The sequence below is a fragment of the Amphiprion ocellaris genome, chromosome 16, assembly GCF_022539595.1.
Source record: "Amphiprion ocellaris isolate individual 3 ecotype Okinawa chromosome 16, ASM2253959v1, whole genome shotgun sequence".
NCBI classification, from domain to species: domain Eukaryota; kingdom Metazoa; phylum Chordata; class Actinopteri; family Pomacentridae; genus Amphiprion; species Amphiprion ocellaris.
This window is the reverse complement of record NC_072781.1, coordinates 5838694-6127051: the sequence shown is the minus strand read 5'-3', so window position 1 is coordinate 6127051 and position 288358 is coordinate 5838694. Positions and strand designations below refer to the sequence as shown.

At 39.7% G+C, this 288358-nt stretch overlaps 11 protein-coding genes across 15 annotated transcripts in view; 2 read left to right on the top strand and 9 right to left on the bottom strand.

Annotated features, from left to right (window-relative positions):
- The window catches only part of chrm3a (cholinergic receptor, muscarinic 3a), a 95305-nt gene extending 13136 nt beyond the window's left edge, over window positions 1-82169 (bottom strand). The window contains exons 1-2 of one of the 2 annotated variants that reach the window (XM_035957039.2): window positions 81771-82169; window positions 53317-53411 (exon numbers count right to left, since the gene is read on the bottom strand). The gene's annotated coding sequence lies outside the window, so the exon portion shown is untranslated. The remainder of the gene's footprint in view (window positions 1-53316; window positions 53412-81770) is intronic. The other variant, XM_023289772.3, reaches the window with a different exon arrangement.
- Window positions 82170-111837: 29668 nt separating this feature from the next.
- Window positions 111838-176490, bottom strand: ryr2b (ryanodine receptor 2b (cardiac)). The gene is made up of 104 exons (XM_023289765.3): window positions 176234-176490; window positions 174054-174173; window positions 173457-173561; window positions 171708-171782; window positions 171490-171568; window positions 171241-171353; window positions 170715-170838; window positions 168789-168885; window positions 168629-168703; window positions 168013-168169; window positions 167670-167831; window positions 167418-167539; window positions 166658-166841; window positions 166436-166571; window positions 166181-166276; window positions 165818-165936; window positions 165359-165492; window positions 163575-163816; window positions 162394-162586; window positions 161908-162127; window positions 161645-161749; window positions 161374-161477; window positions 161132-161215; window positions 160766-160925; window positions 160345-160492; window positions 159891-160099; window positions 158453-158627; window positions 158094-158302; window positions 157736-157922; window positions 157316-157448; window positions 156855-156969; window positions 156394-156554; window positions 156009-156168; window positions 155726-155812; window positions 155197-155423; window positions 154702-154915; window positions 153973-154608; window positions 153639-153839; window positions 153344-153455; window positions 153070-153210; window positions 152519-152795; window positions 152249-152363; window positions 151849-151981; window positions 151270-151373; window positions 150854-150989; window positions 149317-149503; window positions 148950-149058; window positions 147747-147867; window positions 147273-147442; window positions 146522-146742; window positions 145715-145805; window positions 145501-145641; window positions 143377-143540; window positions 143050-143128; window positions 142719-142808; window positions 142159-142296; window positions 141956-142033; window positions 141683-141758; window positions 141442-141565; window positions 141001-141116; window positions 140556-140632; window positions 139549-139670; window positions 139264-139313; window positions 138986-139046; window positions 138250-138497; window positions 137731-137812; window positions 137244-137374; window positions 136834-137154; window positions 136494-136731; window positions 136019-136106; window positions 135825-135911; window positions 135520-135681; window positions 135299-135361; window positions 134287-134412; window positions 133471-133583; window positions 132598-132694; window positions 131638-131768; window positions 131147-131198; window positions 130360-130413; window positions 130072-130171; window positions 129763-129842; window positions 128984-129060; window positions 128771-128844; window positions 128385-128465; window positions 128007-128095; window positions 127595-127723; window positions 127018-127122; window positions 126721-126802; window positions 125351-126639; window positions 125092-125150; window positions 124667-124811; window positions 124431-124517; window positions 123550-123753; window positions 123096-123226; window positions 122841-122883; window positions 121101-121237; window positions 120197-120257; window positions 119711-119857; window positions 119361-119492; window positions 118245-118401; window positions 117904-117968; window positions 115942-116042; window positions 114082-114133; window positions 111838-112438 (listed from the first exon to the last, which is right to left on the bottom strand). Exons 1-104 carry the CDS (start codon window positions 176279-176281, stop codon window positions 112343-112345), a joined length of 14865 nt encoding a protein of 4954 aa, XP_023145533.2. The 5' UTR covers window positions 176282-176490; the 3' UTR covers window positions 111838-112342.
- Window positions 176491-178547: 2057 nt separating this feature from the next.
- Window positions 178548-197410, bottom strand: actn2b (actinin, alpha 2b). Its single transcript, XM_023289766.3, has 21 exons — window positions 197096-197410; window positions 192859-192973; window positions 192630-192749; window positions 192373-192459; window positions 192068-192155; window positions 191670-191748; window positions 188908-188989; window positions 188469-188554; window positions 188109-188201; window positions 187569-187799; window positions 187174-187321; window positions 186686-186836; window positions 184114-184222; window positions 183259-183399; window positions 182751-182933; window positions 182466-182600; window positions 181963-182142; window positions 181589-181735; window positions 180982-181047; window positions 180706-180864; window positions 178548-180528 (listed from the first exon to the last, which is right to left on the bottom strand). Exons 1-21 carry the CDS (start codon window positions 197222-197224, stop codon window positions 180370-180372), a joined length of 2688 nt encoding a protein of 895 aa, XP_023145534.1. The 5' UTR covers window positions 197225-197410; the 3' UTR covers window positions 178548-180369.
- On the bottom strand, window positions 184777-186636 carry LOC111581556 (uncharacterized). Its single transcript, XM_023289771.3, has 3 exons — window positions 186012-186636; window positions 185860-185918; window positions 184777-185743 (listed from the first exon to the last, which is right to left on the bottom strand). The coding sequence occupies exons 1-3, from the start codon at window positions 186053-186055 to the stop codon at window positions 184926-184928; spliced, it is 921 nt and encodes a 306-aa protein (XP_023145539.1). The 5' UTR covers window positions 186056-186636; the 3' UTR covers window positions 184777-184925.
- Window positions 197411-197545: 135 nt separating the features above from the next.
- On the bottom strand, window positions 197546-213227 carry p4ha1b (prolyl 4-hydroxylase, alpha polypeptide I b). 3 transcript variants are annotated; one of them, XM_035957041.2, is made up of 16 exons: window positions 213016-213227; window positions 208102-208184; window positions 207859-207955; window positions 207506-207657; window positions 206984-207121; window positions 206529-206768; window positions 205090-205310; window positions 204823-204999; window positions 204575-204645; window positions 203717-203782; window positions 201457-201556; window positions 201277-201330; window positions 201120-201185; window positions 199641-199709; window positions 199362-199458; window positions 197546-198808 (listed from the first exon to the last, which is right to left on the bottom strand). In XM_035957041.2, exons 1-16 carry the CDS (start codon window positions 213027-213029, stop codon window positions 198738-198740), a joined length of 1716 nt encoding a protein of 571 aa, XP_035812934.2. In that variant the 5' UTR covers window positions 213030-213227; the 3' UTR covers window positions 197546-198737. The 3 variants fall into 3 exon arrangements, with proteins under 3 accessions (XP_035812934.2, XP_023145536.2, XP_023145535.2); XM_023289768.3 differs by lacking the exon at window positions 204575-204645 and having other exon boundaries at window positions 203717-203787; window positions 213016-213224; XM_023289767.3 differs by lacking the exon at window positions 203717-203782 and having other exon boundaries at window positions 213016-213222.
- Window positions 213228-213792: 565 nt separating this feature from the next.
- LOC111581555 (serine/threonine/tyrosine-interacting-like protein 1) lies at window positions 213793-219312 on the bottom strand. Its single transcript, XM_023289769.2, has 6 exons — window positions 219048-219312; window positions 217253-217335; window positions 217026-217156; window positions 216755-216926; window positions 215855-215991; window positions 213793-214722 (listed from the first exon to the last, which is right to left on the bottom strand). Exons 2-6 carry the CDS (start codon window positions 217321-217323, stop codon window positions 214070-214072), a joined length of 1164 nt encoding a protein of 387 aa, XP_023145537.2. The 5' UTR covers window positions 217324-217335; window positions 219048-219312; the 3' UTR covers window positions 213793-214069.
- Window positions 219313-220799: 1487 nt separating this feature from the next.
- si:ch211-248a14.8 (uncharacterized) lies at window positions 220800-231406 on the top strand. Its single transcript, XM_023289781.3, has 4 exons — window positions 220800-221002; window positions 223540-223741; window positions 225882-226182; window positions 228340-231406. The coding sequence occupies exons 1-4, from the start codon at window positions 220971-220973 to the stop codon at window positions 228744-228746; spliced, it is 942 nt and encodes a 313-aa protein (XP_023145549.2). The 5' UTR covers window positions 220800-220970; the 3' UTR covers window positions 228747-231406.
- On the bottom strand, window positions 230990-239136 carry ecd (ecdysoneless homolog (Drosophila)). The gene is made up of 14 exons (XM_023289780.3): window positions 238978-239136; window positions 238062-238286; window positions 236691-236808; window positions 236493-236580; window positions 235952-236130; window positions 235474-235666; window positions 235185-235313; window positions 234931-235056; window positions 234732-234817; window positions 234525-234628; window positions 233737-233995; window positions 233373-233440; window positions 231991-232208; window positions 230990-231881 (listed from the first exon to the last, which is right to left on the bottom strand). The coding sequence occupies exons 2-14, from the start codon at window positions 238264-238266 to the stop codon at window positions 231669-231671; spliced, it is 1986 nt and encodes a 661-aa protein (XP_023145548.2). The 5' UTR covers window positions 238267-238286; window positions 238978-239136; the 3' UTR covers window positions 230990-231668.
- A 335-nt stretch (window positions 239137-239471) lies between these two features.
- On the top strand, window positions 239472-251080 carry fam149b1 (family with sequence similarity 149 member B1). Of its 2 annotated transcripts, XM_023289773.3 has the most exons (16): window positions 239472-239991; window positions 240606-240722; window positions 241214-241358; window positions 242027-242175; window positions 242333-242476; window positions 244461-244613; window positions 244706-244887; window positions 244983-245125; window positions 245849-245917; window positions 246401-246513; window positions 246765-246989; window positions 247622-247745; window positions 247861-247986; window positions 248910-248991; window positions 250399-250536; window positions 250685-251080. In XM_023289773.3, the coding sequence occupies exons 1-16, from the start codon at window positions 239945-239947 to the stop codon at window positions 250765-250767; spliced, it is 2040 nt and encodes a 679-aa protein (XP_023145541.2). In that variant the 5' UTR covers window positions 239472-239944; the 3' UTR covers window positions 250768-251080. The 2 variants fall into 2 exon arrangements, with proteins under 2 accessions (XP_023145541.2, XP_023145542.2); XM_023289774.3 differs by lacking the exon at window positions 245849-245917.
- Window positions 251081-251705: 625 nt separating this feature from the next.
- On the bottom strand, window positions 251706-254533 carry dnajc9 (DnaJ (Hsp40) homolog, subfamily C, member 9). Its single transcript, XM_023289775.3, has 5 exons — window positions 254127-254533; window positions 252854-252994; window positions 252360-252614; window positions 252120-252206; window positions 251706-252039 (listed from the first exon to the last, which is right to left on the bottom strand). The coding sequence occupies exons 1-5, from the start codon at window positions 254298-254300 to the stop codon at window positions 251938-251940; spliced, it is 759 nt and encodes a 252-aa protein (XP_023145543.1). The 5' UTR covers window positions 254301-254533; the 3' UTR covers window positions 251706-251937.
- An 18650-nt stretch (window positions 254534-273183) lies between these two features.
- Window positions 273184-286631, bottom strand: ndnfl (neuron-derived neurotrophic factor, like). The gene is made up of 5 exons (XM_035946469.2): window positions 286492-286631; window positions 284385-284700; window positions 281683-281941; window positions 279372-279496; window positions 273184-275302 (listed from the first exon to the last, which is right to left on the bottom strand). Exons 3-5 carry the CDS (start codon window positions 281859-281861, stop codon window positions 273858-273860), a joined length of 1749 nt encoding a protein of 582 aa, XP_035802362.2. The 5' UTR covers window positions 281862-281941; window positions 284385-284700; window positions 286492-286631; the 3' UTR covers window positions 273184-273857.
- Between the last annotated feature and the right edge of the window lie 1727 nt (window positions 286632-288358).

Here is a 288358-nt window from a genome sequence, read left to right as displayed (position 1 = left end):
AAATGTCCAAAAATTGTGTTTTTTGTGTTTGAATGACAAACCTGTCAATAGGCCCTTAGAATTGCCTGGAGTAAAGAAGGAAATAATGTGATGTTGCTAGAGAACCACAAAATACTCAGAGGGAAGAGGTTGGTGTTGTTGGATGGGTCAAGAAACATCAAACTTTAATACTTTAATACCAACTTTAATTGGTTTCTTTTAACCGTAACCACAATTGCTGAAGAAGCCTTTTTAATGGATGAAGTCTTTTCCTAATCTGAACCAGGTTATTTTTTTTTTTGCCTATATTTAGACAAAACGTAACCAAAGCTGTGTCAGATCTGTAAACACCTAAAACAAATGAAAAAGCTTAAAATGTGCCACTCTGGAGGGCAATTACAGACAGCACATTTAATTTTAAAATGCAGAATTTAATACAGTGAATGTTATTCACATTTTTGAATATGTTGATCAAATACTGCAACCCATATAGGCTCCCGCTGTTGTACTAGGGTATCTATGTGAGGTGAGAAATCTCCACGTGGAAAGAGAAGCGGGATGTTGTTATGCTTCTGACCTGTGCTACAGGCTCATGGGATTTCACACACATCCTCACCTCTGCGGTGGGTCTCTGTGCTTTTTGACAGCCTCAGTAACAAGCTGCTGGAACTCTTTAGACATGGCACTCTTAGACACTTAGACATGCCTGTGTAGTATGTGTGTATGTGAAGGCAGGAGACAGGAGGAAAAATAGAGAGGCAAAAGAGAGACAGTGGAAGAATGGCTCAGGAATATGTCAAAGCAAAAGGCTGCGGCCACTTCAGGATGACTGCGCGGCCAACGCTGAAAGTTAACCTTTCTTTCATTCTCACAGTAAATCTGAATCTGGATGAGGTCCAGAGCATACCTTGTGCGAGTTTCTACAACAAAAGTAAAGTTACTGTCACTGAAATAAAGCTGAGTTTTATGGTTGATGTCACATTGGAACATGGGGATTTAAGAAAAAAAAAACAGCTTGTGCATTAAATTTGCCGCAGTGACAGCTGGTTCCTAACAATTCCCGCTATCCAAGCTATGAAATACCACGCTTTGAGAAACAATGTCGTTGCGTGTGAGGCTAATTCCAGGTTTGACCCTTCGCCTCACTCCTCATGCCTGCACTTACAATGCAGCCCCACACAGATGCTATACACATGTAACTAATAGGCCATTGCGATCAATCCTTAAAAGGAAGTGCAACTATCTGCCTATTGAACAGGCACTCGAAAGAGACGCAGAGGGAGAAAGAGCACACTCTCTCCTCTATGTAAACATGCTTCAGCAGGAGGAGAGGGGTCTTTAAATGCAGCAGGCAGAGATGTGGGGTTGTGCAGGGGGTATAGCAGAGCGAGGGAAGGATGTGAGAGGATACTGTAGGGGGCTTGGAATGTGTGAGGAGACGAAAGTAGTCAGAGCTCCTGCTGGGGGAGTGTAACTCATCCAGCAGTGGGATATTATGTGTTTATGTGAGAGAGGCAGAACAAAACAGAGTTCTCTTCACAGGATGGAAAGCTGTCAGATGATGGAGGCCATGTCTACCTCCACGCTGTGCACACATCATACATGCACTCCCCTCTGCAGATGTGCTTACATAAGGCTGACATACACAAGGACTCGCCTACAAGAGCACACCCTTAGAAGCGTTGACTCTATCGCGAGCTGCCTCTCTGTCACTAACACACTTACAGGAATGCAAATAGACACATCATCGGCTGCCAAAGCTCAAACACTCGAAGGGGCAGTGAGTCAACAAGGTGATTACAAAGGAGTCTTGAAAGTGATCCAAGTGCTGCATCGTCACAAAGAGCGACGCTTCTGACTGGACTGGTTATAATACAGTCCAAACACTTCTGCTGGCGGATGTAGACGGGCTTACACAGACAGTTAACAAAGCACTAAATGTATTACAAACATGAACGCTCACACACACACACACACACACACACACACACACACACACACACACACACACACACGAGCTCATGTCTCCGTCTGCCCTTCTGCCTCATTCACTCAAACACCGGAGCCGCCTCACACCAACCCACACTCTCGATATGCACACAGACTTAGCACTGGGTGTATCCTGTTTCATCCAATAATACCAGCCCAGGTGACGTGACCGTACCTGGCACTGGAGCCTAAAATAGCTTTTAAATTTGATTCCTTAAATTCTCCGGGGAAGTCAGAGTTGTCTCGTCTGTCTTTCCCGGTATCAAAAGCCTATTCTCCATTAAACAGCTGCAGTTGAACCCAAACATGATATGGAGAACCGGCGAGACAAGTCTGAGAGAAAAAAAAAAAAGACGCCTCCTCAAACATAAATGCATACAAGCACCATGGGTGAGCATGTACATATGGTTATCTTACACATGCATGCACAATCTGGGCAGAACATGCAGGTAAACAGAATGTCTTTCCTTCATGCTCACTTGTCCATCCTGTTGCTTTTTACCATGTCCATGTTATAGAATACAAGAATCTGAGTAGAGTCATTTTGTAGATTTCTTTTGAGAAAGTTGTTGTGTACTTGCTGAGCTGGCTTCAGTTTACCTAAATTGATTGCATCTCACTGTCTTTTTAATCAATATTTAATGGCCTTGCCAGCACAGTGTCTTAAACAAACTGCTTGGACTGCTGGAGAATTTTATTTCTGTTTACCTCTCTTGTATTATTAATTACCACAACTTTGACCTTTGATCATAATGGAGTTATGTTTAATTCATTGATAATAAATTCAAAAACAAAATTATATTGCGATTGCAAGGAATAAGGGCATTGCTTCATAGTGGGATTTGACTGGCTCAGAGCCTTTTTAAAGGACCTTTTGGCATGAAGCGAAATTGATGGTAGACATAAGGAAGATAAAGACAAGGAGAGCCGTTATAAAACACAAATTAGACTTTAAACATGGTGAAGTCAAAATGTGTGTGGATGCCAATTAATGCAAATTCAATACAGATAGTCAGAACGGCATTATGAATGTGTCTGTGTGGGTCAAAAATGTTTTAAGTAAGGGGAAAAACGCATTTATACTGAGCCTTTACTTCATTTACATGTAAAGAGGGAGGACAGTAAAGGCCTGGAGGATAAGAAAAGAAAAAGTTTTGAGAAGAGCTAAAGTCTGACCTATCACAAAAGCCTGGGCCAAATAAAAACACATTGTACAAATTGTTAGCTAAGGCAAAAAATGCTTTATGTTCAGTCTGATATCACCATAAAGCAATGATGGAAGTGCACTCTTAAAACAGATCAATTTATCTATCAGAGACAACACAAGAATTCAGTACAATGAAAATGTGGCAGACTTGGACAAAACGCAGGCTGATGTGACACATCAGAAGAACAAAGCAAAAAATGACATATAAACAACACCAAAATGTTCTGAGTGATAACCATAGTATGGTTTTAAAAACTGCAGTCCACATGTTGAGGATAGGAACCTTGAGAGCCTTAATCCTGAAACACGTTGAGCGGCTGCCAATTGGTCTAGTGTGAAAACAAAGTTTATAGCCTACAATTACATTTTAGATTGGGTGCTTGCTGGCTAATGAACCCTGAATGCTAATGGCGACGTGGACGAGTGATGGATCAGCCACACTGTCAGCCGACCTTTGCCACCGAGCCTCGCTGTTACTGCTCTGTCAGTAAACATGGGAAAAATGCACTACCTAGGTGGGGTTACAATGGAGTTGATTTGCGAAGAAAGCAAAAACTGGCACATTGTTAAATAAATTTCAGCTCTGTAATTCCCTTGACAGGAGCCTCTTGTCTTCTCCATCCATAGAACTGACTACAAAGCACAAGAGACACATTTGGAAATTAGCATAATGAGGCAAACTACTGCGCTAATACGCAAATGGACTAATAGCTTGCATAATAAAACCACCAGCGTTTATGGGGGCTCCTGCATCTAGTGAATGATGATCTGTGGGATGTAATAGTTCCCATCCGGCACACTGACAGGAACATTATGAGGATGGAGAGTGATGAGATTCTCATAAGCCTCTGATACTGGTTGGAGCCACACTGAGTGGAAAAAGACTCTCTTTGACTCCTAGTGCACTTACAATACAGCTAATATGAGCGCGAGCCCTCACTGCAAGAGACAACACAGACTACCACACAATATTAGGTGGGTGGTTGAGCCATAAAAATCATTCTCAGGCTATAAAAGACTTGTACAACTAAATTACACTTTGGCTGTGATGACTCCATGAGTACTTACCTGCTCTTGATTTATTTCTTCAGGTGTCTTTGAGTTGTTCTAGTGCCGTTTGCAAAACCATCTCAGGACTCACAGAAGATACTAAGTGTAATAACACATATGCTGCCTGCAATGACATCACACACACACTTTTTTATTCCTCTTGGTAATCCCCTGATATTCATCAAAAATTAGCTCAACAACTTGAGGAACCGTCATTTGTCATAATCACATTACACCTGCAGTACTGTGTAATTCCAAACACTTGCTGCCAGAGTGCTTGCTGCGTAAATCACAGTGTTTTTTGATACTCCACTGCTGGACTCGACATTCTACGCGCTAAAAGCAGCAAAAACATCATTAACTGTGTTGATTTTCTGCAGAAACCAGCACAGAATGTCGAAGGTTTTACATTTCCATTCAATTAGTCTATTACTCCTGTGAAAGAAGCCACATTTCTTTCCTGGTAAATGCTGCCAGAATATAACTCTCAACCCTTCCTCTCCTCCTGCAATACCAAGAATGAAGTTTTCTGGGTTTTCTGCTTCGAACTATCCCTTTTTTTTAATCAACTGGGCAATTTTTCTTCACCCTACAGGCTCTTTTGTGTCTCCCTTTTCAGATGCTTTAAGGCCCTTAAAGTGCTGAGAGTGAGTGTATTGCTCAGTGCTGAGGTTAGTGGATGAAGATAAACACCATAACCACTCAAGTGTCTCAGTAATTCCTGAGGACTGTGATAAAAAAGGTTGGAGGCGTTTTGTAGCCTTGAAACTTTAATATATAATCACACCAATCAGAAAAACCCTCCTGCAACAGAGTCCTTCTCTTTATCTCATCCCTCGGACAGAATTTCGTCCTATGGGCTAATATCTTTATCTTCTGTACTTTAATGAACTCATAAGTGTTTAGATTGAGGGAAATAGACAGACATGGAGAGAGGATAGCTAAAAAAGATACAGCAGGAAGGAAAATCCCCCAGTGACCTGGATTCAACTGATATTATTCCATTATCTTCCTTTCTATTTTTTCCCCCCTTGATGACCTTAACCTATAGTGTGGGAAATAAAGTCCTACGTGGTTTTCATCCATGAATAAGGTGAATCCTCTTCATCCTATTTTCACAGTATCTCTCTGAGGTTTATTTCCTACGAGAGTCTCTGAATTATTTTGTAAATGATGACCTTCTACACTGGCTGATTATTACTTCTGCACTTAAGATGAAAGGTCACAACTGTAGTACCAAAGGGTAGCCTTATTAATAAATGAAGGTCACTGAGCTCTTTAGACAAATATTGAACAAACGCCTACAATAAAGATCAACTTGATGACGCACATGAGGAGAAATGTGCGTAAATGAGCTGTCATTATTCTCATGTCAGACTGAAAAGGTTGGACCTCAGTCAGAATCTTTTAAAACACTTATCAGAAAACGATGTCGAAACATTGTTTAGGCATTTTAAAGCTTCCGGGTAACAACATCCACAGCTGTTTTATCAATAAATCTGCAAGAGTGAACATGACGTTCCAGATAAATAAGTAATCTGTGCAGAGAAAAAGTCGCTTTTCTCTGAGGAAGTCTGGCATGAATGATTTAGTAATGCTGAGTAAAATGTGTTTTCTATTACTGATGAGAGAGATGTGAGCTGGAGGGATGAATGAAGGGCTGACAGCTCGAGTAGACGGCTGTCGGCTGATGATCAGCTGCTATGTGCACATGACTAACACTGCAGGTCCTGCCTGAACTAACACAATGCTTCATTAACTTACTTCACCTATTCTGCTTTCAAGTCCCAAAATGGTTAGATTCATTCACTTCTACAACTCAAAGTCACACTGAATCGTTGCACTCTCCTCGTGCAAAAACAAATTCCAAATAAGCCCTCATGTCCAATACTTTCATCTGTTTCAGAAGAAACACTGGAGGGAGAATGTGCCACATTTTTAGAATGAGTTGTCTGGACTGAGCAGAAAAATCACATCAGTTTGTCCAAGGAAACAACTCCAAACAACTCAATGAGCATTAGATTACTTGTCTCACTCTGTTGTCTGGTGACTGAGTTGCTGTACTCTAAGATCAATAAATGATTTAGGTGTTAGAAAACAGTACTTTATATTGTTTTTAGGTCACACAAAGCGTTCGAACCAGGAGTTTCATGGTAAATCCACATCCTGGACCTGTCATTTTAATGGATGCACAGTTACCCACTGTCTGTGTGACTTAATTCTCTGCCTTTTGTGCCTCATGTATGGAGGGCAGCCCTCCCTGAGAGCACAGCTCCAGCGTACAACACAGTGAGAATCACGTTTCCGAATCACATGGAATTACTGCATTACAAATGGTTCTTTTTTTTTCTCCTCAGCTGAAAAACGTCTCAAACTCTCTTCTCTTGAACCGGTTCAAAAAAAAAAAAAAAAGAAGTAATCCATGCCTTTATTTCATCACGCTTGGATTGCTGCAGCTCTCCATTTTTCCTGCCTGAGCTCTGTCAGCCCAGAGGCAGGACCACACAAAATAACACCAGCTTCCCGGTAACGGCCCCCCTTAATTTGAGAACTGAGTTTAAGATCAAACTGTTTTGTAAAGCCAAATGAATCCTGAGCAAAAATTACATAATTGACATATGACCTCACTTAAGCAGTAAATTTGCTCTTATATCTGCTGTTTAATCTAAAAATTGCCAGACTTTCCCTTTAAGAGTCTTGTTCCTTGTAGATAAAAGCTGAGATACAGCATTTATTGTGTGTTGTACTGTCTCTACCTTTATCTTTTACCCTTTGAGAAGCTTTCTGTTTGGTGGTAAACAACCACGGAAAAGCAGTTCTTTTAAAGACATTTATGAAAGAGCAAGTCAGATGTTTGGATAGGTTTTGTTATTTTGGTGAGAGTGATTCATTGTATGCTGGCCTGACTTTCTATTACCAACAGTTTTTGCTTCTAGTGTTACCTTGAAACTAAACTTTTAACTTGACTCATTACTGTTTTTTCTCCTTTTCCATTAAGAACATAAGCAAATACATATAGTGGGCAGGCAAGCAGATTCATTTCCCACTGTTTCGGTTGCGTTAAATTTAGAGCCTGCTTATGTACCCTCACCAAATACCTTATTTGGCTCACTACTTCTGTCAGCACTGTGGAAATTTAATGAATACTTTGTAAGAAGTGCTCTCTCCCCGGGGGTGGACAGAATGTGGGTATTTTGGCAATGCACTCTACTTGTTGGCTGATGTGCGGCAGATCCACACTGACATTAATGCTCTGATTTGCCACCTGTATGCATACAGTGGGTTTTGAACCCAACAGGTTTCCAGATGGTAGCTGATGGTGGAGCCCTAACATATTATTCCATCTGTGTGTGTGTGTGTGTGCAGTTATTAGATTCTGCAAAACACTACATATTTAGAGAGCTGTCTATGCTGACAAGCAAACGCATCCATCCATCATCTATACACCGCTTAATCCTCACTAGGGTCGTGGGGGAGTTGGAGTCTATCCAAGCTGACTTAGGGTGAAGGCAGGGGACATCCTGGACAGGTCACCAGTTTATCACAGGGCTACATATACAGACAGTCAATCATACTTGTATTCACACCTACGGACAATTTAGAGTTACTAATTTACCTCAGCATGTTTTTGGACTGTGGGAGGAAGCCGGAGAACCCGGAGAAAACCCACACATGCACAGGGAGAACATGCAAACTCCATGCAGAAAGTAGGGAAGGTGGGGAAGTGAACCGGGGATCTTCTAGCTGTAATGGGCTCTTTGAGTGCTTTTCTAGTCTTTAAATTAGATTTAATGTTTCTTTACTAATTTATCAATCTGGCAAACCTGAGTTCAAACTTCATACCACAAGAAGCAGGACAGGAGTGATCATTCATTGTTACTGAAGGCAAGTCTTTGGCCTTTAACTTCCAATTTGTCAATTCTGTGGTGAAGAAAGAGACCAGAGCCCAGAATTTAATTTGAGGAAGAAGGAAAAGTGGGAGGATTTCAAAAATGCAGCAAAAGTAAGTGACAACTGTGTAGTCCTTGCAGTTTTTCACTTAGGTATAGGGGATTTGTTATCAAAACCAGCATCCTTCAGCTTCTGAATATCAGTAACATTTTCTTAATTCAGTTTCCTGACATTAAGAGAACTGAACAGGCTGTGTTGACTGTGTGGAATGAAAAGGGGACTGGTGACAGGTTGCCTCGGTGGACAACAAAAGAGACGTAGGCTGGTGTGAACTGACAATAACGCCGTTCTTTACACTTTCTCGCGTCTCTCCTTCACTTGAACATGCAATATTATTAATATTCAACTTAATCTAAGCGCCTTGTTCTTTGTCTTGCCACATAACATCCAAAATATTTATTTATTATCATAGCAGGCAGTTTCTTGCTTCGAAAAACATGAAGCGACCTTACTTTGGGCTTTATGCAGACGGTGCTAAGTATGCTGAGAGAGCAACACGACCCAACTTGGTACAAACTGGCTGTGAAACAAGCACAAAAGCAGTTACAACAGCTTTTCCTAACGTAAGTCCCTGTACTTCCCAAACGTCTTTTTGTTAAAAAGAAAAAAACACACAATAATGAATGCTTACAAAGCGCCCTTGGAGAGGAAAGCACTTCGTAGAAGAAAATCCGAGATAATTAACCACTTCCTCTACAGGTGGTGTTTGTCTTTCATGAGGGAAGCTGCCACCTCTGCACACAGCCAGCACTGGCTGTCAAGGACACAACTCACAGACCTCTAATTTCCTTGCCAACATTTCTTAAAAATTAACTGTCACTATGAAAATTTGATTAACACAGCTTTCTACATGCCCAAATTTGATCATTCTAGTTGCTGTGTATGTAGTTTCAACAGCAAATTTCCAGAAGGCCTATGATAAATCCCTAAAGGAATGAAAATGCATGGTTGTTTTTTCACTTTTGTGACAAAGCTGCATGTATTTTATTATTCCATCACAGACATTTCAAAGTTATAGGAGTCATTGGAAAGTCAAGGCTGCTATGACAAGTACAAGTGTGTGTAAACTTTTGTTCACGACTGTATATATGAATTCCACTTGCTTTACTGCAGCCAGAAGAAGGAAAACTGTCAGATTTACACTCAAACTGTTTCACATAATTTATATTTATTTAGACCATATCAGCGGAACGAGGTGCAATGCAGTGAAAAGATAAGTTTCAGCGTAACAAAGTCTGGAGATCTAGAATCGTGTAAAGTTGTTGAGATGTTTTGCTTCCCTCAGGCAGGAAGCACTATTAGATGCATCCAACATAGTTTATGACATTAACCCAGAGCCATTTACGATGCTGTTTTTTCCACTTGTTTCATATCTTTGTTGAGTCCAAAGTGTGAGGACTGTAATGTGGTGTTTAGGCACGCAACTGGGACTTCGCTTTTCTTGGACCATTTTCAGAATAATGTGGAGCGCTATAAAAAAGAGAAAAACTTTAGTCCCCAAAGGATGAAGACTCATCCATCAAACAGGCATTATATTAGCCCATGGCAATGTACGTGCATTACAGCTGATGTGGAAGCTACCATTGGAATATGAACACACTCAGGGGGTTGATGGACCCGGCTGTGGACTCGCAGGATGTTATGTAATTAGAGGTCGACCGGCACAACTACTGTAGCCTTTAGGTGGTCTTTTGCCATGTCAGCCATCCGTGCTGGGAGGCCTCATGGGCTCACTGAGTTACAAAACTAGTGAAATTCGTGAGAGTAGAAACAAGAACTCATCTTTTGTGTTTTGTCAAGCGTGATCTGCCTCGATGGCGGTTAAGTTCAGTCAGAACTGGCTGCTTATGCGTGTTTGCCAGAGATTAAACTGTTTCGCTCTGAGTGGAAATTAAAAGGGTGTTTTCTTTTTATCTAAGTTTTTTTCTGAGAGGGAGCAAACTTGGGAAGATTTCGAAGCAAAAAGATGTATTAAATATTCCTTTATAATGTTTTTAATCTTGTTTTCTCCTCTGGTTGACACAGTTTCTCAGTGCTGTTGGCACTGACTATTTAATTTTGTAATTACTAACAGTACATGCAAAAATATATTCGAAATTCACAACCAAATGACTCAACATAAATTCCCTTTACTATATGCTCCTTTCTCTATTACATTATATTTATTCATATATATATTTATTTGTTTTTGTGTGTGTTCTTACCAACGTTGTAAAGTGCCTTTGAGTGTCTTGAAAAGCGCTATAGTGTTTTGTATAATTATTATTAACACGAGGCATTCAGCCAACTTAACGTTGTCATTATGATACATATTAAACACAAATAGTACAGTATGCTGTAGTTGCACTAATGATCCCATTACCTCATTTATTAATTAGATGATATTCCTAAGTAAAGAGATTTGTCTCCAAATCGGATGCTGCATTTGTATTTATCGGATTTAATTAGTTTATTTTTAAGCTTTACGGAGCACATTCATATGTAAAAGAAATGGCTTTCCCTCATTTGTATGCAAATTTAAGCAGCGATATCTCCAAAATTTAATGAGAGCTTATATTTAGGAGTCGGCACGGGTGCGTAAGAGAGAGTATCTGAAAGAAAGCTTTTTTTTTTTGTTGAGAGTTCTTTTCCTCAACCACTGAAGAAGAAAAATCCTTCCCACTGCTGTGATTCAAAGCGGCCATCGTGGCAGCTTCACAGGGAGTGTTTTTCACCACAAGTTATCTATAGCACTTTATGGCTCTGTGCTGACACCGAGCAATATGATGGGCCTCTAAATCTGGGGAAAAGAAACATTTAAATGAATCTCGGGGGAATGCAGTAAAAGTGTAGTGAATGAATTATTAAAAAAAATATTAAACAGGATATGTGCTAGTGTGATTGTGACAAAATTCCCACAAATTGCATTTATGTATTGTTTTACTATTGCAGCATTTACTTTACTTTCGGTATTATTTTGTCCGCAAGCCATCCCTGCTCAAAGGATACTATGTTCACTATGCAACAGAGGAGAGCGAAGAGACACTTGATACTTTTCTCCGATTTCAACTCTGCTCAAGTTGTAATACCACTGTGTACTCATGGAATGATGACAAGATTTTTACCAGACTTTCACTTCCTCTTCCAGTCCTTTACACGGTGACATGTTGTTTACACTGCAAATCTTAGTCAAACATTCCAAATAAAACATTTATATTTACTTAGTAAGTCGTGGCTGGAGTGGAAAAGGAAGCCTCATGTCTGTTATTACAGTATAGTCTTTTCATGTCGCTGCCAAGTTTTAACATCAGACCTACGGTGTCTTTATTCCCCAAGAGAATTATCAAAAAAATCCATTCCATGTTTTCGATTTATTCGCATCTTATTCTCTCACATGTATCCTACCAAGTTTACTATTTTTGTTTGTACTCACCCTCTTAGCTCTGTCTCCCTCTAAAATATTAATATCTCCCACTAATTGGGAACACAACTAAGGGACAAACTTCTTTCACACAAGCATTACACACTGTTTATTTAATCCTGCTGTAGCTTTTCTCTGGCTTCTCCCTCAACCACCGTTTTCCTGTTTATCTCCGTCCTCCTCGGACTTCGTCTGTCTGTCGCCTTCAGTAGCTGAGGGATTTGCTCTGTGATATCTCTGCTCTTACAGGAGGTTCAAACGGAGGAGAGACAAGGTTGGATGAGATTTCATTGATGAGATGCGAGCGACTGGAGTGGACTGCTTTGATTGGGAGTACGCTTTAGCTGTGGGCAGTATCAGCTCATCTCACACTATCACATTCCAAATTACATTTTTAAAGTATTTTCCGTGCAGCTCTCTCCCCTAAGCTCCTCGGTTATCACAAGTTGTGTTTGTTTCGAGGTAAAAGTTGGGACACTGGCCGCAAAGAGTGATCTTAAATGTCACATGCGGACACAGTAAACATTGCTCAACGTTTGCAGAATTTATTGTTCTCGGGAACTATTTATTGGGTGCTTTTTACAGAGCGAAGGACAAACTCTGTGTCCAAGTGTCAATCTTCCTGTGTGCTTACTTGGTATAAATAATAATTCCTGTCTTTATAAAGAATGATGGGACTTTATTCTAGTGCACATAAAGCTACAGGAGAAGGCCCCTTTTATGGTTGCAGCTTCAATCTCAAAACAGTCAATAAAGCTTCATCCTACAGCAAAAGTCTAATCTATTTTTGTGCTCCCAAATGGGTACACTCTCTCACTTAAAGGTTTTGTATTTACCCTATCAATCTGAAGTATTTCCTACAGTAGATGCTCCTTTAGTATGCATTGCATTGCTGTGCGGATAAATTACAGTGGAAGCCATTTGAAGTTTAAAAAGTATTATCAGCGAAAGCCACCCCTAAAGGTGTCTGTGTTGCAGCGATAAAATCATGTGAAAAGGGAAATTAATTAACTTCCCCTGACCCAAACTGGAAAATTAAATGAGAAAAGCCAAGTAAGACAAATGTGTTCAGTGGGCCATAGTTCCAATGTTTGTTCAGCGTTCAATCACACTCATCATCATTTTGTTTATCTGGTCAATCAATCCAGGTTCGCTGGGTTTCCTTGTACAGGACTTTGCCACGGATGACGGAATCCCTTTTCGATTGACCTCACCCCCTCCTCATCATCCACAACTGAGTGACGGAGAACTCAATGGACCACAGCAGCTCTCTCCTGCGGAAAGATTTTAGCTCTAAATCCAATCTCAGTTATGTTTTGTGCACTCTTATCTGTGCAGCAACAACATGTCTTATACGTTACTCACTCGGTCTTTTGAAAGAAAAGAAGACAAACTGTAACCTATTGTCTTATTTCTTCTGAGGACTTCAATATTGCATTTGTTTTCTTGTGTGGCAGTATTTAACAGAGGAAGAGTAGTACATTTTATCCATCTGCTATGAAAAAAGTGTCTTTAAAGGATACACATACGTGATTTTTTACACCACATTGTCATTTGGATAGCTGAGGCAACACGGTGTGTCATAACGGCACGAAATGCTTTTATGACACTTTGCTCTGGCCATCAGGTACGAAGCTGAAGCATCTAACAGCATCTGCAGTGACTCTAATGGTACACTCAGTGCCAAAGTAAATTTTTAGACTGCTTTAAAAGCACAAAAAAGAACACCACGGCGCTTTGAATACTGCCAGCCAGCTTCTGTGTCTCTCTCCTCCCTGCGTTTGTCACGCAGCAACACACAACCAGTCAGACAAATCACAGCTCTGCCACAAATCTCAGTCAGATGAAATATCAAACATTGCTGGCCAAAATCAGATGCAGTTTGTTAACTGGTGTTAAGCAAGTTAATTATGTGATAATTATTGGTGTGACATGTTCTGCTCCGAAGCAGAAATCAGCTTCTCTGATATTACTTCTATTGCTTTTGAAGGTCTCCAATGACAACACAACCTTTTACAAAGTGTAACTTCACAGAGCTTTAATGCAAAACTTCGAAAATCCTTTGAGAAAAAACATCATAACTTGAACATGTATAATGTTTTCTATGATCACCATCTTAAGCACAAAGTTCAGCTGAGACTGATGAGAACATTATTCATTCAGCCGATCTTTTCTCATAAACCACAATATAGATTCAATTAAACTGATCACCAGCATTGCTCCAATTCATCCTGAGGGGACCATTGTAGCATAATTTCACGGCATTCCTTACTTGCACGGTTGAGGAGATGTTTCAAAGCAGTAGACTGACCAAACAAACAACCAACCATCTTAGCCGACCACAGTATTTCCACCAAATCGTTACAGCATCTGCTAAACAAAAAGGCAATCTTCATTCAGAAAGGAGATATCTGAAAAAAACAAACAAACAGACATGTAATCTCATCGAAAGCATGAGATTTCATTGCATCTTTTAGAGAAGAAACAGTTTGAGCTGTGTGAGTCAGAACAACTCCCACTGAGGACGCTGCCTTCATGGCCTCTCTATTCTTCTGGGAATTTGTCAAACCAAACTGCCAGTTACAGTGAGTTCAATACAAAAGTTAAACAGAGAGGAGGCACAGTGGAAACAAGTGCGAGCATTTTCTGGAAGGTGACACATGTTTGCAGTGTAATTGTTGGATGTTTATCATTTCATGTGTATCATTAACCTTCACTGGTGCCGGAAAGTCCATCAATACTCATGAGATGACATGACAGTTATATTGAATTTTTCTCCTCTTTGAAAACACATTAATGTGACAACCATGGGCTCCTGGTGGTGAGATGGAACGCTGTTGTTCCTAAATGTTGTCTTCTTTCAAGGAATGGATGCATTAGATTTCCAAAACACCTGCAATTCCTACTCCTATTTCTCCACTTAGTGTACTTTCATTGCCGAGCCGCTGAGAGCTGTAAACAGCACTTTAAACTCCTGGAAAACTTCAGACGAGCCTTTAATTGAGGTGGATGTATGCTGGCTTGTTACTGACTGAAAGCAGCAAGGCCTGTCTTTTTCACTATTCCTCTGCAACTAAATGTTAAATGTTCCAGACTGGAAGTGGAATTGGACGTGCAGACAGGAATAAAGGATACGTCGGTAAAAACGAATCTGATGATGCCTTCAAGATGATGCAATTTGGATGCAATTCATAGAAAGTTTTAAGCAAACTACATGGGAGTAAAATTAAGGCAGAGAGGAAATTATTGTCTCTGGTTGAGAGTCTCTATCATATATTAGACAAAAGACATCAGTTAAGTATGAAACAACTGCCTTAAGTCAGAGAGATGAGCAACAAGAAAAAGTGTACAGCTAGTCCTAACTTCTCTCCCCTGAACGTCAGAGTCAGGATGTTTTCTTTTTTAACCAAACAGCAACATCAGCACAGTAATTTCCAGTTAGATAACAAATCACCTCCACCCTGGAGACAGACAAGCGCAGCATGCGTGATGGATAGCCTCGCTGTTAAAATGTGAAGAGGCACCGTTTGGAGGGAGACAATTCAGTGCCAGGGTGTTTGCCAGGAGGCATTTTTGCCAATATGAAACTACCCATTATCATGAAAAATAATCTTTAGGGAAATAGGTGATTTAAAACTATGCTGCTCAGGGTGACGATGACGAAAGAGCGGAAAAGAAATCACTGGGACACGGCGGGGAACAGAATCCGTTGAACTGAATGCAGAGAAAGAAGGGACATAAAATAAGGAAGTGCAAACAGGTAGCAGCAGCTAAAGAGGGAAATATTAGGAAAGAGACGATGCTTGGGAAAACAAGCAGGTAACGAGGCTTGACGTTAGGATGTGAGAGGCAGGTCAAGGTAAGAAGGAGAAATACGAGCACGTAAAAGAACACTTATGACCTATAATGGAGTGAGGTGATTATGTGGTTGCAACGTTTGACTGGGCCGGTGGACTTGTGGGAGCTGGATGGGGTGTTGGTGCAGAAAAAGCAGGGAATGTATCTTCTCTTCTGCGGTAAATTGTCTGTGACTGCTTTGCGTGTCCATCATTTTTTTTCTCCGTGGTCTAATTACAGTTGGTTCCACCTGGCTACACCGCTCCGTCCTCCTCCAGCGCAGAGTGATGGTAAACCACAGCGAGATTCAAAGATGAGACACTGAAGCTAGGAATAATTGCTGTTTGGAATGTGGCTTCATTTTTTATTTTTTTTTTCCTTTTAGACTCACACTGACCTGCATCAAACAAAATAAGCTGGCTGTATCTTTTTGATTTTCAATTACAGCAAAATCTACAAAAAGCAGGTTTTTCAAATTAAATTCGGTGGCATGAAGGACAGAATGAGAGAGAAAAAAAGATTAGTTCATAGCTCAGTGTTTGGAACTAGAGACAATAAGTTCGCCAAGCTTTGGATTTCTCCACATGATGAAGTGGTGTGCATGGAGCTGTGTATTAAAAGGAAATAGCTGGGTTTTTTGTCCGTCCAAAACCAAGTGCATGAAAAGAAAGGAACAGATTAATCAGCTCTGCTTCATAAGGTGTAATTCTGGCTAACTGGCTTGTTAAATACAGTAGTAATTAGGCATTACTTCCAAACCTGCAGCACACAATTAACCCTCCAGGACAGGAAATTGAATAAAGTCAGTATTTCCGCATAGAATCAACTAAAAGACATATTTTTTCTGCACAATGTGAGCTATTCAAACATTAGTTCTACTGCAATGCCACATTATATTCTAAATAATTTAAAAGCCAACTTAGGTTTTTTAACATTTAAATTTTGTAACAAGCAAATACTACGTGGCTGTGTCTGGTTTCTTGTAGCCCAAGGCCTCAGGTAGCAAACAAGGGCATCAACTGAGTGTTCTTGCGACAGGAAAGACCGCAGAGGGTTAACAATGACGTTCTGTGGGTCCATAGATTATAAAAAGTCCCGTTCACAATAGTGTCTCCACTGTAAGCCGCAGTCAGCTGCTCTGTCCTGCTCTTTATTGGGTTTGGGGAAGTTTACACTATAGAAACTCCTGCCAAAGTTGTTATCCAAGATAGTGTCACATCTGCCAAACAGACAAATCAGTCCTCACCCCAAAAACCTTCTATTTTAAACATCTTTAAACCTCTTGTCTCTCCTTATAGTGCCTAGAATCTCTTACTGACAATAGGTAAGAAGGACAGACTAGGAGTGCAGTATGAGACCCATTCTGTTCATCCATTATATGGATCACCAGCTGGTAGGTTGGCTTTAAACACATACAGATTTAGCTAAATATCTGTAGTTTAGAACCATAAATGCAAAAATCAAATGCAGACAAACAGCAGGCCCACTTTTACAAGATATCTTCTGAAAACAGGAAACATTCAATAGTCAGCCAGAGCCAGTATTTTGTAAGAGTTTATAGAACTAATATTCAGTGTAATACCTAAGATGAGCCTGGTTCTGCTAGAAGTCTCCTCCAGTTAAAGGAAAGTTCTTCCTCTCCAGTGTTGCTGATGTGGAAGGGAATATTTGGATTTGTTGAGTTTCTCTTTACAGCATTGTTGGGTCTCAATCTAACTTCTAAAATAGTTGTGTGAATTTGTGTGGTTTACAATATTTTTGTAGTAGTAGGGTTTTAACCTCATTAATTCAATTAATGAGATACATTTGTACAGTATTTAAAATTGTTTAATCTTAAAATTAGTCGGGTACATTTCTAAATAACTTTAATATTTACATGACAAACCCTTTAAAGAATCTATGTAGTTTTAAAAGAATATGTGCAATATCAGTATATTTAGTATCAGATTTCCTCTACTAATGAAAGAATCTATGCAATACTAACGACTTTCTGTGTAAAGAATAACTGTGTACGACTGTTATTTTCAACAGTCAAAGTAATCTGTGCAATAGGAGAATCTGTACGATATTTGTGTGCCTATTTTGTTTGCACTAACACCTGTGAAGCTTCAAATTGCCTTGCTGTGCAATTAATAAAGGCTTATGTTATCTTATTTCAGTTTAGTCAAATACATTTGTATGACATAATGTCATAGAGGTTGAACAATATTTAAATTAGTCACATCATGTGTTTAAAATAGAATACTGTCAGCCTTAACCGCAATATATCAAATAAATAATTTTGTAGGGTTCTATCTTTACTTTTAGTGACATAAATTTGCAAAGTTAACATTATTTCTCTGTTGGAAAGCAATCTGGCTCAATGCCTGTTGTTCTAAACACGCTATATTATTAACCGTGACTTGACGCAAATAGCTCGGTAGGTGCAGTTGGCAGATCATTTGGAGGAGTGAATCTGCCATCATTATTACTGTAAAACGACATGTGGGCTGCGTGAGAATAAAAAGCATCACATGTATAGCAGTGGGGCTTAACCAACTGTCAGTTCAATAAAATGGCAGTCGCCACTGTTTTATCTGGTAACTTCTGTCAGTGAGAATCATTATCTATCAGCTTGTGTGCAGAAGAGGCCTCCGAGTGCGGAACCTTTTTCAAACATTGTCATCTCCCTTTAAAAACTTCCTGAGATCTAACTGAACTGCTTCTAAGATGTGTCATGATGAAAAGTCCCTGACTTTTCCATCTAATAAAAAAGAATGCTCTTTTCTTCTATCAAAATAATGAAGATCGAACCTGAATAATAGAAGTGTGAGACGCACAGATTCTTTCTGCCGTCAACTCCTACTATCTGCTATCATTACCCCTGAAACTCATTTTAAAGCTGTCATTCAGAGTAATTCAAAATGACTGTTAAAAAAAAAATAAAATCATCATAAGCAAAGAAAAAAGTAGCCTTGATTGTGATATAAAGATGATGTCTTTGAAGTGTGGAGGCAAACCAAAAACAAAGAAACAAGAAAAATCAATGCTTTTCTTTGCTCAATATGGTAAGATATTCATAAAGGTTGAACCGAGAAAATACGGTCCTACGAGGCCATGCAGACAGCAAGTGAGAAACGCTGGCACACATTTACACACACAAACATGGTGGCAAATAATTAGTCATTACAATAGCTTATTATATTCAGACTTGAGCCTAATTGCACAACAGGGGATGATGCTCAGAAGTACCTCGTCTTTAGTGGGCTCATTAGGAATGGAAGGCGTTCGCTTAAGTCGTCTATAAAACTCCTGCCACCTCGGCTGAATGACAAGAGGTCCACCTCTAAATGCACAGTGAGCATGTGCTTTGACATTACAGAGGCACTCTTCAAAATAATAATCAGCTTATTCCAAATCCTGACAGTTATGACTGATTGTGCCGATTAAAACAGTGGCAGCTGACAGTCTTTTAAAATTAACCAAAAGCGTTAATTTAACAAGACAAGTACAGCATGCATACTTCATAATCTGTCGAAATCGCTTTGTCAGTTATCATTTGTGTGATAACATATAAAGCAAGCTGCATTTTGTACAAGGGAGGAGAGACAATATAAATGAAAAATGGCAAGCATGAAGCGTTCTGACTGTAGCCACCACCTGTGTCTATCACAGGAGGCACATGACAATGAATTAAACAGCAGAGAGGTGTTCAGTAAGGAGACAGATTTAGTAGCAGCGCAGAGCTACATCCATCTACCTACAGACACTTCCGTGACAGAAAACTTTTTAGCTGTCTTCCAGAGTTGAGTGCGCAGGTTATCTTACCAGGAGTGACAGCTAAGTAGTGAGCGCCACGTTTCAGCAACCCCCAGTCACTCAGGGAGAATAAGGGAGGACTTCCCCCAAAAAGTGAGCCAGTCTCAACAGCACGGTGTCACTTCAAATTCAGATTGAGACTGTTCGAAAGCCACTTCTAGCAAAGAAGAAAATCCATTAAGGAAGCCAGACTTACTGTGAGGATAAAGCAGTCGGCCCAGGCAGAGCTGCAGGGGAGTCAGGAGACACCGTGCACAGTATTTGGAAGAATACCACTTAATACCACTATACAGGTCATATTATGCCTCTTTCATGTGTTTCTCACAGTGCTGACAATCGCAACCGCAGCAAGAAGTCTCAGCAGATGGTTGCTATGTGGTGCTGTTGTTTTTTCTGCTGACTCGTTATAATAAAATCAGTGTGAGGTGAACATGCATTCAAGGCATCAGGGACACACTTAGAAAACGTTTCATGTGAGCGATGAAATAGAGTTCTCACTGTGGGAGGTGAGACAACAGAATCAAGTAAGTGTTTTATAACCCGAGCCCCTCCACTAATGAAATACTGCCATGTGAGACGTTTATTGCTTTGAACCTTAAATTATCCATGGAGCATTTGGAAGTCAGATTTCCGGCCTGTGTGAGTAAGGACATATTTTATGGCGCTCTCCTCCACTTACCCACTCGGGAACTGAATTTAGTGATATGACACAACGCATGTGATCTGTATTGAGTTTGCGAACAAACAAATGGCGTGCTATTTCTGGCCACTAGGTCAGGTGTCTGCTGTTCCACCGTCCTGGTGCTGTGATTGTGTTAGCACACGGAGTGACTTTGCTATGTAACGGATCACAATGTGTGCCGGCTACAGAGCCACTTACTGATCGCAGCAAACCTCAGTTTGTTATGAAACATGTCTTGGCTTAGTCACGTCTGAGTTATGCCAAGCGCTGGCCACCCAAACAGTGAGCAAAACTGTGGCTTCTGCTGGAATCATACGAGACTGGAGAAATAATAAACAAAAACAAACTAATTTATGTAATCGCTGTGGAAAAGACCAACCGAGGATTGCAAAGGAACCAATTCATTGCATCAAGAGATACAAGGAAGTCAACCATTAGCATAAACAACAGGCTAATAGGTCAGATTTGTAGTCATTTGAATCTCATTAGAATTCTGGCATTTGAATCTCATTTAATTATGGAAAATGTCATGATCCGTGTCTCAGGTCACGGTTTTATTCATTTATATACGACGTCAAAGATATGACCTCCAAGTTAGGACGAGGTGAAGGGGGAGAGGTGTCACTATGACAGTAAAACTGACCTGTCAGATGTGTCATTGTGCAGTAATGGCGAGCTGCAGCTATCTCACCAAGTCCCATTAATTCCAAGCAGATGTGCGGCCGCCAAATAGGATTCCATTTTCGGTGTCATCTTTCCTCTTACCCACTCTGTCACAGCGCTTTTGTCATAGAAAGACTATAACTCAAAGACAGATGGCTGTAGATTGTATTAACTATGCATACTTTATCAATTAGTCTGACTCTGCAACAGTCACTCAGAGTGAAGACAGCTGCATCTATTCCAGAAGTACTGAATTCTCACTCTCCTCCTCTTAGCTCTCTTCTGATGAACCCACACAGCCTCTTCCTTTATCTCCACTTCCCTTTGCTTACTTTTTTCCCTCCTCTTTTACCACCATCAATCTCAATCTCTCAACTTCAGTTCTCTCTTGATCTGCCCCTGCTTTTCCACATCCCCATTCTGTCTGTGCCTTTCCTGCAGAAACTAGTGAAATCCCACAGCTTTTAATGACTTTCATTGTTCTCCACTGTAGATGCCCTGATAGTTCTGGTATGGTCCATCACAGCAAATAAAAAAAAAAAACATTCCTGATGTAAAAGCATGTTGAGAAGAGTGCATTTTATTCCAGAAATGCTGAAATTATCATTATTAGAAACTCAGATTGCAGTTTGGGGATTTCTACCGAATATCAGTGACACATTTCTGCAGCTTTATGTTGTGGGTTTGGATATGAAATATACATCAGCATACATCATTATGGGCTGAGCATTAAATACAGGGAGGTGTTTGTCATTCATGTTCCTCTGTGCTGCATCTAAGCAAGGACAAATTCATCAACATGGTCCAGCCTGAAGGCACTGGCTCTTGCGTTGTTCTAGTCAAAGTCATTAACACCATGTCACTGGGATGCTTTTCTGTCGATGGCTACACGCAGAGGTGGCTAAGAGATTTCACATCAGATCAAAGCTCACTGTCTCTGCTTTTGTCTCCATTAGCGGCAGGTGCAGCTGCAGAACCAGCAAGCCATTATTCATTGCTGTAGGTCTTGCTGAAAAAGAGATTTTCAATCTTATTGCGTTCACTTGTGAGCAGAGACACGCTGCAGTGGAAGTGAGGTGAATGCAAAAAGAAAAAACCAATACCACCTGGAAGCTGGACGAGACAGCAAAGCAAGACAGAAATTCATTAGACAGTTACTTGTGCGGGTTGTTTCTTTGATTGTAAATTGGATCGAGTGCAACGGACAAGTAAATGTGTTTTGCTGCTGTGGCGTTAGAAAGGTGAACATACTTTTAGAAGGCAAACTGTTGTTGCTCCTGAGCTACAACAAAGTGATTTTACAAGAGGTAAAAGGAAAAACATTCCAGTTACATTTATACCTGTAAAACAGCAACACACGTCTTATAATTACAGATAAAATGTGCAAAAAGGTCTGCAAATTAAGCTGAAGGAAATGAAAGCAAACTCTGACCTTCTGTTTACACAGAATGCAACATGATCACCAAGGCACGCATTATCAAAGCAGTGAGAAACCAGGGAAGCTCAGCAGGATGAGCTGATACCCAGGCGAGTTTTGTCAGCTGTGAAAAGTGAGTCATCAGCCATCTCAGCTGAAAATCTCCTCCTTCCTGGATAGATCAAGGTTTTAAAAATCTGTATCACTTGTTAAGAAAATAAAAGCAATTGTCATTTGTAGGTAATCCATGGTAGCGTGAAATAAAACATACTGGTGGAAGAGTCATCCACTACTGTGTGATTCAGTATTTTATTAAAACAGTTACTCAAGTTAAGGTACACAGTATTATCAAGATGTACTTCAGATATCAAAGCAGTCGCTGTGTGACAGAACCAACACCATCAGTAATATATTATTATTATGTAATTTCATGATTATTACAGATGCTTTAACAAGTGTACTGCATTTTTATGGTGCAGCTGCCAGGGAGAAAAAAAATCCACTTTAACACAACGTTAGCTTTTGCAAATAAACCAGGCATCACTTCCCTGCAAATCAAATGTTGGCTGAACTCCTGATTTTCCGTCTGTTATGGTTAATATGTTGGTGAAGCTCTACTGGTTATGTCTCCAGAGGAAAATTTAAACAGAGAGCATTAACCTAAACAAATCTGTGACTACCATAAGATCCCCCGGGAAGAACAACCCATCTAGTAAGATGTTTTTTTTTTTCCCTGCTGAAGGGGAATGGGTTGAATCAATGGAGTGTCATTAATTGCAGGACATGGTGGTATTCTCGGCTCCAATAATTCACAGAGGAAATGACCGTGAGCGTTATTGCACCGCACAAATCACACTGGCAGTTATCTTAGCTGATGGACAAGGAGCAGCCGAGCTTGAAAGTTCGCAAGAAATGAACAAGAAATTATACATTGGAAGTGAAGGTCCATTTAAGTCACACTGTCTGAATGTAATAGAAGAAAACTGCCAAGTGCTTCCCAGCTATTATCCAGCCTCTGTTGTGTATAATACAGGTTCCAGCCAATGACACCAACAAGGGCAGATTGATGGCATAACCCACCAACAGAATCACATTGGAAGTGAAAGTATTTAATCAAAATATTGCAAATAAAGAGAAATAACCTCATAAACTGTAGAATATTGAAAGATAGCAAAAAAAAAAATCCACAGCCAGGTTTCATGAAACTTGGTGGAGAGGTGGAGGACAGCCAGAGGAAGAATCCATAAAATTTTGGTGTGAATCCAGAGAGAGCATTGGCCTGAGCAGAGGACCGAGCTCTCCAAATGCTCTTTAAGTTTCTGTTGCAGTATCAATGTGAATATTTTAGCACTGAGAATTTGTGGATGAATCAATTTATTGTTCGGTCTGTGAAGTTTAAGTAAATAGTGAAAAATGTTCTTGACGATTTCATAAATCCTGAAAGACCCACCCTTCTAATTGTGTATTTTGTTCAACCAACAGCTTAGAATTTAGAGTTTGCTGTCCCAGGAGATACAGAAAAGTAGGAAATTGCCACATTTGAGAGGCTTGATTTTTGTTTTCTGATCGATTCTGCATTTCAGCTCCACTGAATGTAACTGTTGATGTACTTTCAAGGGAATAAACAATGGGTAATCCCAAGATCTAAATACCTGACAAAAAATACATTATTTACAATGATGCAAAAAGCAAATTCCAAATCCAAGCTTGTTGCATGAAGAAGTTCCGCTCATTAAGTCACACCAACATTGCCCACAAATACACTTAGTTTTTTAAAAGTGCAGATGCAAAAACAAACTCTAGTTGTCAAATTTGTAAGATTATGTGTTGTCACATCACCCATTTCCACAACAGTAGCGCATCTCACTGTAAAATCAGTACACAGAGTCCTTGCGAATACAAATATTATACAAAAAAGTACATAAACAACTAGCTGGTAAAACATATTCCAAACTGCAGAATCCAACTTCTTGACTTCCAGGAACTCTAGTTTACTTTCTCTTCAACTAGCAAATTACTAGAATTCCAATTACTTATCACACATTTATTTGCTGCAAATGAAAAGTGCACATTGAACTTGCATTATGGCTTGTTTACTTTTTTGGTCTCGGGCTATGATGCAAAATAGAAAAATTCTCCCTCCGAGCGCCTTATCAATGTTTGGAGACACAGGAGGGAGATACCCAGCATGTGCGATGGCTCATGCACCCACACACATAGCGGGAACCTCATAAACCAAGGCGGCTTAAGAGTCTATAGCTGCTCAGGCATAACACTTTCCATGCATACAGTTTGGAGAGAGAGGTAATGAGTTGAATTACTTTGCTAAATGGAGGAGCCTGGTGCTCTGGTGTGTAACACTGTGGAGAGGTGACCTCGCGAAGCCCTGCATTTTACTTCCTGCCTCTCTGCTGAAGGGTAAGATTCAGCTGGGATTTTATCAGCAAGGTTAAGCGGGGCCTATCACTGACGGGTGGATTACAGGTAACAAACTGAGGAGGCAATTATAGCCAGAAAACATCAATGTTGTCCAAAAAAATGCAAGCTATGAAAATATTACAAAAGTGTACCTGTAAGTATGACAATTTTGTACATATTTAGACATAAGAAAATGAGACATTACAGTATGTGTGCATATGTGGAAGGAATAATTTGTATTCATTTTTCAAATTAACGCAATTATGAAGAAACTCTCAGAACATTATTTCTATTGAAAAGACGATTGAGGAGACAAAAGACAGACAAGGTTAAAAGCCTGACTGGGGAATAGATAATTGGGAGCACTGACTTTATAAGGTCTGAGTTGATGTAAAGGGAAGGAGTAATGCAATCATTGGCTTTCTGTAAAGTCAAATGCTTTGTGGGTCTGATTTAAACAGCCACATTAGGGTCTAAAATGCAGCTGGACAAGATGGATGTAATCCTCAACTTGCAAGTTAATTGCCGTTAGCCAGAAGACAGATGATTCATCAACATGGACGTTAGATTACATGACACACAGGGTAGTGGACTAATACACCGAAATCAATCACTCCGAGTCTCAAGCATGTTGTAGATTTCAGAGCAAATTGTGTGTGAGAGGGAGAGAGGCAGAGAGACCGTGGAACTTAATCACACCCATCACGAAAACTAAATAATGACTAATGGCAAATTACTGAAAACATTGCGTTTTATAGGTTGTACATGAGGAAAAAACTCAAGGGGTGATTTTATTAATGAGAGCACCTTTCCTCTCTCAACTGCTACAAAGCAGAGCGTGCACAGGTGGATTGACAGTCAGACAAAGACACAAAGAGGGCTGTCAGGCCAGTTGCACTCACTGTGTCTAGCTGCGTGGGTTCATGTGTTTATCTGCTCGCTTTTGTGTCTGTATGTGTGTGTGTGGATTTATTCATAAGGGTCTGATCCAAGGGCCTCCAGATGCTGGTGCCATTTGCTCCCCTGCCAATCAAAGGCCACAGCAGAATGCCAGTCCCTCAGAGTCCTGGTTTACAGGCGTTTTACCTGTATGTCAGTATTACTCAAATGCTTTAGCCCTGTAGCAGCAAATGAACACAAAGGGACCATTTTTCCACAGTTGAAGCATTTATCAGCTGTGAGCGATGGTCATGAAATATTCCACACACACTCACACACACAAAAAAGACAAAAAGCAAAAAAACCCCACAACATTCTAGCATCCAGGCACCAGAAAATACAGTGAAATAATGGAAAATAACCATCTCATAAAAATGCAGTCATTTTCCATAATAAATACAGTTTGTAGCCTTAATATTGCAAAAGATCATTTACTTTCTTGGGGCTTTTTTAATGTTTAATGAAGGATTTTACATGTGTAAAGACACCTGTAGACATTGCTGAATAATCCTATAATACAAATGATCAGATTTAATACTGCAGAAAAGTGCCATTACTTGTTGGATTTTAGTATAGAATCTTATGTACAAAATGTCGAAATGCAGTTGTTAAAGAAGAATCTACTGTTAATTTTAGATAATATCAAGCGTAGTATGACTCTTTCTGCGTAATTTTACATATAAATCTTGTAAACCTGTCAGATGTTTAACGTTAAAAAAGTACTTCCACTTTTAAAATGAATGGATTTACCTCTGAGAAACTGTAGAGCCATGTGTAAGAAACACTCAAAATACGTATATTTCATATTTGACAGCGTGTTTCCTGTTCCCAGGGCGCTACATAGCTACAGAAATACAGTCCATTTCAGACCTAACATTTGAAAGTGAACACTGCCTGGAATCCATTAACCACTACAGAAGTTTCTGTCATTGTGGCCCGTTGCAAGCTACAGTCCCTGACAAAAGTCTTGCCGCATAAGGACATAGTAACTTAAAATGACATATAACTTTATTTCTAATCAATCAATTGTTACAAAAAATGGTTAATGTTAATGTCAAGAGCTTTCACATTAATAACTGTGTGCAAAATGGAACCGTCAAAAAGTGTCCTGATGTTCACAGCTTGGTAAAGTCCATAACATCTGTTTTTGTAAGGACAAAAGTCTTGTCCTGTCTTTAAATGATTCAACCAATCACAGATTAGAGCTTCACCTGTGACAAATACTGCAATTACCACATTCCCAGGTGTATAAAAAGAACCCCAGAAAACATAACCTTCATGTGAAGTGCAACCTGACCTCTGACAACATGCCAAAGACTCAACCACAGACCAAAGCGCTGATCATCAAGAGCCTGAAGACCAAGTCTGTTGCTGAGGTGGCAGACATGTTTAATGTGTCCAAACGTCAAGTGGAGAGGATAGGAAAAAGATCTGAAGAAACTGGTGACGTTCATGACAAACCCAGGTCAGGCAGACCACGTAAGACAACAGTTGAACAACAACAGACCATTTGTTGCTTCAACAGTCCAAGGCCAGCCCCTTTTCAACTGCAGCAGAGCTACATGCAAACTGGTCACCAGAAACCCTTATATCTACAAGATCAGTTTGTCGAATTCTCTCACGCAGTGGTCTCCATGACCGAATTAGTGCTCAGAAAAAAGCATTAAACAGAACACAACAAAAAAAATTGTGCTGCATTTGCCAAGGCCCACTCAGGGCCCCAATTTCTACATTATTTTTGTATGCGACAAGACTTTTGTCCAAGCAAAACCTGACCTTTCTGTCCTAGTTAAATGATAAAACTCAATGGGTGATACAAAACTTTATTTTGATATAATAAACATACTCTAGAGAGCCATTCATATAAGCTTTTTCTGATTCCAGGTGATCAACTACAAATCAAGTTGGTATTTGTTGTTCCTATAACTTGGATAGGCGACAAGACTTTTGTCAGGGACTATAATTCCACACAATGCTCTCAGCCACAAAAAAGACGAGGGCCATGCCTTTCATCTACAACGATCAAACGCAACACAACTAAAATAACGATCACAATACAACTCATTTAACATTCCCATGGTTCTGTGTGCTTGCCAACACGAAAATACCTGTAGCCTCCATGGATCACTACTGTATTTAACACAGTAAATGACTTGTAATGCTCTTAATCTCTTGACAGTAGTTAGACATTAAAATAATCCTGATACCTGATCTAAATGATGAATTGAATGTGGTTAACATTCGTCCAACTACTACAGTAATTATCACCGTTTATGACAATAAAATGGGTTTAAATTTTAACAGTGCTTTTTGATATTAGACTGGATGGATATGACAAAAATACAGAAAAAACATGAAAAAAATGAAAAAATTCTGTTAAATTAAGGCTGTTTTTTTTTTTACATTGTAGCTGAAGCATATTTTGTTAAGTGATAAATATACATGAACATAACAGTTTGTGACAGGAATTCCCAAGATTAAACCCTGAAAGTTATAATCCTTAAGATTTCATTGTTCAAATTCTTAATAATACAAATCCCAGTTAATTTCCATTGGCTTTGTTGAAAATCTTGAAAGTCTTGACAGATTATGTGACATATGTGCGAGCACACAAATAACTTGCAATGTGTGAATGCACCACGTCTTGTTTTCCGCATTTTGTCTGAAGTGAGTCTGTGCACATGTTCGCCATTTCAATTTAGTGCAGAAAGAGCACTGGATTACACTGCACATTGCAATGTAAACTAGTGTACAGAAAAGTAATTAATGAGAAGAAGGATTATAACCGTGAACAGATTAATCCAAATCCTCCAGAAGTATAATAAAACATAACACTGACAGTGACATGATAGAGTAAAGCATTATCAATCTTTGTCTACATTCTTCAAATGTGCATTTATGAACGGACACCGCATTATACATTTATCATTACAGGGGTCAGACGAGCTTCTGCAGAGATAATGGATTTTTTTAAAGCACTGGCATGCTGTTAAATTAAGTGTCCATAGGTTAGGCGCCTCTCACGTACCAGGTTAATGGAAAAAACACCAGGAGAACGTGGTAACAGCTTCCGGGGCCAGTGCTACCCGCACTTTTTCACACCAATGATCCACCTTTCCCAAGGAGGTTGAGTTACTGACATCATCTTTGACATTTACACTCATCAAGTTGCTGCCCAACGCATGTCTGAGAAAAGGCCACTTGATTGCAGCAAGTATGACATATAGGTGACCTGGTATTTTTTCATTCTGGTTATTACAAATTGTGTCTTGCCTGCAGACATGCACCTTGACAGAAGGTCTTTACCAAGATCCATCCATCTCGAGGAGCTACTTTGTTGTGCTGTTATAGTTCAAAGCGCCGACTCAAAACTAGCAATAAATAAAAAGAGAAAAATAAGGGAATGACAACAGAGCAACAAACCGCCTACATGTACGTCATGGAGAAACACATCCGTCCCAATTGCATTGCTGATTCTGGCACAGATTAGCATAGCCTGTAAAGAATTGCTGATATCACTAAAACAGGCTATACTAATTAAAGCCAGAATCATCAATTCAGATCTTCGGACACCTTGACCCCTAAAAATGGACGAGAGTTTTTGGTTCCAAGTGAAGCTGAAGTTGGAAACAAATCAAACGTTAACATCAGAAAGTGACAAGATGAATGGAAGATGAAAGAAGAGCACATGAGGAATTGGATGTTACCTTTGTAAAATTTTTAAAAACAGGAAAACTTCAAATGTGACAATTTGCATTCTTCACATAATACATAAAACATTCTATTCTGTTAGAGGAAAAGGAAATTAAACAGTTTTTTTTTCACATCACTTAAATGGGGTGATGAAAACACAGAGTTTGCAAATCCCTTTTGATGCTGTGAGCGTTCAACACACGGTTCATTTCACTTCAGAACAGCACAGGAGCGGAAAAAGGGTCCACAGGACGACAGAAAGACAGAAATTCATTAGACAGTTACTTGTGCGGGTTGTTTCTTTGATTGTAAATTGGATCGAGTGCAACGGACAAGTAAATGTGTTTTGCTGCTGTGGCGTTAGAAAGGTGAACATACTTTTAGAAGGCAAACTGTTGTTGCTCCTGAGCTACAACAAAGTGATTTTACAAGAGGTAAAAGGAAAAACATTCCAGTTACATTTATACCTGTAAAACAGCAACACACGTCTTATAATTACAGATAAAATGTGCAAAAAGGTCTGCAAATTAAGCTGAAGGAAATGAAAGCAAACTCTGACCTTCTGTTTACACAGAATGCAACATGATCACCAAGGCACGCATTATCAAAGCAGTGAGAAACCAGGGAAGCTCAGCAGATGAGCTGATACCCAGCGAGTTTGTCAGCTGTGAAAAGTGAGTCATCAGCCATCTCAGCTGAAAATCTCCTCCTTCCTGGATAGATCAAGGTTTTAAAAATCTGTATCACTTGTTTAAGAAAATAAAAGCAATTGTCATTTGTAGGTAACCATGGTAGCGTGAAATAAAACATACTGGTGGAAGAGTCATCCACTCCTGTGTGGATTCAGTTTTTTATTAAAACAGTACTCAAGTTAAGGTACACAGTATTATCAAGATGTACTTCAGATATCAAAGCAGTCGCTGTGTGACAGAACCAACACCATCAGTAATATATTATTATTATGTAATTTCATGATTATTACAGATGCTTTAACAAGTGTACTGCATTTTTATGGTGCAGCTGCCAGGGAGAAAAAAAATCCACTTTAACACAACGTTAGCTTTTGCAAATAAACCAGGCATCACTTCCCTGCAAATCAAATGTTGGCTGAACTCCTGATTTTCCGTCTGTTATGGTTAATATGTTGGTGAAGCTCTACTGGTTATGTCTCCAGAGGAAAATTTAAACAGAGAGCATTAACCTAAACAAATCTGTGACTACCATAAGATCCCCCGGGAAGAACAACCCATCTAGTAAGATGTTTTTTTTTTTCCCTGCTGAAGGGGAATGGGTTGAATCAATGGAGTGTCATTAATTGCAGGACATGGTGGTATTCTCGGCTCCAATAATTCACAGAGGAAATGACCGTGAGCGTTATTGCACCGCACAAATCACACTGGCAGTTATCTTAGCTGATGGACAAGGAGCAGCCGAGCTTGAAAGTTCGCAAGAAATGAACAAGAAATTATACATTGGAAGTGAAGGTCCATTTAAGTCACACTGTCTGAATGTAATAGAAGAAAACTGCCAAGTGCTTCCCAGCTATTATCCAGCCTCTGTTGTGTATAATACAGGTTCCAGCCAATGACACCAACAAGGGCAGATTGATGGCATAACCCACCAACAGAATCACATTGGAAGTGAAAGTATTTAATCAAAATATTGCAAATAAAGAGAAATAACCTCATAAACTGTAGAATATTGAAAGATAGCAAAAAAAAAAAATCCACAGCCAGGTTTCATGAAACTTGGTGGAGAGGTGGAGGACAGCCAGAGGAAGAATCCATAAAATTTTGGTGTGAATCCAGAGAGAGCATTGGCCTGAGCAGAGGACCGAGCTCTCCAAATGCTCTTTAAGTTTCTGTTGCAGTATCAATGTGAATATTTTAGCACTGAGAATTTGTGGATGAATCAATTTATTGTTCGGTCTGTGAAGTTTAAGTAAATAGTGAAAAATGTTCTTGACGATTTCATAAATCCTGAAAGACCCACCCTTCTAATTGTGTATTTTGTTCAACCAACAGCTTAGAATTTAGAGTTTGCTGTCCCAGGAGATACAGAAAAGTAGGAAATTGCCACATTTGAGAGGCTTGATTTTTGTTTTCTGATCGATTCTGCATTTCAGCTCCACTGAATGTAACTGTTGATGTACTTTCAAGGGAATAAACAATGGGTAATCCCAAGATCTAAATACCTGACAAAAAATACATTATTTACAATGATGCAAAAAGCAAATTCCAAATCCAAGCTTGTTGCATGAAGAAGTTCCGCTCATTAAGTCACACCAACATTGCCCACAAATACACTTAGTTTTTTAAAAGTGCAGATGCAAAAACAAACTCTAGTTGTCAAATTTGTAAGATTATGTGTTGTCACATCACCCATTTCCACAACAGTAGCGCATCTCACTGTAAAATCAGTACACAGAGTCCTTGCGAATACAAATATTATACAAAAAAGTACATAAACAACTAGCTGGTAAAACATATTCCAAACTGCAGAATCCAACTTCTTGACTTCCAGGAACTCTAGTTTACTTTCTCTTCAACTAGCAAATTACTAGAATTCCAATTACTTATCACACATTTATTTGCTGCAAATGAAAAAGTGCACATTGAACTTGCATTATGGCTTGTTTACTTTTTTGGTCTCGGGCTATGATGCAAAATAGAAAAATTCTCCCTCCGAGCGCCTTATCAATGTTTGGAGACACAGGAGGGAGATACCCAGCATGTGCGATGGCTCATGCACCCACACACATAGCGGGAACCTCATAAACCAAGGCGGCTTAAGAGTCTATAGCTGCTCAGGCATAACACTTTCCATGCATACAGTTTGGAGAGAGAGGTAATGAGTTGAATTACTTTGCTAAATGGAGGAGCCTGGTGCTCTGGTGTGTAACACTGTGGGAGAGGTGACCTCGCGAAGCCCTGCATTTTACTTCCTGCCTCTCTCTGCTGAAGGGTAAGATCAGCTGGGATTTTATCAGCAAGGTTAAGCGGGCCTATCACTGACGGGTGGATTACAGGTAACAAACTGAGGAGGCAATTATAGCCAGAAAACATCAATGTTGTCCAAAAAAATGCAAGCTATGAAAATATTACAAAAGTGTACCTGTAAGTATGACAATTTTTGTACATCATTTAGACATAAGAAAATGAGACATTACAGTATGTGTGCATATTGTGGAAGGAATAATTTGTATTCATTTTTCAATTAACGCAATTATGAAGAAACTCTCAGAACATTATTTCTATTGAAAAGACGATTGAGGAGACAAAAGACAGACAAGGTTAAAAGCCTGACTGGGGAATAGATAATTGTGGAGCACTGACTTTATAAGGTCTGAGTTGATGTAAAGGGAAGGAGTAATGCAATCATTGGCTTTCTGTAAGTCAATTGCTTTGTGGGTCTGATTTAAACAGCCACATTAGGGTCTAAAATGGCAGCTGGACAAGATGGATGTAATCCTCAACTTGCAAGTTAATTGCCCGTTAGCCAGAAGACAGATGATTCATCAACATGGACGTTAGATTACATGACACACAGGTAGTGGACTATAACACCGAAATCAATCACTCCGTGTCTCAAAGCATGTTGTAGATTTCAGGCAAATTGTGTAGTGAGAGGGAGAGAGGCAGAAGTCGACGTGGAACTTAATCACACCCATCACGAAAACTAAATAATGACTAATGGCAAATTATGAAAACATTGCGGTTTTATAGGTTGTACATGAGGAAAAAACTCAAGGGGTGTCTTTTATTCAATGAGAGCACCTTTCCTACTCTCAACTGCTACAAAGCAGAGCGTGCACAGGTGGATTGACAGTCAGACAAAGACACAAAGAGGTGCTGTCAGCCAGTCTCGTCACTCACTGTGTCTAGCTGCGTGGGTTCATGTGTTTATCTGCCTCGCTTTTGTGGTCTGTATGTGTGAGTGGTGATTTATTCATAAGGGTCTGATCCAAGGGCCTCCAGATGCTGGTGCCATTTGCTCCCCTGCACAATCAAAGGCCACCCAGCAGGAATGCCCAGTACCTCAGAGTCCTGGTTTACAGGCGTTTTACCTGTATGTCAGTATTACTCAATGCTTTAGCCCCTGTAGCAGCAAATGAACACAAAGGGACCATTTTTCCACAGTTGAAGCATTTATCAGCTGTGAGCGATGGTCATGAAATATTCCACACACACTCACACACACAAAAAAGACAAAAAGCAAAAAACCCCACAACATTCTAGCATCCAGGCACCAGAAAATACAGTGAAATAATGGAAAATAACCATCTCATAAAAATGCAGTCATTTTCCATAATAAATACAGTTTGTAGCCTTAATATTGCAAAAGATCATTTACTTTCTTGGGGCTTTTTTAATGTTTAATGAAGGATTTTACATGTGTAAAGACACCTGTAGACATTGCTGAATAATCCTATAATACAAATGATCAGATTTAATACTGCAGAAAAGTGCCATTACTTGTTGGATTTTAGTATAGAATCTTATGTACAAAATGTCGAAATGCAGTTGTTAAAGAAGAATCTACTGTTAATTTTAGATAATATCAAGCGTAGTATGACTCTTTCTGCGTAATTTTACATATAAATCTTGTAAACCTGTCAGATGTTTAACGTTAAAAAGTACTTCCACTTTTAAAATGAATGGATATTACCTCTGAGAAACGTAGTTAGAGCCATGTGTAAGAAACACTTCAAAATACGTATATTTCATATTTGACAGCGTGTTTCCTGTTCCCAGGGCGCTACATAGCTACAGAACATACAGTCCATTTCAGACCTAACATTTGAAAGTGAACACTGCCTGGAATCCATTAACCACTACAGAAGTTTCTGTCATTGTGGCCCGTTGCAAGCTACAGTCCCTGACAAAAGTCTTGCCGCATAAGGACATAGTAACTTAAAATGACATATAACTTTATTTCTAATCAATCAATTGTTACAAAAAATGGTTTAATGTTTAATGTCAAGAGCTTTCACATTAATAACTGTGTGCAAAATGGAACCGTCAAAAAGTGTCCTGATGTTCACAAGCTGGTAAAGTCAATAACATCTGTTTTTGTAAGACAAAAGTCTTGTCCTGTCTTTAAATGATTCAACCAATCACCAGATTAGAGCTTCACCTGTGACAAATACTGCAATTACCACATTCCCAGGTGTATAAAAAGAACCCCAGAAAACATAACCTTCATGTGAAGTGCACCCTGACCTCTGACAACATGCCAAAGACTCAACACAGACCAAAGCCGCTGATCATCAAGAGCCTGAAGACCAAGTCTGTTTGCTGAGGTGCAGACATGTTCTTAATGGTCCCAAACGTCAAGTGGAGAGGATAGGAAAAAGATCTGAAGAAACTGGTGACCGTCATGACAAACCCAGGTCAGCAGACCACGTAAGACAACAGTTGAACAACAACAGACCATTTGTTGCTTCAACAGTCCAAGGCCAGCCCCTTTCTCAACTGCAGCAGAGCTACATGCAAACTGGTCACCAGAACCCCTTTATATCTACAAGATCAAGTTTGTCGAATTCTCTCACGCAGGTGGTCCTCCATGACCGAATTAGTGCTCAGAAAAAAGCATTAAACAGAACACAACAAAAAAAAATTGTGCTGCATTTGCCAAGGCCCACTCAGCGGCCCCAATTTTCTACATTATTTTTTGTATGCGACAAGACTTTTGTCCAAGCAAAACCTGACCTTTCTGTCCTAGTTAAATGATAAAACTCAATGGGTGATACAAAACTTTATTTTGATATAATAAACATACTCTAGAGAGCCATTCATATAAGCTTTTTCTGATTCCAGGTGATCAACTACAAATCAAGTTGGTATTTGTTGTTCCTATAACTTGGATAGGCGACAAGACTTTTGTCAGGGGACTATAATTCCACACAATGCTCTCAGCCACAAAAAAGACGAGGGCCATGCCTTTCATCTACAACGATCAAACGCAACACAACTAAAATAACGATCACAATACAACTCATTTAACATTCCCATGGTTCTGTGTGCTTGCCAACACCGAAAATACCTGTAGCCTCCCATGGATCACTACTGTACTTTAATCACAGTAAATGACTTGTAATGCTCTTAATCTCTTGACAGTAGTTAGACATTAAAATAATCCTGATACCTGATCTAAATGATGAATTGAATGTGGTTAACATTCGTCCAACTACTACAGTAATTATCACCGTTTATGACAATAAAATGGGTTTAAATTTAACAGTGCTTTTTGATATTAGACTGGATGGATATGACAAAAATACAGAAAAAACATGAAAAAATGAAAAAATTCTGTTAAATAAGGCTGTTTTTTTTTTTACATTGTAGCTGAAGCATATTTTGTTAAGTGATAAATATACATGAACATAACAGTTTGTGACAGGAATTCCCAAGATTAAACCCTGAAAGTTATAATCCTTAAGATTTCATTGTTCAAATTCTTAATAATACAAATCCAGTTAATTTCCATTGCTTTGTTGAAAATCTTGAAAGTCTTGACAGATTATGTGACATATGTGCGAGCACACAAATAACTTGCAATGTGTGAATGCACCACGTCTTGTTTTCCGCCATTTTTGTCTGAAGTGAGTCTGTGCACATGTTCGCCATTTCAATTCTAGTGCAGAAAGAGCACTGGGATTACACTGCACATTGCAATGTAAACTAGTGTACACGATAAGTAATTAATGGAAGAAGGATTATAACCGTGAACAGATTTAATCCAAATCCTCCAGAAGTATAATAATAACATAACACTGACAGTGACATGATAGAGTAAAGCATTATCAATCTTTGTCTACATTCTTCAAATGTGCATTTATGAACGGACACCGCATTATACATTTATCATTACAGGGGTCAGACGAGCTTCTGCAGAGATAATGGATTTTTTTAAGCACTGGCATGCTGTTAAATTAAGTGTCCATAGGTTAAGGGGCCCTGCTCACGTACCAGGTTAATGGAAAAAACACCAGGAGAGAACGTGGTAACAGCTTCCGGGGCCAGTGCTACCCTGCACCTTTTCTCACCACCATGATCCACCTTTCCCAAGGAGGTTGAGTACTGACATCATCTTTGACATTTACACTCATCAAGTTGCTGCCCAACGCATGTCTGAGAAAAGGCCACTTGATTGCAGCAAGTATGACATATAGGTGACCTGGTATTTTTTCAATTCTGGTTATTACAAATTGTGTCTTGCCTGCAGACATGCACCTTGACAGAAGGTCTTTACCAAGATCCATCCATCTCGAGGAGCTACTTTGTTGTGCTGTTATAGTTCAAAGCGCCGACTCAAAACTAGCAATAAATAAAAAGAGAAAAATAAGGGAATGACAACAGAGCAACAAACCGCCTACATGTACGTCATGGAGAAAACACATCCGTCCCAATTGCATTGCTGATTCTGGCACAGATTAGCATAGCCTGTAAAGAATTGCTGATATCACTAAAACAGGCTATACTAATTAAAGCCAGAATCATCAATTCAGATCTTCGGACACCTTGACCCCTAAAAATGGACGAGAGTTTTTGGTTCCAAGTGAAGCTGAAGTTGGAAACAAATCAAACGTTAACATCAGAAAGTGACAAGATGAATGGAAGATGAAAGAAGAGCACATGAGGAATTGGATGTTACCTTTGTAAAAATTTTTAAAAACAGGAAAACTTCAAATGTGACAATTTGCATTCTTCACATAATACATAAAACATTCTATTCTGTTAGAGGAAAAGGAAATTAAACCAGTTTTTTTTTCACATCACTTAAATGGGGTGATGAAAACACAGAGTTTGCAAATCCCTTTTGATGCTGTGAGCGTTCAACACACGGTTCATTTCACTTCAGAACAGCACAGGAGCGGAAAAAGGGTCCACAGGACGACAGAAAGACAGAAATTCATTAGACAGTTACTTGTGCGGGTTGTTTCTTTGATTGTAAATTGGATCGAGTGCAACGGACAAGTAAATGTGTTTTGCTGCTGTGGCGTTAGAAAGGTGAACATACTTTTAGAAGGCAAACTGTTGTTGCTCCTGAGCTACAACAAAGTGATTTTACAAGAGGTAAAAGGAAAAACATTCCAGTTACATTTATACCTGTAAAACAGCAACACACGTCTTATAATTACAGATAAAATGTGCAAAAAGGTCTGCAAATTAAGCTGAAGGAAATGAAAGCAAACTCTGACCTTCTGTTTACACAGAATGCAACATGATCACCAAGGCACGCATTATCAAAGCAGTGAGAAACCAGGGAAGCTCAGCAGATGAGCTGATACCCAGCGAGTTTGTCAGCTGTGAAAAGTGAGTCATCAGCCATCTCAGCTGAAAATCTCCTCCTTCCTGGATAGATCAAGGTTTTAAAAATCTGTATCACTTGTTTAAGAAAATAAAAGCAATTGTCATTTGTAGGTAACCATGGTAGCGTGAAATAAAAACATACTGGTGGAAAGAGTCATCCACTCCTGTGTGGATTCAGTTTTTTATTAAAACAGTACTCAAGTTAAGGTACACAGTATTATCAAGATGTACTTCAGATATCAAAGCAGTCGCTGTGTGACAGAACCAACACCATCAGTAATATATTATTATTATGTAATTTCATGATTATTACAGATGCTTTAACAAGTGTACTGCATTTTTATGGTGCAGCTGCCAGGGAGAAAAAAAATCCACTTTAACACAACGTTAGCTTTTGCAAATAAACCAGGCATCACTTCCCTGCAAATCAAATGTTGGCTGAACTCCTGATTTTCCGTCTGTTATGGTTAATATGTTGGTGAAGCTCTACTGGTTATGTCTCCAGAGGAAAATTTAAACAGAGAGCATTAACCTAAACAAATCTGTGACTACCATAAGATCCCCCGGGAAGAACAACCCATCTAGTAAGATGTTTTTTTTTTTTCCCTGCTGAAGGGGAATTGGGTTGAATCAATGGAGTGTCATTAATTGCAGGACATGGTGGTATTCTCGGCTCCAATAATTCACAGAGGAAATGACCGTGAGCGTTATTGCACCGCACAAATCACACTGGCAGTTATCTTAGCTGATGGACAAGGAGCAGCCGAGCTTGAAAGTTCGCAAGAAATGAACAAGAAATTATACATTGGAAGTGAAGGTCCATTTAAGTCACACTGTCTGAATGTAATAGAAGAAAACTGCCAAGTGCTTCCCAGCTATTATCCAGCCTCTGTTGTGTATAATACAGGTTCCAGCCAATGACACCAACAAGGGCAGATTGATGGCATAACCCACCAACAGAATCACATTGGAAGTGAAAGTATTTAATCAAAATATTGCAAATAAAGAGAAATAACCTCATAAACTGTAGAATATTGAAAGATAGCAAAAAAAAAAATCCACAGCCAGGTTTCATGAAACTTGGTGGAGAGGTGGAGGACAGCCAGAGGAAGAATCCATAAAATTTTGGTGTGAATCCAGAGAGAGCATTGGCCTGAGCAGAGGACCGAGCTCTCCAAATGCTCTTTAAGTTTCTGTTGCAGTATCAATGTGAATATTTTAGCACTGAGAATTTGTGGATGAATCAATTTATTGTTCGGTCTGTGAAGTTTAAGTAAATAGTGAAAAATGTTCTTGACGATTTCATAAATCCTGAAAGACCCACCCTTCTAATTGTGTATTTTGTTCAACAACAGCTTAGAATTTAGAGTTTGCTGTCCCAGGAGATACAGAAAAGTAGGAAATTGCCACATTTGAGAGGCTTGATTTTTGTTTTCTGATCGATTCTGCATTTCAGCTCCACTGAATGTAACTGTTGATGTACTTTCAAGGGAATAAACAATGGGTAATCCCAAGATCTAAATACCTGACAAAAAATACATTATTTACAATGATGCAAAAAGCAAATTCCAAATCCAAGCTTGTTGCATGAAGAAGTTCCGCTCATTAAGTCACACCAACATTGCCCACAAATACACTTAGTTTTTTAAAAGTGCAGATGCAAAAACAAACTCTAGTTGTCAAATTTGTAAGATTATGTGTTGTCACATCACCCATTTCCACAACAGTAGCGCATCTCACTGTAAAATCAGTACACAGAGTCCTTGCGAATACAAATATTATACAAAAAAGTACATAAACAACTAGCTGGTAAAACATATTCCAAACTGCAGAATCCAACTTCTTGACTTCCAGGAACTCTAGTTTACTTTCTCTTCAACTAGCAAATTACTAGAATTCCAATTACTTATCACACATTTATTTGCTGCAAATGAAAAGTGCACATTGAACTTGCATTATGGCTTGTTTACTTTTTTGGTCTCGGGCTATGATGCAAAATAGAAAAATTCTCCCTCCGAGCGCCTTATCAATGTTTGGAGACACAGGAGGGAGATACCCAGCATGTGCGATGGCTCATGCACCCCACACACATAGCGGGAACCTCATAAACCAAGGCGGCTTAAGAGTCTATAGCTGCTCAGGCATAACACTTTCCATGCATACAGTTTGGAGAGAGAGGTAATGAGTTGAATTACTTTGCTAAATGGAGGAGCCTGGTGCTCTGGTGTGTAACACTGTGGAGAGGTGACCTCGCGAAGCCCTGCATTTTACTTCCTGCCTCTCTGCTGAAGGGTAAGATTCAGCTGGGATTTTATCAGCAAGGTTAAGCGGGGCCTATCACTGACGGGTGGATTACAGGTAACAAACTGAGGAGGCAATTATAGCCAGAAAACATCAATGTTGTCCAAAAAAATGCAAGCTATGAAAATATTACAAAAGTGTACCTGTAAGTATGACAATTTTGTACATATTTAGACATAAGAAAATGAGACATTACAGTATGTGTGCATATGTGGAAGGAATAATTTGTATTCATTTTTCAAATTAACGCAATTATGAAGAAACTCTCAGAACATTATTTCTATTGAAAAGACGATTGAGGAGACAAAAGACAGACAAGGTTAAAAGCCTGACTGGGGAATAGATAATTGGGAGCACTGACTTTATAAGGTCTGAGTTGATGTAAAGGGAAGGAGTAATGCAATCATTGGCTTTCTGTAAAGTCAAATGCTTTGTGGGTCTGATTTAAACAGCCACATTAGGGTCTAAAATGCAGCTGGACAAGATGGATGTAATCCTCAACTTGCAAGTTAATTGCCGTTAGCCAGAAGACAGATGATTCATCAACATGGACGTTAGATTACATGACACACAGGGTAGTGGACTAATACACCGAAATCAATCACTCCGAGTCTCAAGCATGTTGTAGATTTCAGAGCAAATTGTGTGTGAGAGGGAGAGAGGCAGAGAGACCGTGGAACTTAATCACACCCATCACGAAAACTAAATAATGACTAATGGCAAATTACTGAAAACATTGCGTTTTATAGGTTGTACATGAGGAAAAAACTCAAGGGGTGATTTTATTAATGAGAGCACCTTTCCTCTCTCAACTGCTACAAAGCAGAGCGTGCACAGGTGGATTGACAGTCAGACAAAGACACAAAGAGGGCTGTCAGGCCAGTTGCACTCACTGTGTCTAGCTGCGTGGGTTCATGTGTTTATCTGCTCGCTTTTGTGTCTGTATGTGTGTGTGTGGATTTATTCATAAGGGTCTGATCCAAGGGCCTCCAGATGCTGGTGCCATTTGCTCCCCTGCCAATCAAAGGCCACAGCAGAATGCCAGTCCCTCAGAGTCCTGGTTTACAGGCGTTTTACCTGTATGTCAGTATTACTCAAATGCTTTAGCCCTGTAGCAGCAAATGAACACAAAGGGACCATTTTTCCACAGTTGAAGCATTTATCAGCTGTGAGCGATGGTCATGAAATATTCCACACACACTCACACACACAAAAAAGACAAAAAGCAAAAAAACCCCACAACATTCTAGCATCCAGGCACCAGAAAATACAGTGAAATAATGGAAAATAACCATCTCATAAAAATGCAGTCATTTTCCATAATAAATACAGTTTGTAGCCTTAATATTGCAAAAGATCATTTACTTTCTTGGGGCTTTTTTAATGTTTAATGAAGGATTTTACATGTGTAAAGACACCTGTAGACATTGCTGAATAATCCTATAATACAAATGATCAGATTTAATACTGCAGAAAAGTGCCATTACTTGTTGGATTTTAGTATAGAATCTTATGTACAAAATGTCGAAATGCAGTTGTTAAAGAAGAATCTACTGTTAATTTTAGATAATATCAAGCGTAGTATGACTCTTTCTGCGTAATTTTACATATAAATCTTGTAAACCTGTCAGATGTTTAACGTTAAAAAAGTACTTCCACTTTTAAAATGAATGGATTTACCTCTGAGAAACTGTAGAGCCATGTGTAAGAAACACTCAAAATACGTATATTTCATATTTGACAGCGTGTTTCCTGTTCCCAGGGCGCTACATAGCTACAGAAATACAGTCCATTTCAGACCTAACATTTGAAAGTGAACACTGCCTGGAATCCATTAACCACTACAGAAGTTTCTGTCATTGTGGCCCGTTGCAAGCTACAGTCCCTGACAAAAGTCTTGCCGCATAAGGACATAGTAACTTAAAATGACATATAACTTTATTTCTAATCAATCAATTGTTACAAAAAATGGTTAATGTTAATGTCAAGAGCTTTCACATTAATAACTGTGTGCAAAATGGAACCGTCAAAAAGTGTCCTGATGTTCACAGCTTGGTAAAGTCCATAACATCTGTTTTTGTAAGGACAAAAGTCTTGTCCTGTCTTTAAATGATTCAACCAATCACAGATTAGAGCTTCACCTGTGACAAATACTGCAATTACCACATTCCCAGGTGTATAAAAAGAACCCCAGAAAACATAACCTTCATGTGAAGTGCAACCTGACCTCTGACAACATGCCAAAGACTCAACCACAGACCAAAGCGCTGATCATCAAGAGCCTGAAGACCAAGTCTGTTGCTGAGGTGGCAGACATGTTTAATGTGTCCAAACGTCAAGTGGAGAGGATAGGAAAAAGATCTGAAGAAACTGGTGACGTTCATGACAAACCCAGGTCAGGCAGACCACGTAAGACAACAGTTGAACAACAACAGACCATTTGTTGCTTCAACAGTCCAAGGCCAGCCCCTTTTCAACTGCAGCAGAGCTACATGCAAACTGGTCACCAGAAACCCTTATATCTACAAGATCAGTTTGTCGAATTCTCTCACGCAGTGGTCTCCATGACCGAATTAGTGCTCAGAAAAAAGCATTAAACAGAACACAACAAAAAAAATTGTGCTGCATTTGCCAAGGCCCACTCAGGGCCCCAATTTCTACATTATTTTTGTATGCGACAAGACTTTTGTCCAAGCAAAACCTGACCTTTCTGTCCTAGTTAAATGATAAAACTCAATGGGTGATACAAAACTTTATTTTGATATAATAAACATACTCTAGAGAGCCATTCATATAAGCTTTTTCTGATTCCAGGTGATCAACTACAAATCAAGTTGGTATTTGTTGTTCCTATAACTTGGATAGGCGACAAGACTTTTGTCAGGGACTATAATTCCACACAATGCTCTCAGCCACAAAAAAGACGAGGGCCATGCCTTTCATCTACAACGATCAAACGCAACACAACTAAAATAACGATCACAATACAACTCATTTAACATTCCCATGGTTCTGTGTGCTTGCCAACACGAAAATACCTGTAGCCTCCATGGATCACTACTGTATTTAACACAGTAAATGACTTGTAATGCTCTTAATCTCTTGACAGTAGTTAGACATTAAAATAATCCTGATACCTGATCTAAATGATGAATTGAATGTGGTTAACATTCGTCCAACTACTACAGTAATTATCACCGTTTATGACAATAAAATGGGTTTAAATTTTAACAGTGCTTTTTGATATTAGACTGGATGGATATGACAAAAATACAGAAAAAACATGAAAAAAATGAAAAAATTCTGTTAAATTAAGGCTGTTTTTTTTTTTACATTGTAGCTGAAGCATATTTTGTTAAGTGATAAATATACATGAACATAACAGTTTGTGACAGGAATTCCCAAGATTAAACCCTGAAAGTTATAATCCTTAAGATTTCATTGTTCAAATTCTTAATAATACAAATCCCAGTTAATTTCCATTGGCTTTGTTGAAAATCTTGAAAGTCTTGACAGATTATGTGACATATGTGCGAGCACACAAATAACTTGCAATGTGTGAATGCACCACGTCTTGTTTTCCGCATTTTGTCTGAAGTGAGTCTGTGCACATGTTCGCCATTTCAATTTAGTGCAGAAAGAGCACTGGATTACACTGCACATTGCAATGTAAACTAGTGTACAGAAAAGTAATTAATGAGAAGAAGGATTATAACCGTGAACAGATTAATCCAAATCCTCCAGAAGTATAATAAAACATAACACTGACAGTGACATGATAGAGTAAAGCATTATCAATCTTTGTCTACATTCTTCAAATGTGCATTTATGAACGGACACCGCATTATACATTTATCATTACAGGGGTCAGACGAGCTTCTGCAGAGATAATGGATTTTTTTAAAGCACTGGCATGCTGTTAAATTAAGTGTCCATAGGTTAGGCGCCTCTCACGTACCAGGTTAATGGAAAAAACACCAGGAGAACGTGGTAACAGCTTCCGGGGCCAGTGCTACCCGCACTTTTTCACACCAATGATCCACCTTTCCCAAGGAGGTTGAGTTACTGACATCATCTTTGACATTTACACTCATCAAGTTGCTGCCCAACGCATGTCTGAGAAAAGGCCACTTGATTGCAGCAAGTATGACATATAGGTGACCTGGTATTTTTTCATTCTGGTTATTACAAATTGTGTCTTGCCTGCAGACATGCACCTTGACAGAAGGTCTTTACCAAGATCCATCCATCTCGAGGAGCTACTTTGTTGTGCTGTTATAGTTCAAAGCGCCGACTCAAAACTAGCAATAAATAAAAAGAGAAAAATAAGGGAATGACAACAGAGCAACAAACCGCCTACATGTACGTCATGGAGAAACACATCCGTCCCAATTGCATTGCTGATTCTGGCACAGATTAGCATAGCCTGTAAAGAATTGCTGATATCACTAAAACAGGCTATACTAATTAAAGCCAGAATCATCAATTCAGATCTTCGGACACCTTGACCCCTAAAAATGGACGAGAGTTTTTGGTTCCAAGTGAAGCTGAAGTTGGAAACAAATCAAACGTTAACATCAGAAAGTGACAAGATGAATGGAAGATGAAAGAAGAGCACATGAGGAATTGGATGTTACCTTTGTAAAATTTTTAAAAACAGGAAAACTTCAAATGTGACAATTTGCATTCTTCACATAATACATAAAACATTCTATTCTGTTAGAGGAAAAGGAAATTAAACAGTTTTTTTTTCACATCACTTAAATGGGGTGATGAAAACACAGAGTTTGCAAATCCCTTTTGATGCTGTGAGCGTTCAACACACGGTTCATTTCACTTCAGAACAGCACAGGAGCGGAAAAAGGGTCCACAGGACAGATGTCCCCTTGTTCATATAAGCGGTCTTTATCAAAAACGAGAAATCATAGCTGGGAATTAAACCACACACAAAGCATCACACCAGGACCGGCTTCTCAGTGACACCCTGCATACAATAGATGGCTTGGTGAAAGAGAAATGAAGGGAGCAGTTGTAAGAAACAGCGGAGAGGGGAGGCTGCACAACTGAGAGAGAAAATGAACACCCAAGGAGGGTTAGGAAGGTACAGTATGACAGGAAACAAATGAATAGAGAACTGCGTTTTGAGATAAGGAAAACATACATTCTGATTCAGACCCCAGCTCAGCTCAATACGAACTGCCCAGTGTAGCCGAAGCAAAAATACCGCAGAACTTCCCACACAGAGGAGCAGAACGACGACCAGGACAGATGAGTCAAAAGCCCTAATAGTGAAGATGCTTTACTGGCTTTGACGCTCAGACTTATATGTCAAAGAGATGACGCTTCCTTTGTTTGCTTTGGTTTGCTCTCTGAAACCTTTGTGAATAAAACACCAGAGAATATGCACATTTGACAGAATTGTCCAACAAAAAATTGGCACTGGAGATGCTCTGCTCAGAAGTCTCAATCCATTACCGTCTACCAGCGGCTTCGCAGATGTGGAAGCTGCAATAATTTATCATCATAATGATAAAGACCTAAGATACGGTGTTCAGCAGATATGGTTTTCTGATGCATCATTGTGAAGCATGCCTGGATGTGTATCACTGACTTTGAGGAGGAAACATTCCTGAGGGGTTGTGTAAACCAAATAACTAAACTGCGATGACAGAAGGTCAAAAGACAAAAGGAAGAAAGAGTGTTTGCTCATTTTTAAACTTCTTTTTCTAGGATAACTGGTTAACTCGTTGAGTAATTTGGGGAGATTCTGGAAGAAATTCATAGCTATAAAGGGAAGCATGCCTGTCTGAAACATGTTCTTCTCAGGTGTTCCACCATTGAACTGGTGAAGATTCATAAATTACAATCAAAGTACTAACTCAAACACACATATACTGAAATTGTGGGCACTACTTGTCTTTATTTGTGCCTGTTTGATCTAACTCCAGATAATAATTATTCTAGTGTACTGCAGCCATTTACTGAAAGGCCTCAGGCATGGATTGTTAACAAAACAAAGCACTTACCACTGTGCTAGCAGCTAAGTGACACTGTATTTAGATACAGCATGCTAACTCATGAGATGTTGTTGGGAATACCAATCATTTTGCAGCTATTTCACCGTGAAACAAAGTATTGGATGAATAAAAATTTCGCCCTCATTATGGTGCTGGATGAAAATTTCACGCAAATTATCCCGATTCATCCTGGGGGGAACACAAATATCAGAATTTTCACAGCAACACATCCAAAAGTTGTTGAAATCAAAAGCCATCATCAATCAAGTCATTAGGGTTCATCCTATGGAGACCATGAATCTCTGTGCAAGTCTTATGGTGACTCACAATCTGGACTGAAGTGGTGCACCACCCAAAGATCCAATATTGCCATTCTTACAATTATGCACGTTGCTTCCGGGGTTAAAATTCAACTTTCGTACGTGACAGTTTAACTGATCTGGCAGACCGACCAGCAATGTAATCCTTAACCAAACATGTGGTGGCAGGTCAAATACTATATCCAGAGATGCATACTTTATGCATAAAATATGGATGACACTGAGAAACAAAAAAAGACTGCGAAAACACAAATTGTCCAACTGCATTTAGAAGACATCATTAAAAAAATATTTTTCCTCCCTCAAATAATAAGCTGCAGCCTTGCAATGTGCAATTAAAACTTCAATTGTGCTGTTGCAGTTGATAACTTTTACTGCTAAAGCAACAGTTCTAGGGTGGAGTCATTTTAAGCTAATAAAAATTAAGTATCCTGATTATACTATGCTCTACATGTATGCTTATTTGAGTTATATTTGTATTTTGAAATAGGTCATTCACACATTTCTAGTTGCTTCTAGTTTCCAAATTACATTGCCAGCTCAGAAATATTTCCTGTAGCCTGTATTATAACCTGTAAAAACAACATTTCCAAGTTATAGCTAACCACTATAGTCAACAAAGCTCCAGTGTGTAGCAGATATACATTAAAATTGTTGGAGTATCTAGTGAGAGGTGATAGTGTGTAGGTCGTATTAAATATTGCAAACACGTTTCTGAGTTGATGTTGTTTGCACCAGTGCATTCTGTATCTGCAGAATAACATGTCTACAGGCAAACTGAAGAACACCACAAATCAACACCGCCACATAAAAAATATATTCATGTCACAGGAGAGACGTTGGAGAGACGATCTGGACACTGTCTCCAGCAGGTATGGGACTGTGTGTTCTGGCATCTGAAGTTAGAAGGACAATAAAAGCAGGGGATTTTGTGGAGGGAGGGGAAAGGAAAACAGAGAAGGGAGTTTTGCAAAAAAGTTTGTTTCTCAAGTTTTCTTCCGATGAGAGAGTTCGAAATTTTTTACTCCTTTTAGCTTCACGATGGGCCTTATTTAAGGAAGTGGATGTAATAATCAGAACAAAAAAGTGGGTGGGAGTGGAGAAAGACAGCTGTGCCACACTTCCATTTACTAAAAGGGCTATATCTCACACAAAGTTTGCTCAAAAGTGATGTAAATCCACTCAAATTAAAGCTGAGTCGTGGCACTTTAATGTGATCATTTTATTCCAAATTGAATGAGCTGAAGCAACACAAGTGTGCAACTGTCCACATACTTATGGTTGGAACTGTACTGCACATACTGAGAGAGAACAGAGTTTATGTGCTCATGATTTTTTAGAGAAATGTGTGGTGATGAAGTTGTCTCATACGGCCATTTGCAGTGTAGCAGATAACAAACAGCATCTTTAAAATGTTGAAGCTTTAGGTGAATTGGTCCCATGGAGTCTTATTGCAATAGCTTTGTGTAAGAAAACACTTTGAAACTGCCTATATCAAGTCTTCTGAGTGCACAGCTTCAAGGGCAGGAATATAACGCTTACAGTACCACCAAGATGATAATAACATTTTTGAAAAAGTAACTGAAAGGCATAATAAGTTCTCAGACATGACAGGACAGGAGACCAATGGCATAGCAGATTAGTGCAGGGCATAGTGCTTCTTCTTTTTGCAGCAGGAATAATCCATCACAGAAAAGACAGCACACTGTGGAGCAAACATATCGACAGAAAGAGGAAACAATTTAAGCTAAGGCTGCCCTTGGACAAAGCAGTTAGTGGATGATCTGGTAAAGTGCAGGAATGGGACTTGGCTAAAGGGCTGTGCAATATGGCTGGAAACCAAATTAGACTCATTACGTGCAACATATTATGTGCCTTCATCCCCTGAAGCCTCAGCGGGTGAGTTACTGAGTGAGGAAAGACTACAGAGGATCAGAGAGGAGCAACAGCAATTATTACTAAATATCAGAAACACCATTTGCATCAAACCAATTACAGCAGCAACTGAAACATCACAACATATTACAACTGTTTACCTCATAGAGGGCGTATAGCACACTTTAGTGGAAGTGACACCACATCCAGTCTTGACATGACAGCACCTCTAAGTCCCGACTGCAGAATAAAAAGTCATCAGACACAATGTCACAGGCACAGCTGTGGCTCTGCACCATCCCAGCTGTGGTGCTTTTTCTTCCTTTAATACCCATGACTTCTTCAATCTGTCTCCAGAGGCTTCACCTCATACCCACAGGGTCACTCTATCTCGGCACCGCTGTGTTTTTGAGGTTTACTAGTATCTGCTAGCAGCTAATACACATGACACATACATAAAAAGGTACAACACTACAGAGTAAAAAATGGACTGGGGAAGAGTCAGCATTTACAAAATGTTATGTTGACGTACGCTGTCCCAAAGATAACATGGATTTAAAGTCATCCTATGAGACATATCATCAAAAAAATAAGGTTTAAACGCTGTTTGATCATTGAAAATCGAATTACTAATGCAAGAATTGTACAAATTCTCAACCTCTAAAAAAAATCTGTGATCCTCAAATGTACAGAATAAAATGCATACTATGTAATAAATGAACTCTGCAGAGGAATGAAATGCCCCCAGCTGATGAGCAAGATTATCAAATAGTCCTGGCAAGACCTCCTTTCCAGTAGTCTAACAGCTATGTAAAGGCTCATCCAAATCTTATTCAGTGTAACCCGTTGTGTGACAGTTACACCAGCTGTCACGGAAAAAGGTTTGATTCAGATAACAAGGGAAGAGAGGTGCACAAAAAAATGTACAGCAGCCAGATATTTCAGCGAAGACACAAACAAACTGACAGCGAAGAGAGTCAAGGTTAGAAAAGAGTCACTGCACGTCTATTGCATCAACTATTAGCACGAGCTTTTTAAGCGCTGCAGCTGGTTAAACGCTGTGTTTGATCTTTTAGTGCGAGGGACTAAAATCGGCTTGTTGTGTCCAAACTTCCCAACAGACACATTAAAAAAAAAAAATCTATAAAAAAAGCAATACCAGATTCTTGTCCAGGTATTTTGCACAAACAACAAGTGTTGAGTAAGTGTGGTGTTGTGCTGCTGTGTTATGCAAATATGAAAACTGGAATTTGGAATTGACAGATGCTAAATAATAAATGACTTGGATCAGGATTTGGGCCAAAATTTCTGATTTGTGCATTCCTAGAAAACACACATACTTAACACTGCTTAAGTAGAAGTGGAAAAACTATTAATGATGACTGAGATGCCCATTTGACACAGCTGAGGAGTTTTTAAGGAGAGTGAAAGCAAACATCGGAGAACTTTAATAATGCTTATTCCCGCTACAGTTTGATCAAAACCCACTGTGTGGATGGTTCAGTAGAGTGAGTTCAGTGTAAATGTGTGTGTGTGTGTGTGTGTGCATCCATGTGTGTGTTAATGGACTTAGATTTTCTTAACTTAGTCAAGGATTATTCTTTAATTGCAAGTATGAGCTCCTGGGAACTGCAGCTGAATACCAAATAGGTTTTTATAACGCTTCAAGTATTATAATACAGAATCCCACTGGCTAACAAAGTCCCATTGGACTGGTTTCCCTCACTATAATTCACCTTTTGTTCTTGCAATCACTTCATTGGTTTGACTTTGACAGACAGTGAGGATATCCAGCAAAAAGTGGCAGACAGACTACGACGGAGACTAAGAATAATGTGGCTTTAACATTGGACAAAATGCAAAAATTCAGTATGCAGTTATGATTAAACAGCAAATTCTGAAACTAATCTAGAGAAGGAGGCAAATAATGAGGTAATTCACTGAAATGGAGGATTTTCTTCACAGAGAGCCTGCAAGGTGCAGCACAAATCAGTGTTGCAGATTTCACCAAAGTTTTCTTAATCACTGCAGAAAATTAGAGTTTCCAGGACTGAATGATACATTTTGCTGAGATCTTCTTCAAAATTACAAAATGAGAGGGTAGTGATGAGAAAATTTCTTCTGACTATTGTAATTTCCTACCAGAAAATAGGCTTCATTAAAGTACCCACATGACACTTCATTTTTTTTTGAACCACGAGTCTCACATGTCCCCAAAATGTGTATTTGAAGTTTCAGCTCAAAGTACAGCACAGATCATTAATTCTACCAGAAGCACATTTTCTGATCTACAGAGAAAGGAAAGAAATAAGGGGCCGGTCTTTTCTCATATTTTGTGGGTCTCAAGGGACACACAATTGTGTTCAAAAACAATTATATCATTTTTCAGTTTGTGTAATATGGATCCTCCTTGAAGCAGCAAATAAACCTAAAGCATGTGTCCTAAAGTTTTATGGAACGTCAATAAACCCAGTGTGTTTAAATATCCTCGAGTGACCTCTTCAAATGTCGGTTTCAGGTAAACAAAATTACTCAAAGCATTCTGAACCTTAAACCAGTGATTACAATCTGCCACTAAACATCGTCCAACACAAAGAAACTAATGGCCGAAACGAATGAGACAAAACAAACACATTACTTCAGACAGGTAATCCTCTTCTAAGAAATGAGGTGACAGAAATGCTTTTCTCTGCCTTCCTACTCACAAACTAATGTTTCTTGTCCATATCTCTTGTAAAGCCACCTCCTGTTGCCGAAAACTCAAATTAAATGCATGCTGACTGAATTCTATCCAATGCTTGAGTGCTTTTAACCACTTTGGCTGTTACCCACACTCACAAATACGCTGGGTGACAAAGTGTAAACCCACTGAACTCCTTACAGACTAATAGCATCTACACTGCTCATATGCAACATTTCTTTAATGACAAATGATTCTTGCTGTTGGCCAGTTAATGAAATTTGTTTTCATGTTTTTCTTGATTTTAATGTATTTTTTTCTTGTGAGTGTATGTTTCACTTACAGAGATTGCATTGATTATAGCCTGAGGTTCTGTGCTTTCAAAGGAATGCAAGTCTGATATCAATCATTGCTCCAGTGCAAAACCTGATTTCCATAAAGACACACTTTTGCCCAAGGATACTTCATTTGGTACCAAAATGAACACAGAGAAGCTTCACAACGTTACACACCAAGTACAATGTAACATCATGTCATAAGATCCCAATGCATGTAACACTCAGGTTGAATTTTATTACTTTGAAACAAGGTTATACTTTGATAATTATTGTCTCAAGTTTTCATTCACAAAACAGATACTGATTTGAAATGCCATTATTATATTAAGCACAACCTACACTGTGGAGATAAAAAAATATTACATTAAAGTGACTGTTTTTTTAATATTTGGTCACTATGAATTCACTCCAGTGGGAATCAGACCTTTTCATATGTGTGTACAGTTACTATTTTGGTCACACTAGACACTAAATCCCAGAAAAACTGAACCTGGATTCTGCAAAGTCACGACTATAATGTGACCAAACAATCAATATCCTCAACTCTTCAACTGTGGATCCAACACACTTAGGTATCTTTTCTAGTTGCTAAGAAACTGTCTCGCCCTTGTCATGACTCTAATACTTTGCCTTCAACAACGTTTCTAGGGTGCTTGTTGTAATCAAACCACTTGTTTCAATCAGACCACACATGTGCTGCATTTCCAGGCTCTCTATTTCCCCGGGAGCCTAATCACATTACGCATTATTACACATCACATTTGTTATTGTAAGTGGAAGTAGTGGTAGTAGTATGAGTGTTTTGCTATTGTGCTTGTTGTTGTCAGGCTAATACTATTATTATTATTATGCCTGTTTATTTTTTCCAGTCATGTGTGTGCTGATATTTAGTTTCCACAGGTAATAACTTACAGATGGTTTGCAGCCACTACTGAGGACTGCTGCCCTACATGGGCCTTCACTCATGCTAATAACAAACTGCCTGGAATGTGCATCCAAATTAAGATCAAACATGATTTACCAACACATGGGTACTTAGTGTTTAGTGGTCTACTGGGGTTTCAAGGAGGAGACATATGTTTTCTGACAAATAAATTTAGCAAATAGTGATATTTTTATATTGGTAAACAACTAACAAGTTCTGCCTGTGTATATTACGTGCATACCTCACATGTCTTATTGTTCTCCTGTGTTGGCCAGAAAACATTCTGCTCACACAAAAATTCATTAGAAGTACCAAACGTACATTAATACGTGGCTGAAAATAGTCCACAGCAGGGTAAGGAAGTTAGAACGCACTGAGACATGAACTAAAACATTGCTGGTTTTGGACGTTTTCATGGGATTTGTTGACAATTACAAAGCGACGCTTGACAGTCTTATTCTCAATGAGAACACCAATCTGCAAAAATATTAAAACCACCTGGCTAATTGTGTTGCTGAAATGTTTTTGACATTGGAGCATGGACATGGGACCTCGGGGGATGCTCTGAGATTTCTGGTACGAGGACAAGCATCAGATTCTTTGGTTCTTGTGGGATGTAAGTTGGAGCCTCTATGGATCAGGCTTGTTCTGCTGGCACTTTGGAGACCTTGGGCCCGTTGTTTATGTTCCTTGAGCTGTTCCTGAGCATTTTTACAGTGAAGAAGGCCATATTGTCCTACTGGGGGATGCTGCTGGCATCAGCGTATACCATGGGAGGTCCGCTTGGCCTGAAACTGTGTTTAGGTGGGTGATATATGTAAAAGTAACATCCATCCGAATGCTAGGACCCAAGGTTTCCCAGCAGAACATTGCATTAACAGGAGATGATCCATGTTATTCACTTCAACTGTCAGTGGTTTTAATGTTTTGGCTGATCGGTGTATATGTAGTATAAGCAAGTGATCACAGTGGGGGCAGATGAACATGTCATGGAACACAAAGATGCAGTCTTTAACAAGTGATCCTTATCTAACACCATGTCTTTATCCACACACACACACACACACACACACACACACACACACACACACACACACACACACACACACACACACAGGTGTTGTTGGTCTAAGTCTCACTTACACTATTGAAGGCAACTTCTGATAAAGCATCAGTACATACTTTGGTCATTGAAGACGGTATCCTACATAAAGGGATAAAGATTTGTTTTTGTTCGCATGGAAGGTTATCTCCACTTAGACTAAAGGGGAAAATAGTAACTCTTAAGCATGGCCGAGTAAATCAATGCTTTAGGGAGAAAAAGAAGACAAAACAATCAATCTACATTGAACACTCTTTTCACTAAGGCAGGAATGATAAAAGGCGTTAGATAACGTGTCCTGTTTTAGAGGACTTCATTTGAAATGTATCACATGAACATTAACAAATGGCTCGGAACAGCTGACAGTGGAAGAGATGGTGTCATTTGCGAAGACAAGGGATTATCTCACTCTTAACTCACCAAAAGTTGTTGGGAGGTGAAGTGTCTGGAGGTCACCTTTCAGCGGAGTGCCTTTTGGTGTCCATGCTGTCAACTGGGGGTGCACGATTATCCTCCTTCAGCCAGATCATATCGTCAGGGAGGCAGACAGGGAGCAAGCGGAGCAGAAGGAGAGGAAAGGAGATAATGTGTTAAAAAGGATGTGTCCAAATTAGGAAGTGGAATATCTATAGTACTCTAGCTTTTTTAGCGTTTGAAATAAATGCCACGCTTCATCAGGTGGGAATGACCATAACACTTAAGTCACTACAGCCACTTTGAGCCATAATGACTGCTCATTATACATTTTGCCTCTCAAGATAAAGCCAAAGGTCTTCACTCAGACGCCAAGGTTTCTATTTCTCATAAATGCCACTGCCAAATAGCTCATATTGCTGCCTGTAATATACCTTGACATCTGCAGCAATGTTACACTCCGTCTTTATGCTTTATTTATGCAATATGTTTTAATCAAGGATCTACTCGAGTTATGTAGCCACTATTCCCCACTGGATAGTATCTGTCAAAGGGAAGAATGGCATGTCTTCATGTCTCGGGAAGTGTTCATGCCTTATATAGTCTTGGTTTAGCAGAGTTGCCTGCTGCACATAGCTGGATCTAGCCGGGGGGCTAAGGAAGCAGACCTTCGGAGAGCTCATTAAAACAGTCTTCAAGTCTTAAGAGACAAATATGAATGTACTACAAAAGAATGAGCTTGCCATTAAAAATAATCGGATGTAATGGAGCAGTTCCCAGACTGAAAAAACATTTATTGAAAACGGAAGTCGTGGCTGACTCGATTGGGTAAATGAAAAAGGGTGACAGAGTGGAAGATGGTCAAAGCAGGGGCTTGATACTAATACTCCAACGGTTCACAAACCCCTCTAGCATTAAAACACAAATGAGTACGCTGCACTCCATTCTGTGTTGCATTTACACCTCAAAGGTCAATCGAGGAAACGTTTCTTTTCTAATGGGAAGTCGCATGACATTTCTAAACAACGACGATTCTCTTTGCAGTAACAGCTTTTTTTTTAGCAACACTGACATTTTCGCTGGCCGCATTAGGCCTGAAAGCGAAAACACACAAAATTTAAATAAAAATCAGCAACTGTTCTGTAGCATTTTAACAAGGTATTCTAACAAGATGGAGCACTTCATCCTAATACTGCCGACCTCGCCTGGCCCCACAGTTTAGCTGAGTCTGCAGGGGTGTTCTCAAGTGAAGCATAAAGAGGACTGAACGAGACAATTACCATTTTCAAGTTTCCATTTTAAATCTGTGACAAGACTTGATCTGAGTCTCAATTTGCATGAAATACCCTGTGAATGAAGGGTTTTTTTGCCCTCCACAATAATATGAAATGGTAATTATCCAGATAGAGAATGTGAATGTACAATAGCTCATTACCAATCTGTAACAGAAATGTGTCATAATGTACATGTGCAGGGCACTCCTTTAAAGTAACAGATAAAAGGCCAAGTAATTATATAAGCGCTAGTACTCAGTCTCACACTGGCTTATTCTGAGGGCAAAAAAAACTGTGAAGTGCTCTTTTCAAAATGCAACTGTGAGGAAAAGAAACTCATGTTTAATCAGCGGTCTTTTGTGACATGCGCTAATATGCACCCATACAAAAACATATGAAACAACGGGAGCAGAAAGAGAAAAGCGGTCATCAGCAACAGATCTATACCTGCACATACAAAACACTGCATGGTTGATTTCCTGGGAATTTAAATTGTTTTGCACCAGCAATTTGCAAATAATTTGGTAAGTTTGGACATAAACTCTATCCTAAGGTCTTGGAACTAACAGCTAGTCTAAAAATACTGTTATTAAACAACGTTGCACCATTAAACCTTAAGAAATCATTAGGAAAGACAAACGCAAATGTATAACAACTACAATTCCAACATCGCAGTCAAACTGCAGTTTACATCCATGTTTGTCCAGGCTCTACCTTTAGAAATAAGTTATCATTTATTCATTGCATCTTATGAGACATTTGTTAGAAGTTTTTATCATGGTTGGGACATAAATTTTTGAGTTATGGCCATAAAAGGCACAATGAGCTTGACCTTTGATCACCAAACTCTAATCAATTCATCTTTGAGTCCAAGTAAGGTTTTAGCCAAATCTGAAGAAATTTCCATTAGGTGTTCAAGAGATATGGCGCTCACAAGAATGCGATAGTCGGACGAGCCCAAAACCCAATGCCTCACTCAAAAAATTTAAGTATTAGAGGAGTAAACACTATATATTACACTTCTCAATTCAATGAATATGCATATATATTAAGTTTAAAAAGCATTTTATTAAGTATCAGGTTGGATTTGCTGACTCTATTTCCATTTTGTCTCTGACCAAATGCTCGATAGCAAGCTAACGTCAGCTTGTCTGTAATCTACATAACAGTTACTGGATGTAAATCTACAACAACTAATCTCATAATGGCTTGTTTCCATTTAGCAAGCAGCTCCATAACTAGCCTAAGTATGAGCTGTCAAAGAGCTGGCATAACTCTGTATGCATTATGTAACATGAAGACTTGCTGGTGCCATTTGAAGAGAACCACCTGTGCGCTGCATGTGTATTAAAGGAGGCACGTACTGCATGAGTCCACATCCTCCTTAAGCCAACAGTGGGAATTGACCACTGCAGCACACGGCCACTGTAGCCCTCATAGAAACCACAGCGGCAGCAGCTTACAGCATCATAGACCGGATTGTGCAGATTAAACACAAAACTAGTGCAAATCCCATGACACTTTCACTCACAGTCCCCCATCTCTCTTCCTCCTTAAACGGAGCTGCTTATCTCGCCCAGCTCGGTTACAATATAAATCTACTAGCAAAGCTCTTCAAATTTATTGGCCGAAAATCCATTGATATCACCTTTCAACCACTGTTTATCCTACCTTGTGAGTACAGAAAAGCGATCTACAAAGACCCTAAAAAACTGCCCCTGATTAATGTGCCTTGGGATTTATGTTATACGAGTTAAATACCCAGTGTCTGGTTGATTTAGGAGCTGTGAGTTCTGCTGGGGTGTGATAAAAATGGGTCTCAAACTTCGCTGAATGTTCAGGCAAAAGGGAAGAATGTTGACTGAGGGTGCTTCTGATATTAACTATCGAACAACATCTTAACCTTGCAGCATATACTTCATCCCGACCGCTGTAAAAGCTACAAAATGACTCAGTATCTAATCACCTATTTGTAAGGGCTTTGCAAGAGCCTCTGCGCCTCAGTCTGTCTTACAAACGGCTTTTTTTTGATGAAGTGATAGCGCGGAGGAGTGTATATTGTCTCCAGCTGTAACTCTGCATACAGGAATGTGTAGGAGCACGGCAGCTTGAGTGTGTATATGTGAGAGAGAGGAAAAAGCATCGACACGTACAGGGAGAGAGACAGCAATGAAAAGGACAGAAAGTGTGTTTCTGATGGTTGAACTGTAGAGATTCAGCCAAGGTCATCCTCTTACTTATGACATACATGGAGCCAGACTGAGCCTCTCACTTGGATGCTCTCCATCTGCTTCCACTGATAAGACTGGCTACTTCATGAGCGGCAGACAGACACAACGGCTCTGTATTGTGTATGATATAGTGTGATTAAACTACATTAAGATACTCCCAGTTTTCAAAAGCGGAAGCAGTGCTCTCACACAAGTCGTGTTACAACATCTAGCAGGCAACGTGGCTAAAATGAGCACATTTTTGGTTCAAAACTTTAATATTTGCACTTTTTTTAAAACACGTAATAATGTACTTGGGTGAAATTGGCCTATTGTAAAGCTGAGACAGCACACTGAAGTCACACCTCTGTTAAAAGAGCTTTCACAGCCACAAAGGTGGACAGGGATATTCTATTAATTGGTTTATGCATATCAACCAGGAAACTCATTTTGCAGGCAATCAAAGCGGCCTGAAACAGCTCAACCGAAATAATAAGACCTTAATCGGAGTGTCTGGACCGCCAGCATTCCACATGCTTTTCCTCAGTGTCTTCTCATGTAAAATGGGAGAGGTTAATATGTGTACAGATGGCTAACCAGTAGGGCTGCTCTTCTTTTCTTCTGATCAACAGTCAGTCACCACCTTGAAAGTAAAAACTTGCTTTAAGAATTTATGGGGAAAAAAAAACTATTTCTGCCTGACACCACAGTGAGGACAGCGAGGATTTTCTCGGTAAGCCTTCTGTTTTGTAAGAGAACCACATGAATTCTAGATAGACATTTCTTAAGGACAATGGAGAAATGTGTGTGATAAATACTGTATGGGTGCGACATTACTGTTTAAAGAGATTACTGAGGCGCCGTGTTTGTGTCAGTCTCAAACAAATGCATGCTGATGATAATAGATAACAGTGTTGAGGAAAGTGGCAATAAAGTAATGAAGAGTCGTATTCACTGTCCTGGGAGGACGGTTTGTTTCACACATGATTCTGCACTTAAAACTGCTCCGTCGGTTGTCTGCACTTGGCATATCAGACAAATTGTGTATTTGTGCATCACGCTACCAAATCAAGGTTTCTAGATCAATAAACCGCTTTGACTGCAACCTGCCCACAGGCACAGTGTTTTCTTCATTAAACTTTCACGCTGTTAAAATGAGTAAAATTGTGAGCCATCTGCTGAAACAACGCCGCTTACTCACACACACGCACACGCACACGCACACACACACACACACACACACACACACACACACACACACACACACACACACACACACACACACACACACACACACACACACACACACACACACACACACACACACACACACACACACACACACACACACACACACACAGTGGTCTTGTAAAGGGCTACAGCCACAACTTGTAACAAACAAATAACCGCCGAGAGGTTCACGGTCTGATCACCATAACTACAGCTGATGATCTCAACATGTGACGCTTCCTGTTAAATGAGCCTTAGCCCATGGAGGTGGACCAATTGGCAGGAAATGAGACCAAATTGATTGGGAAACAGATGGAAGAGAGGCAGCCACTATAAAGCCCATGAGGTTGTAAAGGAAGGAAAGAGATGAGGGCTAAAGATGAAAATGAGACAGAGAGAGTGTGAGCAGACAGCATGAAATAAAGGTCAGATAAAATGAACTGAGGGATGTAACTTTTAAAGGCTTATAATAGAATTCCTCTTTAAAATCAATGGACTCAAAACGCAAGTCTGTTTTTGTTACTTTAAGAGCAAAAAGCACAACTTTGAACAGTAGTATTTGCTTTTCTGCCAGTGACACATCTGAACAAACTTGTTTTGCATGTGCTTCAAGACTTTAAAAATATTGAGTCATCTGCAACGCTGCTATTTAATGTGTTTCCTTATGTAATCTTTCCAAGAAGAAGAAAACACAGAGAGGCCTTGAAAACGTGCCAAACGCAAAGCATTCGCGCCCTCTCACATTTGTTAAAAGTCATCGCTCTAAAGTTCCACACGGAGACAATATCCCCGCTGTCACAGCCAATTTTAAGACAGATTTAAGATTCATTCAGTCTTTGTTTTCAGATATATCAACACTGATGGCAGAACAGGTCTTTGCGACCTTCCAAAAAAACACTGCACGGATGTTAGATAGTCAAGCTCTTTAAAGTATAATCTCTGATCCAAATGTGAACAAATGTGAACAAAGTTATAAATGTTGTCAGAAGCTGTCAACATTAAAACAAATGCTGTTACATGAAGTTATATATGTGAATGTTGCATGAATATATTGTGTGTGATGTGCAAAAGAGACAAAAAGTCAAGAAACACTGGATATTTGGTCACCACTAGTGTTATAGTGTCTGTTCAGTTTGCTTCATGCATGCATATGCAAGCACATATGCTCTTGAGTGACCTTTATGGTGTTGCAATGATTTGCATTTAATGTAGGTTCCTGGAGAAAAGACAAAAAAGTAAAGAAAAAGCAGACTGCATGCTTGTACGTAAACAATGCAGGGATTAAAGTCCTGCTCTGGTCATTGATTAACCCCTAAGAACTCATCTCTGAGTTACATTTTGAGAAGTTTTGTCTGTGTAAAAAAATATTTCCTGCCTTAAAATTGCTTAGATGCAAGTCTACACTGTAGTTTCATCTAGAATGTGCAGATCTGTGGAGTTCTAGCAGTTTAAACGTCCAGCTCTCCTGTGATTCGGCTAAAACATTGTAAAACCAGTCTGCACTAAACAATAACAAGTGATGATACTATAGTAATTCAGCCACACATGTTCAACCCCGAAACGGATTCTGAAGAAAAAGAATGGAAGGCCCCACAACACAAGCTAACAGGACTAGTTCTTCAGAATTGTTATGTATGAAGTCCTAGAAGTCTGAATCTTTATCTTTGAGAATGTCGTCGGGATGCTTGCAGCTTCAAAGGTGCTTATTGAGCTCATGTCTTCAAGCATATTAAAAGAAAAAACACCATATGAACATGTTAACAAGGTGGAAAATTTGATTTTAACCAGAGGCGGTCTTAGGAATACACAGAATGCCTCAAGAAATATACATTTTAATGAGCAACACCATATATTTATTTGCTCCCCATGAGTTTACTTTGAATTTTCTCAGGCCTTTGCATTCTAAGCAGAGTTCTACATGCAATAAACAGCTTATGTGAAGCCCTGGTGCATTGATAAAACTTCTAGACTGAATGGGCCAGTCAGATAAATATCTTTTTGTCATTTCAGCAAATGACTCATTGGCCATATTAATGAATCTTGTGTGCTGATGTACACCAGACTACCACGCACACTCAGACACACGCACTTTCCTTGTTTATCTAGCTGACTTCACTCAGTCAAGGTCAGTGGATTACAATTTGTCTTGTAAAGGCCGGATATGAAAGCTTCATATAAATCTCTATATTCTGTATAAAGGTACAGCGGCAAACTTCAAAATACCCAAAGTAAGAGACGTGGATGTTATTACAGACGCTCAGAGAAAAGGGTTTCTCTGAGCGTTGATGAAAAAAAAATGGGAAAATGATTTCAGGAATGTGGCACTTCACTGTGAATTATCTCCAACTTCAAGTCTCTGTACTAGAGGATCCTTCATGTCACTGCTGAATTTAGATGTGCTGTCTACTGCATGCCTGCTGCCATTAACAGCCTATTGATCCTGGTGAAGGAGACAGTGCCAGATAATAACAGGTCTAAGCCAAGCCAAGTCAAATTACAGTCAGCGTAGTCGCATAAAGTGCTTCAAATAAACAGGTTGTTCGCAAAGTGCATGAGTCATCAGTAGGAAGGATGAGACTCCTATTGGTGGGGGGGTAGTTATCTGCCCAGAGTGTGAATTAAAAATCCAAACGCGGTCTCCACATCATTAACCCTTCGGAGCTACGCTGACCTTAGATGTTCATTTGATCTCGTGTTTTGGTGGAGTGTGGAAGTGGAATGGGGTGAGGGCGCCCCTTTGATGTCGAAATGCAAAATTTCTTTTATCTCTCGTGGAGCGTTTGAGACCGGGCCGCCCGTCCTAAAACTCAATTAGAGATACTCCGAGTGCAAGCTGACAGCATAAGAGGAGGCGTGAGGCACAGAGGTGTGAACTGCACAGGGGGAAACAAGAACTAAACGCAACTATTAGGACCGACGGGACCACAAACGCAAACAAGGAGGGCAGGTTTTAAAGATGAACTCTGCTCTCTTTAACCGCAGGACGGGAGGAAGTCGTGAAAAAGAACAGAAACGATTGCCTCAGCTCTGCGTCTGGTGGCAAGATGACCAAAGAAGAACCCAATTTCAGTTTATGAGTGGCTCTGAATGTGCGACATCCAGCTGGTGCACAAATAAACTTTTCATTGAAGTTCATGATAAACGGTTAGTCTTGCGTTTGATGACCGAAGGCGGCCTGTCTGGGAAATGATGTGTTCTGCAACAGATTCCTCAGCCTGTTTAGCCGGCCATCATCCAGGGCTTCATCATTACAAATACGACAAAGTGGCATTAAAGAATTCACAATCCCAAAAGCTCAAAGCTCTTAGCGTGTTCACTCTGCCAAAACTGCGTGGGATGTTGTTACCTCCCTCATGTAGTACACTGTACCTTAGCAACTGGGCAGAAAGAAAAAAGGGGGAATGGGAAGACGTGGAGGGATGGAAGGGATGACAGGAGAAAGAGGCGGAATATGCGGCTGCATGTTTTTGCATTTATTTGCTCCGTATATGAAGAGGACTGGCAGAACCCCCGCTAGCACCGCCACCCGCCTCTCTGCATTCTTTGATGACATTGAAAAGATGCACAGCAGCTTAGGTGAGGAGGGAGGACAGAGAAGAGGAGGAGGCTTTTTTACATCAGGCCTTTCATCTCTCTTCTGCCATCGGTCATCAGAAATGGGAGAACACCAACTCCCAAACAATGTGCTTCGTTCCAATTCCATTTAGCCCATCGCTGTTTGAGAAAGAGGGCTATATTACATTGTCCCAAAAGTGCAAGGAGAATTATTCATGCACAAAGGAATTTAACTGCTTTGTCCCAGTGCCAGCACCAACAAAAGAATATTCTAGGTTTTCAAATAAAGATGGGCCTCTTCCATCAGGCAAAAGCTATTTCTAACCTTCATCTTGCAAGACCACTAATAGTCATGAAATGCTTCCTGTGGGCTCGTCACGCAGAAAAAAGGAGTGAAAAATACAGGCAAACGGTCGACGGTAACATCAGGAGAATAAACTTATGAAATCCAGTCATCTTGATCTTTTAAATCAGAGCACACTCTATATCTCAACACAAACAAAAATGCAGGTGAAGCCTTTTTTCACACATCAGCGAGGCTCACTGGGTGCTTTTTAAAACCATAACTGAGCCTGCATAATGCAAAAAAAAGTGTTTGTGTTTTCAAAGAATAACCTCAAAGAGAATCATATGTTTACCAGTGTTATGAAAACTTGCCTTTAGAAATCCTTGGGAACAACAGTTCTGGGCTATTTGTTTGCCTTTTTCACAAGCTATTTGTCCAGTTTGACCTTTTAATGCTGCACAAACACTAAGTCATAAACAGAAAGGGGGAAGACCTGGATCGAGGACATATTGAAGAATGAGCAATAATGAAGAGGAGATCTAAGATGTATTTGTGCAGCGTTTTTGAAAGTGAAAGTGCAATATTTAAGTTGGAAAGTGTGCAAAGAGAAGGTACTTAATGAAAAACTGCAAAACACACAATTTTCCAGTAACCCTAAAGCACAGAAGGGAAACGCTACCACCGGATTTAAAGCCATACACTAAGTTAAAACAGTGATAAATCAACAAGAAGGTATGTAACAAAGATTTAGGAATTTAGAAACTGAGCTCTGCAGATGCTAGAAATATAACCAGGGAATAAGCTACCTGCTGGCTTGTTTGAAATACCGCAGACATACTCAGAAATTGTGCATTTTCTGGGGAATGAGTTCCAAACATCAGCAGTGGGCTGAACAGATTATTTCAGTGTACAACTAAATTATAGCGTGTCTTTCAGGCTCCGACTTATTTCATTTTGCAGCTGTCTCACTGTCCAGTGGGATGCCAGTGACCTTATCTGTGGGCCACAATTTATTATCCAGTTAAGAGGTAATGATGTTGAGGAACATGCTAATTTTCCCACCATAACTACACTGATTTCAACTGGGAATTATTATGAGATTTTAGGATAACAATCCGGACTCATTAAGACACACTCTCCATCATCACAGAGACAATTTTAGTTAAGTTCTTGCTGGTTTGTCTAAAAATGTGTTTCCTATACCAGCGATTCCAGCAGTTCTGCATGTGTGCCGCCAAAACAAATAAATAAAATGAAAAAACAATTAACACCTACATCAACGCTCTATCACCCACTGCAGAACAGAAAATCAGTCAGGTCTGAAAACACCTGCAGCTTAGATGAACAGGAGGTTGGGGAACAGTGAGAGACAATGAAATACTAGAAATACAAAACAATCAAAGCAACATGCATCAGTAAGAGCGGCATCGAGGCCTTATTAACTCAGCACATAAACGCATTCGCAGTTTTAGAGCGAAACAAAAGCACAGAGGCTCATGCTCCTGCACTTCTTTGTTCCTTCTCTGCTCTGCCGGATCAAGAGTTAATTCTGCTCCGAGTGACTGAGGGCTGCGAGTGACAGCAGCGAATTAATGATTCATTATGCTCAGTGTAAGCAAATAGTGAGCCGGTGACAGAGCAAAATGGATTTACACACACACACATATATCCAGTGCCAACCAGGACATTTTTTCAGCTATTAAGAGCTATTCAGACTCCAGTGTGGAAGAATTTAAAGGCAGCAGTGGCTTGAAAAAAACCACAGGATGTTTCTTTTATATCTCATTCCAAAGCTCTGTTTCGATGTAAAGACTTTTTTCTTAAACCTACTTCTTAAGAATGTGAAACTTCACCGCTTATAATCACTCATGTTAATTGTGATGTATTGCTTGCTCAGCCTGCGGTTAAATGAATTTTCCATTTTCTTCTCATTCAGGCCGGTCACTTGAGACCTTGGTATGTTTCAGCTTCACTATACGACGATCAGCCACGGCATTAAAGCCACTGACAGGGGACATGAGTAACAGTGATTGTTTCATTACAATAGCACCTATGAAGGGTTGGGATATATTAGGCAGCAAGTGAAGGGTCAGATCTTGAAGTTGATGTGTTGGAAGCAGGAAAAATGGACAAGCATGAAGATCAGAGGCACTTTGATCTTCACAAGAACCAAATGGATAGATGACAGGATCAGAGCATCACCAAAACGTCAGGTCTTGTGGGATGTTTTCAGCATGCAACGGTTTGCTCCTACCGAATGCTGTACAACATTAAAGCTGGCTGATAGAAAGGCGTCAGAAGTAGGGATAAAAATGATTATCAGATTATCATTATTATTCAGAATATCTGTATTGGCTGATGCAACAACCTCTTTTTCTGTCGTCACTCTGTGGTCTCAAATGTCTCTAAAGCAGAAACTACAAGAAACATAAGCTGATGTCACAAACCAGGAAACTGGCTTCTCATACTGTGGCTAAGAATACGCTAATGGCTAGCAGCTAAATTAGAAGGCAGCCACAGATTACCCTGAAACAATAATTAATAATGCTTTGAGATATGGACCTTAGTGGACAATAAAAGTGATAGAACAGTGAAAGAATATAGAGAACAGTAGGTCTAACTGATCAATCTCAGTCGATCCCACATAAACAGAGGACAGCGTCCTAATTTATTCACTCCTGTTTCTATTCTATTTCACATATTCAGTTATAGTCACTCTTATTAATGAAAAGGCCCAGTTATGACTGACCTGTTGTCACTATTACATGCTGTTAAAACAATACGTCCAATGTACAGTGGGGGAAAACAGTTTTCGGACGCCATGCATTTGTGAAATATTGCATTACGAGTCACTCTTAGGTCTTCAAGTTTAATTTCTTTTAGTATAGTCACAGCCAAAATACTGAACAAATCCTAAAAAAAAACATTATAGACTTAAAATTGATTGGTGCCACAAGTCTATACATGAAATGTTGGGTATTGGGTCATTTTGGTACCAGTGATCCACTAATGAAGGTCATGCTTTTTATTAAAATACATAACTTTTGCTTTGTGTTTATATAAAGCCAGCACATTTGAAAGTTCTTCAGAGACAAAAATGGCTAAATAAGGAATCTAACGCAGGAAACATGCCTGAAGACATAGATTCTCAGCCAGGAAGGGTACAGCTGCCATCAGGTAGCCAGGAAGTGCAGATGTAGTCCTTCAGCAGTTGGATACACTCTGCAGAAATACAGATGAACCAGTAGCTTGGAAGACAAACCAAGATCTGGGTGTCCAAGGGTTTCTTCAGCAAGAAATGACCGCATCCTGATCCGCATGTGCAGGAAAACTGCCGAACGACATCACAGGAGCTTCAGTAGCAGTGGTCTAACCAAACCAGTGTCCATTGTTCCGCCCGCACTGTATGTGGCCGACTTTTAGATCATGGCTTTAAGGTCCTACAAGGCTGTCAAGAAGCCCCGGATCAATGAGAGACAGAGGTTAGCCCGGCGTCGTTGGGCTCAAGCACACAAGAACTGGACAGCCAGGAACTGGAAGAAGATTCTGTGGTCAGATGAGTCCAGTTTCCAGCTTTATCTTCCTCCTGTTATTGTGAGGGTACGCAGGAAGGCCAGGAGAAGCATTATCTCCAGCATGTACAGTACCTACTGGCAAGCATGGTGGAGGCAGTATCATGGTTTAGGGATACAAAGTGCTGCTGGTGTGGGTCATCTCACTGTCTGTGGTGGCACATTGAACTCTGTCAAGTATTGTGTCATTCTCCAAACCTTCATGTTCCCTTCTGCATGTGTGCTGTTCCATTGAGGTCAAAACTGGATGTTTCTACCAGATAATACCTCTTGAACACATCCAGGACCCGTAGACCTTGTGGCTGCAGGAGATCAGTATCCAGGTCTGAGAGTGGTCAGCTCAATCCCCGGACATGAGACCCACTGAAAATCTGTGGACATCAAAATGTCTGTTTCAAAGCGTAAACCAAAGAATTTAGAAGAATTAAAAGCAATAATTTAGGAAGAATGAGACAAAATTACTCCTCAACAGTGTGCTAACAGCAGTACTACTAAATATTAATTTGATGATTTGATGGTTTATTTATTTTTTGTGCAGTTTTGAATGCATTCTCTGTTATTTGTTGACTTTGATACCGACAATGTTGAGAACTGACATACTGAAACTGTGAAGAATTTAGTTTTGTTTGCTTATCAAAATACATTTGTATTTGTTTGTGTCTGTCTAATGCAGCCACACCTTCTGAAACACAAAAAAGATTTTTCCACAAATATTTCATGATAATATTTGAGACTGTGTAAAATTTTAAGGGTGTCCGAAAACTTTTTCCACCACTGTATATCGAGCCAAAATAATGGTTATCTGCTTTTCTTGATTACCAGTAATGAGCATTGGTATTGGCCCTAAAAAACTCATATCGGTTGATCCCATATTTCATCTTATCTTGTTCTGTATGGGACAGTGTAGCTTCAACCTGAGTGCCCATGTTTACTCCTGTCCATTAACAGAAAGCACCTTCAGTGGACATGTAAGACCTGGACCATTGAGCAATGAAAGAAGGTGTCCTGGACCGACAAATCACATTTTATTTTACATCGTGTGGATGTTTGGGTTGTCATTTACATGGGGAAGTGATATAGTAACAGCAACATGGCAAACTTGATCCATAGATGCCCTAATTTTGCTTCACTTAAAGGCTCTGCTGCTTTCATTTTGGTGTCTCCTGGCCTCAATGTTTCAGAGTTGTTTTGGCAACATGAGAGGGAACCGCACAATATTATTCAGGTAGTTTTAATGTTGTGGCTGCTCAGTGTACATTCTGCAGTATAAAATATAGTATAAGTGTAAAAAAAGTTCAGATTCTGTCGAGTCTGCCGGGTGCTTGATGCTGCAGAGGAACATCATAAAATTTTGATAGACTATGTCAAAAGTATTTCTCCAGCTTGGGATTAATACAGAGAAAACTGCACAACTGCAGAACGTGTTGTACATGCATATTCCATTAAGAGACACACTGTTGGTTTTACTGATGATGTGCTTTGGGACAGTTTGTGTCTGACACATCAGACTATTTTCCCTGGTTCAGGAGTCGCAGCGTAGCTATAATTCAAAAGCTTTTTCTTCTTTTTCTCTTTCTTAAGGTTCACACAAGTGAGTCTACAAAACTCTTAATCTCAAGTGTCCACGGATCACCTCAAGGCTGTAAATTCAGCAGAGCATCACAGATTAGAGTCTCGCTTCTCCACTTTCTATCCAAGTTCACAAACGTTGTATCATTCATTCCTCCTACTTTTTCCTGTCGATCCTTGTCGTGACCCAGAGGAAGAGTACGTGTGAGATATTAAATTAGGTAAAGGTAACATAGGATGCTGGAAGCCTGTAAATCCCCAGTGTACACAGACTTGTTTTCTCCATATGCACCTGTGAATCAAAAACCTTCATGTACGTAGTGATAGCAGCAAAACAAAATGAGAAGAACATATCAACAGACGTTTCAATCTCTCCAGAGATATGAGGTTTAAAATGGATTGCTGTATTCAAACCGGACTTTTGAGCAGGAGCCAGACGTCTAGAGGTCTTATGGATGTACAGCAAACTATCTGCATATGTCAGTCTGATGGATGAGGCGCGAGCAGAGATCGAATGACCTCGCTGTTTAGACAAGCGTCGTGTTAGGTTGGGCCACATCCTGTCACTTCCACTGACTGATGGCTGCATTGAACGTGAACATGCCTGTACAATCACGATTACGAGGCTCCGTTAATGGCACTGAGGGATATTGTCTGCGCATGACGAAGGCTAAAAGTTAATCAATGTAAAGTGTGCAAGCTAGATAAAGTAGAAGAAAAAGTGAATGTTGTTGCACTAGACTAGATTTTTCAGAAAACCACAGGACAAGGATGCCCCTGCACCAGGAGTAAATAAATTCAATGCATATTAAGAGGACAAGGGATTTCTCATTTCATTCCCCTGCAGCCTTCAGAATTATGTTACTATAAAGACATTGATTTTCTCTCAGACAACCGCCAACAAGTCATAACAGAAGTAAATACAATAACAAGGGGAGGAATTTATTTAAAAATCCCTCCTAAAAAAATCTCCCAATATGGACACACTTTCAAAACAGTGATTCAGCAACAATATGACATAATTAAAATTTCTTTTCATGCTCGCACATTCACTCATACTGTTTCTATAAGAAAGAAAACATGTTAACAGCAACAGAAACACAGTAATTATTTTCTTTGAGGTATTAAATTGTCGCCGCTCTGAATGGTGGGGAAGTCATGATAACAAACTTGGATAACTACGCTGAAAATGTTTATGCTTTGGCAACAGCGATGTTTTCGAATTTGGTCTGTAAAACAAAGAAAAGTAACTGCAGCTCCGGCGGAAGAATGTCTGGATGAAAACATCTGCCCCATTTTTCACGGCTCTTTGAACCATTTCACAAAGAGACAAAGGGATTCTAATTTAAGCTCCCAGTCTCTGAAACACCCAGGAAGATTCCAAGAATTTGTTTGGTTTGGGCATTTTAGGGAGTAATAGCACTTGCTAACATTTCTATTCTTCAAAAATGCTTTAAAATTATTTAGTTTGTGTTGCTTAGGGATTATTTCCAAAGTCTGGTCACATTTTAGGGGTTGAGAGGAGGGTTCAACACGCTATGAACAAACAAAAAAGTGTGTTGCATGTTGACAGGTTTTTGCAAGGTTTAAATCAGCACATCCTCCTAAAATTGTAGGGAAGCACATCCGAAATATCCAGTAAACAGCTGCATCTGAAACATTTGTCTTACTGATTTGTTCTGATTAGAAAACCAGAGAAGAACACAACTCCGATTCAAGCATTCTGACACATTTCTCATTCCACCCTTCAGCTACTCTTAGACATATTTAACAGGCAGACAAATTAATCTTGGTTTAGACACCAGGCGCTGCAAAGCCTGAAAAGAGTCAAAACATATGAGTTAAGGAATTTCAGATGTCTGGAGTCTCTCGCTCTCATCAGTATTCCTGCCTTGTTAATGTTACTGTTCACTGACAAAGCATTTCATGCAACAGCCAAGCGGCCCAAGTTCCAACTCCACCAAGCCACTAGCAATTAAAACACACAGATTTGGCAGTACTGTGACAAACTTTCTTCACATTAGCACAAGATAGTGCTTGGAAGCGAAGCATGGAATTAAGAAGGAGCCCAAAAACTGGATTGTGAGCAATGTAAATAACCTCTGCCACATCCTGATTATGATATATGGAGAGCAAAGTGCTGGGCTTTAACTTGCTGCCAAAGCTGAGAAACAATAAAAGGAGTCATTACCAAAGTAAGGAAATGACTCAGACTGAGTTTCACTTGCTCTCCAAAGAGCAGTCAATCATTGTTGGCTTATTATATCACCTCAGATCCTGATATCCAACGTACAAATAATAAACACAGAGGCAGCAAAGAGGTCACAGGGTTATTCCCCTCCCCTGGTGGTTCTCACCAGCGAAGGATTAAGCAGGATGTGACCGATGTAATGATAGGAGCTTAAGGAAAATGAGGCAGATGACTACAAACTGTAACTGCCCCTCCATGCCTCTGTTGAAAATGAGATTGATTTAAAGAGCTTTAGTGAGACTAATCTGGCTTTAAAAAAGACTGGTTAAATAAACATGAACAGCAAGGAAGGGAAAGGGAGGTGGCACAGCCTGAGAGAAAACTTCAGGAGTTTACTCGGGGTCATCGGCAACATGTAGCCTTTTTAATGAAGTAGCACTGTGAACACAAGTGTGTGAGAGAGAAGAGGTGGAGCAATACTAACTCAGAGCCTTCTGTTATCACACTCCCACTGTTTACCGCTACTTACTGCTTTTCCTAGATTTCAGTGGCTGCTTGGAAGTTTAAATTAAATTACAACGTGTCAACTTTTATGTAATTATAGTGTTTAAGAAATTGTTCTGAAGGAATAAGCTTTTGCTTGTAGAGAAACTAAACAATGGAGAAGCATATGGTTCTTATGTGCAGGTAATTCATCTCAGTAGCAAAACATAAAAGCATGGATGGCATGAAGTCCACCACTCTGATCAAAGCTAAATATAAAATCAAGACTAAAGACTACAACTCAACAACTACTGGACTGAATGCCATGTATTTGTCGGGTTGTTCCAACTCATATCACCAGAGACATTCTGGTCAACCATCTTTGACTTGTTTTTTTATTATAAACTATCAATTTTGAAAATGGTAAGGGGTCCAAAAACAAAACTAAACAAAACAAAACAAAGCAACCTCTTAGTTATATTTGGAGAACCATTTTGGTATTTAATTCTAGTATTTCATATATATATATATATATATATATATATATATATATATATATATATATATATATAGTTTTTATTATTGTGAGATGCAACTCCATTTGGTTCACAAAATATCCACAGTTGATTTCTGTCTCAATTATTTTTGTCAGTGTGTGCTCAAAGATGAGAGTTTTCTTGATGACTTCAATTTTATGGAATATATATTTTAGATTTCATCTCAGTCATAATCAGAGACTATTTAATCTGCACACAAATGTTCAGTATAGCTCTGAATCAAAGGCATGCTGAGAAATGTTTTTATCTTAAATAGTTCCTGAGAAAAACACAAAACAAATGTGATGAAAGTGGGTCAAAAGGTTTTGTTTTTTTTAATGACGTTGAAAAGTACTTGATAAATCAACATCAAAACTTTCACAGATATCTTAAAATACAAATATTTTATACTGTAAACTTTTAAGGCAAATCAGAGATGGTCAAGCAAAATTTGTTCTAAAAATTTGATGATTTGAGATGGAATGACCCCGTACAAACATTCAGTTTCCACAGAGAATGACTCCTTCTGGCTTTCAGTGATATCAACAATTATTCAAGCACCACCCTGAGCTCAGTTTGGATGTGTTTTTTGTGAAATTTTTCGACAACTACTGAACGGAGTTCCTTTAAATTTGGTCTAAATATTCTAGTCCACATCAGGGTGATTTGTAATAAATGTTGTGATCTCCTCACTGTCTTTAACAGGTCAAAACTATGATAAAATTGTATTTTTATGATCAAATACCTGTAAAATTAAGTAGTTTGCCTTCAGTTTATGTACAAAAAGAATGTGGAAAATTCTAAACATCAGCTAAAATCAGTTAAATTTTACACCTGGTAAGTTTAACTTATGTAGCTTTTTTTCTTCATATGTCTATGCTGTAATTGTTAAATGAATCTCACATGTGATTACTGCTGCAGTTGGCTGACTTGCATTTAAATCAATACTTACTTCACCACATTTTTGGAGGTATTCCCTCGTGCATTCAAAAATGCTATCACTTTCTGTCTGAGTAATTTAATTAAAATGAGGTTTCAAGTGAATTTAAATTAATTCCAGAACAAAATGTGGTATGAATGGGAGGAACTGCGGACTTGATTTCATGCAAATCTGCTAATCTATAGAACACAACATCAGCTGCATGCTCCTTCGTCCTGCTCAGTGCAAGCAGGTTTGTTTGAAGCAGCAAAATTCCCAAACCAAAACTAAAATGACGCTTTGCTTTGTGCCTCTGCCAGCCTTTCTGCTGCTCTAAAACAAGAACCCATAGTGTCCTTCGTCTTCCTTGTTTGCCACGTTCATTTGAAGAGGTTCAAACTGAACCATTGCCAAGAATCCAGACTTATAAATCAAGCTGATTTAGCCGTTGTATTTTCATGTTTACGCTGTATTTTTAGCTGACTAAATATTGATAAATAATAAGCTCCGCAACTGCAGTGTATATCCAGCCTGTATATGCAATAAATATGTCCAGCCTGGGTTATGATTACATTTCAAAGAAACACTGAGGGTACCAAGCCAATAAACAGTTTCCCTTTTTTTTCTACCAACGTTACCCTGCCAAAAACTTTTGTATGGAGACATGCCAGGCAATTCTATCCATCCTCTCCTGCTTCTGGCCTGCTCATCATCGCAAAGACACCACTGCAGTTAATGTTCTCTGTCTGGCTGGTCCCCTACCACATCTCCCCATTTTTGTAATACCTCAGAATCTGTCAAGCTTGTTCTACACTGATTTGAAATTTGAGCGAAGGCTGCAAAAACACCTCTACAACTTGTCTTTCACAAAGCCGTCTGATAAGGCTCGTGTCGGATGTTGCCAGAGGGTTTCCACAGCTGATAAGGACAAACACAAAACATACGACTGATTCTAAAACCCAGTCCAGTCATTCATGTCATTGCACTTCTCCAACAAAAGCTTTCATGTCGTGCCAGTTACACACATTCCTGCGATGAGCTCCAGATTATTATCACTTTGCTAAGTGAGTGTAATCCCTGAGGAGGAGTTAAAGGTTTATGCCGCTCCATCCACAAAACATAGTGGAGTGAAAACACCCGCGGAGGGAAAAAGCTGGCATTCCCTGATCCAGACAGGGAGAGACGACTCCAGAGGCTGAAGCAAATTTGAAACTTGCTTCACTTTTACCGATGGTGGCACAAGCTGATGTTAAAGCTTTAATTCTCATTACCTTCATTGAACTGTTGGGAGTTGGAAATAACACGACACGCCGCTCGGCTGATGTTCATTTCATGTGTTGGAGCTTCAGACTCAGGTGCAACGGAGGGCTGAGAATCACAGTAAATTATTCACAGTGGAGGAAAGCAGCAGTACATTTTCATTTTATATCTATTCAAACTTCATTACATTTAGGAGGGAAATACTGCAGTCACTTAATTTGTCTGGTACTTAGTGTCACCAGCTACTTCTCAGATATGGGAAAACATGAGATTAGCTCAAGAAAAGCTTACAAAATTTATTATACATGCATTGTTAAATATTTAAACACCTTTTAGCTGGTGATCCCTTAAAAAGAGCAGTACTAGGGGAAACTTGTCATGTCGATTATTCAGAGTTATCAGTTTCATCAAATAAAGATTTCACCTCTAAGCTAGGGACAGACTGATTATTGGCCTAGCTGATTATCATGGCTGATATTTGCCATTTCTGCTGATTATTGCTATCTGTAAATTACTGACAGATTATTGACCAATTAAGTGTGCTACTTTAGGTCTGATGCAGAATGCTCTCTCTGTCTGTTGTCACTCTATGGTCTCAAAAACCTGAACAAAAACACCAGCTATTGCCACAAACCAGGGAATTATTTTCTCTCATTGTGGCTAAGGCTATGCTAACGATTTGCAGCTAAGTTAGAAGTCAGCCACAGATTTAGAGTCTGGAAGATGATAATTAGTAATGCTTTCAGATACAGACCTTAGTGGGCAATAAAATTGATAGATCAGTGAAAGATTAAGAAAACAAAAGAACAACAGATGTAGCTCCAGGGGACAAACTGGTCAATTGCAGTTAATCCCACATAAACAAAGAAGAGTGTCGTAATTTAATCACTCCTCTTTCTATTTTACATATTCAGTCATACTCACCCTTAATAATCAAGAAGTTTAGTTATCAATAATAAGTTTTCTATCACTTGCTGCTAAAACATTACATGTAATGTACAACGGCCGCTTCGATATCGGCCCTGGAAAACCCATATTGGTTGATCCCTGCTCTAAACTTATCAGATGGTTCCATTTAAATAACTGTTTACTGCTAAAAATGAGTTATTAGGCAATCTAAAATAAAGAATTAACAAAATATCACTATAAACTTGTGGATCAACACTTTGTTTTCCTTCTTTTTCTCAGATTTATCTTGTGGTCTTTTGGAGGCAGCTCTTCCCAGCACTTGTGTTCCCCTCCAGAGGTATTTGACAGTTACTGGTCCTCTTACATCCTCATCGTGGCTCCCATTTATCTGTGGAATACTCAGGTACTTATATCGCTTGTATGTCTGCTTTTCTGCCTTGTATATACCACATGCTGGACTGAAGTCAAAACACGAAATCTCCTCACGATGCAAAGATGGTTCCACCCAAAGTCCACCATCCTGAGATTCATCTTGAGATGCGGAAAGAAAAGAGGGAGAGTGAGGATTAGTTAGTGTCAGAGCCACTATCCGGGATCAAACAAGGAGAATCCATGAATACGTAAAGAAGAAAGCCCCCGGGGAAGAACTTCTAGACAAGTCTCTCAGCAGAAGACAGAGGGTGATGAGCAGGAAGGAAAAGATACTGTGAAGCCCCGGCTTCTCCGTGGGATGTACCATGGGCGGATAGAGGGAATGTCAGACATGAAGAAATCCAACCAGTGGCTAGTAAAGGCCGGTCTGAAGGACAGCACAGAGGCTCTGATCATGGCAGCACAACAACAGGCCCTAAGCACCAGATCCACAGAGGCAGGGGTCTACTACAGTAGACAGGACCCAAGGTGCAGGCTGTGTAAAGATGCCCCTGAGGCAAACCCAGCTCACAGGGTGTCAGATGCAAGCTGGAACAACGTACACTGAGAGGCACAACCAACTGGCAGAGATTGTGTACGGGAACATCTGTGACGAGTATGGGTTAGAAGTCCCCGAGTCCCAGTAGGACACAACACGACTGAAAGTGGCAGAGAACAGCAGATTAGATTTAAGATCCGGTGGGATTTCAAGATCCAGACTGACAAGCAGCTGCCGGCTAACCAGGAGAGGGTAAAAAAAAAAAAAAAAAAAAAAAAAAAAAAAAAAAAAAAAATATATATATATATATATATATATATATATATATATATATATACACTTGTATTTTATCAGTGTAACAGCACTATAATTTGTAGAATACTTCTGTTTAATATACACACTTCTGCACAAAAGCAGTAAAGAGCTGTTAACCCCATTTTCAATTTGTTTCAATTTGGTTAATAGACTAAGAGTGTTTCGTTTACTCTCTCCCTTGTAATCAGTTGTTCACGTGCTTCTATTAACAAACACTTCAAATCCACAAAGGAACAGCGCACATCTGTGTCCCTCTTGTCTAATTTTGATCACAGCTTTCAACCTGTCCAACAAGAGCACCCCACAATGAAGTACAAAATAAATAAATAAAAGCATTCAACCAAACACTTCTTTCACTGACAAGAACAAATTGGAGTAAAATCATTTCCACCCCCTTTTTGTTGCTTCAGACTCATGTAAATGTCATTCGCCCGGAGGCCGAGGGTCTTGTTGGCTTGGATAATTTTCCGCTACAGAGTTTCGCCAGAGGGCTCGCTGTACATCTTGCTCGAGCCTGGTACAAGTTCTACAACTCGCTGTTTCTTTCTGAGATGTCAGTCAAACTGAGGGAAGAGGAAGAATAAGACACAGGTGCTGGGTTGAACTCCCCTGAAGAACTGTGCAAATTGAAACTCTTACACCTGCCTCAGGGGAATAATTAAGAAATTGGAATCTCAAGCAGGGCTGTTCGTTTGACTTTACTATGAGCGTGTCATTCCAACTTTGACGTTTTGTTAGAAACTCTGGAGGGCGATGATACTGATGCGGGCTTGAAGCTGCACCGGAGGCAACTTTCAAGCATCACTGAGAGTTCTGGGAGAGCAAACAAAGCTCGGTAAGGTGGATTAATCAGGTGAATTGGTGTGATGAAAACCAGCTGTGTAAACAACTGACTACAGTAACTTTAAAGATCAATATTTGATCTCCAAAGTATGACAGCTGCATCTGCTCAAATTCTTAATGATACTGTTAGGAGGGTGGGAATAAAAGCAGATGTTTTCCTGAAGGGCTTCATAAGCAGTACTAATAGGTTCAAGTAGTAATGAATGGGCCTTCCACTTGGAGATATGTGTGTCATAAAGACATCCAAAACAACATTAGAAAGGCAGGAAATGTGTTTAAAGGCCTAGAACAATGTCAGATCCACTTGTATTGGGACATCTATGCAAACTGATACTACTACTACAATGGCGCATCAGACTTTGAGCTGAAAACAGGGGTGCAGGTTTTTAAACCACAGGACTCGCCGTGTGATTAGCTTACAGACACGCTGCTGTTTTGCGCAGAAGCTCAGGCCAAATCTTATCAAAAACACAGCTGGCAGCAGCTCAGCATAGATATTAGCTCCAACAGGTCGGCACAGCAGCCAATCAGCAACTCCAAATCCCCCTGAAAAAGGCCCTGATCACCTTTTTAAAACTCTGTGGCATTGTGAAATTATCTTTAACTGTGGCCTTCATCTACATCGAGAGCTGTGATCATCACTTTTCTCTGTCTCTGTTGTGTCACATGCTGCTCTTCAAGTAGCTTTTGATGAGTTGTGGTTTGGAATAAGATCACTCACCCTATTAGAATTGTGTAACAGGTGTTAAATGAAAGCGTGGAACAAAAGGCCTGTATTTCAAGGATCTAAAGAAACAGAAGCAGACAGAAATGATGCATTAAAGTAAGAGATGATTTCAGTTCAAGGGCTATATGTAACCACACAAAAAATTTTAATCTTACATGGTTTGCTCGCCTTCGAAAAGCCACAAAGATGTGCGAAATGAAGAAGGCAGACAGCTGCAAAGGTAAAAGGATTTATCTTAGAGAGTTCTTCCCCTCACTCCAACCTCTGACATGATTTGGAGATGGACCATTACAAATCCCAAAAATGTGATTTAGTTAGGATATGCATTCAAGCTGAATGCCTGGTGTACAATTTGCCTCACTTGATACATGGCTGATGAGCTAAATTACAAAAGCGAGAGGGAGTAAAGCAGAAACAAACAACAAAGAAAAGGGTTTTTCAGTTGTAATGTGCCAAACATTTCATGGCAGGATCCTAAAAAGTGCTTTTTTTTTTTTACTGATAAACTCTGACAAATTCATTTTGACTAGAACCTAATCAAGCAGCAGCATCTAATCTAACTGTATGTTCTCATGATTTGGCTTCAGACTCTTTCAATTTAGTTTCAAACTAAGAGATTAATGCTGTGACATTATAAAATAGGATTTATCTGGCATCGTCTAACATGGATAATAAAAACAATATATCCTTACTAATCCCTAAAATGTATGCGCCTGAACACATTAAGTGATCTCTGTATTCTTACTGGAATGCGCATGAAATAGTAAAAAAAAAAGGTATTTCTTTGTGTACACCAACATCTGTCACATGAAATCCTCATCTTAAACTATGAATGATCTTTACTGCGTTACTTCTGATGCCTAGCATGAGTGATCTTGCCTCTAATTTCTACGTATAGCGGCAGCGCTTTAACACCACCATGCCATTATACGCTGCGCCACAGTATGTGGCACGCTTTGGATTCCTGCAGTTTGAAAAATTCTGTGAAATATCCCGCTGGCTTTGCAATCAAACCCCATAACTGCAAATTGCGTGGTCCATAGTGTTGCTTTAATGTTGAGAAACAGCTGCCATCAGTGTGAGAGACAATACATTTGATGAGTCCAAGCATTTCATCTCATTGTGAGCATTTTACCCCATTGTGCACAAAGTGGTCCTATGTCTTTTTTGAGCGCTGTATTGTCAGAAGAGTTTAAGTAGGTGTGGTCTTGGGAGAATTCAGCAAAGTGGAAAGCAGAAAGGAGTAATTTCCAAAGAAAGCCTTACTTTTTAAAACATCAAGACACTACTTAGAAAGGAACAGAAATGCACAGTGTTGTGGCATCCTTCTGCTATCCTACTTTAAACGCTTCTCTTTGAATTTTGTTTTGTGGGAGCTGCTTTTTTTCCAGGTAGCTGAAGTGTTTTGTTTTTTTCAGATCGGTGCCTTTCATTATTCTTTCCTACTTGCAGTCTCCCTTCATTCACAGTCACAAACTTACAGGCACCCAGTTGCGACTTTTATTAGCTAATTTCAGGATTATTACAACACTGAAGCTATGTGCAAATGTGTCAACAGAGGGTATTTGCTTTCTCATCAACACTTCAGACTGCAGCCGTCAATCTCTCCACACAGTTTAATACTAAACATTCAGTTCATTTTTCTTCAAAATGTTTATGAAGAGCACATTCTTGGCAGAAATGTGTCAGTTTTGCATAAACTTCAATGCTCCAAAGCTACTGTGGATTTTTTTTTTGATGCATCAGTGTGCCATAGCGAGGAAAAGAAAGCATTTATGGAGCAATCTTTAATGTAATCAATACTGTTTGAAACTACATTAACTCTGAATAATAAACAAGCCATCAATGACGGAAATATTAATCGGAACAAAGGAACATATGCCTGAATATTGAAGGGGCTGGTTCAAGTCAAACATCCATCATCGTCATAGTTTTTCCCTTCTTGTACCAGGAGCTGAAGCAGATTTGCTCTTTCGTAGTAGTTTTTCACGAGAGCTTCATAACTCTCAGCTGTTCCTCGTTTATTTTTCTGACTAAAGAAGTCCACAGTACAGCTCTATTACCTTGAATCCATCCCTCTGGACCTCCACGAGAAAAAAAAAAGCTAGATAATATCTTGTTATCGACTTATTTGCTAAGAACAGACAGAATGCGGGCATAAGAGAGCAGTCATATATTAAGCATGAATCTGAATTCCCTCAAGTGAGGTTCAAGAGAGCAGAAGTAAAGACCGTGAGCCAGTGTGAGAGAGGCAGTGACACATGGCAGAGGGAGGAAGACAGAAAGAGAGAGCCTAAAAATCCACACAGAAACAAAGGGATACACAGACAGCACAACAGCGAGCGTTAAAGGAGGCAAAAAGAAAAAAAAAGAACCCACAATAAAGATTACTTATGCATTGGAGTGTACCAGGGCTTGCGAGACATTTGCAAACTGTATGGAAATACTGGTTTCTATAGCAGAACTGCGGGTTGTTTCTGTGCAGCATTTACAGAATATATCAGAGCAGAAAATCAAATATGCAAAGCTGATAAACCTAAAAGACTTGCGTTAACCTGTGTGCTTGATATCGCTGACCTCCACTCCTGACCTTTGAACTATAACTCACTTGCATTATCTTGATTTGTGTGCCGATTGTTGTGTGCCGAACACGCACAATATCCTAAGGTAAACATGGATCGACGCTGTTAACTGGCCTGAAGTGAGCGACTTATTGCCACCAATAAGGGACGGCCCGAGTCAAGCTTATGACAACTAGTAAAGGTCAGTGAGCGATGAGAGGCAGTTTAACAGGTGTTTTGTTTGCTATAAAAAAAACTCGATTGTATCAACGGGGCACCAAATGAATGAAAGGCTAAGTCAATACCATGCTGTTTGCAGTAGGTGCCAACATCAAACCACCTTGTGTGTATTGCAACAGTCATAAAATATACTTCTACTTAAAATGATGTCAAACTGCACTGAAGTTTGTGTCTTCCCAGCAGCGCTCTCTGAAACAAAGCAGGCTCCGTGAACGTGGGACAACAACAGTGGCTGTCCAAGAGAAAGGAGACAAAGACAAATATTCAAAACGCTCACCTCATAAGGCTTTACTGTAATCACACCCTCTGGCAGCGTGTCTACTTACTGGAGCGACGAGGGGAGATACGAGAAGGAGAGCGAGGCTGCATAAACACGGCTGTTTATGGACAAGTTAATTGAGGAGACACTGATTGACGGCCTTCCATCCGGAGCCTGAAAACACCTCTCCCATCATTCTGGAGATTACCGGCAGCGCAAACTTTGCACAGAGAGCCTCCTTCAGCTGAGACATTTAAAGGCCAAATGCAGAGAATTTGTGTTATTGTTTTAATAATTGAACTGAGATGGAAAAGTTTATGCCCATGTGCTGTCTAAGGATAGACACCGTGCTTTGTTCTGTTGTGGTCTGCATGGCTGTGAAAGTGGATTAAACAGGCCTTAACATCAAGACGAGCTCTAATGAAACCCAATGGGGGAGTTAGCCCGTCTGTTTGGCCAGCTGACTCCTGTAAAATACCCATCACTGTCTCCTACTGCCTGCTCTAAAAGTAGCCCGGTGGTGCCAGCGAGTGTGCACCGCAGCCTTGGGGTTATACTGTTATACTGATGCCTTTGTCTGCATCATTTATTTCGCCTCATGTTGATTCGGCATTCTTCTGCAATTTCACGACATGACTGCTATTTTTTTTTCTTTAAATGATCACACCACTGTCTCAGTCAGGCTGTGTTCGAGACATCTGTCATGCTTCCATTAAAAATTAAAATAGACAAGATTCATGTGGAACTCTCACTGTGAGCTTTACATTCTCAAAGCTTTGGTTTTTGTATGGATTTTTATACACAGCATTGTCACAGATGCCAATAATGAGAGTCTGGTGGTTTCCTTGTTCCCGCTCTTGATGCTAAGCCGAGCTGATCAGCTGCTGCCGTTATTACCATACAGGAATAAGAGCAGCATTGATCGTTGCATCTGACTCTCGGCACGAAAGCAATGAAGGTACTTCCCAAAATGTTCAACTATTCCTACTAATTATTGCGCTACACCGGATTTCAAGACAACAGCTCGATTTCAGGTTCCAGGAACAAGTATAGAGGGATAACATCCCACACATCAGCCATAAGTAGAGACTTACAAATGGCAACCATAACCTTGCACTTCTCAGGAGGACAATTATTTTTTTTAGCAGCATCAGTACATATTCACAAGCTTGGGACTAATAAACCAAAAGCATCTGTGCAATCTGCCAAGGCAGCACCCACGCAGAACAACAGGTAGAGCAGAAGGAACAAAAAAAAAAGAAAGAGACATTTTCATCCTACTTGGAGCCATCCAGACCTTCATCACCAGGGTCATTACTATCAATGTACTATCCTCCACCCACAGCCCATTTGGGAAAGTCATAACAGTGATCAATAAGGCAGGAGCATTGTGCACAACAAAAGCATCAATCAAAAGAAGAAAGTCTGAAAAAATATTAGTCACCCAGTATTGACCGTGGCTCAAACAATACATCAAGGCGTGAAGCTCTATTGCAGCTCACCTTTCTCCCTCATGTGTCTTCTTCTTCTCCTCCCTCTCTGAATGTCCTCCACTGCACCTCTCCAACAGTGGAAAGTCACAATCATCCAAACACATTCCTTCTCTACCTTTAGCAGACCGGTTCGCAGACCGTGCATTCACAATAACACACAACTTGACTGCACTGTTCCCTAACAATGGCTCTGTTGATATATTGATATGAAAACACGCCGGCCGTGTTGATACATGCAACATATTAAAATGTTAAACCATCGAGGTTTACGGCCAGGGTGAATAGATTGTGATTCATATACAGCTACTGTATTGTCAAACTCACACTCTGGCTTTTGTGATGAATTATTGTAGCCGTGGACTAAAAGGAAAATATTTGCACCATGGCACAGATGCCATTCCCTCTGCTTTTACTCATTATCCAGCACAATGTCAAAGTACCCCCAGGTCACTGAGAGGGAACATTCCTTCACATGGCCATCTATGGGCATCATAAATAAACAGTCACCCCAATTCATGAAAGCCTCGCACTTGCCATGTAAGGACACAATTAATTTGCTTCCCTGTCCACAGCTAATGCAGGACTGAAATTCTCTCTATGTGGTCACTAAAAAGGAGGATACATGTGCCACAAGAGGGAGATTACGCATTGATGACTGCTCCTTTTGAAGACAATGCTTAATCTTATTAATGATGAACTTTAACAAGATCTGAAAACAAATATTCATCGTGTTTTTAATTGACTTTGCATGAATGGAATTGCTTGAAAAGCCGCGTCTTTTTTGGAGGAGAGGTATGAGGAGAGCTGATGGTTGGTCAGGGATGCTGAGAAGGGCAGCAGGGAAACAGCAGCAACACTTTTTCTTTGCAAAAACTTGCATTTAAACAAAAGAACATATAATATACGCTTGCAATAATATCCTGGGTAGAATAAATTCGCTTTGGAGACATGCACATGTGAAATTACTAGTCTGGTTTCTGTACAACTTCAAAGTGAAGCGACGAAAAACGTTGCACAACAAAGCAGCTGCAAATCGGCTCTAGGAGCAGGCAACTAAATGCTTAACTTTGATTTTAAAAATGTATCGAAAACTTCCAGTTTTTCTCTTGTTCACCTACCTCATATCATCCCCCTGATGCGCGCAGTCACAAGCGGTACAAGTAAGATGAGGAAAAGGACAATCCAGTCAAACTTGTCGCGGCTCCATGTTTGGCACAGCAGCAGTACGCAGTCCAACCTAGTCACATCTGAAGCGCTAACGGTGCTCAGCCACCGGGGCTCGCCACCTTCCGCCAACACCGAGCCGTAGATTTGGGCGGCGATGTGAGGAGCACCGCGGGATCTCCAAGGGCGCACGGAGAGTCACTGCGTCAGGATTGGCCAGAGGAGCCGTGACGCACCGGCAGGTGGCACACCCGTCGACGAAAAAAGGGTCCAGATTCATTCATAGGGGAGCTCTGGGGGAAACACAGGAGTTCACAGCACACACCGGCAGATTAAACACTCATGAGAGTCACACAAGACAGAAAAAAATCTATCAGGGTTGTCCTTATTCCAGCTTTATATGTCATTTAAATTGAATTGCTGCTTTGCGCTCTCGTTTGTTTTAATGATGCGACAGTGCCAGGGCCAAAGCTTTAAGTTACTGACGTATTTCATTTGAAACAAGCCCATTAACTTTTGTAATGCTTTCCAGAAGTGACACTGGTGCAGTTTTGGAACAAGCAGCTTTTAGATTTTACACGTAATAATCCAGTCGAGGTGCAAATTACACACTTTAAAAAAAATGTTGTTTGTATCACTCGTAGCCAGAGACTGAACGCAGCTACACATACATATAAATACGAAGGTCTAAATTGGAACTGGAAAGTCATCACTTCACCCAATGTGGGAAAAAAATAAGGCAAAAGGGAAACCTTGTGTTGTGACAGTTGTCTGAGCGTATTTCAGGCAGCCAAAGCAAATGTTTTAAATTTTTTTTTTATATAAACACAAATAAGGGGTTAGTGGTAATCCTTGGAGGAATGTAGAAGCCAATTATGGCTGGTTGCAGGGACTTGTGGAATGAAACCTCAGAGGCTCTTGCTTGGATTCACTGCAGACCCTCGGACCACGTTTCCCTTTTCCAGTGCAGGTGACAGTTCTGCAAAAACATAGAATGAGTAGCGATATGAAATACATTATTATTGTGCCGACTTCCTCCAGCATGTACAGCACTCTCATGCTAATGCCCGGTAGGCTTTCTGACAATGTGTCTGTGCATCTTTTCCACTCAGCAGCCTGTTTGCATCCTGTGAATAAATTAAAAAAAAAAAAAAAACACCAGTTCTTTCCATCTGGATGCTATACATGCATGTGGAAGCTTACATAATACGGTGTCTGTTTTAGATGAGAAGGAAAGCTTAGATAGTGCTGATCTGGTTAGCTCATGTACTGGAGTTCATGTTGGGTGTGCTGTGTACTCTCTTATGGTCTAATTGATATTCGCTCATCTGCGGCACCAAAAGAATCTTGCATTTTAAAAAAAGATGTAAATCAGAGAACTGAGAGAAGGTTAATCAAGGTAGAATGAAGGCAAATATTGACATAAAAGTTATTTATTTTATCTCAATCCTGACTAGGCCTAGGTTGATAAAGCTACAAATGAAGGCTTCAAATGACACCAGTGATCACTATAATTCATAAACCACATCTGAAGTGTAAACTCCACGTTAATAGAAAAAGGTGAAATGGAAAAAAATAAAGTGTCAGACATCTTAAGTTGAGATATATATAAGTCTGGTGTTGTGTCAGGATTTATTTTTCAATTCATAAAAAAAAAATGGTAAAGAGAACCCAGTCTGCAGTTCAGCTCCAGCACACCTGCTATGTGGACCACGATAAACACAGACTCAAAGCTGAGCCTCACCATTCTCCATCCTGCAATTTCACACTGTCTGGTTCCTCAAGAACTGCATGAACACACTGATAACGTTACTGTAGGCCACTGGTCTACCGAGACAGTTTCCACTTAATAATGGTCTCTTCCATCTACCTCTCCCTCTCCAAAACGTCAACAAAATACATGATTACACAGAAATAATGTGGAAAGACTCAAATAACTTGCCTACGTAAACCCCGAACAAATCTGCTGAAAAATGAAATGCTCTGTAGACAATCAGAGCTAGTTTCTCACAAAAAGAAAAATTCTTCTTAAACAAATGCTTCTTTTCTTTCAATTTCAAAACATACAGTGAAAAGGAGAAAGTTTTGCTCACAAGGTGCACTGCAGGGCAAGAGGTGCTATAAAATACAACTTGTAGTCAGAAAAAAAATACACCACAAGGGTTTGTGGTAGAATCTGCACACTCAGCTCATTAAAAAAAACGTGACGAACCTAAAAGGCGACTACAAGTACTTGTTGCTTGTTTTTCCTTGAAATAAAATTAAGAGCATGCAAATCCTGTTTGGATGAACATTATAAATAAATACATCAGATTTAACAGCTGTCGGCAAATACAAATTGATTTCATAGTGTATCAAAGATTTTCTAATTGTATCTAATGTTGAACTAAACAAAGTTAATACAGTGCTTTGTTCGTTGCTGAGTCTCAAGATAGAAAACTCTCTTGGCTGCTTGGACGTAAAGGCTGCACCTGAGTTGATGATTAAAGCATGAAAACAGCATGAAAAATCAATTTGAATGATGAAACGGCATTCCCCACAAGGCATCCTGGGAAAAACACCTCAGGGGTCTCGACGCTGAAGACAAAAGCTTCCATATGCAGTCATTCAGGCTCAAGATCAATAAATACAATATAGAGGGATCCCTCTATTACACTGTTCTCAGGTAAATCTACAGTCAGCATTACCGTCATCGGCTTCTTTATGCTTTATGTGTAAGATCAAGGACTTCTGAGGGTCCCAAGATCAGCAGTTTTGGTTCTGTCCCAAGCTGCAGAATTTATACTGAGAGGTAATTCAGTGCTACTCTGATATACACCAATCCGCCAAAACATTAAAAGGTGGTATTAGTTGTGTGACAGGTACAAAAGTAACATCCATGAGGGCATGAAAACATTATGCATCACTGCTTCAAATAGTGCAAAGTTTCATAGGAACCACAGTGGGGGTTATCTGGGGTTATACTCAGAAAAAAGAAAAAATGCTTTCATGATCTTGAGCTTCTGCTTTCACAGCATGAGTAATTTCCACTGACGATTATAGCTCAGATCTACTGTTTTGATGCTTTTAAAAGCTCATGTTGGCAAATATTCCTGGAAAGCACCATTAACAAATTACTACCTCTAAGAACTAATTAGCATATTTTACATAACTTTTCTTTTGATATCTGCATGAGTGGCGTGTATATATATATATATATATATACATAAAAAAACAACACAGTGTTCTCATGTTTTGATGACGGCTGGGCACTGAGGCTGATGACATGATGAAAACCAGCAGTTTTTGATTTACTGGAGGGCTTTTCAATTTAGACTGCATGTTTTTTTTTAGTCAGAAATAATTAGAAGCTAATACCCTCAGGATGATTTCTCACTGTGTGTGGTTTCCATGTGCATGTGACTGTGTCCTTTCTTGACATGTGCAATGAGATATGAGCATCTGAATATCAATGAAGTGTTGCACTATCAAGCGATCCCAGCTTTGGCAGCGATTGAGCTTTCCCTCAACTTCTACTTTTGTTTAGTTTCTCTCACCTCAACCATAGACACTCGGTCCAGCATTTTCCCTTTTATAGGCATCTCTTCATTCTTCCCCTCACATGAATAAAAAACCTAATCCTCTCACTATGCCCAGAGAATTCTGCATTTTCGAAGACATTTTAACGCTGACCTTGATCATAGCCTGACTTGTCATCTCCACTGTCATCCCTGTCCTTTAGCAAGTTGTTAGTTGAATATACAAGTAGCCCAGACTCTCAACAGCTCCCTGGAGAACTTATTTGCCATACAGTCTGTCAGCAGGATTCGCAGTCCTTCACCATGAAAGCTCTTCAAAGTGAAGATTGCTACACAAAATATCTGGCTGCGTATTTCTCATGCACGCTCTCAAACTCCTCACACAAAGTCAGACAAGCAGAAATCATTGGAAACACAACCAGCGATCGCAGCGCATCCCAATGTTTGTGTCTCGATGAATCATTTATTGGGGAAACCATGGGGAGAGAAATCAGCCGGTAATCACTCAGAGGTCAACAGCCTGAGGTTAGAGCTTGTGCCATATTGTGACAAAGAGTAATCACAATCAAATAGAACTAAGTACAAACAAAGTGTTCCTTTCAGGCTGGAGAGGTGACACATGCTGACTAATGGCTGGAGACAATCAACTTCCCACTCAGCTCTGATTTAGTAGCTGGTTAGTTTAGAGTATAGTTGAAACCAACGATGGACGCACCACTTACATTTTGTCCTAGAAAACTTGAACATAATCATCCTAAAAAATATATATATGAGATATGACACAACTAACATGGCACACGTAATCTATAATAACGTATAGTAATCTATATACAATTTGTAAGTTTTATTTGCTAGAGAATGTATGCAAAAACAACCTTGCAGAGGAGATGCACTGTACTAGATTTCACCGATTTCCGTGTGCCAACCCTGGGCAGGTAGACACAATAGCAAATCTAAAATACATGTACATATCGGTGTAGGTAATAAGTACAAGTAAGATGATATGATCAAACATACATACATACATACACAGCCTCAACAACTTCATATACTTCCCTATTCAATCCTCAGACTATTTCATTGTCCCAAATTAGCTCAAAGAAATTAACAACTAGGGAGGACACACAAGAGATTTACTTCAGTTTAATTCGGTTTTATCTATATTGCGCAAATTCACAACATATGTCATCTCACAGTACTGAGCATAGTAAAGTACAGACCTTACCAATTTTGAACAGAGAACCCAACAATACAAAGTTGCCTTTGGATTCCCTACGAGCAAGTAGTTAGTAACAGTGGGAAGGAACTAAAAAAAAACAAATCTGAAAGGTGACCATCTGCCTCGACTGGTTGGGGTGAAAGTGGGGATGAGGGAGGAGGGGCATAGCAGAAGGGGTTGGGGCGGGGATAGTAGGATAGCAGATGCTCTACATATATTTCATCTGACTTCAATTAAATGTGTCAATCAATGTATTCAAGCTAAGCTAACACAAAACACCAATGGACTATGCAAGACAACAACATCAGTGAATGGATGAGCGTCATGTGTGCCGTGGAGGTGCTGAAGGTGGAACCATAAAAGAAGTTTGATGGAAGTTCTGGGGACAAAGTGAACCAACACCAGCTTTTACTGCCTGAAAGACTCAAATGAGCTGAATTACTCTCTACAACCCTCACCTGTCAACCAGTTGAAATCTCAGACAGGCTAAAACTGCCCTCAATACAGTAGGCAGGGCGTCACACCGCCCTCTTAAAATCAGTTCTGACTTGGCATCTTAAACAAGCCAAAATACAAGTCAAAACACCACCGCATAAAACACTTCCACACAAATAATCCCCACTGCACTAAGCTGGCTTCTTTACAAATTATCTTTCCAGATTTAATTTCCTCACTGAGCATCCTTGGATCCAGGGGAAAATTAAGGGTAAGAAAACTAATAATGAAAAAGCACGTGAGCTGGCAGGTATAGCAGCATGACATGACAAAACAGGTGCATGGGACCAATGTGGTTTCTAAACTTACAACTAGTATAGAAGCGTGTAAACTAGTAACCAATGTGTTTTTGCAAACACACTGACAAGTATAGTCAGCAAGAGATGAAATTAATCCTTTGACTACCAGAAAAAACTAAGTCTAATCAAAATGTTGATCCAAGAATGAGAGTTAACACCAGTGTCCAACAACATAAGCCTTGCAGCCACAAAACAAATCAGCACACACTCCACTTTGACAAATTCCAGCAAACAAACACAAAACTGGAATCCACACACGAGCACTAAATCAGAGGCACACCCAAAGGTTCCTCTAAACAAAGACCCTCTTGCCAACCAAAACAAAATGAGAAACAAAGAATAAACCGAGCTACAACAAAGCTCATGCAAAATCCCAGAACATGAGCTGCACTCCAAAGTTACAAAGCCAGACTCCCAAGTAACCTTTTGATCTTTATTTAGCAGTTTTACTATGTCTCAGCATAGAATTTCACCATTTTCAGGCATAAGCAACCTACAAACACTTACGCATGTACCAGAAAAACCACAAGGGTGAATTAAAAGCTACAAAACAAAAAGTTTCTCAGGTCCAGCAAACCAGTCTCAATCACTTATTAGGTAAAGCCAACTTCAGTTTTTGAGCAGATACTTGGAGTGCCAATAATCAACCCTCTGGAAACGACCATGTTGAAGGTGCGACCAGGCAAGTAGGTTTATGCAAAGTGGATGGAAAAGACAGACAATGTAAACTCATATGTCAGCTTTTTTTGCCCAAAAGCCCATATGAGCTGCATTAGTTCACATTCACGCCCATCAATACCACCTAAAGCTCATTTTTTTTTTTAAAGAATGAGTCCTTGATTTCAGACACAAAAAAAGCATCTCATTTCTAGCTGTCATCTGTCAGTTTTTCTTCCTGAAATGACAGCTGTTTCTGCCACATTTTCTCAGCAAGATAGCTAGCTAATTAAACTGACATTAATTCCATGGGTTGGTTGACTATTTAATGTTTAATTTAATTTAATTTAATTTAATTTAATTTAATGTTTGCACCGTTCATTTAATATTTTTACTCTCAGTTGACGTTTGAATAATAAGTGTGTTATCACTTCAGTGTAAGTGCTGAGTGGGCACTCTTGCATAGTTAGTCTCACGATCACGCATAATGGTGTAACACGGCGATCAAAATTCTGATTAAGAACGGGTCTGCTGAATTGTGTTGGTCTATGTCACCGTTCTTGGATCGTTCTGACCGCTGCTGGTCAACTTCAGCCTACAGTGTTTGCAAACTGTCCAAATATAGATATTTTTAAAATGGTTTGGGTGTCCAAAGTCGAACACCAGCAGCGACAAAGGCTCCACAGCTGTGGACACCAAGGCAGGTCATGGAAACAACAGCAAAGTTACCAGCAGCAAAGTCATTATAAAGTCTTCAGCCAAAATTAAACTAGCTGTGTTGAAAATGGGAATCTATGACCATCAGCTCATTCCCGCAACCTCACTCGCCCCTTGCAACTGGTACGCAAAAAAGTGTCAAATGACCTCAGTAAAAATGAGCCTATGCAGGTTTAGAAATGTCCAACTCATGTATCTGGTGGGGGGAGGTGTGCCTTTGTAGCCTGTGATGTAAAACAGAAAATAGCTGAAATATTCCTGTGAACATAATGTTATACTTTGCTTTTCTTATAGAAGTTTCAGGTCAAATGGACTGACATAAAATTAAGTGCATCTGCACAATATGAGTGATTGATCGATCAGTAAACAACCTGAGTTAGAGTCACAACCAACCTAGTGACACCCAACAGCATCATTCAGGTTATTTTTTCAGGTGTAATAAAGCAAACCACCAAAGACCAAAGTGTTTTCACAAGTTTGGTAGTGTTTCTTATAACACATAAATTTGTCTTCATGTTGTGACAGGTCTGTCCAGTGGGCTGGTTCGGGCATATCGGGTGTATTTCATACTCTGTAATCTGTTTTCAGGTCACTGAGTTGCTGGAGCCTTAATGTGTGGTCCTGCCAGTCTGGGCTGTTTGGACTCTGGGGTGTTTGGACTCCGGGATAGCCGCTGACAGCCACATCTAGCTTTTTCTTTGGTTTGGTTGCTGCCCCTGACAACGCTCTCACTACACTACGATCATAATGCGCTGATAACACAGCAGCTTTAGTTAAATAAATATTGTTTTTGCTGGAATTTTGAGTGTCCATTCCCATTTTTGTCACAGTTTGTCAGCCAGGTTACGACCATTGGTAATACTGGTATAAAATACAAGCAGCACCGAGAGACTTTCCACTTCCAAAAAACCTATAATCACATTGATCCACAGCCACTTCATAATTTTAGTCTTTCTAATATCCACGTTTTGTCAGACATCATCAGTATCAGGCTCAAGGTGAAGAAGCTGTCACCACTGGTTCATTGTAATGCATGTTACACAGCGTCCTTCAGAAGTATCCCACATATTCTTCACAGTACAATCAGATAAATTGAAACTTGCTGCTAAAGTGAATTGAGGAACATTTCTGCTCCTGCAAACATCAATGAGAAGCGGTATGTAAAACTGACTCTGCAAGCTGACAATTTGTCACCCAGGACTTTCCTGTTTCTCCACATCCCATCTGTCTGTAGTCTGAAGCTATTCAGTTAGAACAAAAGTCAGATTATCCAGGGTTTTAATTACACTGAAGGAATAAGCTAATTAATTATCACTATCAGTGGTACGGAACATCCCTTTAGATAAAGAACCCGAATCTAATTATCCTTTGACCTCTCTGTCTTCCCTTAGTAAGCTCCTCAGCAAGTGTACAGTCAACACACGAAACGCACAAACTTGAAAGTCAACCATTAATATTCTGCTAAATTTCACTGCAGAATTCGGCAACAAATCACATTTGTTGGCATCATTTGTCTCACAGGCACACAGGGGATAGACTGAAGCTTTTCCATGCTTGAGATAACTTACCGGTATGACTCGGAGCTTTGACAGACCCAGTTGGACTAATTCCTCCATGAGCCACAAAACAGGGCATTCCCAACATCCAACAACACAACCCCAACTCCATGAATCACTTATTTGTATCAGCATGTCATGGACACTCCACTCGCTCACCATATGCTGCTTTGTCTCTCCTCCCTTCGTCCCAGCTCCGCTCCTTTCCTAATGATTCACCCACTGCGCACCTGGTTAGTCAAATACTGATCTTCCAATATTCATAAAAGAAAGAGACCCAGTGGGGGTTTTTGCTGGGTGCAGTTCAAAATCCAATCACTCATGGGGTGTGTGTGTGCATGTGCGATAAGGAGTGAGAGTACAACAGTGAGAAAACAAGCGATGAAAAGAAAAAACAAGCGGATGGATGAATTGTAACACAGCACAATTTCTGCTTTTTGAATCCTTATAGGTACTGGATAATAGCTGAAACTCCAAGGCCAAAGTAAAAGTGCTCAGCCTTGAGCAGATTCTTGGCTTGGCAGCTAAGTCTGAACTGGACATGCCAGAGAGATCCCAGGGATGGGAGCAAAAATCAAGATAACCTAAGGCAAATAAAGGGATGCAATGCAATAACAAATTTGTGAGTGTGCTGCCTGCCCACACATACAGCAGGTCTGTCTGCATGTCTACATCTAAGCACCCTAATTTACTCTGTTTATCTCTTTGCACTTATACAATCAGGTTAAGTGCTGGTAAATATCCTCCTACTGCTCAGCTCTCAAAATAAAGACCACATCTGGTCTTGGTTGTTAGATTCATATTAGCTCTTCATGCAAGACTAATCAAAGCCATCCCAGCTGAGATACAGGATAATGCTGGATCACACTGTTTTGATGGACTGGGAAGCAGAGTTCTGCTACCAGTTCATTATGTCTCATTACTTCAAGAGGAGACATCTGCAGACATCGTAATTTCTGTAAACTACAATCTACAAGAGGTTAAAGTGGAAAAGCACAAGTGCATACTGTATAATTGTAGCATATTGCAGCAACTTGTGTTTGATTAGTTGTATAGCTCATGAACACATAAGAAGTCAATCTAGCATTTTAGCAACAATCGACAGCTAAGCTAGCAGCTCTGGATGTATTATTTACAGTGATGAATCTATTAGGCTGATAATTGGTAGATATACTGTTTACCACATTTACCATTAGAATGCTAATATGCTCAGAGTATTGGTTTTCCATGCATGAATGAAAATATTGGAAAATTTAGGGGACAATTCAATATTAAAATCAATCAATTAAAAGCAATACAGTATATTTCTCATAGATATGCACAAATAGGTAGCATGCTAATTTCACTGCAATCCATCCAATAGTCGCTGAGATATTTCAGTCTGGACTGAATCGTAAACATATTAAAACTCAACTTTTACGATGTGAAAAGTCACATTGTACTCACTAGGGTAAACATACTGTATATTCCGTTGTAAACCATCGTCATAACCCAAGATTTCACCCTTTGAGTCAATCCCAGTGACCCCCAACAGTATCTCAGGTTGATAAATTATTCATCGCTGCACGCTGATGTTTTCAGAATATATATATCACACATGCACCACATCATTGTAAAAATGACTCAGGCAAATACAAATCTTGTCGCAGAGCCGAGCCATCCCTTCCAGTCAAGCACCACAGACAACATAACACAATAAATACATATGTGATTTCAGGTTATTAAAATTGGCAGACTGTTTATCATATCCGCCTGGCTGATATGCTGAGAGAGATGAGTGGAGAAGACAGAGAAAGGAGGGGAAAATAGCAGACAATGAGATTTATTTTCCTCTCTACAATGCATTCAGCCTCTTTTTTTTTAAAAATCTAGTGTCACTTTAACTTCGTCTCCCAACAGTGTTCAGAAACTCAAAAAATCCAACTTTACTGCTTATACTTTCAAAGCATTTGAACATCTTAAGGGCCAAGAGGTATATCTTTCAATATCTGAAAAGAAGTTTCTAGCTCCAGACACCAAACATGCTTCAGATACAGAGGTCTGATATAAGAAAGATTAAAAAAGCCCCAACCGAAGTTAATTAAGAAAATAGATTAGATACAAAATATTCTAAGCAGATATATCTGCCTTCAGAATGCTTCTGAGCTTCAAATATGGAAATAAATTTGCAGATTTTCATGTGGTTTTTAGCTAAACAGGCCCATGTATGTAGCATTTAGACAGAGATAAGGTGCAGCAAATATCTCAGACTGGATTAAGACCCAGAAATGACAGGCAGACAACATTCCCTATTGCTAAAGAGTTGCATGAAGATCAACTGTGCATCTGAATACATCTCCAGTTAGCTGAGAGTTGCTTCCCTATAGAACCTCAAAGGATAAAGATAAGGAAAGCTTCAATAGCTGCAACAGGACCCGGCTGAGGCTGAGGCCTCTACATAAGCAGAGTACTGAGAGTTTTCACATCTCTCAGATAACTATGTAACAAACCTGCCCTTTGGCTGCCCCTTCCTCAGACACATCCTCCTGAACGGCAGTAAATACTGTGTGTGTGTTTGTTTTCATGGCTTGGTGGGGACTGTGGTGTGTCCTCACAGCATGTCAGTGTGTGGGCGCTGAAAATTTTGCGAGGACCAAATCTCGGCCACCTCATAAAATAAACTTGAAAAGAAGCTGTAAGGACAAATTCTCGGTATGTGTGCACATTAGTACCACTTTGCCATCGTGCCAGGATCCTGATGTGTTTATGATCACACCTCCATGTTATTGGTTCTGCATTGAGGACTGCCAAGATACTGCCACCACTGGGAGGACTGACATACCATGTGGCGCAGGTGCAAATAACATCTGGGAGGGAGAGTGGCCACAAAAAGAGGCAGAAAGAAAGAGGTGGAAAGACAAAAATAGACTCAGTCACCCACACACAGTCACGCATGCATCCCAGTGGCCTTATCTTTCGGATGTAACTTAGAAATCAACTTAAATGTTTCATATATGTAATAGCATAAATAGAACCTTTTGGAGGAGACACGACAGCACAAATGAAATTAGATTTGCCACTTACAAAGAAACAGCTGATGAATGTGTCGCGACAAACATAACTGAAATATCCTCCAGAGTGTTTTATCCTCTTGAGAATAATTCTCAACTGTGGAATCGGAAGATTAACAAAACAATCCAAACACGTCTGATGTGTATCTTTGGATTTTCTCTGAGTGTCAAACTTCTGAGGATAAATTTCCACAACAGAACAGAACAAAAAAAAAAAAAAAAAAAAAAAAAGCAGTGTCCATGCTAAATTACAACTGGGTGACTCCTGGCACCTGTCAGTACTGATGCAAAACGATACTGATTGTTAAATGCCTGAAATCTCAATTTACCACGAGCTATTGCAAAAGCTCTTGTCAGTTATGCCTAATAAACAGAGAATATGGCAGCGATCCCAGACACCTGATCAACCCAGCAGCAGTAGATGATCCGTTAACAGCCACACTTTCCTCTACGTTTGACGTTCTGCTCAAGTATTCTGGCTAGTCAAAAGCTACTTTGCTTTTTATTTCACCACAAGTTCATCTACAGCAGGGGTGTCAAACATGCGGCCCGCGGACCAAAACCGGCCTGCTGGAGGGTCCAATTTGGCCCTCGGGACGACTTTATATAAAAATTACAGAGAAGACATTAACTGCAAACCATAAATTTGTACAGCTATAAATTTAAAAGAATTTATAGATCTTGACAAGTTGTTTTGGTCATAAAGTAAAATACTAGATTGTTCATTGTTCTTTTGTAATTCTGTGTCTCATTTTTGTCGTTTGTCTCATTTTTTGTTGTTTTGTTTCTCGCTTTTGTCATTTTGTGTCTTCATTTTTGTGAACCTTTTTCAGAATGTACTTTTTGGCACTAAAACAAAAGGAAAACTTTGGAATTGTCGTTATTTATAGGTCATTACACTGTGATTTTACTGGGCCGGTCCACTTGAGATCAAATTGGGCCCTGAACTAAAATAAGTTTGACACCCTTTATCTACAGTACACTACAAAATTTTCTACAACCCTGTGATATATCAGTTGAATGTCAAATTATTTAAAATAGTATCACTGCACAGTAACTGTATTACTTCTAAGTTAAAAAAAAAGTTTGTTTTTTTTTTTTTTTTTTTTAATCTCACCTAAAATCCAAAACTAACAGTTTAGATTTACTATATTAAAAATTCAGGTCTGACAGTAGGAACCTAATGTGGATAAAGTCAGTACATGTTCCATTCCAGAGATTAAAATCCTTAATGTTACCAGTTCTTTGTATGTCAATATTTATTTTTAATGTCAGACTCTCAGTATGGAGGATAGTGGTGATATTATTTGCAAGATATTCTGCATTTTTTCAGACATTTTAGCTGCTCTTTGTAAGAGAGGCTGTGTTGCCCTGCCTTCCTCTTCAAAATACTCCAAAGGTGTTTTATGTGATTCAAGTCAGGCAACATACTTCTTTCCCTTCTTTCTTCTATAGAAACTCTTGTATAATTTTGGCACTGTGCTTTGGCTCATTGTCATACTGGAATTTTTCTCGTCTGCCAAACGTCTGGAGACTGGGAGTCATCTTGTAATTAATTGCGCCATCTATAAATGCCATCTTCCTAACACCTTTCTTGCTCATGCACCCCATATTATCACACTCTCTCCTCGTGCTTCACTGTTGGGATTATGTATTCACTGTGGTAGTCCTGGCCAAGTTTATACCAACATGCTGGATTCGATATGTGATAAACTAATTTCACTTGGTGTCATCTGACCAAAGAATGCGTTTCCAAGATTCATCAGGCTTTTTTTCATGTCATTTAGAAAAGTTTATTCCTGTAGTCCTTTGGCACTGATGTCATTCAATTCCCTTTACAGTGCATAAACTGTTACCAAAACCCTGATTTCTAGTGATAACCACTGTGCCTGTCTGGTTTTCACAGCTAGTTTATCCAAGTAGTGAAGTCTCTGTAATGTAATTCTAGTAGGAACAGCCACTGTGGTTCTGATTAGCGGAACTAAGGCTCGCTCTGTACGTCCTGATTTCTACTGCAGCTGTTTTTCCACTTATTTTACATTGGTTGCCTATTATTCTATCTAAACTCATTTCCATGTGGAGCCAAGACACAGACATCCATAACAATACAGCCAAAATTAACAGTTCATGTTCAATTTATGACTAATTTAATGCAATTAGGCTATTTACAAATCAATCAGTTAACTTTTGTGACAATGAGTTTTTACTTTGGGGTCTGTATTGATGATATAGTTTTTCTAGAGTGTTAGTTTTTTATTTATATATACATACATTAAGAACTGCTCCACTTGTAAACTTATTCAGAGGTGATACAGTTTCTGTTGTATACTGTAATCATGAGTTGAGTAGTACAAAAAAATAAACATTTAGCTTACAATATGATGCATTTAATTAAACATTTCCATAAGTCTCAAACATAGGGCTGAGCCACCAGTTGTACTGATTCAACCAGCTATTGTCCTTGATTGTGGTTTATTCCTCTGGCGCTCATGGTATTGTGTTCACAGTTTTAAGACTTGTTTTTTCAGAAATATGTGTTGCACAACCGTTTGTGGTTTTAGCTGCTGTCAATTTCACAAATTCTAAGACATTCTTTCATGTTGAACTCTATGAGCAAATCCCTTTTCTGCCTCTCTTTAACAAGCAACACATGCATGAGAGTGAAGTTTATTCTCTGCTGTAAACAACACTAAGCCAAGTTTCAAAAACATCAAATTATAAAGCTGCCTAATTGAACAACTCTCAAATAGATATGTGTGTGTGTGTGTGTCTCTTAAGTAAACAAAATGCCACAAAGAAGCAGGGTGAAATGTTTGTGTTCCTTATTAGAAAGACGATGAAGGGTTGTGACGTGCTGGCTGCTCACTCTAAATTGGGCTGGGTGAGGAACCAATTAGTGCTGCGTGGAACAGTTAACATCCTCGTCCCCTCCTGTGCCAATCATCATAATGCAATTTCAGCTGACAAATTAAGGCAAATTTATGGAGACAATTAAAATAACTAAACTCAGAAACTAAGCTTGGGGCCCCCATTTTCCACCCTCGGGGCATTGGTGATAATATCCATCTATGTTTTTCCTTTTATTTCTTTTTTAAAAGAGAAATCAAATGAATAGATCTTTATCTCAGCCTCACTCTGTGATATGAGTCCTTGCACTATCCACTTACAGACAGAGGAGCAAAAGGAGCAACGGGGAGGGAGACACAGTTGAGGAAATTACAATTGAATCCGGACTGGAGATGAGCAGCCACAGGTCAAGGTAACTGAACAACTCCGATCACAAAGTAACTGTCCGTCTGCCCTTTCTGAAGCTTATTTACACCATACAAAGGATCTCGATAAGAGACACAGTGAAGTGAGTGTGTGTGAGTGAGAGAGAGAGTTTGTAGAAGTGATAAAAGGATGGGAGCAGGAAGGGAACAGATCCTATTAGAATGGAAAGCCGACAATGAAAGGCAAGTGTTCAGGACAGATAATAAGAGCAATGGATAAAGGCTTGAATGCCGGTGTGGACTAGCTACAGTCAGACGAAGAATCATTATTTGAAAGGACAACACAGTTAACCAAACCAAGTGACTACAGCCAGGCAGGGACTTCTGCACGGTTCAAAAAGGCTACTGCTCTAACTCTGAATGAACGAACGAACAGACTATTATAAACATGCAATAATGGCTTGAATTTTCATAGTCATGCTAGCAGAGCACCCAGAAATCTGACTGATAGTGGGCTTTGCTTTTTGAAAAATGGCTCAACAACTATAGGATGGATTGGAAATTGGCAGCAATTGAACAGATGTATGTGCACACAGGATGAATTTTAATCATGATGATTTTCTGACTTTGCATCAAGTGCCATCATCAGGAATAAATTGCCATTTGAGCAGGATTAAACACCTGCAAATGACATTCCCATCAGCTCCAGCATAAACTGTACATAAAGGATAGGCTGCGACTCCACCCACTGGCTTGTAAACTACCATTGTGAAGCCTTGACTTTGGAATTTGGCCATCACTATTTTGGCTTTTTGACATAATAAGCAAAGGGTGGCTTTGACTGAGAACCTAAAGACAGCACACATGGTCATCTGACAATCACAAGCTTGACATGCCCTAAAGCACACCCTGTTTTATCATCCATGTAACTCTAAATTGGACCATAATTTACAAAATAAACATCATTCTGAATGGAAGAAGACTTGAAACCTTCAGTTGAGACCACAGACTTATTTGGAAAATGTTGACTGAGGTAATAATAATAGAGGAGTAGGGTTTTCTTCTCATTGACGTCTATAAAATTGGACTTTTTTTTGCAGCCAGAGCTGTTGCCACCTGCTGGCCATTAGAATGAGGTAGGTAGTCCCTCATTGGTTTTACTTCTTAGACCCAGACAACGGAGCCTACATTAGCATGCTAGCATTGTCATTGTAAGCATATTAACATGCTGAATATTTAGCTCAAAACACAAAGTACAGCCTGACAGCCAGCATATTTGCTGTATATAGTGGATTTAACTCGTTTCTACTGAATCGGATTGTATTTTTCTGCTGTGAGCCACACAAACCATGTCTTCCACTGTAATCATTATTACTACCCTAAAGATGGTGATATAACAACTCTAGCTTCCTTCTTTTCTGAATGAACACGTTACAACACGTTGGATGTTTATAAAGAAAACAAGCACGCAAAATCTGAATAAACCTGCATCACATCCAGCTGCTTTTCCAAGGGTCAGTTCAGGACTGAGCTCGACATCTCCACAATGCAAATTGAGTCCTCTTTGGCTTGATTTCTCTTTGAAACCAAAGGGGAAAATTTGCATTTTTCACTGGACTAAATATGGCAAAAAAAAGTCAACTCTTGCAGGAAGAGAGGAAAATGACCAGAATACAAAATTGGCAGTTGGCACCACACCATGTCTCTCCTAATCTACGAAGCCAAAGGGATTACAGGGGAGCAATGTCCCAGCATTTTAACCTGACATATTCACAGACCGCCACACTCAGTCGATCTGTCTGACACACTCTCTTTCCTCCTCTCCGACTGTAGGCAACACCTCATTCGTCATGCCATGGCGTGGAGGTGGATAAAGAGAGACAGACAGACACACAGATGGACAGACAGACCAAACTAGCAGCTACGGTTATCTGGGAACACGACGTCCAACAATGGCAACACCTGGTTTCCATCACAGTATGTTATCAGAGACCTTTCGAAAACTCACAGTGCACAATGGTACAAGCTGAAAAAAGGCAATTTGGATCTGCTGATGTGAAGATGAAATATTCCAAATGTTTGACAATTTTTTAAAAAATTCAAAATAATTTGGAAAACCTTGAGCATCCTGTGTCACATTCATTCTGTGTTAGGAGATACTTTGGTTATTCCTCAAAGAGAGACCGCCACTATGAACCACGTTTTGCATGCCATCCGTGAAGTGCACAGCTCTCCTTAATCCATATGCATTTCAGGCAAAAAAAAAAAAAAAAGCAGCTGTAAGTGTGGCTGATAGGCCCTTATGCTGGATTTATTCGGGTTCACACAATTTGCAAAGGTCGGTTTTCTATGGGAAACAGCCTGCTTTCAAGGAAGTTGCTGATTTGTGCACAAACTGTATGTTAATGCAAGGTTGGAACAGAGAGGAGAGAAATTTAAATTAAACTTTGTTCCAAGAAATGTCAGAAAGGGAGCAGTAGTAAATTAATTCACAAACAAAATTCATAGGAGAGAGAGCAGGAGTAATAAGACTAAGATTAACACAGTGCCTGACTATTAACCCAAACAAAGAGAAAACGGAGTTGTGGCTGTGTGGTCAGAAAACCTGAACTTCAGAGGCCTGCAAGTTGTTTATTACAGCAATATACAGCTATTCTAAATCCATTTTAGTTTTCTAAGACATGAACTGCAGCCTTAGGAAGTGCAGTTATTTTATTACACTTTTTAATTAATTTAATTTAATGCTGTTTATGCGACTTTCAGTATTTTACTAATCTAGAAAAATACCTTTATAAAGGTATTAGCGTTGGGCAATGATTACAATTTTTAATTGCGATTAATCACATTGCCATGCGTAAAGTTAAATAATGAATTTAAAAAGTACAACTTTATTTTAAAAGTACTGCTATATGAACAAAAATGTAATCACATCTGATTTGCAAGCACTTTAAACAAATAAAGTGCTTGTGAACAGCAGTATTCCCTTTACACAATAGAAGTTAAAATATTTCTTGTGAACCTCAACTTAAACATTAAAGTAATCAAATCAAACAAAACCATGGTAAGGGCATTAACGTTTGATTCGGGTTTGTTACAGAAAAACAAGTTGCCCTCAGAGTCCAGAGCCACGATTCTAACATTATAGCAGGAACCTTCCCAGCACAACCAAGTTAATATTTATACATCTGTATTCTTATTTTTTTATTATCAGGTACCAGCAGAAACATTTTTCTTTAATCAGGGAGCAGCAGAAACAGTCCAGGACAGCTGTCTCTGTTCGAGTGAGGTGACGTGGTCGAACGCAAAAAAAGTACACAGCTGGGGATGACTGTGCAGAAGACTTTTTAGTCTGTGAAGTCCATGTTTGTACTTCTTTTTGTGACCTTTTTAGGCTTTAATATACAGGACAGTGGAGAGCGACAGGAAACGTGAGGAGAAGAGCAAATGGCCTTGGGTCGGACTCGAACCTATGACCACTGCGTCCCAGTTTATATCATCAGACACACAAAAAAAACTTTTAGTGATGCAGGTTGAAGCTCATATGTGCCGTAATTCGTTGTGATCCTAAGAATGTTCCTCAGACCAACATCTTCCACAATACTAATCGGAATGCAGTCGATGGCTAACTACTTCACTGCGGCACTCATTAGCTTGTTTTCTTTTAGTTTGTCTTTAGCTTGTTTTAGTACATTTCCTGGAAATCACACCTCGCCAACAAGTCATTATATGGCCCACAGCCACGCTTGTCAACCATCATTAGGCATCGTAGACTAGCCCTGGCTGGACATGTGACGAGACACAACAAAGCAGCTGGTCGAGTATCGGTATGGAAACCTGATTCAGTCAGAAGGGTTGGCAGGCATAGCACAACATTAAGGAAGGTGCTAGAAGAAGACACTGGTCTGGAAGGCAAAGAACTTTTGACTGCAATGCTGGAAAGAGGAAGCTGGATGAAGAACTTTATTAATGTCACCGATTCCGTTGGATGCAACTGACTGTTTTAGTTTATCTCTATTTCTGCCACATGCTGCATCCAATCAGTCTGCCGAAGCCTCCCTCTACTGTTCGTTTGGTGAGATGTAATGACTCCTATCCCAAGTTCTGATCAACATCCAGCCCTCCTGTGACCCATGGTTTGTCTGTCTGTGTATTCAGAGCCAGTGAGCTATGGACTTTCACAATAACAACAAAAAAAATGCACAATAAAATAATTGTTGCCGTTAATTAATACGTTATTAACGCATTGACTTGTCCAGCCCTAAAAGATATACTTCAGAATTTTTGACCCACAAGCACACAAAATATGCAGATTCTTAGCCAGTCTATTGCCTGTCATGTTACACATCCCTGAATGGCAATCAAAAGGGAACCCACATATTTCAATAACTCATTTATAATATTAATTATGTTGACAAGTGGCAGCACTAACACAAAGCTCCTGCACAGCGCTCCTAATGTGTCATCTTTGATTTAACATATAGTTTATTGACTCTAATGACTCCCATCTGCCTCACATTGACAGTTTCCCTCAGCATTCTTCCTATAGCGACTTTTATGAACGCTTGATAACTCCGACACATAGCATACTGCTGCTGGATTATCACACGTATGCACTGATAGAAATCTGCCATTATTCCAGCTGGCACATGCTCACATTCACTGAATAGCACCCACTGAGTGAAGGACAGACTAAACTCGACTGAAAAGGAACCTAATTAACATAAAAGACTACTGCCACCTGATCAGAGCACCTAGTACAAAGCTGTCCACGATAACTGATATCAATCATTTTGGCACCTTGGAAGAAGAAGGCAGCTTAATGATTATAATGACAAAGATAATCAACAAGGACAGACAGCAGTGGTAGTCATCCATCCAAATCACAAGCCGAAACAATGAGGCCGTATTTATATTCAGAAACCTCCGCAGGCCAGACTCACACAGAGAGCTTAATCAAGAGGCAGATTTGATTGCAGGACTGTTGAGAGAGGGACGGCCATGTGAAACCGAGATCGACCGTGACGATGACTTGTGCTCAGTGTGTTGAACCGATGTGATGAGACTTTTGTTCTATAGTTATACAAGTGGACACAACTGTTTGGAGTGATTGAAGTGTCAGTTTGATGCATTCTGCTTAATCTGTGAGCATTGTGTAGCTACACTGTGCACATTGACTCAAATAAACAAGTTGTGGTTAGTGTTATTCATTTTTGACACAACATATTGATTGTATAGATTCTCTTTACAATTCAGACCCATTGATATAACCACAACTAGACAACCAAGAGTAATATTTGGGTCAATATATAATTGCGGGACTTTTTGTAAGATAGTTGTTATTTTTGCTGTTTTCAGGCCTAAAATCAACATGGCCGCCTATAACCAAACACCACATGGTATTTTTAGAAAAAAAAATGCCATGTAATATCTAAATATCTAAATATTATATATACAATTGAGTAAAACTGAAATTGGAAGTTATTTATAAAGACATTGTAGTAAACCTGTTGACATGCCATAAATCCACACTTGACTCACACACCACTTTATATTAAATAACTCAGAAAGCCTTGGAGTCTGGCCAGTCTTTTCTTCAGGAGGAAATGACATCATGTGGAGCAGGTCATGTGATCTGGAATTATCACACTTCCTTGAGAGGTGTTTTTGTAATGGGGAACTTAGTTGAAAGTGATTTCTCGGACACAGATACAATTTGTTATTCTATACCAAATTCGATACGTTACCAAAAAAGAAATAAGAACACAATCAAAGCAATTTTATTATTGTTTAGCTAATTAGCAGGTGGTTGTTATTAAATTCGGACGGTTATTTAATTGACATTTTAGTGATATCCAGTCATTTTTTATTAATAAGTGATTGTTTCCATAATAAGTAATTATGGAATTTGTAAAGAAATGATCATAATGAACATAAAAACATTAGTTTTTTTTTTTTTACTTTTAATGAAAATGCATGCAAGATTTATTAGAAGGACTTCAAAAGTCCCTCAATTATATATTGACTCATTTGCTAACCCTACTCTAGTCACAGTAATAGTATTATAAATCCATGCTAATGCTAGCTTTTTCTCAAGAGTAGAACCTAGTTGTTTAGTTAGTTGTTACTGCTGACCAAGAGGACAAACTTACTGATGTAAAACAGTTATATACTGTATATATCTCATGGATTTCAGAAGTCCCTCAATTATACACTGACCCATTAACACCATTCATTTTATGGATTAGAGGTTTAAGCAGCAAACACTAATCAAGCATGCAACATCTGAAGGAAAGCAGCCTGCACTCTGACCCCTAAGGAAATCATTGGAGATTAGTGTCAGTGCATAATCAAGTCAAGTTTGTCTGTGATGAGTGATAATATCTCCATGATAACCTCTAGCCAGGCACTTCCTTTGTCAAGTAAAGGGTTTCTCCATGACCTTGATGTGGGAGCAGGCATATTTTTCTCTGTGACTGCATGCGAGAGAATATAAGATTGTTGACTTTCTGATTTACAGCAATCAGCCGTGGCAGGTATTCAGAGCCAACAGCTACACGATGAAAGGAACTGGTACTGAGAAAATGTGCTGGCTTGTGGAGGTCAATACTGCTTGGAGCTTTCATAGCTGAACCCTGAAGATTCACTAGGACTTTTGAAAGCTTTGTCACTGCCTTGAGTTGTAATTAAAGTAAACTCACACTAAAAGGCAGCCTCCATTATTGTCCTATTAGATAACATGTTGTCAGAATTAAATGCTTCCAATGGCGCATCTAAACTTGATCGTGTTTAATTGGTCGACTTGAGAAAAAATAAACCTGTCTGTGTGTGGTGTATTGTAACACTTCGCTTAATTATGATTGTGTGCACATGTGGGCTCCCCCTGGCAATATCTGGGTCATTTTAGGAGACAAGAAACAAGCTCATTTGCCAGCAGCGAGGCCATTCACGCTCACCACATTTGCCCTCATTCAGCTGTCTTACCATCAAAGCCAGCCAAAGCCATCTGCCAACCTGCGCTGTGTCGTGCCCAGGTAGGGGCAGAATCGGTGGAGGCTTATCATTTATTCCCAGACCACGAGGAAACCTCGGTTTTAAAATTTCCATTTCTGCAAACCCCTTTTGTGCCAAATATATTTCTTTTATTTATAGGCAAAAAAAAACAGCACCATGTGTTGTGAAGCAGCTGCACAAAGGCAGAGTTGGAAGCAAATGGTCACATTTCTATGCAAAACTGAAGCCCAGCACGTAATGAACGGGATGACTTTCATGTGCGTTATCAGGCAGGAGCCCCCGTCTTGCTTTCTGACACCATTAACTATAAACTGCAGCAGTGCCAGAGCGTCTCTATATTTCACTCAGTTTCTGTTATTCCACTTGAAGAAACACTGATGATCTCAGATTATCGGAGTCGAATAATAGCCTGCTATTCAGCTTGGTAGATTGCACCTTGGTCCTTATCCCTGTCATTTTGATTGCTATCAATCAATGAGGTTTTCTATGTGAAAACAGGGACTTTCAAAGGTATCATTTTTCAGCCAGATTACTACTTCGCCAAGTAACGGCCGAGTTATGTGACAATCGAAGTATGTTTGTCTGTTAGTTTGACCATCTGTTTGTCTGTCCATCTGTCTGTTAGCAACATTACTCAAAAACAGACCCACGGATTTGGATGAAATTTTCAAGGAAGGTCAGAAATGACACAAGGACCAACTGATTAGATTTTGGCAGTGATGCGGCTCATAGTCTGGATCCACGGATTTGTTAAAGATTTCTGAATCATTGCGAGATAGCGGCACGGCGTCACTGTAACTATGACTGCAAGTGAACGCTACATCAGCTGCCTGCTGATGATTACGTGATTGCAAACCTACTATCCATCACTGCAGACTTATCGGAAATCTTGTTGGAAATCATATAAGGAACAACCGATTAAATTGTGGGGGTGTTTCCAAGTACCATCAATTCCCGCCGCCCGCTACATATTTAGGTCATGTGATTCGTGATCCGTACATAACACACACATGCATAACACACGCCTGAGTTCAGTGCAAGGTCATTTTGTACGTGGGTACATCTATATTAAATGGCCCCATTCTACAGTGCTGTGATTTCTGCCACAAATTTTTTCAAGATTTCAGGCGTCGGAAATCATACAAGTACTGTGCTCTCTGAGTTCTGCGCTCTTTTCTTGTTACTGTATAACAAGGGTAAACTGTAGACCCAGTGTGCAAGATTGAGGGGAAAATATGAGAGAAGATGGAAAAAAGATGTAGGGAAATAAAAAATGTCTCATTATTTTAACTGGAAAATTCTGTTAACTGCAGAGCAACTGATGAATCAGTTAGTTGGTTAATAAAAAAGCAATCAACAACAGTTCAAAAGCCATGGACATCTTTTTAAGAGTGAATATTTGCTTGTGGTTTTAGTCTGCACATTCTAAATTATTCTCTGACATTTCACAAACCAAACAGCTAATTAATCAGTCTAGAAAATAACAACGAAGTTAACTGATGATTATGAAGCTAATTGCTAGCTCAAGCTGTGGTCTTATTCAGTTCTAAAAATTAACTAATAAGTTAAGACATCATAGCGCACCACAATATTTCAACCAGAATCCACAAATAGTGTCAACTTTTCCCGAAGCCAACATTATGAAATCAGCTTTGGCAGGAAGGTAAGGCATGGATGATTCTGCACTCAAAAGGAAATTAAAACCAGTAGAGAAGAACAAATGGACATATACTAGAGAATGAATAATAGTTGACCACAGAGGAAAAATTGTAAGGCAGTGTATAAGAATGTGAAAATCAAAGAAATACACAATGTGTTTAGTGCAACAAAACATGAGGCAAATCTCCTGTTTTCCTTGGCTGATATTATGTAAAAAACATTAATATTTCAGCTGTCCTAAATGCAGCTTGTTAATAAGTCAAGCTACATAACAATAAATTTGAGGTTTTCAGAAAAAATAAATATTTCAGAAACAATGTGCAAAATGCATGATTTACAAAGTCAGACTTGAGTCCTGTGCAGTATTAAGCATTTAGAGATATTTTTTGAAGTAAAAGCTATGGATTTTTTTTTACAAAGAATTAAAATGTGTAAAATTACTAGTTTCTTGTGAATATATGTGTGTATATTCCACCATAGAGGAATACTCACACAGAAACACACCCACATATAAGCTCAGGATAACAGCTGAGCAGACAGATGTTCACACAGCTGTGGATACAAAAACTGTTTTTACGACTCTTTCTTTCAAACCAAGCCAGGCTTGAGACTCTGGGTTAAAGTCTTTAGAAATTGAATACAACAATAATTAACAATAATATTTACATTCATCTCTCTTGGCTTCAGGTTAATCTTCCCATTCCTGCATGATGATAGAAACCAACTTGATGTAAAATACCTCATAATTCCTGCCCATAAACAAGAGCTTGACAAAAATGGAGTTTTTGAGATGTACATAATTCCACTTGGCTGAAAAATGGGTCATTTCCCCAGTAACTTCAGCTTACCTTTGAGTGAGCCAATTTGCCAGTTTCAATTATTAAAGGCAGCACCTGTCTCCTTTCAAATTTCAGGGGCTCAGATCAGTGAGCGAACAGCCCTGCAGAGCCAAAACCCACAGTGTCTGCAGATTTTAAAGGAAAGCCATTGAAATGAAATAAGATATTGGTGTGATACAGCGTTTATAGAGAAGTGATACAAACAGAGCACATCTGCTGCGATATATACCCATCTCCAGCCCTCGTCTTTCCCTTTTCCTTACTAAACTGTCATTGAGTAATTGGCTTTCTCTTGGCATGGAGTTGTCCAATCTAAATGGTAATTTGGAAAGCCCGCCTCTCGTCACTGGTGGTAAAGCTTGTTTACTGAAAGACAGTTACTCAATACGAAAATTAGAGTTGTAATGAGAAGGCAGGGGTCTGTCTGACTGTCATGAGACAATAGATGTCACAACTGAGAATCTAGTGTGGAGCACTTCATGTGATAAACTACATATTGCCTGAGGTGCAGCACCTGTAATCCCACAGAGTAAAGATGCAGTCCAAATTAAAATATCTGCTTGTTTTCCAACAAGCTCGTAGTCATGGAGTGGCAGGCGGTAATCCCACCAGCAGCCAGTACGAGGTTTTCTCAGCTGGCTACTGTCAAGTCACTGCTATTTATATGGCACATTTAAAACTGCAGACGAGGAGCCAAAGTGCTTTCCAACAGAGAAAAAAGAACCATGATGAATTTAAATATTGAGGGTAAGATCTAACTAAAAAGATATGGTTAACAGACCTGCAATATTACACATAATGCAAATTTACCTGTTAAAAAAATCCCAAACAAAAACATTATTACAAATATAAAAAAAGTCAGGTCTATCTCCAAAATTACTAACACTATAGGGTTTTAGCCACAAAATATATGTGTGTGTATATCTATATCTATATCTATATCTATATATATATATATATATATATATATATATATATATATAGATAGATAGATAGATAGATAGATATAGATATATATAGATATAGATACAGATATATATTAATTAGTGAAAAACTTGTGAATCTCTTAGTGAATCTTGAAAAACAAATCCAAAAACACAAAAATATCTACTCATTTTTTATTATCATATATGTGTCAGTGGGACTCTCTTCATCCCGACGGTGAGTTCTTTGTTTTCCTATAATTTTCATTTTCCTTCTATTAGTTCTGATGGATGTGATCTGTCCACGTTGCTTCCCTTCCTTCCACTAAATAGATGCTGGGATAAGCTCCATATTAAACTAAACATAATAAATGGAGCAAAGAAAGACAATAAATCAGTGTGTTGGGAAGAAAATTAGGGCACACAAATAACAAATTTTCTCTTTGGATTTGTTTTACTGTGTCCTAGAGTTATATAAACACTTTCGTTACATAGTTTTACAGTAGAAAAAACAATAATTTGAATATTCTGCCAGCTAGGGCAACCTGAACAAATTGAAGCAAGTCAAATGACTTCAGTGCTGAGAAAATAAACAGCAGGTCCAAATTTCATTTGTCATTTTGACGTCAAAGGTACAAGCATCTGGGAAAATTATCTTCTGTCAAGCCTTCTGCTCTATTATTTGTTGTTTTCTGACTTTGCAAGGCCTGAGCATCTCACACCATTTTTTAATCTTCACTTTTGGAAAACATGACAGCACTGGATGAAAATCTGGGATGGAAAAAGTGTGCAAAGAGAGCGACGTGACTTTTGCAACACCTTCCACGGCTGTATGGTGGTTTTCTGGTCTATTTAAAAAGCAATCCTGCAAGTAAATGGCAGTTTAATAATGCTCCAAAGCCAGAAAAAAAGGATTAATGGAGTTGCAAGAGAGCACAAGGGGAAATAAATTTGATCACAAACAAAATGGATGCTGCAGGTACTTAATCTGTCACAATCGCAACAGGATTTCATGGCGATTGCAACCTTGCTGCTTTTACGTAGTTGCATTTAACGAGGTTGCATTCAATTGCCTGTGACCCAAACGCCACTGCTGCCAAAACTGTGAATATGTTGTTTTTTTTTTTTTTTAAAGATACTCATCATGGTTGCATAAACAGGCAATCACCACACTGGGTTTAGGCTGCATTTTGGTGCAACATTTTTTAATATGGAGGCTGCACTGATGATTTCAAATAGCTGTAAATATTTAATCAACTGAAGGGGAAGCATTTCTACACAGTCAAGATGGGAATGGCAGATATTGGTAACAATAACACATTAGGGTCAGTACAGACCGTCCATTGGTAGGAGGAAGAAAAATAGTAGAGACGGTTATTTTTTTCAGTGTTTCTACAAGAACTGTGCTTCTGCAAAGTCCCAATCCCTGAAACAAGTTTCTGACTGAAGAACTAGACTTATTGTCAATGCATGGCCAGGACTAAAAACATGTCAGTCCCTGAGCAGCCTTCATATACTACACAGCAGAAGATAGGCATCAAGTCATTTCCTGACAGGTCAGTGAAAAGGGACTGAAGAAATAAAATGACTTTTCTTTTGGAGTGACATTACAGATGAAAAACAGACCATTCTAAAGTTAAATCTCACACAAACACTCATAAAATATTCATACAATGTATCAGAGATGATGAAATTAGTCATGTGTTCACCAAATGTGTCACTATATAATGAAACACAACTAGCACATTCGGTGCCGGCGCTCTAAATCAACAAAATTAATCCAGTCTTTATGAGGCTGCAAACCGCGAGCAAACAAGAAAGGACTGCTATGCATTAAAATAAAATCAATAAACGACAATGGCAGAACTGTAACTCAGGGTCCACGGTGTGAAAAGCAGTCACAGTTTGAGGCAGACAAGAGCTCCCAATACTGAAATCAGAGGAAAAGGAGCAAACAAAAAAATAAAAGACAGTCGCTGCTCATGTTTAATTCAGAATACTTGGTCGGCCTCAGGTAGGAGTAAATTCACAGCTGCGCTCTCTCCCCCATTTGCTTTCCTCTTGTCATCTTTTATTGATTTATAACTCACATTACATCTCCATGATATATCTGGGACCAGAGGCATTATCTCCCCAACAAGTGACTGAGGCAATATTCAGAATGATCAAACCACACTCCCCTATATCTATAATCATTTTACAATGCCCTGTATGCAAAACTAGCTGTTGCATGCCGACCTAAAGCCATCTAGAGAGGCATAATTCCTCGATTCCTTATTGCCGGCTATGAATGCTGCTACAGCAAAGAGTGTCTTTGAATAATGCTAACCTGAAGGCGATGCATAATGGAACCATATCATCGATTTCCAATTGAAGAATATGGAATATGGCTGCATCCATTAGTCACTGCTTACATTTTGCTGATGTGTCATAAAGCCAGATCAGTTTATATGATTTCTATGTCAATGACACCGGTGCACTCAAGAGAGATACGATCAGGGCAGCTTTCCGTTTCCTGTTATGCAGTAAAGCATATGCGATATCCTCTTTTGCAAAGAGACAAAAGATCTTCAGTCATGCTACATGTAAATGTAAGGCTTTGGTTGTTCAGATAAATGGGTCGAAGCTGCTGTGCAGGTTGACTCTCAGGTTGATTACAGATAAAAACTACAAAGACAGTAGTAGCAGTGACCTTGGGAAGCAATATAGTAAAGAATGTTATCAAACTGGGTACATCCCCTCTGCAGGTAGATCTTACTTTCATTCTGTTGTAATATAAAAGCTGTAACTTGATTAAAGATGCAAAAACTCTCATCATACTTGACCTTCTGTGCGGAAGTGTGGGTTATTCATTCAATAAAGGATAGTACATAATATGGGATATAATGAGCACAATATTATATTGTTTTCAAGAATAAATACTTTGAAATTTATGGATTTAGTTTAATTTAAAACTGTGTACATAATATTCAAAGCAAACAAGTTATTTCCTCAGAACAAAAATGTCTCAAAATGAGTAAAACACTGTGGCGTGTCTGATAAATCACATAAATTAGTAAAAATTCTGGTGCAATTTGGTCTGACTGACCTTCATTAAGTTGCAAAAACTGAACTTTAAACTCCAGCACCACTTGCCATTACCTCCTGTACTTCTCTTTTAGTTTGCACTTTAAAGTCAGAACTATTGTGGAAAAGAAATAACCGTCCCTTGTGACATAAATTTCAGAAAAAAGTATGTGTTTAATACAAGTGTCCGGCTGCGAGCCGGTTTTGGAAAGTTGTGACTGAGGGATGCAGCCGTTAACCTAATGAATAGCTCCAATATAAAAGTGGCTATACTGCAGACAACACAGAAGGAGCTGACTGTCCTGCCTGAGACACAGACACACACATCTGCTGCAATTCCAGTTTGCATGAATGTATTTCTTCTAAGACATCAGGGACCTGAGCTGTGTCACGTAGCGCTACTGTTGTTACACCGCTGTTCATTCTGCGAGCAGACGGTGTAAATTCCACCACTCAGCTATGCTCCACAATCCAAACTGCATCCAGACCTTCTGGCCTCGGCGTCACTCAACCACAGGGATGGAAAAGATCATGAAGACTAGACGGAGAAGTCTGGCAGCTACAAACGAACATCCATCTTATGCACAATATCTTTTGATCAAGCAGATGTGGCAATTATACAGTGTATTTAATTTGGGCTGTTTCAGAGCGGTGAGGTCCCCTGGTTCAAATGCATGGTGTTCTGGTAAATTAACCGTAGAAATGTTACTTCTGAAATCGTATTCCTGCACATCTGTGGTGTGAGAGCACTGCGAAGAGGAGTTGGATGTCTGTGGGTTTGATATTATGGTGGTATGACTGATTTTTAGACTCACTAGAAGGGGATAAATTTCCAAATGAAATAGGCTTTTGATGAGATGTTTTTTCCCCCAATCCTCCTCTGCTCTAAGACTTATGTGGCGACTGATCAACTATGTCCATTCTCTTGTAGCTCAAGAGCTGGCAGCTATGAACCCTATGAATCTTAAACAGGGGCACAGTCTTGAAGGCGAGCTTAGTTAAAGATAATAGCAGTATGAAACGGTGCTTTTGGTGCTGCATAAAATCTCCTTAAAAGTATTCATAACAACCTTTACACTCCTTTTATAAGCATTGAATCAAGGAAAATGAATTTAAAAAACATTGGAATACTATAAAACCACAACGTTTTCCCAGCTTAGCCTTAACTTAAACAGATAAAATGCAGCAATGTAGAGCTGTAATTTTACAAATTTAACTATTAGACTAGCCACTCAGCAAATTCTTAAGATTTATATCTATGCAAGAACAATCTAAAACCTTTCATTTCACAGAAAAAGTGAGATCTCTTCATCTTTTACCTGTAGTATGTTTTTTGAGTTACAGTATCACCATATTCTCTCAGGTCATAACTCAAAAGCAACATGAATACATATCAGCAGCAGAATTGTCTAAGCTCAGTGTCTGACCTTTGCATAATGAGGACAATATCTGTAGGAGGTCCTCCCACGCTTGTCATCCCGCTGTTAAAGTCAGCGCGTATCAACAGTTTAACAAAACTCGCTGCACTCTTTTTAATCAGTGAGTTAAACCTGAGAATTCTCCAAAGGCTTTACTGGCCATTAGAGGCAGCTGTCAATCATGTCGTTAAGCTCGATGATCTACTGCTTTGGCGACATTTCCATCGGAGCACCGGGGCGTGATATACTGTAGCCAATAATGAGTCCAATATGAGGCATGAGGGGGGAAAAAAAGAGAATAAGAAGCAAGAAGACAGTAGGAAGAGAAGGATCCTGTAGAGATGACAGATAAGAAAAAAGAACCTCAAGAAACAGAGGAAGGTGAAAGCAGAGCAAATGCCAGGGGGAGAGTGTTTATCTGGACGTCACACAGGGGGAAAGGGATGGGAGGCTGTGATTAGAAAGACAAATCAATTAAAAAAAAAAAAAAAATGACATATCCAGCTAGCAAAATGCTGCAGAAGTGAATTTGGATTTCTGGCTTTGACTGTGTGCGATAATGAAGCATAAAATGGCAAATACTTCTGTTGTAGACTATTAAAATAAACACCAAAATGAGGAACTTCCTACCCACAGGATTCCCAAAACAAACATTAATTTAGGAACATAACATAAATAAGTGATCATCAATCTATTTTTCGAAGTAATTTAATCAATATAATTCAAAAATAATGATGTTTGAGGGTAAAAATCACTCCAAAATCTAATATCAATATAGTGGAAACACACAAACTCAAGGTAATTTAGTGAGTCCAAGGTCATCAATGAAGACAGCTTCGATGTAATGACACTATCTAGGGAGGCTTAAGACCGTCTTAGATTTCCCTTCATCCCAGTTGATCCTCATATTGCTTACGGAAACAGTCTCCCACAGGAAAGAATTCCCAGCAACGCTCCTGGTACATTTTCCACACATAGGATTCCTGGCAAAGTCAACAGAGTGATAATTTACCTTCAAGTCATTAACTACATCAAATGTATACATTCTTTGACGGAGAGCTCATCGGGTCAGCAGAATAACCGTCTAAACAGTGTCCACAGAAGGCAACACTATTTAAATTTTTAACATATTCAATTTTTGTGTCTAGCATGCCAGAGAAACATTTCACACATTCCACCTAGGAGCTCCTTTTTGATCTACACCTGCGAGGAATAAACTGCTGAAAGAATACAGTCAACTGGGTCAATATATAATTGCGAGATTTTTTGTATCATAGTTGACATTTTTGCTATTTTCAGACCTAAAATCAACATGGCCGTCTATAACCAAACACCACATGGCATTTTTACAGAAAGATTCTTCTGAATATTATATATACAACTGAGTAAAATTGAAATAGAAAGTTATCTATAAAGATATTGCAGTAAAACTGTTGACATGCCATAAATCCACACTAGACTCACACACTACTTTATATTAAATAACTCAGAAAGCCTTGGGGTCTGGCCAGTCTTTTCTTCAGGAGGAAATGACATCATGTGCAGCAGGTCATGTGATCTGGAATTAACACATTTCCTTGAGAGGTGTTTTTGTAATGGCTAACTTAGTTGAAGTGATTTCACAGATATAATTTGTTATTTTCCATATACAATTTGATGTATTGCCAAGAAATAAACATCTCAACTTAATGAAAATATCACAATCAAAACATTTTTTGAATGAGCTCATTTTATTATTGTTTAGCTAATTAGAAGGTGGTTGTTATTAAATTCGGACAGTTATTTAGTTGACATTTTAGTGATATCCAGTCATTTTTTATTAATAAGTGAGTGTTTCAATAAATAATTATGGAATTTGTAAAGACATGATCACAATGAACATAAAAAACATTAGTTTTTTTTTTTACTTTTAATGAAAATGTATGCAAGATATATCCTATGGACTTCAAAAGTCCCTCATTTATATACTGACCCAACTAAAGACAAGTCCCAGGATCGTAGTCGATTTGGAAATTCTGTCTAATTGGACAAAATGTTTTAGCCTTTTAAAAAAATGTATTGTTTTTCATCAATTCAGCAGCATTCCATTCGAAATACTGTTATTTTTGCATTGGACTGTGAGGATTTAGAATTATCATCTATTCGGGTTCACATCCCTTTAATAGATATAAAAACACAAGAGAAAACGCTGCTCTTGAAGTAGGTCTCTGTAACAGGTCACGTACAATATGTGACAGCAACAAGACCAATGAACTAAAATGCTTGCCCAATTCAATTCCTTTTTAAATATATAGTCTTCATTCTACAATGTTTCTTGAGAGCAACTGTAATCATAAGAGGTATGGCTGGGATGCATATTGTCATAAAATATGCGTTCCAGGAAAGGTGATAAGGCTTTTGAGAGGCCATGTGAATGCTGATTCTGTCTTATTCAGAAAGGTTACGCTACAGCTTTGTTATTATCATGCCAAATGCTAGAAATCACTGAGACGCGGAGGAGGCGTTGTGAAAGGATGGACAGCAATGTGATCTTGTCATCGACAGCAGAATCGTTCAGGAGCTTTAAAAGCACACGCCTAGTTTTATTTGGACGATGCGATAAAACACAAGAAAAAAACTATTATACCTGCCCCGTGTGTTCAGTTTCATCCTTGTTAATAAGGTACATGAGAAAAAATCTGCAAGGACACAGAAGAGGCAATCATGTAGCAAATTGTAAAATCTCTCAAACATACTTGTATCTGATACGGAGAGAAACACATGCGGAGAAAATCTTAGCATTTAATTAAGTCTGTGCACAAGTACGTTGAATGTGACAGTAACAGATGCAGTTATTCCCAGCAAAAATACAAACACCGTGTACGTAATCGCTGTATTTGGACAAAAAAAATATTCAGTTTACTGCTTGTGGATATTTGATGATTGACCAGAAGCAAGAGATGCTGACATGTACTGATCATTCAGTTTATTAAATTACCAACAGTGACGTTTCAGTCTGTAGACCTTTAACAGGTGAGCCAAAAATGTCACATGAAGCAGCAGCATACATAGTCATGAGCAGGCCAGAGTCCATCAGTCAGAGGATGCAAACATATCCTGAGGGATCCATACTAATTTGACTCAATAAGGTCTTGCTAGTGGCAATTATTGACGTAGCAACAGCGTGCAATACAACAAGACCTTCAGGAGAAGCACCTTTATGAACAGGTATTCATCGACTCATTGGTATATGGTAACGAGAAAATGATAATCACTTTTTTGCCATTACATTTTTAATGATTGACTGGGGTAATTTTTTCTGCCTTTAATGCCACACACAAGCATTTCCTCAGTCAGGTTTTTCTCAATATAGTCTATATAGTAGTTTGTTTTAGATCATACTTTTCTCAATATAGAGTACAAAAGGCAGAGTTCAGCAGTTGCATCCACTGGGTTCTACTTGTTAATTTCTATGTTACGTCATTCCATCTATTAGAAAAATTTCTGCTCGGTGACCTCTGATTTGCATCCATATTAAAAAGCAAATGTGTTCCCATGATCATATTGGGAACTGTTTTCAAAGGATCAAAATAGATTCTCTTGTTTTGTGCTCCAGTGGGAAGAAAATTGGCTTCCAAGACCAATGTCACAAGCTGGACTCTGTGCAGAAAGTTAAAGTGTGAGTACATGTATATTAATAGTAGCTGCTTATCTCTTTCAATAAGTATGGGAATTTATTCAGTAAAATAAGAGGTAATAGTCCACCACATTTTTCATATTAAAAAGTATTTTACATGTTTGTTTTGTATTATTGTGACATATGGTTCACAAAACATCAGTGGCTGCCTTCTGGTCAAAGACTTTTCATAATAGCTTCAACTGTTTTCTTGTATTTAACTCACCAATAATTAGAGATTATTTATTCTACTTGTTCAATATTTCACAGTGGAAGGCTCCTAATGATTTGAGATTGAATAACACTGTTTGTATGGTGTTGAGGCTTGTCGGTGTTTTAAGACAAAACATATGCAGGATTTTTTGCTTCCTCTCAGCCTACAGTCTGGTCCCATGCACACGTCATTATTCTATGAGGTGTTCAGAATTTTTGCTGGATTGTTATTAGAAATCTCCCAGTAAAATGATGTTAGTTGATGCACATTAGTGAAAAACTGTGCACCATTAGGCAAGGAGGTTATTAGACCATAATACAAAATAACAACAACAACAAAACATATTGCAGAAATTATGGCAGCAAAGTTTTATAGGAATATCATTCTGCAGCCAAGTCAATGAATAATTGACTGATAGAGGTGTGACTGTGGTTTTTAATGTTTGCTTTTCGTTAGGTTCAGTGATGGTAAATCATGCACAACATTTACACAAGTTCCACATGACAAACAACCAGTGTTTAAGCCACATTTGCAGAAGTTAGTTTTAGTATTTGTAAAATTATTCGCCTAAGTTGATGACAAACCCACATAAAAGTACTGAGGATGATTCAACTCACAAATAGTTGGCCAAGTTGTGCTCCTGCAGAGTGTGAGTCTCAAAGCCATGAGGGACTGTATCAAAGTATTCATTTCCTATCCCACATATAAAACATTTGGTCTGCAGGAGGAGAGATGTAAGACATGTAATGATTGGTGAAAGAGGCTTGTACGAACATGACACACTCCACAGCAAATTAGAAACATAAAATACTAAAATCCAAACCTTAAGGCATCTTGTTTTAGTGCTCTGTGACTCAAACATGGTATTTAGTCTGCTGGCACAACAATATGACACCTCATATTTTCCCACTTAGGCACTCAAAGGACGCCCACAAAAGAAAAAGACAAAATGACAACAACCTCATACTCCCTTCATAGGACGCAGAGGGGCACTTCACTGAGGCTTTGCAACATTTTCAGGATTCTAAGTAGTCTAATTACTTTTTTCCATTTTTTTGCACTGGAACTGTGACTGCGATGCTACAATGTGTGTTTTGAGGTTCATGCAATATGTATTTCAGGGATAAAAATATGAGAGGCAACTGAACCTGATATATCGTGTAGCTGAGCGTAATGCATCTGAAGTTTAACATCTGGAAAAGCAGGTGTGAAATGTGCGGCACTGTTGCATTTTTCGGGGGACACAGTGTAAAAGACATTTTATAAAGACTACATGAAATCACATACTAATGTCTGATGTCAGAAAAACAATGAAAAAATTTGTCTAATATATGAACATAACAGCACTATTCATAATCCTTACACACCCCCTGCTTGCTTCTATTCTCTTCAGCTTTCAGCAATCTGTAAAAACATATTGCTTTTGCTTGAATTCCTTCTGAATCTGTTTTGCAGTCGACTGAACCGCAGCTCTCTACTACTATTCATTTGTTATTGTTTTCTCTGTGGATGTAGAAGAGCAGATGCTGACTATTGTGCATTTGCCAAATGTCAGTGACCATAACAACTATGCATTGAGTGAAATCATATGAGCAGCCTTCATTTTCAGAGGGTAGTTCACCATTGTTTGGAAGGCCATCTGTGCTGCCTTGTTTGGTAATCAAAGGTCTAACCTTCGATTAGTTGCCTGCTTCTCCTGCTCCTTTGGGCTTATTCGTCTGTTTTCTGCCTGCTGCTAAGTTTCAGTCTGCCTCTCTCCTTTAATATTACTTGTCTGATTCAGGAGAGTTTATTCACTGCAGCTGAAGCCATGGCTGACTGGTCCACAGGCTCCACGAGAACAAACTTCACATGTAACTGTGAGAAATACAATTTATGGAATAATATCTGTGAGAAATACAATTTATGGAATAATATTTAAGAGGAAAATATTGTTAATTGTTATTGCATCTATCCTTTACTTATTAAGTTGCAAATAAATATATATTCTTTAACTTAAAACAACCGTCAGTGCATTTCTATGCAAACACAAATAAAGGAAGATGCACAGACTGAAATTTCAGAGCAAAAAATGACTGAAACGGTCGCCAGAGAAGGTTTTCTTTAAAATGCACATTCTATGCATGCCAATTACACTGGATAGATTGATTTTGAATACCAGGGATTTGTTTTTCCCAGAATAAACTTTCTGTAATGACTTGCTGCTAATCATCAGTGAAAAGGCGATAATGCTCTCCTCTCATTAATGATAGCATTGTTTGCTGTGACATGAGCTCCCACAACCAGTGACTTAATCTACATCTGCTCTTCACGTGCACTTAAGTTACAGCTAGTCGTACATACAAATTGATGACAAGTGAAACTGCTGCTGAATCAGCATGGCTGCAGTGTCTTTTTTAGGATGACACTTAGGAGGATCGGATACTTTCAGGATATTTATACTTATTGTACAAACTTGATATGTAATTTATTCAAATTGCTGGAATAGTATAAACAGCTACTGTGCTTGTCTGTTTAAACATGGAGACGGTGTTTGTTTGTGTGTGTGTTCGTGTGTGTCGGAAAGAGTCAGATCTCACCTCCATATCCTCTTTCACCTGTTCCTGCTGGTCTCGCAGCTCTCCAAAGGCATCAATTATCAAGCCTGAAAAAAGACAGAATTGTGTGTCTTGTGCTCATCTGTGCTTGCGTGTGAATGACAGGTGTCAGTGAAACTTAAGGACTCAGTGGAATAAACATACACTTGGCCCGTTTTCCAAACCCGCATGAAAAATTCATCAAACGAATTCCGGTTGAAGGCTGCGAATAAATTCTACTTGTGTGTGTCCTGGGAAAGACGTGCAGTATACATGTTAAGGCATGCAAGCATTTTTTCAAGCTTAACTGTACTTGCAAAACAAATTCAGTGTCTGTGATTTACCCTGAATAATGGCCAGAAGGATGACAATGACAAAGAAGAAAAACGTGATGTCAAAGACGATTCGTTCCACCTCAAACTCATCTCCAGCAGGATCCTCGATCTCGTCCCCAATGCCGCCACCCGCACGCACTCCCACATACATGTGGAACATGTAACACTGAAAGAAAACACATTTTATTTCCACATTTTTTATGTATTTTCATTGCTGTCTCCATGGGGGCTGCTTTTTGGGAGCATTTTAAAGTTTGAGAGAGGCAGCACTTTTATACAGAATATAACAAGGTTTTTTTTAATCAATATTCTTCACTTCAGACAGTGTTTTCCCACAAGGAGCTGCATGTAAGAGCATGAGGCAAGAAGAATTAACAATCAGGTTGTCTAGCCAGGACTGTACTGTGCTTTTACGTGTCAAAGATGATATTTTCCACAAGGAACATGAACAGAAGCAAAGTCAAAATTGACAGTTAAACTTTTAAGAAACATTTGAATTTGAAAATGTTCTCTACTTCTACTTCAGTTCAAAACAGTAGACAATGAGCCGTCTTCTGGTTATCTATGGATTCTGATTTTTGTCAGGTTGCAGTGCAGTTGTCTACAAAATACTGTGGTACTGTAGTTATGAGAAAGGGACTGTAAATTAGTGCTGCTAAAAGTCGATCATAAACAACAACATAGTGAGTGAGACTGAGGATTTAATGCAATATTCCCTGCCTCATGTAATAGCAGGGTTTTATTCAAATGCTATCGCTGTCCATCCGCCTGTGTATGTGAGTGACAGTGGAGCCGGCATTAGAATAGAGCAGACGGTGGGGTGCTAATGTTGCAAACGGCCAAACAAAGAGCTATGCTGAGGCTTCAGGGGCTGTTTTTCTATCCATATGTCCATCATTTTGTGAAAAAGTAGTGGAAGGGCTGAGACAAGAAGCTGCTCTCAAGTCAGCAGCGAGGATCACTGTGAGAATGCTTCTCTACCTCTTTCAGTCTGGAGGAAGAAAACAACATGTGTGGCTGTCTTTGTGTTAGAAAGATAAAGAGATAGAGTGTGTAGATAAAGGTAGATGTATACGGTGAAACAAAGTGTGCAAGTCTGTGTGTCAATATGCACATGTAACTCACAGTAAGCATGTCATTGCACTTCATGTCTTGGGAGTCGTCATCGCTCTTGTTGTAAAATTTTCTGAAGAAGTTGAAGGCTACAACGGTGTAGAGATAAACCACAACCGCCAGCAAGCCCACGGTCAGGACCAACTGACACAGACACACAAATACACAAAAAATCACAACAAGGAAAGAGAGGCAGATGGGCTTTAATGCGCTTCTTCATCTTGGAAAAGCCCCAATATAACCCTACGCTGTGAGAGCAAACATCACATGCATTCTAACTGCACGTATGAACACACATAGAGACAGATGGACAGAGATTTAAAGACGGGCTGACAGTCACATACAATAACAGGCACACACACCTGCTTCCCATTGTGTGTGACAGAGGAAAGGATGGTACGAAGTGTCTTAAAGCCCATGGCGATGTCCAAAAGGTGGGCAGCAAAAAAGAAGTTGTTATAATGGCCCAGAACAGACATGATCATGTACCAGGCCAAGTACAGGAAGGACTGTGAGCGCACACAAGGACAAACACGGACAGGCAATATAGATTACCAGGACAGATAGAGACAAATGTGTATTTTAGATAAGGTAGAATCACAGGATATTACCACCATCACTTCTGCAGCATGTGCATTTGTATCAAACAGAATCTCAGCACAGTAGGACAATAGATTAAACAAATCAGGAATAAGTCATAAAATATCAGAAATGTTTTACACCCACTGCTCAGTCATAAATTATATTATCGGTTAACATTAATTGCAGGATGTGTCACCTTTATCTTTGCTTCGTAGGAACAAGCAGGCATAAACAAGCCATAAAATATTAGACGCGACGAAACTTACATTGTCAGTGAACACAACTCCCAGTTTCCAGATTTGGTACTTCACGTCAATGGAGTTAAATCTGAAATAAATAGCATTATCACAACGATACATAACAACAAGAACCCAAAAAATCAGGTCAGCATGTCCATTGCTAAAATCAGACCCTTGAGCTATGCTGCCTTTTGTGAAAGGGTCTGTCTGACAAGTGGCCTCTTCTCAGAACGTCCTGTTCTTCCTCAAGTACAAACTAATGTCATACAACCTACTTTTTTTCTGGTCATCCATTAGGCAGGACACACATACGCACATCCTCACAAACACATACATAATATTAGCGAAATAATCAAAAAAGGCATACACTATTAATAAGAACTTATCTGACATCTTATTTCAAGGTGTTACGAGCAAGGCCCACACAAGAGCTGAACATAAGAGTAAAGAAGCCAGTGGTGTTAGTGGATATCAGCAGTCCCATTCATCTCTACAGCAAAATACATTAGAGAATAGGCTGTATTGATTTCCACATTTGACTCATAGTTTTTTTGTTGGTACCAGGTGGTGTGTATCCTCCAGAGAAGTGCGACACATTGCTGCCATCACTGCAAGTTACTTTGGGTATCGCTGTTTAGATAACTGTGTACTATAATGCCTTCCACAGGTTAGAATTATTTGCCATGAATATGCTATAGAGAAATAAAAACACAATTTCCGATTTTTTGAAGTTCCTGTCTTTTAACGCACATATAAAAAGGGGGGAAATATATTAAAATGCTATCTTTTTTTAATAATCTAGACTTAATTTAGTTTGAAACTGCACAGAATGTAAAATAAATGACATGCGAGATATCTGCAGTTTCCCATGGATCGTTATAAGGACAGAGATTCGCAGAGGCTGGCACTTTTTAATGCTTTCTCTACTCACAGAGCACTCCAGGCAGTCTCTCTCTTGAACCTCCTCTTTTCTTTTCTCTCAGAGCTGAAGTCTAAAGCAGCTTGGTCCAGACCCAGGAGCTCATTGATCTTCTCGCAGCCATAAAAGTCTCCATACTTATCCATCACCTGACAAGGCAAAAGGACGGGTAAACATAGTGACTAAAACAACTGTCTCTTCAGCGCATGTTCATCTGAATAGAGGATGGCATGAAGATAAAAATGCGTATGTGATTGGCTGAATTCTTCAGAACAGTCTGTGCTATAATGAGATGACACTTTAGGTGACAGTGCTGCTTTTAAGAACTACTAAATAAAAAAACAGAGAGAGATTTTATGATACCTGGATTGTAGATACACGACTTAAATGGCTGTGCTCCTCCTCTATAGTGCAAAGGGGGTTGCGTGAATGACTGATGGCAATGCTGATTTTACAGTATATAAATAATTAGTATTGATCTAGGTTTATATTTTACTCCTTACCTATCTACTACAATCTGTGCACACAATGTATCTTAGCTAGAGAATATTTACTTAACTTAATCATATGATAGATGCAGAGTTACTCCTTATTGTGCTGTCAGTTCCATGAAACTTTATGTCTCTTACTTTAAAATAAAACAAGAGCCAATCACATCTAGCTTTATTACAGGGCCCATTTTAGTATAAGAAACACAAGCACTTTAAAGTATGGTAAGCAATATTGCAAACCTCCAAACTTAAATGTGGATTACCAGAAGGACTTGAGTATCGATTTTATTGCAGGCTCTTAAAATGATGCAATGCGGGGTATGAAATGCAATGTGGGAAGGCTAACTATACTTCATACAGACCAATTGCAACCCAGTGGCAAAAAGCCAGAGGGAAAGTGAAAGTGCTTCAAGATGCCAATCTGATAAAATTCAAAGTCAAAAACATCTCTTTCATAAAACGTGTTAAATTGTTACTTTCATGTGGGAGTTCTTGATTGCTATTTCTTCATAGTGCATGAGCCCCATTCAGACCATCCGCCTTTTGGCCAGATTTGTATTGCTAAGAGAACGAAAACTTGCTGAATAATAAAATCAAACCTAAAACAAGATGCCAATAAAAGTGGAAAAGAGATTTTTTTTTTTTTTTTTTTTTTTTTTAAAAACAAGATTATTTGAAATAATCTGAATATATTTTAAAAGTAGTGGCTGATTATCTTCCCAGACATTTTTTTCTGATGAGGGCAGTAGAGGAGGGCTCCTCCTTTTGCAAACATTTTGAAAAGTTGGAAATTTCAGTAACTGGTTCTTCTTCTTCTGATAAGTGAACGAGCAGAACAAGCCATTTTCATTTGCTTTAACCCACCTACAGTGTTCCTTTCAAGCAGTGCATTACTGGAGAGTTGAAAATTCTCAAAGTCATCTAAAATGTTCATAAACAGCGAAAAAAAGAAAAGAAAGACCAATGGAGGTTTGCTTAAAACAAATAACGTTAGCTCTCTTTGTAACACAAGAGGCAATGTGAATGAGGAGGCTAAAAGTGTTGCACTGTCTCTAGAGACAACAAAACCATTTTCTTGACAGGGGAATAATTACACCTGCCATTAAACGGTTCATTAAATTTCATTTGGTTCCTTGATGCACTGTCACTGCGTGAAATACGCACACAATTACATACATGCATAAGCACATTCAGAATAGAATACTGTATAATTTATAATTTTCTATACAGAATCTAAGCTGCAGTCCTCTGAAGACCTTACCTTCCTCTTCACAAATTTATCCCAGTAATTGCTTGGAAATGACCTAAAAAGATAAAGAAAAAGTATTGCACATATTTATAAAGAAAAATTTTTGATTGGAAAATGAACCAACACTAAGTGAAACATTTCTGTAAAACCTGTCATATGACGAGGCCATCAGCAGATTTCCCAAAATTAAGGTATAAACCAGGTTTTATTTATTATTAATATGGCATCAGATGTTAATATGACAACATGATGAGGCTATGAACATACGGTGTGTTAATGACCAGTCGGTCCCATTGCCCTTTGATGTCTTCCTCGGGGGGCTGCACAGTCACGTACAGCCCATCAAACTCCAACCTTCGTGCCACCTCCTTTTCACGTTTGAAGATCACCAGTGGTACCTTTCAATCAAAAGCTCCAGAGTAATCACTTGTCTCTTTGAACAAACACATCACATAAACTGGCAAAACTTAAAATCTCAGAACAGGAAAAGCGTGCTTTTGATACGAAAATGGGGAAACTTTCAATCCCCCCCCACAAGTTTTAAAATGTACTCCATGTCTGTACGATGGAAAGAAACTGATTTAACCCTCTGATGCATAACCTGGGTCAAAAGTGACCCAAATCCAATGGAAAATGGGTATCTCCTCATGTGGTCTACGCATCAAAAGGTTAATAAAGTGAAAGGAATTCATTTCAAAAGTGCATTCTGGAACCGGTTTACCTTCAGGCAATAGTAACCAATAATACAACAGAAGGAGATGATTGTGTGTACAACAGCCAGGAAATGGAGACAGGGCTCCATGTATCCACTGCTCTCTTCCAGCACAAAATAAACTCTGTCATCTTCAGAAGCTGAGTTCAGTTCTTCACTATACACAGATGTGATCACTTCTTCCTCTTCTTTCAATACAGGGAAAGATGCCACCTGGGAGACAGCAAAATAAAGTAACTTCACTGAACGCAGAGGACATGTCTATGGCAAAATTTTAGAAACTTTCTTTTGCAATACAATTCAACAATGTCAAACTTCAGTCAATAGAGACCATGGGTTTGATCATATATAGGAGCTCTTTTAATTTAATTAAACCCTTTGTTTGTGAATCATTAAAAAGCATCTAACACATCTATCATTTGCAGTTGTGGAAGAACTACTTTGAAGCTCTACAAAGTAAAAGTAGCACTACTACGTTCTTAAAATATTAACACTACAAATACATGTCTTCTATTTGTAATTTTCTTAACTGAAAGTACACAATTATTAGTAGAAAATGTGGCTTGAATATCAAAAGTAGAAGAACCTGCAGAAAAATGGCCCCTGCATTTGATTATTAAACTAAAGCATTCGTGTGCAGCTAAAATTTATTGTTTCAGTTGTTGCAGGCTCAGTGACTGGTGTAGCATAGTTTATAAAAGTGTTTTCTGCGATGATCGCGTTTTGTACATACCATTTCTAGTAAATACAATTTCGAGAAATACTTACAGTTGTCAGATACATGCAGTAAAGAAATGTCATATCTCTGAAATGTAGTGTTGTGTAAGTATAAAGCAACAGAAAAAGGAAACATACAAGTACAGATACTTCTCTCACAAGCACACTCTCACCTTGTAGAAGAGCAGGATGAAGTTGATTCCAAAGGCGACAAAAAGAGCCAGCAAGCGCATGTTATAAAAATTCCTCGCAAAGCAGTTCTGGGAAAAAAGGGAGAAACATTCAGGTGTCTTCTGCTTGTATACTGCTGTTCATATGTATGCAAATGTAAGTGGATGAAAGCAAGCATCCTTATGTGTGAATGTGTATGGATGCATGCACAAACATGTTGAGTGTGCTTGTACATTACCAGCAGGCTCTTGTTATGAGTGCTTATCGTCTCCCAGAGGGCAGAATGTTGGTTCTGTGGTTCCTTTGACCTATAAGGACATTTCTCAGCTCTCCATCTTGCCTCTGCTTTCTTATTCCCGGTTTTCTTCTCAGATTTCTTCCCTCTGCAAATAATCCATACACAAATAGGGGGAAGGCCAAAGAGCTTTATTTTGGTATGTCTCGAATGATGACATCAGATTTTTAGCTGTTCTGATTTCCAAGCTGTTTTATATGTAATTGCCTAATTTGATTTGAATTTAACATACTTGTTTAGTGGTTTTGAACCCACCATCCACTAATTTCAGTACATTTCCTACCTCAAATAGTTTAGGATCTAATACAGTTTTATAAAGAAGTTAAAAATCCCTGTTAGATGATTTGATGGGGAAACAAGAGACTCACTCTAATTCAGACATTTTCTCATCTTCAGCTGTTTCCTCTGTGGCCGTGTGGTCTTTAAACTGGTGTCAGAAAATTTAAACAAAACAAAAAACAAAAATCAAAAACCTTAATATCAATCAGTAGATTATCGAAGCAGTAGAAGCAAAGAACAGCGCTAAGCCTGAACACAAAAACACACTAGCAAAATAAAACTTTCTAAGAAATACAACACAATGAGCAATAAAGAAAAATAAAACATGACAAATGTCTCAGTTCATACCGATGTCGGATGCTTGTCAGAAATATCAGCAGTGGCAATTGTTCTGGAGGTTGTGCTGAACAGGTCAGTGAGACTGGCAGTGAGGTCTTGTGTCATAAATCTATATTGACCTTCCTCCTTCTTCAGTTTGAGCCCAAATATGTCTGACAGTACATCCACCTCTCTGGGGGAGGTCACAGCTGCCACCTGCCCAACCTCCCTCAATTCTCTCTGGGACGAGAAACTGGCAGAGCACTTCCTCAGACGATCCACACCACTTGGCACCTCCATGACCTCATCAAGAGTTGGTTCCAGGATCCCACCAAGCAAGTCCGATATCCTCGCCCTTTTGGCTCCCTCTATGAGCCCACCGCTAACGAAGATCATGTATAGCACATACATGATGCTGCGAGTTACAACACAAATGCACTTGACCTGAGCCATACAAATCAATCTGAGGAATAAAACAACTGACATGAGCACATCCTTTAGAGTCATCTTCATGAGAGTCTTCAGGTTTTTCACAGAAAGCAGAGATGTCAGCAACAGCCACCAAAAATGCAAGAAAAACATTCCTTTATTGTCCAGACTTTCTTCTTTGCACTTTTCCTCCACTTCTTTCCCAGCACACTTCTCTCCAGTGTTAGAGCCCGATATCTGAGCAGCAAGCTGCATCTCAAAGATGGTGTCCTCACAGAAATTGACAAACATCTCCATTTTCTCTTTCTCTCCACCCTCATTGACCACATCGAAAATGAACTGCCTTTTGGACTCTTTGACCTGTGGCTTCTCCCACTGTGTGCGGCTGTATTCACTGATCTCAAAGTAGACACGTTCAAAGCGTTTCCCACTGCCAAGGATCTCAATGCGTCCTAAATAGGGCTGGAAGTATGTCAACACACACTCTGCCAGTTCCAAGAATGTTTTCAGTCTTGAATCATTGGGCATGTGCTCGGACAAATTGGTAAGAAGGACAGCGATGCTGAAGCCGATGTCTTTTGCTGGCTCATGGAAACGATCTACAAAGGCCTCGTAATCCACAATGTCACCATCATTAGTCTCCATACAGGAAAGCAGGAAGTGAGTCTCAGTCTGGGAGAAACGCTTGCAATTCTCCATGGCTTTCTGGAAGTCCTTCCTGGTTATGTTGCCTTTACGATCAGGATCATACTCTCTGAAGGCATCTGAAGACGTGAGGTCTTTAAGTTTGAGGAACATGTCAAAGAACTTAAGAATCATCTCCACATTGCCCGATGATTCCACCAACATGTCCACCATCTGCTTCCCAATAGTTCCATTGACAACATTACCTGAAAGAAGGAGAAAACTTGTGAGAACTGATAACTAACCCATTTGTTGTCATAAACAACAAAACAACAGCTGCTTTTTACCTTCTAACATGGAAAGCAAAAACACAACCATGTCCTTCTGTAAATCCATGAGCTCCTTCAGAAGTTCAATTTGCCTTGAATCCTGTATACAACAAAATGTATTTACAGCTACACTTTTAGCAAACTCTACTATTCATGTCTTCATCTTATGTTGTATGCATTAAGACGGCACATTACCAGAGGCATGTTTTATATTTACATTGCAAGCAGACAGAAATGAGGACTGCTGGGGTAGAAACCCTACGGTATCACCTCAAGTTACTTCAATCTCCGTGTCAGTGGATCAATGAGCTATACCTGAGACAGCTTCATTTGCAGGTGGGCAAAGACATGGAGGAACCCCACAACGGCATCCCAGAGACGACTGTGAGCTAGACTCTGTTGGTTCCCAGTACACGGGCCCTGGACGAACACACTGATCTTGTGAGCTGCTAGTGGAAATACTGTGGAAACGTCACTTCAGATGCCCATATATAAACACTTTAAATTCTCAGCCATTCTTAGAGTGTACTATGAGGGAGGCATCAAACCACAACAGTCATTCTCCAGCATGACGACGACCCCAAGCGTACAGCCAGAGTCCTAAACCACCTTTTTCAGTGACAAGAATTACAAGCAGTACTGCAACAAATGGTATGGCCACCTCAGAGGCCAGATGTCAACATAACTGAGTCAGTCGAGCATTGAATTGATTTCGGTTATTTAGTTTACTGCAATTTGTATGAAGAGGCAGTACTTCTGAAAGGATCATTCGTTTACTTTCGGTGCCTGAGGCTTTTGATGAGTACTGTATATATTTAGGCAGCTGCTACACTTAAGAGCTCATAGAATAATACAAGAAAGCCACTAGAACATGTAATGGAAACTGACAGACCTGTATGTACTCGGTGAGCGTGTTGAAGACCTGTTTGGCCACTTCGATGGCCTTGGAGAAGTTGTGTTGACCTTGTTCATCAATTACATCCTTCCCTGAGTAGTACCAATAGAAGTCACTGATTGACTCCTGTAGTGTGGCACAGGAAAAAAGGGTTCATTAGCGCAAAAAACTGCTTTTTTTAAGACAAAACAGAATTTCCAAGTAGATTCATTGTGATGCTTGTCTTTAGGTTTACGGTAAATGTCAACAGATGGACCTGTATTCATACTGTACCCAAGTAAAAAGTTACAGGAATCATTAAATCATTCTGGTTCTACAGACAGCTCTCAGCAATAAATAGAAACCAGGACAGCTTAGTTTACTTCTTTAGTCCAACATCACAACGGAAAACCGATCACAATATGCTCACCTGTACTCTTAGTAAATAGTCCACAGTGGATATGATGATGTTGACAGTGGTGTTGTTGCCTGTTTGTGTTCTCAAGTAATTCTGGAAATCTAACACAGAAATATACAATATAAAATGAGTGTGGTGAGCTTGTGGAAAAAGCATTGGATTGTATTTAACAATCATAATGTCTTGATTGACAATGGAAGAAAACCAATGGGTGACACCACAGCAGCAATCAGTGCTTAGAGACCATATTTGCAATTTAACCAAGAAACGTTGCTTTATTTTTTCAAATTTTTTTGCGTTGCAAAATGTGGTCTTCTGTTTTTCAAAGATGTCAGACTTTTGTGAGCTTTGTGACAGTGTGTACATTGATAAAAGAATAGGACAAATAACCTGAGTTGTGTCCTTCACAGAGCAGCTGCAGGAAACGGAATAGATCACAGGTTATGTCTTTGTCAGGCATCACCTTCTCTCCTGGGGGGAAAAAATGGGCAGAAAAAGGCAATAAATGAAAGGATAAAGAAAAAGGATTAAAGTAACACTACAGTGATGGTTTAACAGAATGAATGACAGAATATAGGAAGAGGTAAGATATACAAAAATTTGGTGACAATGAAGTAAAGGGAGATATCTGTTTATTATTCAAGACAAAGAAAACAACAGGAATTTGGAGTGTGAATGTAGAGTATGTTCAAGGCCAGAGATCTCACAGCTGGCTTTTGTGATGTGACATGGATTCATAGTAATGGATTTTTTTTATTTCCATTTGAATACAGTACCTGAGCTCTCGTCCGTGGCCATGCCTAATCCCTCTGCTTTGTTCTGCCTCTCAAATGCATTCAGATCCAGAACACTGGATAGAAAAAAATGAAGCACACACACACACAAAAGGATGAGCAACGCTTTTGCACTCTTACCATTTTATCACTCAGCATACAAAGCCTGCCCAGCCTCTGTGACATCTGACAGGACTTTCTTCTACATTCACTCACCTACATGACCGCATGAGTCCAGCCATGCTCTGAAAGAAGCCAACATCTCGCTTCGCCCTCAAATAGTCCAGCATTTTCTGTCAGACAAAGGAATCAAAGACAAGGTCTGATAAATGGAACGGGCTCTCATCTAAAGCAGATGTGATTAGCTTAAAATGATCTTTTATAATCCTGCTGGCTGCAGTGTCTCTTTCTCAAGACACCATCTTTGTGAAAAGACACTGAATTGTAAATTGTTGTGATTTGAATATGCTGAAGAGGGCCCTTCATTTGAACAAAAATATAAATTTTAGGAAGTTAAGGTCCTCTAAGCAAATGATATGTCTGCAGTGAGTCACGACTTGGAAAGCTCCACTTTTAGTCACCAGTGAGCCAAAATATTATAACCACTCAGAGATGAAATGAAAAGCAGCAATGTTACAAAAGTGTAGGTGAACAGTTGACTCTCGGTGTTGGACGCAGGAGAAATGGTAAGATTTAAAGACTTTGACAAAGGCTGAATCATAATGACCAGAGGTCTGGGTCAGAGCATCACTGAAACAGCAAAGCTTATGAGGTGCTGCTGGTGTACCGACAGCAGGCAAAGAGGGACAAACCATCAACCAGTGACAGGGTGTTTTGTCAGGGAGAGTGCAGAAACAAGTCTGATCTAAATTGCAACTTGCAGGACTTAAAAGATCTGTTGCCTTAGTATCAAAAACCACAAGGCACCTTGAGGGCTTGTAGAGTTTATTCGACAACTTTTACAGTTTTAGGGAGAGGCTAATGCATTATCATACCTGTTGAACAGTGGCATTCCCTCCGTTGAGAATAGCAATACCGAGCTTCATTGTAGGGGCAATCATGGAGCCCATGATACCTGGAATTTACCAAAAACAGGATATGCAATATTGACACCTAAGATTATTGCTGAATTATGCACAGTTGAAGAAAGGGGTGAAGCACACTAAATGGCTAATTCACCAATGGTTCTTCAAGTCAGTTGAGCATTATCTGATTTACAAAGAAAAGCACCACTTCTCAACTACTGAACGTGTCCAGCATTCACTAAACATGAGCGATTTGCTTCAGTTGTTCAGCTTTCCCACCTCTGCTGGCACTGATGGTTTGCAGGACCATCTCAGAGGCTCCACGACAATGCAACCTAGCCTGCTGGTAAAGCAACTTCTGCTTCTCCATCTCCTTCTCCTGAGCCACAGAAATATCCATTCATGTATTTATTGTACAAAATTGATAGAAAAGACATAATAATAATAATAATAAAACACAATTTAAAATGTTCAATAATGTTTTTAGGGCCACAGTAGAAAAAAATAGGGAAAAAAAACATTAAACGCTATAATGAAGCATGCATTTTTTAATGTCCATTCACTCACTTCAAAGCTTTCCACCTCCTCTTCTTCACCGTCATCCTCCTCTCTGCAACAACTCTAGGAAAGCAAACATACAAAGCAAGGGCATAATATAAGAAAAGGTAAAGAATCCAGTAAATCCTCATAGGATAAATACAAAAGTTACAATTTCACGGCACCTTGCTTCTGACTAGGAGTTTTTGTTTTATTGCAAATTGATTTTTTTTCCAGCCTGCAGAAGTCAGAAAATGATTTAATACTATATCACTGCACAACTTCCTGACGGTGTATCAACACAGACAAGAAAAGCACTCGGAGAGCGCAGTACTTCGCCAAGGCTCCTCAGTCGTTGTATGATTTCAGACAGATCAGTCCCGAAAAGTCCGCAGCAGTCGATTTGTAGTAGGATCGCAATCATCAGCAGGCAGCTGATGTCGTGTTCACTTGTCATCATAGTTACAATGACGCCATGCCGCTATCTCGCAATGATACAGAAATCTTTAACAAATCCGTGGATCCAGACTACAAGCCACATCATTGCCAAAACCTAATGAGGTGATCATTTCTGAACTTCCCTGAAAAAATGGAATCCATTATTCCGTTTGTGAGTAACGTTGTGCACAGAAAGACAGATTAACAGACTAACAGACAGACAAACATATGCCGATTATCACGTATCTCTGCCACGTTCCTTGGCGGAGTAATAAAATTGCACACAACTGAGTAAAATAATGCATAATTTGCATTTCATTGCAACACATGAACAAACATTTAAATCTCACTAATGAGATAATTCTCTGCATTTTCTTACCCTGGCCATAATAGCAGCATAGGACTCATAGAGGCTGTCATTTCCATGTTTACTGTGAACAAGGAAAACAAATGAGACAGTATTACTGTATGCCAAGTTATGGACAGATGCAGCATCCTGGAAACACCTGGTCAGTTGATTACATTGTTGAATGCCGCAATACATCAAAACACTGTCAGCAGTGTTTGGATACAGAATGCAACCATTTTACATCCATGTCCGGGCAGTCGCATTGAAGATTAATAATGCAGAAGACAAAATGCATAGTATTTGCAAACATTTCTGCAGGGTGGGCTTAGATTTGAGGCCCTGGAAAGAACTGAAACAGATTTCAGGCTTTTAGAGAAAGATGGCCACAGATGCTGCACAAAAGAAAAAATACGCTCCTGACCAGTTTAGTATTGACGTTCCAGGTGATGGGTTTGACCAGTAATAAGAGCAGACTGGATTTTTTTTTACTGCATGCGATCTTTTATAACGAACACACACACCTGCTCTCCGTCAGGGCACTTCGACTGAAGAGTGTAATGAGTTGTAGGAGGGGATCGATTGGTTTGGCACCTTCTTCCATATCCTTTTCTTCCCCTTTGTCACTTCCACACAGTTCTATCACTTCCCCTTTCTGCAATCCAGAGAGAGAGAGTCAGGCGACTTGTGTGGCCATAAATAGTGTCACACACTGACCATCCACAGCTTCTGGTAGCTGACTAACGTGTACACGCTGCACGTTTGCTCTCTTGCAAACACACACTGCATGATAATGTTCATATGCACAAAGAAAAAGAACTATTTTGAATTTAAGAGATCTGCATCACAGAAACATATTCAAAATTGGAAATATTGATTTATGTTTTCAATCAAATTTAAATGTTTAATGTGTTAAGCTGACAACAGTCTACAGTCGGCATGCACTTCATCATTCTGCCAATGCTGCCTGAAGTCTGTACAGTATGTTCTACTTCTAACCAGAATATGTAGTGTGTGCATCCTGACAATCAAACAAAACGAAGTATACTCAAACACACATATTCTATTTGCTTGGGTGTATCTAGTGCTGAGATGGCTCCAATATTAGAAAAGAAAAAAAAGTTTCAAAAACTGTAAAGTAGCAGTAGCTTCTCAAATATATGATTTGGTTGACAACAATTTGAATGTAGCTCAAAATTGCAAACAGTTTCAGGCTAATTTTTGGATGTGCATTATGTATATTATTAGTAAAATCTTTCATATGCCAAGAGCAATCTATGGAACTATAGATACAAAACCACAAAAGCTGCCGAAAGGCTTTGGTTTATCTAAGTTAAATTGGTAAGATTTAAGATTGATTTCCTGGACAAGAACTCAGTGTGGCAGAATGTTGAGTTTCAAACCTGAAGACAATTCAAAATATAAGACAGTTTCACCTGTATGTATATTACAGACATATTTTCACTGCTTCCTTTTAGACTCACAGCTAAATCCTCTACAAGTATCTCCTCAAAGCTGTAGTCTTCAGCTGATATCCAGGACTTATTGTAGCCTTGGAGGAACAGGTTGACAGCTCGGTGCCTGAAGAAGACGAGGAAAGGGTGAAGAAACAAGAGATTTGCATTTTTCTTATCATCATTTAAAAAATGCAAATAGAACACTAGAAAAACACAGAGCACAGGCAAACACTAAGAAATATTAGAAGAGCTTTCATTCAATCCATTATTTCCTTCATCAAGGGCTCTTGTAAATATCCACGGTGATGGATGTTATTTCCACCAGAGAGCAAAGAGCGCTATCACTACAGCCATAATTCACAAGATACAAACACCAAAATAATATTCCTGTATCACCTGCAAAGCACACAGAGCCACAGGGTTTTCATATGCTAATGGTAGTTTCCCTTTGGACCTGACATGGCTGTATGTGGCTCTGAAGCCTAATTAGGTTTTACATTACCTCTCCATCACAGTGGTGCCTTCTACACAGGGCAGAGCTGTCATTTACACACCTTTAAAAAAGTCTGTAGTTGCATGGTGGTACTCTTACTACGGCCTGAACTGAAAAACATCTGACTCCAAAACAGTGTAAGTCACAACTAACTTTACCTTTCATTGTATTATATTTCCTGCCTCCTTCTTCCTCTTGAAGTTAAAATTTGAATAATTTCAGAAGTTCTGACAGAACTAGTCACACAAAAGTAAACTAAAGCCTGCAAGACCTATAATTTATATGGTCTACCTCTGTCAGGGCTCATTTAGTGAAAAACATTCTCCAATACTTAATAAGCAATTAAACTGACAATTAAGAGCAATTTTGTGGGTGCTAAGCATTTGTGTGTACTGAGGTGTTTTTACCTGGGTAGATTGTAGAGGGGAGTCATCCTTAAGCAGGCCACCACTGCACGTTTCCTCTGTTTAGACAAGACTTTGTGCCATGCAGGTTTTTTACTTCTCTGCGGGTGTTCCACCTGAACCCAAAAGCAAAGACAGCTAAATTACCATTATTACTGTTCACATACTAGGGGATAGAAATTAGTTTTAAGAAGTGATTTAAATGAATATCCTGATTTGGTGAGCCTGAGTTCCTTGGGCAGCTCATTCCAGAGTTCCAGTGAACAGGCATCAAGGGCACAGGCCCCTCTTGTCTTAAATGTAGACATAGGAAGAGCAAGCAGGTTTTTATTTAAGGACCTTAGGCTCATATATGTCTTAATCTGCATGTGCAGACTTTCTGGGTGAACAAAAACAACTTCAGTTTTGACAGAATTTACCAAAAAAAATTGTATTCAATCCTTCAAGTCAACATTGAACAAGACAGAGGAGTCCAGAGGTACTATTGGGCTGTATTAAAAAAAAAAAAAAAAAACAGCTCTTTGAAATTACTCTAAAGTGCAGCTCTATGTTACACCCATCCTGAAGTTAGAGATAAAGACATGTTCATAAAAGATAATCCTCTTGGCAGAATTTACAGATAGAAAAAGACACATCAGCAACACAAACTCCCACCAGGGGTGTCTTCACTTTATTGAACATACACGATTCTTTACTGTATGACGGCAGAGGATGGATGCGCTCAATGTCCTGTTATTTACAGTGGACACAAAAGCAAAGAATGGGGACTCTGTTCATACTCAATAAGGGATTTGTTTTCTATAGAATGGAAAAGCTCACCTGGTCCAGGTAATAAAGGACTCGACCTATTTCCAGAATCCTGTCTACAGTCCTTTGTGCATCATCGATGGCCCCAAGGTGAGTGGGATGTTCTGCAATGATCTCCTGCCACAAACTGTTTGATGCCTATAAAAACAAACCAAAAAAAAAAAAAAAAAGACTTATTTCTTTCTTTTGTACCAAGATGCGGACATTTCAGCCAGCCAAGTCAAATATTTTTACAAGGATTCTGAAGGGGGTCCTTAATTCAGGAAAATAAGATTTATTGCAATGAGAAAAAAAGAATTATCAACCACCTTTAACACAGCAAAATGCACGAAAGAATGACTGAATAAGATTAGTGGGCGAATAAACATCATAAAGGAATCAAGCTGTTGTCCTGAATGTTCTTTTTTCTATTGCTTTTAATTTCCTTGGTTGAATTATCATACAATGAACAACAATGAAGTCTTACTGCCCACCATTTCACAGCAAAAAAAACTTCATTAAACCAACAAAGGAGGGTTCAAGGGCTATGCAAAATCAGGATCAATTTTCTTTTCTAAAAAGTTTGTGTATGCTAATGACAATGAATGACTTATGAATAAACATAGTTATCACTGACTTATGAATAAGGAAATGCTGCATGCATATTTCATACAGTGTGGCGAGAATGTCACATTCATGTCTCTGATGAACAATAAGTCATTGACTGGGATTATTACAGCTTTGGATTTTACAGGCTACGAGAGCATTCTCCAGTTTAATTTACCAGACACTTACTGCACAAATTAAAAGTTGCATGTACTCGAGCATGTCAATGAATACACAGAATGTCTACAGAATGTATAAAAAATATGCAAAACATGCTGTGTTTGTTCTCTAAGGATAGTCCATAAGAGGAATTCAAACAACCACTATGTACAAGTCAAACAAATATAATCCACAATAATATGCTGTAACACAGAGGTATGTATTTATACTTGCATACGGTACAGTTGTTTATAACACCCAATGTAGAGACAGCCCTTACCTGATTCTGAAGTTGTATGAGGCAATTTAAGATATGCTCTCGGATCTCATCTTCAGTATTCTTCTGTAGTAAGAAAAAAATTGCCAACGTTGAATATACTAGATAGTGAAATGTGCATGATTTTTGTACTGTGCAGGAAACCATCAAACATCCAAAAGAAGCAACATAGTTTTGAATGGAGAGGGTCTTCAGTATTGATAATGTCCACATTAACAACTGACCTGAGAGAAACTGTTCTTAGCCAACATGATCAGGCTCTGGTCGACTGGAAAACAAACCCTTAGTCCCACAGGTACCAGCCTCTTTATAGAAGCCACAATGAGAGAGGTTTGTGTGGAATAGCGATCCCCCTTCCGCTTCATCCTCCTCCTGTCATGGTCAAACTGAGTATTGGAGAGTCGTGAAGATATTTTAACTTTTTGACAGTTTACTATTATTGGGATTTCCATACAACTGCTGCAACAGATGCAGTTCTTGCAGATCAGTGCATGCATAATCAAAACATTAAATTATAAATATGGCTGACCTTGGCCATTTTGTCATTATTGACTAAGAAAGCCAAGTTGTTGATTTCATTTTGAACCACGTAATTCTGCTCCTCCCATTTGAAATTCTGTTGTAAAAACACAGGTGGAAAAAAATGGTTTATGTGGTCCAATATTCACCTGCATAGTGTTGACGTGAAAAGAATAATTTAAAAACACTATGTGTCATTCTCACATGAGATTTGGCCCAGAACATAAAGACCTCTGCCACCATGCTGAACAGCTGCTCAGCCTCCGGGTTTGGCTCTTTCAGCCATCTGGCTCTGAAACAAGACGGAACAAAACACATTAACATCACAGAATTTACTCCTGTAAAGCTTAACATGCGCCTCAAATAATAACTAAAACAAGCATGTAATGCCATGAGCTTTATTCTTTTTGTACCGCCCAAAACATGGTTATTTTTTCTGTATTTTTTACTGTTATAATTTACCTGTGGCTGTTGAAATCAATCTCCATGGTGTTTTATCATTCTGACATAGTAACACAGGACATTTGGAGTCTTAAAGGTTTTATGCTCATATAAAATACAGTAAAACAAGTTTCACTTTCAGTTGAGTCAATAAATACTTTAAGTTACTACTGGAGTTTCTAGCCTCAGAACATGGGCTTACTTCTCCACATCTAAGTTCCTTTGGTTAATGCCCTACCGGTTAGAATCCACAAACGGGATTAGGAGAGGATAGAAGGCATAGAGGTCTCGGACCAGCACAGTGAACTTCTCCTGTATCTGCAGCTCTGCTTCAGAGGTACAACACCCCTCGGCTTTCATCTGCTCCTCCTCTAACGACACACATTCCGCTCTCTTTCTCAACTTCTCCATCAGTGGCAGGAAGTGGCTCTTTAACAGCTCAGTGTGGGCTTTGCATAGGATGGGCTGTGAAAAAACTGACAGACATGAACGACAGATGTTAAGAGCATTCATTACTGATGTGAAATATATATATATATGTTCACACCACAAGCACAGGATTGTGATGACCAGAATACCTGCCAGCTGTTTCATCCAGTCACCCTGGCTAGCACCCACATGGTTGTGGATGATACGGAGGATGTGGCCAAGTAGGTCACTAGCATGCTGAGGAATGACAGAGGTGCAGATTGAGCTGCCTGGCTGGCCCTCGGGGCCCCAGTACCACCAATGGGAAATGTAGCTGCACAACATGGGCAAGGTGACCTCTGTGACATGGATGTATGGCGTCTGGCGAGCTCCAGCACCAGCTGCTGCCAATTCCTCCACTTCCCAGAGTGCCTGTCCCAGAGAAGGCAGGAGAGGACACATGTCCTCCACCTGATCTGGCAGCCCCTGGTCTAACAAAAGAGGTAAGAATCACTGAAGGTGCCCAACATTAAATGGGTAACTCTGAAAAGTATCAGTATGCATACACTATTTTAATTACCTTTTTTCTCAGTTGCACTCATAGTATTGTAGATGGAGTAAGGGTTGCTTTGGTTTAGCACTGGCTCCAGGAAGCATACTGGAAAAGCCCCAGTTAGAGCAGCCAAACAAGCACCTGCTGCTGACCTGTGCCTGTATGGCAATGCAGCGTTAGAACGTGGACAAGGCTATGACTGATTAATAGTCAAATCTTATTAAATCCTTTAAGGTAGTTTTGCTAGCTATGTCTACTCACGAGTTGCTTTCTTAGTGTTTCAGGTTCAAACACTTTCTTGTATCTTAGTCTGGACTTAATGTATTTCTTAATACATATGTGTAAGGCCAACAATGTGTAGACAATATATTTCATAAATTCTGAGATCATACATTGTAAGTGTAGTACAAAAAAGTAGTTTAGTAAACAATTAAGAAAGATGTACAATCTGTTTAAACAAAAGTGTTTTAAACAAAGCATGTAAACAGAAGAAAAATAACAATAAAAGAAATACCCATCCATGTAAATGCTGCTACTGGTTCCAAGTGAGTAGAGACTGTTCAAGATCCTGTAACTGGACACCTGGATACCGCCAACTGGAAAGACAAGGTAAGACTTAGAGCGGAGATCCCTCTCTCAGTTTTCTCTCAGACACAGCCAATGACACCAAGTACGTAAGCTGATAGCATTCAATCAGAGTGATTTACAAGCTGGATGCCTGCTGATTCAGTTAATTAATGATTCGTGGAAGGTCAGGATATTAGTGAAGGAGACAATCTGGTCCTGCTGTTCTGTGGTCATGACTAAGACACTTAATGAGAGCTGGTTTCAAAGATGTGGAAGGTAAGGGGTTGAGGGGAGGGAGTCCCCAGGTGATTTCCCAGCTGTTCATCCAACTCCTAGGTATATGGAAGTAAACGAGTGAGACTACTTAAAATGCACATGGTGGCTGTATGTTTACTATGCTGATATGATAAAAGAAGGAATCCAAACAAGCTACACTTGTAACTGTGTGTTTTAATTTGTACCTTACCAAGGAGATCAGGTCCATAGTTCTGGTTGCCAAGATGATGGAAGAGTGAAGTGAGGGTAGAGATCAGAATTGAGGTGGTGTAGTTGAGAATTTTGGGCACTCCTCTGGTCAGTTGACTTCTACTCTGAGGCAAGCAGACCAAGGTCTCAGAAAGCTTTTCCACAGTCATCTCCAAATCAGCTGCAGCTGCCTCGAAATATGAATGCAGAGATGTGTGGATGGACTCTGGGGCTGACTTCATCAATGTCCTAGGATGAAAGATTGACCAAAAAAAAAAAAAAAAAAAAAAAAAACACAATAAAGATTGACAAAAAAAAAAAACACAATTTCTTTGATTTGGAAAATACTGAATGATTTGTTTTCTACAAAAACAGATATTGTAAAAGGAACAATATGAATGAAAAGTGTTGAAAATCCATATATCACAAGTTTTACACTGCATTTCTTTTGGCTGGCTTTAATAAATGGACTAAATCAGTTGCTAATCTATCCATCAGACAACTCTAAATGGCATCAGTCTCTTCTGAGCTAAAAATCATAGTAGTGTCATGCTTCAGAGGCATGGTCCTCGCGGAGTAAAAGTGATATCAACCACAATTAGATAGCATCAGTGTATCAGTGGCTCAATTACACCAGTCATCTCATCCTTAGACATGGTGGTGCGACACTGATGTGACTGCAGGCAAAGCGAAAAGATCGATTTAAGCAGAGTGTGACAGTAGTGCCATCTAGCTACCTGGCATCAAGGGCTTGAGCCAGAACATGAAGGCAACTTGCAACTGAAGACGCTTCGTTTCCTGAGAAAACACACACTGTATTCAAATTATGAACATAAATATACGGGCAAAACAAATGTAGCAGCCGAACAAACATAAGTAAGCATGAGTCAGATGAAATGTAATTGAAGCAGAGACAAAATCTCAACAATAAATAGACACAATTGTGGAGAACCAAACAATGAACAAAAGGAATAAATGAACATCTGAATAAGCTTTATTTCCACGCCTTCCTTACCAAAGAGTGAGATCCTGTGTCTTACTAGAGCTGCAAGCTTACAAAAGAGGCTGGATGTGAGCAGAAAATACAAGTGAAATAATGAGGAGAGAGGAGTGGGAAAGTAATTGCAGGACACCAAATCAGAAGTAATGACAGCACAGAATGATGAGGCTTTTTTAAAATTTTTTTTACTGTTCATTTATCATGCAAAACATGCAATCCAAAACAACCTTAAATACAAGAACATAAACATTTTAAATAAATTAATAAAAAGGGGTATGTTTTGTGTGGTGTGACACATACCATGCAACCATCTCCTTTTCCTTTTTTGATGCATGACTTTTATTTTCACTTGAGGAGAGAGAAGCGGACAGGAAATATAGACGATGGCTTTTCATGTATTGTTCCAAAAGAGGAAGGATAACCTGATGAAAGAAGAGACAATGGTCACTTTACAAACCAACATGTACTAACTACATTCCCTTTAAATTTCTGGACTAGCTTCAGTTTAATTTGGAAAAAAAAAAATACTATGTTTGACAACATCACAGACATAGTGCCCCTGCTTTTCGCACTGCTTCATTAAAGCTATAACACACTCCCAAAACTTGCTGAGAGGAATAATTCTAACTGATCATTTTTATGCACCGAGCACCATTAGATCAAATATATGGTAGAACTCTTGCTCAACACTTCGATTCCCCAGTTCAGCCTGAAAGTTCGAACTCTGTTGGTCATGACTAGAATTTTTTTAAAGTTCTCAAACATTAAGCAATGCCTGCCGCCTGTTTGACATGAGTTCAGTGATGAACTCGACAAGTATAAAGCCCTGCCAATTCAGAGAAGATGTCAGACACAGGCATGCATAGCCATGTGAGAGCGTGGCTGAGTGGGAGGTACGGGGTGTAGAGATGTGAGGCATCACTGTCCATGGTCTTAGCTGACTGGGTCTGACTCAGGGGGTCCCATCAATGAAAAATATACCCTTTTTATTCGCTGCCTCCTTGGAGGCACAGCAGTGTGGGAAGCTTTAATCAATGTCCTGATGGCAATCGACACGCCCACATGGATTTCCAAAATGGTTAAATAAATTACACAGCCACAACGGGTTTTACTAAGAGGGGTTGCCCATGGCAACCATTCAACAAAACTAATTAGTTGACGTAAATGAAATAAGAAAAAAGGGAAATGAGAAGAAATAAAATGGCACTGGTTAAATGAAATTGGAAAGGGGCTAAATCAACGTCAGAGATTTCTTATCGGAGGGTAGACTCGACTGTGTTCAGATATGCATTTGAGCTGACGCAAACCTTGTGAAAAAATATTATTGGTTGCTGGTGTGGAGCCTTCTCTCCTTTAGACATCTGTCCTCTGGCTTGCATCACCTCTGGAAAGAAAAACACTGATTAATCAACCATATGCACCGAAACGTTGTATTATTAAGTATATGTCTAGTATAGTACATAACAAATGTGTTTCTACATAATATTCACATACAAAAGACAGGTTTGCATACTCAAAACTGGTGTTAACTATTCTATGATGGTACTAATAAAAGTTACCTTAAGACTTCCTGACAACAGTTAGTCATTATTTAAAAAATGATCTGTGAAAACTCAACGTCCACTTACAAGACCCAGTGATATGTTTAAATCCTTACAGTATCATACTAACTACGCATATGTCAGTGGTTTGCAAAAGTCTTGCACATGTTCTTATTTTTTGTCATTGCACTCATATACACTATTATGTTACCAAGCTTCAGCACAATCTCTTGGGCCTCCTCAGTGTGAGACAGCAGTCGCTGAAGCAGAGCGTATCCAAAGCAGTTGGCCATGGCTGGAAAGTCCATTTCCACTGTCTTCCGATCCCTAGAGTGAAATCAAATTTTAAAAAAAGCACAGTGTAATCTAAACTATTTATTTTATTGCAAGAATTTCTAAGCAACGATGAAACAGGAAGACAAAGAGGCAATGCAATTATCTTATTCAGTTTTGGTGTATTTCAGGTAGTGACCTGTACTAGAGGTTATTATAAAAAGAGGCTGGGTTCTGATTGCTAGGCTGCCTTCTAAACAATGTTAAAAAAAAAAAGCAATATCCCTATGACATGAAAATAGAGCACCTTATTGCTTTCAAACTAATACATACAGTATCACACTGACAATGTGTAATCATGAGCTTATTCTTTACTCACCTCCACACAGTGTAACCATTTAGCTGAAGGAACTTGAGGATATCCTGGGCTCTTTCTCTGAATTTGGTCTTCTCCTTAGCAGTTAGTGTATCATAGGGTACAAGCATTGAATGGCCACCCCCTCCTGAGATTAAAAATGGGTAAAATGGGGCAATTTTGCTTGTTTCGGAGAGGAGAGGTTCAGAGAAGAGAGGTTTGGAGAAGAGAGGTTCGGAGAATAATATAAAGTTGTTGTTGGTACCTTTAGTCTCCAGTTCCAATTTCTTCTTCTTAGCCCAACAGTTGTGGTAGTTTTCAGCCAACTGTTCAGCCATGGCCTAAAGAATAAAAGCACATTATAACTCTCATTACAAATATGCAGAACTTGTTTATATTCGAGAAAATACTATTTGAATGATCCTGGGGTACCACACAATGTGAATACATCTTTGCTTTGCACAAAAAAGTAACATAAGTCAATCAGAATGCAATTTTGACATAATTTAACATTGTACACAGTATTCTTATAACTTACACACTGGTCCCATGATAAGGTGATGCTGCTCACGTCCATAGGTTTGGGGCTGAAGGTTGATGCTCCTTCAAAAGACAGCTAGTGCAGACAACAAATAGCTGATTACTTAAAAGAAAAAAATTGTTAGCTGTAATTATAATTTTAAAAAAAAATTGTCATCATTGTCCAAAGGCTAAGTAAAGTTGGTCTATGAGTGCATTTACCTGTCCAGATTGAGAGACCTTGGGTGTGCAGGCATGCATGCCAAATGCATCTCCAGCTTTAGTCCTCTCTATGGTCCAACCAAAGGCCAACATACTCTTTACTGTCTCTTTAATGCCCCAGCGGTATGCATCTTTCTCCTGGAAAATCCCCAAATATATATAAACTGTCATCTCAAACTGAACTTACTAGGTCATCAAAGGACAGCAGAAGAGCAGAACTTGCTTCAACTACATTGCTATTTCAAAAACTCAACGTGGCAAGTTTTGTAATGAAGGCAGTGGGGTAACAATTCAAAAACCACGAACCGAAGCATTTTAATCTTTCATATTACATACACCACATTTGGTATGCAAGTGCCTCTGAGATCCGTCAGTTCACCACTTTTATTATTGAAGAACATTTGAGTACACACACACACACACACACACACACACACACACACACACACACACACACACACACACACACACACACACACACACACACACACACACACACACACACACACACACACACACACACACACACACACACAATAAAAAACGATTTCTCACTGTACCTTCTCAGCCAGAGCCCTGTACGGCTTGAGGAGAGGGTGAACCTTGGTGTTCTCACAAAGCTGCTCCCCATGAACCCAGCCGTTGGCAAACTGACAGCAATAACACAGAGATTCACTAAAAATCATGTAATAGGAAGTATGCAGACATCAACATATTAAGTCAAGCACATCACACTGACTTATGTTTGACAGTGTCACAGACAGAAATTATCTAGAGGTGTATTCTTAGGTGGTTCAGTCAAGGCCAGGACCAGAGTTATCAGCTCTACTCTGTCAACTTTAACAGGTCATTCAGATGTAAAGTATAATGAGTGAGTTAGTGAGATATTACCTTGTCTAGTGACCACTTCTCATGAGTATGCTCTGCATACTTGTTCACTACAAGCTCCAGTCTCTCTGGCACAGACACACTGGTACAGGGAGAGAAATACAACATGATTTTGCCTTTTAGCAAAGGATCACATCTGATTACGACTGCACATTATTGTTTCTATTTACATTTTTTACACTACAGTACTCCGTGTTAATGTTAATTCTATCTACCAAATTAGAGCTTACACTTCTCTTTGAGCAGCACAGGAAATTTTCAAGAGATACATACTGAACATATTTTTTGTCAACAATTGATCAATAAAAATATCCCTGGTCAGTGTCCTACCTGGCGGTATCTACAGGTTGGGGGTCAAAGTGTCCATCTGTGTCCATTAAGTTTTTTTTCTCCATTTGAGACAAACAGCTTGGGTCCATATGGTCAGGAGGCAGGGCCTTGGCCACAGCAGCCAGGCACTGAACACACAGCCTAAATATCTGAGGCTCATACGGCTCCAAAGTTTTAGAAGGAAGAGGGTGTTGGACGCAACGTATGGAAAAAAAGGAACAAAAGACAACATACAATGAGAGTAAGACTGTGGAAGATGGACAGCTACATCAGACAAAAAAAGTAAAAAATGTAGAGAACAAAATGTGAAATTATTCAAGAGATTTCAAAGTCTAATGGATCCAGCCTGTCATCTTACTCCAAAATCTGTGAAACTTCAAGAAATTGCCTTGATCCTCCACATTGTTCTGACTGCCATATAAGGAAACAACACAATGGAAGATCAGGTTAAGTCCGGACATTTAGGAACTATCTTTATATGGACTGCAAAAATTCAGTTACACAGACAAACCTGTGATACTCCTGAATAATAAGCTGGTCAGTGATCATCTGATTTTTTCCAAAATACTCCTACTACAACTCGAATCAAGTTTGGCATATTGCAGAACTGGCATTCAATTGCAGATTTGCATTTGAAGTTAAAAAAAAAAACTGTAATTCAAATTAAATACTAGTTTATTTAATTTGAATTATCAATTTAATTGACAAGATTAAGCGGTCAAAAAATTGCATTTCAACTGAACTTTATAGAAATTTCTTGTTGACATGGTATTATGTAATCAGGTCACAGCAAAAGAGCAATAACACATTTTTGTCCGAATATAAATGAACAAAGTACAAAGTGATCTAACACAGAGTCAGGTCTGCATGCTCTTGGACAGTGACACAAATTTCATTATTTTAGCTCTGTATACCACCACAATAGATTTTCAAATGAAATGATTAAGGGGTGATCGAAGCACAAACTTCATAAATTCAAGGGCTTTAACAAAATATTGCATTACGAGTTTAGAAATAACAGCAAATTTTACTGTCATCACAGGGTTAGTAGCAATTTGACAACCTTTTGTGGAGGTGTACAGAGGTAAATAGTCTACTGTATCCCAAAACAAACTGGTGATATTTCATATTAGCCACAAGTTTAGCTGCTATGAAATTTTGCTTACATCACCAGTTTTCCATTCTGTGCAGTTTTACTTAAATTTCCACCTTCTGTTAGAATCAAACTATAATAAGCATAATATAACAAAAAGGAAACCTGAAAAACAGTGCACTTAGGCTGCAGTACATAGATTTAATTGTACTATGTGCTGTGGGCTCAGGCTCCAAGTCTGTTTGATGAAGTCACGAGAAGTTGGAATGACTTGATGAACTTATTTATGTATTTATTTATTTATTATTATTATTATTATTATTATTATTTTTTTATTTTTTTTTAACTTTTTTTTAAACTTTTTTTATTTATAACATTTTTTTAAAGGAACAATGAACAGGGGAATCATATTCCCAACATCAACAATGATACTAGCAAAATAAATAAATAAATTAAAAAAAAAAAAAAAATTATATGTATATATGTACATACAGACATACATACACTTAAAAATAGACATAAATAAAGGAAATGATAATAAGGTAAATTAGAGAAATAAAGGCAGAGATGAGGGGATGAACTTATTTTTATAATGTTTTCCTGTTCTGAATCTCTCAGGTAAGTGTCTGTCAGAAATATTTTGGTGCGTGCTGCAAGTGAACTGAAAGAAGACCGACTTGTTGATTCGGTCTCTCACATTTCCAACAAGTCTGTTCAAGACTGGGACGTTTCAAACGGATTTATGAAAAATTTACACTTAATCTGAAGTGTGGTACATCGCCCTCCACTCAGGTTCTCGAAGCACATTGAAGGAGAACATCAGAAATGCATTTTGCCATTTCTCCTGAAATAGACTTGAGGAGGATGGAAAAAGAAAAGTGGTGGGAAATCAATGAAAGGATTACTGTCAAGAAAACAAACATTTTCTTTCACTTTCTGCAATCATTTTGGTACTCCAGGACGATCTTATTCCAATTTTAAGAAATATTAGTATCATATAAAGATTGATGCAGGTATTCAGTATGGTTTACCTTCTTTGCCAAGGCCTTAAACACCCCCCAGAACAACTTTCTAGACAGGTGCAGTTCCTCTTCAGAGGCCATACCCTGGTCACCCTGCCCGCCAGCTTGACAATAGTACCTCCACCTCTGCTCATAGTGACTGGTGAGTAGCTGGTAGATTTAAGAAACAATCAATCAATATATTTCCATCAATACTGTGGTAAACTGCAATTAATGTATCTACCTTTAGTGACATTTTGCTGTGGTCTGAGAGATGGAGAACATCAAACACAAGCCGTCGGAGAAGAGGCTGCATTATGGATGGTTGGAGTTTGCTGAGGACACCAATGTGTGCAGAATTAGTCACAGAAACAGTTACATTCCACATCCAACAAAACCACAAACACACACAATGAATGTTTTGACTGATTATCACATCTTGGAAGAATGACACATATAATTCAGCAGATGCCATGGGCAAGATGTTAATTTGTTAGCATGTTGATTAAATTTGGTAAATTATGTCTGAATTGGGCAAAACAGGCTTCACAGTGATTCACTAAATATAATGAGTGGGAATAAGAGTGCACTGTTGTGTCTGGATCAGTAAACTTGTTGGTGTTTCTCATTTGTCTTCTCAACATAGGATTTTGTCAAAGAGCAGAATGAGAATGAGTTTAGTGGATTTAGGAAAGTAATGGCAGAATAAATCGTGACTTAGGAGCAGAATACAGATAATGCAGCTAAAAAAAATAACACTGTATTATAAGGATTTGCTCTGATAGCTGGCTCCATTTAAGACGATGTTGTAAATAAATGTGGTGGACATAACTGCCAAAAGAAGTAGTTGAATAATGTGTTCTTTCTCAAGGGAGAAGCAGCACATTCTTTGTTTAAATCTCTAGCATTTAACACTCAGATAACTTGAGAAGTACAAACACTTGTCCCATCAGTGTTATGTTACGCTATGTGAAGCAGTGTTATCCTGTGACTTCATGCCCTTGACCTCTAACACTATCCGATGATCCATCATACTAGTTAAAGACTTTACCTGCACAAAGCCAACAAACAATCTTCAGCAGTGTCTCTCTGAGCCTTGGTCAAGCTAAGCGCCCTTGAGAGGTGGTAGACTGCCTGGATGAGAGAATCAACCAGCATGATATGATCCTCTAAGCCAAGGAACAGAGCTGAACACTTGGTAAGAAGGGGAAGAACAGCCGTGCACAAGTATCTATTGAGGGCCAGGGCCATATCAGTGGATCCTAAGTCTGCCTGTAATGGAAAAAAACGATTGCACTTAAAGAGAGTTCAGTTAACCAAACTGAACTGAATAGGACATGGAGCTAGAAAAAACAAATACGGACCACAAAGATGAATTTCTCAATATTAGATATACATTCAGAAAAATGCATTATTTTAATAATTATGTAAAAATGACAGAGCTTCTTACAAACACAGACCACAAGTAAAAAAATCAAATGTTGTTAGGATTGGTGCATACTATCACATTTAAATGACTTATTAGAAGATTACACAAAAATGATTTCAATAACTGAGTCTTATGCAAGCTGGAGATGCAGTTGATCACTACTGATATATAGGAGGATATTTCAACAGTCATAGTAATGTTATAACATAGTTCTGATGAAGCTAGGGACACGGGGAGAAAGAGGTGGATATTTTTAATTGGTTCCTGGACACAGCTCCGATCAATTTTTAAGTCACCGGTCACTCCTGTAACCCTACACTGAATCACTTAAGCAGGTGAAGGGGTCAACAAAAAAAAAAGTTTTCGTGCTCACAGTGTCAAGCGAGACGGCTGCCTGAAGGTCAGACAGAAAGCCAACTTCTAGAAGGTGGAGAAGAAAGCTCTGGTTCTCAATGCCATAAACCCGATCCAGGAACAGAACCATAGCTGCCTTGTGGTCAGGGCAGAACACTGTAGATAGATCTGGCTCAACCAACTGACCATCTGGACAAACAAAACAAAAGGAAAATTTCAATCCAAAGACCAAAATCATATTAATCTAAAATGTATTGTACATCTGTGTATACTATGCGGATCCATCTCTGTGTGAGACAGTGATTTAGAGCTTTTACAACTAACCTCTTGTAGATGCCTCAACCAGACTGCATCATTTTTCTACTGGAGCTACAATAACAGTGAAACTGAGCATTTTTTTTATTGTTAAAGAATAAAGCCACAGAGAGCAAATGCTTAATATGAACTGAATTTACTACAGTGTGGAAATATCGGCTGATTTGTAACATTTAACCTTTTGCCACTGAAGGGATTTGAAAAGAGATGCTGATGACTCCCTCAAGATCCTGAATAGGGATGAGTGATCTGAGAATGGCCCTGATGCGGATGGCTTCTCCTTTGCCTCCTTGAATCAGCTGGATTGCAATTCAGGCGGAAAAAAACAAAAACATTGGTCAGTCATTTATAGTTTAATAAAAAAAAATAATGATAATAATAAAAAAAGACAGAATAGTAGAGAAATGAGAGAGGAACTGATATTTACATTGTTACATACAAACAGTGAAATGTTGCATCTTCAGCGTTAAATATTCAGTGTTACAGGGTAGACTACTTAAATAAAATATTAGTGACATCTTCCTAATATTGAGTTGTACTCTACTTGCAATTCTGTTGTTTAATCTAAATCAAAATGTCTTATTTACCATGATTTCTTTAGTATCTTTTCAATAGTGTTGTGTATTTTATGTTAGGCACTTTGAACTGCCTTTGCGCTAGAAAGAGAAACTACATTAGTGATATTGTAACAAACTGCTGAGAAGAAACATTCTTACAAAAAATATTCTCACTTTCAATCAGGTACACTGACTCACACCTCCAGTTGGGGCAGAGAATCTGATGCAATGCACACCACTACATTTCTGCACCATGGGGGAGGCTTTCCAAGCTTAAGCTGCATATTCCAACAACATAAAGGATAAGGGTGAACCAGTAAATTGGGATTATTGGCTTTTTACAGATACATCCCAATAGAGCTATGAGTGTGACAAAAAGTAACAAGAAACTGCAAACTAGTAACTCCAAATGTGGCTTTAAAATAGTGCTACTACATCATAATTTTGATTGAAAAAGCTCTGACAAGTTTGTTTCAAATCTGTTTTAGAGCGTTTTTTAATATATCTGTAACTGAATCTAAATTTTGGTTACATTATTAAAAAAATACAATAAATCAGGACATTATGTGGGTTTTTAGCTTTCAAATACTGGCAGTTAATAAAACCAGCCAGGCTACAATAAATAATACTAACAGGGAAAGCATATTTTTTAAGATACAGTGTATATTCACTGTATGTTAAATGTATATTAAAGTTGAATATTTTTATTGGCTCATTCTGACCTATTCTTTAAACAGGAGTTTGCAGACTCTTCATCTGACTTTCTGCTTCAGTGGCTATTGATAGGTAAACGCTGCTGAAAACTGAAAAAAAAACCCACTTACATACATCTCTGGAGCACAACGCCCCAGCAAGTCAATAAGGGCAGAATAGAAGGTCATGATGGCGTGCCCCATGTGAATGAGGTCATCATCACTGTCCTGGACAACATCCCTGTTACAAAAAAACGATCATAACGGTCAAGCAAGTCATGACCTATATAACCTACACAACCATCAAGGATTTTGAATAGGGTGAAGCAATTTACCATCTCTAAACAAAGCAGCTGGCTTGTGGGATAGCTTTTCATGCGTACGACTTTATGTGTACGTGTGTGTTTATTATTAATTATTAACCAACTGAAAAAAATGGTTTTAACTAATTTAGTCCCAAAAATCATCAATAATGTGTCTGTACATGTCTAATACTGACAGTGTTCTGTTGGACTGGTAAGTGGTGCAAGGTCCGTCCATAGAAGGGTCTTCAGAGATCCTGATTGCTTCTTCCATGGCTGCTAGGAGACCATTTCCTCCATCGCCTTGCAGCGCTGGACCAAAACACTCAGGCCGGCGAATCAACAATCTCAACACCACATAAGCATTCTCCTCTACGCTCTCACCTGAGTTGAAGAAAGCAGACAAGGTGAAGAGAAACCACTGATGGACTGAATTGTATCGCGTGTCAGACAAGGGTCACCTGGTATGTTATTTTCAGGCTTGATACCTCTCATTAGTAATCAAGGAGATTGTTAACTGGTATTTGGAACAATATACTGAACATTTTGCAGTAAAAAAATAAATAACAATCTTTGTCTAAAAATTCTGAAAAACACCCCCCCCCAAAAAAAAAGCATCATTGAAATGCCTTTGTTTATGTTTGACAGGTTTCTAAAGACATTTTTTACATTTATCCTTCAGTGCTGATAGGCTATTATATGTAACGTGTACCCAGTCTAACAGTACTGTGTGTGGGATATGGCTTACAACTATAGACTGAATGCAAAGGGAGGTAAGTGGCTGCATCAGAGCCAAAGTAGTGCAATTAATTTTTTATCACAAATCAGTTTTTCACAAAATAACTACACCGATAATCACAAAAACAGTGAATATCATATCTAATAATCTGATAATGGGCCAGGCCAACACTTAGTCAACCTAAAAGAGGGAGAGCACTGGACATTTGAAAAAAGTCACATTTTAGATTTTTATTCTGTTTCTCTTTAATCTACCATAAGAAAAAATAGCGACAAACACTCTAATGGAATTTATAGGATATGGAACTAATAAACTGAGAGCAGAACATAATATCTGGATTCATATTATTGAACAACATTATACAGCTATGTGCATAGGTTTGTTTAGAGATGACATGAAGCTGAAATCACTGAGGGGCGCATGGTATGAACAGCCAATGCCATTTGGATGAACTGTCAACACCTTCAAGGGCAATTTAAACAGATGACTTTTGGGCACTGCTTCACTGTAGGAAAAATCAATAGCAGAGTGAATTACCTATATTGCAAACAGCTTACTTAATTGGGAGCGTCAACTGATGCAGCCTCTTGTGCCTTTGTAGCTTTGTATTTTGCTCCTAGCACTAGAACAAATAAACCAGAAGCCCTAGAACCAATAAATGCCCTGAATATATTACAAGTCAAAAGCATAACCAAATATATCAAGAAATAAACAGCGCATTTAGTTTAACAGTTTGAACTGACAGTTAAATATTAAAGGCTGCACTTTTAATTAAACCCACAAGCTGAAAAATAACTCCACTAAAATAAATGGCTAAATAAAATAACCAAGCCCATCAAATTCTTCAACTGGAAATTACTGCAACTTGATTGGAATCATCAGATTTGGTAGATGTATGTCTACAGAGACGCATATTAGAGTTTATATTTTTTTGAAACAAAACATCACTAAATGTTCTGTGATTTTTATGTTAAGTATAAATGATTTAAATTTACCATTGCAGAAGACGGCAAAACGCAGAAAGTCCAGGTAACGTTCGCCCTCCACGGGATTCCATCCAATATCAGAATAGCCTTTTGCTACCAGCATCGAACAGCTCTGGAGACCACAGCCAGCAAGGTACTGAACCACCTAGATAGTGCATTAAATTAGAATTTCAGAAACTAGGACACTGCATCGGCTAGAAAAACATCTTTTCTTCAAGATGAAGGTCTGTTATCTTCACATTCCTTTCTTAGAAATTGAACTTGTAACTATGCTTTCAGTTTTTCCTTCTTAGTTAGCTATAAACAGGAGCGCATCACTTGCGTCCTGCTTGATATTATACACAGTGTTATTGACATTAAAAAAATATTTTAAATATGCTTTGACTGCTTTCTCCAAGATTTTATGTCAGTGTAGAGACTCTTACCTTCTCCAGATCCGGCTCCCTCAGTGCTAAGGCCAGTTCGTTATTATCCATAACAGAGGCGGCTGCCACATCTAGAGGAGTTGCCCCACGCATGGATGGTGAAGCTAAGGGACAAAGGCAGAAACAATCGAAACATCCACTCAAACTATACATCATGTCAGGTGATTGGATTCTTAAAAATTGCTGGGACAGAATCCCAACACCTTCACAAGATTATTTTAGCCCTAAATCTTGGCTTGTTCACATTAAAAGTGATTCAGACTATTTTCTGGCTTTAACTATTTTTATGGGAGTAATATTAACATTAAAGAAAAGAGTAAAAATACATCTACCTGCGTAATTCAATCTAACAGTGATGCAATCCATTTTTACTTAATAAACTACCTACAGAAACTTTCAGCGTTAGACATTTTAAATGTACAGTAATGCCATCCTTGCAAAAGCACGAGAAACTATGGACTTAAAACTGCCAGGAAGTTGAATCAACACCTCCCAAAACCAAGTTTGCCAAGTGAATCCTGCAAGAATTTCTGTCAGCCCTCCTACATAGACACAACCCAGAGAAGTGACAGGACTTACCGAGTCCAACACTGCTGTTTTCCAATAAGTAGCTGAGGTGGTCAAACAGGGCTCCCTGATTGTGACGACTGATGCGGCAAAAGTAACACAGGAATCGACAGCAGCTCGCCACCATCTTGGGAAAGCTAATTTCCTAACAAAAGTAAATTCATGGATGGATATATGAGAAAGTAAAATGTAGGATGGTACTTCTATGAGGAAGTACATGGACAATTAATAATTCACATCAGTCTGAACAAATTACAGAAATTTTGCCTTTTTTGGTAACTTCTACCTTTGAAGCTTAATGTCATTCCCGTTCAGCTAACCAGCTAATTAAAACATTTGAACAGCTGATGACGTACTTAAACTACACACATTTTCACCATATTGTCTCAAAACAATTGAGCTCATTTCTCACCTTAGATTGCCCTTCTCCTAGAACATTGACCATCACCTCCATTACAGTCTCATGCATCCCCAAAGCCCTCATTAGATTGGGGTGTTGGTAGAAAACTTTATTATTCATGATGTCTCTTTACATGTTAAAGAAAAATGAACAAAATCTATAAGAATACTTTGCACAACACAGTATACTATGATGAATATGTGTTAGGAAATGAATCAATAATAACACAAGATCACAATGGTCTAGAGGGGTCAAAAGAAGCAACTGGAAATCTCTCCCTACCCTAGTCTTCTGATCATCAGCCGCTCTTCTTCTTTCCCCATCCGGACACTGAGGAGAGAGCGAATTTGCCCCAGGGAGGACAAGAGTGCCATGGTGTCCTCTACTGAAGACTGGCTGATTGTATAGGCCTTGCTGAGGGCTTCCCCCATTTGGCCCCCGAGGCCCTGATACTGGCGGTGCAGCAGTGAGAAGCTAGCCCTAACTAGTTCTGGGTCCTCCATCTCGCTCTCTTGAGCCCAGTGCACCATCGTCTCAGAGATCAGCTTCCTGAGGGACTCTAAGCAAGAACCAGACGGTGAGATGCGGTGATATAAATAAAGGAGGGGAACCCTACAACTTCTTTTTTTGTCTGTTAAGGCGATATGTAACCACAGCGGCATAATTCAACATAACATCTCTGAGAACAAGTTTAAACTTCTCATCCACAGAATCACTTTCATCATCCTTAATTACAGCTATGCTTGTATATATTGTTGACACTGCAAATAAAATACCTGTATGTTGTACGATCGCAGATGAAGGCAAAAGTGAGACAAAAAAAATGCACTTACTCTGACTGTTTGATCTACAATCCTCCTTTTCTGTGGGTGTCTTATTAAGTCCAATAATTCTTGCCACTAGACTGAGAAGTCGATCTTTTACAGACATCCCAGCATCCTCTTCATCCTCTGAGTCACTGTCCAATTCAAAGCCTGTACAATGACAGCAAAGTAAGATGAGATTTCCTCAGTGGCAATTATGGTAAGTACCTCCTCTGAGTTTTTCATAGTTCCCTGGCTCAATGAAAATGAATATTGAATCAGTCAAGATGAGCAATGTTCTAACCACAGTGTGTGTTGAGGAGGTGATGGTAGTCCAGCAAGAGCTCTTGTATTTCCACTGGACATGGACAATTGTCTTGCTGCGCATCCTCTCTGAAGCTCAGCAGCATATTGATCTGTGAACAGGTTTCAGATTGTGCAATGGCAAAGTTAAGTTATGAACCATGATGTTTCAGCATGCTTCTGTGTTATACACTTTTCCTTAGCTCCAGGAACATAGCACAAAACCACAACTCGTTATTTCTAAACTCCCTTCTCCCTTTAGCTAACACTGATAATGTCGTTCTCGCCCATCCAACCTGCTCCTGTGGAGGTAAGCGGAACTCCTTCGTTATGCGAGCAGTGAGGGCAGCAGACATGTTGAGTGCCTGCATGACTTGGTTATAGCGAAATTGTTGGTTCTCCTGCAGTTGACCCACAAAGTTATCAGAGAAGGCAATCACGGCTTCCACCCTGTGTCGCAACTGGCAATCACACAGGTAGGATAGCAGATGGCAGAGCTAGAGAAAAATGAGTGAAAAGATTTCTTTGTGAGTCACTTTAAACTGCTTACAGAAATCTAATAACACAGCAAATCCAAAACTACATGTAATAGGTGGGAAAAGAAAAAAGAAAAAGAAAGCATTCATTCACCTCAAGTTTGACAGCTTCTGGAAGCTTCATTTTAAGAAGCCCTTGTTTAACAGCGTCATCTTCTATTTTGTTGCCCTCTTTGCAATTATTTTCATCATCACTAGATTCTTCTTCTTCCTCCTCCTCTTCTTCTTCGGCAGTTTCAGCATTTGTAGAGAAAACACCTGGATCCATCAGTCTAAGAACCTTTCCTAGGTCCTCATCCCCAAATAACCCCATGACCAATAGGCTATAGAACAGTCTTAACAGAGGAACAAGCAGAAGCTCAATATTGCCTCCTGCAGGATCCCTCACTGCCTGACTCACAGCCCAAACTCCAGCAGTCAGCATCTCCACAGTCAGATTCTTCAATATGTCCAGAGGGATTTCTGGGCTGTCTGTGCAGGCTATTTCAACCGTGCTATCTCCGTCCATCCAATCAATTCTGACAAAACAAGGAGATGAAAAATGCATCTGCGGTTTAAGGCATGTGCTACGACTAGCACTGTGAATTCCCTCTGGAGGCTGACTATTCCCTCCATTAACAGCATTACCAGGACTGGGAGAGAGGGTGATTTCCCTGGTTTGGTCAGTCATAGGAACAATGTATTCATGGTTCATCATGAGACATGCCGTGCTGTGGCAGCTGAGGTAAACCTAGGGAACAAAAACAATATTTGTTAATGCAATGATTCTCCAAAGACCAACATTATTACCATTATTTTTCAGACTGCCAAAAACAATAAGCACCTGAGTAAGCAGCTGATAGAAAGCAGAGCGGAGTGGGCCAGGGAGGTGGGGGTTCTGAATAGCATAAAAGATCTGCGACTGGTCCACGTGACTGCATAGGACATGGCAAACTCGGGTGTTCCCAAGGGCACATAAAGAGCAGTAGAGGAGGAGGGTATGGTGGTGAAATGTTAACAGGTCATCAAGTTCCGACAGTTCCAAAATGTCAACACACCTAAATGAAAATTAGGGGCAAGCAAAGACAGTTTTGGTGTGGGTGCTTTGCTCAAAATCTCAATAAAACTCCTGTTGAAAGCTTGGAAAGAAGCTGCAGCTACATTTGTTGCATTTTAAATGATATTATACACTAAATAAATATGTGCTGCCTGGTGCTTAGAGATCATGGAACAGGAAACATGTAGGATGATGTTTAATACAAACGAGACATACATTCTATGCTGTACACATCTGTTTGAAATCCCATCTCCAGAAACATTATTAAATCCTGACTCCAACCTGTTTCCATCAGGGATCTGAAGAGCCATGACTTGCAGGGGCTCACAGCACTGGACTCTCCAGCCATGCTGCTCATCTGGATGATCCACTAACACCTTTAATGGACAGTCTGGTACTCTGGTCCATGAAACAGGGCTGAGATGCTGGACCTGAATCCTGGGAGGGCACTGAGGAGTGGCATTCCTTTTTTGGCTACGTAACAAACCTGATGACAGCGGCATCACATTCTGGATTGAGAAGAAAACAAATACAGAGAAATGTGTCACAGATCATTCAACCTTTATAGGCAATAGTACAAGCTGAAAGATAGATTGAGAAACAGGTACACAACAAAGCAGAATCCTCCAAACACAGAACTGGAAGTTGTGTACTAACTTACAATCCTGCATCATAAATACTCACTAATCTAATCTGGTCACAACAAACGATCTAAATGTCTTAAACAGGTTACAGTTTTCCTAGAAATCATGCTGGCAAGTAGAGAAGGATGAAAAAAATCTTAGACAGATTAATAACTGATTTTCATTACCTTGATGCGTCCCAGTTCAAACTGAAACATGTTGCTGGTGGTGGGTTTGACAAAAACAGCAGGGAACAGCTTTGTACTCGCCTCCACCTGGTTTGTAGTGAAACACTGTTATCCTCAGTCTTAAAATGAAATTTCTGGTCATAAAAACTTTAACAAGTTATTCTCCCAATTGTGTACTGACTTTAAACTTCAAGGTATTACATTTAACAAAAATTCTGAATACATAAGAGGAACTAGTGAGAGGAAAATACTTCAAATCAGATCAGTCTGGTGTGTGACCTACTTGGTAGAAAGTGGCCATCTCCACTCCACTGGAAGTAAAGGTGAGCAGCCCAGTGGCCGAGTCAATTAAACAACCAATTTCCAATCCTGCACTTCTCCGACTCTGAGACAGGCCTGTTGCCTCTCCAGCACACACCATGTAACAGTTACACCGCTTCACACTTTGCAAAAACATAGGAATATGTTCCATTATCAGTTTCATGCAAATTTGCAGCACATTGGAATAAAAAAAAAATTAAGTTCTTCAGTAGCATAATGAATGAATCTTATAATACAGTCTAGTGACTATGGTGTTAAAAAAGATAATGACAACATCTCAGCCTGCAATTGTTATTAAAATTCCTGTCTCACATACTAATACCATAATTGTCTCTGTGCACACTAACCTTTCCTGGACTTTGCCACTGTCATCTCCGAGGGTGACAGTCACAGTATGGACGCCGTCAGGGTCAAAAGCTGTGTCATACTCATGAAAGTCCGCAGTCACCCAGCCTACCCACACATTGAGCGGCTCCTGGCCTGGAAGAACCCTCACTGAGTAGTAATACTGAAACAGGGACAAGTCAGTTGGTGTCACTATTTAGTATTTGCATCTTGCACTTTAGGTTAATATTACGGCTGGTATTTTCATCTACCAACAAATGCCTGAAGCACACTGCATGTCCATTAGCCTTACATTCCAGTTTATTTAATTTTGTACACTCTGAGGTTGCAGAATGCCCAAAAACATTTAGCTTTTTCTTTCATTTTTTGTGAATATAAATAAGGAAATTACCAGCACAAAGATACAGATTTCTATTGTGTAATTATGTTGGTATGATGATATAGACTAACAGGAAAGCCTTACTCTGGAGCTCTGGATTAGGTGATCATAGTTGTCTTTGTCAACTACAACATCTTCAAGAAGCCGTGCAGATGAGTTGCTGCTGACTAATCCTGGTTTATTCTTCTTCAGCATGAACCTTACAGACCAGAAACATGTAATAATTCCTACAAAGCATTTTACACATGAATAGTGACTCTGATAACATACTGAGGCTGTTTGTTCTCTTTACTATCATTGTTTCTTTTTACATCTTTCATGTCTTCCATTTCCTATCTTTGTAAATTAATTAAATAACCATCCTTTTGTTATTTTAAATCAAAGCAGACAAAAACACAATAACTCTGAATAACTTGTGCATTATTATTCTACATCAAGTAAAATTAATGAACTAAATGTTCATGCCTGTGTGGGTAATCTTCCATATTTCAAATGGTATACAACTGAAAGCACATGTTCCTAATTTCAGTTTCTCCGTAACCTACCGTTGTTTCAATCTTGATGTTTTGTCATGGCTATGATCCTTATGGTTGAGCTCATCTCTTGAGCCAGCAAAGCTGTGAGCTGACTTCATCAGCACTTCAAAGTCAGAATCAACCTCCTCTTGCTCTTTCTTTCCTAAAAGGACAACAGGCATTAATTACAGAAGGGCCTTGGGGAGCTTAAGCAGAGCAACTCATCAAGGTCATAATGGTAGAGTACCAGTAATCTAGACAGTAATCTAGACACACACTAATTATTCCACCCAGTGGTTCAACAATTTTTATATGCTGCATCAGGTGTAATGGCGCTTGCTGTTTCAGCCTATTTCAAGCTAGGTAAGTCCTTATTGTGATCATTTGTAAAGTTTTCTTAAGTCTTCTCTATGCTTAACTCGAATATATACATATATAATGTCACTGAACCTGGAGAGAGAGAGTTGGAGGCCACGGGAAGCACACCCCCTGCAGGGCTACGGAGAATGGCAGCACATTCGATGGACATGCTGAGCCGGTAAAAACCCATCTCACTTCCTCCACCGTGGTGGGCTACCAACCGCTGAGTGACCCTCAGGCTGGATAAGGACTCCTTAGAGCCACTGACTCGAGTGACCTTGAATAAGATTTGAACAAGGTTTTCAGGATCAGAGTTGTGAATTAACCATTGCTGTTATAAGTAACCCTCTGGATATAAATAATGCAGAAAATATCGTATGCTACATGGTTGAAAATGCACATTAACCAAGCTACTGGAAAAATAAATCTTACAGACAAGGGAACTAACCTGCAAGTTGTGATCATGTGGCAGAATGGACGTAAAGTGAGGTTGCTTCCAGCTCATCCACAGAGCTGGGTCTCTGGCCATGTTGACAGCAAATGGTTTATAGCCTTCCTGCAGGCCACACACAGTAAAGTACTGCAGAGAGCCCACTTGACGGCCCAGGTTTAGCCTCCCCACTTGGTTGATCCCAACACTGACTATAGGCAACAGGCCTGGCAAAGACAGAGACAAGACGAAAAAAGTGATATAATAAACATATCTTTGATATAGGTTGGACTTCTTACAATACAGTGAAAAATCCTCTTAATTTCTTATATTTCATTTTGATATACAGTATTAGTAAGTCAAAAGCTCATCCAGACCATCACTGATATCAAAGTCCTTGGCAGCCAGCTCTGATCCTCTGTCATTAAACAGCACCTCTCCATTGAGCGTGACCATCATGGTGCGTTCAGTCATGTCCACCAAGCAGCCCACCACATCGCCTCTGAGCCACGGACGTCCCAGAGGTTCATCACCCTGATGGTGCCACTGAGCCTGAGTTCGAAAGGAGAGACAAGTGTAAAAAGCCTGGCATAGAACAGGGAAAGTGATAGAGAAACCAACTCCATTTAGACTATTTATTATTTGAGGTTGTTGTTAACACTATCGTCTAATAACTCAGGTCTTCCTCCAGTTGCTTAAGTCAAGATACTCGGTGAATTATACACTGGTCAATTCAAGATTTAGCAATATCTTTATCTTCTATCTTCCATAGCACATCTACTTTCGGATTAGTGGAAGGACAACATTCAAAATACAGATCTCGGCATTCATTTTACTGCTCTTTTTCTATTGAGCATTTCTGTAAATTGGTATATATTTGATGAGATATTTCAACCGAAAATGTCAGAAATCTTGTATTAAACAAGAAATACTCGTCTTACTATATGAATTAGTTTCATGGCGTTACCAGTTGCTTAAAGAATCTACCTATAAACAAATAAAAATAAATAAAAAAGTAGTGCATTTTACAATACATCTCTTTAAAGGCTGCTTTCTCAAAATATAATTTTATCATACTCCGAGCCAAAAATCTCCACTTGAGTAACACATACCTAACTGTTCTAGTTCTATTCCCATCAATATTCTAAGTGTTTTTACAGAAGGGGGTTGTTCATATATCATTCATAGCATGATTTATAGAACATGTTCTACCTTACAATATGGCAAACAGGATTTTTTTTTCCTTTTATAGCTGTGGACAGTGGCGATAAAAGAGACATCCAAAATCCCCTCTGTGAAAACCTTTGACTGTAGTATGTCAACAAAATGAAACAAGAATATAGAAACTGGTTATATCCAGCATTCAGATTTCTATTCTGAAACATACGCAGATTACCATATATTTTCAAACTCATGATACAACAAAATAACCATTACGATCTGTGTTGGTAAATCACCAAGTGGAAGTCATATGTCCTGATGTGCAACTAATGTAAAGCAACGTGTTTCTATTAGCTATTTAATTTGGAGTTTCTAGTGTTTCATTTCATCTCCTTCCATTTGACCGTTACTTTACAGACAAGCCCACGGTCACAGTTTTGTTTCTGTCTGCCCTCTAAAACATTTGCATACTGAATGAGTAAATCAAAGAAATAAAAAAAAAAAAAAAAGAAGGACATGCGAGTTGTGATAACACCATCTTTAACATTAAAAGAAAAAAAAAAAACATTTGGGCTTTAACAAACTGTGAATGCAGCTCTGACAACGACCGTGCTTCGTGGCCATTTAAAGAACTGTCAAATTTGAATATCTCACCTCGCATCCATCGAAGACATACGCCTGGTCATCTGAGCCAAGCTCTTTATCGGGGGTACAGCCTGGTCGGGCCCAGCCCACTCTCATATTCCCTGCTGTCAGTATTTCAAATTCAAAATACCACTTCCCCCGAGTCACAGCATATGATTTATCTGGCCTGAACACTCTGCACTTCTCAGCAGAGAAGAGACACGGTTTAGATAATGTGGCTGTAAAAGCAAGAAACAGAGAAAACAAAGTTGTCTGCTAAAATATAAACTGTCTCATTAAATACAGTGTATCTCTGCAATTCAGTGTTGAAAATGTGCTTTAACATAGCACAACTAAGACTTTGCATTTGTTTTACTTGATAAAAAAGTAGGCTATATCACCATTCAATGTACATCAATTACTTTACAGTCCCTACAACAAATAATTTACTCAAAATGAGCCATAATAGGGCTTTGAGACATACTCTGTTCCTGGTTGAGGGGCTCCAGGCTGTAACCATAAGCCAGCAAGGTGCACACAGCCTCTCTGACACTCTCTCTGCCCATTCTCCTAGTCCTTTCATCAAGAAGGTTGTAGGGCACAAGGTACGGGCTCCGCTTTGCTTTTACATCCTAAAAATACAGACACAAAGAGCAAAATTGCAACTATATTTGTCAGAAAACAGCATCACTGTCTTCCTGGACAGAACACACTGCTACTCTGTGCAATTCTGTGGGGTGACTGAAAGACTATTTGATAGCATTTAACATTCTATATTCTTTATACTACCTGAAAATGCTTGACAAATAATTTTGAGTGTAGCAGCAATCGAGACTATGACTGAAAACACATTCAAATGCAGTTCCTCCTCTGATCAATGCACTAATGTAGCACAGAACATCAACCTGTTGGGCTCCATGGGTCCATCCCTGCTTGATACGCTCTCTTGCCCACACATTGTGTTCATTCTCTGCCAGCAAGTTAACTACTTCCTCATGGGCTGCGGTCAGAAAAACCTGGCTGAAGTCTATCGGAGCAGGTCTGTAGCCACTGAGCTGCTCATACCTTAGAGAGGGAATGAAAAACAGAGCATTGGTGTGTCAAGATGTGAATTAAATTCAAACAGTTACTGAAGAGGTTATGGTTATGGGTTTTGCTTTTACAGTACTCATGAAGAAGGCAGTTGTATTCGTAAATTAAACCAAAGTGTCCTTTTGCACACTTCTGATGCAAAATTGTGGCAAGACACTAAACATGCATGTTATTCTTACTTAGTGGGCAATCTCTTGTATGTCACACGTTCCTCTGCATGGTCATCAGTCAAACCAATGTGAAAACCAAGGGCCAGAAGAGTCCTCCAGTGGAAAAACAGAAACATTCAATAATACAGAAAATGTCAAATCTGAGAAGCAGAAGTTCTGCTGACATGCATTTATGTATCACATTTGTTCATTTTTAAAACTATTCAATGATTGAATCAACATAATCAAGTGTAGTAATTTATTCAGCTCACCTGAGGGTGTCCTGAGGCATCTGAAGGTTCTGGTTTCTCTCCTGCTCTGGTAGCTTGGAGAACTCCACCACACATGGATCATGCTTCTTACCTTCATCTTTCACCTGTTTGACAAAAACATGCTTCTTTTCTCAACAAACACTTTATTTTTTGCACACTGCAAGGACAATTAATGCAGATGACATGGTACCAATTTCGCATGTACAATGTTAACTAGTTACTTCAGGCATTCCATGTAATAAAATTACTGCTGCTGCATCACTTTTCTTACTGGTCCATATGTCCATCCAAGATCAATCTTGTCCATTACCCAGAGTTCATGAATATTCTCAGCCATTTTTTCTCGGATGTCCTCAAGTTGTAGAGGCAATAATGCCTACAAGGATAAGATGAATAACATACAGGTAACCAAACTACTGTGGTATGGTACATTATGCCTGCAAAAATAATTAAGTGTATGTCAAAATCTGAAATCTATACTTGGAAACAATTTTTTCCCCAAAATAAAATCTATTTGATTATACTGATTATTACCTTACTGATGTCCACTGGTGTAGGAGTAAAGGTAACAGGAGTGGCAGGTACAAAGGGGCCAATAAGCTCTTGCTTTCCTTCTCCACGATCCAGAATGTAGTTCTGACACGGCTGTACTTCCAGCTTGACTTTTGGGAGCAGAGCTTCAGAGCATGAAGCAAAACCTGGTGGGGGCAGGAAGCGAAAGTTTCCATGCCTTCCCCCAAACAGAAAACGAACCCTGATTTCCAAAAAGAAGTACAAGAAAGTAAATTACTATTCTACAGTCATTATAGAGACAAAACTATGAACAGATGAGACAAAAATGCACATGGATGATGTTTCAGTAGATTTGTGATTATATTTTAACATCATTGTTAGCCATTACAATAAAGATGGGATGGGTAAATAAAAACAAAGCTAGAACACTATGGAATACAATATGCTCAGTCAAGATTAACTATAACCAAAAGCAACCATGTAGAACAGGATATTGTCACTACTGACTTAACTCCAGCAGAGAAGCTGACCACAGGATAAAGAAGCCCATTAGTGGTGAAGTTCTCCAACATGCCCTGCACAGGGAGACCGTTGACCCGGAAGGAGATGCAGGGAACAGTGAGGTCAAGACAGCAACTAACCACATCATCATCTCTCAGCAGGTGAGGGAAGGGAGAGCTGACTTTGCGAGCCACACAGCCTGAGATTCAATGAACACAGCCACCGGTTAATTTCTTCTAAATGCAAAAGTGCAGCAAGCCAAGATTGAAGACTTAAAATACTTTATTGAATTAAACTCCAACTATTAAAGTAAAACGATTTTTCCTATTATTTATGTGTATGTATTTCTTTCATAACTGTAATAAATGTTAAACTAATTGTAATGATTGAGGCTTCTGGGCCCACTGCCAGGCTATGACTGATATATTGACAGTATTTTATTGTGGCATTTACAGTAAGACTCTGCTTCGCTTTCAGTGTTGTTACAGTATCCATATTGGACAGGACTAAAATGCACTGACTATTATTTTTCACAGTTTCTGTATTAAATGTAATGTGGCATAAACAAATCAAAAGTTCTTTTGCTGGATCACTTAGAGCAAGCTTCACTGTTGCTACTCATAATGAGAACTTACTGTCTCTCTTTGTTCATGCTTAAAAGAACAAACTGTAATATGTTAATGGATCCCTCTGGATAATTAAGTGCTGCTGAACAACAGCAGTCACTGCAGTTATTCCAATCACGTTTCCTAAACAGGCTAATTATAAAAGATCAATTTTATTGAATTTCTTTATTGCTCATTTTAATTAGGTATGGTAAATCTTCCATACATGGCTTCTACAGCACTAAGTAAATTCATGCATTAACATGTGATCTCAATCTTAACTTGTACCACTCTGCAACATAAACAGATACAGCTATTTGCCTCAAAGTATCTGTGTAGACACTGAGATTTGTCTTTGGAACACGTGGAGCAACCGAGCATGTCTACATCTACAGTCTTACTGGGTATTTAAATTATAATTAAACTCTAAAGATCAGTAAAACCCATGTGACTGGCCATTATTTTGCACTTTGACAAAATTGAAAAAGACTGCAATAGGGTTATACAACCAAGGTCCAGTGTGCAAGATCCCTAGAAACACTACATTACACGTCTTTTATCTCTGTTTGAGCTCATCCTCACCTGACCAGAGGTGAAGCCCATCAAAGCCATATGAGCAGAGGTCGTCTCCCACTCCGTTGCCTCCCCAGCCCTCTCCTCCTGTGGGCCTGGGCTGATAGCCATTAGTGCAAGCCCAGCCAATACGCAGGTGTGTGGGCTCAGGCGTAAGGAAGGGGTTGACATGATCCACAACCAACTCATAGTACCACTTCCGATGCTGGGCTGAATCTTCTCCCATATCCAGGAAGATGTTTGGTCTCATGCTGTGGTGAAGTCGTGTCGCAGACAGAATCAAAGAGACACAAAAAGGCTCAGAAAGGATAGAGGATTATGGTGCATTACAGTTGTTGAGACTACAATATTTTTAGTACAATATTTTGAAAAACAAATTCTGCAGTTCAAGCATTTTTCTTGCACACTTCAGTACAAGACTGTTCATAAAGCAAAAGACGCATCATTTCATAACACCACTCAGAGAGGACCGAGCGACCAACTCCAACAGAGTGAAGAGGCGTCTCTACTAGAGCTTAGCTGGTGGTTTCAAGTCAGTTTTAGTCAGAATCTCCCTGGTAAAATGTTACTCTTATCACATGAAGAAATCAAGCATATCAACTATTAGCTCTGAATCAGAACCTTTAATGTTTGGAGTAAGCAATGATTGAAAAATGAGATGTAAAATGATAAGTGGAACATGATAAAATGGATGAAAAGAATGGATAGGAAAAAAGAATAGACAAAAGAGCGTCTGGGAGAATTGGCGAAATGCGGTGGGTGAGGAAGAGAAGATGGAGAAAAGAAAGGAAATTGATAAGATAAATGAAATCTGAATGAAAGCAGATGTACTAATGAAGCATTTAGAGGAACAAAAAGTAAAAGTGATGGAACAAGAAATGCTTCAGGAGGAAGAGAGAGCTGGGGAATGGACTGAGCAGGTGTGAGGAATATGAGACAAAATAAGCTATAAGGCCTCAGGAATAAAATGGATAGGGCTGATGGAGAAAAGCATGATAAAAGAAGGCAGCTGCTTACAGAGAAAGAGCAGATTGAGAGAGAAAAAAGAAGGCAAAAAACAAGCACAAAGGAAAAGGGAAATGGAAACTGCCTTCAAGATTAGACTGGCACAGCAGGCCAAAATATTGAAAGAACATGAGTACATGAAGCATGAGGAAACTGGCTAAAGAATGTCCAAAGATTGACTCAGTTCAGTCAAACCACCTCAGGCAGCAGGAAATTTTTTTAGCGTCTCATTGAAAAAAGGCTGAGACGGAACATCTGTGCACTACCATCGACATTATTGGTCTGATCTATTCAGACAAAAAGAAGTAGTACAGCTGATGAAAAGATAGCAATGAAAGAGGCAAGTAAGTCTTCAGTAATGTCCAACAGAGAAAAGCCGAGTGCTGTGCTGGACAGAAATCTAAAGCATTTCTTGTATCAAGGATGTGGACGCATTACAGATGGAAAACAAATGCATGATCAAGCATGAGAAGAGCCACAGAAAGAGGGCTTCCATTCAGCGAGCCTATAAAAATTTTAAAAAGCAAGGATGGAATACTAAAAGATGCACTTCAGTCATATTTTCAAAACCCACTTTGGTATAACTAATCACAAACGTATATATGTTTTGAGTAACTTTTGTGTCTGTTTATGTGTACTCTGAAAGAAAATAATTAGAGACAAGTCAAAATGTGGAGGAATTCAGGAAAATACTGAACAGAAAAAGTGTAAGACAGAATGGAAGCAAGGAGAATGACTGAGGTGAAACAAGAAAGGCAGTTCCATTCACAGAAAACGTTCTAAATTACCTGGTGACCTGATTAACCAGACGTGTTTGGAGTAGCAAATCTCTGTCTGGCAGCAGGCTGTCACAGATGAGGTTCTGATTGGACCGCACCGCCACACCATGGCACACACACAGAGAGCACAGCATCTCCAGCACCTGGAACACAACCTGTCAGCACTTCAAGCAGCAATAGCTCAATAAACAAATGGAAATGATGCCCCGCAATAGGAAACAGCTCGTAAACCACTATTATAGCTGCTAACAGCTGCAATACTTGTCTCAACGTTCTTGAAACATGTTGGAACTGCAAAAGCTCAAGGGCACATTTAGAGTCATTTCCACTATGATGATGACAGATGTGTTTTTCATTACAAATTTAGCTACTGCTTATATCATTTATAAAAACATGCACATTACATCTCAAGATTTCTTTGCAGAACGTAACGCACACACACACACAAAATTCTTTCACACACACTACCTTGTGGTTGCATCCATGCTTGTCTAGAAATGAGATGATAGACTGAATATGTCCATCTTTGATGACATTGAGCGCTTTGGGACTTTCCACAAGAACACAGTGTAAAACCTCCAAGACTCCTGAAAATACAATTGCTCATTATTGCGTGGAAGACACCCTGTATTTAACCTCTAGTTCCATATTTTTCTATAATTTTGAGGTAAGTAATGTTAAATGATGTACAGCAGATGACAGCATATGCCTTAAATATTTCACTATGAAATCAGTGATGGGAAACAACTGAAATGTATTTAAAAATATATCATAGCATGAATGTATTATGAATACAACTGAAAAATCGGATTGCAATTGAATCAAACCCACCAGAAGAGGCCTCCAGCCGGTCCAACCTGCTAATGAGCCAGTCGAGAGAACCTGAAAAATGTGCGCAGTTCACACGGTTTCCCCGGATCAGAGCGGCTGAAGGGGAAAAAAAGAAGGCAACCTTGAACAAAATATGCATTTGAATGGGTTATTAGGAGATCGGTAGATGTTAAAGAGGAAAAATGTGTAGCCCGTTGATATCTGTCAGAAAGTACCACTGAGCCCACTACATTTGCAAGATGTGTTAATTCTCACCCAGGAGCTCATAAAAATGGCTTAGGATGGTCTCCCACTCTTCTCCCGTGTCACTCTGAGGAGCTTCAGCAAAATGAGAAGTACTGCTGTATTGGTGAAGACGGTCAATGCAATCTACGACCAAATCTATCATGCCCTGAGAAGAAAAGATGGTATACTTATGGAGCAGTGCAACAAATCATATGGAGGACCGATTTACTCATTAACACGTGTTAGATTTACCTCTTCTCGAAACATGTTCTGCCGATTCTTCAGCGCTGTCATGGTGTTCTGTTTAGCTTCATGGCTTTGTCCATCAAGAGGAGGCTGGAAGTAGTTTATTAGATCCTGTAGACTGGATTTCACTATCTCTACTGGCAGGCTGACAGTGGGAAGGTTTCCTTCTTGATTAAAGCCATCCAATTTCCTAAAAAACATGAGACCTGTTTTTTAGACTTAAATTGACTTCAAAATCTTCTTGCATTTTAATGGCTTTAAATGCTGACTAATATGACTGACTGGCCAGTGTTATCGTCATCTGAATCAAGGGTCAATCTGATTGTGAAACTCGTGTCAAATTTACAATTTTGGTCTATGCATATGATTTTTTCAGTTTTTTACAAAAATAAAATCAATAGTTTGAGACAGTACCAGAGTCACAACTTATTTTATCTCCCAGATTTCTCTCTCAATGCAGAAGTAAGAACACTTTTTGACGTCCCTAACAGCATCCCCACAGTGTTCTGAAATGTGCCTCAAACACTGCTGTTATGGAAGCATTCCAAAACTAACGGCACAAGATTTCTCTTCATAGTTATGACACAGTAAGTCAAACACAAAATTTGCGTTGTAAACCTGTTCTCAGCTGGACATGTAGTTTGTCATTTGACCCCAGTCATGTTAATGGTTGAAAACTTTCCAATTTTTCACGATGTTAGAGAAAGCATGGCTCTTCAGTGTGTTGTCTTCAAATGACTGAAGGTCTTAATCCAGCATTTAGTACCTTATCAAGCGAGTGAAGAGGTGAGTAGCACTCCAGATTAGCTTGGCAGTGTGAGATTCTTCCCTCTGAGAACGAGAAAGCGTCAGTCCATCGTCCATGTGACCTTCGCTGTGCAAAATGGCCTGAAAACACATGATTTAAAATCATTTCCAACAGATTCTTTCAATATGTTAAAATGCTGTTGTGAACACATCAATAAATCTTACAATTAGTGATTGTCTTACAATATTAATATTAAATCTAAGGGTTTACCTTTCTTTGAGCACCTCCTGTACGAGACTTGGCATCAGCAGCTTGGTAGGTTAACCAGAGCCCAGAGTCCACATGCTGAACATAACAAATGGAGTCTCCGTACTTGATCTCTGGGGTTCCCATGCCATCGCCATTAGTCTTTGTGCCGGTGTCAAGCTTCTCCTACGGGCAAAAATCCCCTATCATGCATTATTACATGTATCACTAACCAAAAAAGCTTCTTTATTATTAAACTTTTATGAATATGAGCTGAAAAAAATTGCTGCACTGTTAAATTTTCAGACTGTGACTGTATCACAGCAGCCCTAAAAATGTCCAGGGTGTTTCCCACATCACTCCTGACCTTCGATGATCTGAAGCAGAAGGAGGCTATGTTGATGTCGGCCTTGTCCCGATCAACCAGATGGAGGCCTCTGTCTTCCGTGAGACCCAGGTACCTCCCAGTAGTCACATGGCACAGTCTAAACGGCTGGCCCCAGCACGTATGCCTACCACTCCAGCTAGAGAATATCAAGAGCATTGTGGGGGTTTTATTGTTGCGTTTGTATTCCTTTGAAGATAAGTGAATAGCCTACAACACATAGTTTTTTCCTCTTTACTCTCGAAATGGCAAACTAGGGGACACACCCAGAATTCCATCCTGGACGGTGATACCAAATATAGTTCCAGTAATTCTGTACAGCCTTTATGGGCACAAAGAGCAGCTGGAACACAAAACTTGGGCATTGCTCCTGATGTAAGCAGGAGCAATATGTGCAACTGAGCTCCTTCTATGATCTTAACAACAATCAAATAATGTAGCCTAGTGGTATTTCAACATTATTAACTTTAAAACAATAGATTGTGACTAATATTGTACTTAAAACTACATGTGTACCAAAAAAATGTATCTAAAATACAATAATACATATCTGTTGAAACAGCAAGTGAGTGGATCATCCTATTCCCTGTACACTTACACAACACGCAGAATCTCCAGCCTCCAGAGAGAGCGGGCATGGCTGGAGACTGATCCAATCTCATAATGCATTATCCTAGATTAAGGAAACAGACGTGGTCACAGAAGTAGAGGACATTTTCTCTAGCTGACATGGGAGGAGGCTGGGCTTTCCAACTGACCTTTGAAGCTCCTCTCCCTGCTCTTTACAGGGAATAGTCAGACATGCGTCACTGTGGCCGTGGAGTAACCGCAATGTTTCGCCCCCCTTCAGGTAACCTAGAATTAGCATACAAATAAAAATGTAAACACTGTCCTGTACTGGAAGAGACCTTCACTGTGTTTGAAACAAGATATAAAGGCTTTACAAGTTTTGCCTATAACTCATGTCCAAACAAGTAAAATAGGAGAGAAATAAAACAGAGGGTATATGTTAAAATAATTTTGTGCAGCTATTACACTGACTAACGAGCAGCATTAAAATCTGTGTTTGAACATTTGCAACTTGATTTGACTCATTTCCACCATCATTTAGTAAAACAGAAGGACTTCCCACAAAGCTGTAATGCCTATTTTGCTTTTACAGCATACATTTGCTTCATAAACTATTCAGACCTCTTTCACTTTTCCCTTTCATCACACCCATAATGACAGAGTCAAATCATGTTTTGAAAAATTTCTGCCAGTTCATTAAAAATCTACATTGAAACAAATGTTTTTTTTTAAGTTTTGGGGTTTATTCTATTTCCCTTAATAATTGATGGCATATGGGAGAATTCATCAGTGGCAAACAGATTAGATTTGACATTGTATATTAAGATCTGACAATCCACAACACATCTCAAGAGAAACACCAAGTTATGAAGTCCAAGGAACTACAAGTAGCACAGATCATGGTATAGGTAGACACCATTTCTAAAGCTTTGATGTTGCCAGGAGCATAATGGCCTCAATAATTATGAAATGGACGTCTGGAACCACCTCATCCTAGATTTTGTCATCTGGCCAATTTTAGTAAACTAGATGAGCACTCAGACAGTACACAAGGCCAATGTCGTATCTCACATTTTCAACATAACTGGTCTGAATCTGCACCAAAATTTAAAAGGTTCTTTGTGTTCCTATGATATAAATCTCCAGCAAGTTTTATGCAACTCAAATTAGTGGTTTGTGTTTAATCTTGCCAGTAGACAAACACCACTGACCGAGGCGATCAAGAACCTAACTGATACTGTAACAGAGCTGTAAAAGTCCTCTTCAAAGATGTGAGAATCGGTCAGAGAAATGACCATCTCAAAAGCACTCCATTAATGGGGCCTTCATGGTAGAGCAGCTAGATGAAAGCCACTGAGTAAAAGACATGGCAGCTCAATTGGAGTTAGTGAAATGCCATTTAAAGGACTCTGAGAGCACAAGGAACACATTCTGAGTCTGAAGACACAAAACTTGCATTTGTTAGGCAGAACGCTAAGCATCAATGTCTGGTTAACAGATTCAGAGATCTGCTCCAGAGTGTAGCAACATGGGCACTAGTTTAGCTTTCAGCATGACAATGACCCAAAGCAAACAGCCAAAACAACACTGGACTGGCTTCAGGCACGGTTTCTAGCTGGCCTTGAGTAGCTCAGCCAAAGTCCAGATCTAAACCCCTTGAACATCTGTGGGGAGGCCTAAAGATAGCAGTTCACAGATGCTTCCCATGCAATCTGTTGGAAGCTGAAAGGATCTGCCATGAAGAATGGGACAAAACTGCCCAAATCCAGGTGTGCACAGCTTGTAGAGACTTACCCAAGAAGATATGAAGCTGTGACAGCTACCGAAGGGATATCTATAAAGTAATATTCTAATTAGGGGCTGAATAAACTTGAGATTTCAGTTTTTGATATGCAATAAATTTTCAAAACATGCTTTTACTTTGTTGATATGAGTTTTTAAGTGTAGACTGTTGGGAAGAGGTGTCAAATCTGCAACACAAAGAACTGCAAAAAGTGAAGAGGTCTGAAAACATTCTGAGACATCTATATGTCTTGAACACAGCATAATCATTTGAGAAGGTAATCATTTGTTTTTCAACTTACTGAGAGAGAGCAAAAAGAAAAGAAACTTGCCTTGAGCAACTGCACCTCCAGAGCAGATGGGAGCAACACTCCAGAGAGTCTGCTGGAAGGCTGCATCAACAATCAGACTGTCACTCAAGCTTTTGTTGTCAAATACAGTGCCAAAGGAGAGATGCTGGGAAGAATCAAAACGGTAATAAGCAAAATGGGCTCATCAACAACAAATACAAATTCAGATTTTTCTGCCACAATAGCTGCTATCATAAGCTATTATGCTAAACAACTCATCAAACAGAGAAAATACAGAATGCCAAATCCTGCGTGAAATCAAAGAAAATGAAAGCAATGACATATAAATGGTAGTTTCTGATGGAAAAAAATGCTACTGAATGTTAGAGAGAAAAACAGCAGGAAATGATACACATTTAAGTTCCCAACTTCAAATGCTTAATTAGTACTATTTCATCATTTCTTTAAGCAGCTAGAGTGTCTGACATTTCATCTAGTCAGAAATATTCAAACTGTATTCTTTGTCATTTAGGAATAGAGAAAAAAATGTACTTTTTTACTGACTCACCAGATATCTCTCAGAAGACACACTGACCAATATGAGGTCATCTCCAACGCGCACCTTCTCACCCTCCGACCTCTGCCTGGATGCTGGGTGGACGGTCCACCAACAAGCCTCGCCTGAGAGAAAAGTGTGAAACCACCAACAGTGTACTCACAGTTGAGATCACAAAAAATACAAAATGATATTATAATTATATAGATACAAAGAATCAAAACAACCCTGATCTGACTAAAGAGCTCTAACACCAAACACCTGCTTTATCCTCTTGCAGACCAACATCAAAAGCCAGCTTGTCATTTGAAGATTGAGATGAGGACAAGCAGCTGAGATACTGTGAATGAAATAAACAACAGATACAGATATTCAGTAAACATAATAAACAGATATGTTAGAAAAGGTTAATGAAACTGTTGAAAAAATAAAGACTGAAACCCTCTGTCTAATTTTTGCAATATATAAAGATGGCCCACCATGCCACTGTACAAGTGTAGGAACAGCACTGCCTGGCCATACAGTAGAGTGCGATGGTTACCTCCAGCTCCCACCTGCAAATCACCATCAGTATGTGCAAATTTAGAAAGGCATCAATGAAAACAAGAACAAAATTAACAAATAAAAACAATCAATTGAAGCATTTACAAACATTAAAACCAGAACACATTCTGAAGAAAGATTGCTGACATTTCTGTCTCCTTTCTACTTATCTCCTTTTTCCATCCCTTCACTCCTCTCCTGTGCACAAGAACAAATGTGCACAAGTATGTACACGTACAGGACTTACAAGAATAGTGTTGTGTGGTTAGTATGAACCACTTCTTCTCATCTATAGAGCCAGGGCTGTGTACAAATGCCAGATTTTGCACTCAAGCCGAACAGACAGCAAGCTAACTGCAAGTGGATGTTTGTTGGATTCGACAGAAAGTGTATTGGACAGAGGTGCATGCTGCATCTCACACGATGTTTCCCTTTTAACATTTCGTTCCCTAGTTACTTTGCTTAGTTTACCTGACTTAAACACCTGCTGTTCCAGCTTTTTTAATGACATATTAATGTAAAACTGTGCTTAGATCCAGACAAATAAAGAAAGACCAAATTCCTCCCAAATAGCATCTCAGATAAAAATCCCTCTTCAGAGGACTGTGGCCAACAGTTTACAGAACATATGTTTAAGCAAAATAACATACATTAACCCTTTGAAGGGCACTCATCAAAATACTTTGAAATTCAAATTTTCAACCCTAGACTGTTACTGGGGGACATAAAACTTTTTCTTACATTCGTGACATTTTTAAAAATTTAAATTTTTCCATGTTGAAATTCAAGGTCAGTGAAGTTACCATATATGGTTCCTTGCCCGTTAGTGGTAAAAAAAAATAAATTAAAAAAAAAAAACATTCCAAAAAATGTATACATCATCACTTAGCACAACTACTCAACTGTAAAATGTGTGAGTTTCGTCAACTAACCATGGTTAGTTTTGACATTTCAACCTTAAATATGGAAGAGGACCGAGGCGCAAGTCTGTCTTTTTCCAACATTGGAGAAAAGAGAAAGCTTGATGTGTTCCAGGCCTTTGCTGATTGCTCAAATGCCCCGATGTAGTGTGCTGTAACGTTGAACAATCTTTGCTGATTGGCTGAATGAAAACCATATGCTTCTTGACCTCACTGAGAGGTCGGAGCAACGCCATATTTAATGTGTGCAGAAGTTACCAAATATCATCACTTGGCAACATATAGTGGGTATAGGAGTTTGAAATTCAAATAAATTATGCGACACAAATAGCACAATGACACTGACAAAATAGGAAATAAAAATATGTTCCAGGAATATTAAGATGGGCAGCATAGGAGTGCAATGGTTAGGACTGTTGACTACTGTCGATCTATTGATCAGCTTGAGTGTATGTGTTCTCCCTGCCCGCCTGAATTATCTCTGGGTGCTCCAGCTTCTTCCAATAGTCCAAAGACATACATGATTAAGTTCATTTGTGATCCTAAACTGGAAGTAGATGTAATTGTGAGCACACATGGTCTGTTTCTTTTTGTTATCAAAGTGATAAACCAGCAACCTGTAAAGGTTGTACCCACCCTCCTACCCAACATGAGCTGGGATAACATTGAGCCCTTTGTGACCCTCTAGGATTAAGCAGACATAGCTAATGGATGGCTGGAATATTAAGATGTACCGAGAGAGAAAAGATGACAAGAGATTCTCACCTCTGCAGTCAGGTGCTCGCTGTGGGCCAGCATCTCCTGCAGGGCTCGGACAGAGAGGCACTGAGCCAGGACAAAGCCACATACAGACAAATCTGGTGGAACATTCTGGTGGAAATGAAAAGACAAAACACTGGATGTTTGAGGTAATTTCATGTCTGTCTGCTTCTTTCACAAGCGAGCATTGCAGTTTCAGACCAAAGTCTCAGCAAACTGGGAATTGGGCAGTGCAAACTGGGAGGAAAAAGGAGAAAATCTGGCACATAAAACAATAAATTACAGAAACATTGTATATGCTGAATACTAATCAGTTTGGCTGTGAATTAGAAAATGAAAACTATGGAGAAGGAAACTTGTAGATAATGTAGAACAAATTCATTAAAATTTATGTAGAGACAAACAGATGCTGACTTGTATTACAACTTTTTGTGATGCACTAGTTTCAAATCTTATAGTCAGAATGTTCAACTGCTATATACTGTATCTTTGGGTTAAACATACAGAAATATGCATCATTTTGCACAGGTAATATATTCTGAAACTTTTCAGGGGAATTTGCATCATCCCAGCCTTTTGCTCCACTGAGGTGGAGCTTTTTACCTTGCAGTTAGAGGTGGGCTCAAGCCTGCAAAGTCTGCTGCCAAATCCTTCAGCAGCAAGACAGAGCTTCACGTGTTCCTCCTGGGAGGTGAAGGTACTCTGCAAAACCACCTCATCTCCCTGAGAAACACCCCCCCCCCCCCCCCCCCCCCCCCACACACACACACACACACACACACACACACACACACACACACATATATAGATGACAACGGTAACTAAGCAAAAGTTGTCAAGTGAAAAAAAACGTGCAGCATATTCACAGTGTGAAACTCAGCTTTTATGTTTGTGAAAACCTCAGATGATGAGCATCAACTAAAGGCCTTCATCATGCCAAAAACAATCCCAGGACTTGGTGTTCCCTTAGAAATCTACTCTTTTTAATTATTAAATGGCTCTGAAGCAGTTTTGGCCAAGGGACACTTTAAATCTCCACTGACTCTCATATCATATTAATGGATTTTTTCGAGGAGTAAACATCTCAGGGCGCAGTGACCCAACAGAGCAATTCAGTTCCATTTTGCTTTTAAAAAGAAATGCTAAAACTATCTCAGGAGCGTACTTATGTTTGAGACGTATTTGAGTGGAAGCAACTGACATGACATATACAAGCAGCATTGTGAGTGCATGTACAGCAGATTTATGTCACTTTTACATTTATCTTATCTCCATTTAAATGCCACATAGACCACGTCAAACGAATTAGGTTTCTCTGTCTATTTAAGGAACCACAGAGAAGGACAACAGATGACAGGTCTCCAAAGTCCAGTCTGGACTACTGACACCTCTCTGTGCTCAGGCTGCAAACCTCCATATTGGGAAGATTCCTGCACTGTCTGACCCCTAATTCACCCTTCTTTCCACTCCTCATATCAGCAGTCCTCTGCAATCCGTCAAACACACAGCCCAACACTGAGGCACTGTGGGCCATTCTGATTGCTAGAGGACTTAGCTCTTCTTCAAGATACGTTTGGAAAGTGAAAACTGTAAAACTTAATCCAAATGTCCCAAGTCCTTGCAACTGAAAGTGCAAGTTCATTCAGATCAAACAGGGCTTCGTGTGTCTTGTTTGGAATTTGTGATGCTGGTATATATTTCAATAGATTTATTTTATAGCAACAGTGTACCATTCTGCCTCAAAGAGAGACCACTGCTGCTAGCATCATAAAAAATGAACACATTTTAATGACATAAATCAAGCAGCAACGCTATTTTACAAAATGCCACCAATTTCATCAGCGAGGCTATTACAGTATGCTTCTCCTGTCATCTACTAACTAAACTGATCACGAGACAAGATTCATCAGGATCCGGGGTGGCCTCCCACCTCTGCTGAAAAATTTCCCAGGGGGAAACCACGTATTTGATGTAATTACGTCTGACAGGCAAATCGTGGATCGATCTCGCCAAATGACTTTGCTCCAATCTGTGTATTGGGCTCAGTAGCCATCTGCATCCCTGCCTGTGTAAGTGTGTGTCTCATATCCACACCAGACACTCTGTATGTGACGTGCCCTTATCAAAGGGCAAAGATTACAAGCTGTGAGAGGACAACTTGCAACTGGGGTACAATGACAGCACCTTGCAATGAGGAGGAGAAAAGCCATTTTTGGCCTTTCTTTTTTTTAAAGTTAGTGACTGAACTAAGTGATGACGATAGGAAATCTTACTACTGGGAGCTGAACCTTAAAAGTTAAATTACCCGCTACTTCATATATTTTACATTATTTATACTTACACTTGAATAAAACATTCCCATTTTAATAAAAACGAGAACAGGAAACTTTTAACTGACAGCCTTGGCTATGTGTTATAAAGTTATGCATGAACTTACATAAACTATCTCCTTTAATTTCTAAAGTTACTGCAACTGAAAATGTAGGCAATATTAAAACTGAGGGTAGTACTGATGTGAAGAGAGAAAATACACTCAGGTGAGTTTGTGGAGATGCAGCAAAGATGGAATTTCAACATTTTAATGAGCTATTACTGTCTGTATCCTGAGACAAAGCAAATACATTTTAAAAACCAATTAAGGCTGTTTTAAAACAAAAAAAATATGAGACACTCGCTCCTTTACAAAGAGTTAGCAAACTGTTGGCATCTCTGGGACTAGCTAAGTAAGCTAAATGTTAGGAAATGTTAGCAGTTGCGTAAAGTTTGAAATGTTACTAGCTTACCGTTCGTAGAAACTGGAATTCGTCGTCTCCCTCTCCGGTGTCTGCCATTATTTGAACCGAACAGGCCACATTTACCGGGCCTCAGTGATAAAGTGGCAGTGACGGTGTAGGAGGAAGACTGGAGGCAGCAGGAAGAAGAAGGTGCTCAGCCGTTAGAAGAGTGGGCGGAGCTTCAGGGACGGCCATGTTTTTATAATGGCTGCGTTTGAGAAGCAGCGTCAATGTCCATCTGCGGCAGAACAGTCGGTATTTACATTACCGCAGGTGTCTTTTACAGTCTATGGCAGCTTTTAGGAACACTGTTTTTATTTTCAAGACCATTGTTTTTCCCGACACCACCCCCTGCTGAGTTGGATAACTAAGGGCGAAATGTCTGCATTTCTGGCAAATAGTGGTGGGAAGTTCGGCTCTTTTCAGAGAGCCGGTTATTTTGACACAGCTCCCAAAGAAGACTATGCACCCCAGCATCCGTTGACCCTGCTCCGTCAGTTTACGTGGCCTACCACGTGGTGGCTGAGTTGCTGTCGTTCCACTTTCTTTTAATACAGCTGACAGTTGACTGTGGAATATTTAGGAGCGAGGAAATGTCACGAATGGATTTGTTGCACAAGTGGCATCCTATCACAGTTCCACGCTGGAATTCACTGAGCTCCTGAGAGCGAGCCATTCTTTCACAAATGTTTGTAAAAGCAGTCTGCATGCCTTGATGCTTGATTTTATACACCTGTGGCCATGGAAGTGATTGGAACACCTGATTCTGATTATCTGGATGGGCGAGCGAATACTTTTGGCAATATAGTGTACCTTTTGTAAATACTTACATTTTCTTAATGTCCTTGATAGTTTCCTATACAGCATTTTGTTTCTATTTACAAAGAAAAAAAACTTCCTGTTATTCTAATTTTATTCACTATTTACTGTTTCTCTGCATGTTGACCTGTTTATTAGTAGAAGAAGCTCACTGGGTTTTTTTTGGTTGCTGTAACTAAAAGACTCTGTGTTACTGTTGAAACTAATTATCTGAGCTTAATTAATTGGAAGTACATAGTTGCACACTGTCTTAATTTTCCATAAAAACTACCAAATACACAATTTTCTCCATTAATCAACCAGGAAACTATGAAATCCTGTCAATTTTTTTTTTTGTTTTGGGGTTTTTTTTGTTGTTGTGATGGCTAATTTAGCATCTTACCAAGGGGCAACAGTTGAAACCTCTGGCACATCTACAGTGCTGTTAATTAATGCGTTTTGTCACTGAAAAAAATATTCACAAATAATACATCCATGAGATAAATTTGTCAATAGTCATTATCTAGTAGCAGGACTTGTCTAATTTTAATGAACTCCAACAATTTTTCGAAAAACACTCAAAGTTTTCCCTCGATTAAAACTGTAGTCTGGGAAACTACCTGATGAATTTTCATGAAATTTGCTTTGAATATTTATGGTGTCAATAGTTTTAGTGACCCCATCACAAAACAACTTGAGCTTTTGTTTAGTTAGCAAGCCACCAGGACAGAAGTTACACTTGCTCACAAAATTCAGCAAAATCTAATTGCCTGAATATGCTCAGTCTCCCCAGATGATCCTGGTCCATTTTGGTGACATGGCCTTTCCTCTATACCACCCCTGCACCAAAAATTCACTTTTCACAGAGCATACTGCATTATGTAACACGTTGACTGGCCTGACATGTGCTGACCACATCCGTGCTTCTCAAAGAGAGAACCCCTCTGAATTTTTACAGTCACTGACTTGTTCTGTGGCGACATCTTGAGATAAATTCTGTATTTTTACCACTGAGATGCAGTACTACAAAAGAACGAGAAATTTTCTTTCCATCCAACAACTTCTTTTGTTAGGGTGAAAAAGATGCCTTTGCAGATGTTACTTTTCTAAGCCTGAAATATTTTACCAGCAGGGGGGAAAAATCTATATTTTTCATTAAGTTGGTTTTTCTCTCCAATCATATTGATATACTTCTTAGCTTGCAAAGCAACATTTGAAATGGAACTCCCCAAACACTGCCAAAGTAACCCAATCAAATTCACTACTACCTGTTTCTGTCTGTTCAATCCCCAGCCTGGACCACATAATAATCAAGTGTATTTTCATACACACATGAAGAATTTGGTATACAAAGTATACCGTAAAGGAAGAAGTTGTAATTTTCTGCTGGTCCTTGTAATAAAAGATGTTTCAGTCATTTCAACGGGTTCCAGTGTCATGAATTCTGGTTTTCACATACATGTGGATTATGACTTCAAATTGCAAATGAAAGACATGTTGCAAGCAATAATCTATCAGGCTGAAATAAAGGGTTGAATTAGTGACAAACAGTTTATTTAATTAATCCATGATCCTGAATTAGATAACAGAGTCAGCAAATTCTTTCAAGGCATAAGTATTGCCTGAGAATCTTCATTTTGTTACCAAAATACAACAAAGTTAAAATTAGAAAGTTTCTTACCTCTTACTTGCATCTAATAGATTATTAAAATACTAATGTACTCCAGCAATTTGAGTTGAGGCTGTGCGAAGTGGCCGATAAGCAGTTCTCAGAAGATTCCAGGGCAAAATCAAGAATACAAAATTTTTGATTTCATTGTTTTTCATTAAGAGCCTCCCAAAGATTGCTTTCGTACGTAATTTTAATTTTTGGTGGAAAATGTTATGAGCATGTACCAGCACATTTTTGTTAAATCACTGCAACTACTGGATATTTAAGTATTTTGTGTATGACAGGATGAGAAGTCTTTACCATTTCATAATCACCGTGTGACAAGGACAAATGAGAACTCAGCATGGATGTATGCATTATTTTAACATCAGGACTTCAAATGCATCAAGGAGAAATTAGGAAACAAAGTAAAGATATTTAGCCAGCACACACAATAAAGGCATACATGGCTAAATAAGGGATTTATAGATATATCTTTAAAACCACCTCAAGCAGAAACTGAAAAAATGCTTACATGTACCTAAAATATTAAAAAGATGCTACAGTTCACAAAATGAGTACAGTATGTTAGAGTACTCACAAAAACGTGTGACCATAATAGAGGTTTCTATGCATTTTTAAAAAAAAAACACAAATGCAGACAAGATCCCTTGTGTCTACTGCAGCTTACCTCAGAACACAATAAATTAGAATAAAATGTAAATGAAGGCTTTACATGTACACCACTGCCACATACACTTCTATTTTTAATCCATCATTTTCCATGACGACATCAAAGAGGGCTCACCTTGTTGTTACATTTGATTTTCATGTTCTCGTGTATTTGTGCCTTGCTTTGTAGCACAAACATTTTGAGCACATGTAAGCATTAACATATTTGTTCCTGCCAGAGAAAATGTTTCATTTTGCATCACTCATGAATACAACACATTTAATCCTCTGGGTTTTCTACCTTTTAAAGCACCAGGCAATTGTAAACATTTACTTTAGCATTCATGCGATTTCCCATTTTTTCACCGCTGGTGCTGCATATTTTTGTCGTTTTGGGAACCTACTGTTTATTGATGGATGGCAGTGGGTCGGAAATTGCTTTTGCAAACTGTAATTCACTTTAACCATCTCAAAATGCCTTATCAGAACATTTTATTCCCAAAACAAAAGGCATAGTGAGGAAACATGAAAACAATACACAACTCTGCTAGACAAAATAGGACTGTTATCTTCAATTGATAAACTACTGAAATAAGATTATCCCATTGGTGTATGACTTTTACCAAATGATCTGTATCTTTGTCTATTCTGTTTACCTTTATTGCAGAATCTTATTTTCTGCTCAAATAACGTAACACACAAGTTATAAATTAAATTGCATTGTTTTTCAATATAATTTCATCAGGGCAGTTTATATTTCTTTGGGGGGCATGTTTTAAACAAAAGGACGCAGGAAGAATACCAAGTAATATGACAATGCTCAGCATAATTGCAGATAGCCTACTGTGTCAGAAAACTAATCAATAAAAACTTTCATTTAATTCAACACGTTTGAGCCACCTTGCATCGTTGATTCCTTAATTTCATCAAGGGATGGAGGGCGGGGTAGGGTGGGAGTGGGGAGGTAGGGGGACAGGTAGGGGGACAGGTAAACGCTCAGTAGATTAAAGGTGTTCTGGTCGGGTTAAAGGTCGCTCTCTCCATAGAGGGCAGTGGAGAAAGCAGTGTAGTCTAGCGCCCCTGGTGGTGCTCCAGGGCCGGCATAAGGTGGCATCCTCATGATGCAATACTCCGCTTGTTCAGGGGGAAGTTCTCTCCTGAGCTCATCCACAAGTATATAGGGCTGTGGTGGTGAATGGAAAGTTGCCTATCAGATTCATACAAATGCATCCCCTTTTCCATTTCAAGCTCATCAACAAAATAGCAGAGCATGACAAATACTTGGAAATAATAGTGAGACTAAAATGTGTTAAGTCAGCCTATGTGTCAGTAAGTCACACTAGCTCAAATACACATGTACCTTATCAGCTGCCAGGATCCGGAAGGATGCTACAACCTGTTCAGCAGTGTCTGTATCAGCAGTCTCTCTGGTCATAAAGTCAATGAAAGACTGGAAGGAGACAATCCCAGTGCCATTGGGATCCACCAGGATCATAATCCGGGCAAACTCCACCTCTCCCTGAGAAAAGCATTAATGGAGAACTTCTGCATACATGTATGTGTAAAATACATACGGCAAAAATTGTGAATTCAGCTAATATCATAGCCTAGTCAATCCTGATGTGAATCAACATACCAAATCATAACCCATTGAGATGAGGCAGGCTCTGAAGTCATCCGTTTCCATTGCTCCGTTCTTCTTCTACATGTTAAATTTCAGGTTCGCCATACAGAACATAACAGTTGAAGAGAGGACAGACTGAATCATAATGAAGATCACAAACTAAGTCCATCAGATGAAATGTTCTTATCGCTATAGCATGAAACATGGCAGCCAAATTGTAAGACTAAATCCTAAAGACATGCTATAAGCAGTGTTTTCTAAAGTTCCCCAAATCTGGCAGGTACACTGAATGGGTTATACTTTCTTTTTGGCTTTTGTGATAACTTTTACAATACTTACAATATGGGTAAAATATAGTTAAATTTGACAACAAACAGCACAATAGCAGCTACTGTTTATAATGGATTATTTGCAATAAACAATGAAACAAACTTAAATATTCATCTGCTCTCTCAATCAGGAGTTAAGCTGAAATATAGGGTTGGCTGCAGACCACCACTCTAGAGAGAACATATGGGCGGCGCTGTTCACAGTTACAGAACCGTCTGAACAGTGGGCTTCCCCCTTCTCTGCTTCTCAAACAAAGACACCAGTGATGTGATATGGTAGAGAGCTGTACCCTGTCAAAGTGGTTAAAAGAAGATCTGAACTCATTCATCTGCTGCTGGCTGATGCCCTTGGCGTCCCTGGTCAGGATCTGGGTCTCGATCTCATTGATGGTTCGGGCGATGGTTGTGAGGAGCAGTTCCCATCCAACACGGATGTGCTGTTGATGCAGTGAGAGAGTGGACGTGTTAACACAAAAACAACACATCTAGAACACTTTAATGAATCTTAAATGTTTAAAATTGAATATCTAAATGTATGTAGACAAACATATTTGGAAATTGAGTACATCTTATGCAGTGTATGTATGCTTGTTTTGCATGCACCTCCTGTTCATTTGATCTTTATGTGCATATATTTGCAGCAAGGTTTTCCCTGGTGCTGTACCTCCATAGTGTAGTTGGTATGTTTGTTATCAAACACAAGCGACTCTTGGATTAGCTGGTGGTCTCCCTCCAATTTATCAATGTTGGGTTTGTAAGCAACAATGACATGTTCACATTGCTTCAGCTGGGTCATCTGGTCCTCCAAGGTGCCTCCTATCTCCAGGGAGCAGCGCCCAATTTCCTGTCAGGATAACATATGTAACGAGGTCGGCTTAATTTTTACACCAATTAGATCATAAGATGCTAATATGAAGATCTGATGGTTTGCTTACTGACACTGCAGGGAGACAATTGTATGTAGCTAAGGGTAAATTCTACCAGGACATTTTTCAAAGAAAAATTTTGTGTGTATAATTAGTAATTGTACTTTGCATTAATCAATCATCATGAAAAAGCCACTGTCATTGGACCTCCATTACGTACAATACATTTGAAAATAATTATCTCCCAGTTTAGGTCTTTATTTGATTAGGTCTCAAATTGCTAATGAAGTCTGTATCAAACCTCCATCCTGGTTTGTATCCAGGGTCCAATGAGATTAGCCTGAGCAGCAAACTGCCGTCTCAGCCTTTCATTGGTATGCTGACGTGCCATCTCCTCCTGGAGTGCACCATCTCTCTGAGGAACCAGCTTCTTAACCTACAAAACACACACAGACACACACACACACACACAGACACATGCATCATAATTATTGCCTTTTAAATGGGCAGACACCCACTGTTTGTATAATGACCATTACTCAACATACTATATGAATCTGCAAGGGCAAGTTAAAACTGTAGCTACCTTTTCCCACTTGTTGAGAAGCTCTTCAAATGTGATGGTGCTGTAAGGGTTGACAATGTTGGCCTTGATCCCGTAGCTCTGGGAAATTTTCAGCACCTCATTATGGATTCCCAAGATGGCCTGTCTTTCTGCGTCTGCCTCGGGTAAAGTAGCTTTGAACTGCTCATGAGCTGCGATTAGACTCTGGAAGGGGAAGTAGAAGAGGGAAGTTCTGCAATTTTATTTAAATTTCAATTTTGTCAAGAGTGATAACTTTGTGTGATTTTCTTACAGGTGACAAGTACAGCAACATTACACACCACATAGCATTAGACACCATATAGATATTTACAAAGCAACTGTATATAGGCTTCATATTAAACCAAATATGATGCATAATCATTTGAAAGTTGTGAGCAGGTCATTGTCATCTGGACCATATATTAGCAGCAATACTGTAAAATGCCGCTTTAACCACACCAATAGCAGTAGGTATCTGTCCACGGTTCTGGGAGTACTGTATGCTTACCTGGACCTCTTCAATAGTATGAACTATGAACATGTCCTGCAGATCCTCCATAGCTCCTTCCATCCAGTTGTTGAAAGGTGCTGACCTCTTGGCAAACTCCAGGAACAACTGATCAATAGTCTCCAGCAACTTATCTGTGCGCTGAGAGGATAACAAAATATAACATGCATGTTTTGTATGTTTTTTAATTTAGAAAACGTCCAACTACAGCTTCTCATTGTGCTTCACCATGTCCTAACAAGGAGTCATCTTCATGTCTCACAAATCACAAAAACAGACATGCCCTCACCTGTTTCGATGAATGGCAGGATGCATGGAGGGTGGTGGGGAGTAGGAGATGGACAGGAACAGACCCCTGTCCCTGTCATTCAGACTTAATCCTTGGCCACTTTCCCAGGCCCTCACACATTTGCAGGTCTGGAATGGCCAGCATGGATCAGAGGAAGTGGCTAGTGGGCTTTGAGCCAGCCACTTCCTGGGCAGGATTTCTACATCTATTCCTCCTTTATCCCCTCCAGCCTTCTATTGTACCCTTCTATGTGGGTCAGGGTTTTAGAGGGGATCCAATTATCTCTCCTCATCAATCAGTTGTCTCTTCATCGTTCAAGTCATTGACAGACATCTAAATAAGCTTCAGCTATCATTTTGATTAAGTGGGTTTTGAATGCATTTTCATTCCATGTCAATGTGGAACATTAGCACACTCTTGTGGAGACTTCACTAACATATACAAAGACATCTTTGAACGTCCAGGATCTCACAAGCTATGATGAAGACTAAAGGCTTTGATATGAACATCTTTCATCAGTTTTCAGTCATACATGAGCATAAGTCAAATCTTGATCTTATCCTTACCTCCAATGACTCTCTCCTCTTCTGAGTCAGGGTCCCCAGCTTGTCCCACAAGTCACAGATGCTCTGGCAGCGTTGGTTCACAGCAGCAACATCATGGTAGTCAAGCTCACTGGAACAAAAAGGGAAAAAGAAAAAAAAAAAAAAAAATTAAAGTGTCACCGTTTCAATTTTGGAAAAGGGCTTTGGTGTCATTTGTTCCTCTAGGCATTTGGAGCCTTTGTCAAACAGCAGGCACTGATAGCATAGTGAGTAAAGTGTCATGGAGCACAGAGTGGTACAAGTTTAAGTTCACATTGAACCAAATCATGTACAAACCCAGTTGTATTGACTTCAATATTTAAGCAAATAACTTTGAAAAACCAGTATTCTATTTTTACAAATAAAATGGACTATGTTGTTGCCACAAAATAATTCAAATCAAAGAACAAGTATTGTGAAGTCCAACGTCAAACTGAAGTTTTACACCTGAAAATCAGCTCAACCCATGTTAATCAATTCTAGTTGGTCTGATAAGGTCACACTAGGGGTTTTGAAGACTAGAATATATTTTGTATTTCTTTACATAACCACACTGACTGTTCAGTAAGTTTGTGTACTTACTATATGCTCAGGAAACATCTGTTGAAGGCTTTCAGAGGACATAAAAATCAAACTAACACAAAGTAAACAGTGTGTTCATTTAGCTTTTTATTGAAATTTAAGTCAAGCAACTTGAACAGAAGTCAAATGACATAATAGAGTAAACTGCATGGATTAGTAGACCTGCCTTTACCCTGAACTGCTTCACGTTGTTTGAAAAACGTGAAGCCTGGTTAAACCACAGAAAACTTGGGAAACTTCTGGGGCTGTTGCAGGAATCCATCACTGGGAACCAGGGTTTGATAATCAGGGAAGTTGTATCTCTCATAATGGACATCATCCTGATGATCTCCACCGTTTTCATATTCTGTCTGGAAGTGTGACAGTGTACCAGGAGGATGCTGACCACTCAGGAAGAGGTCAAACAGGTTTGGTCCAAATGGTTCCAGGGGCTGTGAAAATGGCTGCATGAAGTCTCCTTCAGGTGAGAAAGCACTTGACAGCTGAGCTGACATATGAGGAGGACCTGGCGTGAAACCTTGATCTTCCGTTTCCCTTTCCGTATTTCCATGCTCAAACGTGGATGCATAGTTGCTTAACTCACCACCCTTAAAGGGAGGTTCTGGATATGGAAGAGGTGGCACAAAACCCATCTCCTCGGTTTCCTTTTCTAAGTTACCATGCACACTACTGCCTTCAAAGCGATCAAGCTCACCCGCCTGAAACACAGGTGGACGGGGAGGAAAGCCAATATGAGGCTGGGGCTGAGATGTTCCAGATGTCAAGTAGGTAGCTGCAGACTCTTCCATAGGACCCAAAGCAGATGTCATACCGTACATGTCTGGAGTTGAAGTGAAGCTTGCTGGATAGGTTCCAGAAGGAGAATAGTCTCCCTCTGTTGGTCCATCATACAGGAATGAAACAGCAGGATCATTTGGATCATTGGGTGGAGGAGGAAAATTAGGAGGGGGAGAGCTATAACCGAGGTCGGGATTCCCCTCCATGTTTGAGAGACCGCTCCCATCAGGATTATGCTGGTTCCAGCTCCACGCTAGGGGCAAATAATGTTTATGGCAGAGTTTATTAAGCGAAAAGAAAATTTGATAACATTTAAATCACTGAAGTAAGCATCTGAGAACATTTATAGTGTCAGTAATGTAGTCTTACCATTTTTAGCAGGAAAGCAATGGACATTCCAGCTTAACAGTGCAATGAGGAGCAACTGGCTGGAAAAGAAAACAGCATCAAAATAAACTCAAAATAAACGAGCCACAAATAGAAAATGAACAAGCAAACATAATCATCTGACCATCACATACCTTACAAAACCCCAAGTAGCCATTTTGCTTGTCAGTTGAACCATTATCCTCCTTGCTCAGAGCGCTTGTTAAATATGAAACAGGAAATACTCTGAAGCCAATCCCAGACTGAGCAGGTAATGACACACAGGTGTCTATCATTGCTGGTTGAAACCCTCAGCATGTCTGTGAACCACACCTTTCACCTTTCTGCTGATACTGTAGTGACAGACACTTAACTAAGAATATCCATCAGGAATATTTAACCTCCACTGTGGCCTGGAGTTCAAAAGTTGTTAAAAATCATCTCCCAGTGAGTGACTGGGAGAGAGAGAAATGGTGAGTGATTTTGTTCCAAATTATTGTCTGAACTGCTTGCTTCTAACTGTTTTCTGCTTCCACTTTCTCAAAAGTGAAGAAAGAAAACAGAACTGATGATTTTTGGAACAATACATTTTTGCATTTTCTATGTGAGCACAGTGCAGCGTTGTGCACATCTTTTGTTGCTTGTCATCCATAATTTAGTCAGGCAATCACCCCTGTAGGTTATACTTTGTCTTGAGCCAGAACACAATTAAAATAATATTTACAAGAGAGAAAGAGAAAACAATATTGCATTAGTTGACTTTGATATTATTTCCCCTCTTGGGTCTCCATGACACATGACTCAGACATCTGCTATAGGGAGTGCGTACTTTAGTTCCTGAGCAATGGCAGCAATCTGCTCCACTCTGTCCTGGTGGGCTGCCAAGTCACTCTCAAAGGCCTCATGTTTTCGTAGCAATGCTCTGATTTCTGTCAGGGTTGCTGTTTCATAGTCCTTCTGGGAAAGGATCAGTTCTTTACCTGAATATCACAAGAGAAAGGAACGACAAGGTAATTAGTGGGGTAGAGCTAAACACAGGCCTTATTTGGTCATTGCAGATAGAGAAAATGGCCGCTCTGTCGACTGATTGTATTGGACAGAGTCTAAAGCCTTCAATTACATCTCATCAGTAACAAGTCTAAACAAACCCCTGGATGAAATGAAACACTTGAACAATGAAAAGCAGGTTGAGTAGCAGGAATACTGATGACTGCAGATAAACAACTAATAAACATGCAGACCTGTAGACACAGCACTAAGAAACAGAAAGGCAAGTATAAAGACAGCTAAAAAGCTAAATGTACTACTGCAACTGACCGCTGGCCCAGTTCTCATGATTAGTGGCTTTTTGGCGAAACTTCTCTGCCAGGTGGTCCAGCCTCTCGAGCCTACGGATCTCTGTAAGAAGCCACTCCTCATAGCCTTTCTCTGCTTGCTCCAGGCCCTGCCATGCACTGGCTATGTCCTATCAACACAATGAAAGGGAAAAATCAGTTGAAACTTACTTATTTTTTTGTTTCTAAATCTAGAAATTTTATAAATAGCACCCTTCATCAGCGTAGTGTGAGTGCTTGTTCCTTCTAAGTCCTGTTTAAGACTGAACCACTATAGCATTTTCCTTATGATTTGACATGATCAGTAGTGTACACAATCACAAACATGTCTGTGACCATTTAATTATAATCAGGGAAAGAATTTGAGCTGTGACTCACAGATACCATCTTCCCCTCAGAGGGCATAAAGGCAGGGCGATTGCTGATGCGCAACTTGGTCTGTAGGGTGTTGAAGTTAATTTCCAGCTGGCACTTCTCCTGCACCTTGGGGGGCTTGTGCTGGCGTCTGTAGTCTCTGAAGTCCTCCAGCTTCCGCTGCATCTCTGCCATGGTCTTCTCTGGGGTTCGGTTTTCCAGCCAGGGAGTGGTGCGACGGATCCACTCCAGCAGCTGGGAAACACAAGGACAACATGGGAATAAGTGAAGAGGCAAAAGAGCTTCATGTTAAGATACACTGTGATGAATAATTTATTTTTTAAGCAGATGGGTCTCAGCTTATCACAGCAAGGGGATACATAAGTAGGGAGAAGAGAGATGTTTTTTAACCCAAACTTAAGCTTGAACTTTGATTTACTTTCAGGAAATATGCAGAGGATCAGCTTTACTGTATTTATGATTATTCACATAGTATTTCACTTTGAAAAATAAAAGGTTTATCAGATGAAGTGTCATTATCATATTTTTTTAAAGAAACTTTACCTCACTGGCCAGTCTCTCATACTCCTCCATTAGTTTCTCATTTTCTTGGTTTACACCGAGCACCTTACAGATCCTGTTGGCAGCTGTCTCCGCCTGAGAGTACAGAGCACAAAAATATTGTAATTAAATCAGCAAAGTAAGACAGCGGGCCGTGCCCCATTGAGCCTTTTTAATACGCCAAATGACATTATCCTCACAACACATTTGTTGATCAGCATGCCATTTCAAAATCAAACTGACAACAGGTTTCTGCACCCAACTGTGTTCTCAAAATACATTTGTTCTGTTGAAAAGAGAGACATGAATAGCTAAGTTGTCTAAATACAAAAATTGGTAAGGTGATAGTTTCGGCCTCTATACCTGCTCGGCTCCAGCAAACGCATGGTAAAAGCAGGAAACATAGGTCATGATAGCTCTCTCGTCAGGTTTGGGGGTGTTGATGATATCTATAGGAATAATAGGAGGAAAAATCAACATGGCAGAAATAAAGAGACGGGTGGAAACTACAATTAATTTGGTGACTCAAGGGAGAAATCCATTTGAAGCCTCTTTTGATTGCTACCTATTTTGATGTTATTGTTTCAGTTCTTTACACATAGATGGTTAGTCGTACACTGCTCTAATCATGACTGAAACACATGTGGTTGCTGGTTACACCTCTATTAAGGAAAATGGGCCAACAGACATACACATAGGAACAGTCAAATAGTTAAAGCAAATTTTAAAGATCAGCACGCTATAAAGCTGAACATTTTCATCAGAAATCTCATATTAGATGCTTCTAATTCATAAATATTACCTTCTGCGTCCAGCATTTTGGGAATGTCCAGGTGTTTCTCAGCTATGTCAAAGGCCAGGTTCAGGTTCCCCAGAGGATCATCCTAAATAAAGAAACACATTTCTACACCACTGCACACCAATGCTGGACTTAAAATGCCACTGCGCTGAGCTCCATGCTATGGAGGACACACTAAACTCCCTGGCTACATACTCTACATGCACTTTTAACAGCACTTGAAAATCTATCATAAAGATCTTCCACACAAAAACTTTTAATCTAGTTTCCACATGAGGCGAATGCTTATTAGGCCCTTGATACGAGTGTGTTGACAACAGATTTACCAGTCGTATGAAATCATCAACTTTTCAAGGAAAGTCAATTGCTATTGACTCATTTTCTCAATCCGTAACATTCATGAGTTTTTTTAATCTGACAAAAACTACTTATGAATATTGCTATCATTGATGTGTTTTTTTTTCAATTACGCTTTTGATACTTAATCTCGAACATGTCAAAGTGAAGACTTCGAGATTAGAAATGAAAAAAAGGACAAGTAAATCTTTACATTCATTATTCTGTTACCAGCATATGTAAATTACGTGAATGACCATTAGCCACTAAGTAAATTGACTGATATATTATTCAAATAAACATTTCACCACTATAAAATAAATCATATTTTCTGAAATGACAAATTTAATCACAGACATTTTCTTTTCTCACCAAAGTGACTCTGACAGGAGAGTGTTTTAACAGAGGGGGAGTGGTGCATTAGGCTAACAGCTGACAGTGAACCCTTTGCTAATGGGGCAGTCAGTGAGAGTGCAATGGGGTAAAGGGATCATGCTATCTGTTCCATAAAGGTAGGGGGTGGGAAACTGCAAACTACATGACAGCCCCAGCTGCTCACAGATCCAGTGTAGGACGGATGGATGGATGGATGGATGGATGGATGGATGGATGGGGTAGTAAAATGATGGGATGGATGGAGGGATGAATGGATAGAAGGATACCCCAAGCCTTCCATGTCTGTGTGCCTCTAACCAGAGCTGTCTCAGCAGGCTATAACACTGCAAGCTTAACGAACACGCTCACCTGGAGCCAGACTCAACAGCTGCCTGGCACACAATGCAACTGTCTCCTGGCAGCATGAGCAGAACTGAAGAGTCAAGGTGTGACTGAGCGTGTGAATATGTGTGTCAAAGACAGACAAAGAGGGAGAAAAATCCAGTGGAAATAAATAATATGTTGTGGTATATTGTACTGTATTTTCTGTGTGCATCATCGATTATATCTTGAATAGCCTTTCCTAACTATAAAAATTGGCATAATCCTTGTAGCGATACCTAAGATTCAACCAATAAATATCACAGTTATCACTTCACAGACCTTTCTGACTTTTATGAGGGCTGGTCAACCTCTAACTGGGGAACACAACGTGACAGCATGGACAATAGCAGAAGTAAAGCTAAGCTGGAGCTCTGCAGGGACTAGGCTCAAGTTTCTTTGACTATTCAGGGACAACTTCAAGGCAGGTCACTGAGTTGTGTGCTGAAAAGTGAGTGGCTCTGTTACCAAAACAAATGGAAATGTCACTCTTCGAATCCAACCGTGGCGTTCCCCTACTACACATTTACAGTATCAGATCACATTTAGCCTGGGTGAAGTAAAAGTTTCTACTTGAGGTCAGTTCTCATGATTCCATTCATTAAAAATAATTGGTTCTCAATTTATTTCTATTAGATGTTCATTGAATAAAATGTCTTTTAAACCCTACAGATAGAATCTGTATTGACTTAAATGAAGACTTAAATGAAGAAAAACTCTTTAAAATTAAATCAGACTTGGCAGTGGAAATGTAGTGCCTCACACACTCCTACGGCAGCTTCTGCCGTTCCATTTGGTTAAGACTGCACCTTCTTGCAGGAGGGAAAGTGTGCATTGCTTGTATGTTATTGTCACTTGATGAACACAGGAGAAGAGCCAGCTATGCTCTCCAGCTCTGCAAATAAGCAGCTCACTGAGGCCCTCATCTGTTTATACACAAACACTGAGAATCCCAAGCATCCATTAAACCAGAACATTTAAATAAGACATGAATTCATGCCCCCAAAACACTTAAAGCTCAAGTCTATATGCACACACTGATATGCTAGACAGTATGCAGGTTTCAAATTCACGAGAAAAGTCACGTCACTTCAGAGTATGTCATACAAGAGAGGCCACATATCTCTGCCGTTAAATCCAATTTTGTAATGGATGAGGTCAGATGCACAAAAAACGCAGCCTTTACATGGTAATTATGACGAAATTGTGTATTAAGTAAACTGCTTTAGTGAAGACTAAGCAGCTGGTCCTATGGAATGCTATGCATTTGTAAGTGCACTCAGAAGTGCCATAAATAGCATAAACAGTCCCAATGAACCAATTCTAGTCAACTGATAGTTTGTAATCTCCTCTGGATTCAACACTAAAGCCTACACAAATTACTTCATCAAACAGGCAAACAGGTGAACACTGCAAGTGTGTTATTAGCAGAGGAAAGAGGACAAGGTTCACAAAGGCGAGATACACTTGAGCCCTACTCTTCTTTGCTGTTTCAAAACACAGGACAACACACCCAAAAAAAAGTAGTTCAAATTGCCATTATTCCATTTTCAGAGGGTATGTCAATTTATCAGCTCACTCTGTGACAAAAGTGTTAATTTTGTGGAGATTGGTGTGTTAGAGTACAGGGCTGAAACACAGCATCCTGGTTATGAAGTGAAACCACACGACACCTTGTTGAGCTTAGAGTAGTCGAGGAGGTCGGGTCTGTGTCTATGAATCAGGGCGCAGAAGGCCAGGCCATCCTTCCAGCTTCACCAGCCAATAAGCAGAGAGAACCAACATGTCAGTTTAATGAGATGAAAGTGCTGGAGTCCAGTTCCAGCTTTAACCATTACTCATGCAACAGCACTTGGTGGCAGCATTTCACTGAAGCCATACTCAAGTCATGATACTTCGTATTGCTTCATGTCAGTGTCAGGAAGAATTTAGTACAGACATAATGCTGTCAGATGAATTCGCTCAGTGTCCAAACACTGCATTATTGTACAGACTATAGATAATCTAGATAAGCTATAAATCACTATAACCAAACAAACTCAGTGGCAAGAATTTAAGGTGTAATACTGACCTGACATGGAAGTTTTGGACATTAACATTTCTGTAGGGAGCAGTCTTTCTTTGACACCACAGAAGAAGACCTTCCTTGGCAGATGTTTCTGATGAGAAACAGATTTCATATAAATTTACATATCTTGTCAGTGTTTTTTGTTGTATCATAAAAGTTACTTTGGCTCAAGTGAACAAAGACTTCTTTTTCATAAAAAATATCATTTCATTTCATTTACAGGTCACAATATGTTTCTATTATCTTTGGAGACTGTGTAAAGAAATCAAAATAGGAGATCTAATTTATTTATGTATTCATTATCTAACCTTCCACTGATATGTCCTGAATGGCAAAGCGGAGGATGATAGTCCAAATCATTCCAAGGGTCATCTTTACATTTCCATCCACAATCTCTGAAATCCAAAGAAACTGTCACAATTTGCTGTAGCAGACATGATAAAATATATACTTAGAGTTCAGACTTCTGCATATATATAGGCACATAATGATATGTGTGTGGGTTCCCTTAGGATACATGATGGCCTATAGTATATTCATATATACAGGAAGTGGATTTAGTTACCTTCAGCTCCAATGGAGACCAGCTTCACTCCTTTGCTTGTGATGAATTCTAATGCTTTGTTGACGTTAGCAATCTTATGAAACCGCATCTTCCCTCTGTCTGGCTTGGGTAATCTCTCTCCTGCAAACAGAATGTTAGGTGACAGGGTCAGTTACGTATATAACCTACAGAAAATCACTGAAACAAGAAAACATGGAGTGATGAAAATATCATCCTTTAGTTTTCCAACCTGAGATAACTTCCAGCAGCAGCATGAGTTTTAGTCCATTCCTGAAGTCCTCTTCAATGTTTTCAATTTGAGTACCAGCTTTCCTCAAGTGGGAATTACACCAGGCTGTGAAGGTCTAACGGGAAAGGCCAATTAAAATGGGATTTAATAAAAATGTCATTGTACAAATGCACAGTATTCAATGCAGGAAAACTGAAGCACTATTTACTTCCTGGGAAGCTCAGCTAATGAACCAAAGACTGAAACAAACAAACAAAAAAAAAAAAAAAACAGGAGCCATACTGTTAATTTAAAACACTGTATATTACATTTCATCACATTTCACTTATAATCTCTTTTACATTATCTCGATACACAATAGGTGTGATTTTTCTCTCAACAAATGGAGACAGCTAACAGCTTAAATCTTTACTATTCACCAAATCTACCACCACATCGCTTTGACCTGTGCTATATTTTGAGGCTAACCTTCAGTGAACAATTAGTTATGTCTAATTGTTAAATATTCAACTTTTTCTATTGTAGTTCCATAGCTAACACTCATCAGACCAAATGCACTCCATGTGGGGTACTAAAATACCATAAACCAAGTTAAGACATGATCATTGTCTTTCTCCTATTTTTGTAAACTGTCTCAATAGCCAGCAGTTCACAGGCGCTCAGCACTGTAAGGATGAAAGCCAGGAGCCGACCACAGAGCACATTCCAGCTGATATAAGGTGTTAAATTTAGACTGCTCTGCTGTGCCTCACGATAAGAGACCGGCAGGAAAAACGTCAAAACGTCTCTCCATGTCAACATGAGTGAAAATGTCACGTGGAAGCAGAACAAGTTCTTCTCTCACGTCACTTTCTGTCACTATTTTGCCACTTATAATATGACATGCTGATATGTTACAGCTGCATGGAGATAGCTCTATCTCAGTACATGTATGCTGCTCTTCCAGGTCACAATCATTACTATACTGGGGTGCGAAGACAGGAAGGTATGGATAATGGATGACAGCATCTAAAACTCTCTTGTAAAATAATGTGAAGGGTATGTAACGAGGAGAAGCTAGAAATTAAGTTTTGATGTTTATTGGGGCTTAAATCAAAGAGCTGAGCAGCAGATGCTAAAGTCATACAGGGGTCTATGTTGAAAGCTAGCTGGATGACATACTTCCTGATGACATTTACCTCTTTAACCTTCCACCTTCACCAACAATAAATAGGTCTGAATGAGTCCTTGTACTTTACTTTGTAAAGCCAACAGAAAAAGTGTGATGTAAATTTTAAGACAGAAAAATGCACTGGCTGCATTTTTTTGCATTTTTACCACATGATTAATGAAAAGTGTGTAACAGATCAGTGTTCTTGTCCCTTTAGAATATAGCAAGAACAGATCACATGCAGTATGTTTTATTTATATACAAGCACTGGACAACATTTTGAATAAGCTACTTTTAACTTTCATGAGTGTATTTTTACACTTTGAGTTCAGCAAAGCGACATCACTTAATGAAGATATTTTAGCACTTTTTCCAACCGATTCTTCTGCTTGTATCCAGTGAGAACGTATATGAGTGCCGACTGCCAGCCAGTCACTCAGCCTTCCCCCATGAGTGCTGGTGCAAAAACAGAATATTACGGGCTTTAGAGTAAAGGCCATCACATTCCACACTGAGTGAGTCCCCCGGGGTGAGTGTGACATTGAACTGCTACCCTCCTTGTTAAAAAACATCGCCCGCCGGTCCTCCAAATTTGACTCAGTCACAGTCTCGCAGAACCCTCACTTTCCAGGCACCCCTGCCCTCTCCGGCACTACTGCCCAGTGACGATTAAAGCTAAAAATATTTATGAATCACATCCAGAGAGGACCAACCCCGTCACTGAACTGACTGATGCCTGTGGGGCCTTACTAGGGCGGAGACTGGCAAGCTGTGTCCAGGAGGATGGAAAATAAATGTGGATGTCTGACATGTTGGAAAGATCGAGCCACATCAACGGAGCATGCTCGTTTCACAAACTTCCTTTGGTCTGACTTAACCTACATATTCACTGCTTGTCCACAACATCGCTGCACTTTCACTTGATGAAACACAGCACCCTGGCAGTGAAGACTTGGCTCTGTCTTTGTAACATGAATGGGCACTGAAGGCTTCATCAATCTCCTCGATAAACCTGTCCGAGTAGATTAAAAAAAGGTCCATATAAGCACTGTGACATTAATATCCACTGGAGAAGAGGGATCACAGCTGTTAGCGGGATTTAAAATGAACCCCTTGCACTATGACATGACAAGAGCCGAATTATTTGGAAAAGCTTACAAAAAGTACCTCCAAATATAGCAAACAAAAGCCCTGTGAGAGTCAATTTTATCATCACGGAGCCAAAAAGAAGCTCTACATTCATGTTACCAAGTGCAACCTTTAGTGATGCTGTAGCTCTGATCAGTCTGAACAGCTGCTCACAGAGCCACATCACTCTCCAATGAGCACTTGTCAGCTCCAAATTATCATCAGCAAAAAGACAAACGCTGGAAAAATAGTTGTGCATATGGCCTGGAGACCTGCCTATCGTGTTGCTGCATTGTGTTCCCAAAAATACAGTTTTGTCATCACCATGGGGGCCACAGGGGACACAGAGCCGATGGCCTCCAGTTGTGCAAAGAGCTGCAGTTTAAGGGCCAAGCCAACTTTTAAAGCCCTAAAACCAACTGAGAGTGTGGGAGGTCGAGGCTATATTGAGTTGAGCTGGTGCTGGTACAATATTTCTGGGTGGTTTCTATAAACAAAAGAATTCCGCACCAAGGACACTGGATTAACCCTACTATAATGCCTTTTGGTCCCAAGGTTAAAATTAGATGTAGTGTCCATTCTAATCCCAAGAGCGTCATCATGTGTTAGAAGCATCTGTTGACAGCTCGCATTCCACGCGTATCAGTGGAGAGGCAGCAGACTGGAGATCCGCTGGAAGGCAGAGCTATTGTTAGCTGGTACCCACCACATCCGTCCATCAAGCCTCCCTCCCTGGACCCTGGCTAAAGTCAAGCCCGCAGCTCTTAACCAGGAGCACACTAGAGGTTAGGGGATGCTGGCCTTCCAAATAAAGCTACTCATGATGTATTCCAAAAAGTCAAATGAACAATCAAAACAGATATGTTAAAAAATATATATAAAAATAATACAAAATAAAAATAAAACCAAAGCACAAAATAGTACATATAAAAACAAAAAATAAAATTTAAAACAATTAAACAAATATAAACAACGCAAAAATAGTAATAAAAGTCAAATAGAATAAAAACAATAATAAAAACAATATAAAGTAAAAAAAAAAAAATACAAGAAAATTACATATAGGATGAAAAATAAAGACAAAGCTTGCTCACCGGGGCTCCAAGGAATCTACAGTTATTTTGTTTAGTTGGAGTTTCATGTAAATTTTTGTAGGGTCTTAACTTTAATTACTAATGCTGTAGGGTCTTAACCTTAATATTTATAATAGTCAGGTGAATTTGGTTGAACAGATTTTTTGTAGAGGTTTAGCCTGAAAATGTAAATTACTCAGGTGTATTTACACCATAAATAACAATGTAGGGTCTTAACCACTAATATTTAAACGCATTAAGTTTATTTGTTAAGTCAATGTTATTTTTCTCATGAAGAGCACAACAGGTGCTGTAAAAGTAAAACGTGAATTGACTGAAAACATAAATTTGAAAAAAATGAACAATTACAATAGTCTATTCTCTGCTAAAATTAAATCATTTTTTGGCTATGAGCTAAGCTATTTATGTTGAGAATAGCAGCTAGCTTACTGTGGATTACAAACTGCTGTGTTGTCCTCACATACAAGCATAAAAAGATAATTATAGAGGATAAAAATGTTTAATTTCAGTGACGTTTATAAAAGTAAACCAATTTTATTTCATTTGCCACGTTAAATACGTTTTACCCCGCTCTGTGCCCACCAACAGGTGTTTTATTTTGAAGACGTTAGCCGAACGTTTAGCTAGCCGCCACAGGTAGCTTAACGGTCGTCCCAACGGTTCTCTGTACAACTGTTAAAGTAAATTCAAGTTAACTTTTATTTTAAAAACAAAAATTACCAACACTTTAACTTTAAAATGTAACTTCAAATACAATTCTGAGCAACAACGCTGGTATTTTTGCCTCCATCACTAAAAAGTAGCTAGCCAACTTTCACTTGACTTTTAATTATTTTAGAATCAGGGGTGAATTTCTTCGACATACTTTCCGCTGCTGTTGTTCCCACGCAGGGTCCAGCAGCATGTCCCGGTCCCACTCGTCCTCCTGCATCATGTACTCGTCCTCGTAGCCGTTATCATAGCGCACCGTGGTCTCCACCTGGGTCATCATCATCGTGCCGTTACTTTCAGCTCCCTGAAACTCGTGTTTATCCTTCGGGCGGTGGGTGAGTAAGTGTAAAGCTGAGGACGGGGTGGTAGTTCCCTGACTTTTTTTGTTTGTTTGTTCCTGCTGCTTCTTCTTCTTGTTGTGTCACTCTCTTGCTCTTGTCCTCCGACCTGACAGACGTCTGGCCCTGGTTGCCACAGATGAACAAACGACGGTGTCATTAGTACTGGACAGTCACGTGACGCCTCCATACCTTCCCCCCTCCTTCCTCTAAAACTCCTCATCACACACCCACAAACACAAAACACAGCAGGACAGTTTATCATCTTCAAAACAATAAAACAATCTTTATTATTACAAAAAAAGAGGAACTTTCATTTAGGACACAAAACAACAGAAAAACTGGCTTGGGGGTGGGGGGGAATATAAATAAAATGCATCTTCCTTGGAAAAACCCACATATTCTAAACACTGAAAGCACTGGTCAGCATGGACATTCTTACAAACCTACCAGAATCGAACCGGTAAGGGAAAACATACTGTATTTAGTGCTGAAATGTAATGTTCTATTGCTCCTTTGTTGCTTTTGCTCATGTATTTCCTAACACAAAGGTGTGAGAATCACTTAAAGTCAAATTTACCAAAATTTACTCAACATGTTCAAGCTCGAAGAGTGTCAAACGCGTTACTGTACTGCATAAATGTAGCTAAAGCATGCAACTTTAATCACTTCTGATTAGTTACACAACTTACAGTGAGTGAAGTGTTCATACACTGGACTGTGGTCAGACTTTACAATTCTTTAGTCAGCCTTTTTCTTTAATATATAGTGACTGTAAGCCAAAATCACTGCTGTATGTAAATAAGGAAAAAGAGAGAAATTCAGCAAGCCCACTACCTCCAATTCTTTGTAAAGTCATTCACCAGAGGAAATCCCAACAGAACAATCAGTCCATTTAGGGGAAAAAAACTGAACTCTAAATGTGGTGAATGTAATTTTAACAAACAAAGAGTTTGCAGCTCTGGTTTTAAATATTAAAAGGATCCTCTCCTTTTTTCAAAAAACTGCAAGGCCCAAGTGCTCAGCGAATGAAATGAATACAATGAATCACACAGACTGACTAAAAAATGCAAATTGTCCCTTTAAGGTTCAAACTGAAGAAGAAGGAAGCTGCTCCCTACAGTAAGTACTGAAGGATAACATCACCACAGAGCTAGAGTTCATTCGGAGTGCAAAGAAAGACACATGGGAGCGAAAAGGGGCTCGAGAGTTTCTCAAAATTATCCAACGACCTTAAGTACATGTCATCTGTCACAGTGACGGTAACTGCTGTCCACGGGCTCGACATTAAATCAATCTCTTTGATTCTGGAGTGCTTGTGAAACGGGCGTGAGCAACTTGGACCCCATGCATCCACGTGTGTCATCAGTGATCTGCAGTAGTGTTCTTTGGTCCACGGTGGTTCACAAGGAAGGGGAATCAAGGGCAGGGAGGTAATATTGAGGCTGTCGCTTTTCATCATTCGGCTTCACTTAAGCCACAAGGTCGCCGCCACTCCTGGCCTCGTTCATGGATCCACTTATTTGATACTAAAAGCAGAAAGATAAAAAAGATTAAAAGTCAGAAGCTTAATTAAGTTCTTTGATGACTTCAGATGCAGCACGAATGTTGACCTTTCTCGTCGTGTAAATCTAAGACACATGCTGACATTTGTTTATGACACTGAGCTAAATTGCTTTTAAAATGAACATTCTCTTGAGCAAATACCATGTTCTGATAAAAACATTTACTCAAGTCTTTATGGATGGTTTTATAGGGAACCTAGACTGTGCTACACCAAGGATGTAGTGATAGCGCCTCTGCAAAACAGTGACGGGAGAATTTTTGCATGCAGGGAGGGAAACACTGTCAATAGAATAATTCCACAAAAAAACAAGGCATGCTGACTTATTGCACAATCCAAAACTGCAAAACTTCCTATTTTCAGAGTGGAAGCTGCTGCTCAACGGTTGTTTTTTTTTTTAAAGGGGATGTTGAACTTGTAACACACAGATAGCTAAATTGGAGAAGAAAGCTGTGTGAGTTTATACTTGATGATTTCACCCACTTAGACTACAAAGAAGCAGAGGAAGAGGAACTCACCCCACTTGTTGCCCACCAGCACTGGGCAGGCTGCATGTCGGGTACTGTAGTCTCCCTCCCCACTAGCAAACAGATTGTACCAGAACACTGCTGTACCCTGGAATGCACAAAAAAAAAACAGACAGATGTTAGATGTGTGTACACCCTGCATGAATCTCAGAAAGCCGGTCTTAATCTCCTTTACTACTTTCCTGAGATTTCTGAAAAGTATAAAATTCAAACACAGCTGCTGGATCAGTAATAATGGATGTTAATGAACGATGTAGTACAAACGGTTACCTTCTGAGGCCAAACTGCAGCACCAACATCTGGAAATACTGTGGCTCCACCTGCTGACACGTTGCTCATCTACAACGAGAGGCAAAATCCAGAGATTACCGGTTCATCTGAATCAAATAATTCTGTTGTCGTACTGAATCATGCCGTTTAAAGATCAGGAGTCAAATGGCTTTATGATATTTTTATTTTTTAACGGCTGACTCAAGAACTACTGTTTTCATATGGCTTTTAATTGATTTTTATGTATTTATACAGAGGAGTCACAGTCATTGTTTTATAACACTTGGCTTTTCTATTATGGCATTATTGTTGCGAAACATTTGCATTTTTCCAGGTATCCTCTGATGTTTCCTTATTGCAATGAGATGTATTTAATAAATGTTTCCTCAGTCCTGCATCTACATTTAAATTCTATTTGTGAATATCGCAGCAGTGCTTCCATGTATTTAACAGGTGATTCTTATATATGAAATAATTCAAGTTCAGAAGACACACTTTTTTCTGCTTGGCTTTGATCAAATAGGTAGGTTGATAGACTGGCTCAAATGAATGTGAGAATAGTTTTTCCTCATCTTTCTTCAGTTCAGTGAGTGCGATGTCATTCGTATTGCATCAGCACAGCAGGTCCAACTTTAATTCAGTTGTTACTTTTGTGAAAAGCAAAGTCACTGGCAGCAGCAAAGCCCATAATCACAGATGGCAGACAGTCCTTGATGTATAATACCAGGGTGTCACCCTGAACAAAACCACAGAAAAAAATTTACGGTCTGAGATTTTAGTGCTAAGTGTGAGACTGCTAGGTTTAAATGCAGCTACAGGAATTTTTCGCATTGTTTTTAGGGGTAAGAGACTTCATTCATAATGCCCCATTTTAGTAGACAATGAAATAAATTATGAAGTCAAAAACCCCATTGCTTTTTATATGAAACATTTGGTTTTAGATTAGTAATAGCTTCACTTTCTCAAATATATGCTGTCAGACACTGTTTAAAATGTATGTACATGTAAATAATGTTTGTGATTTACAGGTTAATAAATTAGATTCAGTACCAAGATAAGCACTTGGTAAAGTAAAAGTCTTTGTTTTTTTTTGTTTTTTTTAAAATAAAAATATAGTTTTTGACCCACTGACCTTCATGTGGTTTTATGGATTTTTTGTTTGTTTGTTTAGACTTTTAACAGTAGAAACAATTCACTTTACATTTCATTTAAACATTTTGTTAAAGCCTAAGTGATATAAAAGGTGAAACATTTAAAACCATGTTGCCATGTTTTATGACAGTACGTTGCATCATTTTGTACACATCATGAGATATTAAATATCTTTAAAAAGATTAGGATCTTGGCTAAAACCTGAAAATAATGAGTTTGAATAATGACTTTCTACACAGTATGCAATTATTCAAATCAGCCATCCATATTGTTGATTTAAAGTTAACAACACTGGTATTTAGGTGTGTTTAGGAAGAGTTTACTTACATAGAAGAGCCATGTTGCTATGCGGTTTCCAGTGCCCAGCTCTTTAAAGGCATCTGGCTCATCTTTCTGTACAGAGAAAATCAACACCAACTTTAATGTCCTGTTATAGTAACACCACTGTACAGAATTTAACTTAGATGAACTGAGAAGATCGTACCCTTCCGAAGTCAAAGTGAGGTTCGTATTGCCCCCCAACACCATAGTTCGCAATCTACAGACAAAAAAAGTCACACAAATCTACTGATCAGATCCCACACAAACAGAGGCGTCCTTAGAGACATGAGGATTAATAGATGCTATTTTTCCATACGACCACAACCTTAAAATAACTCTTTACCTGCAACTCTTCTGCAGTGTCCATTTCCAGCCCTGTGAGATCTTCAATCCTCTGGTTGATCGTGTCAATCATTGGATCGTCATAGCCAGTGAGCCAAGCACTGGAATAAAGGAGGGAGAGCAAAAAAATTGAGAAAGAAGACAAAACAGGCTATGTTGTATTTCAGTGAGACACACATTTGTCCACTAGATGGTAGTAAAGATGTCTTCTGGAAAGGCGGCTGAGTGTAATGTCATGCTGGACACATGCCATGAAAAGCTCAAACGCAAAAATGAAGTTGCGCACTGCAATCAGATGAGAGAAAGGGGAAGTAGAGGTGTGAAAAAAAATGAAAAACAGGAAACGGCCCAAGATTTAGAATCTCCAATCAGCTCAGGGCACAGGGTGATTTGGTGGAGAACTATGACAAAATATTTTCACTGATTTAACTTTCCTGACACAACCAGCCTTTCGCACTCACACCCTAATCTAAGAGAAGCCTTTGATCAAAAGAGCTCTTCATTGAGCACAACAAAGAAATGCTTTCTGGTCAGCTATTAAAACAGGACAAACTAGTTCTGCAGACCGTATTATAAACTTTAGATTGTTTTTTTGTTTTTGGCTGAAGCACTAAAGGGCCACAGTAAAAAACACTTTTCAAACTGTTAATATAAAATTAATATAAAGTTGTAACTACATGAACCAAAGAATCAATTCCAACATATTGTCAGATTTAGGGGATTTATTTTATAAGGATATGACCAAGTCAGTGAGACGACTCCCACCCCCTCTGCTTCATGGAAGAATCTAGAGAGACCAGGGGACGAGTCATCTTTTTTTTAATCCAAGCTTTGTGTTAATAATAAGTTATATTTTTTAAAAGGGATACTGAGCCGAATGTGAGCCAATGAATTCTTTCCTAAAGTGACTTGCAGCCAGTTCAAAAAGAGGTCAAACGGTTCTGAGCTCTTCCATCTGTCTGTCCGCTGTCGCCAAGCGCTTGCTCAGAGGGAATTACTGGATTTGTTGGGAGTGTGTGTAACTTTGCAGCGTCTTAACCTTTCCTTTTTTTATTTTTAATTAGTTAGGCCATTGATGTGGTACATAATATTGCAGGCTTTTCACCTTAATATACAAGTTAGTCAGGTACTTAGTCAGGTACTCTGTATAGATTATACAGATGTATAATCTATAATATTATATATACAAAATTTAAACTTTTTAAGTAAATTTGTAACTTTAATTTTATTTCTCTATTGGAAAGTACTTTGGGTCAACATCTGTTGTTTTAAATGTGCATACATAACGGTGACTGGACTGAATGTGGAATGGCATGTTGGCTGGCACGTACACATACAAAACCATCGAACGAACACCACACCCTTACACCCACATCCACCCACATCAACATCCACACACACACACACACACACACACACACACACACACACACACACACACACACACACACACACACACACACACACACACACACACACACACACACACACACACACACACACACACACACACACACACACACACACACACACACACACACACACACACACACACACACACACATTAATTACCAACAACAGTAAACCCAAAGAAACTTGAATACTTTGGTGGGCTGCTCTGCAGGCTATTTTTAGAGTGGGATTCAAGTTCAACAAACAGTAAGCAATGCAACTATAAAAGCTAAACAGTCATTTAATTACAAAAGGGACACTTGGAAGTCTGCAGTTTGTATCTATCTGTGTGCATCCAGGCCTTGCAAGTCTCTTGACCACTTGTGCTGATATGGAAGTTGCAAAAAGCATAGCAGAAATGCAGAGCTCATATTAGAATGTCATTAAAAAATAATCATTCCTGGAAAGCACAATGGGGAATAGAGATTCAGTGCTCGGGATCTCAAACAATCTGGCATATGGGAAAGAAAGCAGCCTGTCAACACTGTGAAGTTCCACAAAAATGCCTCAACCACTGGGTAAAATGAAAGATTTCAGCGACACCAAAAACCAACAAGAGAGGTTTGTTTAGCTTGGGTTCACTCATGTTTTAGCAGAAAATGGTGATAAATGAAGATTTTGTTTCTCCCAAATGAAAGCTTCCTCTATTGTTAGTTTTCTAAGTGTAGCTAATTTTCATTTTTTTCTAACTGTGTTTGCTTGGTGCAGGACTAGATGAGCGTTACAGCAACCTCACAGAAATAAAGATGAAGCTGGATGAGGAGGACGGGAAGGCACCGAGGCCCTCTTGATGACCTGTGACCCCTTACCTCTTGGAGACTCTGTACTGGGCTGTGGTAAGTTTCCCAGTTTGGGGGTCATGCACCGTGGCTCGCCTTAACTACAGTAGTTCCCACAGCACGAGGACACAGAGGTGGAGAAAAAGAGGATAGAAAAAAAGAAGGAAAAAAGGACGTGATACACACAGGAGGACGGGTGGAAAATAGAAAGAGGAAAGAGGGAGAGAAAAGAAAAGCAGATCTGGTCACTAGTTGTCAATGTTATTCTTAAGAAGGACCAGTGTTCCATGAGGCAATGCCAGAATCCAAATGCCCAATAAAAAAATAATCAAATTTGCCAGTTAATTAATGCCTGCCTCTGACACGCCACCTGGCTCACAAAAGCATCTATGTTAAAATCAACTAGCAGAGAAAGTAACACATTTCCCCCTCCTTTATCTTCTTGTGTTACCTTTCTGAAGCAGACTCCTGAGCAGAAACATATCCATAAGAGATCATCAAGAAACAATGGTTCAAACTATTTTTTTTTCCAAAGAAGTAAATATTCATTAGTTTTAATGATGATTCTTTTCATTTTTTCCTTTCATGTCTGTGTCATATGTGAAAGCATGACACAACACATTTATATAGAACTTGCATAATAAATCAGTAATAGTTTACAGATGTTTCTATATGCTGTATAAGACTTTGATCAGTCTCAGCTGGATCCTGTGCTTCAACTCAAGAGCCTTTAAGCTTTGGACGCGCAGAGAAACGGCGCTATGGATAGACAGGAGTACAGAGGAGAAATGGGATGAGTTGCTGAGGTGACAAGAAGAAAATCCCACTTTCTCCTTCTCAGCTCTCTCCCACACCGTCTGTCGCTGGCAGCTTCTGGCTCTGTCTTACCTTTTGCTGATCCTGTAAGAAGCTGTCTCCAGTACTCCTGTGACGGGGTTGGAGATGGTTGCCCTGCGTAGCTGTGAAGCCAGGGACATGATTTACCCACACAGAGACGCACACATGCATGCACATCCGCATGCCTGCGTGCTTCACACCAACCAGCCTCACGGCTTTGACCTCCTACCCCTCTACATACATAACCAGCTATTAGATAAAAATCTATTGAACATGCACGTATACTCAAATTAGCTTACTCGTGGTTTTGCCAGTTGCTTGATTCTCTCCATTTCTGCGTCAGAGATGATGTCGAGGTATCGAACGATGTAGGGCCGGTCCCACTCATCTTGCTGTTTGACAGGACCCAGCACATATTTGGGGTTACGATTGCTGTCATAGTACCGACAGAACAGCCGGCTCTGCCTGCGTGGTGTCTGAGAGAAAAGGAACGGAGGCAACAACGAGTTAGATCTGAGTTTGTAAGTTAGGAATTGCGGTATTGTACAGCTCCTCTTCTTCCTCACCATTCGGATTCCTTCGCCACGACAAAGCATCTCATACTTCTTCCTCTCTGGGATGAGAGAGAAAGTCTTTGGGGACCTCTTCTTCACCTTCTTCTTCTCGGTTGTGTTTGTTGTCCCTTGCTCCTTCTGTTTTTCAGTTTCGGCGTCGGCAGCCTTTTTCTGCTTCTCCAACTGGAACTCAAAGTATTTCAGGTTGCCCTTGGCGCGCTGGTGCTCTGGGTCTGAAAATGAGAGACCAACAGAAATAATGGTGGTGATTACAAATAGTGACTGCAGCAATGCAGTACCGCCTGCAAACAAAATAACCAAGGTTCCAGCATGACATAATTACGTGCTGTTTATTCAGTCTGACCTCATCCAGTTTTCAGAAATAAAATCTACAAACAGGACACATTAATTCAGAGGCTGTTTGGGAGGAAATGTCAGATAACAAGGTCACTATCGAGGCTCCTTCATTTCTGCAATTTTACATGTTTGGCAAAGCAATACCTTGAAATGTATTGCAGTGTCTATTATCTAGATTACATTTTCTATCAAGAGCAAATGTGACGGGCCAAAATGTCATTGAAAATTATACTGTTCTGACCAGACTGAATTTCAGCACACTAATCAGTTGCCAAAGTATCTGGTCAATCACCTTCCACTAACGATCAAGTAATCTAAAAATCAATCTCACCTGTCCAATCCACTAATATGTGGAAAAGATAATGTGCAGTCACATCATTCCTTATCCAGACAACAAAAAACTAACGTGATCTAATTGGGTGCAGTATCAGGAGTTGTACAATTATCCACAGAGAAATTAACAAAACACAAACCACATCCTTTCTGATTAACAACAATGATTAGCAATTACTATTAGATCACTATAATCACTAAATAAAAAGTAGACAATTGGCATAAAGTCTCTACAATCATCATTAGTCACTTAAAAAGAAAACTTCTAAACTAAACTTCTCTGAATAGTGACTGTTTCAGTTATTAATGGGTATATATTTGGCATAACCCAATTATAATCTGCCCAATATGTTACTGTAAGGGGTAAAAACAGCATGTTGTTTTTGATAAAATTCAACAGACTCGTAAAGAAATGGATAATAGGTCTGGAGTGTGTGTCTACTGCATTTGACCTCTGTCTCAGCTCTTGGCCAACAGTTCAACCCTCTCTGCTGAATTTCTCAAATTTACAAAGTATATTCTAACAATTCAGATACTCAGTCATGATGTGATCTTTCTTTGTTGTTTAAAATTAGGGCAATTCCCACGTTTCCTGGCTTATCTAATGAAACAAAATACAGTCTATTTGTGTAAAACTGGGCAAGACTACTTATCTAATTGATGTTTATGTGACATTATTTACCTTTTGGAATCCAAAGTGAGAAGAACATCATGCCTCCCATTATTCTTTTTAAAACTGGTAAAGTATTTTAGGGACTCACCCAGTTCAAGCAACCTCTTGGTGTACTCCAGCGCCCGTTCTATCTCTCCCTGCTGGTAGATGGCATAGCTGAGGTAGTCCAGCACCGTCACCTTATCTAAAGTGGACTCCTCTCCGTCATCCAGCTGTTTCAGGGCCTGGGCCATCCACAGCTCTGTGTGGTAGTAATCGACCTCAGAGTAGGCGATTTTCCCCAGCTCATAGCAGTCCTCCACTGTCATATGGCTCTTGTGTTTCACTCCTAGTAACACAGATTATATGTGAGGAGACGAAATTAGAACTATCTTCAAAATAAAACAGAAACCAAGAAAACCTTTTATCTCGATATGATCTGCTGTTAACTTTTAAGGTAATGGTCTGTTTTTGTTTTTTGTTTTTTTTAATGCATCCTGAAAAAATAAGTTTTGGAATTGCAAACTGTGTGCCAGCTATATGCAACTGATTCAAGAACTGTACCGGGCAGGTTTCCTGTAGAGATGGTGTTGGCATCCAGTCTGTACGTGTCTTGTAACCGGAGGAGAGCTTTAGCAGCCCCGGTCTGATCCTCATCTGTGGGGAAGTGCTGTCTCTGGATTGTGAGGTTGGAAATAAATCCTGCGAGCGACAGGAAAGGACAGATGAAGATATAGCATTCTGGACGAGATACAAAACAACGTCTGAAATGGACAACAAATACTCTCTTTAAACTTCAATGAGACTCCTTGATGTGACTGAGTGTGGAGATTGTAGCTGTATTTAGCCAGACATGGTAAAAATTAATGAGATAAGCAATGTTCTCTTCTCCCTCAGTGAGTCATTTTTGAACCGAGGCTACTTGCCACATAAATATATTAAATATGAATGTACACCACAACATCGCTGTAAACAAGCAAACAAACTTCTGGCATCTAACGGAGCACCTGGAAAACCCCATTCACGAAATAGTTCTCCAGAGTTTTTGCCGAGTCATTATGGGGCCCAGGTCTTGTTTCTCCATACCGTCAGTGGTGTCACTAAGCACAAGGCTCTCCAGGTTGCCCCACTCTGTGTTCAGCCTCTTCATTAGTTTGAAGGCATTCACTGGGTGCCCGAGGAAGCCTTCGGGGTCCTGTGTGGCTGTGGCTGTCAATGAATCCAATTTATCAGCCCACCTGTCACAAAGATGGTAATACAGAGTTAGATGCATTGATAACACTAGAATGGACAAACAGAAATGAATTGATAATATTTAAAAAGTTTTGAGTAGTACAGGTAGTTGCTTAGGTGTTGTTATTGTTATGCAAAAATGTGTGTACATATTTGAATATCAATCAAATTAATCCATGTGTGTAACTTTGTGTCCACAAACTCACCGTTTGACCTGCTCCAGTTTGCTCTCCTCTGCTTTGATGTAGTCTTTCAGAGAGGTGACAAGGTCTTTTTCTGTGTATAACAGATCTGTCATCTGGCCTGCGGGATACAAATGAGAAACTATTAATACTGCAATGACGAATTAAATTGAGCATCATTAATCTAGTCCTAAAATGTAATTGAATGTTAACGGCAAAACAAAATGAATCAGGGAGGTCAGTCGCACAACATGTGAATGGTTTTACCTATAGAGGTGAAGAAATCATTGTGGGCTGACAATGACTGCAGGCAGCTCAGCAACAATAAACACCAACATGGCAGCTCCATCCTATGAAAAACAGCGAGAGAATTAGACATACTGTGTAATACATAAATTCGATAAAATTGGAAGCTGAATCATGCATATTACAAGACTCCAAATGGATTTCTCTATTTGCTGATATCAGATCAATCTCTGATAATACTTCAAGCATCTCCTGAATATCAGATAACTGAGCTGCTGTTTCCTTAAACTGTGAAGTCAAAATGATCTCTCCATCATTACTGACACACACAGCAACCTGTTGAAAAGCAAAGTCTGAGTTTTTTTCATATTTTAGTCATCTACTGTCTAAATTACTTGACCTCCCTCACAGTGAGCCACATGAAACATTCCAGAGTTTACAACTCATCCAGAACAATGCTTCCTCCATTTTCCTAAACCTCCCTTTCCTCTTATTGTTATCTTTGATTACCCCCTCTACTCTTACTGAATTTAAAATAGTGTGATCAAAGGCCTGATAATCTACTGACCTACAGTATGTTGGGACTCTTTTTTTTCCCATCTAGTAGAATAAAGTTCCCAGTAAAAACAATCCCCTACAAAGCCTGTGGATTATATAGAGTAACTGGGACATTATTTTTGGAAAAACTACTTAGTTCATTATGAAATAATTGTTCATGTATTCGCACGTTTCCATTCTGGCACTCTGTTGATTTTGCAATTCTATCTTGTGCATTACTTTTGAACTGTCGCAACTGATTGCTCACTTCAAAACTAACCAAAACTGTCTGCAAGACTAAACATTGAGGGCACGAGGAAAAAATACTTTTTGTGATATAGGGAAACTGACCATTTAGGCAACCAAAGTAGAAAAGCAAATCTGTATTCACAAGCAACAAAAGCTAAAGCTACAAAAAGGATAACTAAAAAATTCAAAGTACTTTCTTAATCCTTTCAGAAGTGCAGCCCTCCAAACACCACAGAGAGCCAAATATAAAGCTGTGGTCGCTTTCACAGTGACTGGTTTAGCTTTGGAGTTGGCACAACCATAATCCAACAGGGCTTCTGGCCAGTGAAGGGTGGCACTGTGATTTACACCCACACTAACATAAATCAGAAGAGAACACAGGTGAAACTGTACTAAGACATCTGAATCCATGCAACAGAAGACATTAAAGGTTAAATGTGTGAGAGGTTAGCTTATAAAAATTCCTGGATTCACACACTTGTGTCCCAATTGGATTCAAAACTAATCATCTCTTCTTTCGCCAAAAGCCTAACTTTACATTTTTTTTTTAAGTTTATTGGCACATTTTTGAGATACTCTACAAAAAAGAAACAGACAAATGGGACTAAAAATATACCCAAATCTGAACTTTGCTGGCCTTGTGTGCAGCACACTGTGATAAAAAAAAAAAAGAAAAAAAAAAGTCCCCTCAATGCAAGGAAATACACTTGGACAAAAGTGCTGGAAAGAAAGGATTCCAGTAGAAGAAGCGAAATTCCCACAAATCATATGACACCAGTCTGCAGCTGTACATGCACCTTAAAGTTAGTCCTCTAAAGGACGTCCCTTAGCTAAGTGACAAGGTTTGTATTTTTCTATAAAACAAACTCTGTCTTATTAGAGACAGTCCTACATTTTTTGTGAGCTTAAGCAGGTCAAATTTAACAAAGACAGCAAGCACTAAACATATTTCACACCAATTTGATGACTTAATTGGAATAAAGAACACTAGTACCAAGGACAATACACATAGATTTACTGATTTGTAGCTGTAAGTGATGTATAGCTGGCGGTAAACATGCACAAACATTCTGAAAATCCATATTGCCAGCTATAAATTAAATAGCAAGGACCACCAGGTTTTTATAAGTGAGCTACTCATGTATGGACCTCTGTTTGTGGCAAAACAAAGACAGTCTGTAACATAATCTTTCAATCTTGACAGTACTATAGCAGAAAATGTGTGCATTGTATTTTCAACACACTGGGAATAAACACAGGAGGTGTCAGATACAATTTCACACATTACTATTGGAAAGACTTACACTCAAACTCACACACACAGAAAGCTGAACTGCCACATCTACATTCATGCTTGCAGCACACACACCTCGCAGTAAAGTAAAGGTCAGGCATGAAACGTGCATCTATGCCGTTTAGTTAAGCCTTTCACTGGAAGCAGACAACAGGCTCAGGCAGGTTCTGACTTTGCCACAAGGACAAGCCTTCAGTGAAAATAGGAGCATGACTTCATGTGGGATTTCAATTTGGGTCTGCAGTAGGCAGCAGAAAGCAAGGAAAATGCATCTCAACTCGACTGAAACTGAATAAAGCTACATTAAATAACAAAATTATTAAAGCTGTACGATTACCAGCTATAATTTTGCCGTGTCATGCCACACGTTGCAGTGAGAGTGTTTGTACATATATGCAGCTGTATGTTATATTTGAAGACATGAAATGAGTGATAAACCATTTCACCTTTAACCTGTCAGACACTTGCGGAGCCATTCGCCTTAAACTGCTTTTTTGGCATCTAATACTGAGTAAATTGGGCTGCATTCTGTTCAGACATGCAAACTCTTACCTCACAGTATCAGGTTAGTTGTGAGAGAAAAAATGTATTTGAGTGCTCACATTACAAATGAATCTCTTAGAAAATCCTACAATTGTAGAATAGAACTTTCTTTCCTTTATCACTTCTACTATTCCTTACTTTTCCTTAAAAAAAACTTTCAGCTGTGTGTTCTTTTAGGACACAGCAGTAGCAACAGCAGTAGTAAGTGAATTTAGAGTAAAACAATTAGTAGATCATTTGACTGACAGAAAATTGACAGTTCTGATGAATGATTTTTCAAGAACACATGAAAGGAGTTTGCAGGTTCAAGCTCTCGAAACCACAAAAAGGTCTACGAGGCAGATAAGACAAGAATCTTGAAACTATAATGGACATTTCTTCATCATTTCACAAACCTATTAATGGCTTAACTCTCTAATCCACAAACAGGTTTGAAAGGCATGTTGTCTTTTAGGAAAAATCACCAATATTATACCATTTTTCAGGGCCAAAAACTGTTTTTAAAAAAAAGAGGAATCGTCAGATTTTCAACTCTGACAGTCCATGAAAGAATTGAGTTTAATATTCGGTTATATCCAAAAATGAGCAGAACAAAGCCTAAAATCATCATAGTTAATCAAAATCACTTTACTCTACACATTTCATTCAAAAACAAAAATAATGTGTTTGCAAAGGTCCTGTAAAAACTAAAAATACATAGTGACTCAGCTAAGACAAAATGTCACACAATAAAAATTCAGTAACCTGATGAAAAGCAGGCTCTGCTTACACAGAGGAGGGAGGAGATGGAATAAGAGATTAACAGGAAAGTAAAACATATTTCACCAATAATTTAAATGCAGCATGATTCAGAAACATTATACAGTGGAACAGACTGTCAGTAAGTTCTTGGAAGACTCTTTCAGCATGATGAAATGGGAAAAAAAGTTGTAAACATGCAAATAGAAAAATATCTGTAGCATGTGGGGCCACCACTTTTTCCCTCAATATCGGTAACAAATGTACATGCTGATTCCTGTTCTTTTTTACATTTGTAAAAATGCTTAACGTTACAATTTTGTCATACCGCACAAAAGACTGTAATATAGTTGTCTTGTTTCCATAGACATGCAGGACTGTATGCTAGCCTACAGTGGGGAAAAATGTGAAAGGAGCAATAAAACACCCTGAGACTTCTAGAAGTTCAGAAGGTTAATTCAGGACAATTAAAATCCTGACTCCACAGTTGTCGCAAGGAAGATTTAGCTTCCAGACAGTAAAAATTGGGAGAAAAGAGCAAATCGTAGAGTTATCTTTATCCTTTCCAGGACATTATAAATGCATGATTTACTCTTGCATGCAAATAAATGATACTAAACTGAGGAGCATCCACACATTAAGCACATTTGAGTATTAAACTTTACTGCTGTCACTACAACTTGTGAACAAATGTAAGGCTGGTCCAAATACCAGTAGCTTTTGCACTGAGAAACTGCCTTGATCACCAATGAGGTTTTGCTGGGAGTCAGATAGCACAGGATGTGGATGGAAGAGGACTGCCACGTCTTCGCCCCTCCCAGCCGGGGAAGCTCATGTGAGGGCTGCACTCTGCTCAATGGAGTCTGATTTTACCGGCAATAAATCCTGCAAACTGACCGGCAACGGGGGAGCTTTTACTGCATTAAAGGCAGCTGGTGTTGTTGTGTGTTTACCCATTAAACCTCAATCCAGTGAGCATTTCAGTTAAATAGCTACGAGAAGCGGAAGTTAAGTGGAAATAAAGCGTCTAGTATTTGTCCACAAGTAGCCCCAATACAGTGTGGTCACTCCAGTATCTAATATGACAGAGTATATGAGTGAATTAAAATAACGTTTGGGGTCAAGAAATAAAATATGTAGCTTTTAAATGCTAACGTGAAGCTAAGTGAATGGAGCAGCAGCATCCCACGCTCCTTTGCACTGGAATGCCATAACAAGTTTCGATAAGTTTGCAGTTACTCTCCAGACGTGGTTTTCACTTCTCATTTTAGCTCTTTCCATCACGAACTCGCTTATTTTTTTGTTCACTTTTACTACCTTTTACTAGCTTAGCTCAGTTTTACATCTTTAGCCGCTACCGAGAATTCAACCAGTTAAGCTAGTTTTTCTCAGCTAGCCGAGCTACAAGCTAAACAAAATAGAAGTTTGTAACGGTCGCTGCTGCTAACGGCAAACACTATTAAAAAAACACGGTCTGTGGTTGTTAACTGAGCTGATAACTACCTGAAATAGCTGGGTAATGTTTATATAGACTGGCTTTTCTTATCTTATCGGACTCAGGAGGTAATATTCACCTAATCCAGAGCATCCTGTAGTAGTAGTGTGTCCGCAGCTCCTCTGAAGTCTCAGCTCAGACTGACTCTGCTGAAGGGAAGAAGAAGATGAATCCCGGTGGTTCGTCCTATCTGTGATGTTTCACTGCTCGGTTGGCCATCTGCTGGTTAGGGCTGGATTTCTAAAAAGTCTGTGTGCATGCTACGTGCAGATCCTCACATGCTTGCTCGAGACTTTTGGGGGCTGTCGTTTGTAAATTTCAAGGGGAGGCGTCTGCAGTTGCACCAAAGTGGCTGAGTATTGTTGGGGGTTTATAATTTAGAAATCAAACCAACTAACGTCACCCTACTGCCACGGGTTGAAAATATACTGCACACTCAGATTCCCTCTTCTTCTCAAACCCTTCAAAAGCTTCCTCACTATACTACTCTGATTTGTGCGCACACTCACATTGATCTTCTGTGCAGATTTGCAGTGCTTAAACTGCCCAAACAAACCCACTTTCACCTGCCTCTTTCTCCCACATTGCAGAAAATTCCTTCCTTCCAAGCTAAAAAAAAGTGAGACTAGAGGGGAGGGAATCCTGCTGCATGCTACTGAGTTCAACAGGGTGGAGCTAAAATGTGTGCATGAGGCAGAAAGAAAAAGAGTAGCAAACTGTTAACTGTAATATTTCCTAGCTGGCAGTTCCTGTGTAAACACTACACACTGGGATAAACACTGGCTATTTGCAAGCTTTCATTAGGAAACTGTTGAGGCTGCATGACTCAGTATAAGAACACCATCATCTCATTGAATACAATTGAAGAAAACACTTTATTGGTGTGCAGGTTCTAACTATCACCAAGCAAAATGTCATAACAGAGATTATATTATTACTTTTGTTACTGAGGCATAGCACAAGAAACACTTCATGTGATACTAATGTGGAGGAAATACTTCATTCCAGTCTTTTAGGGTCTTTCATTTTGTACAAAATCCACTTGTCTGTTCAGTCAGCTTGACTTATACATTCTCCCAATTGTAGAAAAACTCTTTTTCTCATTGTGAAATCTTGTGAACCTCTTCCTCCAGTCATCGCCGGATGTCATCCAGGGAAGTGAGTCTGCTCCCAAACAGCTGCTCCTCATAGGTCAGCAGCTGGCGTAGGAAGTTCACGTTGGGTGCCGTGCATGCCCTCCTTTCCTTCAACCAGCGCAGGGCGTGAAGCAGCGACCAATGTCGATGCTCCATGAGGAAGGCCAGTGTCAGTGCGGAGCTGCGACTCCTGCCCATGCTGCAGTGGACCAGGACGCGGCCTGCAGGATCGCCCTTCAGGGCTGCGTTGATGAACCTGGACGCCAGCGGTAGAGCCTCCACCAGGTCCTGCTGGGCGTCGTCACTGAGACGCAGCCTCAGGTAGCACAGCGTGTTGGGGAAAGCGTCGGGGCTGTTGGCAGCTGCGTTGACCACATGTGTAATATGCAGGTTCTTGATGATGCAGTAGTCAGAGGCCTGGGAGGCAGAGCCCTGGTAGAGAGCTCCTTCCAGGATCTCTGAGGGGTAGATGGTGAGGGTGTGCCGCTCAGGTTCAACCAGAACCATACGTGGTGTGCAGAGGAAAGGGTAGAGGGCATGGAAGGCATAGAATCCACCCAGAAGGATCACAGGGTCCATTCCCAAACCACTGAGCTGGAAAAAACAGCGATGGAGGTCTGGGGAGTCTGCCCTGGCCTTTACGCTGCCCACTGGAATATGTACAGAGACATACTGAGCCAATCACAGGAGGATGAGAGAGAAGAAGTCAGTACAATCTAAATAGCCAAGCTGACTTTAATAACACTGTCTAGTTGTGCTGGAGGCTCTGTGAGGCTGTAAAGGCACAGTGGTGCTTAATATTAACATACTGACATACACTGGCAATACTAACAGGCTGATGCTGAGCAGATATGCTTACAGTGTTCACCATCTGATATTAGCGTGTAAGTATGTCATTCATTTTGCAGACATTAAGTCATACACTAAAATTTTGGACAAAGTGAATTTGTGAAGTCCCACACTGGTCATTGATTAAACCCCTGAAAACTCACCTTTGCGTATTAAAGTTACATATATATTCTTTTCGATGGATATTATCCCTTTGCAACTTAAAATGACTCGGATGTAACTCCAAAATCCACTCCTCTTTAATAACACTTGCTGCAACTTCAGTACACCAGCTCATCACCATGGCAAGTTGTAAAATTAAAGTAATTGAAATAAATTTTGGAGGAGAATAATGATACTGACAGCTCCATCCCAAAAGTTGACTGGCTGGTTTGTTACATATGAAACCCAAAAAGACTGAATTAATGTTGTTGAGACTGTCATCAGTACACTGCAGTTTGTTTCAGTCATAATATGTGTTCTGCATATGAACACGTCTATACGGACGTGTTAACAAGATATTTTTTTAAAAACTTAACTTTTACTAGAGGTCTGGTAGGGGTCACTAAAGATATAAATGCATCCTGAGGAAGATGTGTGAACCAAATTTAATGGCAATCTATCTTGTAGAGACAATTCTGTAAAACCCAACATTGTCAGCCAGCTGGTTGTGCGAGAGCAGAAGTCATTGGCTCACCAGAATTGTCAGGATCCATCCTCTAGAAAGCCTGAATATCTGTACAAAGCTTCACAGCAATCGACTGCTAGTTGTTAAGATAATTCAATCTATGGTGCACCAACAAACTAGCTGTTATTGAAATGTATTGTATATAATCATGCCACTAGCATAACTAAAAGTATGTTTTTTTTTATATATTAGTGATATCTCGTGCTGCTCAATATGTTATTCTGCATGTGTGCATGGGTTAAAGTACATGGGTGTGCATTTCTGACCTGGGCTGCATCCTTCTTCAGCATACAGCAGTATTATGGAGTACTTCTGCAGCTCTATACAGCTGATTAGACAGCCCAGCTCAGGGTGGATCACCGTCACAGCGGCCCGCGCCGTCACTACATGGCTGTCCTTGTACCTAACACATGCATTCATTCATAATTTGCACGTACATAATAAATTATATATTATAAAAGCAACAGACACAAAGTTTTTCTATAGTAAAATAGATTTAAAAAGGATGAGAGTGGTGATTTTCTATTTTTTTTCACCAACATTACTCAACCAGGAGTCAGCTGTGCATTTTGGAGGGACTATTTTCAAAAGTGGATTAATACGTATTTTGATGCTGTAATGAGTGTCTACCAGCAGCAGGATGCTGAATGTGAATTTCGTGAATTTAATTAGAGGGCCCTTGTTCATTATAATGAAATGATGAAGCAACTTTCCAGTCAACTGATGTGGTTTCTATCGTCTTTGCACAACAATGACGCCATGTGGCCCAGTGGAAAAAGTTACAGTGCATCAGGCTTTGGTCACATAGACTATGCTTGTTATTTTTTTTTATTGTTGGTTTTCATATTTTTATGGGATTTTTTGACAATTGACCCAAAATCAGCATATATGTAATTTGTTCCTACATCATTTCCGAGGTCATCTTAAAACTGGACATAATCATTCCAGCATCTATACATTTATCCAAACCAAAAGCAATGCAATCTTTCACACACTCCTGCAATAAATGCTGTCTTTGTGAACTTTAGACTGTTTCATTTTTGTTGATATAGATGTGTTGTGTCTTCTAAGGCCAGACTTTTCTGCTGATTGATTACATTTCTCTCTACAGGTCACATTTTTATTGGATCTACTCAAATATACAGCATAGTAGAGCATCTACCCACCTCTCTGCACTGCGACAGTCCAGGATGAGGATATAGTATGGATCATACAAGGCGGGCTGGCCTTCCTCAGCACTCAGCAGGTTGTACACTTGCTGTGGAGTGATGTAGCCTCGTTCTACACAAGCTGTTTCTGGAAGAGCGGGAACTAGCACCTCCTCTGGCTCACACACCACTTGCAGGCAGAAGAAAAGAGCACAGTGTGTCGTAGTGGTGTGCAGACGTTTTTCTGTGTAAAGACGGAGAGAGCTAGAAGTAAAAATACACCCTTTACCTTTGTTCGGGATAGGTATGATGGAGGAATGGTCGCTGTCAGTGCTATTGAACTCCCTGTCAGAGATGCTGCTCACTGTTTGGAATGTGTTGACAGGCTCTCCGGAGGCCGCTCTGCAACTATTATTCACTCTGACATGTACAAAAAGGCACAAACACACTGACAAGTGCAATCTCAAGACAGCAACGAAGCAATTCTGAACTCAAAACTGCAGATTTACTATTTACCTGGACAGTACTACGCCCATCTCGTCTAAGTCATTTGGCAGATGCATCAGCTGTTCCCACCAGCCCTTCATTAGAAGAACATTCTACATAAAGAGATAAAGAAATTAGTTTGAAAAATGTTAAGAAATATCTTCTTAAAAAGACCAACAAGCGGTAAAAATTAGATGAAAAAAACCCACTATGATGCACTATTTGTCATAGCTGTGATTCTTACTCGGTGCTGCTTCAGACTTGCCCTTATTTTAGCTGGTGGGCTTGGAAACACAGTAACGGTGAAGTGCTCTAGAGGGCCACATGGTAGCTGGCTGTGACAGGTGACGGAGGAGCTCGACAGGAGTCCTACTTCACCTAAATTAACTCCCAATAGTTACACAGTGCACGATAATTTGATCAGGGCTAGGTTTATTAAACTATAAAGATGTTAGGGCAGTATTTAGTCAACGGAAAGAAAGTAGGTATAAGAAGGGATACCCAAAAGCACAAATATTAGGGTAATGTATGACTTTGTTTCATGTCTATATTAGGCCTTATGGTTGATAATGAGCATGAGCTAAAGTTTTTTGGAGGTTACCGGCTAAAAACCTGTCAAATCACATTCCTTATTTATCAAAAGGCCGTGCTTTTTACATAACAGAAAGGATAGCTAGAAGAAGTACCACGGCCCAAAAAAATGTCAAAACAAGTAATGCCAGTAGAGAATATGCAGCAAATACCGAGATAATTCAATATAGCATTGCTCCACAAGCTGACAAAGGTAAATTTAACCATAGCAAAGCTATTGATAAGATAAAACTTTATGGATCTAGTACTAGGCCTACAGTATGTACACTGCTCAAAAAAAATGGAGGGAAGACTTAACCATCACAATATAACACTGATTCCACTAAACTTCTAGGATATCAATCTGTCCAGTTAGGAAGCATAAGTGACTCGGTTAAGCCCTCAACGCCTACTGTCACGAATTCGCAGCATACCACTTTGATTCAGACTGCAGCTGAGATAGCATATCTATTCCCCCAATGCTGGTTTGTGCATATTCAAAACGTAGCTTGGAACCTTTTGCAAGCACTGGTTTCTCATAGGACCGGTCGGAGTGGGACCTAATTATTATATATCTGTTATTATTATTATGTATCTGTTCTATGTGTAATAGATAAATTAACAATCTCCACTTATTTTAGCATCAGCTGAAAAGCAAGAACACACACAAAAAATCTTTATTTAATTGTAAATAAATTCATCAGTCAAGGGGTTCATAATTTCAACTGTCCATATGTTAGTTTGTTCTCAATAAAATACACAATGTATATCACTTATTCAAGTGTTCCTTTTATTTTTTGGAGCAGGGTATTAAGGTATCACATTATTGCAGCATTTTAGGTGCAACTACTGCATTTTATATACCATTGGATACAATTATCTACCACAATGCAGTATGTTTTATAAAGTGAACTTTTATTTTGAATGCTGTTATGGAAATTCTGCGATGTGGAGAGAAGACTGGGGAGGCTGACAGAGACACTCTGGAGACTCAGATGACTCAGGTTGAGAGTAAGGTGTTATGGGGGTGGTTTGAGAACCCAGGCACAGATATGGCAGACAGGTGGCAATTAGAACAGGTTTTATTTAAACAAAACAGGAACTAAACCAATACAGAAAAGAGAAAACCAACCAGGGGAAAACTAAACCAAATCTAATACTAAAAGCTATGCTACTAAACCTACAAAAACCTACAGCTAAACTACAAGAACCAAACAGGAATAAACTGAACCATGCAACAAAACGAAGTACTTACAAAGCCAGTGTGGGACAGGACTAATGGGGCAAGGTAGGCAGACACGGGGAATCTGGAAGTTGGCGGGGAAACAAGATGGACAGATAGAGAGCTGAAGACAGAGGGGACTGGCAGTTATCCTGGAATGAGGGTGACAAGAGTCCAGGTGGGGCTATAGCAGGCTGGAGACTAGAAACAGGGCAGGTGGAAATCCTGAGAAGAACAGAGTCCAGGTGGGGAAAATCCAGGGGGAAAAACTGAGTCCAAGAGTGGGAGTGAGTCTTTATGATCCAGCGGGGAGTGAATGAAAGGACAGAGCTTAAATAGGTGGAGGTGAGGTGGAGAACAGGTGAATGGAGTGAACTGATTACTGCAGCTGAAACTCATAGTAATCAGCAGGCAAGTGAAATGGAGAGAGAAAGACAGAGAGAGACATGAGGGAGAGGTGACAGAGTGAGCCAAAGAGACAGGACAAAACAGAAACAGATCAGAACCCAAGGGAGAAAGGAGGAAAAATGGGGAAAGAAGGGCAGAAGCTGGAGCAGGATCATAACATAAGGTTTACTGACGTCGGGAGAAGTGATCCAACAAACTCACACACATTCATATGACCATTGCCAGCATCAATTCTGAGGATTCTCTTCGACCTTGGGTATATGAGGAGTTGGGAGGAAAGCTACATTCAGATTACGGCCCACTATGGAGACAACTTGTCTGCTCAAGAATGTCAACTAGACAATATCTAATCATAACCAAATCATGTCTTAGTACAACATGTGTCTTCACAGCATCTGCCTTTCTCAGGGCCAAATCAAGTACAGAGCGAGCCTAACATGCCTCAGTTTGGGATAAGCACAACAGGAATGAGGGTCAACCTATAGAATGATAATCAATCACTTATTATGCATTTTATATTTTTAATTAATTGCCAATACTTTGCAGAAATCTGTTTTCACTTAACTGGACCATAATTCAATACTGACAAACAACAAAAGAGGAAAATCTATGTCCCAATAGTGAGGGATGGAGATTATATTGCTCCCTACATAAAAACAGAGCATTACTGCCCCCTGCTGTGCTGATTATTGCTAACAACCTGGTCTGCACTCTGCGGAAGGTCAGTGAAGCATTTACACATTTATCACTCACATCAGTGTAAACACAAAGCATGTGCACTTTATTAGTGCAAACAGGATCAGTGTCAGACCTCCATTTGGAGCCTAAATGAACGAAAGAAAAACCATCTGCAGCTCTCAGGCTTGTGGGTACAGGATCGACCGCAGGCCTTCATGCTATTGCTGTTGTGTCTGTGTGAGTTTCCAGAGCTTCATCCTCTCGGTCTGATGAGTCTGTTTGCTTAAACAGAGCCCAAGTCATGCAGCCATGTGGGATCCTGACAGGGTGGGTGAGGGGTGGGAGTGGAAAGCTGAGGGGAATGTCACAAACAGGTGTCAGAGCTTCAGAAAATGGATCCAGGGTTTTACTTACACATTAAAAATGCATTATATATATATATATATATATATATCAATAGAGTTAAAAATCCAGTTATTTAGCATGTTAGGTCAGATAGTATGAATAGATTGCAGAAAAACTAAGGCTGAATTTGGCTGATATCTCTATATCATGTCATGCACAGCTATTAGAGTGTGTCAGCAGCAAGAAAAAACGACCTCTAATAATTATCAGCCTTGATTGCTTCTTTAATTATGGGACGTCAAACAGACTGGGGGAGAGCAAAGTCCATCAGGACGCAGCGACAAAACAAATGAGGTGAATGTCCGCTGCACAGACCGCAGCTTCTCACCCAGCAGGATGGCAGCAAACCATGCGTCTGTTAGGAAGCTCACTTAGTTCTTTTATTGTAACCGAGTGCCTGGTGTAAGGACTAACATGAATGAATGGAAGTGACTGGTTCACGGAGGGAAGAACTGGAGTTTAAAGATGAAAAATGACTCCATGAGGAACTCCAAACTGTGAGTAAAGCGCGTTTCTTTCGCGCTTTTTCCTGCTTTTACGCACAGATGAGCAGCTGAGCCTTTTTAAATATGCGGGTTTTGGCATATTTTTTCTTAAGCAGCGGGTTTACAAGTAGTTATAACACTATTATTTGCGATGTTAGTATGTCTTTAAGCTTGCACGGATCCATTACTGCTAAACAAATGTCCATTTAAAAAAAAAATTTAGCCATTAATAACTTAATTTTCTGAAATTAAGTGATGATTTCACCAATATATCTATTATGATACATATATTTCAATTCGTGAGATCTTCCTTATTTTTTCTATTATCTTATTTTGATTATATTAGATTCAACTGTATTGTCATTCCACAGAGGGTAAGTGTTAATATAATGAAATGTTATTCATCATCTAACCAAAAGTGCAAAAGCATCAGTAAAGGGTACCTTATAAACTGCATTATTTACAGTCTCTTCCGGTGCTTATACTGTAATTTACATTGCTACTGTTACAAGACTATTCCAGCATTTTTCACAGGCTAGAGAACAATATTATAAATTGTGTAATATTTTACATTTTAATGACCAAATTTAACTACTTCAGCAAACTTTCACAGCAACTATCACACCTCCAGAGACTGATTAATATACTTAAGTAGAAAAAAAGTACACTGCCAGCAAACATAAGTAGCACCAAGTTTTAACACGGAGTCAAAACATATTTAATCCTGAACAACCAAATCAGAGCAAGAAAACAATAATTCAGGATCTGTTTAAGATAAATACAGCAAATTAGTTAATTAGTTTCAATTCAGTTTTGAATATAACACAGGTTCATTCCACATCAGTTCACCCATTTTCTAAAAAAACAAGTTCATCATCTCATATTTGATTTTTTTTAAACGTACATATGTATGTTATTAAGTAAATCAAGTGAAGTTTTTGGTCTCTGATGTTGCAACTTTTTGAGTTAAAAATTCTTAGAAAATGTGAGTTAGTTCTTGTTGATTTTTGCATCGTTTTCTTTACATCAGTCTGTTGAGCAATGTTTGAAGTACCATAACTTTAGAAAAAATGTAGTCAAAGTTTTGAAATTATGAAGGCTCATTGATATGTGCAAAATTCGCTGGATTTTGGTTGATTTTTTTTGTGTATGTTTTTAAGAAACATTTTTAACATTTCTTTTTTTCCACAAAAAAATGTTCAAAGATTTCCCAAAAATGTTGAAAATGTGGACATCAGACGTTTCACTATGAAAATATATATTTTTTTTCGCATTTTCAAACTTTAAAACAGGTCAGTTTTGACCCGCAGGACGACATGAGGGTTAACTAGTTTGTATTGTTCTATCAAAGCAGGGTTGTACCAGTGAAGACCGTGTGTGCATATCAATGGGACTGCCAAATTTCAGGACTCTGGCTGCTTTATTTCTCAAGTTATGACACTTCAGATGCAAAAATGGCCATGACCCTCTCCTCTTTAAGAATCTTTAACCCGTAGTTTATACACGGTCAACTCCATCAACGTTCAACACTTTCAAGAAAAAACTCAGTCAATCTGAAGTCGGTCAGGCGTGGGGCATTCAGTGAGTTGATTCCGAATAACCCCACATATTAAAAAAACTCTTGAATTTTGAATAATTTGTAGCAGGGGTGTCAAACATGCAGGCCGCGGGCCAAAACCGGCCTGCCAGAGGGTCCAGTCTAGCTTTATTTGTTTTGTGTGTCGTTTTTGTCATTTTGTGTCTTTTTGTCTTGTGTTGTTTGCCTATTTTTTTCATTTTTTTTGGTCATTTTTTGTCTCATTTATGTCATTTGTGTAATTTTTTGTCCTGTTTTTGTCCATTTTTTGTCGCTGTTTCTTTTTTCGCAAATAATTTGTCTCTTTTTCTTTTGTTTCATGTCGTTTGTCTCATTTTTTGTTGTTTTGTTTCTCGCTTTTGTCGTTTTGTTTCTTCATTTTTCTGAACATTTTCAGAATGTACTTTTTGGCACTAAAACAAAGGAAAAAAATTTGGAAATGTCGTTATTTATTGGTTATTATGGTGTGATTTTACTGGTCCGGCCCACGTGAGATCTGATTGGGCTGAATGTGGCCCCTGAGCTAAAATGAGTTTGACACCCCTGATTTATAGTTTTAGAGATCAGGTGTGAGGATTCTCTAACACTTGGAATTCCTTTCTGTTGTTCTTTGGAGGACATATTGATCTCCTGACTGGTCTACAGAGAGTAATTTTCCTCTCACCCCACCATCACTAGATAACAGACACCTGCACTTAGATCACAGCAACCTTTGCACAGAACAACAGCATATCTTAGGTGAAAGGTAATTGCTGATAAAAGCTGCTACATCTATTCCGTTTTTAACCTTTTTCTCATGGAACCAAATAAATGAGTAGCGAGTTGTGTTAATCTAGTCAAACTTTCATTACATACAAGAGGCCATATGTTAACCAAACATAACAAGTGTCTTCTTTTGGTGACCATTTAAAAATGAATTCAGGTTATTTTCCTCGTTCCTGTATGATTCATGCCTGTGACCTCCTGTGTGCAGTTGGGCGAGGTGGGGAACAGGATGGTTCGCCTACGCCATGAGGAGTCTTTCATCAAATCATGCACTGAAACCGCTGGTTCCCACCTTCGGCCTGGTGCTGGTGGTGACATATGGGCTGGCTGACAGGCTCAGGAACTTTGTGGCCGGCATCTTCATCCCACAGTATCACTACCCGTATCCTGTGGCGCTCTGCTTTGGCCAGGTTGGTTCCTGCATTCAGCCTGGATTTGCTTGTCTGGACAGTCCCCTCTTTGGTCAGACTGAATCAGTCATTATTGGTTTTACGAAAGCTAGTAAAAGGCATGTGAAAGGAGGGCTCCACAAGGTCGCTCACATGCTGTTTCGTTTGCACAGGGTAATGTCTCTCCTGACAGTCAGGCATTTGCTTGTGCTGCAATTACATTTACTGCGTCTCTGCAAGCAGATAAGCAACAAGATGCTTACACTGGAAAAAAAGCAATATGTTGCTATAAAACTGCTCATGGAAAGTTTTATGATTCATTGCAATGCTGTTTTAGTGGTAGTAGTCACCAAGCTACATTTTCGATCTGCTGACCCATTATGAGCCTGCTTTAGATCCTCAGGGTGGATCCCTTCTGGTCGTTCCAAAGTCGAGGCTCATATCTAAAGGTGACCGAGTTTTGTCCATTAGGACCCCTCGACTTTGGAATGGCCTGCCTTAGGAGATAAGGCTTGCAGAGTCAGTAACTTCTTTTAAATCTCTTCTTAAAACCCGCTTTTGTAGACTTTAATGTGAAGTTTACTTTTAGCTTTGTTTAGTTTTCAGTGTTTTATTCTGTATTATGTTCTGTTTATTTTAGATGTTCTCTCCTGTAATATTTTACTTTTTACTTTCTTTGTTGTGATGTCATCACTCTTATTCTTTAATTCTTTAATTTTTTGACTTTTAATTTTAACCCTCAATCTTTTTCTTTAATTCTCAAACTGCCTAGTTCCCTTGTTTGATTTGCGTGCTAATCTAGCTAATTATTCATTAAAGTTATTGTCATTTTTACTGTTTATTTTAATTGACTGCTCTGATCTGTCTCCTGTATCTTGCTTGATTGCCTGTTGCATGTTTTAACTGTCAAAATTATTATTATTATTATTATTATTATTATTATTATTATTATTATTATTATTATAGCTAACTTTCACATGGCTATTGTAACTCAGTATTTGCTGTGTGTACTGCTTTGAAGGGCAGAGCAGAGAGTCGGTGGTGCCAGGGAGCCACAGAAAGGCCTTAATGTCGCTGAACATGATAGATGTTTAACCAAATGGCAGTCCAAAGGGCCAACACATAAATGTGAACCTGTCCAAAGGCTGAACGAGCCGCTTGAGAGAGTTTTCTAAATGACGGTCACACAAGTCCACACATTAACCTTCACTGTTTATGTACTACCAGTCAAGAGTTTGGACACACTTTCTCATTCATTTGAATGAGAAAGTGTGTCAAACTTTTGACTGGTAGTGTATGTTTCCTTTAGGTATAATGAAAAAATACTGAAAATGTCGACTTTATTGATATATATTTTAATTTGTGTTGTGGCATCACAGATGTTCTGACACTTGGAGCAGCAGTAAAACACTTCACAGGTTAACATTGCACAGTGAAACACAAAAATTGTGTCAGTATGTTGTACACTTTATGCACACATCCTCGATATTGGTCCTCTACTTATGTGCTGATTTGTTGTTATGCAATGAATGTTATGCTTGAAAATAATAGAACAATAAACAGGAAATTTTATGGTAAATATGACAGATTTTTTTTCTAACTGAATATGGCTACATATTAATCATAAAATAGCAAATTGTAATTGATTAAAAACAAGATAAATTACACTTGATTGTAGTAATACATAATGACACCGATTACTGCTGCAGCCAACAATTATCTTCTAATTATTTTTATGATAAGGTAATCATTAAGCTTGTGTAATCACAATCCATCACCGTGTTTCAGAGCACAAAGTCCAATTTATGTCAAAAGTATTTGGCGTTTTTGCCGGTAAGTTATTTTAACTGTTAATTATTGTAGTTTTTCTAGTTGTTTTTCAGTTTTTTTGTGGGTGATAAATGTGATCCACTTACTGTATAAAGAAATAGCTTACTAGATGCAAACTCAGCTCCCTCTTGGTGTTCATTATTTACAGGTAAGTGTGAAAAATTGTGGTGGCTCCATGAGAAATCTTAGCACCATGAACACATTCTCCAATCTGTAATGAAAGCCCATTAATCATTGATGGAGTGCCTCACATCAGTAAAACAACTTCTGCTTTCTTGTGCAGAGTTCAGTCGTTAGATCAGTTATTAACACTTTGTCGGATCTTTTCCAGGTTCTGGTTTCCCTCCTGTTCTTAAATCTCCTCCATGTCCTGAGACTGGTGCCTCTGAAGCGTTACTCCAGGCGGCTGGGCGAGAGGCTGCTGCTTCCTGCCACCTGTAGCAGCGTTCAGTCGGTTCTGGTCATGTGGGCCAAAGCCAGCAGCTCGTACGCCGGACTCTTCTTCCTCACGCTGCCTCTGCTGGCACCACTGACTGTGGGCTTGAGTTTCGCCCTGAAGCTTGAATCCCCACCGTCCATCCACATCTCTGTTCTGATTTCCATCCTGAGTGGAACGTCTATAGTTATCACAGGTAAACTTTTAGATGTCGTGAAGTTCAGGGTTTGCAAATTCATCTCCCATCAGTTTCCTAATTTTTTTATTTTTATTTGAATTTCAGACATGTCACAGTGTCATAAAGGAAGAGAAATAAATACACCATACACAAACCTGCCCCAAAACAACCAAACCAAAAGTTAAACCTAAAATAATGTCTGAAAACCAGTAGGAGGAAATTTTACTTTTTAATTCCTAACCGCTACGTATCTGTACTTCTCCTATCTTACTGTTTCCTGTTCTGTTTGCATCAAACCTTATATGTTTATACCTCTTTAGAAACCCCAGAATTCTTTTTCTGTTCCACATTATTGTATTTTTCAGGCAGTCTTTTTTCTTTTTTACTTTAGTTTTCATTTTTTTCAAAGATTTTTTTTAAAGAGTTGCATAGACAAAATACAAAGACGCACATTTACAAAGTGTATACCAGTATTAGTGGTGTGCGATTGATCCGATACCAAGTAAATACAGGGCCAGGATTGCCAATATCGATACCGATACTCCAGATTAACTTTTTCAGGAGGCCCTCTGTGTGACAGACATTGCCAGTTCATCGCTCCTACCTGGTTAGAGGTGAAACACCTCATCAACTGAACATTTGCTTATCAACAGACACTACATTTACAGATGTTCCCTAAACGCCTCACAGTACAGACTGGTGCTGCTCAGTGGCTGCGGTGCTCAGACAGATGTGAGTAAAAATTACTTTGAAAAGAGTGAGATAAAGTGTCCTCATTTCAGATTTGTGCAAGATGAAAGCAATTGATTTTATCCACGTGTTAGTGTGGAGAGCGGAGCGCATTTTTAAAATGTAAAGACCAAAGTCATTCGGTTTCCTATAGTGATTAGAAGCTAAAAATAATGATTGTGATGAGTGATTATTTAATTTTGTAGTCCTGCTACAGCTCTAGACTTTGTAATTGGCTCACTGGTTGAGTATCGTCCTGCCTGCAGTCTGATCATCAGCTGTGTCTCACTTCTCCTTCTCTGCCTCCTCTTTCCTCAGTTTTGGTTGGGGAACGTCCAACAGCTAAACAGCTCATTTTACACATCAGGGAGGAACAGATTGACAGAGCCACGGAATAAATGACACTTTTCACCACTATGATATATGACGTAGCTGCTGAGCATGTTTGATTGTTTGTCAACGCCGCTGAGTCACGTGATGGAACAACATCCAATCACAAGAGGAGGATTAAGACACACAGGACAGAAACTAAAGTATCGATCTCATTATACTGGTATTGTTCAATATCAATACCAACGCTGGTATCGATATTATCAATATTTGGCTCGATCCAACCACCACTAACCAGTATTGTGAACTGCAACGGTCAAAGGAATAGGAGCATAGTACTAGAGACTATAAGACAAGAGTATTATTTTCATAGACCATAAACCACAAACAAAACTGGCATCACCTCTTGTTGTGAGATACGTGCCCCATTTTTCCCAGAGAAATCAATGTATTCATTTTGAGATCATCATCCAGACTATTCCTCAAGTTTACCTCATAAACTGATAAACTTCTACTCTTCTAATGGTAAAAGGTTTTTTTTAATTTTTCATAATTATAATCAATTTCATTACAGTCAGTGGATGTCTTAGTACATTTACATTTAAATAGCTTCTTCTTCTCTCTGGTATCGACCATCTGCAGTACCTATATACACTTCTGGCTTTAATCTTGCTCATATTTGTCAGATTCTTTTCTGTGCATATGCATGTTATTAACCCTTTGATGCACAGCATGGATCAAGAGATGCCCGTTTTCCATTGAATATGGGTCACTTTTGACACATTTTGTGCATCAAAGAGTCAAGTGAAACACGTGTAAAGTTTTTCGGCCAATGGTGTTGCAACTTTTTAAGTTAAAATTCTTTTTTAAAAAGGAGAGTTCTTGTCGATTTTGGCATTGCTTTCTTTGCACCAGTCCTTGGAACAAACTTTGAAGTGCCATAGCTTGAGAAAAAACATAGCTCAAGTCCTGAAAATGTGAAGGCTCATTGATAGGTTCTACAGGTTTTACAATCCATTCTATTATTATTTTTTATCATTATAATCAATTTCATTACAGTCAATGGATGTCTTAGTACATTTACATTTAAATAGCTTCTTCGTTCTCTTTCTCCAGCATCCAACGGTTTCTCTGCTATCGACCATCTGGAGTACCTATACGCACCTCTGGCTTTAATCCTGCACAGTCTCTCTCTGACTTTGCTGGCTAAAGTGTCTGAAGCCGAGCGCCGCCGGCCTCCCGATGCCCAGGCGTCTGTTTTTGACATCTACTACGCCCAGCTGGTGAACCAGAGCTGGGTGCTGGGCCTGCTGTGGCTGCTGCACCCGGACACTCCCTGGAAGGTGTTGGGTCAGGGCAGCTGGCACAGTCTGCTCTTCCACGGATACCTGCTCGCCATCCTCCTGCTGGGGATGGTGCTGAACTTTCTGGTCGGCATCTCGGCTGTGTGTGTGTCACCGCTTGCTGCCGCATTTCTCCACTCGGCGAGGCAGGTGATGCAGCCGTTTTTTCATCTTCTGTAGCTTCACTCGGTGAGGACTACGGAAGATAATTGACTGTTTCGTACTGTACTAATGCGACATGCACACACTATAACTTAAACACGGACCACAGTGTTATTTATTCCGTGGAGAGTTCTCCTTCTGACTCACATCCGCTTACGATATGGAGTCATAAAATACAGACTGTCTGTATCGGGAAGCAGCATACTTTGGTAACTGCCAACTTACCAGTTACAAATTTATGGCACACTAATGATTTACATTTGGGTCCAAAGGTTGAATGTGTCTTAGTTTTACTAACCAGTAGTCAGTTTTTAGGTGTAATTTAAGATTACTAAGTCAGGAAATGACACAAATTATGACTATTAGGTTGCATCCCTTGTTGCTGCGTCGTATATTTATCATAAATGTGCTACATATGCCACTCATTCCTCTTTCTGCAAAATTGCCACTTCTAAGTTGCTTTCTCAGTGCATTTTTGCTGTGAAAATATTTGCCAAAATGTGACAATGTCAGAAAACTGAAGCAACTGAGCACCAGCATCTATGCAGGAGAGGACGTAGTGTTTTCACAGCATGTGAACACCAAACCGCTCAAACAAAGATCACCCTGTTTTGGTTAAAGAACGTCATCCATCCATCCATTATCTAGACACCTGGAGTCCATCACCAGCTGACTTAGGGTGAAGGCAGGGGACAGGTCACCAGCCTATCGCAGGGATACATATACACACCAACAGACAATTTAGAATCATCAATTAACCTGAGTGTATTTTTGGACTGTGGGAGGAAGCAGGAGGCAACCCACACATGCACAGGGAGAACATTCCATGCAGAAAGATCCCAGGCCAGGACGTGAACCGGGGATCTTCTAGCTGCAGGGCAACAGTGCTAACCACACTGAGTACAGCAGTAAAGAACATCATGTATTTTTAAAAACAATGACAGACTTTTACCTTAACAACCTCCTCCAGTTAAAGATACGCTATTCTTTTTTTTATAGTCACATCATGAGCAAAATAAAGAGTCATAGCTGATTATTTCCACCTTGAAACTGCAGCGTATCAATGACAGCCTCAAAAACACTAATTCAGACAGCCAGAATTTTATAGCAAATATTCATAACAAATCTTAAGAACCAATCTGCAACTTGCAAGTTCAGACTTGTTGTAACATTATTCTTCATTAGAGTCAACTTCTGATTTGAACATGTATGGCTAAATTACTCCATTATCACAGCTTACCATTGTGCAGCGCAACATAGTTTTACAGTGTCATCTCATAGCACATAGTAAGATGAAGACCTTCCCAATTTTAAACAAAGAACAGAGAACCCAACAATCCAAAGAATAGAATCCACATATTCTAACGGTCTACAGTTACATCCGAGCCATTTTACGAAATTACGGAGTTGTTTTGATGGAAATATATTCTAAATATATGATTTTGATACACAAAGATGAGTTTTAGGGGTTCAATCTGCGACCTACAGATTGTGGTCTTGCTTGGAAATACGTAGTTTCACAAATGGGTCTTAAACAATGAAACAAATCAGCAGCAAATCAGACAATACAGTTGTTCATTTACAGCTGAAGACGACACTTTAGAGCAGCAAATATCAACGGGCATCTTTTTTTAAATGTATATTTATAAAAAATCTGAGTTATTTTGTGAATTCTGACTGATTACTAACATTACTGTCATTGTTGAGTATTCTTAATGATGAACGCAGACTTTTGGACCCGACTGTATGTGCAACACAATTAACAATATTTAAGTGACTTCGGTTTTTCTGTCTCACTGATTGTGTTTTCAGCCTGAGCTCTGAGAAAGTTGCCCTTGAATGACTCTGAAGGTTTTTCAGATGAAAGAGGGATAGCAGACAGGGACATGAGGGACTTTTGACCTCCGTTCACTACATGTTTCTTGAACAGTGTTAAAAATATATGAATTCAAATCATTGACTGAATGAATTTTTAACCAGAAGTTGCCCCTGAATGAATCTGACCACTAAGATGAGAAGGGGTTGCAGTGAGGAGAGCGTTACATGGGTCATCTGGTGAGGCGGTAACTGTTTTAAGTTGTTAGCTGAAGCTCAGTTGCATCTAAGAATACATTTTAAATGTAAGTTATTATTGTTGAAATGTGGATATGTATTATATTTAAAAATGTAAATTGTATCTTTACGAGCACTTTAAAAACACTGTGAAAATGTTGTAAAACCACCTGATGATGGTGCACCAAAGACAATCTGTACACATTGAAGAAAGTGAAGTGAAAGTTTATTGAGAAAAAGTATTTATTCTGTGCCTAACAACCCAATTTAACTGTTTTAAAACACACACACATGTATCCCAACGTTACACAAAGCAGCTCGTATTAAAATTCACAGTAAACCTGACAGAAATAGTTGATCCTAATTTGCTCCATAATCTCACTTTTACATATAGTTTCCTGTGATTTCAAACGTTAGTAGAGTGATTGTGTCTTCCTCTTGCATTAGGTTTTAATGGCTTCAATGTGCTTTCTAGAACTTACTCTTTGCTGTCACTTGAGAGTTTTTACAACACAATACTGTCAGAGAAACACTTTAGTAACATTAAAAAGATGCACGGCAAAACAGACATGAATATTAACAGTGCAACCAAAACTGAAGTTGAATAAATTTATCCTGTACACATCTATGAGCCTCCCTTCCTTATTTTTGTTTAGATAGATTTAATAAAGTCCAAACAGTGACAGTTTGAAAACATTTACATTAATCTTTACCACTGTGCTATGGTGAATGTCTGCAATATGTCAACAATTTGTGGGGTATGATATAAATCTTCAACGTCCTTTGGCAACAAAAGTACCAAAGGTTTAACAAAGGCACTTGTCTGCTGCAGATACTGACCTCTGCTGGTGTGTTATTCTAATACTGCCTCATTCATTGTTTCGTCCTTTATGAGGGATCAGAGTTGGGTGGTAGGTGTAACCCCAGGCTCTGCAGCAGGTTAGAAGCTGGTCCGGCCAACCCAGCCTCGCAGCTGAGGGACTCCAGCATGTTTCTGATCAGATTGATGTCTAGGTCTAAAGGCTGGATCTCCTCCTCGGGTTCCTCCGGTTCTCCTTCGCTCAGGAGGCTGTCGCTGTCCAAATCTGCCTTGTTGAAATTCTGCAGAAAGGACAAATATATATATTAATTATCATACAGATCTTAAGGTTGATGCTGAGCAGAGAGAACCGTCTGACATGAAGAGGATGTAATCACAATCTGTATTTACCGTTTGATTGAAGCTTTGTCCGATGTTAGTGCTCATCAACTCCTGATCCATTTGGTCCATGTATCCTTTGAGACTGTCCAAAGTTCCTGTCCCATTCATCTCTGCATGACCTGTGGAATCCTCTTCTTTCTCCTCCAACTCCTCTTCGTCTTCATCATCATCATCATCATCATCATCATCATCCAGATCGTCTGAATCCAGCTCCTCATCTTTGCTTCCTAAAAATAAAAAAGACAGAATCAGGAAGGCAAGGCGAGTTTCTTTGTTTAGCACAATTCATACACAAGGCAAATCAAAGTGCTTTACAATGGCAAAGAAATACATTGAGAAAAATGATTTCAATGTAGACACACATTAAAAACATAGAAATAAAACATAAAAGTCAACATTAAGATCATAAAAGTGCATCAAAAGACAAGAAAATAGACTGAGCATCTAAGAGAAAGCTGCAGTAAACAATCTGGAAAAGAGCCAACAGTTTGAACAGACCTCAGGTGTTCAGGAAGTTTGTTCCTCAGGTGAGGCGCATAATCGCTGAATGCTGCTTCACTATTTATGGTTCTGGTTCTGGGAACACACAGTAAACCTGTCCCTGATGACCTGAACGCTCTGGATGCTTCATATGGAGCTAATAAGTCCAGGGTGGATTTCGGTCCGAGACCATTCAGTGCTTTGTAGTCCAGGAGTCAGATTTTGAACTCTATCCTTTGACTAACATGAAGGCATGTGTGTAGATCTTTGTCCAGTAGGGGCCTAATTGTCGGCAAGGTGGACCCGACGCTGGTTGGCTCTCCACATCTTTAAAATTCAGCAGCCTGCAGTGGATGGAGAGCCTCACTGACAGCAGCACCTTTTGTCTGGTCCCAGACCCCAAACATTTTGATTCTTGTGATTTTGTAGTAGATTAGTTTAGCCGTAGCTTTGAATGTATCGAATGTATTGCCCATTGAGTGGCCTGTTTTATTTTTAAAACATTGTAAATAAACTTTTGTAATCTTCTTAGATCCTGGCTCTTGGTTTGGGGACTGGGAAAACATTTATTTATTTATTTTTTTTTAAACAAATATTATGCTATGCACCTTCCCCCTAGACGGGTGCATAACAATTGCTTCTGCAGTCACTTTTTCACTGCCATAGTAACTTTGTCCAAACAGAGTTTACAAATGTGCAGTGCACTTTACGACCACTGCTGCTGTCAGTTCAAGTCTGCTTATTTATTTAGAGATGTTTTGGTTTTTAACTGATCAGTCTTCTGATTTTCAACGTTCTTCCTCAGCATCCTTTTTTCTTTTTTTTTGTCCTGTCTGTAAAGCTCTGTTTTTAAATAAAGTTATTGTTATTACTACATTTACTGTTCAATATCTTTTAGAACTTCTACATACCCAGTAGTCTGTCCACTGCGTTGGCGATGGAGTCTGGGTCGAAACTAAAAGGCTGAGTTGAACTGCTCCTGGAAAACAAAGAAAGACAATGTCAGGAAATGAAATACTGTTAATGAGACAATCTAAATACAAGACAGGCTGGAGTGTGTATACAGCAGATCATAAAGACAAATTTATGCATGTAAGCACATGAAAATCTCACTTTAGACTTTAGCCAGATTTACCAGCATGAGCGGGTGTGATTATCTGTTCGTTATCTTTGAGTAAATACCACTTCAAGCAGATATTAATCATTACATTTAATGATCTTGGCTAAAAATTGTCAAAAAAAAATTAATCAAGCTACACAGTCAGTTTGTCTCACCAGGGCAGTTCGGCACCCTCATGTGACGACATGGCATGGAGGAAATTCTTCATCCCTTGACTGACGGCTACCAGGCTGTAACCAGCCGCCTCTTCCTGCTTGTTGTCCTCCGTCTCCTTCTTCTCCTCTGAATCTCCATCATGCTGCGCCTGCTTGGTGGAGCTGGAGGAGTTTCGGCTGCCAACATCAGCTCTCCCCCCGCCTCTCTCCTGCAAAAGCCTCTCCAAATCCTGAGCTGTGATATCCAGCCAGCTGTCACCTGGAGATTGACACAAAGAGAAACTAATTATGGGAAATAGTTGAAAGCAAGCAGGGTAGAGAATGGGGGATGCATACCAAAAGGACAGAAACTGAAAGGAACTGGCAGGAAGCAAAGGGACCAACAAATGCAAGGTTTACTTTCTTGCAAAGTCACCCAGAAAAAAAATACATATCGGTCAGGCCCTAATTGCACAGGTGAGGATAAATGTCTCCATTCTGAAATAAGTATTCTAGTTTCTCTTTGAAATGTCAAACCTACTCTTGGTAGGAAAAATACTAACAATGTCTTGCCAAAATTTGCCATAAATTATGTTGCACTGATGTTTTTATAACTTTCTATGTTCAAATATTTTAATATTATACTTCTGCTGTCAATATTGGTCACCTTTCAGTCCAATAAGACTGAGACACGTTGACAGCATCTAATGTGCTCTTAAAGAATGAATCTGGAAACATTCCAAACTTCTCAGACTAGAACTGGAAGAGCATTTTCTTATCAAATCATTCTCGTCAGCTCTTTCACTTACTGTCCTCTTGGGGGAGCTGTGACTCGTCTTTCTTCAGCTCCTCCAAGTTGAATGGAGTGCAGCTGTGCAGCAGCTGGAGAACCTCCTCACCCGGAGTCAAATCACTGAAAAGAAGCACGACAGGTGCATTGAGACAGATACACCTGGATGTCGAAGGCAGGTGTATTCACTCAGTCTGTCATGTATGAGCACAGCCGTGAACCTCACCTGGATGTGGAGGCGACCGACTGTTTGAAGAAGTTTTCTGCAGATCTTGTAAGTTCTCTGTAACGAACGGAACCTTCCAGCTCTCCCTGCAATTGACAACAATAAAATTAAAAACTCTCTATAGTAGACACATGCTGCATCTTTGATATTGTGTGCTTTTATGTTGGACGAATGCTGCGCTAAAAAAGATGGAACTAACCCGGAAGTAGCCATTTTTCTTCAAACTCTCAATGAAGCCTTTCCACTGAGGGTTACAGCTGACTGGTGCATCAGGCTCTGAAGAAGGAAGTCTGCACTTAGAACACAGGATCTCAAAGCCATGAGCCTAGGATCGGAGCAAAAAAACAGATACACACTTTAAATAACATGTAAAACACTTCGCTATCTCCACTTTGCTTGCAATAAAAGCACAAAGTATGAAGAAAAAAAAAAAACACACAGATGATGTCTCACCAGTTTCATGCCAAGCTCATGAGCCTTGTACTGGGGCTGAGAGCGAGGAGGGAGAGTGAAGCCACTCCGTCGGTCTGGGGTGAACTGTTGCTGCTGCAGCTGGGCATACAGACAACGGCTGAACGTCACCTGGAAATATATATCCAAGCACAAAAGCTGAAACAGGCAATCAAAAATCTAACACGCACTGTTCAATCAATCAATATTTTGACACAGAATATTTTCTTTTAAAAAAATCCACCCTCAATTCTTTGTCTACACTGCTGCTATCGTAAATATTTGTGTTTACCAAGGTGAAGACTCTTGTTTCAGGAGGAAAGGTCTTGAAGCTTCGACACGCCTGCAGATCTACTGGATCCCGCAGGTAGAATGCTGAAACTGCAGGAGCAACCAGGTCTGGTCGCTGTTTCAGTACTGTGGCGATACCTGCGGGTATGAAGCAGTGGGCGCGGTGGAGGCCAGCTGCAATCTTCTGAGGGTATCTGTGTGGAAAGTAGAGATAAGTTGTTACACATTTTGCCAAATTCTTTCTATGCTTCTGCAAGTGTTTTACAAAGTTTGTGGTACAGACACATCCAACGTTGAATCCGCACCTTAAAATCTTGCATTCTGACATCATACAGACCTATAATGACCACAGGCAGCTAATGCTAGCATGCAGTGGGTTTTATTTGTCTTAACAGCAGAAATGCACAGAAGCCTATTTATTGCACTGTTAAAGCGGAGTATTACAACCAGACTTTTCTCATATGTGGAAGTCCTCTTACCCCTGCAGTCTTTTCTTCAGGGCAGAACAAATCTTGGGATTTGCCCGACAGGCTTCTGGATTGGTAGAGAGCAGTGCTAGAGCTTGCGTCACACTGGGTACCACATCATTTTTAAAGCCCACCAAACTGGATTTAGAGGGGCAGGGCAGGATATGCAACTCTCCCCTATAGAGGAAGACCTGTAAAAGAAAATGAGCAATGAAGGCATGAACACAGAAAATGTGGAGGAAGAAATTTAAAAGGACTGTGCCAGTTGTTAGCGTGTTTTCTTGCGCTACTCATAAAAGAAATGACTTTAATGTTAATCATGAATTTTTTCACTCATAAAAGGTTTTAGCTTATTGTTCCAGTCCACTAAAGAATGACCTGACAGACTTGAAACCAAACAGAACTAAATAAGACCGTCAGACAGAACATTCATAGAGATGAAGCTTTGTTGAATATATACATGACAACGCATCAACATGTTGTATTTGTTCTAGTGAGCCTTAAAGGGGTTAAAGACCATCATCACATCTGCCATCTCATGTGAAGGACTCACCCTGTTTTCACTGGTGTCTGGGTTCAGCCACTTGGGCAGATCCTCAGCTGCTTCAATCAGAATAAACTCCCCATCGTTGTCCTCAACTCTGCACACAAAATGTAAATTGGAAGCAGAGACACAAATGGCTGATAAACATTTTAATGCATCAATCAAATTATTATTTTATTATTTGAAAAATCTGAACTTCTGTCTCACGTGGCTGCCAGCTCAGGGAACGTCTCTGTGATTTGCTGCAGGAGGTAAACGATAAACCACTCGTCCTCAACGTTGTCTCCAAACTGAGTGCTGCCTCCGATGTGAGCGGGAACACCTCCTGTCAACAAAGACAATACATCAGAAGCAGAATCAGAAAGCCTTTACTATTACAGAGAGCAGCGCCTAGCAACAACGACGGACAGTAAAAGAATAACTAAATCTAAATCTGAGAATTCTAAATAAGAAATACTACAAGTTTAAGCAGTACTGTGTAAAAGTAAGTGTAAAACCAGGGTAATAAATTACAATATTGCACATGAGGTTGAATACTGTATATGTATTGAATATTGCGCTGGTAGTGACAGAAGTCCTTAATGATTTTCTGGTTTATTGTTCATGAGGGATATGGCCTGAGGGAAGAAGCTGCTCTGGTTGCTCGGTAGGCAAACTGCAGGGGGGTCCAGCAGGGGTCCAGTAATGTCCTTCAGGTGGGCCAACACTCGTCTCTCAAAGGGCTTCATGACCACAGATGTCAGAGCAACAGGTCTGTAGTCATTCAGTGACTTCAGTGACTGTGATCTCGGGTTTCTTGGGGACTGGGATGATGGTGGAGAATTTGAAGCAGGAAGGAACCTCGCACTGCTCCGGTGATTTGTTGAAGATCTGAGCGAAGACAGTTGGTCTGCACAGGCTTTCAGGCAGCCAGGTGAGACTCGGTCTGGGTCTTTTGTTTCCTGAAGAGCCGGCAGACGTCTTCTTCACGGTTCTTGATTGCTGGTAGAGTGTCAGAAGGTAGAGGGTGCAGGGCTGCAGGAGGTGTCGATGGCTGCGTGGGGGGGTGGTCGGTGTGGGGTGTGAAGTCCTTTTCAAACCTGCAGTAGAACTGGTTCAGGTCGTCAGCCAGTTGTTGGCTGGGTGGGGGTGGGGTGGAGGTGGGGGATGGAGGCTTCGTTCTTCAGGCCTTTCCACACTAATGCAGGGTCCTTTGCTGAACAATGGCTCTTCGGCTTCTCCGAGTAGCTCCTCTTAGCTGCTCTGATCTCCTTTGTCAGTGTGTTTCTGGCCTGGTTGAACAACTCTTTGTCTTCATTTCTGTAGGCCTCTTCTTTGGCCTGAAGGAGCCGCCTCAGATCAATAAATAACAGACATTTGAGCACCTATCAAGTCTCGATAGTCACACTAAATGTCTTCATATGTGTTGATTATTCTAAATTTGCCCGTAGATGTGAGTGTGATTGTTTGTCCTGCTCTAAGTTAATGTATTGTTTTTAAGTTATTTTCTTGTTTTTTATTGTGAAGCACTTTGGTCAACCTTTGGCCTGTTGCAAAGGGCTATACAAATAAACTTTAATTGATTGATTGTGTGTTTACCTTTCTCAGGATGATATTTGAGGTTAAAAGGCTGATGTTGCCAAATGTACTGCATCAGCAGAGGAGCAACCTTTGCCAATATCTCCTCTAGTAGATCAGTGAGGCGTGTTTTAGTCTCCTGTGTAGATGAACCGTCTGTCTGGATCAAGAAGAGTTTGTACTGGACCATGTCCTCCTGAATCACTCTCCTCTGCAGGGCGTCCATAGTTGCAGTTTTTTGAAGACCTGATAGAAAAGACATTACATGTAGGGTCTGCATTGAGAGCTATTCTTACATTAAGTCTCTAGATTCAGTTACAAAGCAAGAGTGAAGGATTAGTATTCGCTAAAGTAGGGTGACCATATTTTGATTACTGAAAAGCAGGACACTCAGCCCGGCAATGAGCTACTCAAATATACTCAAAGATTCCTTTTAAGTTCAATACATTTAAAGTATGCCTCCTCTGTATGGATAGAAAATTGTTATATTACCAAATACAGGCTTCTCAGAGGTTACTCAACACGTTTTATTAAGAGAAGTTTAAAAAAATAACGAATGAAATAATGATGGAAATAATGTCTCGTCTGTATTAGAAAAAAACAACAAAAAAAATACCTCTGCTATATTAGCAATCCATCTTTAACAAAAACAGCTCTCACAAACTTACAAAAAGTAACTAATAATAAAAAATATCTGTTAGATTTAGTTCAATTTAGTGGCTCCAATGAAAAAACTATGAAAACCAGGACATCTTCACCACGTTTTAAAAAACAACCAGGACGGCCATCAGGACATAGAAACGGGACATGTCCTGGAAAAACACGACGTTTGGTCACCCTAAGCTAAAATCTCAACCATGTAGGTAACCGCTAATATTAATCAATGTAGTACTGTTTATATTTACGACAGTTTCTTGAACGTGTTAGTAAAACTTACCTTGTCTTGTATTTAAACGCGAATAATTACGTCAGTGTCGTGTGAAGTGGCGTTCATTCAGAAGAAAACGAAGGTTTACTCATATGTGTGTTGCCATCACGCTATTTATTACTGTTTGGTCCTACTGTGAATTCCAGTCGACTGCATCACTCGTGTAAGGTAAACAGTTCTTACATTAAATATGAACAGTTTTTGGCTCTACTACGAATAAAAAGACTATACACTGTCCCGAATGTCATTTTAATATAGTTTTAAATTCATAGCGTTTAAATTATAAATTGATTAATGACATACTGTGAATTTAGAGTTGAGTCGACATTAAAGTCAAGCGGACACATTTAATGGTCGTAATCAGGTTGCCGCAAAGAATGCCGGGAATTGTAGTAACACGACAAATAGCATTTGGGCTAGTTTGGGGTAATCAGAAATCCATTTCCCATGAGACCTCGGGGTTACGAAGTTGCGTATCCATGACAGCCTCATTATTGTTGTTGTCGGTGCTAACCATTAACAGCTAACATTAGCAAAGCAAATCCTCTTAGCTGGCGATAGCTTGCTGCACTAACATCAGCCACACATTTATTTTAAGATATTAACATAATTTACAGGCAACTTTCGGAACAAACAAGATGCATATTTCGTGTAGCAGGATTATTTTACCGAGAGATGTGCTTTTGGGGGAATTATACGATGCTATTCGTGCCTTGTTGATGTTTTACCTGTCACGCTAGTTAGCTTAATTTCAGACGTAGCTTCCTCTTTAGCATTAAAGATTGGAAACAGCGTTAGCATCTGAATCCAGAGAGCTATCCAGTTTTGGGGGGGTTTTTTGGTGGACGCTACGGGTTTTTATCTGTGTGCTAATGTTGGAGAAAATGTCAGACCTCCCTCCAAGCTGTTCGCAGAGAGTCCTGGAAGCGGAGGCAAGAATGAAAGACGAGGGCTTGAGCCTGTAAAACGCAGGAGAATGATTTCACGATACAACAGGAGACCGGTATCGCACAAACTTGAGATGTGAGTACGGTTACTTAAAAAAGCAGAAATGTATTTTCTGTTTAATAGCTGGGCTTTGTACACGATGATTTTTTCTAGGGGGTTTATGCTTCACTGGAAGAGAAAGCAGGCTGAGTGACTGACATGTTGAACATTATAGATTGACAGTCTAAAATTAATATCTCTATTGACCCATATAGTGACTGCCCATCTGGTCCCCCAGTTTAACTGAATGTTGTATTTTTATTAACCTACCACACCACACTAGTATTTGACCACACAATATGTCCTCAGTTCCACAATATCATGTTTTATAGAGCAGTTAGACATTGAAAACTATACACTGACTATAATAAGGGCACGCAAATTATGTGTCACATGCTCATACAATGTGTGCAGTGAAATGCAAAGTGACTAGGAACATCACAATCATATCTTTTATATCATTTGGATGTTTCCTTTTGTTTGCATTGGTTTCTGAATAATCTATTATTTCAATTTAAAGAAGCACAGCATTATATTTTCATGTCAACTTATTATTTCAACTGTACGCCCATTACTGAAATTAAACGCATCACCAAAATGTGACACATGCCCTTTGTTGATTACTTGTTTTTTGTCTGAATTTTATGCAGTCGTGGGTTGTCTCGAAGCAGCCTCGACCACCACCCTCTCCCGGAAGAAGCAGATGATAACCAAACCCCTCAGCGCTACCTCCACGACCTGCAGGAAACTGTCTCTGCACACAACAGGTAGCTAAGTTTTGGACGTCCCACAGACAGACATATAGCCCAGGATTGTTCTGTAAGGAGGCAAATCTTGAGATCAAACTCCTTGCATCTAGTACACACTCACACTCTTGCCTGCGTGTTTTGTAATGTTACACCATCTTGAGTGGACAGCTGATTCCCAGGGTTCTTGCTATGTGACACCCAGAAGCAGTGGATTAATTCATATCACATTGCCTCCTTCAGATGTGCAGTTAAAAGAATAAATAATGAGGCAGCTTGTTAGAATATTCAATTACTTTGACATTTGCCCCTCATTTTCCACTTTGATTATATCGCAAACCAGTTAGATTTCCTCGGCCATATAGCAGAAACTTGATTTATGTTTTGACAGATACAAGATGTAGATGAAAAAGGATGGTTTGGTGTGGGAAGGAATGAACAGTGTTTCATATAGTGGATAGTTTATTTCAGGTTATACAGAAGCCATATAACGTCTGTGTCTTCCTGTTTAGCTCAGAGACGTCTGCTGCCTCGGGCCACTCTGACTGTCCCACCGTCATCTCAGTCGACTCCAACCAGTCCTGGTCAGGTATCCACAGCTCCACAGGTACTGGCATCTCCACCGAGAGGAGCTCTGTTTTCTCCTGGGGCTACGATGTAAGTCTGCTCTTAAACAAACAGTCTTAATAGTGAACTGATAGTTCACTCACACAGGACATATTTTTCCTCTGGCATTTTTTTCATACTTGCTGTTATTCTGATTCTACAAACACGACACAACAAAATGTCAAATGTTGATGTACTCACTAACATTTGTCACCCCTTTGGCAAACATGTGGGAAACTGTCGAAGAATATGCAACTAGTATTTGTGTTGAATAGCAGATGGCTTGTTTGTCTGCTACTTCTTTATTAATGCAAGGCATGAATTCTACTGGGTATTGCTTTGTTATTTTGCTGTGCTTTCTAGACTCAGCTGGTCCTACAAAACTTTTCCAAGACTCGATAATTTATTTAGTTCATTGTCCTCAAGTTGCTTCTGAGAAAAGAAAAGAAAAAACTCAGTTATGCAACCTAACCTACTCCTCGCTCTCCTCTTTCTTCGTCCCTCTCTTTTTTGATATCACATGAACAATCCAGCTTGACCACAGTCACATCTCAGGGGACCGTAGAGGTTAATTATCATGCAGATTGAAGCAGGCTGCGATGATGTGTTGCCAGTTACTGATGAACGGCAGCGGCTTTCAATCATGGAGCTGGTATATGAGAACAGAGGAATAACTACCTTCCTTTCCCGTGTTTCTCTCTGTTTTTTCTGTCCCGTAGGAGTTCGACAAGGCAGCGTCACGGCAGGTGCAGCAAATGTTTGAGGAGATCGACAAAGAGCTGTATGAGGGGAGAGACGGCAGGGGAGGGATACTCCAGGGGCTGCAGGATGAATGTCAGCAGTGGGCCACACGTTTCCCACATCTTCGGTATGTTATCCGCTGTTTCCTACTAGCTCGCAGCTCTTTGAGCTTCCGAGTGAAACATGGCAGCAGCGGGAACAAAGATTAAGGCTGATTGTGGAGGAAAACAGTGCATTGTTGTAGGAAAACACTTTTTTCTTTACCCTGTACATTTTTGTTTCAGGATCCTGGGGACTCAGCTGCTGTGTCCCAGTGACGAGGGCTTCCAGTGGTATGCTACCTCAGGGAAAGGCAGCTCTGCAAGCAGCCCATCAATAGGCAAAGAAGGCAGTGTGAAGTCCCAGGAGAAAGATAAGGGCTGCACAGAGTAAGTCTTCACTGCATTGACTCACTAGTTGGCTGACAGGAGGCCAAAGTTCACCTGATACTGTTTCCTGAAGGCAGATTGCATTTTGCATTAGTCATGTCATTCTATATAGACTTAGATTTTATTAATCCACAGAGGAAACTTCTGTTGGTACAAGTGTATGGTGACTTAACAAATACTGTATATCCATATACACTCACTGGCCACTTTATTAGGTACATCCTGCTAGTTAAAGGTTGGACCCCTTTTCACCTTCAGAACTGCCTTAATTCTTCGTGGCAGACTTTCAACAAGGTGTTGGAAACATTCCTCAGAGATTTTGGTCCATATTGACGTGATAGCATCACGCAGTTGCTGCAGATTTGTCAGCTACACATCAATGATGCCAATCTTCTGTTCCACCACATCCCAAAGGTTCTACTGGATTGAGATCTGGTGACTGTGGAGTCTGTTGGAGTACAGTGAACTCATTGACATGTTTAAGAAACCAGTTAGAGATAATTTGAGCTTTGTGACATGGTGCATTATGCTGCTGGAAGTATCCATCAGAAGGTGGTCCACTGTGGTCATAAAGGGATGGACATGGTTAGCAACAACACTCAGGTAGGCTGTGGTGTTTAAACGATGCTCATTTGGTACTAAGGGGCCCAGAGTGTGCCAAGAAAATATCCCCCACACTATTACACCACCAGCAGCCTGAACCGTTGATACAAGAGAGGATGGATCCATACTTTATGTTGTTTACACCAAATTCTGACCATCTGAATGTCACAGCTGAAATAGAGACTCATCAGACCAGGCAACCTTTTTCCAATCTTCTATTGTCCAATTTTGGTAAGCCTGTATGAATTGTAGCTTCAGTTTCCTGTTCTTAGTTGACAGGAGTGACCCCTGGTGTGATCTTCTGCTGCTGTAGCCCATCTGCCTCAAGGTTGGACGTGTTGTGCGCTCAGGGATGATATTCTTCATTCCCAGGTTGTACAGAGCGGCTATTTGAGTTGCTGTTGCTTTTCTATCTTCTCCAACCAGTCTGCCCATTCTCCTCCGACATTAACAAGGCATATTGGTCCACTTGACTGCCACTCACTGAATATTTTCTATTTTATGGACCACTCTCTGTAAACCCTAGAGATGGTTGTGTGTGAAAATCCCAATAGATCTGCAGTTTGTGAAATAGTCAGACCAACAACCATGCCACATTCAAAGTCACTTAAATCCTCCTTCTTCCCCATTCTGATGCTCGGTTTGAACCTTAGTAAGTTGTCATGACCACGTCTACATGCCTAAATGCATTGAAATGCGGCCATGTGATTGGCTGATTAGCAGTTTGTGTTAACAAACAATTAAACAGGTGTACCTAATAAAGTGAGCGGTGAGTGTGTATCAGTCAGTCATTGGAATTATGTTGCTCTGAAACAGCTCAGGCAAAGTTTATTCAGTCATTGCTATTAGTGTGTGTTTCTGACACTAAATAACAGATACGTGGAACAATTTACAGTGTTTTTGTTTGAAGCTGCGGCCCAAAAGTGCGACTGTGTGTATTTGAAGAAATATTGCAACGTGTCTCTGCTGTATCTGCTGGCTGTCCAGATGACTGATGTCAGTGTGTCAATTATAGAGGAGTCCCGACTGACTGTGGTTTTGTGACCTAGATCCTCTTGTTAACCAAGTATTCAGGTCGAAGTCATGCTGGTTAGCTGTGATAAATAGAGGCCATGTCTGACACTGTTAAAGCTAGACGAGTGGGCACAAGACGATCTGACCGGTTCATCTCTAAACTAGGTTGACACAGTGGAGTTAAAATTAAATTAGACATGCTAGTATATATGCAAAAGTGTCAGTGCCAAGATTTTCATTCTGCTTCTCAGCCCAGTGTTGTCAGCTGTTATTTATTATTTATTGAAAACATAGAGCTTCTGTCTGTGTCCATTTTATGCGCACAGATTAAGGTGCTCAACTGTGTGTGCTCTTGTTTTGGGGAAAGGTTGAATGTGCAGGGCAGGAGAGTGCCGCTGATCAAGTCCTCATCAGGCGACTTGGATGAACCTCCGTGTGCCTCCAGCAGCCACGACAAGCCGAGGGTGATTGAAGTAGAAGGACTGATGGAGGAATATCTGGCTTTTGATAGCAGGGACTTGTGAGTTACTTGCTTTTCAGAACTGTAAACTACCAAACCCAAAACCTCCACAGCTTATAGAAAAGGGAATTTTCTGTATTTGTTTTCCACAGGGATGACGACTGGGACCAGGACTGTTCGGAGTCGGTGCGGCGGCATCACTGCCTGCCCCCCGTCTCACCGTACCGATGTCGCCGCCAAGCTGTTCTCGACCTGCTGTTTGATGATGTGTGGCGGCAGCTGGTTGGCTGCATGAAAGAGCTGGTCCAACGCCACTGGGAGTGCTGCACCTCACGTGGGGCTGAATTTCACTATTTTGCATGCATTAGGGCAAAAACTCTTTCACAAACGTACATTATTTGGAAGTGAACGTACATGTGTGATTGGCAGATGATGACAAAATTACTGGGAACTTGAGCCCCCTGCCGCAGGACTCCCAGAATCCCTTTATGCTGCTGTCCACGCTGCCCATGATGCTGCCCAAACTTGGCCAGAGCCGGGTTCCTCCGCTCACAGCTGGCCTGCAGTTCCAGGTCAGTGGTCTGAGGGGGACTGAGGGGTGCCAGGGTGCGTCTAGGGGGGCAGGCTGGGATCCTCATTTCATTTTCATTGCTTTCATCAGTTCATGAGGTCAAATCAAAACTCAAAATAATCTTTTTCTTTTTTTTAATTCAGCTACTTCCTATCTTTCAACGATGAAAAATGTTTCATAATGATGATATCAGTGATCTTCTGTGTTTATATTTCAACAAAACACAGAGACAGCTGCACATTTGAGATGTTTTCTTCTTTTTAATAGTGAATGCAATATGTAATATGAAAAGAAAATGATTAAAATAGAATGAAAACATCTGAATTTGGCAGTTATAGTTCCAGCGCTGATTGATATAAATTTGTTTAATCTCTGCTAATTTTAAACTTGTTTATATTTTTCGACTCATCTCACTCAAATCTTTACAAATCTGAGCATCATATGCATCTGCTCCACTGTTCACACTAGATTATCACTTGTTTTTCACTCCTGCCTGTTGCTCTTCAGTCTTTCAGTGCTTCCAGTTCATTAACTTGTACCACCGTTTTCTTTCCTTCCCCTTTCACTCTCTGTCCTTCACCTTGCCAATGTGTTTGCATACCCTCTGTTTTCCTTTCTATTCATTCTTAACCTTTCTGTATTTTCTTCTGTCTTCATTTCCCTCTTTTCATTTATTCCTACTGTATCCACTATCTTTCTTTGGACATGCCTTTTCCCCTTAAAGAACACAAAGTCAAGGGGCTCAAAGCACAAGTCCAGACGGAAATCCAAAAAGCAAAAAAGGCCTTCCAGTGTATGTAACTCCCTCACTTAGAGCCAAAATGGTGGCGTGTCGCCTGCACGCCGTCCATCGCGGCTCATTGTCTTTATCTCTAGAATAAATGTGCTTCTGCCTGTTGATTAACACAAAAGCATCCCCATCGTTTATCTCTTTAACTGCAACTCTGACTTTATTTAGATCCTCATTTCTTTTAGGAGAATGTTGGAATGCTTTGTTTTGCTAGTATCACCTTTGTTGCATTTTAAGTGTTGTGATTATTATTTTTGATTGGTGGCATAGCAGATATGGGGTCCTTACATCACTGCATGATTTTACTGTATTGTACAAATGGAAATAACTAACCATGTGGCCACTGGGCTGCTCTCATATGTTGTGTTTTGTCTCCTCTCTGCTCCCTCTGTCCTTGATCTCCTCATCATTCTTGTCTTTTTTCATCTTTTGCCCTTCATCCCACCTGTCTCATTACTTTCTCGCTCATCTCACATTATTCCCCAGGGCGGGAGGGTCCCTGTAGGAGCAGCAGCAACTCAGCACAACCTGAATGACCTCATCGTGATCCATAGCATCCCCCTGCAGCAGAGGAACCTGGGTCTGCTGGAGAGAAACCAGTACGGACACATTTTATTTATCTTAAAGCCAAACAAATCACACATTTATATTACATTTGTATATTCTTAGTGTGTGACTAGAGAGACATGGATATCTTGCAGTTTTCCATTTACAGCTGAACATGTTCACCTCCCTCATGCCATGTTTTTGTCCCCGGTCTTAACACCTTGTTTGGCAGACTGCTGAGCCAGCTGGCTAGCTAAAAAGGCACTATTCATCCACTGTGTTTTGCTCTGTTCTTCCCACTCAGGGAGCCAGAGGAGCGGGCGTCTCACAGACCAGGCTCCAGCGTCGTCCCCTCCAGCAAACCTCGTCCTCGCCGAGCCCTGGAGCAGAGCTCTTCCTCGCTGTCCCGCCCAGCGCAGTCGGCTCGGCGCAGAAACCCTCCTCCCCGAACCCTCCTGCCGCTGGTCCCTAGCCTGAGTCAGTCCAGCACAGCGGGATCCATGGACGAGGTCATCCGCGGGACACGTCTGTGAGTTTTATCATCCTGGAAACCCCACCCTAGCGCCTATCTTGCTTTTTTTACTCCCTCCGTCTCCCCTATGGCCTCTGAAGTTGCACAGAGACGGAGAGAGATTGCTTTGAAAACACACTTCCTTTCAGCGTGTGCCTTTTGGCTGCGTGTCAGTAAAATAATGAGAGTGGGAGGTGATAGAAGTTTCCTTTGCGAGACTAACTTAGCAGATGAACCTGTCATGAACTGCAGGTGAAAGACAAATACTGTAACAGGTGATTATCTAATGGTGAAGCTCAGGAAGTTACACATTTTACTTGTTTGCTTTCTCACTGAGAGTTAGGTGCAAACACTGAAGTGTAAAATGTTTGAGGATTTATTTTACTGTCATCAAAATCAATTGCACGATGTCACTGTGCCTCGCCAAGAAACACTACAGTACATTATCAAATTCTGCTTGGGGACATTTTATTCTTTTTTGTGATGTGTTGAAAAAAAAAACTAATTCTAACGTCATGCTTAACCTATGAATTTTACAGAACTCCCTTCTCATCTTATTACAAATGGATATATGTTAGGTCCGTAGATACAGCATAGAACAAACAAACTATCTGTACCTGTTGTTTTTAAGTGTGCGTCTCCCTCCACAGACCCACAGCCAGCGACCGGCTAACGTCTCCAGTGTTGCCTCTAAGCCGAAACACACTTCTTCCTCCCATTGGCACCGGGGATCCAGAATCGTCTCACTCAGGGCAGCAGTCCAAACCTGCACAGGTACAGGCAGCAGCAGCGAGCAGACCATAGGTCCAATTCTTAAATGTGTTCATCAGTTTTTATATGCTGTAAAACCCCTTTCATCAGCTGTGTATCCGCTTTTTCATCCCGCTAGCGTCAGAAAGGCCCGTCCAGCCGAGCCCACAGCGCTATAAATGACGAAGCTGGCAGTTCAATACCGAGAGATCGCCACCACCTGCTAGATGTCTTCTCTCGACCCAACACGACTCACACATACAGGGTAAAATTCTGTTCATTTTCACAAAATACATCATGTAGGCCCTGTAGACTGTCAGGTGGAGCAGTAATCATTTCATTTATGGCCAGAAACAGTCAGTTTATAGTTTACAGAAGGTCTTTATCAACAGCTGTGGTTAACTACTAACTGGCGTGATCGGTGACCAACTGAACCTCAAGGCTTATGTTGCGTCTGTTGCTCGGTGGTGTTGATTCGCCCTGTACAACATCAGGAAGTTCAGACCTTTCCTGTCTCAACATGCAGCACAAATCCTGGTACAGGCTCTCGTAGTATCACGCATCGACTACTGCAACTCCTTACTGGCAGGCCTCCCCACATGCACGGTTAAACCTCTGCAGAAGATCCAGAATCCAGCAGCATGTCTGGGTATCAGCCAGCTAAAAACAGCACATCACTCCCACTGCATTCAATATTACAATGACAACAGCTCCCTCCTACCTGAACTCTCTCATTCAGGTCTGCAATACCTCCCGCTCACTATGCTTGGCCAACAAAAGGTGCCTGATCAAACCACCACAATACGGCCGGTCGATAGCTAGACTCTTCTCTTCTGTGGTTCCCCGGTGGTGGAACGAGTTAACAAACTCTGTTCGATCTGCAGAGTCTCTCTCAGTCTTTAAGAAAAGACTAAAGACCCAGCTCTTCACTGAACACCTTTCTTAGTGTGTGCCACCAACAAAAAACTATTACATCTGCACTGCCTCTAGACACCACGATCCTATTATCACACCTGAACTTGTTTTATGGCTCTTATCCAGATTGTTTTCTCCTGACTAGATCCTTGCTAGTGTTTTACCTACTCTCAGATGTACGTCGCTTTGGATAAAAGCTAACTGAAGTTGTAGAATTGTACAACTATTGTGTGATCAGTATGTCTAACAGCATGTCTGACTCTGTGCTTTCAGTCGGACACTCCGTACCGTCGTTCCTTCACAGTGTTGGACAACATCGGGCAGGGGCGTCCAGGCAGAGCCTCTGTGGGCACAGGTCAGAAATTCAGCCTGAATATCTGAATAGAAATCATTAAAAATCTGCAGGAAAAGGGACACGATGTACTGCAGTGGTTCCCTGTTTTTGCCAGATGTTCCCCACAGCCCTGTCAGTAGGGCAGTACCGCTTCATCAATGTTCTCATTTCAACTGATGGTAAACTTGACAATACTGTTAAATAGGAGTGGATAAGTAGTGTGTTTGCATACTGAAAACTTTGATTAAATTGGTTCAGTTAGTTAATCAGTTTGTACTAATACCACTTGTAATGGCAGAAGCTGGAAATTTAAACCATTTATCTAGAGCTGTGTGAGCAGTCAGCCACGTCTATTTCACCCATTGATACATTACTGTTCATTTAGTCAGCTGCCTCAACATCTCTGTGCAGTTTATCTAGTTGTCCTGTACTCTTAGTTTCAACTTGGTGTTGAAATAGGGATATTAAAATCTGAATTCCTATTTGATCAAATTGGTTGAACTTGTCCACAATCTTGAAAAGTTTGAGTACAGTAACCTTGGATGAGAATCTTTGGGGTCAAGATGTAATTGCGGAACTTTTTCTAACATAGTTGACAGGTATCATAGTTGACATTTTTGCTGTTTTCAGGCCGAAAATCAACATGGCCACCTATAACCAAACACCACATGCCATTTTTACAGAAAGATTCTTCTAAATATTATATATACAATTGAGTGAAATTGAAAGTTATTCATAAAGATATTGTAGTAAACCTGTTGACATGTGATGAATCCACACTTGACTCACACACTACTTTATATTAAATAACTCAGAAAGCCTTGGAGTCTGGCCAGTCTTTTCTTCAGGAGGAAATGACATCATGTGGAGCAGGTCATGTGATCTGGAATTAACACACTTCCTTGAGAGGTGTTTTTGTAATGGCTAACTTTGTTGAAAGTGATTTCTTGGACACAGATATGATTTATTTTCCAAATAAAGTGTGATATACTGCCAGAAAAGAAAAATCCGTCATGATTATCTCAACTTAAAAAGAACACAATCAAAACAATTTTTGAATAAGCTCATTTTATTATTGTTTAGCTAATTAGAAGGTGGTTGTTATTAAATTGGGACGGTTATTTAGTTGACATTTTAGTGATATCCAGTCATTTTTTATTAATAAGTGACTGTTTCCATCATAAATAATTATGGAATTTGTAAAGACATGATCATAATAAACATAAAAACATTTTTTTTTACTTTTGATAAAAATGTATGCAAGATATGTCCCATGGACTTCAAAAGTCCCTCAGTGATATATTGAACTGTACTATTAACTGAGATGTTTTGTGTGACTTGTGTGGAATATAACCTCTCTGTGTAAAATGGATTTTCTCATACACCACTTAATCACTTATGCATTAATTTATTCATTCATTCTACCAGACTCTCTTGGAATCGGTGTGACTGGCATCAGCCTTGGCATCAGTAGCTCATCTTTCTTGGACTCGTTTTCCCACCACCCCTTGGGGCACTTGCCCATCAAAGACGAAGAGGAGCCAGACCCACAAGCCCCCGTCCCAGGTCAGTACATTAAAGTGGCTGGTGAAAGCCTTCCAGATTTGGGCCTCAGATAAACTATAAATGTGAGAGGTTGCAGCAGCTTGCTTCGAGTTCATCAACTGGTTGAGGTGGTTAATTAATTTCAGATTATTTTCTATCCCCCCTGTAGCTCCTCTGGTGACTGTGTCAGTCCCAGCTCGGTCCTACACCCGAGGAGGCATCTCATCCAGAGCCAGCAGACCCGGCTTGTAGTTTCCCTCTCATCTCCACACCTTCCAGCCATTTATCTTTATACTGCACAACAAAGTGCAGCACTCTGCAGCATCTGTGCCCACTGAACAGTTTTGTTTTACAGAAGTAGCAGATTTTTTCATATTATGCTGCTTCAGTGATGTTTTTGTTAAAGTCCTATTTTTGTATTTCACAAATCAGCGCAAGTGGCTGCCAAACAATGACTATCAACAGGAACTCCATCTTCACGTACAGAATGAGCTGTATGTATGTGTATGTATGACTTGAATGTGTAGATATCTATTTATGTGTGAATGTACTGTATATTCTCCTCTGTGGTGTGTTGTTGGACTGGTAAATGACTATGCAGGGAATAACACACCCACCCAGACAGGGATAGAGAGGATAAAAGGCACTTTTTTTCTCCTCTCTGATGCAACATCAGAGTTTGGTACTGTATCTTTTATAAGAAGACAAGTTTAAATCGCCCTGCGTTTAAAAATATGTACATATCTAGAGCCTCTCATTGCATATCATTGTGCACGGGGATGGTATCATGAGATGCCACCTTTCTAACCATTAAGATCAGAAATCAGAGGAGTGAATGTGGCATCTCTGCAGCCCAGGTGCTTCTACTAATACACCTACTCAACACTGCAGGAATGCAAGAGGCATTTATAGGAAACTGTTCTTGTAAATAACTAAGGGAATTCATTTGTCATGTTGGTTCTAAATGCTGTATTTAGTGTAATTTTTTTTCTGAGCAAAGCCAAGTGGGGACGCTTTGACAGGTAACATGAGGGTTATTGCACAAAGAGTAGTTTCTACATGTACTCATTATTAAGATATCAGACAGCCATGCCACAAAGGCAAGAAAAGCTAAAAAAAATCTCGAAAATCAAAGTTCTTCAATGCATTTTCTTTGATTCTGTTTTATACAAAATAATAAAAAGACAATGTACTACATAAATACAGATTTATTAATGTTTTATGAAGACAACTGACAAGAAATACAAGATGCATGAACATTTTGGTGTCATATGCCAAGCTACAGAGAACTGAAAATCATTTTATGAGGAGGTACACAGAGGGAACCACATGTACTTATTGATGTGATTGTTAATCAAAAAATGGTGACTTTTCTGCAATTTATATACAGTTTGTCTGCTAGAATCAGATCCTTCATACTTTTCACTTTTTTCCTTTTTTTCCTTTTGGAGTTTTTTTGGCATATTTTGCTTCCAGGTCTGATAGGAAACTGTTAAAATTCTGCTCTCTGGATTTCTGTTTTTGCTGCAAAATAAGAAAGAAAACAAAAGTTAGAAACCAACAAAAAAAAAAGCCAAATTTCATATGTACTTGTGTGTATGTACCTTAAGCATCATCACGAGACTATCCTCCTCATCGCCAAGCCCCATCTCTTTCTGCATTTCTTCTGCTTCTTGTCGCTCTCTGTCAGCCTGGAAGATTAATTGCAGTCAAAGCAACACATGAATCGAGCGCGTAATCTTAAATTAACCCATCAGTGAGTATTAAAACGAGATGATTAAAGGTTTCGGGGCATATTTTAGCCAACCAGCAATCATGCAAGAATACAGCGAGGATTTTCTCACCCTCTTCCTACGTGCCCTCTTCTTCTTGTTGCTCTCCTGGGTAAACGCTGGGAAGGATGTGACCTCCCCGCCGTCTATGGCAGCCTGGATGATGCTGCATAGCCTGGGCTCATCCTCCTGGGAGCAGCACAGAGCCGAAGCCGTGATGGCGTCCATATCTCCCTGGTGCTGCACATAAAGCCGGATCACGTCCTCCCGCTCCTCGTCAGAGCCCTTGTATTTCTTCTCAAACTCAAGGATGTCCTGCACCGTGATCTAGGAGATTTTCGGAGATAATGTGAAATTTAATGACATTGCAACAAATAAACTAGTTGAGAAATTTCTTTGTATTCATTTAATTTGTTCTACGATGGCAGAAGCAACACAAAATTCCTGGAATACAAGTGACTCACTTCAGGTCTCACATCATCACATACATAGGACAAAGCTATCGAAGTGACTCATTACTGAGCGATGCTAGCCAGTAAACAGAAACACCTGCTGAGCTCCAGTACCTTGGGGAAGAGCAGTCTCCAGTAGTCCTCCCAGCAGCGGTCCTGACTCAGGACGTCAGACTCTTCATCCACCACTCCCTGCTCATCGTAAACAGCCCTCTGCTCCTTATCGCTCAGCACAGCATACAGCTTTCCTAACACCTGCAGCGCCATTTCACACACACATGCAGCTCTTTATTATACACTTAATATCAGCAATATAAAAAAAGAATGAAGGTTTTAATTGGCTCAGAATGGGCCTTTGACAATAAAAATAATGAGTATATGTTAACAGAAATCTCTACGTTTTGTGTCATTTCTGTGTTTAAAAAATGTCTATTATAAATAATACCCAAATAAAAAAAAAACAAAACAAAAACACAGGTTAAATGTTTTGTTTCGGTTGTTTTAATCTCAATTTTTATTTTGGCAAAGATGATTATCTTTTGGCACCTACTTTGAAGATTGGCTTTTATTTTAAAAATAAAACATGCTTTACAGTATCTGCAAAGAAAAAACTTTTGTAGATACACTGTGATCTGAAAGCTTTAATGTGTAAATGATAAACTGAGGCACAATATTGTTGAAATTGAATTTATTTTTCTTAAGAAATGTCCAGTAGTTCATAATGTTTTGCCAAAAGATAGTTCATCAACAGTGAACATTTTCAGAATGTACTTTTTTCCCACTAAAACAAAAGGAGATATTTGGAGCTGTGGTTATTTATGGGTTATTATGCTGTCATTTTACTGCTCCGGCCAGCTTGAGATCAAATTGGGCTGAATGTGGCCCATGAACTAAGATGAGTTTGACACCCCTGATGTAAGGTGTTCCTTTCATACATACGGCAATGCTGCAAATAATGGCCAAATATTCATGGGTTGTTTCTGTTTGTTTTTTTTTATTACCTGGGAACAGTGTATTATCAGGGTTGTTGCAACATTGCTGTAAAGTATTACAGTGTGTTAATTTAATAAACTTGCCAAAAAGTGACAGACATTTCATTCTGGTTATGTGATCTATACACAACAGTGTTTGGACTGAGTTTTGAGACACCCATGAAACAGTACAGTATAATAACTATTAAAATTACACTTTACATTCGTTTAATTGGCCCTCTATTCTATATGCTAAAACATTCATTCATTGAGTAAATGTTGGATAGTGGCTGCTCAGCAGGAGGAGAATGCTAAACCTGCAGCATTTCAGTTAGCTGTGTTAGCTAGCTCGTTAGCCTAGCCTGTGTCCATTCTCTGTGTCAGCTCTGTGGCAGCTAGCAACACGGAGGGCTAACCTGGAACTTCTCCGTGGCCTGTGGGTCTTCCGGAGCCCGGTCTGGGTGGACTTGGAGCGACACTTTGTAGTAGCTCCTCCGGATGTCTGCCTCGGTCGCCTCTTTGTTGATTCCCAGAACCTCGTACAAATTTGCAGTGTTGAAGAGCTCCTGGCAACGGTCGAGCAAACCCATCCTGACAGCAGTCCGACAGGACCGAGGACGTTATTCAGAGGTTTGACCGGTAAGGTATCGACTCTTAAGCGTCTGAACAACTTGTGCAGTTTTGTTTCCTGGCTAGCTACACTTAAATTCAACCAATCTTTTGTTCGACGTCGCTTCTATTGGAGTTATTAATTTGGCGCGCTCGTCTGTCACATTTAGTGATGGTCCTCTGATACCCGAGGCTTCGACACATGCGCTGTAGCTCATGAAGCAAACGTATCGAGCCACTGTGCCGAGGCGTGGTTTGGTCACGTGACTCGTGACGTTTGAATCACTTCAGTTTAGCTTCAGCTAACCCAGTTTTTCGCAGAATAGATTGTTTTTTTTGCTGTTGTTTTTGCTTTGAGAGTTAGTAGTATGTCAGATTTCGTATTTCGTAGTAGAGAATAGATAGATAGATAGATAGATAGATAGATAGATAGATAGATAGATAGATATATATATATATATATATATATATATATATATATATATATATATATATATATATATATATATATTCCCAACTCACCACCCCCATGCCACAACACCTGGCACAGAACCTTGCCAGGTGCTTAGCTGACAGACTACAAACCAAAGAAAAGAACAGTTCACTGACTGTTGCTACACTTGTGGCTCTGCAGTTCAAAACTTTTGGATTCACCAATCAGAGTGGCAGCCAGTGTGAAAGAACGTTTAATAACAGAATGCACAACAATTAACATAAAGAATACCAAGCAGCAGTCATCTACGTCACAAGCACCACCGCAGCCTCGTCCTCCACCACCAGCAGCACCTTCCACAGGTATTCTTTTTCTCTTCTGAATAGGGAATGACTGACATTTCTGGTGATGATGATGATGATCTTCAATATTTTTCAGTTCAACTGTGGAGCCTATTAGACGAAGACGCAAGTAGAGCCTGGCAAATGCAAAGCGCCACAGCGAATGCAATTGTAGAAAGAACAGCAGACCCACTGGCTTACTGGGCAACCCACAAAACCGTTTACCCAAACTTGTACAATGGAGCCAAACATTTCCTGTGTACCTCAGCCTCATCTGTGCCGTGTGAACAGGTTTTTTTTTTCTAAGGCTGGGGAGATAGTGAGTAAAAGAAGGAACTGCTTGAGTCCCAAACAATGTTCCCTGTAATTTTTCATGAGTCTGAGCAAACACACAAACTCCCTGAGCATCCCTTGGACCACTGTGAGCAACATCAGACGTGTGCACTGTGGTCACACCAGCATCACATCCATTCAAGTTACATGGTTCATTAAAAGAATCAAATTACAGCATTTACATTTCTGTTAAAACACTTTGACAACAGGAGCCAGTTGAAGGCTGCAGTGATTTTAGTGACACTACAATGTATAAGAGTGAAGTCATTGAATATTTGTCTCTCTTTACTGTTGCAGTGGTTTTGCTAATTGCAGACGGACCCTGTTCACTCCATAGACACCAATGTTATTCCTGTAGCTTGAAAGACAGCTACTTTTGATAAAACTGGGCTTGTAGCACATTGTCTGCCTTGCAACAATGGGAAAGAGGCACCGTTTATGTTTTGACAACCTATATCTAATGAGTTATTGATGCTGGAAGCCCGAATTTGTGAATATCTTTCCAACTTTACTGAACTTGGGGCCACTACCACCTAAGGAGTGATATATTTAATTTTGAAAAAAGCATTTAGCCATACTTAAAGCTTTAAGTGCTTTATTAACACGGAACTAAAAATTTTGTATTGTTTTATTATCACAGGTTCTGTCTGAAAAGAGGTGGCATCATTTTAAACAGTGAAATCAAACTAATAAAATGTAATGACCAATACTGTGACCAATACCCGTGAGTAATACTGGATTCTGCAAAAACATAAACAACTTTTTAAAAATCTAAATCTTATCTTAACACAGTTAATGTATTAACTTATTTTTGTGTGTATGCATGTATTTATTGATTTATTTAGTACTGTTAACATATCAGAGTTCTGAGTGAATTTTTCTTAAGATAGGCAAAGGCCATTTATTGATTACATATAGGCTCTTAAATGTTTATTAAAAACTAAAAAGCATTTAAAAAAAACAACAACTTAGGCATTTACTGAGTCACTAAAATAGTGTAGAGTACAGACCACATCAGCATGATTATAAGCATCCTCTGGTAAATGAACAACCAGATACTGATGTCTCTCACCATATGGACTTCAGGAGATGACTGGGGGATGATAAACTGTGACCTACTGGTTGGGTTCTCTCTGTTCTCATGTTTCTTACATGTTTGTCCCCTGACAGCCGGGTCCTAATGTTTTTTGAGCAACACACCATACTATGACGTTTTTACAATGATGGTTCTACTATGGAACCAGTTTGACATGTTCAGGTGTTCTTTGTGTGAAAACTCAGAGATTTCAGGTATCAGAAGGTGGTTTTCAACTTTCTTTGTTAACTTTCTGCTTCAACTTTAAACTAAATTTCCTTGACTAAACCAGCCCTCTGGACTTCCAGGAAGCTGTGTTCCTATTGGCTGTCCAGGTGGCTGCTTGGTGTTATTAGGAACACCTGAGCAGCTCAGTGTCTTCCTGCTTTATTTAGCTGCAGACAAACATTTCCTCTGCTTCTCCACCACTGAACTGGGTTTGGCTTCGTTGCTTTAGTTTGTTCTTTAGGCGTTGGCTTGCAGCTTCCAGCAGTAAAATTGTCTTTAATGTGTTTCTTGGTGTGTTTTAGGGCTTTGTACTGGATAGTTGTCTTGGTAAATGTGGTTCTTTACCAACATGGTGGTAATGTTTGCAGTGATTAGTGGATTTGGTGCAGCTGAGTTGTGCCTTTATCTTGGCTGTAGTGAGTCTTTAGAGGTTTTTGGTCAGACACATTCTATATTCTTCTTCTCCAGAAGGTAAGAGTTCCTGTCCTGATTCTCTGTTCTCAGAGCTTCTCTGGTAGGCTGCAGGAGACTTCAGCGTTTGGGTTGTGCTAGTTTGGTTTTTGTATGGTTTCATTTGGACGAATATCTTGAGGCCCCTCCATGTGGTTTAGTGAGGTTTTCTGCAACAGTTCTACAAAGCAACCTGCAGCAGAAGAGACTTTGAGAGTTTTTAGGAAGTTCTGGAGACCAGACTTTAGAGCAGCAGAAACATTTGTCAGCAGTTTGAGCAGGAGAAGGTGAGCTTCAGAGTAGAAATGAGATGGAAACCTTCTTGACCCGTGTGGTGAGGTCCTGTACCAAGAGTTTGAGCAGGTTGTGAAGAGTCTGTAGTTCTTTGGTCTGAAAGTACAAGAATAGTCGACTCATTAAAGGAGAAAACAGGAGATATTGTTGCTTCTTCTGTCGCACTGCAGTTTCCTTAGACTGAATATCAAGTTTATATTTTAAATGATTTCCCATGTGAGCCCAAGAAGACTTCAATAAATTCCCTCCATCCCCTGAACACAACATATTTTATTACCATGTTAAATGTTTTTTTTTAAAAATGTTTTTGAGTTTTAATCATAGTTTTTTCTCTTTGCTTGTTTAGTTTTATCATCTGTGTAAAAGGTGCTAAATAAATAAAGTTGAATTGATAAACTGAATAATTGACTAACTCATGATTGTGACAACAGAAGTATTTTCATTGTGATTTAAGGGTTTATTTCATTTTTAAGGTTGGGGTTAAAATCTTGACAGGAAAAGAAGATTTAAGAAATAAACTACATAACAAAAAGCAATTAAATCAAACAAAAAAAATTGATACAATAAAACTTTTAAAAAGTTTTATTGTTAAAAAGATTCAAGAAATTTAAGATGTAATTTTCTAATTAAACATTTAATTTTTTAATTAAATGTTTTGTCTTTTTAAAGGTTTAATAATCTAATTAAATGTTTTGCATTTTTTTAAAATGTTTAATATTCTTGTTTAATTTTATTTTTTAAATGTTTAATTATGGAAAATGTTTTATCTGTAATTTTTAATATTTGTATTTAAATAATTTTGTTTAATTTCATAATGACATGTATGGTGTTGAATTGTCTAATTCAATATTTTGTCTGTTTAATAGAGTTAAACGTTAAATACAATTAAATTATATGTACATATACCACCTTTTAATGTTTAGTTTTCTTTTTAAATGCTTCACTGTATTTTCTGTTTAATTCCTATTTGAAGTTTTATTGTCTTTATGATGTAATTTTCTAATTAAACATTTAACTTTTTAATTATTTGTTTTGTCTTTTTAAGGGTTTAATAATCTGATTAAATGTTTTGCATTTTTAAAAATGTTTAACATTCTTCTTGTTTAATTGTATTTTTTAAATGTTTAATGATGGAAATACTTCATCTGTAATTTCTAATATTTGTATTTTAAAAATTTTGTTTAATTTCATAACGACATGTATTGTATCATGTTGAATGATCTCATTCCATATTTTGTCTGTTTAATAGAGTTAAACATTAAATTACATTAAATTATATTAAACAGACAAAAATATGGAATGAGATCATTCAACATGATACAATACATGTCGTTATGAAATTAAACAAAATTTTTAAAATACAAATATTAGAAATTACAGATGAAGTATTTCCATCATTAAACATTTAAAAAATACAATTAAACAAGAAGAATGTTAAACATTTTTAAAAATGCAAAACATTTAATCAGATTATTAAACCCTTAAAAAGACAAAACATGGCTGCCCATATAGCTCAGTGGGTTAAGCGGGTGATCCATGTACAGGGGCTGGTCCCCGACGCAGTGTCCCGGGTTCGAGTCCCGCTAGTGGCCCTTTGCTGCAAGTCTTCCTCCGACTTTTCTCCTCTGTTTGTCTCTCACTACACTTATCCAATAAAAAGACAAAACATTTAATTAAAAAATTAAATGTTTCATTGGAAAATTATATCTTAAAGACAATAAAAGTTCAAATAGGAGTTACACTGAAAATACAATGAAGGATTTAAAAAGAAAATTAAACATTAAAAGGTGGTAAAACATTTAAAAAGAAAAACCTTAAAGATTTAATCGAAACATTAACAGACTGTCTGAAGGTTCAAACTAACAGAGAAAGAACTACTCAAGAACTTTTAAGATTTCAGTCCTCAGACTGTGTGAAGGTTCAAACTAACAGAGAAGTACTCAGGAACTTAGAAGATATCAGTCCTTGGACTGTCTGGAAGTTCAGTCTAACAGAGAACTACTGTGGGACTTAGAAAATTTCAGGCCTCAGACTGTGTGAAAGCTCAGGTCCTGAGGACTCGGGAGGTCTGGAGGCTTTGAAAGTCTTGGAACTGAGGGTTCAACCCTCCAGCACAAAGGCTGAAGTCCAACCTCCTGAGAAAAATGATCGAGTCGAGACTCAAGTTAAAAAAAACTCGAAAATGGCAAAAAAAATAGAGGATAAATGCGCAAAAAAAAAAAAAAATGTATGTGAGTGAGTAGCTCAGGGGGTAAGAAGAGAAACGTGCTCTTCAATAGTTATTGTCATTATTATTACTAGTAATATAATTTTTGTGTCTACTACAACCCATACAATCATCTAGTGTAGTCAAACAGGAATGTGTGCATGACGAATCAAATCCAAAACAATCCATGAACCAACGACCACGTCTTGATTGCACTTCATATTATTGACCACTAGATGTCCTACTCGAGCACTGTGTGTCATTGAGGCCTCGAGTAATGAACCATGTTTTGAATTAAGTGTCGAAGCTTCAACAAAGCCTCGATCAGCCGTCACAAGTCACGTTCATCCGTACGTAGAGCGACGTGCCTATGTCACAGACACAAGCGGCTTCTTATGGGTTCATGTGATCGTCTTCGTCGAACAACGTAATGACGAGTTAAGGGCTGTTATTGTACTTAAGGAGTTGGTTTAGAAGTTCTGCAAGGTTATCTAACTTCACAATGCAAACTTGTTACTCATGCATAAAATTACCTTTATTTTCTTAAATTTAGGTGTTGGTCTGACTGTAACTGCCACATGCATATTGAATAACACGTAAAGAAATTATTTACATTATTTTTCTTCTTAAGCAGCATGATTATTGCCAGATAATTTAAAATTCAGGGGTATTAATTTTATTAGGGTCCGAGCACCGAATGGTGCGAAGACCCTATTGGAATGCAAGGAATTATTTATTATTATTATTATTATTATTATTATTATTATTAGGGTCCGAGCACTGACGGTGCGAAGACCCTATTGGAATGCAAGGGTTTATTATTAGGGTCCGAGCACCGAATGGTGCGAAGACCCTATTGGAATGCAAGGAATTATTTATTATTATTATTATTATTATTATTATTATTATTATTATTATTCTTTTCCGGACTTTTGAATTGCCTTTTTGGCGGCCTTATCATACCCCGAAACGCGTCAAACTTGGCATGCTCATCAGGCCTCGCGAAAAATTTGATATTTTATGGGAGTTGCGCATGTGTGTGGGAAAATGGCTCCATAGTGCCCCCTGGAAAATTGAAAATTTGGTCATTAGGCCAACTTGCACGACGTTTCATCTACAGCTACAAAATTTTGTAGGCATATTCAGCACATCAGGAAACCCAAAAAAGTCAATCATGGCCACGCCCTAAACCCAACAGGAAGTCGACCATCTTGAATTAGCTGTAAATTTTTTAAAATTAATAACTCATCGGGGATAAGTCCGAGAGACCTCAAATTTGGCCAATACATGCAAACACGCGACCTGATGAAAAGTTATCAAAATGTTCATCTCATTTCAAAGGGCGTGGCCATGGCAACTCCCAAAAAAATGGATCCTTCGCCATGAAACAGGAAGTGCTGTCTAACTCAGCTGTACATGCTCCAATCTGTCTGAAATTGTACATGTGTGATCAATGTCCAGCCCTGACAACATCCGTACGGTTATATACATTCACAGTCATAGCGCCACCTTGTGGTAGCAGGAAATTGACATTTTTCACACTTTGATGTACTATTCTTAGCACGTTGATCAGATTCACCTCAAATTTGGTGACATAAGCCAGAACACATTGATGATGATGCCCAGAGAAAATTGTGGCTCGTCATCAAAGGGCGTGTCTGTGGCGGCGCGGCGAATTACGATTTCTCACCGTGAAAATTTAATTATTAATATCTCAGCTGGAAATGTTCCAATCTGGACCAAACTTGATATGGTGGACACCAGTCCGGGTCTGAACACATCCACACTCATAAATTTAGAAATACTCATAGCGCCACCTATTGGCCACAGGAAGAAATTGTCATTACATTTGCACCTACCATTGCCGGAAACTTTGTCATATCATCTTGAAAATTGGCCAGCTGACTGGTTATGCCTAGTCGATGCCACAGTGTGAAGATTTTGACGAGTCATAAAACACTGTTGCCGTGGCAATGCATTGTTGCCGTAATAAACAAAGTACTTTTTGACAGGTTAAAAATGCTCAAATGCTCGCCAAAATTACCACACATATCTGGACCGGCAACCCATTTCATATTGAAGGGAAACTGCACATGTGTATGGCAAAATGGCTCCATAGCGCCACCTGGAAAATTTCAAGCAGTTGCTACGGCCAGTACGTGTCACCTAGAATTATGAAACTTGGTAGGCATATGTAACTCATCAAGACACATAAAAATGTAATTGACACCCATGCCCAAAACCCAACAGGAAGTCGGCCATTTTGAATTATATGTCATATGTTTTGACGATTTGGGGTCATTTTTGTACATTTTCAAAAGCTATAAACTCAAACAGGGTGACACCGAGAGAGCTGAAATTTGACCAGGATGTACTCCAGGCATGGGTGATCAAAAGTTATCAAAATGCTCACCTTAAGTCTGAGGGCGTGGCCATGGCGACCTCCTGAATTTTGGTGTTTCGCCATGAAAGATCAACTGCTGTGTAACTGCCCTAAAAATGCTCCAATCTGTCTGAAATTTTACATGTGTGATCAATGTCCAGCCCTGACAACATCCATAGGCCGACATGCACTCTTGGTCGCAGCGCCACCTGGTGGACGTGCGTGGATTCGCCGACCAGCAAGGATGCGATGACCCGTCCAACGCTGCTTGCAGCTTTAATTTTTAACTTGAGTTTTGACTCGACAGTTTTTGTCAGGAGGTTGGACTTTAGGCTTTGTGCTGGAGGGTTGAACCCTGATTTCCAAGATTTTCAAAGTGTACAGACCTCTTGAGTCCTGAGGAGATGAGCTTTCACACAGTGTGAGGGCTGAAATTTTCGAAGTTTCACAGTAGTTGTCTGTAAACTAGAACCTTCAGATAGTCCAAGGACTCGTGTCTTCTATGTCCATGTGTAGTTGTCTGTTAGTTAGAAATGTCAGATAGTCTGAGGACTGCAATGTGCAAAGTGTCTTAGTACTTCTGTGTTAGTTAGAAATTTCTGTTTAATCGAAGCCTTAAAAGTTGTGAACATGAGTCTTGATTTCACATTTAGAGTATCCATTTGAGTACTGGTGAGACGTTCACCTGTGTGATATTTAGAAATGGTGAAGAAACTTTGATTGTATTCACTGAAAAGTATAGTTAGTGGTGATCAGAAGGTAACATTAGTTTGATCAATGATTTTAACTATTAGTAGACTTTATGAGGGAAGCAGTTTTGAGAGCAGAGTTATTAGTAAATCAATTCAAAGTGCAAGCCAGAACATTGAAAGAGGAAGTGTTTGAAGAAACAACCAGATGTTTTTGTTTCAGAATAGAAAACGTTTTAAGATATGTAAATGTATTTGTTTTTTTGGATTTTGTTATTGTGTGTTCTGTGTAATTTGATATTCAAAAGTATCACTGGTGTTTATCAACTTTTTTGTCTGTATTTAGATTCATCTTAAAAGTTTAGTCTTGTTCTTTTGTCATTCTTCATGATTTTATAATATTAGATTAGATGTACCACTCTTTTGTCTTTTTAATGTGTAATTGTTGAGTGAAAAGTATTATTGTATGTGATGAGTTAAAATATTATTTTCAATATTAAATGTTTAAACTCTTGTAGTTTGTAATGTTAAGAATTTGTAGTAGATTTTAATGTGTAATTGTATATTAAAGGTTTTCATAGAAATTTTTTTTTAATGACTAGTAAAAGTGTTATTGTCTTTAAGATGTTATTTTGTAAAGAAACATTGAACTATTTAAATAAGTGTACTAGTGTCTTTCACTTTTTGTTTGGATAGGCGTAGTGAGAGACATCCAGACAACGGGGTTAGAAATAAGAGTTAGGCCAGCTCATACAGCATGGGGTGTACAAGCGGGAGTCGAACCCGGGCCTCAGCGTTGGGGATCTAGTACATATGTCAGCGGCGTAACCCGTAGAGCTACATGAGCACACATGTTCTGATGTTGAAACCGTGTAGAAATCCAAGAGTAAGTCAAGGACTGAGATGAGGGTTAATGAGCAAGGTCCTTACAGCTGTAATGAAATATCGGGAAATTAAAAATTACACATAAATATTTTTAATTCTTATACTAAGCAGCCGAATATTCTGAGAAATTAATTCGCGGTTTTTCCGTCCGCATCGTCGATATAGCTAACCTAAAGGTGTACTTTTTCAACCGCGATGCGGACGGAAAAACAACAACATCGTTTTAGGAATTTTTTGGCTGTACTGGCTTATTATTAAATTATGACAAAATTTTAATTTTTCAAATTCATCTTTTTTATACATGACTACTGTCAGGACCTTCCTCTCCAACCAGAACCCTATCCCTAGACTTTCTTTTAGATGAATACACGTTTAAAAGCATATTACGTGTGTACATATAGCTCTACGGGTTAAAACACTCACGCATGTCCTAGGTCCCCAACGCTGAGGCCCGGGTTCGATTCCCGCTCGCAACCCCGTGCTGTATGAGTTTCCCTCATTATTATTTCTACCCCGTTGTCTGCCTGTCTCTCACTACACCTATCGATCAAATAAGTGAAATAGACTACAACACTTATTTACAAAGTTACATCTTTAGTTATTAAATAAACTTCTTAAATTAATTCGACTTTTATATTTTCCTACTTTATCAATGTTTTCTTGTCTCAACTTTTTCCCTTTGATTTATTGGCATTTTGTTATGTCGTTTCTTTCTTTATTCTTCTTCTTCTGACAACATTTTTACCCCAACCAGGGCTGGATTGGCCATCTGGCGTACCGGGCGATGCCCGGTGGGCCGAAGCACATTTTTGGGCCGGCACAGGGGGTGTCATAATTTAACCATCATATATAAATATAAATCCTTTTTGTCGATCGCGACGGCCCATTGGTTAATTTTTTGGAAGGACATTGGACTAATCCAATGAAATCTCTGAGCCCTCCTCGGCCCGCCCCTCCCCGGCCTCTTAACCAAAGTCATCAAATTTTGCCGTTTGAGTTGGCCGGAATTGGAAAGTAGCAAAGATGGAGAAACGGCCCAAACGAAAGTGGGGCGCTGAAAAATTGCGCGAATAAACGCTTAAACGCCTGCAAGTCGATGCAGCAAAATGCTGCTAAATAAGTGACATGTTTGCCGTTGCTTCCACTACTTCACCTGCGGCAGCGACTGCTGCTGCCATGATAGAAAAAGAAGCCGAAGTTCAGAGGGAGTCGGAGGAAAAGGAGTAGGAGGAGAAGGAGGAGGAGGACGGAGGGAGAGACGTGACACAGCAGGGACAGATCGACGAGGTCACATTAGCTTTAAAACTATACCTTAACTGATTCCAGCTCTTTTTCTTTTCTTGATCATCTATGCATCTCTCTCTCTATCTTTCTCTCTCTCAATCTCTCTCTTCATACTTTAAGGTTCCATTTTGGTGAAGAGCTCCACTTTAAATTCAAGTTGGGAATTTTGACAGTTTGTAATAAAATTTTAAATAAAGTCCCTGTGAGAAGTGACAGAGTGTATCTTTTTTTTTTTTTACATGGTTACTCTCTTCCACGTAGACTGCTGCATTTTTTTTTTTTTTTGAAACAATACAATGTGCACATATATCCTCTGGTATGACGTATGGCTTGGCATATTGTATAAATAATCATGGTGGGCCACCATGACCAAAAATGCCAGGGCCATATTTTGATCCCAGTCCAGCCCTGGCGCCACCTTGTGGTAGCAAGAAATAGACATTTTTTTACATTTTGATGTACTATTCTTAGCACGTTGACCAGAATCACTTCAAATGTGCTGACATAAGCCTGAACACATTGATGATGATTCCCAGAGAAAATGGCGACTCGTTGTCAAGGGGCGCGTCTGTGGCGGCGCGGCGAATTTCAATTTCTCGCCGTGAAAATTGAATTATTAATATCTCAGCTGGAAATGGTCCAACCTGGACCAAACTTGATGTGATGGACACCAGTCAGGTTCTAAACACATCCACATTCATAAATTTAGAAATACTCATAGCGCCACCTATTGGCAACAGGAAGAAGTTGTCATTACATTTGCATGTGCCATTGCCAGAAACTTTGTCATATCATTCAGATAATTGGTCAGGTGAGTGGTTACACCTAGACGATGCCACAGTGTGAAGATTTTGACGATTCATAAAACGCTGTTGCCGTGGCAACGTATCGTTGCTGGAATAAACAAAGTACTTTTTGACAGGTTAAAAATGGTCATATGCTCGCCAAAATTGCCACACACATCAGGACTGCTGAAATATTTGATATTTTAGACGAATTGCACGACTGTTGCAAAATGGCTCCATAGCGCCACCTGGAAAATTTCAAACAGTTGCTACGGCCAGTACGTGTCACCTAGAATTATGAAACTTGGTAGGCATATGTAACTCGTCAAGACGCACAAAAATGTAATTGACACCCATGCCCAAAACCCAACAGGAAGTCGGCCATCTTGAATTATATGTCATATGTTTTGACGATTTGGGGTCATTTTTGTACATTTTCAAAAGCTATAAACTCAAACACGGTAACACCGAGAGAGCTGAAATTTGGCCAGGATGGACACCAGTCATGGTTGATCAAAAGTTATCAAAATGCTCCGCAAAAGTCTGAGGGCGTGGCCATAGTGACCAGCGGAATGCGGCCCTTTGGAATGTCTCGCCATGAAACAAGAAGTGCTGTCTAACTAGCCTGGACATGCAACAATCTGCCCCAAACTTTATATGTGTGATCAGAGTCCAGCCCTAATCACATCCATAGGTTGATATACAGTCACAGTCTTAGCGCCACATGGCGGCCATTTTGGATTTCTCGCCATTAAACAGGAAGTGCTGTGCAAGTAGCCTGTACATGCTCCAATCTGCCTGAAACTTTACTCTCTCAGTTGCAGCGCCTCCTGGTGGATATGCGTGGGCCAGTCGGGCCGCTCGGATGCGAGGACCCGTCCAACGCTGCTTGCAGCTTTTATTGGTTTAGTGGTTGGAAGTCAATAAAACATTAGCGTCAGTCAAATTGAATGCGTCAGTGGATGGAAGTGGTGGTTGCCCTGTGCTGCTCTTCACTTCACTGCAGCTCCATGGCTCCATCTGCTGGACGGACAGAAGTGCAGCAGCTGATGGCAGCTTCTTTGACCTCACGCTGCTGTCAGACCCCAGATTAGGGTTTATTTCAGATATATATATAATAGAAAATAGTAATTAAAAAATAAGCTGATGTATTTTTGCAGCAGTGAGTTTTACAGGGTTAAGAGCAACCAGTCAAAGGTTATTACTGAGGATTTTAAACAAAAACATTCAGGCAAACAGTTAACATCATAGGGTGCCTGACATGTTTGTTTTTTTTCCGGGTCGATACAGATTTTTTTTGTAATCAAGGAGATCAATAACCAAGATTTGGAATCACTACACATTTGCAGAAAAAATAAAGTTTTTGAACAGCACATAAAGTTAAGTTAAAATTAAAATAATCACGAGTTGCAGCCTTTGCTTATTTATGTTTTACATGCTGAAGTTGTCCTTCAGTGTTTCACTGATCAGATTGCGCTGTGGGCAGGAACAAGATCAGAGGGAGGCAGCTGCAGCAGACCCAAAGTAGTTTCACATTCATTTATCTGATCAGATTTCAGGGGGCTTTTTTTTTTTTTTTTTTTTAAGAAATGGGACCAATAATTGAAAACATGCTAAATATCAGATGGGATCATTGGTGTCACAGGACATCTGCAGACACAGGTCAAAGATTACAAGGAGTTTATTTAACGAATGAAACTAAAACCAACACAGAAAGGATAACTAAACCAAGGTGAAAACAAAAAGGGGAAACCAGACTAATTGTAGGAGAAAGGTTCTGGTTTCAAAGTCTCTGGTCTGGCAGAGAGCGGAAGAATGAAGAACCGGGCCTTCGTGGATTAAGGTGATTGAGAACAGGTGAATCAACCCCCACACCTGTGAGAGAGATGGATGGATGGATGGATAGATAGGTAGGGAGGTAGATGGACCATAGATAGATGGATGGATAGGTAGATCCTGCAGTGGGGAAATTTTCAGTGTGGCAGTAGCAGATAGGAAAAAAAGTAAAAAGAAAAGCAGCACTCAGTGCACAGGTATAAATAGATGCTTTCTCCTTAGAGAAGAAATAGAAATGCTTGTAAAAAAAAAAAAACCTTGTGAAATTGCACATATTGACTTATTTACATTTTATTGCAGTTACTTCATGGGTGATCTGAACTACTGGGAGCAGGTTTGATTGAACACAGTCTGACTGCTGCAGGAAGGAAGGACCTCCTTCAAACATCGTGGGTGAAGCAGTCTGTCCCTGAAGGAGCTGCCGGTGATGGTCCTGTTTCCTGCAGGGGGTGGGAGATGTCCTCCATGATAGACAACAGCTTCGTCATCATCCTCCTGTCTAACACCAGCCCAGGACAGAGCTTGCTTTCTTAACTGGTTTCTTTAGTCTCTTCCTGTCTGCAGCCGTGATGCTGCTGCTCCAGCAGACCACTCCATACAGGATGGCTGATACCACCACACAACCATAAAAGGTTCTCAGAATTGCTCCCTGCACCCCGAAGGACCTCAGTTTCCTGAGCAGGTGAAGTCTGTTCTGACCTTTCTTACACCGTGCGTTGGTGTTCTATCTCTAGACATGTTTGAATGTCTTTATCAATAAATGGTCAAACACATGTTGAGTGTCAGTTCAGCTCTTTGTTCCACACATGTATATGTTCCTATGTGATTGGTGTCTTGCAGTCAGAGTGTAAAGAATTGAAGCTGTCAGAGGCTTTCTGTGGTGAAGAGGCTGCAGGACATCAGCTGCTCCAACAGGTGACGCCTTTGTTCTTTGGCTCCAACCAGAACCAGCAATAAATCAGCATGAGCTGCAGCTTATCCACCTCATAGAGTGTATAATAAAGAAACCAAGAGGTTTTAGTTGATAGCTGTCTCTATTGAATGACCAGCAGTGTCTTGTTCAGGTTGTGAGGAGAAGTAAAAAGCTTACAGCAGCTGGTATTCCCAGGTAGTCTCCCATCCAAATACGAACCAGGCCCAACCCTGCTTAGCTTTGCAGATCAGATGAGATTGGGTGTATTCAGTCTCAGAAACAAACCTACAATGTAAGTTCTGTACCTCACATGATTCAAATCTCCACTCACACCTTTTATTTGTCCTTTGATTGCTCCAGTACTGATTGATGCCATCATTTAAGCCAATTTACAACAACACCTTGTAGGAAATGTGGTGCAGAGGTAAGTTCTGTGCCTCACATGTTGAAGGTCAATAGTTCAAATCCCCACTCACACTTTTTTTGTGTCCTTTGGATGCTCCGGTACTAATTGCTAGCATCATTTAAGCAAAGTTAGAGCAGCATCTTGTAGGACAGGTGGTGTAGAGGTAAGTTTTTTGCCTGGCATGTTGAAGGTCCCCGGTTGAAATCCACCTTAGTACCTTTATTATCTTCACCTCCTTAATAGTTTTGTGTACCATCATTTACGAAAACTAACAGTTACACCCAGTAGGAAGGATAGCGCAGTGGTAAGTTATCTGCCTCTCATCCAGGAGGTTTTTGGTTCGAATCCAGCCCAGGGCTCTTTTGACACTTTTTAAGATAAGATAAAGATAAGATAAAGTTCTTTATTTCTCCCCTCTCCAGGGGAAATTTACATTGTTACAGCAGATTTATTTACAATATATACATACTTTGGCTGTATGACAACCTCTTTCAACCATCATTACAACAAAGTCCATGAAGGACCTTGTGTGAAAGATAGCTCACACATAGGTTGTGTGTCTGTCATGTGGAGGGTCACGGTTCGAATCCCCACTGGGAACCTTGCGGAGGATGATAGTGGAGTGGAAAGGTTGTGGTCTGTGGTGTGGAGTGTCACTGGACTGGAGTTGAAGGGTGGTTCCTGCAAAACCAAGAAGTTGCCTGAAAGAGCGTAAAGAGCGTAAAGAGCGTAAAGAGCGTAAAGAGCGTAAAGAATATTTTTGGCGAATTTTGCCCAAATGTGAAAAAAAAGCTTGAGCAGAGTGGGGGATTGAACCTGCACTCTCCAGGTTCCAAACCACCATCACTACCTCTGGACTACCGGTCCTACATACCCAAATACAGGCTTTTCTTCTATTCGTCAAGGCGGTGACATCAACACTGAAAGAAAAAAAAACAATCCACAAAATCAAAAAAAGAACATAATCTACCTACAACTTTTAAAGAACACGCTAAAAAACACAATACTCAAAAGTCACACTCTTCTCCTCATCACTCATTTTTACATTTTAACACAATTTCAAAGCCACACAAATCACATTCTTCATGTCAAATCACTTCTCTTCACTACAAATGGGAGAGAACAGCAAACAAATAAAATACAACTTATGGCTTAAATATCTTCAAAATCTCTTTGCTATTCCTCTACATTCAAATTCCTCAACACCACTCAACAATCACCTGCAGGATCTCTTACTTCTTTCTTAGCTCTGACAAAACATCTTCAAGACTCTGAGAAGACAACTCATTTTCAACACATTTGCTGCTTCGTCTAAGTGTCCACACACATCTCCAGTCATCCACAGGCCTCACCACCGATCAGCTGCACAAACTTACATGTTAAACTTCTCCAAAGATAAAATACAGGCCCTTCTGTCTGATCACAACTTTTACTGGTGGCTCATATTTCAAGTTCATTTCCTTGCAAAGTCTTTATTTTGGATTAAAGTGGGATCTGTGACCAGGCAGATCACTTGTTTATTCTTAGCATTTGGATTTCACTGACATTCCTGTCATGTAGAAAAATAGAAATATCTTTGCATTGATTCAGCTAAACTAACTGCAGACACTGAGAGGCGTAAAGTTCAACAAATGCTGTTTTTATTTACTTCACTGGTGACATCAGTAGATGCTTGCAGTGAAACCACCACTGCAAATATTTATGCATTAAAGTATCGCAACTGAAAACTCCCTACAAACGTCCACTTCTAACACCACAAACATTGTCCAGAGGAAATGATATTAGCTGAACATAAAAACATACACATATGTAACTCATCAAGACACACAAAAATGTAATTGACACCCATGACCAAAATCCAACAGGAAGTCAGCCATTTTGAATTATATGTCATATGTTTTGACGATTTTGGGTCATTTTTAGACATTTTCAAAAGCTATAAACTCAAACAGGGTAACACCGAGAGAGATGAAATTCGGCCAGGATGTACTACACACATGGGTGATCAAAAGTTATCAAAACGCTCACCTTAAGTCTGAGGGCGTGGCCATGGCGGCCTCCCGAATTTTGATACTTCGCCATGAAACATCAACTGCTGTGTAACTGCCCTAAACATGCTCCAATCTGCCTCAAACTTTACACGTGTGATCAGAGTCCAGTCTTGATCACATCCATAGGCCGACATAAACTCTCGGTCGCAGCGCCACCTGGTGGATGGAAGGAAATGCTCTATAACTACCCTGGACATGGTCCGATCTGCCTGAAATTTTACATGTGTGATCAGAGTCCGGCCCTTGTCGCATCCATAGGCCGACATGCACTCTCGGTCGCAGCGCCACCTGGTGGACGTGCGTGGATTCGACGACCAGCATGGATGCGAGGACCCGTCCAACGCTGCTTGCAGCTTTAATTATCATTGATGTTTACATTTATGACATAAAAATAATCAACCTACAGTCGCAAAGAATTAATATATATCTAGCTAGGTAATAGAACACAACACCATTAGATTAACAAAGCCAGCTAGTTCGTCTTTCAGACAGATAATACATTTTACTACTGTTTTAAATGGTAGTGTGCACAATTAAGTCATTATTAAAACTAGAGTTTTGAAAATCATTAAAGTCCAAGAGATGCCCTGTGCTTACACTTGCACATATTACACAAAAGGTTTTCATTATTTTTTTTCTTTTGTCTGAACCAAAGGATAATGTTACACATGACTTTAAAATCATACAGGAAAGTTAATTAATGGATATTATGCTAAAAACTGCAGAGGCTTATTTTGTGCTGTCAGAATATTACATCATCATACCTCAAAACCTTTCCTTTCTATTTCCTCAGACCAGTGAAATGATTTCAATGCAATTTAAAGATTAGTAAGGTCATTATCATCTAAGAAAGGACCTGAAATGAATATGGTGGGGGTAGCTTCTTACCTGGTGTAGAGTGGTGGCGCAACGGTTGGCTACTGGTCAGAAGGTCAGAGCAGCCATTGAGAAAGGCCCAACAATGCCTGCTACAGGGGCGCTGTACTATGGCTGACCCTGCTCTGACCCCAACTGGGAAAAACACAATGCAGTAAACATATATTTGTGATAAATAAAGGCTTCATTTTACCAAGTGGGGGCATTTTACCCCAGTTAACCCTTTCATTGTGTATATGGCATGGTCCATTTATCCCCTGGGAGGGGAGTGGTGTAAATTATTGCGAAGTTTATCTTTTGATGACACATCTCTACCCTATTGGTAGTGGTCTTTTGCAGTATGACAGCACCCCTATCTATCGGGCACGAGGGATCACTGAATGATTTAGCCAGTATGAAAATTACGTAAATCATATGCTATGGTGTTTACAGTCAATCTCAGATCTCAAACCAGTGGAACATCTATCAGAAATTTTGTACCATCATGTCAGACAGCATTCTCAACCACCATCATCAAATGCCAAATGAGGAACTTTCTTCTGAAAATATGGTGTTAACTGCTTCCAATAGAGCTGCAGAGGGTGTTGGAGAGTCAGTGCCAAGGCACAGTGAAACAATGCCCTGCTAAGATACTTTCTGTTGGTTCTTCCTTTAATCTGTCACCCATCTGCATAGATTGTACTGTATGTTGTTGGTTACATGGAATTGCACCAAGTGTTACTATATTTATTTAGTTCATTGATGCCTGCTAGGTTCAAAAATGTATGCATGTTTGTAGAATTTAGTAAGTCTCAATACTAACTGAAAATAAATAAATTATTATATTAGAATTTAGTTCATTTTAGACCCTGCCTTGAATTCATTTTAAACCTTAACCTCACACTTCTATAACTAAACTTAGCTGAAACTTACAATGTTTGTGTAAACGGCTGCACTTAAGCTAAGTCCATTATCACAATTTTATAGCCAAAATAAACTAATTGTTGTCTGGATGCAGGTAATATTTGGTCTATTTTTCATGCAGCTTTAGGACTAAAATGTTACAAAGAAAAAAAAAGTTATTATTTAGCAGTCAAACAACAAATACCCCAAAAATGATGAACAATATTAATCTGGCAATGCACAGCTACTTTAAAACACAGTCCTTCTATCTGAAACACTGTTTAAAATTCCCTTTGATTATTTCAACCTGAGTCTTTCCAATGCAGCCACATGTAGTTACCAAACTAAATATTCTTAATCTCACTATAAATAAATGTCAGAAATTAGCATGGGATTGAACTCTATATGCCTAATCTAATATAGTAAATATTTAAGCAACCTAAAAACTATTTGGGCATAAGAAAATCAAGTTTCACAGTCCAGTTTACATGCATGGATCAGTCAGTCAAGAGCGTCCAGATACCCTAGTATTTATTGGTGAGTTTGAAGCAGCACAAGAATACATCAAAGACAATGAGGCAAGTCACTAAGTTTTTTTCACTGCTTCATGCGAAAGCAGAACACAAAGATACACACTGACTTTGAACTTAGCATCTTTAGATTGCACCCATCTGTGTTTCTAAGCCTGTACAATATGCAGCACTGGAGATGTACACTGCAAAGCCATCCTGTCTCAGATGTTATCTCATTATTGCCCCATCTGCTTCTGTTGCATATTTGGCACAGTCTGTTGTTGTTGTTGTATTGACTCTCTGTCATCACAAACCTCGTCTGTCCTTTGTACTCAGATACAAAATAAGCACTTGGACAACTGGCACATCATTATCATGATCAACAACGAAAAAACAAAATGACGAAAAGCACAAGAGTTGTATTGTAAATGTTATGAACTTTTGCTGGTGCACACATCTTTCTCATACGCTTCCCATCCACTTGCACTGACTGCGTAAGTGGAGTTTGAAGACAACCATCGCTCCTCCAGAGGGAATATGTCCTCGTTATGGTAACAGTCTCTCCACAGCAGTCAAATGGCTTCGTTCTCTTGGTCAGTCTTTACAGCATGTCCATGGCTGATGCATTTTCCCCTAATTTGGGACAGTTTCAAAACCTCCTGTAGGGGGCGGCAGCTCAGCATTCCTTTCTAGTCTTCACCATCTTGCTGGCGTACTTGACAGGGATCCCCCAGCGTCTCATTAGATAGACATCAAACACATAGGCCATTCCTGGCTCCAGGCCCCCGATCACAGCTGTAGTGACGGCCCGTCGAGGATTCAGCTCCTGGAAATACTTGCAGAGAACCCTCTCGGTGTCGGAGCGGGACTCCGGCCCCAGACAGGGTGCAGTCAGGGCTGTGGACTCTGCTTCGCGGTTTCCAAGCTGTCTGCGGTACACACAGTACAGACTTCTCTCCTCTGTGCCCATCCAGGCGAGGGTGACGCTGTTGCAACCACGTAACCGGTTGAAGGACTTTATCTGCAAGGTGGAGGGCAGAGATGGGACTCCTCTGCGGTGGTAGGAGGATGACGTCTGCATTTTGACTGAAGCCATCAGACCTCCTGGGAGCGCTGGGTCTCCAGCAGCAGGGATCTGCCCGGAGGTAATTCCTTCTCGCTCCAAGTGGATGAGATATGAAGGACTTCCCTGGAGCCATATGTGGACTAAATCCCCTCCTACAGCTTGAGAGGTCAAAACCTGACCTTTACTCGACACAGTAACCCTGACTTTTTCATCTCCACCGCAGCTCTGCAAGGTGAGGAGGCCACTCTGCTGCCAACCACGAGGACGGAAACTGAAGAACTGCTCTGATTTAGAGCCTCTGTCATGGAAGGTCACCCATCTCAGCTCTCCTTCTCGAAGTGTGGTGATCGCAGGTCGAGCCTCCTCATGTGTCCGAGCAAAAGTCCCCTTGTAGGCTGAACTAGTCCCATTCAGCCTGTCGATCACAAAGACATCAAAGTAATACTGGGTGTCAGGGAGAAGGTCAGAAACGGTGCAGACACTCTCTGTCCCCTCACATGCACACTGAAGATCAGCAAACTCATCAGTGAGGGAGGAAGGCGAAGAAGTCTGGGGTCCAGGAAAACTGTCCCACTGCTGCCACCACCACTCTTTTAAAATCGGCCACACAGTCACTCTCCTCTTTTTCTCCTTCTTTTCTTGCTTCTGGTCATTCTCCTTCCTCATGCTCTGCTGCGCAGCACAAAGGCTGCCGTAGTTTTGCCGAGAGTTGACGAGGACGCAGTAGTCGTGGTTGTTCTGTGTGTCTGGGAGGCCCGTTATGGAGGCACTGGGCGCCCAGCTGAGGGTGACACTGGTCATTCCGACACCTAATGTGTGAACTCGCGGGTCGGCTGGGAGCAGAGGGAAGACGCCTGAGGGTCCCAGGCCTTCATGGAGGAACACTGTAGCTCTGGTGTTCTGCTGTTTGGAGCGCAGCCTCAGGATGTAGATGGAGGCAGGAGGATAGGAAGGACCTCGGTAGGTATCCACCGCATTGCCGGCGAAGCTGTGTATTTTCTCCTCAGTCGCAGGACCTCGCCACCACACCTCTGGCACGCTCTTCTTGGTGCTCCCTGTGAGGAAAAAAAGAAGTTGCTTCACTTGGATGTTTGACTGTGCAGAACGATGTACACCACTGTTCAAAAGTTTGGGGTCACCCAGATTATTTCATGTTTTCCATGAAAACTCACACTTTTATTCATGTGCTAACATAATAGCACAAGGGTTTTCTAATCATCAATGAGCCTTTCAACACCATTAGCTAACACAATGTAGCATTAGAACACAGGAGTGATGGTTGCTGGAAATGTTCCTCTGTACCCCTATGGAGATATTCCATTAAAAATCAGCTGTTTCCAGCTAGAATAGTCATTTACCACATTAACAATGTCTAGACTGTATTTCTGATTAATTTAATGTTATCTTCATTGAAAAAAACTGCTTTTCGAGCTAAAATAAGGACATTTCTAAGTGACCCCAAGCTTTTGTGTAGTGTATGTTCACAGTTTGACACTGGAAGGCTGATTTCACATTCGTCTGCTGAATAAAGGAAGTTTCTCTCTACTTCACATCAAATACTTACAAAGATGGAACTTAAAAGTGTTCTGTGGAAACTTGCAGCCTTCAGTAGACACACTGACGATGGGCTTTTTAGTAAAGTAGGACATATATATAATGCATCTAATATTTGCATATTCATAGATTCTGGACTTTTAAATTAGGCTGAAGGATTTGACAGAATTTTCAGGGACTAATTATAAATCAAAGCAGAATACTTCTCTCTGTCATAAAACAGGTCCAGAAGGGATCTTATAAAAATCTAACAAAACACTAGATTATCTTATATGAGGCCGCAAATTGCGATTCTTAAAGGAATACTTTGGCAGTTTTGAAGAAGTGCTTATCAGATGGCACATTATATGCATGTGCTATCTATGGCATTATCTCAGTATAACCTCCAAACAAGGTTGCCAGGCAACCAGCGGAGACTCCAGGATGTCACTGCTTTCAGCCAAGAAATAATTTCAGCAAATAACTCCCTGTAAAAGCCTAATTTTAGTTCTCTCTGTTGATGTTGAAATTTGACAAACAAGTTACTGTTTGCTAATTCATTTTAGAGCTGCTGGTAGGCCAAGCTAGCTATTTCCTATTGCTTTCAGTCTTTATGCTAAGCTAAGCTAATCGCCTCCAGCTCTAGCTCCATATGTAGAGTTCCGTCTATATCTTCTCAAGCTTTTTAACTAAACTAGTCCTTTAATTCTTTGTGTGTGGGTTGTTTTTACTTAAAATGATATTTAAACCAGAATAATTTTGAATTGAAGGGTAGAAATCAGTAATAATAATAATTTATATATAACAATTTATATTTCAGTTTAAAAGTACAACTACTACAAACTGCCTAAAACAACAGCTCACCCCACTGATTCTGCCTGATATATGGAAAATCCTAATAAACGAACAGATAAATGAATAAAATGTCAATTGCCACTTCAAAAAATGGTCGCCAGCATTTTCATTCACACCTCAAGTGTTTTCATTTTGAAGAACAAACGCGCCACTTGAATGACGTAACTGGCGGATAAACACGCAAAAAAACACCACCACTTGTCTGCTCTGTTCATGTCTTGACGAGATGAAAAATCGCCTCTCAAATGAGACCAAATGTTACAGAATCAAAGTGAATAATTCAGGCTGGCGATGGGGACCCATGTGCTCGGGGTCTGAATGATTCATGTGTCATTTTATAACTTCATAATGTTATTTTAACATGTAGAGAAGCTTGTTTAGGGGAACCTGGAAAAATGCTCGTGGACCAGTCTGAGGTGGAAATCTGTGCCTTTTTTAGACTTGAAATGTGATTATGCGGTTTACTTCGAGCACTGATTGCTCTCACTTGAGCACTTATTATGTAATTCTGCTGCTCCGTCGTAAGTTTAATCCTCTGAGTTTATTTAATTAGTTGGTTTGCTCACCACAGAATATTGCAGAGCCCAGTTTTATTTTACTGTTTACTCAGTATTTGAATTGGGACTTGGCAGCCGTTTTCGGTGTGTGTTTTACGCTTCTTTAAAAATCCGAAGCCTCGGATAAAATTTATGATGATGTGACAGCTAGATATGATCACACTCACTGTCTCTGTCCTTGTCAGAGATAATGGGTGGCATTTAGAAAAATATATAGTCCTTTTCCGTGCTTTGAACTTGAACAAATGGGCACATTGTACTGATAAAGAGATAGAATATCTGCAAGTTTGGAGACAATCACTTTTCAAAATACATTCATGCTTCAGCAGTGAAGTGATTGTTTGATAGAAATCAGTTTGTTGGTCTATGAATGTGGTTTAACAGTAGCAGTAAATTAAAGCTGTGACCTCTAAGCTGCCAAACAAACAGTGCAAAACCCCATAAAAAACCCTTTTATCTCCTGTTAGTTCGGTCATCCTCTCTGTTTTAACTGCACATCTTGGTCATAAAGCAGCTCCAAAACTCTACAAATAGATTCAAGCAAAGATTAGACTCTCTGCCCTTCATTAAATCCCTATATAGCGGGCCTATTCAATTGGCGGCCCGCGGGCCACATCCGGCCCGCGGGCCCCTCACAACTGGCCCAGCCCCCAATGACCCCTTTCCAACCCTCTAAAGCAGCCCTATTCAACTAGCGGCCCGCGGGCCACATGCGTCCCGAAAGCAACCCTCGAGACGACAAGTTCTTACAAAAATTCCAACATTATTGCGAACATTGAATGCAACACTTGCCGTAACCTAGCAACTAACCCACAATGCATTGTGTTGAGGAGACGCGTTTGAAAAGTTAACATTAGCAGTTCTATACAGGCGAAAATAGCAGCACGTCTTTTTCTATCCTGAAACGACAAATCGGCGAGGAAAACCGTCGGTTTAATCCTGCGTGGACTGACAAGTATTTATTTATTTACCACCAAGTCCGAACGCCAAACCAATGTGTTTACTCTGCAACGAGTGCTTTGCAGCGCTGAAAGATTATCATGTCCGAAGACACCACATTGAAAAACATGCCGCGTTTTGGACAAACTTTCCCGAGGGATGTCATGAGAGAGCGGCTATAATTCAAAGTTTGACTGCATCTTACAACCGGAGCTGTACTACAATGAAGCGGACCTGCACAGCTCAGGAAAGGGCCACGAAAAAGAGGCTGTTCACAGACTCAGAAACTGTGAAGGACTGCATGTTGGCTGTCGTGGATGAAGTTTTAACGGACGATAAAGTTAAGACGAGTGTGGCATCTGCTATCAAACAGGTCTGACACGTCAAACATTCTCGCCACAGATGTCTTCGAGACATGGTAAGTGCAACAAAGCAGCGTGCTGTAGCAGACACTAAAGGTAGTTTTATGTATTTATGTGACTATTTTCTGTTCACCTATTATAAGTTTAATATTTAAGAAAGACATTTTGTTTTGACAGTTATTTCACTTAGTATCACTTTATTGTGCACTTTGATGTCAGCTTTATTTCGTTTCAAAGGGATAGTAACTATCACTGTGCCTACTGTTTATTTTTTTTTTTATTATATGCACTGAAGATGCGACTGTCTCAGATGAGACCAAATATGGACAGGGACAAACTCTGTTTTTTGTTATTTCAAAAGAAGAAAAATGTCTCAAGTTCTGAAAAGTTACTGTTAACCAAGTTACTTTTTAATGCACTTTGAGATGTGACCAAATCAAAAGATGGTGTTTCTAATCGGCACTTAGTTTTTGTGTTCATATGCACCTTAACCTGTGCTTATATTTACCTATCAAAATGTGTTGAAGTTGTGTGTTTGAAATGTAAAATTTAAAGAAGCAGTATTTCAGCACAGGTTTAGTTTAAGTACTGCTCTTCTATTATGTTTATGTCCTTTTCGATGTGGCAATACGTTAATAAACATCCAGTGTCTTTGTTATCTGTTTGTGTTTATTTTAAATGGTTAACTTCGCTCACTGTCTGCTAAAAACGTCCGGCCCAGCTCATGTTCTTAATCTGAAAATCCGGCCCCAGTAAATTTTTAATTGAATAGCCCTGCTATATAGTCACGATAATATCTAACTGATCGTCTTAGCTTAGCCAGATGTACAGAGGATTGAGGTGAAGTGGGTGTTTGTGGTCTTACTATCTCCACTCACACTGCAGGCTTTTGAGCGGTTTGTCCTTGAGGGTGCGAGCAGCCAAGCTCCACTCGATGGGGAGGTCGCAGGGGCTGACGGTCACCGACATCGCTGGAGCTTTCTTCTTCAGCATGAAGTACAACCTGTGGACAAGCACCGACGATAACCACGAGAAGTTGCTTGATTCTTCATGGGGAGGGGGGGAATGTCAAACAGATAACATGCTGCTTCCATTCAACTGCAAGGTGAATGATGGGAAGACTAGATATCTCCCAGTGCACACTGTGCAACATTCTTTCATTTTGTTGGATGATTCTCCGATAAGGTGGTCTGGTTATAGTGGGTTCTTATGCTAAAGCTTGACAATTTCAACGTATGCCAGTTGCTGTGTTTCCATTTGCCTACATGCTGATCAGTGGTTTGATAGCAGATCAGGAGAGGTGACCTGGGAATCAGATAAGACTGCACTGACAGTTTCAGATGGATATCTGCTGGCTTGCTGCAACCATCTGGGATCGTGCTTAGCATAGAGACTATGAAGTTCACTTTGTTGTGATGAGATTTTTTAAGAAGTGTTACTGCATGCTGGATTGCAGATTTGCATAACTGATGGAAGTTCAGATGCTTTTTAACATTCAAGCTGTGGTGGTCTGGTCTTATTTCAATTCAGTCACTGTTCTTTATCTCTTCGGTTGAGTTGTTGAGATACCTGAATAGAAAAATAGTTTTCTTTTACAGTAAGTCACTTCTCGTGAGAATTTATCAACCGCATAGCGGTTTCTTGATAAATATTGGTTCTACTTCCGCACAAACACTATTTTTCACGATGCCGTGCAGATGGCGTTTGTTTCCAAACAGATGTGCGACACTGTTGTTCTCAAGGGCACATTGCAGCTTATTTAATAGAGTGATTAATTTCTGAATCGTTGTTTTCTCTCCATTATTTGCCATGTGGCTCTGCATGACTGCACTGGTGGACAGACTGCAGCACACAGGGAGATGCATTTCGCAATTTTCAGCTCCCATATTCGGAAAGCGAGCACTGGCACTCTGTGTCGGGTTCAGGCCAAATGGGCTCCACTTCCTCTCGCTCTCTCAACAGTGCTGCTGGAATCAGCCTCTGTATCTAAAAAGGTGGCCATGGAGAATGGCTGGTGACACGTTACTGAAGCAGGAAGGACGAACAGACGTCAAGATTTGATTATGAGTCCTCACACAGTACAAATAGAAGAAAATTTCCCTTTTCTTTTATCTTAATGAGTAATTTAGTGTGATGCTGAGTTTGAAAAACGTAGTTAGCGTCATATGTTCGAATTAAACTTGCACCGAAAGTAAAACAAACTGATATATTACTCTGTTTGGATTACGGGTAACTCATTTGCATTAGAAAGACAAGTTTCAGTAACATATTGATAGATAATATATGGTAAATATGCAGTTTTTATTCATGTTTCTAATCATTTAAGGCTTGTTTTAAGTATATTGCCAAAATCTGATGGCTCCAGCTCCTGAAATGTTAGCATTTGCAGTTTTTCCCCCCTTGTTTTTCTATTCATATAATTCATATAATTAACTTTAGATTTGGGGAAATTGATCAGACAAATTAATATGAAGGACTCAAGTAAACTTCAATCGATTTTTACTATTTTCTGACTTTACATAATAAACTTTCGTACCTTTCTGATCTATTTTACCACCACACCTTCTTCTTAAACTCTGATAATCGACACTGCATGAATGGATTTTAATCTTAATGTTACTGAACTGGTTATAAATGGATCAAATAAGGATCTTGTTTTCATATAAGATACTGTCATATTGCCCATGTGCACATTTTTTTGGATTAAATATTCACTCAATATCACTTATTGTAAAAACTGTGCATTTCAAACATTCATCCATCACTTCTTAGTAATTTGCTAACTACTTTTCACAGACACAAATCCCAGCAGTCATGAAAAGCAACCTTATATCTCTCCAACACTATATTTTGATGGGAAATATTGCACTTTTTGCACCATTGTAATTTATTTATCTTCTCATTAAACACTAAAGTGACAATTAATGCATCCATAATTATAGTCTAATAATGAAATATACTTAAAATATATGGCCAATCTGCATAATTTTTCTACTTTTGGTGTGCTTTTACTTCAGTGAAAATTTTTTACTTATAAAGGAGTGTTTTTCAGCTGCTTTTTTAAAGTACTTTTCCCACCCCTGATCACTGCACCTCATTCATCAACAGATTCATCAATATTAAAAATCATCTTGCTGAACCCTCATGACAACCAGAAACTACACCACGTGAATACTTCCCATCTGTTACCTGCGGGTTCGTCCTTTAGGGAGCGTTACAGAGGTGATCTTCCCCTCCGGTAGCCATGTAGTCGGGCGAAGCGGCACTTCGTTCTCAGGTGCCAGAGCTGAGTGCACCTGGGGCCACCAAGGGCCCCAGAGCAGCGCCAGAGCTGCACCGAGACACCAGGAGAAGGTTGTGAGCGCCATCGCTGATGATTCTTCGCTCTCTTTCCGTCTTCTACTCTTTGACTTTCCTCAGTGCCTATGTCTTGGATACCTCCCAGACTCTGAAAAGGCACAGTGGAAAGGTCAGGGACATCAATCAGAGCCCATCAGTAACACACTCACAGTCAGGCACTCAAACACACTTAGTTAAATTCCTACTGTACCATTCACACAGACACTAAAGAGCTGTAGCGGCTGATGATTCATTGATATGAAGAAACATCCTATCCTATTCAGACAGAATTATTCATGCCGGGGAAAAGAAATTGCCATGCTATATTACTCTGGGATGTGTGTGTAGCACAGCTTGACACTCACTGTAAAAAATCACCCATCGCACCACTTTTCAAAGTGTGAAGTGGGTTGCTAATATCGCTCTGAAGTCGATGCCTTTGCATCTACATTTCTATTTTTAGTTGGAGGGTTCAAATAGGTCTGTTCGCCAAATATCTTTCATTATGGTTATTAGCAGGCATGTTATTAGGAGAAAGTGACACCATGCTGGTGTGCGGAGAGGTACACAAACAACACCTGGAGGTGCTCTGATGCAGTCAAATCTAATCAGCATACATTAATGCAAGAGTGTCAGATGTTTCCCTCCATCTTTTATTTTATTCCCTCACTCTGTATTAGAGTTTTACTGTCTGGTCTACATGTGGGTGTGCTTTCGTGTGTGTGTGGCTGTGATTTAGTGATAGTACATGATTACAGGTCTCACTGTTCTTCTTCCTCCCCAGAGAAAACACATTTGTTCAAAGTCACACAGTCTTCGCAAACACACTCCCCGCCTTCCCCTAACAAGGTGTATTATGTCAGCGCTGTGCCCTATAGATCAGATGACAATCACAGTGGAGCCACGGAGGCAGCTTACAGAAGGTACATCTGAGTCTTGTGGGCCCCGGGACGCTCCGAGATTCAAACTCACAAACCGTCGCACAGCTACAAAGTCGCACAGAAGCGCCTGCTCATTATCCTTGCACAGAAAGAGGGGAGTGAACGACCCATAAAGCTTCAACTGAGAGACATGCAGCAGGAGAGAAAAACAGATTGAAACGGGAGGGAGGAGAGGAAAGGGGAGGCAGAGGAAGGGAGGGCTGTGGAAATGGAGAGCAAGAAGAGGAGGATGTTGGATCTTGGAGTAATTAGAGGGAAGAAGACGGAGAGAGGGGAAAGAGGAGAAAGTGAAACTGAAAAAAAAAGGAGAGGAATCAGAAGAGATTGCCAAGCAACAAGGTTGCAGTGAATTTGTCTCTGAGTTTTTGCCAGCCATATGAAGCTGATTGGTGTTTACTTTAGACCCTGTGCCAAATGTCCAGCGTGTCACATATTTCCAGACGGCTGCACAACCTCACAGCTCCTCTCTCTCTCACACTCTTCCCCCCACCAGCTTCACTCAGTCTTCAAGATGAGACACAAAAAAGCTTGGCGGGCTTGTTTCTTCAAAACGCACCCGCTGATAAAATATGCATACGGCTCCTCAGCAAATTATGGCCAATTGAATTTTCATAAGGCGAAAAGGCTGGGTCTTCCAGAGAGAGGGAGCTTAGTGAACTTAACTACCGCCCTCTATAAATAAATACACACTCTCCTTTAAACATAGGAGCTCATGACTTTGATGGTCCCGCTCACTCACTCGCTGCTCAGCTCTTTTTTGAGTTTCCTCTTTCTATTATGTTTATCCCAGACTGCATTTATTCTGGAAACTGTTTGGGTTTTAATTAAAGATACTTGAGCCGTGCTCTGTTTATCTTTTCTCTCTTCCTCCCTCTTTTCTTTCCTTCTCCTGTCTGCTTTTTCACTTCATCTGGCCTCCTTATTTAGAAGTTGATGCAGGCTCAGTTTCAGAGGGACAGGTTGAGTGCTGTGTGTGCTATCTGTCTGCACATTGTATTAGCTATCTTCTATCTCCCTGGGCTCTGGCAGGACCATCTGCCTTCTGTTATCTGTGGGCAGGGACAGATTAAATGGCATGGGGTGGTCCCTGCAGGATCCGCTGTCCCCCCCAAACTACTAGAACTCGGCCTGTGATTCATGGTGGGGGTTGAAGAGAGGGTGGCGGGTGGAACATGCGATGACCATGGAACTTGATAGGATTTTCCGGCTGATTTTCTACCTCGCTGCGTGTACATTTTGAATACATTAACCCGTCTTCCTTACTGTCCCTTTGTGCCTCATTCTCCTTGTGCATTTCCCTCTCACACACTTTCACAGCCATTTCTTTGCTACTTTAAGTCTCTCCATCCGCAGTCACACTTTTCTTTGGAAACAACAACAGAAAACACCACAACCTTGGGCACAAACATGATAGTATAGTTAAAGTATCTTGCATTTAAAAAAAAAAAAAAGAAACCCTCCAGAGATCGCACAAAAAACAAACAACTGATTCACAGAAACAAGTTGCAGACTTACACAACCAGTTGACATTTGAGACGCTCATTCACACACACACTCACACACTCACATGCTCCTGCAAGGACAACATGCATGCATGCATCACCCCCTTACCTTCTCTCAGTGCACGCTCTCCCTCTCTGGTGCAGGGAGTGAGGGATGGGATCAAAATGAGAGAGGATGGAGGAGGAGGAGGAGGAGGAGGAGGAGGAGATGGAGGGGGGGGATGGATGAGAGCCGGTTGCGAGGAGAGGAGGAGCGACGGCAGGTTGTTGTCTGGTGTTCCACTGACTCCCATGAGCTCCTCTTACTTCAGGCAGGTGTCTGTTCAGGGGCTCAGGTGTCCCTTCAGGGCTCTCCCAGCTCCGGTGCGCCCCTGGTGAGACGCTCTGCTCACTCCCCAGTCCTTCACACGTGGAGGCTCGTCCTGCTAAACACAGTGTGAATGTCATCCAGTCAGCGAAAGCCTCCTTCTCCCTTCTCCTGTCACTCTTTTTTCTTTCTCCCCCCCTTTACTGGTCTTTTCACTTGTTCCCTCTGTTTACCCCCTCCTCGCTAGAGCTCACTTGCAATTCAAATGGACTCATGTGTGACTGTTTGTGTATCTGCATGTGCAATCTGAGAGTGAGGGAGCGAGTGGGTGAGCGTGAGGGGGCTGACGGTGAGGTCGCCGAATGGGGGTGGTGATGAGAAAAGAGGGAGAGAGAGAGAGAGAGAGAGAGAGAGAGAGAGAGTGTGTTGTGAAGAGCAGCAGCGTTGAGGGAGAAGAGGTGATGTAAAAGTTAAATGCATTCACGCTTCCACCAGTGTCTGGCTGCTCTGATAACATCTGTATTGACGGTTTCAGACGGCATGTTGGAGGTTACTGTCTTTGTGCCCTTATCGCCTGTTCAGTCAGGTGCTTCGTCTGCCTCTAAATGAACACGTTTAAATGGAAGAGCAGCCTGTGAGACCCTTGATAGATTTATGCAAATATTTAGAGCACATGCTGGCTTTAAGATAAATTAAATGGTAAATTAAAAGAGCAAAACTGTACTATGCCTTTATATTTGCTACTACTGTCATGCACTAAAACACAAAGTCAGTTTTTTGTGTATGATAAACTACTTGGCAATTAAACCGATTCTGATTTTGACAAAAATTTAATTTGAATCTGATTTGCTGGTTGGATTCTGATGTGGCCTTCTATTACACTGGTCCATCCCAAATCAGCTTCTTGACTCACACGTTTCAACCAGTCCAAACCACAAAAACGCTGCAGCCGCTTGTTCCACTGCCTTCATTTATTTGATTTATTCTCTCTTTAAGTCTTACTTGAGGTCATGTTCTGCACATTTCCCTTCATGGTTTCTGCAGAAGCCGGCCCAACCCCCCTATTTCTGTCACAAGTGATCATCCTCTGATTAATCACAGTAAATACAATAAATAACTGCTCTGGGTATTATTACTGACATCAGTTCTGAGGGACAAATCACCTCAATAAATTAACAAATATGTGAGAATATAATTTGCACAGACGCACAAAAGTGGCTTGAACACATTAAAATTCAGAAAATATGAATGTAGTTTTAAAAATAAAGATTATTTACACATTTTTAAGTTTCATATTTCAAAATAAAAGCAAATAATTAATTGCACATCCTTACTAGTATTTATTTTTTTGTATTTCTGGACACACATTGCAGCAAAATGCCTTATTTATTGCTATATATTCATTTAATAGATACATAATTTAACAGTAAAGTAGATATTTTTTCTTATTTTAATTCATTAAATTTTCATTCTATTTAAAAGGTTTATGTTCAGATGTGAAAATGGATAGCTTAGCTTAGAGCAAAAATTGGTAGCAGGTAAAAAAACAAATCCCATATTAATGCATTATACAGTATCTGTTTAATCTTAATTAAAACTTTTTAGACAAATTAAACAATTAATTGCTTTTGTAACCTTTGTGTTAAGTTGATTTTCTGCAGAAACACAAGATTTCTGTCAGTTTTCACAGCAAATTCATGGAGAGATAAATAATAAGTGTATTTCCCAAAATGCTATCTCTCTCATTTAGGTCTTTATTTTATCCCTGCAGTTTTGTTGAAGTTAAAGAATTTTATTGCACTTTGGCAGCAGTTCAGGAGTTAGTGTTTGCTGGAGCTTGGTTTCAAAATGAACCCACCTATCAACGACCAATTGGCAGTGGACACAATAAAACGAAGCGGGAGCCTACCGTACAGACAGGACGACCATATTGAAGGCTTCTTGTCCTCCACCCACAGGTCAAGTGTGGATCTCCGAGGACTGGAGGCATTCATATCGCTAGCTCTCCAACCCCACCCAGCCCTCTCATCTCCACACAATGGTGGGCCTCATGTATGCTGCTCCCACTCCTGAGCTCTTTAATCAATATCATCAGGAAAATAGAAAGAGCAGTGTGCTAACTCCCCCTTTCCCATTTTCGCGATGGAGCCTTTTCTCACTCATTCACTGGATACTTCAGTGCAGGGCTATTGAGGTCGCAGTGAATGGGACCCACTCCACCCAGAGGGAATATTGTCTGACCGCAGACGAGAATCCGAGAGACTCCCCCCTCTTCTCTCTCCCTCTCTTTCCCTTCCTCTCTATCTCCTTCTGCCTGCAACATCACTTCAAAGAATTTTTAAAAATGTGGCACATGAGCGCTATTAATAAATGTTCAGTGGCCACAACTGGTCTTTTTTTTTGAGTATGTGAGAACCCTTTGCAGCGACTGGACTCTCTTTCAAAGCCACCAGTCTTTCTCTCTGTATCATTCTCCATTCGCTGGCCCACTTTAGTCGCTAAGAAGTTCTGAAAGTCGGCAATCTGGCGCAGCACGATATGGTGGGTGCTTTTTTTGAAGACCGGGTGGTGATTAACCTTGGAGAGATTACGGTGCGCAGGCGATTCTGCGTATGCGAGCCGTGTTCTGACAACTTTTATGCAGCGTTTTGGAGGGAGAATTTGATTTGAGAATCATGTTTTGGTGTGTTTTCCCCTCAGACATCTGTTGGACATCTGTCAGACCTGGAGTGGATGAACAAGCTTTAGGATGACACGAGCTCTATCACACCTTCCTCTCTCTGTTTCACTGCCATCTTGACCGGCCTGGATATTTCTCTTGATCCCCCTCCTCTCCTCCTCCTCTCCTCTTTTCTTGTGTTGCCTTTTAATAATTTATCAACAAACAGTCACAGGACAAATTCCATTCGCAGGAAAAGCGACAGAAAGTGAGAGTAAAAATTTCATTTGGTGTAATTGCATGAAGAGAAACTGCAAAACTGGCCTTTTCATCTATTATTGATGTGTGCTTACAAGCCATGCATAATGCAAGGGGCCTGTCTTTATGACAAGCCATGTATTAAATATCATGTTCTGGGGGTCGGGGGGTCTCAAGCTGCGTGCTTTTGCCGCCACAGTCAGTCGGTTTTGTGGTTAACAGCCTGCATGGACGGGGATGGCTTAAAGCGAAGACGGAGAATCAGGGATTGACACTGAGTGAGAGAAAACGATGGCGAGAGATTGACAGAGGGATGAGATGAAATGTGGGGGAGACACGGGGTGGGGGAGGAGGGGAGGGTGTGCAAGCTGACGACGGGTTAACAGGAATCTTTATTTTTAACAACATGTCATCACCAGCCGCCCATCTGCTCCTGTGCTGTCAGAGTCCCTCGGGGGGGTGTGAAAGAGAGAGAGAGACGCAAGCAAAGCCATCACAGATCAGATCAGTGATCAGCACCCAAAGGAGGAGGAGGAGGAGGAGGAAGGACAAGGTTAGAGAGGTGGGTGGCATTTGCCTCCCCTCTAATATCCAAATGGGGTGTGATGGAAGGTTCGAGGACACTAGGAGGTGTTTGTGTGTGACAAGAAGCAGGATTAGGTGGGTCAGTCTGCAACTGTGTTTGGATGGGGGGATGGAAGGTGGTCCAGAGGTAATGAGAGGGAATCTATTAGCGCAAAGAAAGAACAGAAGTGAGGAGGAGGAGGAGGTGGTGGTGGTGTGGAAGCTGTGCTGGACCTCCAGGGTGGCCCTGACTACTCAGTTTATTTATTTCTTGCTAGATAAAGGGACTAGTCCC

What these genes read in the sequence shown, in the direction of transcription:
- ryr2b (XM_023289765.3), bottom strand. Translation starts at nt 176,281, where the DNA reads ATGGCAGACACCGGAGAGGGAGACGACGAATTCCAGTTTCTACGAACG. An exon ending in CCGGCTGGAGGCCTCTTCTG is followed by an intron (nt 165,937 to 166,180) that starts GTGGGTTTGATT and finishes TTGTATTTTCAG; the next exon opens with GAGTCTTGGAGGTTTTACAC. An exon ending in AGATGGCCACTTTCTACCAA is followed by an intron (nt 155,813 to 156,008) that starts GTAGGTCACACA and finishes ACTACAAACCAG; the next exon opens with GTGGAGGCGAGTACAAAGCT.
- LOC111581556 (XM_023289771.3), bottom strand. Translation starts at nt 186,055, where the DNA reads ATGGTTCAACTGACAAGCAAAATGGCTACTTGGGGTTTTGTAAG. An exon ending in GCTACTTGGGGTTTTGTAAG is followed by an intron (nt 185,919 to 186,011) that starts GTATGTGATGGT and finishes TTTCTTTTCCAG; the next exon opens with CCAGTTGCTCCTCATTGCAC. An exon ending in TTGCTTTCCTGCTAAAAATG is followed by an intron (nt 185,744 to 185,859) that starts GTAAGACTACAT and finishes ATTTGCCCCTAG; the next exon opens with CGTGGAGCTGGAACCAGCAT.
- actn2b (XM_023289766.3), bottom strand. Translation starts at nt 197,224, where the DNA reads ATGATGATGACCCAGGTGGAGACCACGGTGCGCTATGATAACGGCTAC. An exon ending in TTCTCAACAAGTGGGAAAAG is followed by an intron (nt 182,601 to 182,750) that starts GTAGCTACAGTT and finishes TGTGTTTTGTAG; the next exon opens with GTTAAGAAGCTGGTTCCTCA. An exon ending in GGATACAAACCAGGATGGAG is followed by an intron (nt 182,143 to 182,465) that starts GTTTGATACAGA and finishes TTATCCTGACAG; the next exon opens with GAAATTGGGCGCTGCTCCCT.
- p4ha1b (XM_035957041.2), bottom strand. An exon ending in GTGGCGAAGGAATCCGAATG is followed by an intron (nt 205,000 to 205,089) that starts GTGAGGAAGAAG and finishes CTTTTCTCTCAG; the next exon opens with ACACCACGCAGGCAGAGCCG. An exon ending in CTGCAGTTTGGCCTCAGAAG is followed by an intron (nt 199,459 to 199,640) that starts GTAACCGTTTGT and finishes TGTGCATTCCAG; the next exon opens with GGTACAGCAGTGTTCTGGTA.
- LOC111581555 (XM_023289769.2), bottom strand. Translation starts at nt 217,323, where the DNA reads ATGAAGGGCTGGTGGGAACAGCTGATGCATCTGCCAAATGACTTAGAC. An exon ending in GACTGTCGCAGTGCAGAGAG is followed by an intron (nt 215,992 to 216,754) that starts GTGGGTAGATGC and finishes TGCATGTGTTAG; the next exon opens with GTACAAGGACAGCCATGTAG. An exon ending in TGAAGAAGGATGCAGCCCAG is followed by an intron (nt 214,723 to 215,854) that starts GTCAGAAATGCA and finishes TACATATTCCAG; the next exon opens with TGGGCAGCGTAAAGGCCAGG.
- si:ch211-248a14.8 (XM_023289781.3), top strand. Translation starts at nt 220,971, where the DNA reads ATGAAAAATGACTCCATGAGGAACTCCAAACT. An exon ending in TGGCGCTCTGCTTTGGCCAG is followed by an intron (nt 223,742 to 225,881) that starts GTTGGTTCCTGC and finishes GATCTTTTCCAG; the next exon opens with GTTCTGGTTTCCCTCCTGTT. An exon ending in AACGTCTATAGTTATCACAG is followed by an intron (nt 226,183 to 228,339) that starts GTAAACTTTTAG and finishes CTCTTTCTCCAG; the next exon opens with CATCCAACGGTTTCTCTGCT.
- ecd (XM_023289780.3), bottom strand. Translation starts at nt 238,266, where the DNA reads ATGGACGCCCTGCAGAGGAGAGTGATTCAGGAGGACATGGTCCAGTAC. An exon ending in TCGGTCGCCTCCACATCCAG is followed by an intron (nt 234,629 to 234,731) that starts GTGAGGTTCACG and finishes GCTTCTTTTCAG; the next exon opens with TGATTTGACTCCGGGTGAGG. An exon ending in ACAGCTCCCCCAAGAGGACA is followed by an intron (nt 233,996 to 234,524) that starts GTAAGTGAAAGA and finishes GTCAATCTCCAG; the next exon opens with GTGACAGCTGGCTGGATATC.
- fam149b1 (XM_023289773.3), top strand. Translation starts at nt 239,945, where the DNA reads ATGATTTCACGATACAACAGGAGACCGGTATCGCACAAACTTGAGAT. An exon ending in TTTTCTCCTGGGGCTACGAT is followed by an intron (nt 241,359 to 242,026) that starts GTAAGTCTGCTC and finishes TCTGTCCCGTAG; the next exon opens with GAGTTCGACAAGGCAGCGTC. An exon ending in GCTTTTGATAGCAGGGACTT is followed by an intron (nt 244,614 to 244,705) that starts GTGAGTTACTTG and finishes TGTTTTCCACAG; the next exon opens with GGATGACGACTGGGACCAGG.
- dnajc9 (XM_023289775.3), bottom strand. Translation starts at nt 254,300, where the DNA reads ATGGGTTTGCTCGACCGTTGCCAGGAGCTCTTCAACACTGCAAATTTG. An exon ending in GGAGACTGCTCTTCCCCAAG is followed by an intron (nt 252,615 to 252,853) that starts GTACTGGAGCTC and finishes AAAATCTCCTAG; the next exon opens with ATCACGGTGCAGGACATCCT. An exon ending in AGAGGGCACGTAGGAAGAGG is followed by an intron (nt 252,207 to 252,359) that starts GTGAGAAAATCC and finishes TTAATCTTCCAG; the next exon opens with GCTGACAGAGAGCGACAAGA.
- ndnfl (XM_035946469.2), bottom strand. Translation starts at nt 281,861, where the DNA reads ATGGCGCTCACAACCTTCTCCTGGTGTCTCGGTGCAGCTCTGGCGCTG. An exon ending in CCTAAAGGACGAACCCGCAG is followed by an intron (nt 279,497 to 281,682) that starts GTAACAGATGGG and finishes GCTTGTCCACAG; the next exon opens with GTTGTACTTCATGCTGAAGA. An exon ending in ACCGCTCAAAAGCCTGCAGT is followed by an intron (nt 275,303 to 279,371) that starts GTGAGTGGAGAT and finishes TTTTCCTCACAG; the next exon opens with GGAGCACCAAGAAGAGCGTG.